We start from the raw sequence: 209864 nt of genomic DNA on the forward strand, positions 1-209864 counted from the left end.
TTCCTTTCCTTTCCTTTCCTTTCTTTCCTTTCCTTTCCTTTCCTTTCCTTTCCTTTCTTTTTCTTTCTCTTCCTTCCTTCCTTCCTTCACTGTGCTCATGGTATGTGGAAGTTCCTGGGCAGGAATTGAACCCACGCCACAGCCTGAGCCACAGCAGTGCCAATGCCAGATCCTTAACCTGCTGAGCCACCAGGCAACTCCTAGAATTCTTTATTTAGAAGTCTGACTTTTGCCGTTTTATTTTGTTTTTGTTTGTTCGTTTCATTTTGTTTTTTGCTTTTTGGGCTGCAGGCGTGGCATATGGGAGTTCCCAGGCTAGGGGTTGAATCAGAGCTACAGCTGCTGGCCACAGCCACAGCCACAGCAACACTGGATCTGAGCCGCGTCTGTGACCTACACCACAGCTCACGGCAATGCCGGATCCCTGACCCACTGAGCGAGGCCAGGGATGGGACCCGTGTCCTCATGCATATTAGCCGGATTCGTTTCCACTGTGCCGCAGCAGGAACTCCCGGTTTGGCCGTTTTAATTATGATGTGTCTCGGCCTGGGTCTCCCTGGTTTCATCTTTTTGGGACTCTCTGTGATTCCTGTGCCTGGACGTCTGTTTTCTTCAGGTTCAGGAGTTCTCAGCTGTTGCTTCATCAACTACATTTTCGACCCCTTGCGGTCTTCTCCTTTGAGACCCTTCTGATGTGACAGTGAGTGTGCTCGCTGTTGTCCCAGAGCTCCCTTAAACGGCTCGCTTCTCTCCAGTTGCTTTTCCTTGTGCTGTTCCTCTAATGGGGTGATTGCCGTGGTCGGATCTGCCGGAGCTGCCGTGTGTTCTGTGTCGCCTCGTCTGCTATTCGTTCCTTCTAGAGTGTTTTTCGTTTCCGTTGTTGTATTCTTCGGTGCTGTTTTCCTTTTATATTTTCTAGTCCCTTGTTAAAATCTTATGGAGTTTCCATTGTGGTTTAGGGGAAACGAACCTGACCAGTATCCATGAAGATGTGAGTTTGATCCCTGGCCTCGCTCCGTGGGTTAAGGATCCAGCGTTGCCGTGAGCTGTGGGGTAGGCAGGCAGCTGCAGCTCTGATTTGATCCCTAGCCTGGGAACTTCCATATGCTGCACGTGCAGCCCTTAAAAACATTTTACCTATGTTCATCTATTCTTTCCCCCAGTTCAATGAGCATTCTTACTACTAATGAACTCTGTGGTAGATTATTTTTATGTTTCATTAGTTGTTTTTTCAAGTTTTTCTTCTTGCTCTTTCATTTGAAACAGTTCTTCTGTCTTCTTGTTTTGCTTAGCTTTCTCTACCTCTGTGAAATAAGTTGAAACCATTACCCGCCCTGGTCTGCAGGGGGTGTCCTTGTGTGGGAGCATGTCTGTACAGTCTGTGTGTGCCCAGGGGCTTTGGTGCGAGAGCTGGAGCTGAAGCGAGCAAAGTCACACTCTTCAAACCTAATACGTGGTTTGAACCACTCACTCCCCAAGCTGCCACCTTGAGAGGATGTGGGGCTGGACATGGAGCCAGAGCCAGAGCCAGAGCCAGAGCCAGAGCCAGGTGTGAGCTGAAGTCTGCTCGGTGGCCATCGCTGCCCTGTTAGGCAGGGGTTGGGCCCCAAGGAGTCCAAGCTGAGCAGCAGCCCTGAGGGTCCAAGCTGACGGTGTTCCCTCTGAGTGGTGCTCTCCCCTCTGCCAGCACGGGCACCTCTGCAGGGCAAGCAGAGCTGAAGCGAGAGGTGCTGGAGTGGATGTTTGGCCTCTGTGCTGCTGGCATACTGGCCCGAGTTCCGGACGGCTCTTAATCTGCTGCTCCTGCGGATGCCAGGAATGGCTGCTCTCACCCTGTTTGGATGTCGTGCAGGACCCCAGCTGGCTCTGTCCCCCACAGCCGCACACTTTTTCAGCTGCTGCAGCCTTTGCCCCAGCGTGGAGCTGTACCATGGAACATAGAGGGGCTGGAGCTGGTGCTCGGCTTAGGCCGGGCCTGGGGCGTGTGATGGGGTGGTCACGGGAAACCACCCAGAGCCCCAGGCTGTCTTAATCGGCTTCCTCCGCCCTGGTCCAGGAGAAACCCGCTCTTCCCAAGTGGAGTCTGCGTTTCTTAGTGGCCTCCCGGCAGTCCCGCTGGTTTTCAAACCCGCTCAGGGGCCTTGTCCTCCTGGTGTTGGACCCGAGGGCTGGGATGCCTAATACGTGGTTTGAACCACTCACTCCCCAGAGAGGGACTCCACGCCCGCGTCATCGCCCCCTCTCCCAGCTCCCCTCCCAGGGCACTGGGCCTGATCTGACCCGTCTCTTCCCTTCCTACGCAAGTCCGCGTGCATCTTCCTTAGGCCTTGTTTCGCAGGAGTCTCTCTGCCGGGCTCCGGCTTGTTTCCAGTGAGAACTGCTCTCCACGTAGACGTATTTGTGATGTGTTCATGGTGGGAGGGAGCTCTGCGTCGTCCTACTGTCATCTTGATGTCCTCCGGGTTTTCACTTTAAGATGAGATACTGCCCCTTGGGCAGGACTGGCCCCGACTTCGGCACCCTAACTCCACGAGGTCACCAAGCAGGAACCGGCAAATGGTCTCGGGACAGAAGCGTCCCAGCCAGTCAGAATGAGCCCTGGCTCCTGAGCTCCACCGGGGTGCAGCAGCTGTACGCCAGCACGGCCGCCACGCAGCGTCCTCTTCCCAGGGAGAGCAGGCTGGCTTACCCGGGCAGCCGTCCCACTGCAAACGGTGAGCAGTGCTGGGTAAAGTGCCTGCAACGGCGTAGGACACTGAAGGGCCAACAGGAGAGGGGGGAGATGGGATCGCTCAGGTACCAGTCCCTGCAAGAGGGGCCTGGCTCTCAGCTCAGAGAGGGAGGGGCCCCTGCCCTTCAGATGCCCCACTGGGCAGAAACAGTAACTCACGGTCCTCAGTGAGGAGGGACCGAAAAACCAGACAACAGTGGCCTAATATGTGCAGTTACCCAGGAAGTGAAGGTCTTTCCAGGGAGTTCCTGTTGTGGCTCAGCAGAAACGAATCCAGCTAGCATCCATGAGGATGCGGGTTTGACCCCTGGCCTTACTCAGTGGGATAAGGATCCGGTGTTGCTGTGAGCTGTGGTGTAGACCGGCAGCTGTAGCTTCAATTCAGCCCCTAGCCTGGGAACTTCCATGTGCTGTGGGTGTGGCCCTAAAAAAGCAAGAAAAAAAGTGTTTCCAAGCAGATGTCCAAGGGGAGAAAAACAGAAAGCTGTAGTCCAGCCAGGTCCTGTGGCCACACCCACTGGCTCTTCCATGTCACAGGCCTTGGGCAGGTCACCCAGCATCTCCCACCTATACGCTGGTACTCGTAAAGCCACCCTCTCTGTGCCGCAAGCTCCTAGGTTCCAGGGCAAGCCTGGCACCCAGTAGGTCTGTGCACAGCCCACATGCTCTGGGCCAGTCCTCAGCATCCTGGGGTAGCTTGTGGGGCATGCAGCGCAGGCTAATTGCCTGAGGTTGGGTGGCTGCTGGCCAGGGCCCTGCAAGAGGGTATATCCATTTGCTACTGCTGGGCAACAAGCGATCTCAGGCCTGTATCTGGAATCGATGTTTTATTATTTCCGAAGGGTCTGGGGGCCGACCAGGCAGGATTGCCGCCGGGGGCTCGCTCTCCTGCGTCTGCGGTGGGTTAGCTGGGGGCTAGCTGGTCAGGGGTGGGCTCAGCCTGTGTGTCCGCTCACCTTCCAGCAGGCCCACCCAGGCTCTTTCACGTGCTACCACAGGGCCCACGAGAGCTGCAGAAGCATGTCACCCTTGAGGCTTAAGCGCACAACTGGCATAGCGTCAGTGTCATCATTCCGGCCAAAGCAAGTCGCAGGGCAGGCTTAGAGTCAAGTGGGGAATAGGCTCCCCTACTCGGGAGAGGCAGAGGGTACCATGATTCAGGGAGCAGTGGAGAATCAGTGTCGCTTTTAAAGCTGATCTTCCACAGAGGGGAGCCGGGCATCCTTGCCCCAAGTGGGCCGAAGGTGAGTGGCGAGGCCTTGGTCCTCGGGGAGCCACTGACCTGTCTGAGCTGGGCCTTCACCCCGGTGGTGTGACAATAGTCCAGCCTCAGGACACAACCATGAGCTCTGGTGAGCCAGGCTTACTCCTCAGGCAGCTTTGCAGCCTGTACACACGGTTTGCTGAATGACTGAGTGACCTGTGTCCTGGAGCATGTAGCCCAGAGCATGTCCCAGAGGCACCTCCTCGGGTGCAAGCCTGGTCCAGGGTGGGGGTGTCTCCCCTGATGGGAGCATCTGCCCTTGCCTGCTTGGGCGCCCGAGGATGCAGAGACCTCAAGTCTCGTCCCCTCCATGGAGGCCGTCTTCCCTGCACTCAGCTGCTCCTGTCAGAGCCAAGATGTGTCGCCATGGAAACTGCTTGGCAAACACGCCGGCAGGCAGAGGCGGCAAACAGCAGCTCAGGCGCTTGTTGGAGTGAGGGTGGCGGGGACGGCGTGAGCAGGCACACCCGGCTGTGTGTGTGTGTGTGACTGTGTGGGGGACGTGAGTGCTTGGGGCAGGGTGCCGGGAGTGAGCGGGAGCAGGCATGCGGGTGCACGCGTGTGCGTGGAGGCAGGTGTGTCCGTGTGGGTGTGCTCCGAGTGCTGGGCGTGAGCAGGGATGTGTGTGCTCCTGCTGTGATGTGGGGCAGCACGCCCACCTGGCTGAGCGCTCACTTTGGACTGGGCGTTGCACTGGGCACTAGCGGAAACAGCCCTGACCCCCAGCGAGCGGTTGCCGGTGGAGACAGACCCTGGTCAGGTAATCGTGTCGATGGCGTGTGTGATGGGGACTTCTGGGAAGCGGCCCTGGGCCTGAACCCCAGGTGTGGAGTGGGAGCCCTCCCTGCACAGGGGAGGGGCCTGTGCTTCGGGTGGGGACCTGCCCGGGGAGGGGCTGGAGCAGATGGGCAGGGCAGCTGGGGGTGACGGCCAGGGCTCTGGTGGCACCCCCACGAGGTTGGGACTTACCCTAATTCGGGAAGCCCTAGGGTGGTGTTGGTGCCAGGAGAGGAGGGTGCCCTCCAGACAGAGGGACCCCGGAGGGAGGAAGAGGGTGGTGTCTGGGTTGGAGCGGGGGCGGGGGCATGGCAGCTGCCAGGGCGAGGTGTGGGTGGGGTGGCTCCTTGGGAAGGTGGGGCTTCATACCAAGAGCGACGGGGAGTCCTTGACAGGCTCCTGTGGCCACTCGGCTTCGTCTGGCTCCGGTGTGTGGCTTGGAAGGGGCGTGGTGGGCGGCCTGGCCTGGGGCAGGGGGCAGTCAAGAGCTGTTTCAGAGGCTGATCAGACGCAGCCTGGCCTCTGAAGGCTGACTGAGGCCCACCCAGGACCTCCGCTCCTCACCTTCCCTGCCCGCCTCCCACCCCTCCTGTGCCTGCTTGCAGAAGCTTCTGGGCCGTGGCTTCTGAGGATTCAAACCGGCCACAAAGCTGGGACCCCTCAGGCAGGGCTCAGTGTGGCCAGGGGCAGTCCGCCCACCGCCCTGCACTGGACTCTGGGGCTGGGGAAGTCCCCCGTCCAAGGGCTGTGGCCCCTTGGCCAGGTGTCCCCACGCTGAGCCCTCAGCACCGCGGTGTGCACCAAGCAGGAGCCCTGGCCAGAAACCGTCCAGAGCGTGGTGCTGGCCCTCCCCACGGCGCCATCGGCCCTGTGACCTTCCAGGTGGGGGCAGGATGGCCTCGTCCTACAGTCGGTCGAGGAGACGGGGGAGGGGCAGCCCATCTGTCAGGTGTCACCGCGGGGCTCGGGCTCAGTCCTGGAAACCCCTGAGTCTGCCCTGCTCTGGGCACCCGAGGCCCGAGCTGTCGTTGCTCTTGGGGACCAAATGCTGGGGCTGTGGTTACTCGGCGCGCAGAGGGGTGACGTCCAGGTCCGAGGGGAACGTTGTCAGGCACCCAGCGTCCAGACTGATCCTGCTGGGGACTGATGTCAGCAGGCGTGGGGCCCCGTCCGAGGAGGGCTCCTGTGGTCCGGGAGACGTCTCCAAGCCCCGCCCCGCTCCTCCGTCTCTGTCGTAGAAGTGGCAGCTGGGGACTCTGTGTCCCCTGACCGCACAAACCACTGAGGGGAAGGGCGGGGGACATGGTGGGGGGAGATGGGCCAGAGCATCCCTGGATGCCAAGGGCCCCCAGCCCCCGAGCCTTGGCTGAGCCAGCGGGCAGCCCGGGCCTCCTGTGCTGCCACCGGGAGGGTCAGGGCCTCGGGGGGTGTGCATGTTTGGGGACCTTCACTGAGCCCGCCCCCTCGGCCCAGCAGGCCTGGCTGCCCTCGGGAGAGAACAAGGGCTTTCGGACCTGGGCACCCAGAGTGAATACTAATTGGAGCTCAGAGGGCGGCCTCACAGGCTGGGGGCAGGAGGCTGGCCTGAGCTGGAACCCCCCACCTCGCTCTGCACCCCATACCCTCAGGAGGGCCCTTCTCATGCCGGGGGTGCAGGCCAAGCCCCCTTGTCCTGCCTCTAAGGCCAGGGGCTCCTGTACCCCCCCAGGCCTGAAGGGATCCTCAGCCAGCCCTGGACAGGGGATGGGGCCCCAGCACGAGTGCGGCCTGGCACTGAGTAGCACTCAGGAAATTGTCCCTTTAGAGTGGCTGCTGGGCACCTGCCCAGGGGGCCTGGAGAAGGCCTTGACTCTACGTCCCTGCCCCACTGCAGCAGACCCTGAGGCCTGCAGGCCCGAGGTCCTCCCCACGACCCCTCTCTGGGCCCCGCCTGACCCCCTCCCCAACCCACCGCTCCCAGGTGACTAGTGAAAGGCGAGGTGATGCCTGCTTGGGCCATCTGAGCCCCCTTGTCCTTGTTCCAGAGCCGGGACCCCATGCCCAGTCCCCTGTAGCCCTTGCACGCTTCACTCCAGACCCAAAGGCCCTGCCCAGCTGGATGTCCCGCCTTTGCTTGCGCTGTCCCCTCTGGCGGGAGGACCCCATCTCTGCCCAGAGACCCCAGCTCGGCTCATCTTGCCCACTTCACATGGCATGAGCTCCACAGAGCCTGTCATGCCTGCCCTTGCCCTTGTCTGCTGCCCCGGGGCAGAAGGGATGCGCCGCCCCCAGCTCAGCCCCCAGCACACAGCAGGTGTCGAAGTGTTGGCTGAGTTAGTGGCTGCTGTGTTCTCAGGACCTGCCGAGTGCTGAGAACATTCTGGATGTTTTCCTGATCCTTTCCACAACCGTAGGAGACATTTTTTTATTTTCCAATTTGTATAAGTTTCCTGAGGCTGCCATAACCTGTGACCGTACGCGGGCGGGAGGGATGGGAGACACTGAGAACGCAGATATTTATTTTCTCTATTCCGGAGGCTGGAAATCCAAAATCAGGGCGTTGGCAGGGCCGCCCTCCCTCCAGAGGCCCCGGCAGGTCCTTCCCGCCCCCTCCAGCGTCTGTGGCTCTGGCGTTCCCTTGCTTGTGGCCAAGCCCTCCACCTCTGCGCTGCGGTCACCTGGCCTTCTTCCCTCTGTGTCTCTTCTGTGTCTTAGGAGCACTCCTGCCCTTGGACCAAGGGCCCAGCGTAAGCCAGAAAGAGCTGATCTTGACGTTCTTACCTTAGTTACCTCTGCAAGAACCTTATTCCAAATAAGATCCCCTTCTGATGGTCCAGGTGGGCACAGCTCTCGGGGGCATCTTGTCACCGCCCTGCGGGGAAGCAGATGCAGCATTGGCTGCCCGAAGCCTCAGCTGGCTTCGGCCTGGGTTCAGTCGCTGCTTCTCTTTTCTGGGGGGTCTGGTATTGGGCACCTCCCAGTGTAGGGCAAGGATCCTTCTGGATGAGCAGGGGGCTTGTTTGGATTTCCAGCTTCGCATGCAAACCATGCAGCTGAAAGGAGGAGAGGCCACTCCAGGCTTTTTTTTTTTTTTTTACTCAGATGAATTTATCACATCTGTAGTTGTATAATGACCCTAACAATCCAATTTCACAGGATTTCCATCCCACAACCCCAGCATATCCCCCCACCCCCCAAACTGTCTCCTCCAGAGACCATAAGTTTCTCAATGTCTGTGAGTCAGCATCTGTTCTGCAAGGAAGTTCGGTCTGTCCTTTTTTCAGATTCCACACGTCAGTGAAAGCGTTGGATGTTGGCATCTCATTGTATGGCTGACTTCACTTAGCAGGATAATTTCCACGTCCATCTATGTTACTAAAAATGCTGGTATTTCATTCCTCTTAATGGCTGAGTAGTATTCCATTGTGTCTATGTACCACATCTTCTTGATCCACTCCTCTGTTGATGGACATTGAGGTTGTTTCCATGTCTTGGTTATTGCAGATGGTGCTGCAATGAACATCGGAGGACATGTGTCTTTGTGAGTCACGGTTTTCTCTGGATGGATGCCCAGGAGTGGGGTTGCTGGATCAAATGGTAGCTCTATGTTTAGTTTTCTGAGGCATCTCCGTACTGCTTTCCACAGTGGTTGCACCAGTTTACAGTCCCACCCACAGTGTGATAGGGTTCCTTTTTCTCCACACCCTCTCCAGCACTTACTGTTTGTAGCCTTTTGGATGATGGCCATTCCGGCTGGTGGAAGGTGGTGCCTCGTCGCGGTTTTGATTTGCATCTCTCTAATCATGAATGACACTGAACATCTTTTCATGAGTTTCTTGGCCATCCGTATGTCTTCTTTGGAGAATCGTCTGCTTAGATCTTCTGCCCATTTTTTGATGGCCCCTCCAGGCTTGATAGGTAATTACTCTTCCAGCTCCTCTCCCTTCCTGGCCACAGCCGAGTTGGGGCAGCAGGTGGGGGAGGCGACATCCCACAGCTCTGTGTAACAACTGGTTTTGAGACAGAGCACCAAGCATGGTTCAGGTTCCAAGTTCTCTGTCCCCCACAGTAATAAACTGGAAAATCCTGGCAGCTACTCGTGTCACAAGTCCGGCCTTGTGAGCCAGAATCTATCTGTAGGAATTTATCCCAAGGGGGGGAAATCAGATATCTGCACGACAAAGATTTAGGGAAATAAGACTATTGCAGTGCTGTACCTACGCACACATATATTGGCTATTTTCGTAATGTAGACACACTATTTTACACTATTATACTGGTGTGCGTGTGTGTGTGTGTGTGTGTGATGTAATATCGAGGCTGGGAAAACCCAGAACGTCCCAAACCAGGTGATTCCTCCATGAAACAAAACAGAGCAGACAAGATGACGATGCCAGTTTCTGGCTATGGACCGGGCGACAGGGAAGGGTGCCCTGTGACCAAGCTGCCGGCAGAACAGGGTCTGCAGTCTGTGCACCTCTTAAAAATACTGTGTGTAAATGTTGAGGAAAAAAATTATGAAAAGGATGTCAGAGTTAAGGAGGCTACTCACCTCTCGATGGTTGGACGAGGAGGTCTTTTCTGGTTTTGTTTTTAAATTTTTTTTTAAGAACTTTCCAAATCCTCTACAATGGACGTCTATTGTTTCTGCATCATTTCTCCAGGCGGAAACAAAATTCCCCAGCCGAGCTGGGGAGGGTGGTGACACATCCCTCAGCCATCCGTGGGGCCCTTCTCCCGAATGAGGCTGGGCAGGCGGGGTGGGCGGGCTGTCGGGAAGCTGGCAGAGTCCGGAGCTGGGGCAGCCTTTGGTTCAAAGCCCTTCTCGTAAAGGTTTCCAAGGGGGCAAAGGGCAGCCGGAGGAAGTCTGCTCTCTGGGGCTGGAGCGGTAAGGCCGGCCTTCGGGACCAGGCTTCTCTCTGTGCCGGGAGTCCTCGCCCACCCTGGGGTGCTGGCCCCGGGCAGAGGGGCGCTGTCCTAAGGCCACTGGCTGTGGGGGCTGAATGGGAGGCCGTGACCAGCCACCATGACCTGGAGATGGGGCCAACGGTGGCCCTCACTGAAGGTGAGTGTCCTGAGAACTGATCCCTCCCTCCCCGCGACCAGCTCCCTCGGCCCACCCCCCAGACAGCACCCTTGTGGGGACAGGCCTGGAGGAAGCCGGCCAGGCAGGTCTTTGCCTCCCAAGAGCACAGGGGGAAGCTCCTCCTGGGGTGGCCAGGAGGCGGGAGGTTCTTCCTGGCGACCCCGGTGACCTTGGGGATGACATGGGGTGCCTCCCCCCACCACGGTCCTAACATGGAGCCCAGTGTAGAGCTGGCACTCGGAATAGCAGCTGCTGTATTGGGTCCACGGTAGGAAAGCAGGGGTGAAGTGCACGGCTCAGCTTGTGTGGGGGATGGGACCCGCTTCTGCTCCGTCCACCTCCCTGGAATGGCTGGACCTGCACGGCAGGGACGTCAGTGCCCCGTCAGGAAGGCTTGGTGACCTTGGGGCTGGGAGGGGGCCCAGGAGGAGTGCTGGGGAGGGGACAGGATGCTGGTCTCCCTTGCGCAGCGCAGCTGGAGGGGGGGCCCTGCGGCCTGGGCCGCATTCTCTACCAGGAGTGAAGACAGCTCAGGACAGGGCCCTGTGCCACCGTGGGTCCCCACAGAACTGAAGCAAGGAGGGACCCGTGAGCAGCTGCCACCGCCCTCGCTCAGCGGCCTGAGAAGTATGATCAAAAGCACGGAGGCCGCCGAGCCTCCTGGGGCCCAGATGCCCTCCCCGTGCATCACAACCGCTGCCCAGGTGGAGGCTGTTCTCAGGAGCCCATTGAGGCTCCGCAGCCCTCCTCGGCCTCCGCCAGAACCGGCCTGCCATGTGGGAATGTCCCCTTGGCCGTGCCGGCCTCCTAGGAGCTGCACATGGGAGGCGGGCCACAGGACCCTTCTCCTGGGATGAGGGGGCCCAGAGATGGCGTGTGGTTGAGACTCCGGGGACAAGGCTGCCCAGCCTTTATCTCCCGGGATAGAGAGCAGGTGGACCAAGGGCAGCAGGACCACCTCCGAGGAACCACGGTGTTTGTGCTGTGAACACGTGCTGAACACAGAGCTCCAGCTGCTCTCCGGGGCGGCGGGGTCAGCCCTGGCTCTGCTCTCTGGGTGGACCTGCCACTCCCCCTGCCTCCTCCTCAGTGTTTTCTATAAAATGGGGACACACCGGATAGTTATCTCCCAGGCTCGAGGTAATTCGCGTAGAGCATTTAGTGTATCGTGCCTGGCAGACGAAAACTTGTGAAAAAAAAAAAGCATTACTACATGTTCATAGGGAAGAGGAAGGGGACGTCCCCAGGGGGACCAGGGATGACAGGCTAGGCTGCGCGTCCCCCACAGTGCGGGGTAACCCGGATGCCAGTGCCGCAGCGGGGCAGCTCTGGTTTCCGACTCACCTGGGGCTTTTCTCGGGTCTTGCGGGCTCACGCGTCTCACCTGTTGGGCTGAGAGCTCAGGCTCCACCCTCCCCGCTCTTCCCCAGGTGTTTCTGGCACGGTCGGGGGCGTGCCACACGTGCTCTTCGAGAAGTTATAGCAGGGTCGGCGGCGGCGTCAGTAAAGCTGTCTTTCAGGACCGGGGTACCTGCCTGCTGCTCTGCCCGCCGTGGCCCGCGCCGTGGTGCACCCGCGGCGGCAGGAGGGGGTGCGGCGGCCCCCCGAGGCGCCCCCATTACACTTTCCCCGGTCCCTCCTCGGTCCCTGCCCCTTGGTGCTGACGTCACGCTGGGACCTCCTCGATTTCCGCGGCCCATGCCACGCGCCCACGCTGCCCTCGGCCCCGCACCGCCTCTGCCAGCTCCCGCGGGCGCAGGGCTGCCAGGTAGGGGCGCGGCGGGGAGGACGGAGGCGCACAGCGGGGAGCAACTGGGGTGCGCGGCCCGCAGGTCGGAGCGCGCGGGGGGAACCCGGGCGCAGCGAGGAGGCCTAGGGGTGCGAGGGAAGGGGTGCGGTGGGGAGGCCGAGGGGCGCCGGGACCGGGGCGGGGACCAGGATGGGACCTCCTGGTGGGGTGGGTGGGACGGCTCCGGCACCCCGAGCTGAGCGGGGGCGCAGTGTTCGGGCCGGGACGCCCGGCCAAGCCGCAGCGCCGCGTCCAGCCGCGCAAGCCGGGAGGACGCTCTGGCGGCGGCCGCCGGGGTCGGCGAGGACACGGAGGGCGGGCGCGGTGGGGCAGGTGGTGGGAAGTCGGGGACCCGCGTGTCGAGGAGGGTTTGGTGCAGTGGTGAGCTCTGGGCTCAGCGCCGGAGTCAGGACTTCCCGGCGTGGGCGCTGCAGAGAGGAGCCCGGGGACCCCTTCCGGCCTTCTGCTCCAAGGGGAGGGCGACCTGTGGGCTGTTCCCCATCCTGGGGATGGGAGCAAACAGGCCAAGGGAGAGTCCAGAGCGACGCACGGAAAGGGGGCATTTCCTGCCAGGGTCAGGTGGGTGTGGACCGCCCCCAGGGAGCCTGGGAGGGGCACAGACCGGCCTGACCACCTAGGTACCCGGTGGACGAGGCTCAGCCGCTGTTTTCCTGTTTGCCGGGCAAGAAGGCAGCATCTTTAGCCCAGAAACGCAGAGATGCCGAACTTGAGAACGCTTTCAGGGTGGGAGGGGAACAAGCGTCCTGCCTGCCGGTCTCCAGGAAGGGAACCTACACATTAGGGTGGCAGCCAGGGCTTGGAGGGGAGGCGGCTGCACCAGGAAGCAGGAATCTGATGCCCAGACCTCCCCTGCGGTTGAAGCCCTGGCGAATGGAAACCTTGGAGATGTGTGAAACCCCAAACCTTCACATCTCTTCTGCGTGGGGCTGCTTGGGAGGCGGACAGTAATGAATAGCTCGATGCAGCTGCTGGGGTGTTTTGCAAAGCGTATTCAGAATCCCAAGAATCAGAGGGTGCTTTCTTGCCAGAGTCGGAGGCAGCAGTCCAGTGGGTTGGGGAAGCAGGTGCCCGAGCTGAGGGGTGTGGGCAGCCTGCCCTTCGGGAGTGGAAGTGGCCTGGACCAGCACATGCCCTCCCCCCACCTCTGCTGGACAGTGGATAGGAGAGGGGGCTGTGGGCGCCCCAGGGAAAAGGGAGGAGGGTGGAAAGATGTGGCGGTCGTCCCAGTGTTGCCAGTGGCCGGGCAGAGACATCCCACCGTGTGTTGATGGTGAGACCTCTGCTTCTGGAGGCCCCTGGGCATGTTGAAAGCTCTGGCTCCAGGGCAAGGCATGGCTTTGAAATCCCGCCTGGCTGCTGCCCAGCCCTGTGACCGTGGCTCCAGTTTCCCCATCTGAGACATGGGCACCACGCTAGGACTTGCTACAGCATAAGGCTGCACATGGAATGAGATGATACAGGCGCGTGGCCAGTGTCCCGTGCTCGGATGAGGAGCAGAGGAGAGCAGTGGACGGAGGCAGTGGGGAGTCTCGGTTCAGAGGTCTCCCTTCAGTGGGGGCAGGGAAGCACCTGCTCTGGCTGCGGCTTCCCCCACGTCCCCCGGCAGCCTTGGTCTCTGCCTGCATCTAGTCTCTGCTGCTGTGCCAGGGGTAGCCTTGTGCAGAAATGACCTGGCAGGACAGAAGGGTCAGGCGAGGCTTTCCCTTAATGACCCAGGAGGAGATCACGGCTGCTTGGGGGCTTGGGAGGAGGTGCAGTCTGGTCTGGGCCGACAGATGACTGGACCCCAGAGAGGGTGGACAGGGATCCACACCTGCTGGGGCCCATCCTAGGGCCCCTTGTCCTGCTGACCACCAGCCCGTGCTGCTCGGCGGGTAACGTGGCCATGTCTTCAGCTCTTGAGACTCCTGCATGGCTGGCGGGCCAGAGGTTCTGGGTCAGGGCAGGTGTGGGGTGTCTTGGGCTCATCCCAGGCCCCTGTTTCCCATTCCAAGCATGTGTGCCCAGCATGGCCCTGGTGGGCGTGCAAGCGGTTGTCCCAGGAAAGAGGACTCAGTGAAGCAGTGGTTCTCAGAGTGTGTCTGGGGGCCCTGCAGCCAGCCCTCGGGTCAGCACCATGCGCACAGCAGGACGGACCTGTGACCTCAGGCGAGCGCTGCTAAGGGAGGCGGGACTCTGTGTCCTTGTGTTTCAGACAGTTCTCAGCTTTAAGTTCAGGCCCCCTGTGTGATAGATAAAGCATGATGAAGGAAAGCTCTCCGCATCCCACACGGCTGGTAAGTGCGGAAGGGCCAGCGATGGAGACGTGGAAGCTGCAGCGCTGGCACCTGCGGCCGCCTTGGAAATAGCGGTTCTGGCTTGGGTCCTTCTGGTGCCCGGGACCTGTCCTGGCCAGTTCTGGGCCAGTGGCTTGGTCCCCTGCCCCGCCGAGACGTTTATGGTTTGGGCGCAAGTCACTCCTGGGACGGATGTGCCAGGACCCTTGAACTTATGATAAAAAACAGCCGTTTTTCATTTCCCGAGGCTTTGCCCGGCTTCAAGGTATTTTCCGGCAGCAAAGCCTCTGAGCGGGGCCTGTGGGTGAAAAGGGGCAGTGGGTGCTGGCAGGAAAGACCCTTTGGGGGTAGAAGTAGGTCCTGCAGACGAGGCCCAGACTGGCCCTAGACAGTGTTTATTTTTATTGCCTTTGATTGTCTGCCTGCGTCTCCGCCAGGAGTCAGGGTACCGCATCTGAATCCTGGTGGGCTGTGCAACCTGGGCACGTGGCCTGCCCTCTCTGAGCCTCCATCTCCTTGCCTATAAGATGTGTGGATACCGAAGTTGAGGGTTCGGAGGAGATGCTGGGTCAAGAAGTGGCCTTGGGGTTTACAGGATGGTGGACCCGTAAGAAGGGATGTCCTCGGACGTTGGTGTCTGTCCCAGATTCACCTCCTTACGGAAGCTGGCCCTTAGGGACACTGGGCCTCCGAGAGGCCCCCGCTGCCCCAGAGGAGTGATGAGTAGGCCACTCTCAATTACAGAAAGAATCGTTCCTCACCGACTGTGATGCCAGGGAATGATGTAGCGGTAACGGCCAGCGGCGAAGGCTGCTGCCTGCTCCAGCTCCCTGCGGTGAGGGCGTTTGTGAGCGGAGGGTCTGGGGAGAGCTGAGAGCCCGTGTGCCTGTCCCATGACCTGCATCCAGGAGCAAAAATAGGTGGGTGTGACGCACGTGGTGTCAGCTGCTCGAGGCAGCTCCCTGGGCTCAGGGCTGACCTTGGATAGGAGCTGGCACCTCCTCCTCCTCTGCAGCCTCATTCTGGGCCAGGGAGGCAGGTGGAACTGTGCCTCCTCGCCTGGAAGGAGACCAAGCAGAGTGGGACTGAAGGTCAGAAGGCCAAGTTCAGGCCAGAGCTCCAGTGGCCTTCAGGGTACTTACCCCTCAGGGCTTCCTGGGCACCTCTTTGCAGCCCCCAGACGACCAGGAGCCCACAGCCCACTGATCGCTCCTGAAGCTTCCTGGAGGGTCCTTCTGCACCCTGAGGACACCGGGGAAGGGGATTTCTAAAGGCTGGCCTGCAGCCTCACACAGCTCGCTCACCCTGTCCTCCCCACCCCAGGGGGAGGCCAGAGCCCTAAGCAGAACCTTGGGGCTGGTGATGGGCCCCATGTCCCCTGCACACCCCACTCCGAGCCACGCTGGCCTCCACGCTCCTCCCGCGCCCAGCTGTGTGTGCCTGTGAGCGTAACTCAAGCCAGGTTCAGGCGCTTGCTGCTCATAAACCAGTCATTCAAGAGGCAGGTGTCGGTAGAAAGGATGGCTGCTTTAAAATCCAAAAGCCGGTGACCTGCGGAGGTGGTGGACGCGTGTCCAGAGACCAGCGCCAAAGACTCTGCTCAGCCGTGACCGTTTTTAAGGGAAAAAGGGGGAAGAATCTCAGGGAGTCCTGGAGGCAGGAGCTTGGGCGCTGCATCCTCCTCCATCACGTGCAGACTGGCTGACTCGCTTCGGATGCCATCCTGTCCCAGTGACCTGCCTGCAGGGTGGCTAAGGGGGCCACTGGGGTAGAGAGCTGGTCGTTCTTTGACTCCCGATGTCGTCATTCTTACCTCTTTTCAGCTGGGAAAAGAATAACAGGTGAGGCCAGGTGTGGGGTGCGTGCGGGGGAGCCCAGGTCAGGGGTGAGTTTCAGTTGCTCAGTGGTCTCATTCCCATAATTAGAGTCTTTCAAGGCGAGAGGGGTACAGGAAGGGGCCAGAGGAGCTGCTTTCCTGGGTGCCTGTGCCGAGGGGCCTTTGCACACGCTCCTGCCCTCGGGGCGGCCCCTGCCCCCACCCGCTCCCTCCCTCCCCCCCACCCACCTGCTCAGATCCTGCTTTCTCAGAACCCCCTATGGTCCCTCTCTCGGAAAAGGCGGCGCAGCCCTGACCTCCTGAGCCCCATCCCGGATCTGCCTCTTCCTCTTCCAGCAGCATCTGTCACCTCCTAACACACCAGACAACCTAATCTATTGCCTTGCTTTTTATGCCAGACGCCTCTGGAACTTAAACTCCCTGAGGCCGGGAGCCCTGTTGGGTCCACGGGTGGTGGCTGAGCCGCATTAAGGGGGGGTCCTTGGTGTCCGTGGGTGGATGAAGGAAGGAGGCCGGGGGTGGGGGGGCTGCTGTTGCGCTGGGACCCTGCCCCGCCCCCTTTGGAAAGGCTGACCGCGTCCTTCTGGGCACACGGTCTGTCCTCACTGGGTCCTCTTCGCCCGGTGTCTTGTTACCGACCAGGTTCTCGGCCTCCTCCATCAATGGAAGTTGATAAGAAGCCAGACAGAAAATCCAGGCAGGGCTTTCCCGGGGCCCCTGCTGCAGCAGGAGGAGCAAAAACAAGCTCCAGGTTCCCTTGCTCCCTCGCTATGACCCCTGGGAGGGGGCGGGGGGGCGGGGGTCGGGCAGAAGGTGGCTCAGGTGGTCTGTGTGCGGGGGCTGTGGCCAGTCCACACTTTTGCGCCTGGCTCTTTGGGACGTGGCAGTTTTTGGACGTTGTGTATCTCCAGTCTGTATTTTTACACAGACCGCTATTTTTAGTCCCTTATAGTTTGTCTTTTTTTTTTTTCAGTTGATTCACAATGTTTTGTCAATTTCTGCTGTACAGCAAAGTGACCCGGTTATACAAATACATACATTCTTTTTCTCACATTATCTTCCATCATGTTCTATCACAAGTGACTAGATATGGTTCCCAGTGCTATACAGCAGGACCTCATTGCTTATCCATTCTAAATGCAATAGTTTGTATCTACTAACTCCCAACTGCCAGTCCATCCCACTCCCTCCACCTCAGCAACCACAAGTCTGTTCTCCAAGTCCATGAGTTTGTTTCTTTTGTGTAGATAGGTTCATTTGTGCCCTATATTAGATTCCAGATATGTGATATCATATGGTGTTTGTCTTTCTCTAGCTGCCTTCATGCAGTGTGAGAGTCTCTAGTTCCATCCATGTTGCTGCAAATGGCATTGTTTTATTCTTTTTTATGGCTGAGTAGTATTCCATTGTGTATATATGTACCACATCTGCTTAATCCAATCATCTGTCAAGGAACATTTAAGTTGTTTCCATGTCTTGAATATTGTGAATAGAGCTGCTATGAACATAGGGGTGCATGTTCTCTTTTTGAATGAAAATTTTGTCCAGCTATTTGCCCAGGAGTGGGGCTGCTGGGTCTTATGGTAGTTCTATAGTTAGTTTACTGAGGTACCTCCATGCTGTTTTCCATAGTGGTTGTACCACTTTCCATTCCCACCAGCAGTGTAAGAGGGTTCCCTTTTCTCCACACCCTCTCCAGCACTACTAATGATGGCCATTCTGACTGGTGTGATGGGATGTCTCATAGTAGTTTTGGTTTGCATTTCTCTAATAATCAGTGATGTTGAGCATTTTTTCATGTGCTTGTTGGCCATCTGTATGTCTTCCTTGAAGAAGTGTCTGTTCAGGTCTTCTGCCCATTTTTCAGTTGGGTTGTTGGTTTTTTTGCTGCTGAGTTGTATGAGCTGTTTGTATATTTTGGAGATTAAGCCTTTGTCAGTTGCATCATTTGAAACTATTTTCTCCCATTCCGTTGCCTTTTTTTTTTTTTTTAATGGTTTCCTTTGCTGTGCAAAAGCTTGTAAGTGTAATTAGGTCGCATTGGTTTATTTTTGTTATTTCTATTGCCTTGGGAGACTGACCTAAGAAAACATTTGTGTGATCAATGCCAGAGAATGTTTTGCCTATGTTCTCTTTTAGGAGTTTGATGGTATCTTGTTTTAGGATTAAGTCTTTAAGCCATTTTGAGTTTATTTTTGTGCAGGGTGAGAGGGTATGTTCTAATTTCACTGAATTACATGCAGCTGTCCAATTCTGCCAGCACCTCTTGCTGAAGAGACTGTCTTTTTCCCATTTTATATTCTTGCCTCCTTTGTCTAAGATTAATTGGCCATAAGTGTCTGGGTTTATTTCTGGGTTCTCTATCTGTTCCATTGGTCAGTCTGTCTGTTTTGGTACCAGTACCACACTGTCTTGATGACTGTGGCTTTGTCATATTGTCTGAAGTCTGGGAGAGTGATGTCTCCTGCTTGGTTTTTGTTCCTCAGGATTGCTTTGGCAATTCTGGGTCTTTTATGGTTCCACACAAATGTTAGCATTGTTTGTTCTAGTTCTATGAAAAATGTCATGGGTAATTTGATAGGGATTGCATTAAATCTGTAGATTGCTTTGGGTGGGATGGCCATTTTAATGATATTAACTCTTCCAATACAGGAGCATGGAATATTTTGCCATTTCTTTGAATCCTCTTTATTTATTTTTTATTACTCAATTTTATTACATTTGTAGTTGTACAATGATCATCACATCCAAATTTTACAGCATTTCCATCCCAAACCCTCAGTGCGTTCCCTCACCCCCCAAGCTGTCTCATTTGGAAACCATCAGTTTTTCAGTCTGTGAGTCAGTACCTGTTCTGCAAAGAAGTTCGTGTGTCCTTTTTTTAGATTCCACATGTAAGTGAAAGCATTTGATGTTGGTGTCTCATTGTCTGACTGTCTTCACTTAGCAGGATAATTTCTAGGTCCATCCATGTTGCTGCAAATGCCGTTATTTCTTTCCTTTGAATGGCTGAGCAATGTTCCATTGTATATATGTACCACATCTTTATCCACTCCTCTGTTGGTGGACATTGAGGTGGTTTCCATGTCTTGGCTATTGCAAATAGTGCTGCAATGAACATCAGAGTACATGTGTCTTTGCGGGTCATGGTTTTCTCTGGAGAGATGCCCAGAAGTGGGGTTGCTGGATCCAATGGTCGTTCTATGTTTAGTTTTCTGAGGCGTCTCCATACAGTTTTCCACAGTGGTTGCACCAATTTACAATGCCACCCACAGTGTCATAGGGTTCCTTTTTCTCCGCACCCTCTCCAGCACTTCTTGTTTGTAGCCTTTTGGATGACGGCCATTCTGGCTGGTGTAGGTGGTGCCTCACAGTTGTTTGGATTTGCATGTCTCTAATCATGAGTGATGCTGAACATCTTTTCCTATGTTTTTCTTTGAGTCCTCTAATTTCCTTGATTAATGCTTTAGAGTTGTCAGTGTATAAGTCTTTCACCTCCTTGGTCAGGTTTATTCCTAGATGTTTAATTTTGGGGGGTGCAGTTTTAAAAGGTATTGTTTTTTGGAGTCCCTGTTGTGGCTCAGTGGTTAACGAATCCAAATACGAACCATGAGGTTGCAGGTTCGATTCCTGGCCTTGCTCAGTGGGTTGAGGATCCGGCGTTGCCATGAGCTGTGGTGTGGGTCGCAGACACGGCTCGGATCTGGCATTGCTGTGGCTCTGGTGTAGGCCAGTGGCTACAGCTCCAATTAGACCCCTAGCCTGGGAACCTCCATGTGCCGCAGAAGCGGCCTTAGAAAAGGCAAAAAGACAAAATAAATAAATAAATAAAGGTATTTTTTATATTTTCTAATATTTCATTGTCAGTATATAGAAATGAAACTGATTTCTGAATGTTAATCTTGTATCCTGCTACTTCGCTGAACTCATTGATCTGTTCAAGTAGTTTTTCTTGGGGAGTCCTTAGGGTTTTCTATATATAGTATCATGCCATCTGTCTAGAGTGACAGTTTTACTTCTTTTATTTCTTTTGTTTGTCTCACTGCTGTGGCTAAGACTTCTTGTTTTTTTTTTGTTTTTGTTTTTTGTCTTTTCAGGGCCATACCTGTGGCACATGGAGGTTCCCAGGCTAGGGGTCTAATCAGAGCTACAGCTGCTGGACGATGCCACAGCCACAGCAATGTCAGATCCAAGCTGTGTCTGAGCTACACTCCAGCTCACGGCAATGCTGGATCCTTAGCCCACTGAGCAAGGCCAGGGATCGAACTCGCGACCTCATGGTTCCTAGTTGGATTCATTTCCGCTGTGCCACGATGGGACCTCCTAAGCTTTCTAATACTATGTTGAATTAAAGTGCTGAGAGTAGGCATCCTTGTCTTGTTCCAGATTTTAGCAGGAAGGCTTTCAGCTTTTCTCCATTGGGTATTATACTGGCTGTAGATTTGTTATTAATGGCTTTTATTATGTTAAGGCATGTAACAGTTTTTATCATGAATGGATGTTGGATTTTGTCAAGTGCTTTTTCTGCATCTATCGAGATGATCATGTGGTTTTTGACTTTTCTTTTGTTAATGTGCTGGATGATATTCATTGATTTGCATACATTGAATCCTCCTTGTGAACTTGGTGTGTATCCCACCCGGTCATGGTGTGTGATCTTTTTTAATATGTTGTTGGATTCGGTTGGCTAAAGTTTTGTTGAGAATTTTTGCGTCTATATTCATCAAAGATACTGTCATTTTCTTTTTTGGCAGTATCTTTGTCTGGTTTTGGTATTCGGGTAATGGTGGCTTCATAAAATGTCTTTGGGAGAGTTTCTTCTTTAATCTTTTGAAAAAGTTTAAGAAGGATCTGGGTATAAGTTCGCCTTTGCATGTTTGGTAGAATTCTTGTGCAGAGCCAGGTCCTGGACTTTTGTTGGTAGGGAGTATTTTTAGTACCTATTCAATTTCATTTCTAGTGATCAGTTTGTTCAATTGATCTATTTCTTGATTCAGTTTTGGTGGGCTGTATGTCTCTAGAAGGTTGTCCATTTCTTCTAGGCTGTCAAATTTGTTGGCATAAAATTGTTTATAGTATTCTCTTATTGTTTTTTATATTTCAGCATTTTCTGTTGAGATTTATCCTTTTTCATTTCTTATTTTGAGTTCTTTCTCTCTTCTTGGTGAGTCTGGCCAGAGGTCAATTTTGTGCAGCCTTTCAAAGAACCAGCTCTTGGTTTTATTGAATCTTTTTTTTCTCTTGTTTTTGAATATTTATTAATTTCCTCTCTGATCTTTATGATTCCCTTCCTTCTGCTGACTTTAGGTTTTGTTTGTTCTTCTTTTTCTAATTCTTTTATTCTTTATTTACTTTGTCTTTTTAGAGCCACACCCATGGCATGTGGAGGTTTCCAGACTAGGGGTTGAATCAGAGCTGAGGCTGCCGGCCTCCACCGCAGCCACAGCAGTGCCAGATCCAAGCCTTGTCTGCAACCTACACCACAGTTCACGGCAACACCAGATCCTTAACCCACTGAGCGAGGTCGGGGATCGAACCTGCCACCTCATGGATACTAGTCAGATTTGTTTCTGCTGAGCCATGACAGGAACTCCATCTTTATCTAATTCTTTTAGGTGATAGGTTGTTGATTTGAGACGTCTCTTCTTTTTTGAGCAAGGCCTGTATTGCTGTGAACGTCCCTCTAAGACCTGCTTTTGTGGCATCCCATAGATTTTAAGTGGTTGTGTTTTCATTATCATTTGTCTCAAGGTATTTTTTAAATTTCCCTTTGGATTTCCTTCTTGACCCGTTGCTTTTTTAGTAGCCTACTGTTTAGTCTCTATGTAGTCAGTTTTTCCTCATTTCTTTTCCTGTGGTTGACTTCTAGTTTCATGCCATTGCGGTCAGAGAAGATACTTGAAATAATCTCTACAATCTTCAATTTGTTGAGGTTAGTTTTGTGTCCCACTCTGTGGTCAATCCTTGAGAATATTCCCTGTGCACTTGGAAAGAATGTATATTCTGATTTTTTTGGATGTAATGTCCTGAAAATGTCAATTAAGTCTAACTTTTCCATTGTGTCATTGATTGATTTCCATCTGTTGCTTTATTGATTTTCTGTCTAGAGTATCTGTCCGTTGATGTGAGTGGGGGTTAGCCTGCTACTATTTTTTTTTAATATATATAATGATTTTTTTTTCCATTAGAGCTGGTTTACAGTGTTCTGTCAAATTTCTACTGTACAGCATGGTGGTGACCCAGCTACACATACATGTATACATTCTATTTTCTCACACTCTCATGCTCCATCAGAAGTGACCAGACATAGTTCCCAGTGCTACACAGCAGGATCTCATTGCCCATCCATTCCAAAGGCAGGAGTCTGCATCTGTTCACCCCAAGCACCCCATCCATCCCACTCCCTCCCCCTCCCCCTTGGCAACCACAAGTCTATTCTCCAAGTCCATGAGTTTCTTTTCTGTGGAAAGGTTCATTTGTGCCGTATATTAGATTCCAGATATAAGTGATATCATGTGGTATTTGTCTTTCTCTTTCTGACTTACTTCACTCCGTATGAGAGTCTCTGGCTCCAGCCATGTAGCTGCAGTCTCCTGCTATTAATGTATTCCTGTCAATGTCTCCTTTTATGTCTGTTACTATTTGTTGTATGTATTTGGGGGTTCCTGTATTAGGGGCATATATATTGATGCGTGTAATATTCTCTTCTTGAATGGATCCTTCTATCATTAAATATTGTCCTTTGTCTTTCTTTATGGCCTTTATTTTATTTTATTTTTTATTTATTTTTTTTTAATTTTCCCACTGTACAGCAAGGGGATCGAGTTATCCTTACATGTGTGTGTATATATATATATATATTTTTTTCCCACCCTTTGTTCTGCTGCAACATGAGTATCTAGACAAAGTTCTCAATGCTACTCAGCAGGATCTCCTTGTAAATCTATTCTAAGTTGTATCTGATAAGCCCAAGCTCCCGATCCCTCCCACTCCCTCCCCCTCCCATCAGGCAGCCACAAGTCTCTTCTCCAAGTCCATGATTTTCTTTTCTGAGGAGATGTTCATTTGTGCTGGATATTAGATTCCAGTTATAAGTGATATCATATGGTATTTGTCTTTGTCTTTCTGGCTCATTTCACTCAGTATGAGAGTCTCTAGTTCCATCCATGTTGCTGCAAATGGCATTATGTCATTCTTTTTGATGGCTGAGTAGTATTCCATTGTGTATATATGCCACAACGTCCGAATCCAATCATCTGTCGATGGACATTTGGGTTGTTTCCATGTCCTGGCTCTTGTGAATAGTGCTGCAATGAACACGCAGGTGCATGTGTCTCTTTTAAGTAGAGTTTTGTCCAGATATATGCCCAAGAGTGGCATTTCGGGGTCATATGGAAGTTCTATGCGTAGATTTCTAAGGTATGTCCAAACTGTTCTCCATAGTGGCTGTACCAGTTTGCATTCCCACCAACAGTGCAGGAGGGTTCCCTTTTCTCCACAGCCCCTCCAGCATTTGTTATGTGTGGACTTATTAATGATGGCCATTCTGACTGGTGTGAGGTGGTATCTCATGGTTGTTTTGATTTGCATTTCTCTTATAATCAGTGATGTTGAGCATTTTTTCATGTGTTTGCTGTATGGCCTTTATTTTAAAGTCTATTTTGTCTGATATGAGTACTGTTTTCCTGTCATTTCCATTTACATGAAATATCTTTCTCCATCCCCTCACTTTCAATTTATATGTGTCCTTTGCCTTAAAGTGAGTCTCTTATAGGCAGCGTATTGTTGCTCTTGGTGTTTTTAAATTCAGTTTGCCACTCTATATCTTTTGATGGCAGCATTCAGTCTATTGACATTTAAGGTAATAATATATATGTATTTATTGCCTTTAAACTTTGTTATCCAGTTGATTGCTTTTATTTTATGCTTGTGTCCTCTTCTTTTTAGTTTTTGCAAATGTATTGCTGGGTTTTGATTTGTGGTTGCCCTGTTCAAGTATGTTAACCTCTTCCTATATCTGCTTGCTTTAGCCTGATGGTCATACAGGCTTGAACACATTCTAAAAAAAAAAAAAGAGAGATTCTAGATTTTCTTACTTTGCTTCCCCACATTTTATGATTTTGACATCCTTTTTTTATGTCTTTTTTTTTTTTTTTGGTCTTTTCTAGGGCTGCACCTGCAGCACATGAAGGTTCCCAGGCTAGGGGTCTAATCAGAGCTGTAGCTGCCGGCCTGTGCCAGAGCCACAGCAATGCCAGATCCGAGCCGTGTCTGCGACCTACACCACAGTTCATGGCAACGCCAGATCCTCGACCCACTGAGCGAGGCCAGGGATCAAGCCCACAACCTCATGGTTCCTGGTCGGACTCATTCATACCCTTTTTCACATCTTCATGTTTATCCTTTTGCTCTTTCCTTGTGCTTATTGTCACTGTTACAGTAGTTTTTTCCCCTTCTAGGTCTGTGTACTTGTTTAAGTGATTACTTTCCACTTGTGATTTCCTGCATCCTGTTTTTTCTGCTTTTTTATTTAGAGAAGCCCTTTCAGTATTTCTTTCAGAATGGGTCTAGTATTGCTGTACTCTTTGAGTTTTGTTTGTTGGAGAAATTTTTTCTCCTTTTATTTTAAGTGATATTCTTGCCGGGTAGAGTATTCTAGGCTGCAGCTTTTTCCCTTTTAGAACTTTTATCTTGCCACTCTCTTCTGGCCTGTAGTGTTTCTGTAGAGAAATCAGCTGACAGCCTTAGGGGGGCTTCCCTTATAATTAACGCTTTGTTTTTTTTCCTGCTGCCTTTAGAATCAATCCTCTCTTGGAGTTCCCGTCGTGGCGCAGTGGTTAACGAATCCGACTAGGAACCATGAGGTTGCGGGTTCGGTCCCTGCCCTTGCTCAGTGGGTTAAGGATCTGGCATTGCCGTGAGCTGTGGTGTAGGTTGCAGACGCGGCTCGGATCCCGCGTTGCTGTGGCTCTGGCGTAGGCCGGTGGCTACAGCTCCGATTGGACCCCTAGCCTGGGAACCTCCATATGCCACGGGAGCGGCCCAAGAAATAGCAACAACAACAACAACAACAAAAGACAAAAAAGACGAAAAAAAAAAAAAAGAATCAATCCTCTCTTTACCTTTTGCTATTTTTCGTATAATATGTCTTGGTGTGGGCCTGTTTGGGTTCAACTTGTTTGGGGGTCCTCTGTGCTTCCCGTATCTTGATATCTGTTTCCTTTAGATTTGGAAAGTTTTCAGCCATAATTTCTTCAAATATATTTTCAGTCCCCTTTTCTTTTTCTTCGGGAATCCCTATTATGCCTAGATTGGCCCACTTCGTATTATCCCATGGATGTGTTATATTGCTTTCATGTTTGTCAGCTTGGTTTTCTGTCTGCTGTCCTGATGGGTGATTTCCATTATTCTATCTTCCAAGTCCCTGATTCATTCCTCTTTAGTGCCTCTAACTCAGCTTGCATCTCTGCAAGTGAATTTCCTAATTTTCTTGGTTCCTCCCCATATCTTCTTGTTCCTTTCTAAAGAACTCTGCATTATTGTTCATATCTACTCTCAGTTCCTTCACATTTGCTCTTAATCCCCTCGGTATTTGCACTGTCTCCTTTTTGAACTCTGTGCCTGTTGGACTGCGGAAGTCGCTTTCATTGTTTGCTCTTCCAGGGGAATTCTCCTGTTCTTTCAACTGGGAGTGGTTCCTGACCTGCTCCGTTTTGGTTATATTTTTCTCATTGTGTGAGCTTAGGGAAAACAATTTCTGTATTCTTGGAGGGCTGTTTATGTGAGAGAGCGCCTCTGGGTGTTTTGTGAGGGCTTTACTCTTTTTGGCATGAGGGCTGCTTTTGGTTTGGATGCTTGCTGTCTCTTTGCTCCATGTGTGCAGGCTGTTATGCCCTTGGTAGGGAGCTGTGTGTGCTTCCAAGGAGATAGAGGCAATGGGCAGGGATAGTAGCCAGTGCCTAGTTGTTGGACCCTTGACAGTGGCAAGGACTAGTGGGGAAGGTGGCACAGGCAGCTCTTAGTTGTAGGGCCCTGGGAAGTGGCAGTGACCCTTAGGCAGGTGTGGGCTGTGCCTGGAGTGTTTGGTAGTGGCAGGGCATGTGCATTCCCAGGGGAATGAGAGCCACGACAGGTGGTACTCAGTTATAGTGCCCTCCTGTGTGCCATCCTCAGAGGTGACTGGGGTCACAGGTGGTGCCTGTTCTTGCACCCCAAGTAGTGGAAGGCCATGCCCACCTCTGGAGTCTGAGATGACTGTGTTGGTATGCCCCCACTGCCTGTAGCCCAAGCAAGAGGAAACCCATCATGCTCAGCCCATGCAGGAGGCGCTGCCACCTGTAGCCCCTGCAAGAATCACTGGTTGTCCATAGTCCATGTAAGAGGCATCTTGACACCCACAGCCCTGCCGTCTGAGAGTTTGCATGTGCACAGAGAAAGAGATTCCTACGGTGAGATCTGCCCCACCTCCTCTCACCCTCCCCAACAATGGTGCCTTGCTCCTCCTGTGGGCCCAGAGTTCCTGCTGGCTTCCACTGGCCATGGCACACCACTCCCCAGCCCCTCAGGCTGCCTCCACACAACCAACCCTAGTCCTCTTCCTGGAACCGCCCCCCAGAGCCTGAGTCTCAGTGCCCAGCCCCCTGTGGGCATCTCAGGCTGCGGTGTCCCGGGAGGTGGTACTGATGGTCTGTGTGGCTCTCCCTCTACTTTGCCCTCCTCAGTCCAGCTGCGGTGCTTTTCTCTGAGGCTCTGAGGTCCCCCTGTCTCAGCTGATCTCCCTGTCACTTAGGTGGCTTCCCGGGGTGTGGGTTCCTTTCCTCTTTCACAGCTCCCTCTCAGGAGCGCGGGTCCCATCCTGATTCCTTTTCTCGCTCTTTTTTTTTTCTCTTTCATCCTCCCTGGTTATGTGGAGGGTTTCTTGCCCTTTTTGGAGGGTTAAGGTTCAGTAGATGTTCTGTGGGAACTGTTTACTTGTAATATTTGTGTGTGTGTGTGAGTTTGTGGGAGAAGGTGAGCGCCACGTATGACTTCGCTGCCGTCTTGACCCCACCTCCTTCTGCGTCTTGTGTTGCTCAAGGAGATGCTGGTCCAGATGCAAGCCCTGCAGCAAAGGGTCCCGAGTCCAAGATCTCAGGGGACCCAGGAGAGTGAGGGAGCCCTCGTCCCTCATTCCCAAGGGGTAAGGAGCCACCGGTCTCTTCGTCTGAACCTTCTGCTTCCTGCTGGCGGGGTCTCAGACCCCCGCGGGGGAAGCAGTCCTTCATTGCCTGTTGAAGGACTTGTGGGGACCTGGGCCGCACTCTGTTGGAATGGCTTGAATTCCTTGAGCCATCATGAGCCTGCCTTCAAGCTGTTGGAGCCTAGAAGGAGAAACTTAACCAAAAGGTTAAACCAACAAGGGCCACGACGGAGAAGGACAATGGTAGCCACTAGAGGGCCTACAGAGGGAAGGGACCAGGGTAATGGACCAGACCCTGGAGGTGACACTGCCCCATCCAAACTGTGAAGCCCGTCTGCCTGTGCGTATGTTTTCTTAACAGTATTTTCCACCTGTCCTATTGCATTAGTTCAGTGCAGCAGGACGTGTATTAGCTATTGCAGAAACTCCATCTCGTTCTGCCAGGAGCGAGGCAGCCGCCCAGAGCCCCGTGAGTCAAGAACCGAGGCAGCTCTTAGGTCCCCTTATTAAGGCTTGTCTGTCGGTTCCGTCATATAACCAAGCTCTCTGATGTGACGTCTCAGTGTTGCTTCATGATAGGAAAAGCCTCCCCAAGGAGCCGCCAGCTCTGTGGCCAGCCCTGCCCCCGCCAGGTCCTCCCTAGCGCTGTCTGGGGTCAGTGGGGGTCTGGGGTGGTTCTCTTATAGATGAAAGCCCCTCTTACCCTTGGAAAGCGCTCTTCTGTGGAGGGAACATGAGCAGTGCATTTATGGGCTATTGCTTCGCTGGAAAAGACAGGGCCTGACCAAATAAATTCTCTAACAGGTGATGGTTTGGGTATCTGCAGAGGAAGACGAACCGTTCAGAACTGTGCAGACCTGTTTGTCTCATGGTAGTTAAGCATGGACAGCCCTTGAGGGACATAATTGTTAGAACAGTATGTTGATAATTAAGCACATAAAAGTACAACTTTTTTTTTTTTTTTTTTGTCTTTGTAGGGCTGCACCCGTGGCACATGGAGGTTCCCAGGCTAGGGGGTCTCATCAAAGCAACAGCTGCCAGCCTACGCCACAGCCACAGCAACGCAGGATCCAAGCCGCGTCTGCGGCCAACACACCAGCTCACGGCAACGCCAGATCCTTAACCCACGGAGCGAGGCCAGGGATCGAGCCCAGGTCCTCAGGGACACTAGTCGGGATCATTACCACTAAGCCACGACGGGAGCTCTTCTGCAGCTTTTCTAACCAGATGTTTGGGTGTGCACCTGCCGGGTGCAAGAGCCAGAACGGCACATAGGCGCTCCATGCCCTGCCTCCTTCCCCTCCTCTGTCAGCGGGCCCTGCCTTTGGAATCGGTATCTCCGAGCTGCCCCTGGCTCACAGGCGTCTCATCCTTCCATTGCGACCTGTGGGGTTTGGGGACATAAAGGCTTTAGTCGGGACAGATGTCCCCAGCTCACTGTCCTGTGCAGTTTGACAGCAGGGGGAGTGGCTAAAATGACTTCGTAGGGGCTGTTCCGTCTTGGCCGTGGTCTTCGGGGGAACCCCTCTTTCCAGGTTTTAATAAGAACTTGAGGCGTTCTCTCGTGGTGCAGGTAAGGATCTGGTGTGACACTGCAGTGGCTTTTAGGCTGTGCTGTGAGTTCAGTCCCCTGTCCAGGAACTTTGAAGTGCTGTGGGTGTGGCCTAAAAATTAAAAAAAAGGAGGAGTTCCCGTTGCGGCACAGTGGAAATGAATCTGACTAGGAACCAAGAATCCCTGGCCTTGCTCAGTGGGTTGAGGATCTGGCGTTGCTGTGAGCTGGGGTGTAGGTTGCAGACGTGGCTTGGATCTGGCATTGCTGTGGCTCTGGTGTAGGCCGGCAGCTACAGCTCCAATTCAACCCCTAGCCTGGGAACCTTCATATGCTGTGAGTGCAGCCCTAAAAGCCAAAAAAAAATAAAATAAAATAAAATAAAAAAATAAGGAAGGAGGACTTTGTCCACGGGGCTTATGGGTGAAGGAACACTTTCCTCTGCGCTTCAGGGGGTGCGGGCAGTGCCGCGTGGGCACAGTCCTGGGTGGCCTTCTGAACTTGACCTGGCTGAGTGACACATCGCAGGGCCTGGTTCTTCTCACCGAGCAGAACGTCAGAGGTTAGGAGAGGCCTCCCCTAGGTCCCTTGACCCGGACCGAGCCTCAGTCTGCTCTTGGGGCTGCTCGGAGCCGGGGGAGCCTCATCAGCGGCGACCTGGACCGGGCGCCCTGGGCGTCTCGGCAGAGCTTGTCCCGGGTTTGCTCTCAAGCGTGGTTCATTTTCTCGACCTTCGCAGCAGCCTGCGGCTGCCAAGGGCTCCCATCGTGAGCCCCTGTGTGACTGTGGCTGTGAAAGTGGGCGTGTTCTCCCTCGGGAGGGACTTTGGAGTCCAAAGTGACACATTAATTCTTTCGAAAGGGACTTACAGCTTCCCGAAGCCTGTCCAGACCGGGTGTGAAAGGCGTCCAGCCAGCCTGTGACAGTAGCAACAGGCAAGCAGACAGCAGCAGATGTTTGTGCCCTGATCGGCGGGGGGCGGGGGGGGGGGGCCTTTGGGTGAAATCGAACTGCCTGTCCCCCAGATATGTCCCTTGGCACTGAAGTGGCCTGAGTAGCGGAGGGGGCGCGGAGGGGCCTCTGGGTTATTGCAGGCACATAAACCACAGACAAGTATCTAGTCCGGGGTGCGGCTGTCCCGGGGTGCGTCATGTCAGCTCCTAGGGAGTGTCCGTTGCTGGGCCACAGGGGTTAGCACCGAACCTTCCTTATTGCACAGCCCGTGCTTCCTCCCCCAGAGCCCCGTGTCTCGGCACTTCCTTGCTGCTCTGGGGAGCACCTGGGGAGGCGGGGGGTTCAGGGAGCCCGTCTCTAGGGCCGTAACTTGCTCAGGCTCCTGCACTCAAGCTGCCTGGTTTGCAGTTTGATCCGCTTTGCCGTCCCTCTGGCTCACAGAAGATCCATCCCTTGGGCGGCCGCTGGAGTGGATCACTGCCCCCTGGGTCGGGAGCCCCACGGCCTCTAAAGAAGCCAGAGTCAAATCTTTGTTTTATAGGGGAATTTCTAGCAGTTAACAGTCTTCTTTCCAAATGGCGTCATGAGCACAGAAGCCGTGTTTAAATTTTTTATTAAAATTTTTTTTTTTTTTTTTTTTGGTTTTTAGGGCCACACCTGCAGCATATGGAAGTTCCCAGGCCGGGGGGTCTGAACTGGAGCTACAGCTGCCGGTCTGCACCACAGCCACAGCAATGCCAGATTTGAGCTGTGTCCACGACCTACACCACACCTCACGGCAACAGCGGATCCTTAACTCACCGAGCGAGGCCTGGGATTGAACCCACAACCTCATGGGTGCCAGTCAGATTCATCACTGCTGAGCCATGACAGGAACTCCCTGGAAGCCGTATTTAGAGTAAAAAAAAAAATTTAACTTCTTATTCTTCCCTAGTTGCAAAGCTCTCGTCAGTGCAGTGTGGCTTTCTGGGCTCATGTCCAGGGTGGCAGGGCCTCGGCTTCTGTGACCGCATGTGGATGAACCATGGCACCCCCTGCGTTTCCTTTTCCCGCTTCTCTGAAGCGTCCATCCCTAAACCATTGCGCTTCAGGGCTGTCAAGCAGCTTATCCAGAAGGTCAGACCTGCTGGAGGAAGCTTGTTCTCTGGTCTCTCTACCCCGATGCGCTGTCTCCACTTGGGCCGCGGAGCTGCGGTTCAGGCCCACCTTTAAGGTACCAGCGGGTGTCCCTTGGGAGGGACCGATGGCTCGTTCCCCACCCTCCACTGATGCCCTCTGACCCCAGCACAGACGGTGCCTGACAAGGGGCGAGCACATCTCCGTGTCGTCCCAGGGGAGCGCCGACGCCTCAAGGACCAGCAGGGCTGTGGCCGCTCCCGCCCGTGGGCAGCGGGGCCATCCCAGCGCCCCAGAGGCCAGGTGTGCAAAGGTAGCCTGTGGTCTGATCAGGTCCCGGCCTTGGGTCAGGACTCCTGGTGCCATCCCTGACCGGTGAAAGCATTGGGTAGAAGCCTTGTCCCCCTTTAGGAGCCCCAGGGCTGGCGCTCTGCTCAGCTTAGTCTTGAGAGACCCAAAGGCCCGCTGGAGGCCCCCATTCCATTGGAGGGGTCCCTCAAACAGCCGTGAACCTTAGCGTTGTGTGGCCTGGGGGCGGTCATTTCCAGGACCCATCAAACGTCTTTAGTTTCTCTCTCATAAGAAGACAAAAGGAGGCAAAATCAGACCTGTTTAGCAATTAATAGTCCAGTATTTTATATTGTTTGAAATGGCCTGGAGGAGTTCCCGTCGTGGTGCAGTGGTTAACGCATCCGACTAGGAACCATGAGGTTGCAGGTTCGATCCCTGGCCTTGCTCAGTCGGTTAAGGATCTGGCATTGCTGGGAGCTGTGGTGTAGGTTGCAGATGCGGCTCGGATCCTGCATTGCTGTGGCTGTGGTGCAGGCTGGCGACTACAGCTCCAATTAGACTCCTAGCCTGGGAACCTCCATATGCTTCGGGAAGCGGCCCTAGAAAAGGCAAAAGGACAAAAGACAAAAAAAAAAAAAAAAAGAGAAGAAAAGAAATGGGCTGGATATTTGATGAATTTCTATCATTTAACTTAATTTAGTTTCAAGTTACCAAGATGTGGAGACTATTTTATTATGATTTAAAAAAAAATTTTTTTTTGGCCTTTTTGTCTTTAGGGCCACACTCAACGGCAGATGGAGGTTCCCAGGCGAGGGTTCGAATCGGAGCTGTTTCCACCGGCCTACGCCAGAGCCACAGCAACGCGGGATCCAAGCCGGGTCTGCGACCTACCCCACAGCTCACGGCAACGCCGGATCCTTAACCCACTGAGCAAGGCCGGGGATGGAACCCGTGTCCCCACGGTTCCTGGTTGGATTCATTTCCACTCCGCCACAACGGGGCCTGCGAGAGACTATTTTAGATGGACGTTTCCAAAACATCATCATTCCTGTGGAGCTGACCAAAGCCCTCTCGTCCCAGTCACATTTACTTAAAAGTTTAATCGTAGCAGGTTATTTTCCTTGTTGACAAACGCTATGATAGAGACAATAGGCATTTTTGCCTTGCAGTAACCGTAGGTGTTGCATTTAAAGTCTAAGGACAGGTCTGCATTCATTGAACCTGCAAGTCGAGGGCAGCCTTCATCCCAGACACTCACTCACTCGTGAATATTTCCCAGGGCTCGTGAACCTGAAATGCGTCGTCGCGAGTTTTTTAAAATATTTTTGAGGGTGTATACGAGTGGCTCACTTGGCCTTAAGCCAAGTACTTACAACTCTTTGACAAGGTAATTTCTTTCTTTCTTTCTTTCTTTTTTTTTTTTTTTTTTTTTTGTCTTTATAGGACCGCACCCATGGCACATGGAGGTTCCCAGGCTAGGGATAGAATCGGAGCTGTAGCTGCCCGCCTACGTCACAGCCACAGCAACGCAGGATCCAAGCCGAGTCTGCAATGTACACCATAGCTCATGGCCACGCCAGATCCTTAACCCACGGAGCAAGGCCTGGGATCGAACCCGCAACCTCATGGTTCCTAGTCGGATTTGTTAACCACTGCGCCATGACGGGAACTCCTGATGAGGTAATTATTTCATGAAGACAGAACCACAAATTTCATGGTTTTCCCACTTGAATTTAAAAAGGCCTCTTTTTCTTTTTTAATCCTTGGCTGGAGGACCAGAGAAGGAGCAGACCGTTCCTGCCAGCCCAGGCCCAACAGCTACATTGCAGAGGCTTCGGAGGGAAAGGCAGGCTCCTCTGTTTTTTTTCTTTTCTTTTTTTTTTCTGTTCTTTTTCTCTTTAAAAACCCTGCTAAGTAACCCAAGGCTGGCATCTCAGGCAGCATGGGCTGTGTGTCCATTTCAAGGCTTAAATACTCCGCCGTGTCCCCAGTTTTGGCAGAGACACGAAATAGCAGTGGGGCAGACAAAGCGGCACAAAAGACAGACCCCAATGGCAGAACCTTAGAGACACGCACAAGCAGTGATGAGGGTGAAGGGCATGGGCCTGCAGGTGTGAGGCTCCAGGGAGAGGAGGAGGGAGCGGGGCAGGAAAGACTGAGAGAGAGACAGAGAGAGATCTGCCCTGTCAACCCGCCCCGCCGAGGGTGTCCATTCAGGCGCCAACCTGTGCTTCCAGAAAGGGGCGGTGGAGAAGGGGGACCCTGCCCACGGCCCAGCAGGGTGATCGGGCCCCGAAACCAGCCCAGTGGACGTCGCTCGTGGGCCCCCAGCCACAGGTGGGGCTGTCCCCCATGCCCACACCAGGCTCTACCCCCCGTATAGAAATCTGCCGCTTCAGCCCGTTCCCAGTGGGACGTGTCTCGGTGGCCGGGAAACAAAGACGAGGCTGTTGGGACGATGGGACTTGCACCCCTCCTGTCTCTGATCCGCTGGACCGGGATCTTGGTGGCGGGGGTCCCCGCTCCTCCCGGCTTTGCTTGTCACCTGTCAGGTGACCTGGTGCGGGCCAGAGGGAGCACGTCTCACACACTGCCCCAGGCCCACTCTCTGGGCGGAACAGGAGGGGACAGAGAAGAGGGGAGAGAGAGGGGGCAGAAGGAGAGCTATTGCAGGGAGGGAAAGCGCCGCCGAGAGAGGCACGGAGGCCCCGGGGAGCCGCGCTTCCCAGGAGACCCAGGTGGCCGCTCGTCACCCACAGGGAAGCTGCATTCGGTGGTCCCGGAGGGGCCCAGCTCCTCTCCCGAGAAGGGGACAGTGCCCCACGTTGGGTGGCACCAAGTCCGTTACTGAGCAGGGCTCTTGGCCTCCTTAGCCAATAGGAACGGGGAAGAGGCCGGGGCAGAAATGCAGGCCAGGCTTTACGGGGTTCCTGCTGCAGCAGGAGTGGACACAAGCCCCCGGTGCCCCTGCTTGTTCACTCCCACCCCCGAGGAGGGGGGGCAGGCTGGTTCCTCATGGGGCGCGTGTTGGGGTCAGGGCTTAGGCAGGGGCAGCTTAGGGGGGGGTCTGCCCACCCCCGTGGTGGTGCTGTGTGCAGGGGGCCTGGCCAGTCCCCTGCTTTTGCTCCTGGCTCTTCAGAAGAGCCAGTTGGGTTTGGGGCCTTTTTGTATCGTGTTGTCCATCATTTGCCCCAGCTCTGCATATTTAGAGTTATTTTTCTTTTGGGGGCTTTTTTTGGGGCCACGCCCGCAGCATAAGGACCTTCTGGGGCCAGGGATCAAACTCAAGCCACAGCTGTGACAATGCCAGGTCCTTAACCCATCGTGACACCAGGGAACTCCTGTACAAAGTTATTTTTCATACCTTACAGTTTGTTTGTATTTTGTGGCTTGAGAAGACATTTCTCTAGGTGCCATCCTGTCTCAGTCTGGGACCCTGGAGAACCTGCCACTGTGGCCCTTCTGATGCTGTGTGATTTGGTTCAATGTCTGGCATTTTTTTTTAAATTTATTTATTTATTTATTTATTTTTATTTTTTTTGTCTTTTGTCTTTCTTTTGTTGTTGTTGCTATTTCTTGGGCCGCTCCCGCGGCATATGGAGGTTCCCAGGCTAGGGGTTGAATCGGAGCTGTAGCCACTGGCCTACGCCAGAGCCACAGCAACGCGGGATCCGAGCCGCGTCTGCAACCTACACCACAGCTCACGGCAACGCCGGATCGTCAACCCACTGAGCAAGGGCAGGGACCGAACCCGCAACCTCATGGTTCCTAGTCGGATTCGTTAACCACTGCGCCACGACGGGAACTCCGTCTGGCATTTTTTTTTTTTTTTTTCCTATAGCCCAGAAGCAGGTTATTCATCCCATTTTAGACTGTCAGTGTTGCTCTAGCGACGGGTCGCAGGGATGGGGGCCTGGGCAGGGTCTGTCCTGCTGTTCCCAGTGACAGAAACTGTAGGGTTGAAAAATGGGTGCGTCCCAATCCCATTTTTGGTTTTTAGGAGCTCGGTGGCTTTGGTTAAGTTAATGTTCACCTTACTCTGCCTCAGTTTCACCGTCTTGAAAATGGGGGTAACAGTTGTCCTCGCCTCCCCCGGCGTGAAAGGAGCGAAGCGCTGCCTGGGATGCGGTGGGGGATTCCGTGGTCTGGATGATGATTTTTCTTTGCTGCGGACGCTGCTTCGAGATTTGGGGGCTGATGCGGTTGCCAAGGGGGTGCCCTTTCTGGAAAGCCGTGTGGCTCTTCAAGTGGAGGCTGTCTAAGCACTCACACACAGTATCTTGTACAAGTCGTTCCCGAGGAAACAGGAACTCAGGCCCACATAGAGAGATGGTCACGGTGGCGTTTTAGGCCAGCCAGTAAAGATGGCATCGTTTACAGGCTGTTTAAGGATTTGGGAGAACGCCCATATACACCAAGTCAAGAGGAGGTAAGACGGCACATGCGATTGGATTTTAATTTTGTAAACTATACGTGCGGAAAGAAACACTCAAAGCTCTCTGTTGGCGGGGCTCTTGGCAGGTGTTCAGTCCTGGTTCCCCCGCCCTCGTTTAAGGGGAGAAAAAATACCCCTGTGTGTTTATAAGTGTAACATATGCACACATGTGTATAAGACCCCTGGAAAAAGCACGTATATAACATTCCGGAGGAAGATGTATCCATCACACACGTACCCCGTTTTCCTCTCTACAGGGACAGGTGTGTGTATACTCGCATGTACACGACTGTGTCCACGAGAATTCATTTTCTGCACGAACATTTCAAACTGGGGTTAGCCCAAGGGAGCACGGGCTCATTTTTTAAATTCTACCCACGAAATCAAGGCCATTTGTGTTTGTCCACCTCGGGCTGAGAGGCCTTGCGACTTTGGGCTCTGCAGAGATGTGCGCACATATCTGGCCTGACTTTCTAATGCAGGGGTCCGAGCAGCGTTCTTGCCTTGGTCCTGCTCTCCTGCTGTCGGTGCATCTTCTCTGCTCCGGCTTGTTTTCCCCTGTCCCCTCCCCTCCATGCCTGCCTGTGAGGCCCCAGCCCTGCCAACCCTGCATCTTTGGACGGGGAGACAGCCAAGCCCATGGCTGCCAGTCCCTTTCCTGTGGCTTATCAGGGTGCCTGGCAGGAGGGTGTTGATTCTGGTTGATCTGGGTGCGCCCGGCCTGGCTTCTGGTTCGGGAGGAAAACCCTACTTTGCAGAGAGACTTTGTCGCCATCCTCTGCAGCCATCCGTCCCCCAGCACTTAAACTGCCTTTTGTTGCTTCCTATTGGCACACGTGCCTGCCCCTCGCTGGCACGGTGGGCCCCCCCCTTCCTCCCTCACATACGCTTGTCCAGCCCCGGCCGGCCTGGCCACGTGGACTTGGAATCATGGCTTTCTCGCAGGGCCCCTGCCAGGAAAGCTGGTGGCTGCAGGTGCTGAGGTGGCCTGGGTGGCTGGGCACACTTGGTGGCCACAAAGGGGGCAGGGGTAGCTAGTCTCCTGGTGGAGCGGGCCCTCTGGCTTTGCAGGTGCTCAGCACAAGGGTGGGTGGCCTCCCTTCGAGCGCCCCTGTCTCTGGAGGGCGCCGTGGTGGACACTGGGTGCTGTTCTCCCTGGGGTTCCATGAAACGCGCCTCCCTGCAGCAGGGGCCTGGGGGGCTCCTTCCTCACACTGGTGCTGGTGGAGCACCCTGGCTGCCAGAGGAGGAGAACAGGGCGTCTCTGACCAGCTGGCTGCAAGTGCCACGTCCTGGGGGCACTGGGTCCCTCCGACGGCGCCCGCCGAGCCCCTCGCCCAGGCCTGAGAGACCAGGCGGGAGGCTCAACCAAGCCTGTCCCCGCAGGTGCCGCCTGGCCTGGAGGCGTCCGAGCCGCGCGCTGCCGAGGAGGCCCAACGCCAGGCAGAGCCGAGCCTCGTGGGCCCTCCTCCCCGGGGCTGGGTGCGCGGAGCCAGCGCGGCCGCCGCTGAGCCCGCGGGCCGGCGGGGGGCCAGCTCGTGGCCGGGCCGCGGGCGGTGCCTGGGCGGCCGCGGGGCCCGCCCAGCGTGGCCAGGCCCGTGATGCTGCAGTGCCGGCCGGCCCAGGAGTTCAGCTTCGGCCCCCGCGCCCTGAAGGATGCGCTGGTGTCCACCGACCCCGGCCTGCGGCAGCTCTATGCGGCCGCCTTCTCCCCGGCCGAGCGGCTCTTCCTGGCCGAGGCCTACAACCCCCGCAGGACGCTCTTCGGCGCCCCGCGCATCCGCACGGCCTTCGACTGGCTCCTGAGCCGCCCGGAGGCCCCCGAGGACTTCGAGACCTTCCACGCCGCCCTGCCGCCCCGGAAGCAGAGCCCGGCTCGCAAGCACATCTACCTGCAGCCCATAGGTACCTGCAGCCCGTAGGTACCCGCGGCGCACGGGTACCAGCGGGCGTGGGCGGGGACCTCGCGGGCATGCAAGTGGTGAGGGCCTGGGGGTGGCGGGCTGGGGCCATCAGGACGGTGGGGAGGGGCTGGGAGGGGGCGAGGAGGGCCCGCATCTCCCACGAGGTGGGGTTGTCTGTGCCCAGACCCCAGGCAGCACCTGGTGTGGGGGGAGGCGACCTGGGGATTTGGGGCCGGGGCTCAGCTCTCCACCCACCCCAGCTCCCACCCTGCACAGAAAGCCCAGGCCCCATTGCTGCCGGTCCTACCCGTAGATGCCCCCTCAGCCAGTGTGCTGTCCCAGCCACTGTATTGGCGCTTGCTCCGTGGTGTGCGGTGGCGCGGTCAGTGTCTGTCCCCTTCACAGGCCAGGACACTGAGGCTGGGAGGGGCCGCTTGATCTCCCCAAGTCACGGAGCTGGGGATTGGTTCAGGCAGGACGTGACCCCAAAGCCCTGCTCTTGAGACACTGGCAGGGCACATGGGGATTCAGGGACGCCTGCATGGTCACTGTCTTCCAGGGTCTAGACTGGGGACACCAGGGATGAGGGGCTGTGCGAGGACCAAGGGCTGGGGTGGCTTGGCCAGGTTCTCCAGGGGCCTGTGGGCCGGGCCACTGGGCCTCTCTGCATGTCACTGCAGGTGGCCCCCCTGGCAGAAGGGTGCATGGGGCAGAGATGTTTGGCCAGGAGAGGATGAAAGGGCCTGAGCAGAGCCGAGCGCTGCAGCTACCACACCACGTCCCCGGGGCAGCGGCTCCAGAGCCAGCCCGGGAAGGCTGGATGTGGCCGGCCGGGCTCCACGCGGGCTCATCTCCCCTCTTGCCCCCGGACCAGAGTCCTGCAGGCGCCCCTCGTTCTCCGTCAGCCCGCGGACAGTCAGCCTCCAGAGCATCCGCGTTGTCTCCCGGCTCCCAGCTCATCTTGAGAGGATGCAGGATCTGGTCCCAGAGGCCTGGGGTGGGCCTGGGCTCCTGCATTTCTAACCACCCCTGGGCGAGCCGCTGGTCTGCGGACATGGCAGCCACTTTCTTGCAGGTCCCTGGCTCTGATCCTAGGTCCGGGTCCAGGGTGCTGGGCACAGGCAGCTGGGGGGGCTCTGAGAAGCGGGCAGGGCCCCTGGCAGGGCTGACGGCACCGCTCTGCCCCCAGATCTGAGTGAGGGGCTGGCGGGCGGCGCGCTTCTGTACCACCTGCGGAGCTGCACAGAGGCCTTCTTCCTGGGCCTGCAGGTCAGGTGCTTGCCCTCGGTGGCGGCCGCGTCCATCCACTGCTCGTCGCGCCTCAGTCAGGACTCTGACAGGCTCCAGCTCCACACAGGTGAGTGTACCGTGGGCACAGGTGAGCCCCATGCAAGTGCAGGCCTCCACCACTTGGCAAAGGCCTCTTTTGGGAGTTCCCTGGTGGCCTAGCAGTTAAGGGTCTGGCATTGTCCCTGCCGTGGCTTGGGTCCCCTGGCCTGAGAACTTCCACATGCCATGGGCCCAGCCAGAAGGAAGAAAAGGCCTTTTTTGGAGGCAAAGTATGGAAGGAAGGAGCCCAGGAGAAGGAGGGAATCCTCTGGGTTTTTTTTTTTTTTTGATGGGAGGGACACTTGTTTCCAAGAAGACTCAGGAGTTCCTGATATGTCACAGTGGGTTAATGATCCAGCTTGTTTCTGTGGTGTTGCTGGTTCGATCCCCAGCCTGGAGCAATGGGTTAGGGATCCGGTGTTGCTGCAGCTGTGGCATAGGGCACAGATCCAGCTCAGATTCAATCCCTGGCCTGGGAACTTCCAGGTGCTGCAGGTGCAGCCAAAAAAGAAAACAAAAAAACAAAAAAGCAAAAAACTAAGACGAGGGTTCCTTTCTCTGCTCAAAAGTATCCAGAGACTGGGCCGCAGAGCGCCGTGGCCGCTGGAAAACTCCAGGGCACGTGGAGCAGGCGAAGCGGCTTTCTAAGGCCCCCTGCAGCCTTTTGTCCTGACAGAGCTCCTGATAGGGTCTAGAAGACCCCTGTCCCTGACCCCAGCATTCCCTGGGCGGGGTGGGGGTGGGGGTCTCTGGCGGCAGAGCGTGAGGCTGGGCTGAGAGGCACGGATGAACTGGGGGCTCTCAGATGGAAGGACAGGAGACGCAGGCTCAAGTTTAGGGAGGTCCCCAGCGAGGAGCTGGGCCCCCTCTGCCGCTGACGTTGGGTCTGGAGTGAGTGGATGGATGTCCTCAGCCGCGATCTTCTTCCAGCACTGCCTCTGCCTCATCCTCCCCCCCCAGGACCCATGCCACACACGTCCATCCCCTTCGCTCTCTTCTGTATCTTTCCTGCGTTTCATCCCAGCTTTCTTCTCACCCTCCACTTGCCTCATTCCCTTTAGCTGCACCTACTATGCTATTAAATCCGTAGATAGAGTTCTAGATTTCAGTTCTATAGCTTTTACTTATGATTTTGAAAAATTAGGAGTTCCTGTCGTGACGCAGTGGAAACGAATCCGACGAGGAACCATGAGGTTGCAGGTTCAATCCCTGGCCTCGCTCAGTGAGTTAAGGATCCAGCATGGCTGTGAGCTCTGGTATAGGTCGCAGACGCAGCTCGGATCTGGCATTGTCGTGGGATAGGCCGGCAGCTGTAGCTCCCATTCGACCCCTAACCTGGGAACCTCCATATGCTGTGGGTGTGGCCCTGAAAAGCAAGAAAAAAAAAAAAGCCAAAAAAATTGAAGTATAGCTGATTTACGATGTTGTGCCAGTTTCGCTGTACAGCAAAGTGACCCAGTCATACAGTCTTTTTCTTATATTATCTTCCATCATGTTCTGTCCCAGGAAACTGGATATAGTTCTCTGTGCCATCCTGTAGGACCTCGTTGCTTATCCATTCCAAATGGAACAGTTTGCATCTACCAACCCCAAACTCCCTGTCCATCCCACCCCTCCACCTTACCCCCCACCCCCGCCGCAAGTCTGTTCTCCATGTCTGCGAGTCTGTTTTTGTTTTGCAGATAAGTTCACTTGTCCCGTATTTTAGATTCCCCATGTAAATGATATCATATGGTATTTATCGTTCTCTTTCTGACTTCACTTAGCATGAGAATCTCTAGTTTTGCATCCATGTTGCTGCAAATGGCATTATTTCATTCTTTTTTATGGCTGAGTAGTATTCCATTGTATATATGTACCACATCTTCCTAATCCATTCATCTGTTGATGGACATTTATAGGTTGTTTCCACGTCTTGGCTACTATGAATAGTGCTGCAGTGAACGTACAGGTGCATGTGTCTTTTTCAATGAAAGTTTTGTCTGGGTAAATGCCCAGAAGTGAGGTTGCTGGAGCATATACTAGTTCTATGTTTAGTTTTTCTGAGGAACTTCCACACTGTTTTCCATAGTGGTTGTACCAATTTATATTCCCACCAACAGTGTAGGAGGGTTGCCTTTTCTCCACAACCCCTCCAGCATTTGTTATTTATAGACTTACTAATGATGGCCATTCTGACTGGCATGAATTGGTACCTCGTAGTAGTTTTGATTTGCATTTCTCTAATAATTAGTGATGCTGAGCATCTTTTCATGTGCCTACTGACCATCTATATGACTTCTTTGAAAAAATATCTGTTTAGATCTCTGCCCATTTTTAAAATTATTTATTTATTTATTTATTTTTGCTGTTGAGTTGTATGAGGTGTTTGTATATTTTGGAGATGAAGCCCCTGTCAGTTGCATCACTTGAAACTATTTTCTCCCATTCCCTAGGTTGTCGTCTTTTTTTTTTTTTATGGTTTCCTTGCCGTGCAAAAGCTTGTCAGCTGATTAGATCCCATTGGTTTATTTTTGTTTTTCTTTCTCTTTTTTTTGTTTTGTTTTTTTGTTTTTATTTCTATTGCTTTGGGAGACTGACCTAAGAAAACATTTGCACAGTTGATGTCAGAAAGTGTTTTGCTTATGTTCTCTTCCAGGAGTTTGATGGTGTCTTGTCTTACGTTTAAGTCTTTCATCCATTTTGAGTTTATTTTCGTGCATGGTGTGAGGGTGTGTTCTGGTTTCACGGATGTGCATGCAGCTGTCCAGGTTTCCCAGCAGTACTTGCTGAAAAGACTGTCTCTTTTCCATTTTCTATTCTTGCCTGGTTTGTGGAAGGTTGATTGACTGGAGGGTTTGTTTCTGGGCTTTCTATTCTGCTCCATTGGTCTGCAGGTCTGTTTTTATACCAGTACCACACTGCCTTGATGACTGTGGCTTTGTAATATTGTCTGAAGGCCGGAAGAGTTATGCCTCCTGCTTTTTCCCCCATTAGGATTGCTTTAGCAATTCTGGGTCTTCGATGGTTGCGTATGAAGCTTGGAATTATTTGTTCTAGTTCTGCGAAAAATGTCACGGTTCATTTGATAGGGTCACAGTAAGTCTGCAGATTGCTTTGGGTAGTATGGCCATTTTTACAATAGCAATCGTTCCACTTCAGGAGCGTGGAATGTCTATTTCTTTGAAACCTTTTTAATTTCCTCGATTAATATTTTATAGTTCTCAGTGTATAAGTCTTTCACCTCCTTGGTCAGGTTTATTCCTAGATACTTAATTTTGGGGGATGCGATTTTAAAAGGTATTGTATTTTTATGTTCCTTCTGTACTGTTTCGTTGTGAGGATACAGAGATGCGCCTGATTCCTGAATGTTAATCATGCATCCTGCCCCTTTGCTGAAGTTGTTGATCAGACCGACTAGTTTTGTGTGGAGTCCTTAGGGTTTTCCACGCATAGTATCGTGTCACCTGCATAGAGTGACAGTGTGGGCTCTTCTCTGTCACTTTGGATACTTTTTACTCCCTTCGTTTGTCTGACTGCTGTGGCTAAGACTTCCAATACTTTGCTGAATACTAAGACAAGTGGGCATCCTTGTCTTGTTCCAGATTTTAGTGGGAAGGCTTCCAGCTCTTCTCCATTGAGTCTTTTATTCCCTTCGATTGTAAGACTTCCAATACTTTGCTGAATAAAAGTGGGCATCCTTGTCTTGTTCCAGATTTTAGTGGGAAGGCTTCCAGCTCTTCTCCATTGAGCTTTTCGTGGCTGGGGGTTTGTCATGAGTGGCTTTTCTTATGTTAAGGTATGTTCCCTCTATACCCACTCTGGTAAGAGTTTTTGTCGTGAATGGATGTTGGATTCGGTCAAATGCCTCTTCTGCGTCTATGGAGATGGTTGTGTGGCTTCTGACTTGGCCTTTGGTGAGGTGTGAGGTGGTGTGTGACGGTGATTGGTTTGTGCGTCTCCACCCTTCCTCATGAACTTGCGATGAGTCCCACGTGGTCGCGGCGTGGGATCTTTTTATGTGTTATTGTGTTTGGCTTTGGTAAAAGTTTCTTGAGAAGTTCCACATCTGTATTCACCAGAGTTATTGGCCTGTCATTTTCTTTTTTGGTACTATCTTCAGTTTCGGTGTTATGGTGGTGGTGGCGTCATAGAACGTCTTTGGAGTTACTCCTTCTTCTTCAGCCTTTCGGAAGAGTCTAAAAAGGACTGGATTGGGTTCTTTGTGTGTTTGGTAGAATTTGGCTGTGAAGCCATTTGCTTCTGGACCTTTGTTGGTAGGGAGTATTAAAAATTACACAATCAATTTCCTTTCTGGTGCTCAGTCTGTGAAAATTATCTGTTTCTTCTTGATTCAGTTTTGGTGGGCCGTAAGTTTCCGGAAAGTTGTCCGTTTCTTCTAGGTTGTCACATTTGTTGGCGTAAAAATGTTCACAGATTCTCTTAGGATTTTTAAAAATTCCGCAGTATCAGTTATGATTTCTCCTTTTCATTTCTTATTTGGGTTCTCTCTCTTCTCGGTGCGTCTGGCGAGGTTTGTCAATTTTGTTTACCCCTTTGAAGAACTAGCTCTTGGTTTTGTTGATTTTCATACTGTTTTTTAATTTCCGTATCACTCTAAGAACTGCTTTGGTGGCATCCCATTGGTTTTGGATGGTTGCGTTTTCATTATCATTTGTCTTGAGGGGTTTTTAATTTCCTTTTTGATTTCCTTGTTGACACATTGGTTTTTTTAGTCTCCATGTGGTACTTTTTTTTCTCATTTCTTTTCCAGTGGTTGATTTCTAGTTTCAGGCTGTTGTTGTCAGAGAGGATGCTTGAAATAATTTTGATACTCTGAAATTTGTTGAGGTTAGTCTTGTGCCCCAGTATGTGGTCAGTCCTACAGAGAATGTTCCATGTGTGCTTGAAAAGAATGTATGTTCTGTGTTTTTTTTTTTTTTTTTTTTTTGTATTTTTAGGGCTGTACCTGAGGCACATGGAGGTTCCCAAGCTAGGGGTCCAATCGGATCTGTAGCTGATGGCCTGTGCCAGAGCTACACCACAGCTCATGGAAATGCTGGATCCTTAACCCACTGAGTGAGGCCAGGGATTGAACCCATGTCCTCATGGATGCTAGTCGGGTTCGTTAACCGCTGAGCCACTATGGGAACTCCATACTCTGTGTTTTTTGGATGTCATGTCCTAACAATATCAATTAAGTCTAACTGTTCTGCTGTGTCATGTAGGATCTCTGTTGCCTGTTGATTTTCTGTCTAGAGGATCTATCCCTGATCCGAGGCGGGTATTGGAGTCTCCTACTATTAATGTAGTCCCAGCAGTTTCTCCTTTTATGTCTGTTACTATCGTTGTGTGTATCTGGGTGCTCCTGTATGAGGGCATATATATTGACAAGTGTAATATCCTCTTCTTGATTGGATCCTTTTATCATTCAATAGTGTCCTTCTTTATCTTTCTTTATAGCCTTTGTTTTTGCTGGAGTAAAATGGTTTCATGATATGTTACAGATAACATTATGTTTAGAGTGCTTATTTTGTTTCTTTTTTTTAAATTACTCAAATGAATTGGTCACATCTGTGGTTGTATAATGATCATCACAATCCGATTTCACAGGATTTCCACCCCACAACCCAAGCACATCCCCCCACCCCCCAAACCGTCTCCCCCGGAGACCATAAGTTTTTCAAAGTCAGCGTCTGTTCTGCAAAGAAGTTCCGTCTGTCCTTTTTTCAGATTCCACATGTCAGGGAAAGCATTTGATGTTGGTGTCTCATTGTATGGCTGACTTCACTTCGCATGATAATTTTTAGGTCCACCCATGTTGCTAAAAATGCTGGTATTTCATTCCTCTTAATGGCTGAGTAATATTCCATTGTGTCTATGGACCACCTCTTCTTGATCCACTCCTCTGCCGATGGACATTGAGGTGGTTTCCATGTCTTGGCTATTGCAAAGAGTGCTGCAGTGAACATTGGAGTACATGTGTCTTTGCGAGTCGTGGTTTTCTCTGGGTAGATGTATGGCCTTTGTTTTAAAGTCTGTTTTGTCTGATGAGTATTGCAACTGCTGCTTTCCAGTCATTTCTATTCGCATGAAATACCTTTTTCCATCCCCTCACTTTGCATGTGTCCTTTGCCCCAAGGTGACAGCACATTGTAGGCTCTTGCTTTTTTAAAATTCAGTTTGCCACTCTGTGTCTTTTGATTGGAGCCTTCAATTCATTGATGTTTATGGTAATTACTGACAAATATGTATTTATTGCGCTTTTGAACCTTGTTACCAGTTGACGCTAGGTTTCTCCTTTGTTCCTTTTTCTTTTTGTGGCTGGATGATTTCCTTCTATGTTTGTGTTCTTTTTGTGTTTGTGCGAATGTATTGTTTGTTTTTGATTTGTAAGAGTTCCCGTCATGGCTCAGCAGAGATGAACCTGACTCGTGACCATGAGGATGCAGGTTCCATCCCTGGCCTCGCTCCGTGGGTTGAGGATCCGGCGTTGCCGTGAGCTGTGGTGTAGGTCGCAGGTGCGGCTCGGATCCGGCGTTGCTGTGGCCGTGGTGTAGGCCGTCGGCTGCAGCTCCAATGAGACCCCTAGCCCGGGAACCTCCATGTGCCGCCGGTTCGGCCCTAAAAAGATGAAAAAACAAAACAAAACCAAACCAAACCTGATTTGTGGCTGCCTGTTTTTCAAGTATATTAACCCTTTCCCACATCTGCTTGCTCTAGACGGACAGTCACATAGGCTCAAACACATTCTGTGAAAAGGGTCTCCTTGTCTTCCTTGGCTTCACCACATTTTGTGACTTTGATGTTCTCTTTTACACCGTCGTGTTTATCCTTTTGCTGTCCCTTGGGTGTATCATTCCGTCCTTCCTCCTCTCCTTCTGCTTTTAGGGCCACACTCACAGCATATGGAGGTTCCCAGGCCAGGGGTCAAATCGAAGCTATAGCTGCCGGTCTACACCACAGCCACAGCCACGCTGGATCGGAGCCACAGTGCATGGTAAGACCAGGGCCCCGACCCACTGAGCGAGGCCAGGGATCAAACCCGCATCCTCATGGATCCTGGTCAGATTCGTTTCCACTGGGTCACGACAGGACCTCCCATCAGCATTACTTTCACAAGTAGGTTTTCTTTTTCGTTTTGATCTATAGACTGGCTTATGTGATTACCTTCCAATTTTGACGTCCTCCATCCTACATCTTGTTACTTCTTTCCTTTCTTTTTTTTTTGTCTTTTTGTCTTTTTGCCATTTCGTAGGCCGCTCCCGCAGCATATGGAGGTTCCCAGGCTAGGGGTCGAATTGGAGCTGTAGCTGCTGGCCTACACCACAGCCAGAGCAACACGGGATCCGAGCCACATCTGCGACCTAAACCACAGCTCACGGCAACACTGGATCCTTAACCCATGGAGTGAGGCCAGGGATCGAACCTGCAGCCTCATAGTTCCTCGTCAGATTTGCTAACCACTGCGCCGCGACGGGAACTCCACTTCTTTCCTCTTTAGAGGAGACCTTTCAGTATTTCTTTGGGGATAGGTTTAATATTGCTGTAGTCTTTTAATTTCTGCTTGTCTGAGACCTTCTCCTTCTATTTTAAATAATAATCTTGCTGGGCAGAGTGGTCTGGGTTGCGCCTCCTTCCCTGTCAGAACTCTGAATACATGTCGCCAATCTCTGCTGGCCTCTAGCGTTTCCGTGGAGAAATCGGCGGTCCTGACGGGACGATTTCCATTATTCTTTCTTCCACGTCGCTCGTCCTTCCTCTGCATCATTCAGTATGCTCTTCGGTGCTTTTAGCTCAAGTTTCGTCTCTGGAAATGAATTTTCTAATTTTTCTTGGCCCCTCTGTGTAGTTTCTAGTTCATTTTTAAAGTAATCTGCATCACTGCTGATAGCCGTTCTTTATTTTTTTAAAATTTTTGTGTCTTTTTAGGGCTGCCCCAGAGGCATGTGGTGCTTCCCAGGCTGGGGGTCGAATCGAAGCTGTAGCCACTGGCCTATGTCACAGCCACAGCCGCCTCTGTGACCTGCAGCCGGGCTCATGGCATTGCCAGATCCTTAACCCACCGAGCGAGGCCAGGGATTGAACCCACGTCCTGGTGGATAGGAGTCGGGTTTGCTACCATTGAGCCACAACAGGACCTCCTCATCACCTCCTTTCTAAGGGAACTCGGAGTCCGTGAGACTGCAGAGTCTCCCTCGCCCGTTGCTCCTTCGGGGCCTTCTCTGCTTCTGTGAACCGGGCATGGCTCCTCTGCTGCTTCATTTTGCTTTTATTTCTCTTACTCTGTGAGTTGAGGGAAAACAGTTTTCTGCTGTCGCCTCGGAGGGCTGTTTACATGCAGGCGCCTCCCTGGGTCGCTTGTGTGGGGTTCCTCTTTTTTGGCGCGTGGACTGCTTTTGGGGGGGATGCTTTGCCGTCTCTCTCCTCAGTGTGTCTTACAGGTGTGCAGGTGTCTGGCTTGCATGTGTTTCCAGGGAGGTGGGATGGTGGGTGGCGCCTACAAGTGGGGCCTGGTCCCTGGGCCCTTGGCAGGGGGGGCAACCCACGGGGAGGTGGGGGCACACCCTGGGCTCTTGGCAGCAGCAGCAGCAGGGGGAGTGCATTCCCAGGGAGATGAGGGCAATGGGCTGTGCTCGGCTGCAGGGCCCCCTGTGGCGGCGACCCTTGAGGTCAGGCTGCAGGTGGTGCCTGGTCGCAGGACCCTCAGTGGTAGCAGGCGGTGTCCACTTCTGGAGTCCAAGGTGGCTGCAGCAGTTTGCAGCCACTCCTGCAGCCTGAGAGCCTGTGCATGCGCAGAGAAAGAAGTTCCCTTGGCGGTCCTGCCGCCCCCTTCTCTTCCCTCCCCAGCAATGGCACCTTGCTTCTCCTGCAGGCCCCGGCCTCTGCCCGTGACAGCTCGGCTCTGGCGCGCTGCTCCCTAGCCCCTCAGGCTGTTTCCCCAGAGCCAGCCCTAGTCCTCCCCCTGGAACTGACCCCTGCAGCCCCAGTCTCTGCACCCAGCCCCGTCCAGGTGTCCCGGGCAGTGGTGCCCGTGGTCTGTCCAGCTCGCTCCCTGCTTTGCCTTCCTCAGACCGGCCGCCGTGCTTTCCTCTGAGGCTTTGCGGCTCCTCCTCTGTCCCAGTTGGTCCCCCATCAGTTGGGTGGCCTCCCAGGGTGCCGATTCCGTTCCTCGTTGACAGCTCCCTCTCAGGAGTGCTGCTCCCATCCTGATGCCTTTTTTTCTCTTTGCTTTTTCTCCTTTCGTTCTACCCATCTTCAGGGAGGGTTTCTTAGGTCTTCTGCTCACACTCAGCAGATGCTTTGTGCTCATCATTCTCCGTGCAGATGGTTTTTGTTTTTTGACGTGTGTATGGGAGCAGGTGAGCGCCACGTCTTACTCCTCGGCCATCTCCATGCACCTCTCCTCCGTTCTACAGCTTTTAGTGGATCTGCTTTCAAATTGGCAGCGTCACTCTTTTTTTTGTCTTGTTGTTGTTGTTGTTGCTATTTCTTGGGCAGCTCCCGCGGCATATGGAGGTTCCCAGGCTAGGGGTCGAATCGGAGCTGTAGCCACTGGCCTACGCCAGAGCCACAGCAACGTGGGATCTGAGCCGTGTCTGCAACCTACACCACAGCTCACGGCAACACTGGATCGTTAACCCACTGAGCAAGGGCAGGGACCAAACCCGCAACCTCATGGTTCCTAGTCGGATTCATTAACCACTGCGCCACAACGGGAACTCCGGCAGCGTCACTCTTAAAAAGCTGCATTGAAGTAGTATTGGTGCAATATTATATAATTTCTAGGCATACAGTATAGTGACTCACAAGTTATATTCCATTTATAGTTATTATAAAATACTGGCTACACTGCCTAGGCCGTACAGTGTAGACTTGTGGCTTATTTGGTATCTAATAATTTTTACTTTTTACTCCCCTCCCCCCTCCCCCCCAGTAACACCTACTTTGTTCTCTATGCATGTCACTCTGCCTCTTTTGTTAAACTCATTAGTCTGGGTTATTTTTAAATTTTTTAGATTTTTAATTAAACATTTTTGAATATTATTATCTTTGGCCACACCTGTGGCGTGCAGAAGTTCTTGGGCCAAGGACTGAACCCATGCCACAGAAGTGGCCAGAGCCACAGCAGTGACAATGCTGGATCCTTAACCCAGTGGGCCACTAGAGAACTCCTGTCATATTTTATTTTATGTTTTTATTTACTTTCAATTATTTTCACATACGCAATTTTAATTTTTCTAGTAGCCATATTTACAAAAGTAAAAAAGAAACAGTTGGAATTTTAATGTGCTTTATTTAACTCACTATAGCCAAGATATTGTCACTTTAACTTGACTGATGCAAAAATTATTAATGAGATATTTTATATCCTGTTTTGTTTTTTTTTTTGCACTGCCTTCAAAACCCAGTGTGTGTTGTACATTTATAGCACATCTCAATTTGAATTAAGCTCACGTCCATTTGAATTAGGCTACACAGCCATATGTAGCTAGTGGCTACCACACTGGACAGAGAAAACAGTGCTAAAAATTCCTTTTTTTTTTTTTTTGCTTATTTTTTCTTGAATGTTCTTGGTTTCCTTAAGAACTGTACGATCCTTAAGGGCTGGGATCATGTTTTAAATTTGCTATTCTTTTTATCATTTTTAAAGTTTTATGGAACCACAGTGGATTTAGTGTCACAGACCTTTCCGCTGGACGGCGCAGTGAGTCCCGCACGCGTGTGCACAGTGCCTTCCTGCTCAGATTCCCTTCTCTCCCAGCGTATCACAGAATTACCTGGTCGAGTTCTCACGGCTCTGGGCAGGTGCCTGCTGGTCCGTCGTTCCACCCACTTCCGAGCGCAGACAGACGCCAATCGCAGCCCCCCGTCCGCCCCCCGCCACACCCGACCCCTGTAGTCACCAGCAGGTTTTCAACATCTGTGAGTCCGTGTCTGTTCTACACATAAATTCACGTGTGTCCTTTTTTTAGATCCTACATGTAAGTGAGAACAGATGATGTTTCATTGTCTAACTTCACTTGGTTTATTTTTAAATGATTTTTATTTTTTCTGTTATAGTCGGTTTGCGGTGTTCTGTCCATTTTCTACTGTACAGCAAAGCGACCCAGTCACACACACACACACACACGTTCTCTTTCCCACATCCTTCTCCATCCTGCTCCATCACAAGTGACTGGATAGAGTTCCCTGGGCGGTACAGCAGCATCTCACTGCTTCTCCACTCCAGAGGCTGTAGTTGGCATCTGCGAACCCCGAGCTGCCAGTCCATCCCGCTCCCTGCCCCAGTCTGGCAGCCACATGTCTGTCTAACTTCACCTAGTGTGAGAGTCTCTGCGTCCATCCCTGAGGACACAAATGGTATTATTTCATTCTTTCTAATGGCCCAGATTCCCTCATTGTCTTAAGGTCACTTCGTTTATTTGTGTAATGATTTTTATTTTTTCCACTGTAGCTCGTTTACAGTGTTGTGTCCGTTTTCCACCGGACAGCCAGTGACCCAGTCACACGTACATAGATGCCTTCCCGTACGTATGTGCCACATCTTCATCCAGTCCTCTGCGGATGGACACTGAGGTTGCTTCCAGGTCTTGGCTATTGTAAACCGTGCTGCAGTCAACACTGGGTGCAGGGGGTCACTTTTCAAAGTATGGTGTTCTCGGAGTTCCCGTCGTGGCTCAGCGGTTAACGAATCTGACTAGGAACCATGAGGTTGAGGGTTCGAGCCCTGGCCTTGCCCAGTGGGTTAAGGATCCGGCGTTGCTGTGAGCTGTGGTGTAGGTCACAGACGTGGCTCGGATCCCTCGTTGCTCTGGCTGTGGTGTAGGCCGGTGGCTACAGCTTCAATTAGACCCCTAGCCTGGGAACCTCCATATGCCATGGGTGCGGCCCTAGAAAAGGTAAAAAGACAAAAAAACCCAACAAAACAACAAAAACAACAACAAAGTATGGTTTTCTCCACATAAATGTGGGATTGTTGGATTATATGGTAGTTCTATTTTTAGATTTTTGGAGGAACCTCTATACTGTTTTCCAGAGTGGTTGTACCAACTTAGATTCCCACAAGCAGTGTGGGAGGGTTCCCTTTTCTCCACACCCTCTCCAGCATTTGTTATCTGTGGACTTATTAATGATGGCCATTCTGACGGGTGGGAGGTGGTACCTCACTGTGGTTTTGATTTGCATGTCTCTCGTAATGCGTGATGCTGAGCATCTTTTCATGTGTCGTTTGGGCATCTGTATGGGGTCTTTGGAGAAGTGTCTACTTCTGTCTTCTCTCCATGTTTTGATTGGGTTGTTTTTTTGATATTGAGCTGCAGGAAGTGTTGGTATATGTTGGAGATGAATCCCTTGTCAGTCACTTCATTTGTAAATATTTTCTCCCCTTAACCCAACGGGCCACCAGGGAACTCCTGTTGTAATTGTTTAAGAGTCTCCACATGAGTGATATCACACAACATTTATCTTTCTGCAAGACTTATTTCGCTTAGCACGATGGCCTCCAGGGTGTCGCTGTGGACGGCGGCTTCGCTGTCGATGGCTGCGGAGTGGTCCGCTCTGCGCACGCACCATAGCTGCACATTCACCTGTTGATGGGCACGTGGGTGGCTTCCCTGTCTTGGCACTTGCACCTAATGCTGTTAGGAAGCTTGGGCTTCATGTGTCTTTTCCAAATTAGAGTTTTGGTTTTCTCCAGATGTGTACCTGGGAGGGGACCTGCTGGGTCACACGGTAGTTCTACTTTGAGTTTCTCGAGAAACCTCCATACTGGTCTCCGCAGTGGCTGCACTGGAGTACACTCCCCGCAACAGTCTCTGAGGGCTCGGCTCCCTTTTCTCTGCTTCCTTGTCAGCACTTGCGATTGGCGTTCCCTTTTGATGACGGGCACCCTGCCAGGTGTGAGGTGGCAGCTCACGGTGCTTTGATTTGCTTTTCCCTGACGACCAGTCTCATCTTCATCTCCTCTTTGGAAAAATGTGTATTCAGTTCTTCCTGTTTTTAAATCAGGTTGGGTTTTTTGTTTTTTGTTTTTTTTTGATGAGTTGTATGAGCTGTTTATTTATTTTGGATATTATCCCCTTATTTGCTGTATCAACACACACTTTTTTGTCCCATGCAGTCGCTTGTCTTTTTGTTTTGTCACTGGTTTCCTTTGCTGTGCAAAGCTTTTAAGTTTAATTGGGTCCCACTTGTTTGTCTTTGCTTTTATTTCCCTTGCTTTAGGGGATGCATTAAAAAAAAAATGCTATGATTTATGTCAAAGGATATTCTGCCTCTGATTTCCCCTAGGAGTTGGACAGTATCTGATCTTACATTTAGGCCTTTCGTACATTTCAAGTTGACTTTTGTACACAGCGTAGGAGAATGTTCTAAGCTCGTTCTTTACGTGGAGCTGCCCAGTGTCCCCAGCACCAGTTACTGAAGAGACTGTCTTTTGTCCAGTGTAGACTCCTGCCGACTTTGTTGTGGATGAATTGACCCTAAGTGCCTGGGTCTATTTTGGGCTCTTCATCTTGTTTCATTGAACTGTGTGTCTGTTTTGGTGCTGGTACCATACTTTTGATGGCTGTAGCTTTGTAATATAGTCTGAAGTCAGAGAGCAGGATACCTCCAGCCCTGATGGATTGAGATTGTTTTGGGTATTCAAGGTCTTTTCTGGTTCCAGGTGAACTTTAAAATTACTTGTTTCATTTCTATGAAAAATGCCATCAGTGAGTTGACATGGATTGCAGGGAGTCTGCTTTGTTTGTTTTCGGCATCCATGCAACCAGTCTGTGTCTTTTGGCTGGAGCATTTAAACCATTCACACATAAGGTAATTATCAATATGATTTTTTTTTTCTTTTTAGGGCCATACCGGCGGCATATGGAAGCTCCCAGGCTAGGGGTCAAATTGGAGCTGTAGCTGCTGGCCTACACCACAGCCACAGCCACACAGGATCCGAGCCGCATCTGTGACTACACCACAGCTCACAGCATCGCCGGATCCTTAACTGAGCCGGACCAGGGATCAAACATGCGTCCTCCTGAATACTAGTCAGGTTTGTTACCACTGAGCCGTGATGGGAACTCCTTAGGATGCATCTTCTTATTGCCATGTTGTTAATTGTTTTGGATTTGTTTTTGCAGGTCTTTTTTTTTCCCCTCTTGTGATTTGATGACTGTCTTTAGTGTTGTGCTTGGATTTTTCTTTTCTTGTTTGCATGTGTATATGTATTACAGATTTTTGATTTGTGGTTCCCATGAAGATTTGACACAGCAGTCTATATATACACACGGTTGTTTTTAAGGTGCTGATCTGATTCCAGGTGCCGTGCAGCTGTACTCTGCTCTCACAATTCCTGGTTTAGATGTCGTCGTTGTGTGCGGACGACCGCTAACTTTGCTGTGCGTCTGCCTTGACCAGTGAGCCTTCCCATTGTGGAAATTTCCTGTTTCTAGGCGGGGCCTTTGCTCTTCCACTTAGAGAAGCTCCTTTCGCATCCGTTGGTGCTGGTTGGGTGGCCCCGAGTTCTTGCGCCTTTGGGGTGTTTGTAGGCTTTAGATTTCCTCGATCACATCTGAGCAAGAGCCTTGCTGGGTTGTGTGTTCTTGGCTGTAGGTCTTCCTCCTCCTCCACTTTATGAATGAGGGCCCCTCCCCCGTGGCCTGCAGCCTTTCTGCTGAAAACCCTCTGCGGATTCCCTCTTACGGTACTCGTTGCTTTTCATCCTTTGTCTTTCATGTCTCGTCAGTTTGGTTACCGTGCGTCTTGGCATCGGCCTCCTTGGGGTGATCCTGAGTGGGCTCCTTGTGTTTCCTCTTCCAGGTTCGGGGAATTTCCAGCTATTCTCTCTTCAGATATGTTCTCAGGCCCCTTCTGTTGCTCCCTCCTCCTTCCGGGACCCTTACCATGTCAATTTCACGTCCCAGAGGCCTCTGAACCTACCAGGTGTCCCATGAACAGTTCATGGGTCATCAGGTGCAACCCGCTGGTCCCACCACCATCTCGCTGCCCTGGATCTATCTGCCTGCTGCCCTTGCCTCTTCCCTTTCCTGTCCATACCTGGGTAAATCCAGCTCTCATCTTCCCTGCAGCTGTGTGGTCCCCTCTTAACGCAGGACCATGAACCCACGGGGGTCCTGGATGGTTCCCAGGTCTCCTCCTCCCTTTTCCTTCTGAGATACGAAGGAGGACTTCCTCGTCTCCCTCGCGCTGGTTCAGCTCCTCCTCAAGACCCCCTGCCTGGCCCTCTGCCTCCCACTCCCCTCCACAGCTCGTGCCGCTGTCCCCTCCCCAAGCTCTTGTTTCTCTGCCGTAACACACCTCCCTGCCCTGTGCCCCTCCGGCTGCCACCCTGCTTCCCCGCCCCTTTCTGTGGTCAAAGCTCTTGGAAAAGGTCTTTCTCTCCTGACTGCATGGACCTCCTTGCCGCCCTGCTCCCTCCAGTCCCTCTGAGCCCCTCTCCTAGGTGTGGACCTCACAGCCGCTTTGTCTACACCCGCGGTCCCTGAGCTGCTGTACCAAGTTACTGCAGACCTAGCGGCTTAAGTGGTGATTGTTCTCTTACAGTTCGGAAGATCCAAGGTCTCTGAAGAAAATCAAGGCCTTGCAGGGCTGGTTCCTTCTGGAGGTGCCAAGGGAGACCCCATTTCCCAGCCTTTCCCAGTTTCCTCGACAGGCGGCCCTCCCTCCCCTCCCTCAGCCCTATCTCTGTCCTCTTGAGGCATTTGTAGGGCCACACTGCCGCAGATGGAGGTTCCCAGGCTAGGGGTTGAATTGCAGCCACAGCTGTGGACGCAGCCACAGCCACGCCTGATCCGAGAAGCGTCTGCTGCCTACACCACAGCTCGCGGCAATGCCGGATCCTTAACCCACTGAGCAAGGCCAGGGATCGAACCCGCAACCTCACGGTTCCTAGTTGGATTTGTTTCTGCTGCGCCGCGACGGGAACTCGTGAGAGTTTGTTTAATCACATCTGCCAAGTCCCTTCTGCAATGTGGGGCACCACATTCACAAGTCCCCAGGGCCAGGTGACATCGCTGGGGCCATCAGTCAGCTGTGGTGGTTGCCCCCCCTCCCTGAAAACACTGGTCTCACTAGCCCAGCAGCCTTTTTAGTGTCCCCACGTGGCTGTCACGGGGCGTCTTGGACGACCCTGTCCCAAACGACTCTCCCGACAGTTTTGGGAACGGAGACCCAAGCTCTTCCTTGCCCCCGAGGCCCAGGCCCATAGCCCCATTTCAGGTCACACAACTTGGCTGCTCTGCGTTCTCAGCCTCCGTCCAACCGTTTCTCACGGAAAGTCTCTAGATCGCCTCCGACTTTGGGCTGGGTTGGTCCGCGGCGGAGGAAGGGGGGGAAGGGCTCTGCCTGCCCAGATCCGGAAGATGGGGACCCCACGGCTGCCTCACTGTCCCCCAGACGGCATCCTGTCCTTCCTGAAGAGCAGCAAGCCGGGGGACGCGCTGTGCGTGCTGGGCCTCACGCTGTCCGACCTGTACCCCTGCGAGGCCTGGACCTTCACCTTCGGCAAGTTCCTTCCAGGGCACGGTAAGCCGGCCCCCCGGACACTCCTGCTTCGGCCCTGGGGCTAGGGCACAGGGCCTGGAGTCCGTGGGGACGTCAGCCCCTCCCTCGACTCCTGGAGCCCCTCCTGGGGGAGATAAGGCGCATGGGTGGAAAGGCCGCTCTGGAACCTACAGCTCAGCTCCTCTGGGTGAGGGGCTGTTGGTCCCGGGGGCCCCTTTATGTGGACACACCGGCAGGGCCTTTAGGACCTGTGCTTGCTGGGGAGGGTGGCCCTGCCCCTGGGCTCCCTGAGCTGAGCCTGCCCCTGGCACACACCCCCCCCCCCCCCCGCCCCGCTCTGTTTTCCCCCAGAAGTGGGCGTCTGCAGCTTTGCCCGGTTCTCAGAGGAATTCCTGCAGCTGGGGCCCAGCGCCCCTGATGTGGCCCCGGCCGAGGTGGCAGCAGACGGCCCCGAGGTGCCCCTGCAGGACACAGGCCCGACTGTGTGCTTCAGTGCCCTGGGGATGCTCCAGTGCTGCAAGGTAGGTGGGAGAGGAGGGTGCTGGTGCTGCACAGGGGGGTGGGAGGAGGTGGGGGGACAGGAAGAGGCGGGAAGGGCCAGAGGTTCTGGCAAGTGCCAGGAAGACGCTCGGATGTGGCGTCAGACAGGACGGGAGGGGAAGCCGCCGAGCCCTGACGTTAGGGAGAGTGGACACCAAGGCTCCGACGCCACGTCCTTGGTCCAAGGCCACACAGCTCTGAAGGGTGGCAGGGTTGGGATTTGAACCCTTGTCTGCTGGGCGCTCGAACCTCTATGCCGCGAGGCCCCCAGAGCTGACCACATCTGCTTGCCGTTCTCCCTGGAGTCCCGGGTCCGCCCCCTCCTTGGGGGTGGGGGGCGGTGGGTGGCCGACTCCAGGCTGCAAGGCAGTGGGGACTGTCTCCCTCAGGTCACGTGCCACGAGCTCTGCCACCTCCTGGGCCTGGGGAGCTGCCGCTGGCTCCGCTGCCTCATGCAGGGGGCCCTGAGCCTGGACGAGGCCCTGCGGCGGCCCCTGGACCTCTGCCCCATCTGCCTGCGGAAGCTGCAGCACATCCTGGGCTTCAGGCTGGTCGACAGGTACAAGGTGAGTCGTGCTCCTGGGCGCTGGCCCCTCGGGCAGGTGGGAATGGACGTGTTGTCACTGTCGGGGTGAACAGACCTGCACGGTCAGGTCCTGGGCGTCTCGTACATCTGGCTGAGTCCTCGGCCCGGGGCTTGGTCCATGCTGGTGGCTGTCAGCACGGGGGGGCATGGCTTCTGTTTCCCAGGCAGCCTCATCACAGCCGCAGACCCGGTGCTGGACTCTGTCCTTAGGCCGGTTATGCCGTCACATGGGGGGCCGTGCTCAGCATCACTCTCTCCGTGGCTCCCCGCCCCCCGGGCAAGGGGGAAGGGCAGGCCCCCCGGAGGAGGCGGCAGAACCAGACTAAACAAGAAGGCCTCTGGGTCCCCCGGCCCCGCGCAGGGGCTGAGCCGGCGCCATGGTGCTGCCCTCTGCTGTCGGCCCGAGGCACTGCGGGCGAGGGGGCCCCAGGGAAAGGGGTTGGGGGGGCAGTTTGTTTGCAAACACAGAAACCTTCCTCTGAGTTCATAGGTCAAAGGCAGGGGGTGGCTGTTTTTTCTTCGTTAAAACCCACCTTTGGATGAAAACACCACGGTGAAAAAGTTTTCATTCCGTTGAAGTCCAAGGCCCATCAACACAATAGCTTTGGCTTATTAAGACGACGCCTTTTCAGCCTGAAGCCGAAAGTGAGTCTGTGTTGGAGGCGCTGCGAGGCGGGTCTCCTCCTCTTGGACACGGCTGGCTCAGGGGACGGGGCTCCAGTCGGCACCTGTGGAGCTGGGGGGCTCCGGGTCTGTAACAGGCTCCCAGGTTGCTGCAGGTCGGGGGCGCCACGGTCAGGACCCCTGAACAGAGGGCTGGGCGTTGCAGGTTGCAGGGCCCCTCCAGGAACAGCACGTTGGGGGCCCGGAGGAGATGGCGTGTGTCGTCCCCGTCGGGGAGGGAACAGGGGTGGCCCGGCCGCCATCCTCAGCAGGGCGTGCCCCGTGTGGGGTTGGGGGACTGGGCTGGATGCAGCCCAAGCCCCTCAGGGCGTGGAAGGTGAAGCGCAAAGCCCTGGGGTGCCTCGCCAGGCCCTTTCTTGGGGTCCCGCTCGCCCGTCAGACAGAAGCGTTCATGCTGCCCATCCCGCGACCCTGGACGTGCGGCCCTGGGCCTGCTCTGGCCGCGCAGCGCCTGCTAAAGGAAAAGCCTGGGTTTCCCTGGTGTAAAGCCTCCACCGCGGCTCATTCCGGGGATGTCACCGAGGCCCAGCCCAGGGGAGGACAGTGGCAGGCCGGGCCGTGGCCGCTGCCTGGCTGCAGCACGTGCAGGGGCCCCTGGGCCTTGCAGGACGAACACATGCTCGGGCTTGGAGGGGGGTGAACATTTCACGGTCGGGTCTGCACGCCAGAACCGCGAATCACACGCGGGCGAAGCGCCGGGAAGGCTGCGGGCCCTGGGCCTTGGTGTCAGAGCCTGACCCTCGCCCCTGGGGCGTGGGGATGTGGGAGCCCGTGGGGGAGAGGCTGGGGCTCCGGGCGGCTCCCTGGCCACGGGGGGGCCACACAGCCCGCGTTTCTCCCTCTTAGAGACTGTACCTCTGGACCCAAGCGGTGGCGGGGACGCAGCCCGGCCCGGAGGCGGCGGGGGAGCCGTCGGCGTCCCTGTCGGAGGACACCCTGCCGTGCAGCGCGGACTCGGGCCTGTGCTGTGAGAGCGACTCGGAGCCAGGCACCAGCCTGTCAGAGCCCCTGTCCCCCGACGCCTGGAGCCACGCCTTCCCCGCGGGCGCCGAGCTGGAGCCCGAGGACGGGCTGGGCTCCCTGGCGGCTGCGGAGGGACCCGGGGAGGCCCTCGCCGAGCACGGGCGGTGGCTGGCGGCCTGCATCCAGGCCCTGGAGAGGGATGTGACCGAGGAGGAGCTGGCACGGGTGGACAGTGCCGTGGACGCCCTGGCCCGCTGGGAGATGTTCACGGGGCAGCTCCCGGCCCCCAGGCACGACCTGCCCTGCGGCCAGGACAGCGCGGGGCTGCGCCGCATCCTGGGGGGCAAGTTCTCCTCCCTCAGGAGGAGGCTGAGCGCCCGCAGGCTGGCCAGGGCCGAGGTGTCGCCCCGGCGCTGGAAGGCGGAGGAGAACTAGCACAGCAGGCGCGTCTGGCCCAGTGTCTGCTTGTCCCCGGGACGGGCTTCCTGGCCACCAGGGCGCTGAGGGCCCAGCACTGGTCAGAAGGAAGGTGTCTCTGGAAGCAGAGGGCGACCCCTCTGCCTGGGGCCCCCTCACTCCCAGGGCTACCCGCAGCCTTGCGAGGTGGTTGGCTGGGGGTGCCCAGCACCCCGGGGGCTGTCCTCGGGCCCCACCCGACGCATGGTGGGTGGTGGGAGCCGAAGCTTGTTTGTCCTGGGGCTTCTCCGGGCATGCCAGTCCCTCGCGCTGGAGCACGGAGGCCGCCTTGGGCAGGGAGGCCCGGGGCTGTGCTACTGCAAACGCCGGTGTCTCGGCGCCTCGGCAGGGCCGCCACGCAAGGCGGGCTTTTGTCTCTGTCCTCAAAGCCCACGGGAGGGTCGCCCCGCGGCACTGCTTCCTGAGCCTTAGCGATTTCTCTTGAGCGGCTCGTGACAGTCCGGGATTGCCACCACGCCCTGGAGGCTGGTGAGCGTCAGAGCAGGGGGGGTCCACATGCAGAGCCAAGGTGCTGCGAGGCCGAGGCCCCTCTGAGTCCCCGAGACAGCCGCCTGCTGCGACTTGCAGAGCAAGCGAACTGGTTCCGTTCTCAGGATGGTTTTCTGACAGTGGTGGCCTGGACGCCAACATCACTGAAGGCAAGGGGCTTAGAGTTTGTTCCTAACTCCTGTGTCTGTGCTTTGTGGTCTAGTTCTACCACTTTCGGAGAGCAAAACCTGGTTGAGATGTTAAGATACCCACCAGTCCGTAGAATTCTGTCTCCCTTTAATTTTGTCAAGCGGTGCTTCCAGTTGTGGACGCTCCTTCATGGGCGCAGGCATTTCCTTGTTACGTTTTCCCCGTGTCCAGTGTCAGATGCCCTGGTTTGCAGCTCCCGAGGCCCGGGAGAGAGGCCTCTGGTTCCGGCGGCAGAATTCCTGCAGAGTCCTGAGTGGGCTCAGTATTTTCCCGTCGGGAAAGAGGCAAGAACAGGGCAGACAGCTCCTACGCTTTGTGCGTAGCTTAGCCGTGTGGGGGGCCTTCTGAGAAAAGCAGCGCAAAATACAGACCCCCAAGCAAGGAAGCCTGAAGCCTCCTGGTGAATGGGGTTGAGGAAGAACGCGGGTCCGCATCCCCAGAAAGTGCAAAGGGGTGAGATCCCCGTGAGGATGACGCAGCAAGGAGGCAGCTCCTTGGAGCCCGTTTTCCTGCCCAGGGTCAGACGGGCATCACAAGGACCCAGAGGTAACCGAGTGGGAGAAGAGGGAGCCGGCTCTGCAGAAGGGTGCCGGGAGTGCCCACGGAGAGCACGGGGGCGTGGGAGGCCGCTGCCTGGGGGTCCGTCGCTGTGAGCCACCGCCCACACCTTAGTGGCTTAAAACCCCAGCAGCCTGTCTGGCTCTGTACTCTGGTACTCTGCAGTGTGGGCAGTCTGGTGGGGAAGGGCTGCCCGGGGCTGGGCTACAGGGTCCAGCCCCAGGGTGGTTCACTCACTGGGCTGCTGTGAGGCGGCGGAGGGCTGGGGCCGTGGTTCTGTCGGGGCGGCTCAGGCGTCCTGGTCCTGGGGCGCTGGTTACCCGAGGCAGGGTCTCCTAGAGCCACGTGGAAGAGGCACGGCGCCTCGGGACTCAGCCACGCTCCCCTAAAGGCCATCAGCAAGGCCCGGCCCGGCTCACACAGGGAGGGGGTCCCACCTGTGCACAGGGGTGCGAAAAGGTTCAGCCGCGTGAGAGGCAGGAGCGCATTCACGGAAAACCTGCCGTGGGCAGGGGTCACTGCTTGGGTTGGTGACAACCTCTTGTCACCTGCTCTTCTCCTGCCAAAGATCCACGACTGGAACCGTGGGGAATACATCCCATCCCGGTGTGAGGCAGAGTCTGGCGCAGACGGGGAGGGAGCCCGAAGGGTCGCATCCTCAGCACCATCGATCTGCGCCCGTGGCCTCTGGCTCCCAAGGGTGCGGAGCGCCCCAGAGAAGCATCCTCAAGTGGGGAGGGACACGCCGCTTCCTCCGTGGCCGCTGCGGCTTGCAGAGAGAGAGCGGCCGGGAAGAAGGTGTTTCAAAGCCACACGTCGAGGAAGAGGAGGCAGAGGGTCTTCCTGGGCTCCGGTCAGAGCCCAGGTCCCACCCCTGCTGGGGGAGCAGCCACGGCCGAGGTGCTGAGGAAGGCTGAGGTCCTGCCAGGCCACGGTGCTGGGGCCCCCGAGCAGGGCTGGGCTGGAGTTTTTTGGGAAACGCGCCGCGTCCCCTTCATGGCTTCCTCATCTCCTCTGTCAGGGGTCCCTGTCTATCAGAAGGAGAGGTCCTCGAACCCACCAGACCCCTCTGAGTCCCTCTCGCTCTCGTGGGCCTGGGGGGGGGTGCTTGGATGGAGCTAGAGATCCTTCGGGGTCGCAATGACGCCTGTGTCCCCGTCCACGTGCGCCGGCGCTGGGACCCGCACACCTGCTTTCAAAAGCTGCTTCTACACACGCGTGGACACTGGGAAAGGGGCTGAGGAGCCGTGCCCGCGTCTGAGAGGTGCACCCCTCTTTCTTCCTCCCCAAGCCCAAAGGAGAGGAGACGATTCCGCTCTCCTTGCTCCCGCCTGTCGGTCTGCCCCGGGCGGCTGGGCAGTGAGTTCTCCCCGCAAGCCCCTCTGCCGGCCCCCACGTTTCCAGAGCGTGGGCTGGGGTGGGGGTGGGGGGGGCGTAGTCCCATTAATACTGTCCCCTGGGACGTGTGATGCAAACCTTTCTGGGAGGAAAGCAGCTCCAAGAGGGCTTAAAAAAAATAAACACACAATAGCTGAGCCAAGCAGCTAATATTAAAGCAGAGAGCCCAAATTTAGATCCCACCAAGTTCAAAGGAGCGGCTTTAACATTCTGGGACCCACACACATAGAAGGACCAGAAATGGGGCCACACGGAACGGCTCTCCTGACCCGACAGGCAGGGCTGGGCTGCTAGACCCACATCCGGTTGGGAAAAGACAGGCGGACCTTCCCCACAAATAAACCGCTTCTGACCCTGTTCTAAGGACCAGGGGTTCTCTCCTACCCCTGCAGGGCAGGCGCCCTGATCCCACTCTGAGAGGTCTGGTCATCTCCCTCGGCTGCCGGGCAGGGGCTGAAAGTCCAGCCCTGTGCTGTGGGTCTGTCTGGTGTGGGAAAGCCCACCGGCAGCTCTGCGCTGCGCTCGCCCAGTTTCTAAGATTCCCGGGAAGCTCTGGCTGCCGCGGCACTTTCGGGCTCGGGCTCCGACTCCACGGACGGCCGGGGTGGGTGGCCAGCGCTCCTGGGTGAAGATGCCAACTTAAACGAAGCCCGGAGCTGCTGGGGCTGCACCGGTTTGTTTGCGTAAAGAGGGCGAGTCCCCAGCAGGGGTATTTTTACCCTGAAGCCCGGGAGGACCAGGGCTGCAGCGGGCGACTCCCAACGGGAGCTGGGCCTGCAGGCCCAAGCGGACGGAGGCCGGTTCCAGGCCTTCCCTGCCTGCCGCGGCCAGGCTGCCCAGCACAGGCCGTGGCCCCCAGGCTCGGCTGGCCCTTGACCCCTGCTTGTCCCAGAGCTGGAGTCCCTGATGGGGCGGGGTGACTGCTTCCAAGGAAACGCCAGGAAGTGGCCAATTTATGGCCCTCAGGACGACAGGCAGCAAAGCTAAACGCTGGGCATCGTCGGGGAAGCGCCTACAGCGTTGCTGAGAAGAACCCCGGCTCGGGGGCTGTTGAACTCTGTGTGAAGAGCTGGCAGGAAGAGCCGTCGGCCTTGCCTTTTCCAGCCCTCCATCGGGGAGAACCCAGAATAACTACGTTTATTTTTGAACTCGACTTCTTGGGTAAAGAGGCAAAGGAAAACAAGCTTATGTCAGGGGTTTACATTATAAAGCAATTTCCCAGAAATGCCCTGGGGCCGCTCCGGTTCAGTCCAACCCCCAGTGATGACCCCGGGCGGGGGCGGGGCGGGCCAAGGCGGCGCAAGCACCCCGGGTCAGGGCGGCCGCGCAGAGGACCCAGACCCTCCAGACGGCAGACACCGGCTCCCGGCTCCCGTGTGAGGCCACCAAGGATGCCCAGCGTAGCCTCAGCACTTTCTGGGTGGAGCCTGGCCCAGCCCGGCCTCTGTCACTGGGGTCGGTGACCCTCGGCCTCCCCGCCCTCTGCCAGCTTCCGGCCGCAGTGCAGCCTCCATGTCGCGCGGCCTCCCTCTGGGTACCGCTTCGTCTAAGGATGCTTACCTGTGCTGTTCGCCTTGCCGTTGGGGTGACGGCCTCTCACTGGCCTGTGACCAGTAGACAACCAGTTGGGAGGCCGACGTCCAGGCCGTTCCTGCACCCACAGGCCCGCACTCACCTGCCACGTGGGCCAGCGGATCTGCAGAGCCAGAGGCTCCAGGACGGCACTGCTCCCCCCCCCCGCCCCCCCGTTGGGGCGGACCTTCCCTCTGCCAGCCCTTGTGTGACAGAGAGGCAGTTTACTGTTTCTCGCCTGTCCCAAGGAAGAGTGGTCAAGTCGGGGGTGAGGGACGGGCCCTGCTGGATGGCCTCTGTCTCGCGTGGTTTGCAGGTGAGGCTGGGTCTGCCTGCCTGTCCTAGCCTGACATCGGGGACGGGGACAGGGACACCCCTGGGGAGCCCCGCCACGTGGGACGCCCCTCCTGCCCTCGTCTTAAATTGGGGGGTGCAGTGGGGGCAGGGGGCAAAGTTCTCCTGGATGGAGAGGAGCGAGCCCGGGGGCCCCGTGTGGAGAAAGCAGCTCTTCTGAGCGTGTCCACCGGGCCCCACAGCCCACTGTGTGGGAGGGGCTCCCCATCTACCTGCGAAGGCATCAAGCCGTTGTGCACCCTTGTCCCTTGGGAAGGACCGGGGGCAGCGGTCACCCAGCTGCAATGGGACAGGGCCAAGCGACTGCAGCTGCCACAGGGGGTGCTCAGTCCCCTCCTTTGTCCTCAGGCCTGACCTCCGTCTCCTGCTCCTCCCTGAGCGGCCGGCAGATGGGGGGCTCTTGGGAGCACAGTCCAGGCCCCGAGCAGGAGAGGAAGCTCCCACAGGTGGCCGGTCCGGGGGGCTGAGCTGCCGTCCCCGTCCTGGCCCCCGTGGCCCCCCAGACAGGCCTCGCTCAGTGGCGACCACTCTGTCTGGATCACATGAGCTTCAGTTACAAGGGGATTAACCAGCTAGACCGGCCTTGTCCTCGCTGAGCCAGGGGGACGTGCACCTCCACGCAGGCACCGTCACACGGGGACCGTGGGTGACCTCCCCGCGCAGGACGGGCTCTGTGTACATCAAGCTTCCGGTGACGCGTACATCCCACACTTCCTTCTCAAAACTCACACGCGTAAAACCTCAATCGAGGAACGAGGCAGACGGGCTACAAGCCTGAAGGACGAGCCAATTCATCACGCGGACGCCTCGCAACGTTCCTTCCTGCCCGGGGCGCACGGTGCCCGTGACAGTGCTTGTCACGCGGAGCGCCTCCTAGAAACGGGGAGGTCTGGTCTGCAGGGAGGGCTCCCTCGAGACCCAGGTCCGTCGGGTGTGTACGGACAGGAAGCGTCCTCCTCTGTGACACGTTCCCCCCCCCGCCCCCCCCCACTCTGGGCCCCTCTTCCATTCTGGTCCCTCGGGGCCAAGTTAAATGAAAGCCTCCCGTCACACTGGGTCCCTTCTGAATGCGGGTTCCCGGGGTCCGCGTTGGCCGGGCCGAAGCTGCTGCTGTTGATGGGACTAAGAAAAAGGCTGGCCTTTTCTGTTTGGGGGGAGGCGTCCCTCTGTGCTTGTAATAGAATTACTTACACCACTTTTTCTGCTGGGACTCGGGAGGTTTGACATGGTCACTCGGAGGCTTTCTTGGATTCTGTCCGACTACAGGCTGCCCTTGGGGCGGTGGCTGGTTGAGAGGTGGCCGAGCCTGCGGTTGAGCAAACACTGGGGAGTCAGGGCGCTCCCTGCCGAGGGAGGGAGCAGGGGCTGGGGTGTGGGCGAGCTTGAGGCCCAGACCCCAGCCCTGAGCACCCTCACCCCCCCCCCCCACACACCCCCGCCAGGAGTCCTCGCTTCCAGAAGCTGCCTGCACTGGGGCGGCACACACTCAAGGCCCCGGGCACAAGCTGCCTCACGCACGGCTGCCGTGGAGCAGCGGGATGCAAGACACCAGGGGCCGGGTGTAAGTGAAGGCAGGTTTTAATAGATTTATACAAATCACACATACAGAGCACGTTAAACGAACCACCGCAGCTATACAGTACTTTCTACACTGCAGAATGGATCCGTTAGCCTGGAACATGGCATCCATTCACGGAGGCCCGTCCCCGCGCCACAGGCGGGGTTGGAGCAGTGACACCCCAGGGGAGGTGCCCAGGACCGGGCCCTGGGCTGTCCCCGGAATCTCCTTTCAGTGTGTAGACACCCTGGGACAGCTCGAAGCTGTTTCTGCAGTGGACGCATTGGCCGACGGCCACCACTGCCTTGTCCCTGTTATGGGGTCCCCCAGGCACCCCAGGGGCTGCGGCGCAAGGCAGCCAGGATGGGGCTGAGGGTACAACACTGACTTCCTGGCTGCACTCGGGTCAAGAGAGTGACACGCCGGCCAATGTGAGTGGGTCTGAACGGACTGAAGGACACTTGGAATGTTCTGCGATTTGCATGGTAGGTCAAAGGGGACATGTTACGATTCTAGAGGACAGGCTCCCTAGGCATCTGCTGTAACTGTCTTCACAAGCAGGCCTGGTAAAGAGTCTAACAGCCAAGACACGGGGAGAACGGCGCAAGTTTCCCAGGCTGCACAAGCCCCCCCCCCCCCCCCCCCCCCCCCCCGCCAAGGCAGCGAGGGCTCTGACCCCCTGGCTGCAGGTGACCCTGGAAAAGGCACCAGGTTCATCTGGACAACCCGGGGGAGGAGGGAAGCCACAGAGGCCCGGCTTTGTTAGTCTGGCTGTCAGGCCAAGCCTGGTTGCAAACACTTTCCCAAGTCCCCTGGGTGACAGGGCTCTCTCCACGGTGAGGGCTGCTTTTGAGGGCAGTTGGACAGACGGTGGTGGGGGGACCCCCTGTGTCTCCCCAAGGCTGTGGGAGGCCGCCCTGGGAACAAGGCACTGAACAAGGCACTGAACAGAGCGGGTGGGGGACCCAGGACAGAGAGTTCAGCAGCTCTGATGCACCGCAGCCCCGAGAGCCCCCTCAAAGCGCCCAGGCCGCTGAGCAGGACACCAGGCTCTGTCACCACTCATGGTGGAGGCCGCAGATCACATAGTGGGGCCTCGTGGCAGCCCGTCTCAGCCCCCTCCAGAGCCCTCCTGAAGTCAGGTGTTGGAGGCGAGCCCCTGGACCTGCCCTGAGCTGGAGCCAAAGCCTGTGTGCCCTGACACACAGCACAGGGCCGCACTCCTGTGCCCCCACCTGAGCTGGTGGGATGCACGGTCCATGCTGGCTGGCCACCTGCCAGGAGGCGCCCTCCCGCAGGGAAACCTCCAGCTGGACGGAATGGCTGGGGTTATGTTCGCTCAGGGGAAATACTCAGCTTTTAAAAGTACAAAATAAAGTGAATTTAGTGTTAAGAAAAAGGCGCCCGAGTGACCAGCCTGGAGCACACAGAGCAGGACGACCCTGGCCCAGCACAGCCCGGCCGTCTCTGCCCTGCCGGCCCTCGGGTGCGAGCTGCTCGCAGCCATGGGAGGCGCTGGGGCCTGTCCAGGACCCCCAGTGGCTGCTCTCGGCCCTCCCAGCTGCGGCCCAGCTCTAGGGTTTCACTTTGGTCTGTGTTTTGCACACACACACACACACACACACACCCACCCCCACCACCAGAAGAAAAACACTACCTTGGTAACCAGCGTGGAAGCGGAGAACCCAGCCTGCAGGTGGGGCCAGGCTGGCACTTGTGAAGTGAGCCGCTCGTGGGGGCAGCTGCAGGGTCCTCAGGTCCCCTGTAATGAGGACCTCATGACAGCGTGCTGAGGTGTCTGGGTCCGAGGAACAGGTGACACAGCCTGGCCTCTCCCGGCCACTCCACACCCTGGCCAGCTGGCTGGCCTTGCTGCCGTGCATGTACCACTTGACAGGCAGGGGTCTCATTCGGAGCGCCCCTGTCCCCACCCTCGCCCCCCTCGGATGCCCGCTCCTGGGAATACCCATCCTGCCGGGTACCTGCTTGGTTCTGGCCACACCCTGCTCCTTCTGGCGTGAGCTCCGCGCTCCTGGGGCTCCTGGCTCGTGGCCACTGTCGGGTCCGCCCCAGGAGCCGTGCCAGGTGTAAACCCATGTCATCCTGCGCCCCAGGCAGGGAGGGACCTGCTGTGCTCAGAAGGAGGTTTTCGCCTGAGGAGATACCAACCGCCCTGTGGAACCCCCAACCGCCGCCTGGAAAGGGCCATCCTGGGCGCTAGCAGATACCCAGCCTCCAGGCTCTGGAGCCCTCTGGAGGGAGAGCAGGCAGAGGAAGGGCAGCCCTCTGGGGACCTCAAGTCCTTCTCCAGCAGAAGACTGACAGCAGGGCCCCTGGGGCAGGAAGAGCCGGCCACACCCACAGGTGCCCCCACCTGCCCTCACTGCGAGCTCGGCCTCGCCCTTCCCTAACTCGGCGCCCAGCAGCACCACCTGCCGAGAAGGGTCGTGCACACAGCAAGTGTGGCCCTCGGAACTGCCTCAGGCGGCCCTGGCTGGTGCCTCACAGATGCCACCAGCAGGAGCAGGCCCTCTCCTAGCTGCAGGCCCAGCAGCACCCTCTGCATCAGGACCGGCGCCCCAAACGCAGGATCCCACACACAAGGCCCACCCATCCCTAGGCTGCTGTGCAAGCCAGGCCGACTCGAGAAGGGTCTGTCTCTTCCTTCACACCGTTTCCTAAATCTCCCAGCATCCCTGAAGAAGGAGGGTGCTGAGTGCCCCTGGCGAAGCTTCCAGAAAGGGTGGAGAAAGTGGTGCCGAAAGGACGGCCCCCCAGGTTGTCAGAGGCTCAGTGGGAACACCCGCTCTTCACGTACTTAACCATGGAAAACCCGCCGTCACGTCCTTCCCGAGGTGAGTGGTCACAGCCAGGGAGGACCCAGCGGCCACGACACCGGCGACCAGGATTCTCCCCACGCGAGACATGGGACCCCCCAGCCCGGAGGGCCCTCCCTCTCAGGCAGGCGCTCGCTCTGCTCCACGGCTCTGGGTCCCAGCGGCACAGCCCGCCCGGGTGCCGACGTGAGACGTCTGGGCAGGACGGGCTCTGCGTGGCTCTGCCCGGGGCCTCTGCAAAGCCCCTCAGGTGACCCCACGTGGGGGCCAGAGCTAAGCACCCCCACGGGGACCAGCTTAGACAGAGCAACTGGCCCCCACCCACGTGGACGAGGAAGGGCACAGGGTTCTCTGGGGGAGGGGCTCTGCGGCGCCCACGTGGACGCCCACGTGCCCTGCCCTGGCCGCGACCCCCGTGCGGGACCTACGTTCCTTTTCTAGAAGAGGCTCCTGAGCAGGATGAGCCGCCAATGACTGGGAGTCACTCGTGCTTTGCGTCAACAGCTTCTCAGGTTTGTGGTGGGGGCAGCGGAGGGGGCGGCGGCTGAAGAATCCCCACCCTCCCTTCCTCTGGTCTCCTCTGGCCTCCGGGCACATCCGGGTCCATCACCGCCCTCTCCTCGGCCCCTCCCCCGGCTCCCAGGTCTCAGGGCAGCAGGAGGCCCCCCCTCCCCCGCCCTGCACACACGCGCGTGTTGCTACGTGTGTCTGGCGCTCTTCCCTGAGCTGCAGGCGTGGCCAGGGGGCTTGTGCACTCACAGTGTTTGTGGCGGCTCTCCTGCGTGTCCCACGTGGAAATAAACTGACCGGCGAACAATGAAGCTTCAAGGAACGTCAGGGTTACAGTTATCTATCTGCTCTGAATATCTGGGACCGAAAAATTACTGTTGGCTTTGAACGCTGAGCGATATTTTCTATTGAAGAAAAATTAAGGATCTATTTTAACAAATATCCAGAGACCGAAAGAGGTCAGATCATCAAACCAGCCCCTCGACCGATGCCAAAGGGCTGGCAAAGTGTGAGCCGTGAGCCGTTCGCCCCGAGGCTCCAGAAAACGGTGCCCGCACTTACGACACCAAGGTGGCGAGTGTCTGTCTCCCGGATGCCAGAGTTGGTCACAACCCGTCATCTTGTTGCAAGATTATTTCTTGATCTTGGAGTTCAAATTACCTGACTCATTCTTCTTTTATCAAAGAAGTAAAAGAACTATAAAAAGAAGGACTCTAGCGATCTCTATAAATTACAAAGCTACAATGCAGTATCTGTGAAACAAGTTGGCTACAAACAGAAGGGTTAAAAAAACATTTCAGTGAAACACATACACGTGTCTTTGTGTGTAAATGGTGGAACTATGAGGAAAGTATCTTAGTTTAAGGAAGTTTATTGTTAGGTTTTTGTAGTAATAGATGAGGCACAACTATCTCCTGCTTCTCCAACATCTCAATAAAAAAGACAATAATCAGGAGTAACAGTGAAATTAAAAAATACAAAAGCCTAAGGTTTTGGACAGAAAAATGACTATAAACTACGTGCAGAAAAACTGTAAATGGTTTTAGTTTAGCCTTGCAAAGAGTGACCTTCTTCTCTATGACAAATCAGGCCTTGCGAAGCTGCCTGCTCGGCTCGCAGTGGAGGGGTGGGGGCCCAGGCCCTCAGGCGTCCCTCAGGCGTCCCACCCGCGTCCCGGCCCCTCAACAGCCTCGGCCTCCCCTCCCGAGGTGCTTCTGGGTCTGCAAGGGAACCAGCGCACGTGTCAGGCTGCTTCACTGACCAGGCTGAGCCCAACTGGTGGGAGAGCCGTTCCAACACCTCCGCCGGTCACACGGATGGCGAGGGCACAGCCACGGAGCCGGTTCCCAGCTGGTGAGGGAGCCGGAGGCCCCCGAGGCCCCCGGGAGCCCCGGGGCCCAGCCGGCGGGGAGAGCGCAGCTGCAGGCCCAGGGCAGGCCCTCGGGCCCTGCCCCGACGGAGCCCAAGCGCGTTCTTTTCCTTTTAAACCAGGGTCACTGGCCCTGAACCTGGAGCACGTCCTTTCGGTTTATGAAGAGCCACAGGAAGCAGGACAAAAACAGCAACTTTTCTCCAGCCAAAAAAAGAGCCGAAACTCCAGCAAACGTCGACAGGAAGCCTCGAGCACCGAGAGAGGATTTCATGCTGTCCCCTCGTTCAAACGCTGTGATAACAGGATGACTCAGAAGCAGGCCTCTTCCTCCCCTTCCTGCGGGCCAGCCTCTGAGGCCGCTGCTTATCTGCCGGCTGAAAGCGAGCAGGACAGGCCCCAGGATATAGGATGGAACAGCGTGGCCTGGGGCCGGGGCCTGGGGATGGTTCTTAAACCACAGGAACATTCTGGTGTCACTTACAGGGGAAGTGTTTTCTCTTTCACTCGACAGGCCACACAGATTGTAGCAGAGGAACACCCAGAGGAGGCCAGTCTGGAAGGCAGCGTGTTTTTGAAACGGTGACAGACACCCGGGCAGAGCACCGGAGAGCAGGGTTTACCAGCTCGCAGCGACGTTCACAGCCTCCTGGGGTCTGACCCGGAGGAGACCAGGCCGGTAGTGTTTACCTGTCACGTGTGCGGTAACAGAAGCAACAGACTGGATCCGAGCTGGCTATCCTCGGGCTGGCTATCGGAAGGCACCAGTGGGGTGGCAGTGTGGACAAAGCCGGATTTTCCGGGCAGCAGCCGCGGCCCGAGCGAAGGCTGTGCTGGCGATCCCGCCAGCTCCGGAGGCCCCCGAGAGGGCGAGGCTCCCTGCAGCCGCGCAGGTGCTGGGCGACGGGGACAGAGGCAGTGCCCGCAGGGCCGAGGGCGGGAGGGTGGCCCGGAGGAAGCAGGCACCGCCGGGCAGAAGGGAGGGGGGCGTGCACCTGCGTCCACACCTCCCACCCCGGGATCTGACGGGGCGGGAAGACTGCGCACGCAGGCTGTGGGGGCGTTAAGGCAGGTCTACACCCGCATTCTCGCTCCCCTGCTCTCAAGCCGGCGCTTCATCGAACGGCCGGGACCAGGGCCTCTCGGGAAACTGGCACAAGAGATGGGAAAGGCGGCGCCCTCCCTCGCGGAGGCCCCGCGCTGGGACCCAGCTCAGCCCGCACGCCCGGCACCTCCCGCGCGGCCCCAGCCGGCGACGCCCCTCCGCGGGGACGCAGCGTTGGAGAGGAACGGCGTCGGCCTCCGCACAGACCCGCGCTTTGGCGGCTCTGCCACCAAGGGCGGCGCGGGCGCGCGCAGGCCCGCGGGCCCCGCCCAAGCTGCGTCCGGAAAGGAAGCGCCCGGAAGAGGGAAGCCGTGTTCTCCGGCAGCGCACGTTCACGCCAGGGTGGCCGCTTGGATCTCAGTAGTGTCACTCGTCCCCAGGACTCAGTAGCTAACGCCGCCGCCGCGTCGCCTCCCTCGGCCGCGCCGGCGGGACGGAGCGCGCCCCCGGGGGGCCCGGGCCCGCGGCGCGGCCGCTGTCACTGCAGCATGATGTCTTTGAGGTTCTCCTGCAGGATGGTGTCCTTCACGGCGTGGAAGACGAAGCGGATGTTCTCGGTGTCGATGGCGGTGGTGAAGTGGTGGAAGAGCGGCTTGCTGCGGTTGCGCCTCTTGCGGTCGAAGCACTGCACCAGGTAGCGCTGCACGTCCTCCAGCCGGTGGGGGTCGCCCTTGAAGTCTGGGAAGTGCTTCTTGATGCTGACGGCCTTGACCTTCTCCACCAGGAGGTCCATCTTGTTGAGGAAGAGGATGATGGAGACGTTGAAGAAGAGCTTGTTGTTGACGATGGTCTCGAAGATGTTCATGGACTCCAGCAGCCGGTTGGTGCTCCGGTCCTCCATGAGCACCTGGTCGTACTCGCTGGAGGACACCATGAACAGGATGGACGTGATGCCGTCGAAGCACTGGAACCACTTCTGGCGCTGCGAGCGCTGGCCGCCCACGTCCACCATCTTGAAGGGGATCTTTTTGATCACGAAGTCGTGCTCCACGATGCCCTTGGTGGCCTTCCTCGCCAGCAGGATGTCCTGCTTGCTGGGCAAGTAATTCTGCAAGACAGGCCAGGGAGACGCTTGGGAGAGGAAGGTGTGACGGCGTGGAAGGAAAGAGGGTGGGGCGGAGGCGGAGGCCAAAAGCAACTTTCACTTCCAGAACCCAGGGCAGGTGATCGGAAGCCTCCCTCTTGGCTCCTGCTCAAAAACCTCATCCCTTTCTTCCCCACAGGCAACCACCACCTTTCTCCCCCTGCACCATCGCAACCTTTCTATTTTTCTAACTCGCAGGGCACACGCATTCCAAAAGCTTAGTGTGAGCTGATTTAATTTCGGTTCTGCACTGCTCTTTGCATTTCGCCTGCGGTATATTTAATATGCTTTTCTTGGGGAACCCTTACAGTATTGAGCACTACGTCGGCAACCGCGGTCACGCAGACCGCCCTGATCCTGCACCACCGACAACCCTCCTGCGGTTACTGCACACTGGCACTCACGCAGCAGCCCGGCCCCAAACCCAAGCGGGGACAGCGCTCTAGGACCAACCCATTCACACGGTGCACGGGGGTGTGTGGGGGGGAGGGGGGGCAGAGAGACACCTGCATTAACACGGCCGGGGTGGTGCAGCAAAACCCAGATGTGAGAAACCCCACAGGAGAAATTGCCCAGTCACTCCAACAAATAAAGCCAAAAAAAAAAAAAAAAAGATGAAGGCAGAAGCCTATGGATTAAAGGAGGTTTAAGTGACATGGACCAAATGTGATGATGGACCTTAATAAGAGGTTGATTCCAACTGCTAAAATACAGCAGCGTCCACAAGAAAACACTAATGAATGAGACATCTGGGAAAAATCTCACAACTGACCAGATATTGGTTGATATTGAGGAATACTGCTAATTTTTTAGGAGCAATAATGGCATTGTGGTTGTGACTTTTAAAGTCTTATCAGTCCAGAGATACCCTCCAAAATATTCTTTCTTTTTTTTTTTTTTTTTTGTCTTCTTGTCTTTTTGCCTTTTCTAGGGCCACTTCTGCAGCATATGGTATGGAGGTTCCCGGGCTAGGGGTCGAATCAGAGCTGTAGCCACCCGCCTACGCCAGAGCCACAGCAACGCGGGATCCGAGCCGCATCTGTGACCTACACCACAGCTCACAGCAACGCCAGATCCTTAACCCACTGAGCAAGGCCAGGGATTGAACCCGCAACCTCGTGGTTCCTAGTCGGATTCGTTAACCACTGTGCCACAATGGGAACTCCCCTCTAAAATATTCTTGATGAAATAATATGATGGATTTGTTCCTGGGGGGTGGGGTGGGGCTGAGGGAACAAGCCGGGTCAGGAGCGACAGGCACTGCATGTGGGGTTTCATTACACTATTTCTCCTTGCATACGTTTGCATTTTCCATGATGAAAAGTTAAAGGAGCTCTTTCGTTTACAAAAGAACTTCCGTCTCCATTTTTGTGCTCTGGGAGAAGGAATCCTTACAGAAACCCTACTTTACATCCGATTTAAGCAGTGACTCAAGGTTTCCAAGCAAGACGGTGAGGATGCAGAAACCCTGGGCCCCTCCATCCTGACACAGATGGAAGCGGGAGCGTGGCGTCTCCACCGCACTCCTGGTCCCCGATGCAGCGAGGCTGGCTCTTGAGGGCGGCTTCCGTCTCCACACAGATGCTTTCTGACCCTCGACCACAGGCTCCTGGAGGGGGGCTCTTACTCACCAGCTGGCCAATCCGGTCCAAGTTATCCAGGAAATACTTCACCGATTCGCCCTGTTGTGGAGGAAAAAGATTCGCGACTCAGTCTCGGTTGAGGAACGCGGACGTGGTACAGGGAGAACTTAGCAGGGTCGCAAGAGTGCGGTTTTGCCTCTGGGTGAGTCGGAAGGCAAAGTGAAAGACTGAGAGCATGCATGGAATTTTAAAAATTAAAACCAATCCCAAGCATCCAGAAATGCCATTTCTCTAGCGGATCCCAAGGTTCAAATTCCGACTGTTTTTTAAAATGTCCCCGCTGGCTCCTGGCAACGGCAGGCTGCTGGCCCCTCCGACCCAGCTGACGCCTCCCTCGCGGATGCGGAGGCTGGCCCGCTGCAGGCCACGCCGCCAGGGAGCCAGAAGGGAGGCCCGCAGTCCTGCGAGCAGCGCTGCCAGCGCAGGACTCCCGGCACTGCTGGAGAGAGGGGACATCTCTGGCAAGAGACACAGGACGAAACATGTTCCAGTGTCACCAACAGGCCCCGCCACACATTTGTACAACCTGATTTAGAGTCTACGACAAGGGACGCTCTGGTCTGGACTCAGGGCTGCAGTGGCCCGTCTTTTTCAGCCCCCGGACACGCTTGGGACTGGACGTGGACACAGACCCAGACGTTGAGTAGCTGGCAGCGACCTTGAGAATCGCCTGCACTCCTGTGCCCTAGGCGTTGCGGGACGCGGCTGCCCTCTCGGCCTGAGGCCGTCAGCGACCTCGGCCTGGATGGAGCGGCGGGGGGACGGGCCTGCGGGCGGGCGCCTGCCTGCAAAGGCCGGACGTGGGGAAGGGGTTCTGACCGGCGCAGGGGACGCGGCTTTCTAGAGACTCCGCTGAGCCTCCTTCGGCTGACGGGGACCGGCGGGGCGGCGCCAGGCTCTGGGGGCGTCGCCCAGGGAGCCACACACGCGGGCTGCAGAGGCCACGGCAGACCTTTCAGCGGGGGGCAGCAGAAAGGAGCCAGGGTCCAGCTTGAGCTCATGACCCCATGAAAACAAGGTGAACAAAGACGGGAGCGGCGGCTCTTCTCACGAGGCTCAGGCCCCAAGGAAGCGGCCACGGCGGGAGGCCCCTTAGGGACGAAGCAGCCTTCGGGTTGAGGACGCAGGCCTGTGCGTGGCGCACAGACAGCCTTCTGCTTTGGGCCAGGGGAAACTCCCCCTGGGCATGGACTCTGACTCGTGGCACGGTTCTCCCCCTTGGTGTCTGGCTCTGCTCCAGCAGGTCCAGGCAGCCAGAGGTGGGCCCAGGCAGCGGTGCCCGCATCCCCAGGTCCCCCAAGGCAGAGCCGCAGTCTGGCGCGGTGGCGGCCGCACGCCCCTGCCCACGGCTGCCCTAGGCGCTCACTGCACGGCCTGCTCCTCCCACAACTCGACAGGACACAGCTGGTGGCGAAGCACTGCTGGGGGGTGGCTGCTCGCCTGAGCTCTGGCCGCGCGCCCCCCCCCCCCCCAGGGCCTCCCCTCACCTCCTGACAGGAGAGCTTAGGAAGACTGAGGACACTGCTGGTGGGTCCAGGAGAAAAGAAAGTGGACAAGCTCCCTGCCGGCGGGGTCTGCACCTGGCAGGGCACAAAAGGTCACGGCAACACATGCCCCAGCCCGTTCTGTCACTGTGATGTGGCAGATGTCCCGGCGACATGGGGACAACCTTAAGCCCAACACACAGATGTGGCGTGAAAAAAGCCCCAAGGACACAATTAAGGACAAGCTAAACACAGGCTATTTTAAAAAAAGGAATTATGTCCCCCAGTTTGACTTTAAATATTTCCAACTACTGAGTTGGAAGTCAGGGTCACCCCAAAGGACCTTAGAACGCAGGGAATGCTCATGCTAATGGCCTTTGGGGTTCCTGTGGCACCAGGATGCTTTGTTTAAGAGCCGCAGCAACCTGCTTCCCGACATCGGAGGTGCCTCGTGCGCGATGCCGCTGCACGGCATGGCCACGACTCTTTCTAAAGAGAACCCCGACGAGGACAGGGAGACATGCAGGGGACATGCCAGGCAGAGGGCAGGGCCGCTCTGCTCTCTGACACGGGCGAGAGGGAAGGGGACAAGGAGGGCAGACGAGGAGCCAGCGTTCAAACCAGAATCGGTGGGCCAACTCCGCAGCCTCCGCCCTGCTGGCGGGCTGGGCTGGACTGCCGCCGAGGACACGGGCTGTGCGGTCGGACCGAGGGGGCCGTCTTCCATCTGCAAGGCCGCCTACAGGATGGGCACTCGCCACAGGCTCGCAGGTCTCGCAGCGTCAGCGCGTTCAAAGGTCAGGTCACCCTTCTGATCTATCCTCAGCCCTTGTCCGAGAGGAGCGTGTGGGGCACAAGCCGAGATGCCAGTGTGAAATTAACCACCCAGACTCCGCTGTAGACACTGGAACAGGAATGTCGGTGTGTGACCCCCTCCCCAAGGGCTGAAACCTAACCCCTGGGGTGATGGTGCCAGGAGGTGGGGCCTTTTGGAGCTGCTTGTGTCTCGAGGGTGCAGCCTCATGAATGGGCTCAGTGCCCTTATTAAAGGGACCCCAGAGGGCTCCCTCCCGCCTCCCACGTTAGGGCACAGTGGGAAGATGCTGTCTATGAACCGGGAAGCCGGCCCCACCCGACGCTCAGTCTGCTGGTGTCCTGACTTTCCAAGACCAGCCTCCAGAACTGTGAGAAATAAATGCTTGCTGTTTAGGTCTATGGTGTTTTATTACTGCAGGCTGAATGGACGAACACAGCACCTTTATAAAAAGAGTACGGCGTTCCCGTCGTGGCGCAGTGGTTAGCGAATCCGACTAGGAACCATGAGGTTGCAGGTTCAATCCCTGCCCTTGCTCAGTGGGTTAACGATCCGGCGTTGCCGTGAGCTGTGGTGTAGGTCGCAGACGCGGCTCGGATCCCACGTTGCTGTGGCTCTGGCGTAGGCTAGTGGCTACAGCTCTGATTCGACCCCTAGCCTGGGAACCTCCATCTGCCTCGGGAGCGGCCTGAGAAACGGCAAAAAGACAAAAAAAAGAGTATTATGCGAGGCAAAGCGCCCTGAGGGTCTCCTGGTAGCTGCTGCAGTAACATGGTCTACAAAGAGGAGGACGTGGGAAATGGGCTTTTTATAGCCCTCCTTGGATTGAAGAATCTCAATCACTTAAGATGACGAAGAAGATGGATTCATGGATTAGACCCAACACAACGAACACATGAGCTCAGGGGCCACTGAGGCCACAGTCCACATCCAGCCTGCCTCCTGCCTCCAGCCCCCAGCGAAGCACCGGACGAGGATGCTGAGGGGGCCGGGGGTGGAGGAGCCAGGCTGTCTGATTCAAGCGGCAGCAGCAGGTGCTGGGACAGATGGGCGCGTGACACGAGGACAGAGGCAGGGCCCAGCTTATGTGCACGTTGCCTTTTTGGCAAACGGACTCTGATCTCGGGCGCCACTGCCCACCCCTCTAGTCGGTGAAAGACACGTTCAGGCTCCAGGCCGCCCTGAGGGATCCTGTCCGGCTGGTCAGACGGACGCTCCTGTGCTCCCGCATCCCAGAAGCTGCCCCTCAGGCCCCCGCGCAGCCCGCGCAGGTCCGAGAGGACACAGTCTCAGCTCGTTCAGCAGGGAGCGAGCCCAGGCCGTCGAGACCGGGGCACCACGGGCTTGCTCTGGTCACACCTTTCTCTGGATGGGAAGCCAGTCTCCCACACCTGGGTGAATTCCGGTCCTTTCTGTCCGTGTCACAGGGGAGGTACGAGCGTGAAAGAGAGCCTGCCTGGGTCAGGAATCACCGGCAGAGGCCCCGCAGGGGAGGGGAAGGGCGGAGGGAGGGGTGGGTCAGGCCAAGGGGTCCAAAGGGGGAGGCGGGAGAATTCAAGGGCCGGCGAGGGTTGAGGGGAAGCGAGCGCCGACACCCCCATCTGGCCTCCCAGGAGCCCTCCCTGCCCCTGGGCTCTGGGGAGCTACTTCTAAAGTTGTAACTCAGGGCTCGTCAAGGGCGAGCGGGACTGGAAAATCCAGTTCACTCATTGCAACACGACAAATGACAAAGACAGATTTAAAAACTGCTGTGTGTTAAAACAACAAACTATCCCGAAGGTCAGATGCTCAGTTCCATGACTTAGTAAACAGCAAATTCAAGACTTGACTTCCACGTGATAGAGGTGTTTGGTTAAAACAACCTGACTGAACAGAGTACTTTTAAAAATACTTCAAAAAGTATCATGTAATTCCCGAAAAGAAACTTTCACTGTGAACTCAGGCTTCGCTCAATTAGAACCTGTGACATCTCCCTGGGATCCCGTGAGATTAAATGATACCATAGCTGTGAACGTATCTGGAAAAAGGTAAAGCATCACATTAACGTACATTATTGACAGTTCCTGGTGGTCTAATGGCTAAGGACACGGTGCTTTCACCGCTGCAGCCCGGGTTCAGTCCCTGCTCTGGGAACTGAGATCCCACATCACGCCGCTGTACTCTGCGGCCCCCAAATTAGGTATGCGGGTATATATGTGTGCATGTGTGCATGTATATATATATGCATGTATCTGTGTGTATGTGTGTATATGCATGCGTGTGTGTGTGTATATATGTATGCACGCACACACACGTGTGTGTGTATATGTGTGTGTGTGTATGGACACCTTAGAAAAACAAAGATTCTCACATTTTAATTTGGATGCCTACAAACTGTTGGTAATTATAATCTGAAGAAGGTAAAAGACTCACTGGCAAAATGACAGATGCACAGAGCCGGTGGCTGCAGCGTTTGGGGACAAGCCAAACGTCCCTTGGGTAGAGGACCACGCAGCTGCGGAAAGGAACGAGGAGGAGCCCGAGGGACAGCCCGCTGGGGAGAGACTCCCACGCTTTCGGACGGAAGCACCCGAGGTGCAGAACGGAGGGCGTGCTGCGCTTCTTTTGTCTCACGGTGAGGAAGCCAAATCCCACATACCGTGTGCTCCTATTTTCAGAAGGCAACACGGAAGATAAACCAGCAACCAGTGAAAAAGGAGAGCAACGGGGAGGGGAGGTGCGGCCGGGAGGAAGCAGACCTCTCTGAATGTATTTTGACCCCAGAACCATGCAAACACTGTACATAATTAAAAATGCAATTGAGTTTTACAAAACCACCCCCTCAGAATCGAAGGCAAACGGAAACCAACGGCTGGAACGGCCTATCAGGCTGGACGTGTCCCTCTGGGACGCCTTCCCCTCGGGCACGAGGGTTTGGACCAGCTCTCCCGCCTCCGTCTGCGGGCCGTTGTCCGAGCTCGTGCTCCAGCCCCGTATCCAAGCGCCAAGCCTCCGCCCAAGATCCCACCAACGGCTGCCCCTTGGCCACGGTGGTGAGACCCAGGAAAAGGCCCAAACAGGCCCTGGAAGCAGGGCTGGCCTGGGTGTGTCTCCTGGGCCTGCACGATGGGGGTGCAGCCCCAGGTCAGAGGGCCAGGCCCTCTTGTCTTTGTCTGCTTCTTAAATTGAGGTAAAACTCACACTGTAAAGTGTACAGCACCGTGGCACCGAGCGCATCCCCCGGGCTGTGTCTCCCCCCCCCCCCCCCCCCCACTCACATCCCCCGGGCTGTGTCCCCCGCTCCTGTACCAGCTCCCGGCGCTTCACTGCCCGAAGTGGGCCTTGCGCCCACGAGCAGTTAACCCTGTTCTCCGACCAACCCCTCGGTGTGTCCCACGACGTGCCCCTTTGGCGATTTCCTACACATCACAGTCTGACCTGAGGACTGGGCTTGTTTCACTCGGCATCACGCCCTCGAGGTTCGCCCGTGTGGCGGCCGCTGCCGGGTCTGCATCCCTTTCCAAGGCTGAGGAACAGGCCGCCGTGCGGCTGGACCGTGTCGTGTGCCTCTGTCGGCGCGCGGCTGGACATTCAGATTACTTCCGGCTTCGGCCACTGTGACGAGCGCCAGGAGCACTCACGCACACGTCTTTGTTGGAACACCTGTTTTCAAGTCTTGCGGGTATACAGTCCACCCGGGAGTGGAATCACGGGTCACAGGGTCATTCCACGTGTAATTTTTCTTTGTTTTTTGGCCACACCTGTGCCCCGGCAGCAACTCGAGCTGCTGCAGTGACAGCGAGACGCCCACGGTGTTTACTTCGCTAAGGAGCCGTCTTCCGCAGTGGCGCCACCGGCTGCGCGGGCTCAGTCCGTCAGCCAGGAAAAGAGGCTCCCGGTCCTCCCCGACCCTTGCTAGCTTCCGATTTTTAAACCGTAGCTGCCCTAGTGGGTGGGAAGGGGTGGCTCTCTGCCCCGCCTTGGCCGGGTGGTCAGGTGCCTCTGGCCTTGGCACCATGACCCCTGGGTGTCTATGTATCAGAAGCAAAATCTGCTACGGCTGGGAACGGGCATGTGAGCCCATCAGGCTCCTCTCTTTGACGTCCCACGCGAAGTTCAGAGTCCGGGTTACAGACGCAGCTTTGAAAACGACAGATTTGGACTCTTATTTGTGCCTCAGGGACTAGGACGGAAGAAGGAGCTACAAGGAAATGTCCGAGCATCTTTTAGAGACTGTCTCCGTCCCGCTGAGAAAGCACCTGCGTTATGGGGGTGAGGCGGCGGCGGGCTTGGCCGGGCTTAGAAGGCGTCCACCACAGACTCCCTCGAGACCGCGCACACGGCATACTGGGCAGGGCCGCCTGTCGCCGTTCTTCGTTTGGGGAAAAGTCACATGGGGAGCTGTGGACACGCAGGACCAACGTAAAGTTATCCCGGGTCTGACGGCTGGGGGTCGGCGCCCCAACCCCGGTGCTGTTCATGGGCCGATGGTCTATGCTTCTTTCTCGAAACCACTCGAGAGGAAGGCGTCTATTCACCCCTAAAACGCCAGTGGAAGGACATGTGCTCCTAACGAGTGCGATGCCGATGTAATGCTTTTATCCCCGCACCAGCTCCTGGTCGAGCACGGAACTCAGTCTAGAACCAGGTATTGCATTGAGCTGTCATGCCTCTTTTTCCTCCTTTAATCTGAAACACCGATTTATTTATTTTTTTCCTTCTGTGGGCTGCACCCTTGGCATATGGTGGTTCCCAGACTAGGGGTGGCATCGGAGCTGCAGCTGCCGGCCTACACCACAGCCACAGCCACGTGGGATCTGAGCTGAGTCTGTGACCTGCACCTCAGCTCACGGCAATGCTAGATCCTTAACCTATGAAGCGAGGCCAGGGATGGAACCTGCGTCCTCCTGGATACCAGTTGGGTTTGTGACCAGAGCCACAGTGGAACTCCTGAAAGATGGATGTTTTTTAAGGATACAGTGGCCTCCTGCCTCTAGACAGGGAGTCTCGTGCTGTCCCGTCCTCAACGGGGCAGTCATACACCAGCTTCCCACTGAGTGCTAACGCCCCCTCCCCTCCGCCCCCGGCCTGTGCCTGACCCTCCACTGTAAACGAGAGCCCCCCCCCGCCCCCCCTTTCTCTCTGTTATCTACTTGGACTCATAGATGCCTGTGTTTCTCAAGGTTTACAATGTGCTACGGTTCGTATTTTGGTCCTTGAATTGGAGCAGGTGATGGCTCCTTTTGGCCCTTTGCACGTCCCTAGTTCTAAAACCAGCTCGTCAACCTCTACCCCGCCCCCGCCCCCACCAAAACCAAACAAAACCTGAACAGGCCTTAAATGCCTCCTGGTAAGGCTTCCTAACTTTCCTGCATAGGGGTTCTGCGCGTCTTTTCTTAGACTTATTGTCAGGTATTTAATCTTCTATGGTGCTTGTGAAATGGCATTTTGAAACATCGTTTGGTTTGAAATCTTTGAGGCTCGCGTATAGGAATACAATTGATTTTTGTACATTGACTTGTGCCTAGAAACTCTGCTAAGCTCCCCCTCCACCCCCAAGCATACCTGCATCTGCGGTTTCTCCTGCCTGGTCCAGGCTCGCAGTCACAGAGTCTGCGGAGGCAGCCCTGGGGCTCCTGGCCCTCCCTCTTGCTCGCCTCGCAACACCGGCTAAGGGCCCTGACGCTGTGCTGGTGGCAGCGTGCAGCTTGCCTGCTTCCATCTCAGGGAAAACGTTCAACGTTTAATTACTAAAAACAACCCTTGTGGCTCCACTTTCGGCCTGGGATTAAACGCCTGGCAAAGAGAGTGTCCTGAAGAGAACAGCCCTAACTTCCGGACAAAATTCAGAAAACAAAGACCGAATAAAAGCAGGCGCTGGAGGCAGGACGGGATGGCAGAGGCCAGTTCCCGCAGCTCTGCCCCAGCCAACCAGGCGGATGTCCTGGTGCAAAGCCCACCATCCTTCTGACCCGAGGGACCAGAGGAAGGGGGGCCGGGCCAGCTGGCACGGGCGGGGGGGAGGCGTGAACCCTCAGAGGCTGTGTGTGCACGGGGCACCGGAAGCCGCCCCAACTGAGCTCTGAGCCACAGCGACGCAGGCCCAGCAGAGCTGGCACCCCGGGTCTCTCCACGTTAACTCCTGCTAGAGCAGAAATACCAACACCAGCTGGTGAATGTACCGGGATCCAGAGTCCCCAAAACAACGCCCAGTGTCACAGGATATAATCCAAAACCACTCAATCAATACACGGAGAGCCAGGAAAACGGCCCTCAGCCTCAAGGTAAAATACCATCAGCAGAAGCCAACCCAGGCCTGCTAGTGGAGGCAGCTGTTATAACTAGGTTCAATTAGGTTAAGAAATGCTTATAATGAATAACAACGCTAAAAAATCTTAGCAGATCAACAAAGTACAGAGAGAGCCAGATAGAACATTTAGAACTAAAAGGTAGAGTATCCAACATAAAGAATTTAACGGAGGGACTTAGATTGGAGATGACACGGGGAAGAATTGGTGAACTTTGAAATTAGATCAGCAGACATTATCCAGGGGCTCCTGTCGTGGCGCAGCGGAATAAATCCGACGAGGAACCATGAGGTTGCACGTTGGATCCCTGGCCTCGCTCCGTGGGTTAAGGATCTGGTGTTGCCGTGAGCTGTGGTGTAGGTCGCAGATGTGGCTTGGACCCCGTGTGGCTGTGGCTGTGGTGTAGGCCAGCAGTTATAGCTCCAGTTAGACCCCTAGCCTGGGAACCTCCGTATGCCGTGGGTGCGGCCCTTAAAAAAAAAAAAGACGAAAAAAACCAAAAAATTATCCAGTCCCCAAAAGAGGAAAGAAAAAAAAAGAAGAAGATATTGACTCCAGCATCTGTGGGAGCAACTTCAAAAGGTCAAACACACCTTAATTGGAATCTAACAAGAGAGAACAGTATCAGGCAGAAAAAACATGTTTCTTAAAAAAGCAGAAAACTCTCCAAGTTTGGGGAAAGACATAAATTAACAGATTCCAAGAAGCTCCACAAATTCCAAACACAGCGAACGTGAGGGAAACCACGCCACGGCTGGTAGACAAGACGCTTCCGAAGGCGCCCACGGGCCGGAGAAGAAACCCCCCTCTGCCGGTGTGACATGTGAGCAGCCTGGCTGGCGGCTGCCACGCCAGTCCTCACAGCAAAGAGCTGAGCCAACTGAACGTCGACAGCGCCTCGCAAGCCTGCCGGCGAACGGACGCGACGGGGCCCCTGCGGTCCTCCACCCCGCAGCGCCAGGCAGACGCAGGGAAGGACACCTCGCCAGGCCCAGCCCGCCTGGCTCGGGCCGGCAACTGACAGACGCACGTGTGTCCCGCTCCCCACACAACATCGCCAGGCAGACGCAGAGGCAGAGCCACGGCCTGCAGACACAGAACGAGGGTCAGACCCAACTCAGACACGGCAAGGATTCTGCAGTGAAGACATGAGCACGTTCGAACAACCTGATCACCGTGCTAAGGTCGCGGAGGGAGGTTTCCACACAGGGCTGATCTCGGCAGCCTGAGGAAAGCGCCCAGGTTCAAATGGAAATGCTGGAAACCACAGAGAAACTACAACAGAAACCGCAAAGTATTTTCAGTTGAACAATAAGCAAAGTATCAAAATTTGTGAGATGTAGTTAATGCAGTACCGAGGGGAGAAATGTGTAGCTTCTTTTTATTTTATTTTATTTATTTATTTTTCCTTCTTTTTACGGCCACACCTGCAGCACGTGGAAGTTCCTGGGTCAGGGGTTGAAGTGGAGCTGCATCTGCCAGCCTACACCACAGCCACAGCAACTCAGGGTCCAAGCTGCATCTTCAATCTACACCGCAACTCGAGGCAATGCCAGATCCTTAACCCACTGAGTGAGGCCAGGAATCGAACCTGTATCCTCGTGGTTACTAGTTGGATTCTCAACCCGCTGAGCCACAATGGGAACTCCTTTTGTTTTTTTGGTTTTTTTTCCAATCAAGAAGAAAAATGATCTAAAAACAATGACCAAAGTTTCTATGTCAAAGAGCTTAAGAAAGATGAGCAAGGTGAGCAGCAGAAAGAAAATAAAGACCAACTATCCCTGAAATAAAAAATGCACCAACATTGGCAAAGACTCTCAAGGCCAGAAGCTGATTCTCCAAAAGGTCGACAAAACCGACGATCGATCTCCTATCCGAGGTCATCTAGTAAAAAAACAGAAACTGAATCACCAGGAGCAGGAATGGAAGAGGAGAGATACGACTGATCCCTGGACATTTAGACTCTGAAGAGAACCTTGCGAACTTCACGCTGGCAACTTGGACCTCTCAGATGAAATGGACAAACGGCTTTAAAAAATTCAACCTACCAAAGTGACAGAGCAGGCACCAAGAAACCGGAATATACTTACATTTACTTAAAAAATTGAATGTTTTATAAAAAATATTTCTCAAAGGAAAATTTCAGGCGCAAGGGGTTTAACTGGTGAATTCCATCAAACACTCAAAGAAGAACCAACACCAATCTTGTGCAAACTTTTCCAGAAAACCGAAGAGGAAGGAGCACCTCCTTTTGCCAGGCTAGCCTAACTCGGAGCCCAAACTGACCCGGATGATTCCCAAAAGGAGCATCGCCGGCGATACCGCTCCTGGAGACAGGCACAGCATCCCTCCCAAAACCTCAGCACCTTGGGCTGTTGTGATTTTACGGGAGGAAAGATACACGAATGGTCTTCATCCCACTCTAGGCACAGAGCTCTTAAAACCTTTGGAATTTCTGAAATGACGAGAGCAATTAAGGTGTCTTCTGTAAGTCATAACAAGTCCACGTTCAGCTACACCGCCGTTGATGCGAATGAGGTGACTCTGGAAAGCCCCCAAGGAGGGGGGCTGGTTGCCAGCGGAACCAACCTGGCCAGAGGGTTGAACCTTCCAGCCCCCCAGCCCTCCAAACCTTGGAGGGGAGAGGGGCTCAAAGTCGAATCATTCCCCAAGGTCAACGATTCAATCAATGACGCCTACATAACAAAGCCTCCATAAAAACCCCTGAGCAGGGGTTTGGAGAGCTTCCAGGTCCACGAACAAGAAGCCACCCTGTGCCCGGGACCCTCCTGGACCTGGTCCAGGGTGCCTCTTCATCGGCTGTTTGTTCTCATCCTTTTGAAACGAACCAGCAATCTAGTAAGGAAGTTATCTTCCTGGGTTCCGTGAGCTGCTCGAGCAAACAAATTGAACCCAAAGAAGGGGTTGGTGGGAACCAATGACTGGGAGGCAGCCCGTCAGAAGCACAGGTAACCATCCACTCTCGTAACTGACGTCTGAAGCGGGTGAGTCGGGGCTGGTCTCGTGGGACGGAGCCTTGAACCTGCGCCACCTGGCGCTTTCTCCAGGTAGATCTCATCAGCGCTGGGTTACGCGTAGGACACCCGGCTGGGGCCTGGAGATCTGAGCATTGCTGGGTGTGGGGCATCCAGTCACAGCGGAGTACTCCTGAGTGTCAAAGAGACCCGGAATGTGTTTCCATAGAAGCCAAACCCAACAATACAGAAAAAGGCTGTTACGTCCATAAAACAGAAAACGAAAACCAGGTCAACGAAATGAGAAGAAAACCACAGGAACATTTCGTAGATGCAGAAAAAGCATTTGACAGAATTCTCTGTCATTCAGAGTTGAGAGCGCTCATCAAGCTGTATGTTGGGAAAGGAACGTGCTCACACGGATAAAGGGTGTCTTTGAAGAACCTACAGCTAACATCGTAGCTAATGACGAAACACTGACTACGTTCACCCCGAGCCTGGGTACCAGGCACGCGCACCACTTCCGGTCACCACTGTCTTAGAGGGTCCAGCTGCTGCTGCAAAAAAGCAGGCTGTAAGAATTGGAAGGCAAGAAATAAGACTGAATTTGCAGACCACATAACTGTTTACATACAAAATCCTAAGGAATCTATCAAAACCTAACAATTGAGCCAAGAAATGAGTTTAGCAAAATCACACAAGGCGTAGAAAAAAAAATCAAGTGTGATTTTTACAAGTTAGCAGCCAACAAGTGGAATTTAAAATTCGAAGAAAACAATCCACTTAGTGCTAAGACACACAAAATAGGAGTAATTTTTTTGTTTTGCTATAAATTTTGTGTTTTGATGTCAAAACCAGGGAAGTAACAACATGTGTACACAGTTCTTTATCATATCTGTGGACTGAAGTATTGACCCCCCCCCCCGTGCCCCCCAATCAACTGAGCACCACAGAGATCTCCCTCCAGCTACCTTTTTCTAATTTTAGACTTTTTTTTGGGGGGGGGGTTTCAGGGCCACACTGGTGGCATATGGAGGTTTCCAGGCTAGGGGTCGAATTGGAGCTGTAGCCGCTGGCCTACACCACAGCCACAGCCACACCAGATCCTTAATGCACGGAGCGAGGCCAGGGATTGAACCTGTGTCCCTGAGGATGCTAGTCAGATTCCTTTCCACTGAACCATGACAGGAACTCCTGTTTGGTTTTTTTTTTTTTTTTTTAAAGAAACTCCCAAACCCGGTTCAGGATGGCATACTGTACATCCCCACCGGCGAGGAAGCAGGGATCTAATTTCTCCACAACTTCACCAGCCTTTGGCCTTCTTGCTTCAGTGGGTCTAAAAAGTACCTCAAAATCGTTTTAATTTGCATCTCCTCTCATGATGCTCGACATCTCCTCGCCTGCTCGTCTGTCACCGGTCCGTCCTCGTAGGTGAACACTCTTCATTTCTTTTGTCCATTTGCCACTTAGACTGTTTTATTACTGTTGACGTCCAAGGGTTCTTTATATATTTTAGATAATGAGTCCTTCGTTAGCTGTGGGGTTGGCAAATATTTCCTCTCAGTCTGGCTTCTCTTTTCCTCCTCTTAAAAGGGTCTTGATGCAGAGTTCTGGATTTCAATGAAATCAAAATTGAATTTTTTCCCCTGGAAAACGATTTTTTTCTTTTGTGGGTTGGGTTTTTGGGGTCCCATATAAGAATTTCACTCAGCCTCAGGTCCCAAAGAAGTCCTACTATGTTGTTCTCTCGAAGATTTATAATTTTTACATTTAGCCTATGGATCCAGTTTGAGTTAACTTTTGTATAAGGTGTGAGATTTAGGTCAAGGATCTCTCTCTCTCTTTTTTCGGCTTGCAGGTATCCCGCTGCTCCACACCATTTGTCAACAGGCTACCCTTCCTTCACTGACTGCCTCTGTGCCTCTCTCAGGTCAGCTGGGCGCACCTGTGTGGCGCCATCTCAGGGTCTGTTCCACTGCATGTGTCTACCTCCTTGCCAGCACTCCCCAGTCTTGATGACTGCAGCTGGACACAAAGTCCTCAAGGGAGGTCCAGTGACTCCCCCACGTTATTCTTCAATTTCAAAATGATTTCGGCTCTTCCAGTGCCTTTCCATGTAAATTTTAGAATAGTCATATTTACAAAAGATCCTGCTGAGGCTTGGGTAGGAGTTGTGTTAAATTTGTACAAAAATTTAGAGAGAACTGACATATCTACTCTGTTGAGCCTCCTAATCCATGAACATGGTATGTCTCTCCATCGGTTCAGATCTTCTGATTTCTTTCATGAATGTCTTGTAGTTTTTATCCAATCAAGTCCTATTAATGTTTTGCTAAATCTACACCAAAGTTTTACTCTTTTTGAGAGGAGCAACTGTTAATGGTAGTGCATTTAAAATTCTATTTCACGTTCATTGCTAGTATATAGAAATAAATTTGATTTTTTTCTATTTTGATCTTAAGGCCTGTAACCTTGTTGGACTGACTTCCTAGTTCTGTGACTTTTGGAGTGGATTTCTTGTGTTTTTCTATATCATCTGAGAATAGGAACTACTTTTCTGATTTGTTTAGTTTATATTTCTTTTCTTGTACTTCTTACCTCACTGTACTAGCTAAAACAAAAAAAAAAAATTTTTTTTTGTCTTTTGTCTTTCTTTTGTTGTTGTTGCTATTTCTTGGGCCGCTCCCGCGGCATATGGAGGTTCCCAGGCTAGGGGTCCAATCGGAGCTGTAGCCACTGGCCTACACCAGAGCCACAGCAACGTGGGATCCGAGCCGCGTCTGCAACCTACACCACAGCTCACGGCAACGCCGGATCCTTAACCCACTGAGCAAGGGCAGGGACCGAACCTGCAACCTCATGGTTCCTAGTCAGATTCATTAACCACTGCGCCACGACGGGAACTCCTAAAACAAAAAAATTTTTAAGTAAAAAACTTCATTGGAAACTGCAGAACATTGGTATAAAAATTCAAGACCTACATAATTAGAGTGATATGCCATGTGCATAAATTTTGAAGGACTTGATATTGTTAAGATGTCAATTCTTGGAGTTCCCGTCATAGTGCAGTGGTTAACGAATCCGACTAGGAACCATGAAGTTGCGGGTTCGATCCTGGCCTTTCTCAGTGGGTTAAGGATCTGGCATTGCCGTGAGCTGTGGTGTAGGTTGCAGACGTGGCTCAGATCCCGCGTTGCTGTGGCTCTGGCGTAGGCTGGCGGCTATAGCTCCGATTAGACCCCTAGCCAGGGAACCTCCATATGCTGTGGGAGCGGCCCAAGAAATGGCAAAAAGACAAAAAAAAAAAAAGAAGTCAATTCTTCCCAAATGGACCTATAGACTCAATACAACCCCAATAAAAATCCCAACAGGCTTTTTTCTTTCTTTCTTTCTTTCTTTTTTTTTTTGGTAGAAATTGACAAGCTCCTTTTAAAAACATCTTTTTAGAAAATGACCAAGTAACTAATTTTATAAAAGCAAAATGTTCTTACAATGCCTGATTTCAAGACTTCCTATAAAGTAAGAGCAAAAGAGAATTTGGTGTTGGTGAAAGAGGAGGCTTATAAATAACTGAACACATGAGTGGACAACCGATTTTTGAAAAAAAAAGAAAGTTGTCAAGGCGACTCAGTGGAGGCAAAGCAAAGTCTTTTCTACGGATGGTGCTAGAAAACTGGTGATCTGGATGGGAAGTACAGACCACAGGCTATCCCCATCACGTGTAAAAATGGATCCGATCTAAACTTTTACCTAGTAAACACTAAAAACTACGGACTTGAAAAAATACAGATGCTGATCTTTGTGGCCTTGGGTGAGGAAAGGCTCGCCGTGCTGGCAGAACTCTGAAGATGAGCCTCTAGGACGCAGGCCCTGAGTGTGGGAGGAGCCTGTGGATAGGATGGGGCAGCCTGTGATTAGGCTGCTTCGAGCTCTGACGATGGGTGGACCTGATCTAATGAGGAGAGCCTTTTGAGGAGGCCTTGCTGCTGGCCGGGAAGCAAGCAGCCGGCCCTGCTGCTATGAGAGGAGGGGGCCGAGGGGCAGGGAGCTGAGGGCAGCCCCGGGCAGCTGGGAGTGGTCCCGGCCCTGGAGATCTCAGTCAAGCAACGGCAAGGAAATGAATCCTGCCAAAGACAGGTGGGCTGGAAAAGCCCACTGACACCTTGAACTCAGCCTGAGGGACCCTTGGCAGGGGACCCCATGAACTCTGGGCAGCAGGACTGCTGCCTGGTTCGCAGTATGAGGCAGCACATTCTCAGCTGCTGTATCACGTTGCGGCACTCTAATACTCATTACCCAGCAATTGAACCCATCACTTTCTTAGGGCAAAACCCCATGAACCGTAGGAGAAAAGGTCATTTTCACTTGTAAGTCTGCTTGCATTAAAGATGCATATTTCTCCAAAGCTGACTTTCGCTGTGATCTTAGACAGTGTGTCCTTTAAGAAAGCCAGTGAATTCCTGACCTCTCTTCAGAAAAGCTTGCTTCTCACCCCCATCAGAATGACAGTAAGAAATGATTCTTCCTCCTCTTTCCAATAGAACAGCCTGATGAACATAGAAGAGCAGCATTAGAAACCTAGTAAATATCTGAAGAAATCTCTGGCTTTAGGCATTAGTCATTAGCTAACGCAAAACAAATGGGATGAGTCAGACTCTGGTTTCCTCGGGCTTTTTATGGAAAGCCCCTGTGTTCTTCCTGAGCTATTCAAATAACAGAAAGAAAGCAAGCCTCCAGCATCCAGCAGCTCCCAAACTATCAATATTTATCACATTAGAAATTAAAGCCGAGAGAACTGAAAAATACAGACATAACGCGTGTACACCGAGTCAGCCACCAGTGATTACAACGTCCTGTCGCGTGGCCTCCGGAAAACCCCTCTGCAGCTCTGGGGAAGGTGGCAATGAGAGCAGCTTTGACCTTGTGGAGCCGAGAACCCCTGCCCTGGACCGCGCTGGGGCAGGGCAGCAGCCAGCAGCAGCCAGGAGGCGCCGAGCGGCGGCGGCGTTCCCGCGGGCGTCCGTCTAGCAGCGTCTTCAGGGCGGAAAGCCACAGGGCCCGGAAGGGGCGAGGACCACCCCCGCGGGGCGTCAACACGGGGACTCTCCAGAGACCGGGGAGCTCGAGAGACAGGCGACCGTAGGAGGTGGGCAGCAGTCCTTACTCCCAGGAAGCTGCGACCCAGGCAGACCCGAACCTCAAGGGATCCCGCGATCGCTGCAGGAGCTAAGGCACACCCGCTGCTCCCTGAGGGTCAGGCCCCGCTCGTGGCGCCCTTCAAGTCCCCGCGGGGTGCGGGAGGGAGCCGACTGTCACCCCCCTGCACAGACGAGAAAACGGAGACAAGGGGTTTATGGAGCCTGGGCCACGCACGTCCCAGGTTCCTCCGTCCTCCTCAGGGAAACGGAGGTGGTCAAAATACAAAGCGGAGGACCGGGAGAAGGAGCCCACGCCAGAAGGGTGGTCAGGCTGCGGCGGGGTGACGGGGGCTTACGAGCCACCGCTGGTGTTCCTGCTCTGAGCCTCTCTGAATGTGCAGACAGGCGTGGCTTGTGATTATTTCAACCGCGCCTACGTGGTTTCAGACCCTCTTCTGCAGTCATGCAGGACATAACGAGCAATTATACATGTTCTAATTTTTAAAAAGAGCACGACAGAGACAGTAAAGGGCATTACATTACGAAACGACTCTTGAGGCCAGGCTCCTCTCTCCAAGCGGCGTTTCAGAAACGTGTGCAGATCGCATTAAATATGAGCTTTCGAGCACTTTCTGCAAAGTCCCATGATTGGGGCTCCTTTCTTTCCACCACCCCTTCTCCCACACCCGACTGCCACCAGTGGCTTTGTCCTATGACGACATATTCACACAAACCACACAGATACTCAATTTTAAAATTATTTAACAAAAGAGAAAAACGCCTGGCACTTTGAGGCTGAGGAACCTGAAGTCAAAAAGAAAGGCCTCTGTTAGCAGTACTTAAGGGAGGCTCCTCGGTTGAGAAAGGAAAACCTTTCTTTATTCAGGATTTCCCCGAAGGAGGGGGTGACTCGTACCACGCAGGCCATGCAGGCCGACTGCCAATCCAGTCCTCAGTATCCCGGTCACCCCAGCAGCGGGCTCAGCGCGCTTATCACGAGGGCTGATACCTCGGAGGAATCAGGCCTCCGAGGCTTTCCCACACTCGAGATGCACTGAAGAACGAAAACTGCCTTTCCACCCGGACGGCCACACCACAGTTTCCCTTACTTCCGGGCACAGGGTATCCTCTGCTCTGGCAGATCAGTGCCCACCGGCCTGGGGGGGGGCCCATCCGCACACACACCCCACATTCCACTAGTCCCACCACCACCATCTTTTCAAACCTGTCCCTGTCCCTTTAAGCCTCCCCAACCCCCTCCCTCCAAGTCCGTCTTCACTTCCTTCTACAGGCAGCTTATCCAGGGAGCTAAGTTTAGCCACCAAATGCTAATCTTTCCTCCTGGGACGTCCCGAGGTCTTTGCTGGTGGGGCTGCCCTGGCACTAGCTGGAAGAATCCGTGCAGAGCGCCGTTGGACCCCTCCCCTGGAAGGGGTGGGCCACCGCTCCAGCTCATTCCATCCTGTCCAAGGTCGGCCGGTCGGCCCTCACGGTCCGGGTCTCGTCCTGGGATAGCTGGTTATTTCTGACCCTAAACAGTAAAGTTTACAAACGCGGCACAGGCCTCACAAAACCCACCCCGTTTGCTGCAGCACCTGGATCTCAACCGTGGGAATCCTCTTCGAGCTATTCCCAGGGAAGAGGAAAGACGGCCTGTACAAACGTTCACCCCAGGTTCCAGTCCCAGCTCCCGAGGCTCCAGTCCCAGCTCCCGAGGCTCCAGTCCCAGCATGGGGGCTTCGCCGTGGAGATCAGCTCTGGGCGCCCCAGCCCCGGGGGGCTCTCAGACGGGAGCTACTACTTGAACAGGGGGAGCTGTAAGGACAGCTGACCTGGCGACAGAATCCGAGGACAAGCAGCCAAGGAAAAGCAAAAACCGAGTAAACGTCGCTTTGCCCGATGGTGTAAGAAAGACAAGGTTTAAAGAGCCACATCCTCCCCTGGAGCTGGTGGAGCCGACTGTGTCATCCTCCAGAACCGTTTCGAGCTCCTCTGTTTAGCGTCTAAGGACAGACAGCTCCCGCTTCGCAAGGACATGCTTCCAGAGCCCGTCTCTCGACCCTCTACTCAGCAATGTTTCACTGGGTGTGCAGTCGGCCAGCTGCTGGCTCTTCTCTCACTTGTACTTGAACTCGAAAAAAAAAATCATGAACAGTTGTGAAAACACACTCCTGGAAAACAGAATGATCATGAGCTCAGCCGTGATTAAAAAATGTGAACAGCAACTACGAGTGTACGTGTTGGGGTGGCTGACGACTTAAAATTCAAGCCCCAACCACTGCACCTCGTCCCATCTGTTGCACCAACCAAATGCCACGACAGGAGACAAGCAGCCCTGTCTAGCTGTCCAGCATCACGGCTGTGACCAGAGCCCTGCAGAGGCTGGGGCCCCCCCGCCACCTGACCGCAGCCACCAGCCCTACCTCCAGCCCCTAAGGGAACCGCAGAGCCGTGGACAAACATGAGAAATCAGGACACCCGGGAGTCCGGATTCAAACAGCGAGAAGCTCTGCCCGAGGTCGAGGGGGCGAGCGCAGGCTTCATTTCTGGGAGGAGTTAGGGCCTAGCCGGGTGCCTGGTGAGGAGCTGCTCCCAGGCACACGACTCATGAACAGGCACGACGGGCAGGAACCGCTCACCCCCCTGGACAACCTCGCCCGCAAGCGTCTCGGGCCCGCATCGTGCCGCGCACGCGACGTACGTCATCTCATTTCAGCCAGACGCGGTCTGACCATTCCCGCTCCCCAGGTGAGGAAACCGAAGCGCCGAAGTTCACCGGCCAGAGGCCAGAGGCCGCTCAGCGCCAAGGCCAAGCTCCCGGCACCCGGCGTGCAGGGCTGAGCTGCGACGGGCCCCCCCCGAAGCCCACCCGCCCCCGCCAGAGGTGGAAGCGCGAGGGCCCGTCCCAGGAGCCCAGTCAACAAACGGGAACACGGGGAGGAGTCCCAGGCCTGACCTGACGGAGGAGAGGGAGCAGAGGCAGTGGGACGGCGCGAGGGGGAGGCCCGGGGACCCCGACCCCGAGCCGGGGAGGAGCAGGAGAGCCCGAGCGGGATGCTCCCCCGCCACGGCCTCCCCCAGCGCGGCCGAACAAAGCGGGGGACGAGGCTCAAAGCAGCCCTCTGTCTGCCAAGCCCTGACTCATGGGCGGGCTCGCAGCTTGGCTCCCTGAAGCAAGAAAAGGCAGCCTCTGCTCAGGGCCGCGGGGCTGTGGCCGCGGGGAGGACGGGAGGCCAAAGGCAGGGAGCCCCAGACGCTCCCGGCGCCGGGCGGCTCTGCACAAAGGGCCCTTGTGCCGCGTCCAGGCTGACGGGCCTGCAGGCGGAGGGGCGGGCGCGCCCAGGCCACGGGACCACTGACTCAGCAGCGGCCGGGCCTCCAGCCCGCGCCAGGGGCCCCTCGGCCCGCCCGCCCACACCCACTTCTCCGAGTCTCTGCTGCCAAGAAGCCGGCGGGATCTCATGCCCCAGAGAAGCCCCCACAGAACACAGAGGGGTAGAAAGGCCACAGGCGACGGATTCCTGGGAGAAACGTCAGTCCCCAAACCCACGCGGTGCGACAGGAGCCGAGGGAGGTGAGACGGAGTCACCCTGCGGCGGGGTGAATGCCAGCCCGCGCTCAGCACCTGCATTCGTTTGCTTCGAGGGGCAGGGCCGATGCCGAGGCTGGCGCAGTTTCTTCCTCCGGCCTTGCCAACCATCCGAGCAAATAGCCCGCTGGACCCAGCTGCCCGCGCTGCCCCGGCCTCAGCCACAGGGCCCGTCTGCCCAGTGGGAGGAGGTTCTGCAGGCGGTCCTGACCTGTTTTTGACTCGACGTGGCCTCGTGATCTAGAGCCAGCTCAAGACAAGAAAGAATTTCCCCAGGACGCACAGCACCTGCAGAGAGCTGTCACGGAAAACATGTATGCTTCTCAAGGAGACGCATCAGCAAGAAGCTGGAGGCAGGCACCGACGGGCACCTGGGTTGGATTTATCCCTGGATCGTCCCGCGGGGCTTCAAAGTCCAGCATTTTCACTGACTCCTCTTAATTAACAAAAAAAAAAAAAAAAAAAAATCCCACGAGTAAACCTCTGCCTTAAAAAGGGCTACGGCACAGAACGAATCAGCTGAAGGAGGCGGTCAGGACCGCCTCGGCCCTGGTTGGTCACCGAAGGAGACAGCCCAGTACAAGACTGGCAGGCCAAAACAGTCCAGGGGAGGAACACGCCGTGCAAGGCAGGCGAGTCTCGTCAAGCTACTTCCAGGAAGCCAACTGCCAGGCACGCTGCGAGCCCACCTCTGCCCGTAACGAGGACTCCCAGTCGGCTCCTCGTTTCGCCTCTGCAGTGAACAACGGGGATGTGGCCTCAATACCCCGTTAGCTTTCTTCCTTTGTGAACCAGAGACGGCCCGAGAAGACCTGGGCCTTGGGCTTGAGGAGCCAAGGGCCACGTCACAGCGGGTGCTCCCTCGGAAGCCCCAGTCCAGGCCACTCTCGGGGTTCCTCCTTAGAACAACATCAGGGGGCTGCTCAGGAGCAGAGCCAAGCAAAACGTAAGCCACCCACAGCCTGAGCTGCGGGAGCCTCCTGGACAAAGGGGACATTTGAAAGCTGTCAATAAACTGCTTCTCAAAACAACATGTTCCACCTTCCCAAACGGGGAATTTTGCTTGATATTTAAAAAAAAAAAAAAAATTTAAGTTCAGTAAATAAGAGGGAGGAGTGAAGGGTTAGCTCACAAAATCTTGCTTTTTAAAGACACGATGTATTGTCACATCTGGCCCCAAGACTGGGAGAGAACGTTCCTTTCTCAAAGCGAACATTCACTGAGAAGCCAAAGCATGGATTCGGACGACCCCCCCTCCAAAAAGCCGCTCCCGGGGCCGAGCCTCAGGTGAGGCTGAAACAGGACACGGGAACCTGTCTCTCAGGGTCGCCTGGGAGGAGGGACTCACCCTCCACTCTCAGCAGAACAGGCATCAAACGCCCCTCAAACGCTCCTCCTTGAAGAGACCCTAAACTCCAGGTCAAGCTGGGTGAGACGGAAAGGCAAGGGGACAGGAAATTATCACCGACAGTGAAGAGCACGCCGGCAGAGCAGTTTCAGCCCTCCTGTACACAGCATTAACACGGTTTTAGTTCCCTAAGAAAGGTGCGTGAGGGGTCACAGCGGCGCTGTGGTGCAGCCGGAGTGGAGGGCGACCCGAGGGCCCAGCCCGCAGCTCGTGAGCAGATGGAGGACGTGTTCGGCCACATAAGGGAGTTCCACCCGGTGCCGCGCAGGAAGGAAGGCCGGATGCAGGCTGCAGGGGAAGGAACCTCGAACACAACAGGCCGAGGGAGAGAAGCCCGGCACACAGGCCCAGCCGGGGACGAGCCAGGACGTCTCCGCGGAGGGAGGGTGGATGGGAGGCGGCGGGGCTGGGGACCCAGGCGAAATGTGAGCCGGCCGTGGACATGCCCCGAAACTGGCCCGCGGGGACGCCGCGCGGCCTGCTAGGTTTACGAAAAGTCGCTGAGTGTGCACACTTTCAAAACGCCGCATACGATGTTTTCCATAAAATCCAGGTGTTTACTCAGGAGCGCTCCGGGCTCACGCGGAGCACTGATCCTCTCCCTCGAATACCTCCCGCGTAGGGGACGCCGAGCACGTCTAAGAACCAGGTCGGGGGCTTGCCGTTTCCAGCGCAGGTGCGGCTCCAGTTACAAAGTGTGTGTGTGATGGCGCTGTTCTCCTCTTTTTGAAACCACAGCTATTGAACACAACAGCGGCAGGAAGGTAAGCAGACCCTGCAGGTCGAGGACGAGGGAGCCAAGCTCACATCCCCGAGGGGAACGCCAGCTACGGTTCGCGCCGCTACCGCGCGTGGGGCGCAGGCGCGGAGGGGGCGGGTGCCGGGCCCCCGGAGAGTTGGAGGCTGACGTTCCCTCCTGCGCAGACGCAACTGCGGGCCGCTGAGAACCCCCTAAAAGAGAGAGGCGAAAGCGGACTTCTGTTCTGGGTTTCCCGTCTAGTCTGGGGATGCCCAAAGCACCCCCTCTCTGCAGTTTCGGGAGAGGCCCCGGGAGGAGGCAAATCGCCCTGCCTCCGGGGCCCAGCGCCCCAGGAGCGGCCCCGCCACAGCCTGCGTAGCTGCATTTGACCTATTTTTCTCACATTTATTTACTGTCAAAATCGTCCTTCACAGAAGCCGAAAATTGTACCCTCTTTTAAAAAGGAGCAAAAAAGCCCTTCTTTAGAACCGTGTGTCCTTATGACAAAAGGGAGAAAAATCATTTTCCTTATAATGTATTAAAACACTCTGGTACCCGATTGGACGGATGTCAGGAGGCCACGTCTTACAACGTTGACGGAGGCAGAGGGATAGCGAGGATTTTAGAAAAGAGCATTCAAGAAAAAAAGCACTTAGCAAAAAACTTAAGATGTGAAAGAGAGAAAGGGAACAGGGAGGGAGAGAAAATGACTGGAGGTCTTAGCACTCCTCCTGCAACTTTTCTCTTAGTTCAAAATTATGTCAAAACAGAAAGCTGAAAAACCAAAAATGCCTAATTTTGTGCTTGTAAACATGAGCGCCAATGCTATCTGAGGAAGCAGTTAACAAGACCTAAGAAAGCTGGCCAGTGAAACAGCTACCTGGTCGGCTCCGAGAGCTCCTCCTGCACAGGTAGGAGCATCAGACCGGGCCCTCTGCAGAGGGGCTGTTTCAGGGACTCCCAGAAGCATCCTGGTCTGCCGGGTCACTGACTGCCCCACAAGCATGTTAGGAGAAGGGGCCCAGAGCCCCCCAAGGATGACTGCCTGCATCTTCCGTCTCCAGAAGGCTGCTGCTTGTTATTTGTTATTCACGGGTCCCTAAGTCACGTTCCCGGGAATCTGCTGAGCCGACTGCAGCTGAGATTCCGTATGAAATTTGTTTGTTTGACGATTTGAATCCTCCAAACCACTCCAGTAACAATCAGCTTATCTGTTAATGTCACGGGGAAGCTCACTTTTATTTCATAATCCAGACTCCTCTCTGTTGGCATCTGGACATCAGCTTTGGCTTCTAATAAATGAATGGTTTTCTCTACCACAGTTTAGGGATATACATTCATACTTTCATTTACCTCATGCTAAAGAATCTCTTTTCACTCAAGCATTTGGCTTAAATGCGAACTTTAAAAAAATTTCCAAAAAATTTCCAAGATTTCCATTCCGATACTCTTCCCTGAGCGAGAGAAACCCAAACCATTGCTAAGGCAGCGCCTACCAGCCAGTTTAATCAAAGCTGCGCCTGTTGGTTCTCCGGGCTGGGGCTGCATGTGCATGTGTTTGAGTTTTCCGAGTGTCTCTGGATCTGGAAGGGAGCAGGGTAAACGGCCCTGGTCCCGGGGCGGCACCTGAGCGTCCTGTCCTCTCTCACTCCTGCCAGCGAGTCCTGAAGGGGCTGCAGAGATGAATGGCAGCTGGACTTGCTTCGGGCCCATCCTCTTTGAGAGCGAAACCCTCGGGGCCCGAAGGAAGTACGAACTATTCCAAACGCTCCTGTGCAGGCCGACGGCTCCATGTGGAGGGAATTCCAGGACACTCTGGGTGGTGAAGAGTCATCATCGGTGACAGGAAGAAGAGGAGCCGCTTTTCTTAAAGGGTAGGGACGTGTGGTCCCAGGAACCCCGACAGACTCCCCCGATTTGAGTCCTTGGCCTTTAGAATCGCTTCCATTAAAATTTAGGGGAAGAGCAGCAGCCGGTTTGCCAGGCTGAGGGCAGAACGCTAAGCTTTTGTTAAATGAACTCAAGAGCCGGGAGCAGCGGGTGCTCACTCAACCTGGGAACTCAGTGAAGGTGAAGAGACTCGCCCGCGGGGCGGAGTGCCCTACCCTGTCTTCACGCACAGCCACGCATCGTGCGTGCTCTGCGGCACAGCACCGCACACGTGCATCCAGTGCCTCTGAGCGCTGTAAAAGCACGTCAGAGCGACCCTCTCCATCCTCAGGTGAGGGTTCGCAGCGTTGAGTCTATTCACGTTGTCGGACGGATCTCCAGAATATTTTCATCCTGAAAACTGGAAACCCTGTCCATTCAACGACCCCCGTTCCTGCCCCAGCTCTGGGCAAGCTGCTTTCTGTTTCTGCGAGTCTGCCTCAGAGACTGCATGTGAGTGAAATATCGTGGTCTCTTTGGGACCGGCTTATGCCAGGTGACATGATGTCGTGACGGGCCATCTCAGTTGTGGCATGTGGCAGAACGCCCTTCCTTTCTGAGGCTGTATCACGTTCCACGCTCTGGATGGACCGCACCGTGTTTATCCATCATTTGTGGATGGACACCTGGGTTGCTTCCACCTCTTGGCTCTTGCAGCGCTGATAGGAACAGGGGCGTGCAAATCTGAGAATCTACTTCCCGCCTTCTGCCCGTGTTTCCAATATGGGCAGAAGTGCTATCACTGGATCCTACTGTGGTTCTCATTTTTAACTTTTGGAGGGCACTTCATGCTGGTTTCCACAGCAAGTGCACCATTTTATTTTTTTTAATAATTTTTTTATTTTCCCACTGTACAGCAAGGGGGTCAGGTTATCCTTACATGTATACATTACAATTACATTTTTCCCCCAGCCTTTCTTCTGTTGCAACATGAGTATCTAGACAAAGTTCTCAATGCTACTCAGCAGGATCTCCTTGTAAATCTATTCTAAGTTGTGTCTGATAAGCCCAAGCTCCCCATCCCTCCCACTCCCTCCCCCTCCCATCAGGCAGCCACAAGTCTCTTCTCCAAGTCCATGATTTTCCTTTCTGTGGAGATGTTCATTTGTGCTGGATATTAGATTCTAGTTATAAGTGATATCATATGGTATTTGTCTTTGTCTTTCTGGCTCATTTCACTCAGTATGAGGTTCTCTAGTTCCATCCATGTTGCTGCAAATGGCATGATGTCATTCTTTTTTATGGCTGAGTAGTATTCCATTGTGTATATATACCACATCTTCTGAATCCAATCATCTGTCGATGGACATTTGGGTTGTTTCCATGTCCTGGCTCTTGTGAATAGTGCTGCAATGAACATGCGGGTAAGTGCACCATTTTAAATTCCTGCCGACACTGCACAAAGATTTCAGTTTCTCTACATTCTCATCCACGCTTGTTATTTTTTTCTTAAAAAAAAAAAAATAGCAGCCATCCTAATGGATGTAAAAGATGCTATCTCACTGTGGTTTGACTTACATTTCTCCCATAATTAGAGATGGTGAGCATTTTTCATATGTTGACCACTTCTGTACATCATCTTTGGAGAAATATCTAATTGTATCCTTTGTTAATTTAAAAATAGGAGTTATTTGATTTTTTTTGTTGAATTATAGGAGTTTAAAAAAATATATTTTAGGTATTAACTTTTATGAGCTATAGGATTTGCAAATATTTCCTCCCATTCTGTGGGTTGCCTTTTCGTTCTGTTGACTGTGTCCCTTTGAGGCACAAAAGTTTTTTAAATTGGATGTAGTTCTCTTTACCTCGTCTTGCTTTTGTTTCTGGTGCTTTTAGGGTCATGTTCAAGAAATCGTTGCCAAGTCCAATGTCATAAAGCTTCTCCACCAATTTTCCTCTAAGAGTTTTATTGTTCTAGGTCTTAGTTTCAGTTTTTTGATCCATTTTGAGTTACATTTTACGTGTATCATAAGAGTCCATATTTTAAAAAAATTCTATATAGCATTCAATTGAATATATGTACAAAAATACATCTGTGCCTCTCAATAGCCATTTAGGGTATTTCTAGTGTTTTGCAATTGTGACCATTGATGAAAGGAGTGCCTTTTATAAAAGCTTCTCACGCACATGAGAATAAATATCTCCCAGTCTTTTTAGGAGTCAAAACTAACTCTTAGCTGGCTTTTTTTCTTTTTCTTTTTTTGGTTTTTCTTTGTAGGGCCGCACCTGCAGCGTATGGAGGTTCCCAGGCTAGGGATCAAATCAGAGCTGTAGCCACCGGCCTAGGCCACAGCCACAGCCACGCAGGATCAGAGCTGCGTCTGCGACCTACACCACAGCTCACGGCAACGCCGGGTCCTGAACCCGCTGAGCGAGGCCAGGGATCGAACCCGCAACTTCATGGATACTAGTTGGTTTCTCTAACCAGAGCCGTGACAGGAACTTCTCAAAAAAAAAAAAAAATTTTTTTTTTTTTTTTTACTTTTTCACTTCTTCATTTGAAACCCTTAGGACTAGATAAATGTATTTTGAAATTTCAGATTTTGTCAAGTATTATGGTAATAACCCATACACTACAAAGTATTGCCAGCAGCAATTTAGGGTAGCCACTCATAATAGAAGATGCTAATATTTCTGCATGAACATTCTCGTCAGTAACACACACACACACACACACACACACACACACACATTTACACCAGCAGGGGAGGGAGACTACGAATGCCCAGAGGTAAGTAAGGTCACGCTGTGCCAGCTTACTTACCAGCGTCGACAGGTCGGCGTTTGCTGCCAAACAAGTTATCAGAAAGGTTTCCACTTTCTAAGTTTGAATAAATAAATTTAGTGGCTAAGGAATTACTAATTCACACCTGTATCTTTCAGCCTCACAGTCATTTGAGGTAACAAATATAAGCTCCCTTCTTAGGTCCTGCCTTAGCAGGCTGTGGTTTTCCCGGTATTTCTCTAGTGCAGAGGGAACTCGGTGAAAACAGCCAGTACACCAGAGAACCGCTCCAAATGCAGACATCCTGGAGTCCTGAGATTTGCTCTTAAAAATCATGGAGATAGGGGAGTTCCCGTCGTGGCGCAGTGGTTAGCGAATCCGACTAGGAACCATGAGGTTGCGGGTTCGGTCCCTGCCCTTGCTCAGTGGGTTAAGGATCCGGCGTTGCCGTGAGCTGTGGTGTAGGTTGCAGACGCGGCTCGGATCCCGCGTTGCTGTGGCTCTGGCGTAGGCCGGTGGCTGCAGCTCCGATTCGACCCCTAGCCTGGGAACCTCCATATGCCGTGGGAGCGGCCCAAGAAATAGCAAAAAAAAGACAAAAAAAAAAAAATCACGGAGATAGGATGTTCTCGATTGGTGCAGTGGGGTAAGGATCTGACATTGCTCCAGCGGTGGCGCGAGTCACAACCGCGGTGTGGGTTCCGTCTCTGGCCCTGGAACTGTCACACGCCAGGGGGGTGGCCAAAAAAAAACCCAAAAACCAAAAAAACAAAACAAAACAAAAATCAAGGGCGTAAGACGCAGCCCGAATAAGATTAGAATGAAACCAAATGCAGATACTGACTACTTCTTTCTCTCCCGATATTGTTATTCAGTTATTTACATGTTAAAAAATCCATTCATTGGTAAAACTGAGGTAAAAGACGAATACAGTCTTCAGGTAAAACTACTGTTAAAACACGGATAAAGGGCAGTCCACACGCATCTCCGCAACTGCGATCACTGCTGTCGCTCCCGCATCCATCCTTTGAGATCTGTGCGTCTGTGTTACATACAAATGCACACGCCTGTACGGAAACTCCCAGGTTTACCATCTGTCTGGCTTTGCAGAAACGGGACCGAAGGCCACACACTATTTGGCACTTGGTTTTACACACACCTTGGCTTCGAGACGGGAATCTCCATGGCCTCTAGGGACCACCCAGGACCCTAAAGTATGGACACACATCTTCAACTCTCGCAGGACCACGGGGGGGACGTTCACGACGCTGCAGTCTCTGCTGCTCCCGTCCACGCCGCGGGACCCATCCCCTGCCCCGGGGCGTGTGTACCTAGGTCTCCAAGCTCAACTCCTGCACAGAGAACCGCTTACGCCAAGGGTGGGCACACTGAACTTGCAACAGTCTGGCAGACGGTCCCCCACAAAGGCTGTAACCAATTTACAGCCCAGTGAACAAAGGTTTATTTCCTCAAGCGCTTCCTGTGGTCGTATTATCAGCCCTACTTTTTCTTCTCATCTGATGAGTGAAAAGTAGTATTGCATTAGTTTTTAAGTCTGAATTTTTCCTGATAACGGAGGATGGAGGGGCTAAGCACTTTTTCATATATACTTCACTTCTGTGAAGTAAAATATATATATATATAATTAAAAGAGTAAAAATGGTGACATGCAGAGTTAAGATTCAATTCAAGCTATAGCACAGCTTAGTGTGGTGAGGAAAATATGTTTCCAACGTAATTAAAGTATACAGATAGCTACAAGTCAAGTCCCAAGTGCAGGTGACAGAAGTTCACTGCCACGGCAGAAGTAAGACAACCACACACACACACACACCAGAGTTTGCCCCGCAGAGTCTAAGCCTACTGTCCTAGTAAAACCGTCACTAGGGTTTCTTTTCACGCACAAATGCCCCCCACCCCCTTGTCTTTTTCCTTTTTAGGGCCGCACCTGCGGCACATGGAGGTTCGCAGGCTAGGGGTCGAATCGGAGCCGTAGCCGCCGGCCCACACCACAACCAGATCCGAGCCGTGTCTGCGACTACATCACAGCGCGTGGCAACACCAGATCCTGAACCCACAGAGGGAGGCCAGGGATCGAACCTGCATCCTCATGGTTCCTCGTCAGATGCATTTCTGCTGAGCCAGGACAGGAGCTCCAAAAATGCCCTGGTTTTTGTATCAAGTCACATGGTCCCCTGAACTTTACATGTAGATACCTGGGCTCCACAACCTCTAGAGCCACACCGAGTGCGAACACTTGAGCAGGGCTCTGCTGCAGAGCAGAGCGGCTGTCCTGGAGTCGGCAGGAGGTGGCAGAGGCTGATTTCCTTGAGTACCTGAGAGCCACCGGCATGCGCACTGGTCGCTACCTCCGCGCGAGATGATGACAAGCCAGCATCGTGGCAGCCTTGCTCCTCTGCTGTTGCCTGCCTGAACGTCAGGCTGTCACTGCGACACCCTGCGACGCTTTACGACTGAAGGGATAGAGACGGCGCCAGCGTCAGGCTCGCGTGATTTCCTGCCAAAGGAAATGCACAGGCAACGGAACCAGGGAAGCAAATCACTGAAACCAAAGAAAAGAACCCAAGGGGCCGAGCTCAGGACCCTTCAACGTACAGAGTGCATCTCATTCAGCTTTCCACACAAACACAAAACAACAACATCCCAGGTGCCTAAGAGCCGCCAAACTACAACCAAGCCGACTGCTGAGTGCGGTTCAACGCAACTGCACCAAGATGGGGCGGCTGGTTTATAACCCACGGTTTCTCTCTCCCTCGAGTATCCTCCAATCTCGCCTAATAAAATACCTCTGCCTTCTATGTTCCCAAGACATGTGTTGTCATTTTCCATAAAAGGAAAAAAAAAAAAGTCCAGATAATTACATCTTTCCAATGGCCAAACGTTTCAACTTCTGTATCCTACTTCCTACTTGAAGAACAAGTTCTGTAGCAGGTGCCAGGATTGCTTCCATCCGTCCAGGAGAAGATCTTTCGAGGAGCTTGTTTGGTAAACATATCCGGCAGACTCCTCTCACTGGCATGTTTTATGCACACAGCAGATGTAAGCTTGGAAAGGACTATATAAGTCAGCCTTCCAGAACACTTAAATGTTCTCTTTAAATCAAGGCGTACAACAAACTGGCCTCCGGGGGCCAGGCAGTTATCAGGACCAGCACGGTGCAGGGAGGGGAGGTTGGTGTCAGCGGGGGCGGGGGGGGGGGTGGTGGTCGTGGAGGACCCTCGGGGGACCCCGACCCTGTGGAGAAGGGGAGAAATCTCTGGAATGACAGCTGTGACTCAGGAAGACGGCACTGTTCCTGGGACATCTTTAAAAAAAGGCAGCTTTTCCCACCCCTTCCCTTGCACAAGTCACACCCCAGGTCTTGGAGAACTCAGTACACATTCAACCAACCAGCCAACCAGCAACATTCAGAGAAGTTGCCTTACTTCCGCATGGCGTTAGGAAAAGAATCCACTTAAAACCTGGGGAACTCTTTTTTTTTTTTTTTTTTAAATGATACCGAGGTCTAACGGACATACAAGAAACCCCACAATCTGGTAACTTCTGACATGTGCTCACACTGGGGGCCACTGCTGTGGTCAGGATAATGAACAGGATTCCGTCGCCTCGAAGATGTCCACATGTGCCCTCCTCGCTCCCACAGCCCCCCCACTGTTCGGCTTCTGTCCCTCCTCGGAAGCCTCGCCCTGTCCCTGCGGGAACGGGTTCCAGGCCCTAGCTTCAAGTTGGGCAGCGTCACTGGTCCAAGGTTGTTCTCCTTCAATGTGCCAGGCCTATTTGGGGTCTCTCGTCTCTCCGTATGAACATTATAACCGGTGGATCAATAGCTAACTAACCAACACGCTGGGATCCCGACTGGGGTTACACGCAGTCTGCAGATCGAGCTGGGAACCGACCTCTTGACGAAACCACGTCTTCTCATCCATGAACTTGGACTATCTCTCCATTTAGTTCTTTGATTTTGTGCATCTGAGTTTGGGAGCTTCCCTCACACAGACCCTGTACATGTTTTGTTACGAGATTTATAGCCAAGTACTTCGTTTGGGGAGGTGCGAATGTACATGATATTGTGTTTTAAATTTAAAATTCCGTCTGTTCCTTACTGATATATAGGAAACAACTGAATTTTGCAAACGCACCTTACATCTTGCAGCCACGCTAGCGCTGTTTATTAGCTCTGGGAGTTCTTCGTCAATTCCTTCGGATTTTCTGCCTAGATGATCACGCTGTCTGCCAACAACTTTATGTCCTTCTCAATCGGTATGAATTTTACTCCTTCCTCTTGCCTTACTCCATCGGCATGGGTTTCCAGTACAATGCTGAAAAGGAGTGGCGAGAGGGGACATCCTTGCCTCGTACCTGATCTTAATGGGAAAGCTTCAAGTTTCTCACACCTAAGCCTGAGACAGGGTTTTTGGCAGAGAGTCTTTATCAAGTTGAAAAAGCTCCCCACTATTCTGAATTTACTGAGAGTTCTTAATCCCAAATGGTACTGAGTTTCGTCAAATGCGTTTTCTGTAGGTATTGAAATCATCACGTGATTTTTCTTTTTTACTCTGTTAATGGCATGAATGACACTGCTTCTTAAAGACTGAAGCAGCCTTATAGACCTGGTATAAAGCCCACTTGGTCATGGGGTATAATTCTTTTTATATGTTTTTTGAATTTGATTTGCTAACTTTTGTTGAGAATTTTTGCCTTGATCTTCGTGAGAGACACTGTTCTCTAGCTCCCTTTTCTGGTTGTGCTACTAGGGTCGTGCTGGCTTCACAGAATGGGTGAGGAAGTATTCCCTCTGATCCTGTCTCCCAAAACAGAGTGCAGAGATTGGCGTAACTTCTTCTTTAAATATTTGGTGAATTCACCAGTGGACCTACCTGGGCCTGCTGCCTTTGGTTTGGGTAAGTTATGAATGATTGAGTCCATTTCTTTAACAGATAAGATCACCTATTTCTTCTTGTGTGAATTTGGGCAGGTTGTGATTCCCGATGACTTGTTCCCGTCATCTAGGTCATCAGATCTGTGGGCAACGAGTTGTTCCTACTATTCCTTTATTACCCTTGCAACTACCAGGGCATCTGTGATGACGTCCTCTCTTTGCTCTCCGGTATCAGTAATTTATATGCTCTTTTCTTAGATGGCCTGATTAGAGGATTATTGGTTTTATTCATCTTTTCCAGACACCGGATTTTTGGTTTTGTTGATTTTCGCTATTGAGTTCCTGTTGTCCAGGTCCTTGATTTCTGTTTTCTTCGCTTTATTTCTTTTCTTTTGTTCTCTTTGGAGTTAATTTGCTCTTCTTCTTCTAATTTCCTAAAGTGAAAACTTAGACCACTCATTTTAGATCTTTCTTCTTTTTTACTATAATCACTCAATGATCTAAATTTCCCTCTAAGCCCTGCTTTAGCTGCACCCCACAAATTTTGTTGTCATGTTTTCATTTTTATTTAGTTCAAAAAAAAATGTCAAAATTCCTCCTGAGATTCCTTCTTTGACCCGTGTGTTATTTACAAGCGTGCTGTTTGACCTCCAGCGCTCTGGGATGACTGATCTAGCGGCATTGCCGTCTGCCCTGTGTGTTATTTTTATTTTCTACTCGTTTCCTTTGTCGTTCCTGTTTTTTTTTTTCCTACTCTTTTCCGGTCTTTTGTATACAAATGCTTAAGATTTTTTCTTGTGGTGGTGAAATAGATGTAAAATGATATTTACCATCTTAATCACTTTTAAGTATGGAGTTCAGTTGTGTTAAGTAGATCCATAATGTTGTGTAACCATTACCACCACATAGCTCTTTTAATCTTGCCAAACAGTAACTTGTCATTCTCCCCAGCTTCCAGGCCCTGGCAACCACCATTTTATTTTCTCTCTCTGTGATTCTGAATATTCCAAGTACTTCATATAAACAGAATCATATAGTATTTCTTATTTTTGTAGATTGGCTTCTTTACAACACTTACTATAGTATCATTAAGGTTCATCTGCTGTAGCATGTGACAGGACTGCCTCTTCAAGGCTGAATAGTATTCCACTATACACCACATTGTGCTTATCCTTTTATCTGCTGATGGACACCTGGGTTGCTTTCACACTTTAGCTACTGTGAATGATGCTGCTGTAAACATGGGTGTGCAGACACGTCTTCAAGATGCTGCTTTTGGAGTTCCTGTCGTGGCTCAGTGGTTAATGAATCCGACTAGGAACCATGAGGTTGCGGGTTTGATCCCTGGCCTTGCTCAGTGGGTTAAGGATCTGGCGTTGCCATGAGCTGTGGTGTAGGTTGCAGATGTGGCTCGGATCCCGTGTTGCTGTGGCGGTGGCCTAGGCCGGCGGCTGCAGCTCCAATTTGACCCCTAGCCTGGGAACCTCCATGTGCAGAGAGAGTGGCCCAAGAAATGGCAAAAAGACAGAAAAAAAAAATGCTACTGCTTTCAATCCTTTCAATTCCAGAAGTAGAACTGCTGGATTACATGGTAATTTTATTTTTAATTTTTTGATGCGTTGCCATACTGTTTCCCAAAGCTGGCACACCACTGTATAATTCCACAACAGGGCACTGGGGTTCCAATGTCTCTACATCCTCATCAACAATTTTTTTTTGCTTTTTAGGGCCACATCTATGGCATCTGGAAGTTCCCAGGCTAGGGGTCGAATTGGAGCTGTACCTGCCAGCCACAGCCATGTGAGATCTGAGCCACCATAGCTCATGACAACGGCGGAAGCATAACCCACTGAGCGAGGCCAGGGATTGAACCTGGGTCCTCATGGATACTAGTCAGATTCGTTTCTGCTGAGCCACAAAGGGAACTCCCCCCTCCTTTTTAAATTGTACCCATGCTAATGGGTATGAGGTGGAATCTTACTGAAGCTTCAGTTTGCATTTCTCTGATAGTCAGTGATGTTGAGCAGCTTTCTGTTTGCTCACTGGCCTTTTGTATAACTCCTCCTTTGGTCTGTTCAAGTCCTTTGCTTCAGTTTGGGTCAGATGGTTTTGTGGCTGAGTTTGAAGAATTCTCTACACGGTCTGGATATTAATCTCTTATCACATATATGATTGCAAATGTTTTCCAACATTCTGTGGGTTTTCTTTTTTTTTGGCCACACTCACGGCATATGGAAGTTCCTGGGCCAGGGACTGAATCCAAGCCACAGCTGTGACCTACACCACAGCTGCAGCAACGCCAGATCCTTAACCCGCCACGTCACCGAGGGAACTTCTGTGGGTTGCTGTTTCACTCTGCTGATAGCATCCTTTGATGCACGAAATCTCAGAATTTTCATGTAGAATCCGACTGGTCTGCTTTTTGCTTTGTCGCCTCTGCTTTTGGCGTCGTATTTTAGAAATGACTCTGCCAAACCACACATCCTCAAGTTCTGCCCCATGTTTTCTTCTGAGAGTTTCATAGTGTTCAGTCTCACATTTGGATCTAGAATCAACTTTGGATCCATTTTTTGTATGTGGTGTTGGGCAAGGGTCTAACTTCAATCTTTTACATGTGAGTTTCTAGTTTTTCCCAGCACTTTGTGTTGAAAAGACTATCCTTCCCCCATAGAGTGGTCTTGGCATCCCTGTCAAAAATCACTTGAACATATAATAAGCGGGGGCTTACTTCCAGGTTCTCTATCATTGGTCACAACGAGTGTCTTTATGCAAATACCACACTATTTTGATTACTATAGCTTTGAAGTAAGTTTTGAAATCAGGAAGTTTTTGAATAGGTAATGCAGGCACATAGCACAAAATTCAAGCAGTTTAAAAAATGGGGGGGGGGTGGACACTCAAGAAGTCAGTCTGCCCCCCCCCCCCACACCCAGCTCTCCTTTTCATGGGCCACCACTGTGCTAGTTTCTTGGGTTTCTAGGTTTTATTTATTTATTTGTTGTTTATCTATCTTTTTGTCTTTTAGGGCCACACCCATGGCATATGGAAGTTCCCAGGCTAGAGTCAAATTCGAGCTGCAGCTGCCGGCCTGCACCATAGCCACAGCAACACGGGATCCGAGCTGCATCTGCGACCTACACCATAGCCCATGGCAACGATGGATCCTTAACCCACTGGGCGAGGCCAGGGACAGAACCCGTACCCTCATGGATATTAGCTTGGTTTGTTAACCACTGAGCCACGACGGGAGCACCCTAGGTTTTATTTTAATAGGCTTGATCCAGTTGTCCATTTTGTGGCGTTAACTACACTGCTCTTTTTGTATTTTAAAACCTCATTCGGGGCTAAATATCACCATCTAAGTTGACTGGACCAAGACAGGGCCGTCCTGAACGGTGTCGGAGACCGGGATTTAAGCGCCACGTCCTGGAAGATAAAGAGCAGGTAAAGAGCAGCGGAGCGGACTGGATGAGCAGTGAGGTCCTGCTGCACAGCCTGGGAACCAGATCGAGCCCCTTATGATGGAGCAGGATCACGTGAGAAAAAGAATGCAAATATGTACGTGTGACTGGGTCACCTCGCTGTGCAGTGGGGAATTGACACAACACTGTAAATCGGCTATGATGGAAAAAATAAAAATCATTAAAAAATGTATTTCCAAAAAAAAAAAAAAAGAAAAAAAACAGCAGAGAAGAAGAAAGACCACATGAAAAGGGAGCCTTGACGGCCCGGCCCTCAGGGGACGGCTGTGCCCAGTGTCCCGGGCAGACGAAGCTCTTCGCCAGCTCCGTGTGCCTGTGCAAAGCCCTGGACGCCGAAGGCTCCGTGTCACAGCGAAGCAGCCCTTCCGAAGCGGGCGATGCTCCTGGGAAAGGACACGGACTATTAAGTCCTGTGTGTGAATCGCAGGAGGAGGAGCCAGGCCTTCGAGTCCTGTCGGCCGTGGGAGGGACCGCAGGGTCGGTCAAGGGCCCTCAGCAATTCCTACCCAGGCCCCCACGCGGACGGCGGGGCCCCCGCCCTCAGCTGCTCAGCCCGAGAACCCTGGGGCCGAGGGCCCAGGTCTTCCGTGAGGAAGGTCTACACAGCAGGCTGCACGGCCCCGGGTTTTCTAGCGCATCACCACATCAGCAGCTTAGGAACTGGGGCTTTGCCGCAGGCTCGATCGGGCACCTTCCCTGGGATTTCTCGTAGGGACGGTCCCTTTAAAGAAACTGAGTGATAACGTGACTTTGCCCTCAATCGCTGTGTGACAGCCTCAAACATCCAAAACGCAGCGGAGAATAAAGACATAAACCCACACACACGTGCACAACCAGAGGAGAGGACAAAACACACGCAGGTCCTATGGCGACCGCCTCCTGATCCGGCTGAGCGGCTCGTGGTGCAGACGCGGCCACACAGCTGTCACGCCCTTCGGAGACGTGAGGTTTCTTGTGTCAGTGACACCCCAACAGAGCGGTCAGAATTCCTTTTAAGAATGAAACTGTTCTGCTTTTGAAGAACAGGATATATGTGATACAGTTCGAAAAGAGCGCCCTCAAAAGGGATGTGAATGAGCATTTCCAGTTCTAAAACGCTGAAAATTGACCTGATATTCGCTTCATATGACTCACGCCCATCTCTGGCAATGCTGGTTGCATACAGCGCCCGCTGCGCAGCTGCTCTGTTGCTTTCCTTTCCCCGGTGCCTCTGCGGCCAGGGCACATCCCCAGACACCGGCGTGGCGGGCAGCGCACCTGTGACGCAGCCGGGAGGTGCCCTCCTTTACGAGAAGGACAGCAGGGCTGAGGAGCCTGAGTGCTTAGAGTCGGCCTCAGAGAAGGACAGTGAGGACCTGGCGCTCCCGCTGCCCCCCCCCTGCTGCCCCCTCCCTCTCCCAGCACCCCCAGGCCTGCCCCAGCTCCGCCCGGTGCCCACAGACTACAGCTGAGTAGAGAAAGGTGCCCGGAAGAGGAGGTAGGCGACACAACATCCGAAACGGGAGACCCCGAACGAGAGGGACAAGGAGAGGCAAGAAAAGGCCACTGCGGATCAGACACCAACACCCCAGGCTCCCACGGCCTGGGGAGCAGGCACGAGAGGGGGTCGCGCGGGTCACTGGCCACGTCACCCTCCTCCGGGCTCAACACAGCAAGGAGCGATGCCACGACTCCGAAGACAGTCAACGTGAACTGTGTCCCGTTGTGCAGCTTAAGAAACACCATCTGGGAAAAAGGCTCTGGAGATGTGGCGAAAATGCCCCAGGACGATGCAAAATGCCCACTGCCACAGACCACAGTCCAGCGGAGCTCCTTTTCGATCAAACATCGCTTAAGGGGTGAGATTAAAGCCTCGCCAAGTTCCAAGCAGACCTGCTCACTGCCACCTCAGTGTCCATGTGGCCAAAGCACCATCTTCCCACCAGCAGCCTGGTTGGCAAGAACATCCCCATAAAACACGGTCACGGACAGAGCGCACGGCCTGTCGTGAAAGAAAATCAACGTGTGTTTCAAGGAGTAAAACCCGTTCGCTAACCAGAGGCTTCTGTGCTGAGTTTTGTTAATATTATACAAGACCTGAAACGGCAGAGGAAGACGCCAAAGAGCAAAGCGTCCCCGCGCTGTGGCTCATCCGGGCAGAAGGCGGGCTGGACGCGACACCCGCGTCCTCAACGGCCTGCACCTGCTCTCCTGGGCCAACGCAAACCCGGACCGCCCTGCCCCTCTCTCACTGAATTCTGATTTTCTCCAAAGTCATGGGGCTAGGGTCTCTTAAAATAAACAATTTCCATGCAACCTAATACTCTGGGCTCAAAACCCTCGAAAGGAAGGAGGGACAGCCCAAGTTAAGTATGCGGCGTTCTTAGATTGAAGGATGACGCACATCCGGCAAAGGAGCCGACCACGCAAGGAAACATGTTTTCTCAGAGAAACGCAGGAGGACGAAGGGCAGGAGGGAGCCCAGGGCTAAGAGGTGGTGCGTGAGGAAGAGGGAGGGGGGACAGGGACCTGGCTAAGAACTGAGCGTCCGAGCCCCCGGCCCCCCGAGTGATGCTATCAGCGGTGGGCCCTCGGGGAGGTAACTGGGTGTGGATGAGGCCCTGGGGCAGAGTCCCCACCCTGGGCTCAGTGTCCTTGTGGGAAGAAGGGGGACCAGGGCTCGCTCTCCGCAAGGGCACCGAAAGGGCACCCAGGCGAGCACACAGAGAGGGCGGCATCCGCACACCAGGAACTGGGCCCCTGCCAAGAACCAGACGTGCTGCCAGCACCGTGGGCTTGGACTCACAGCCTCCAGGACTGTGAGAAATAAGCACCTGCTGTCGAAAGCACCAGCCCGAGGCTCCGTGTCCAGCAGCCCCAGTCGCCCGACAGACACCAGATTCCTCGGGGCAACAGTGCTGTTGGGAAACGCCCACCCAGATGGCAGAGGCTCATAAATAACACGTCTGGAGAGTGCCCTTCGTGGCTCAGTGGTTAACAAACCCGACTAGGAACCATGAGGATGCGGGTTCGACCCCTGGCCTCGCTCTGTGGGTGAAGGATCTGCTGTTGCCGTGAGCTGTGGTGCAGGTCGCAGACGCGGCTCAGATCCCGTCCGTGTGGCTGTGGCTGTGGTGTAGACCTGCGGCTGCAGCTTCAATTTGACCCCTAGCCTGGGAACTTCCATATGCCACAGGCACGGCCCTAAAAGCAAAAAGCAAAAAAGAAAAAAAAAAAAAAAAGAAAGAAAGAAAAAGAAAGAAAAGCCCCAAAACAAAACCACACAACTCTGGTCTACTTCCAAACCTGCAACTTGCAAAACAGAGCAAGTTAATAAACACTTTTGAGGGGCTCCTAGTGATCCTATAGCAAAGATGCTCCCCAACCTCGGAGGACGAGGAGACTTCCAATCTCCTGGCCTGTGTGTTAAGCCTCGGCTGCCTTCCCCTGAGTCCCTTGGGGACATGCGCTCACGCCCTCTCGCTCGCGTGCGTTCACACACACACACACACACCCTACAGCACCCGAACCTTCCCACGACTCACTGGGACCCACCTGCTCAACTGCTAACACCCATCTGCTGGAAAGGTCTAGTGCCAACAGACTCAACAAAGACAAAGGCACATTTCACCAAAATTAAAGAAAAAAAAAAAAAAAAAGGCCCAACAACCAACCATTTCAACCGGCTCTAACGGGACACTCTCAGAAAAGCTTTTTTAAAGGCAGCCAGAATAGAGCGACCCTTGCTTTTTCCAGATGCCTCCTCTGTGACCGTTAACTAAGTGCTCAGATTCTGACGGCGACTTCTGGGTTTTAGGGAGTATCCGAAATTTAAGCGGGAGGTCCAAACGAAAATGAGCCAGAAGAAAGTCAGCCTCCAGGCCAGAGTCTGTGGACTCCGAGAAGAACAATTCCCTCCCACTTGGCTCTGCCTCAAAAATGGGTTGACAACATCAGTCCTCAGGGGACCGCAAATCAAAACCACAAGGAGAAAAACAAAACAAAGCCGGGGGACTCACACTTCCGATTTCAAAACTACTACAAAATTACGGTAATTCAAACAGTGTGTTACTGACATAAGAACAGATATATCAACCAATGGAACAGAGGTAAGATCCAGAAAGGAGGCTTGAACGACCAGCTGATTTTCGTCAAGGGTGCCAAGGCCGCTCGACGGGGATAGGACAGATGGTCAACCCCGAGCGCCAGGACAACCCACGTCCACGCAAGAGAAGGAGGCGGGACCCTCCTCTCTCCGCACGCAGACGCTCCAGGTGGATCGACAGCCAGACGCAACCCAACAAGGCAGGTGTGAGAGGAAGCGTGGGGGGGACCTTCCTGATCTTGGATTTGGCGATGAGTTCTTAGATTTGACACCCAAAGCATGACCAACAAAAGGAAAAACAAAACCAAACAAACACACCCAGATTAAATTAGTTTCCATTCGTTCTTGTTTCAAACCCGCCATCTGGAACCCCCTTCCTCTTGCTCCCAGGGTGGCCCTTTCAGTTCCTTGAGGGAGGAATTTGATGGCGGTCAACCTTCTGCCTGAAAATGTCCCTCTTTTGCCGTCAGTTGCACAGACCGCACTCGATTAGGTTGCTCTCACGGACGCCAGCTCAGAGGATCCCTTACTCTTTCCGGCTGCTGTCGTAGCTTTTAGGAAGAAAGCCGTCAAACTGCCGCGTACTCAAAGTTCATCTTTTCCTTTCTCCGTAGCTTCTTTCAAGGTTTTCCCTGGGGAGTTCCTGTTGTGGCGTCGCACAAACAAACCCAACTAGTATCCATGTGGGTGCAGGTTCCATCCCTGGCTTCAATCAGGGGTTCGGGACTCTGGCGTTGCCGTGAGCTGTGGTGTAGGTCACAGATGAGGCTCGGATCCCGCGTTGCCGTGGCTGTGGTGCAGGCCAGCGGCTGCAGCTCTGAGATGACCTCTGGTCTGGAAGCTTCCGTATGCCTCGGGTGCATCCACAAAAACAAAACCAAAAATTTCTGTCTTCAATTTTCCATAGTTTTGTTACGATCTAGTTACACCTTCTTTATTATTATTACAATCTTGCCTGGAATTCATTGGGACTCTTGCCCCTGAGGCTTGACACACGCTGTCAGCCACACGTTACCCGTGCAAACACCCCAGCCTTCTGCCTTCCTCAGAGTCCCGCGTAAGTGTGCGTCAGACTTTCTCACGCCCTCCTCCGTGTCTCTCAACCTGACTTGTGTATCTTCCCTGCTTCTGTTGCTCTGTTCAGCATTCTCGATGCTTCCTTCCAATATTTCTTTTACGCTATGAATACTCTCTTTTATGGGGTACAAACTACTGAGTATTTTGGTTCTTGTATTCTTCAATTCTAGAAGTTCTAGTTTGTTCTTTTAAAATATGTTACACCACTTTTAGGGACGTTCCCGTTTTTCTAAAGATATTTTCTAACTTTTCTTTATACACATATAAAGTTATCTGTGAACAGATGTGTTTTTTTTTTTTTTGGTCTTTTTATTTAGGGCCGCTCCCACGGCATAGGGAGGTTCCCAGGCTAGGAGTCGAATCAGAGCTGTAGCCGCCAGCCTACACCGCAGCCACAGCAACGTGGGATCCAAGCCCCATCTGCGACCCACACCACAGCTCAGGGCAATGCTGGATCCCCAACCCTCTGAGCGAGGCCGGGGACCAAACCCGAAACCCCATGGTCCCCAAGTCAGATTTGTTTCCGCTGCGCCAGGACGGGAACTCCAACAGAGGTGCTTTAAAATCTGCGTCTGGCAAGTCTAACACCGGAAGACTGGATTTATTTCTGCTGTTTGTTCTTTCTTCCAATTCCGGGCATCGTGCCTTTCTCCTTGGGACAGGGCTTTCTCTGTGATGCCCTCTGTCCTTAGAAATGTCGTTTGTTGGGATGCTCCCTGGCTTAGGATTCCAGTGTCTTTTCCAGGGAGGGCTTCCGGTTTCTCTTTGGGCACACAACCTGTCCCCACCTGCCTGCTGTCACTTTAACCGGCTTTAGAGCGTTGGGGTTCGTGAACTGCTCTTGTAAATGTGGGCGGCAGGGGAGCCAGCCCACAGGCGGGGTTTCGTTTGCCTCGTCCCCTGCCCTGTCCTGGCTCAGCAGCCAAGCAAGGCTCTCCTTCCCCCTCTCTCGTGGGTTTACTTTTGGCTCGTGGGCACCTTCTGAGGTCAGCTGATTAGGACAGAGTCTCCTGCAGATTCCTCAGCCCTGAAGATCTTCAATTTCCACCTCTTTTGAGACTCTGAAAAATCTGTCAAACGTTGCAGCTCATGGAGTTCCCTGGTGGCTCAGAGGGTTAAGGATCCGGAATCGTTGCTGCTGTGGCACGGGTGTGATCCCTGGCCTGGGAACGTCCGCGTGCCAAAGGCGTGGCCAAAATGCCCCCGAAACAGAAAACACTGACGCTCAGGTTCACGGCTTCGACCACCAGCTGCCTCAGCGAAAACCAGCTGCTCAGCGTCTGCTGCTCTCGAGGTTCGACCTGGGACGCCTCACAATCTTGCCAGAGTTGAGACGCTCTCGCCAGGTGATTTTTAGCACTTTATCCAGCACTTTAGATTCTTTTCAGCAGAATTCTCCAGACGACCAGTCCCCGGAAATGAGAAGCCGGAAATCTCGCCATCGCCGCTTGAGGAGACATTGCCCGGACGCCGCCAGAGCAGGGGGCACCTGACGTTTTCACACAAACCGGGACACTGAATGGCCTTGTGCTCCTGCCGCCTGCGTGTACGATGGGCCCCCTTGCCTCGGACTCTGTCAGCCGCGCACGCCAGTGACCACCACCGACGAACCCACAAAAAAGGACCTCTGCACTGTTTCCTTTGCCTTTCCAGGGTCAGAAGCCAGGCTGGTCGTCCTTTCTTCTTTCACGCAGCCTTGTGTCCCAAGGGTTCCCTCAGGAAGCCTGCGGCGGTCTTAAAACATTCCCTTCACAGCTTAGAAACACCTGTTACATGTGGCGATTTTTTCCTAATTTGTCATTTGCCTTTTAACCGTGTTTACACTGACTTTCCCATTCCAAAGCTAAAAAAGTTTCCTTGGCCAAAGCCATTTTTCTTCTCCTTTGGGTTTCTAGCCTTGTTCTCACGCAAAACATTCCATTATTATTTCCAGTATAGATCATCCTTCCACCCTGGGCCATTATGCCACTGCCTTACAAACTTCCGGAGGTAAAGTTTGTTTGTTTATTTATTCATTCATTCATTTATTTATTTTTTCATTCATTTATTTGTGTGTGTGTGCGCGTGCGCATGTTTTTTTTAGGGCTGCACCCCCAGCACATGGAGGTTCCCAGGCTAGGGGGTCAAATTGGAGCAGTAGCTGCCGGCCTGCACCACAGCCACAGACACAGCCACGTGGGTGGGACCCAATCCATGTCTGCGACCCACACCACAGCTCACGCCAACGCCAGATCCTTGACCCACGGAGTGAGGCCAGGGATCAAACCCCCATCCTCACGGATCCTAGTCAGATTCGTTTCCGCTGCGCCACGACGGGAACTCCGAGAGGTAAAGCTACACAGCAACGTCTTCCACCAGCATCTACGTTAAAATGCATACGTTCACTTTTTTAAGGAAGAGGTTTTGTGAAGCACGTGCATACAAGGCTCTGGGATTAACGGCACGAAGGGAAAGGCCGACGTCCTGAGCAGAACACTTGCGTTTCTCACCCGCACATGATCCAAGAACAGAAAATACCTCGGCTTCCTGCTTCTCGGCACCCTAGGATGGGAGCCGCCCCGGGGGAGAGCCAAGAGCGCCCCCCTCTCCGGAGCCGGGGCCGGGACCCAGACGCGCCGCCAAGGGCCACTCCAAGTCTCGCATCCGCATCTTGGCCGGCCGAGCATCAGCTTCGTCACCTTCGTCACCCGGGCAAGTGTCTTCCACCTCCAGGCCTCGGGCCGTCCCATCATCAAAGAGGGTTTGGTTCGAGGGTGTCTCAAGTCCCTCTGACCTTAAGGGCGAGTTTTAAGAAGACCGAGGTGTTCCCCTGTGGCTCACACCGGCCAGGTCAATTTCGTCTCAGAGTTAAAAACTCACACTGACCAACCCAAAGAGAGAAGGTAATTTCTGGTAACGCCATTTCTCCTAGAAACCACTCCCTAACTGCCGGCCTTTCTGACAGATAAAAACACGCATTCTTCACATCCACGTGTCCACCTGTCTCTGCGTCTAACTGCACGTGCCCCTTTATGTGGTCCGTCTGTCTCTCTGACCACAGCTAGATGGAAACCGGGGCACCTCCACGCCGTGGAATACGACTCGGAAGTAAGAGGACGGTCTACGGCCACGGCAACAACCTGGGGGCATCTCGGGGGCGCGGGACACACGTCGACCTCGCGGTCACCTGCCATGCGACTCCGTTTACACCGCAGGTCCCGGGAGGGGAGGCCCAAGCGGGGGCTGTCAGGGTGCGGGAGGGGGCGGGGAGGGCAGGCTCGCCCGGGGAGGGCGGCGGGAGGGGGTCCCTGCGGCGTCCCGACCGCAGGGGGGGGTCACGCACATCGTCCGTGTGATGACGGAACCACTCACACCCTGCACCAACGTCAGGTTCGTGGTTCTCACAGCCGACCGCAGCCCCCAAGATGCAACTTAACCGCTGCGGGAACGGGGCAGGACGTGACAGGCCTCGTTGTCCCGTCCTTGCAACCTCCCGTGAATCCTTAATTATTTCAAAAGAAAAAGGTTTTTTTTCAAGGTGTTAGAAAAAACGAGCCCCTAGTGACCGACCAGCACAAATCAAGGGACACTTGCTCCCAACAGAAAAAGAGGAGCCCAGGGTCTCAAGAGCACATCACGAAGAGAATAAATGTAAATGGGTAATGAACCCATGAAGAGAACTCAGCACCGGGGGAGCCGTCACTTCGCGGCCGGTGGGAACCCAAGGAGAAGAGGAAAGCCAGCACGGCCGAGGCGAGGAGGAGAAGCCCCACACACGGCCGGCGAAGGCGGCTGCTGGGGCTGTAAAGCGGTGCTGGTGGCTGGCCCCAGTTTTCACTATTAAGCCACAATCAAACGCGAACTCAAGACCTGTGAACTCAACTAGTCCCCAGCCAGCCCCAGGGGGCAGGGGTCTCGCAGCATTCCTACTGCTCGGGGAAAGCCTGGGTCAGGTGTCCTGGCGGAGAGCACGGACCTCGAGAAGAGGCAGCCAGACGTGTGTGCACGGCGGGCACGGCGGGCAGGGGCTGGTTCCGCGTGCTCTGGGCTCAGGGGGCTGGCCTGGGAGCCACCCTCAACGGGGAAAATGGGCTCGCCTCCAGTGGACGGCGCTTAAAAGAGAAATAGGAACTCCTCTGCAGAACAGATCCTGACTCACAGACGCTGAAAACCCTGATGGTTTCCGAACGAGTCAGTTCGAGGGTGGGGGGTGCGCTGGGGCTGTGGGATGGAAATCCTATAAAATTGGATTGTGATGATCATTGTACAATTACAAATGTAATAAATTCATTGAGTTAAAAAAAAAAAAAGATAAATAAAATAGCAGGCTCACTCTCGACCGCCAGGCTGATGCCGAGGGGACCCTCGAGCTGGACCGCCAGCGACAGAGACGACCGACAGACAAGACCCCTCTCCGGCTCTAAGATACGCAGCCCTGATGCCTCCCACGGCTGCCCTGGAGCCACCATCCATCACCTGTCACCTAGGTGACCGCACAAGCCTCCACAGGGCCTGCCTGTTTCTACCATCCGTGCAGCTGCCCACGTGACCCAACCAGACTGTAAACCAAGCCCGATCATTCCTCTGCTCAAAGCCAGTCCTGCCGGGGCCCCTCCGGTGCCTCCGAGCCCCTCTGCTCTGCAGACCCGTCGCTCTCACCGCATGAGCTCACAAGGGGACAACGCCTGCTCCCGCCCGGGGCCTTTGCTGCTCTGGGCTGGAACCTGTCCCACCCTCTTCCCGTCTCCTTCAGAGCAGCTCTCCAAACACAGAGGCTCCAGCGGTACGCCGTGCAGGCTGCTGCCATGGCTGGGGGTCGCGCCCACTGCCCAGGTTCTCGACACCCGTCCGCCTGCGGGGAGGAGGAGCGGCCGGGGCGGTGGAGGGCGCGACCCACGGCCGCACCAGCCAGAGAGAGCAGGAAATGCAGCCTGGCCCCGGGGCCACCAGGATGCAGCCCCGCCTCCCCCAACACTCAGGCTGGGGCCTGCCCCTCGCCCACGACTCATTTATTCACTGTCTGTCTCCTCCCGTCACAAAGTCAGCTCCACACGGGCTGGGAGTTGTTTGGGTGGTTGGTTGCTGCGATTTCCCTCGATTTGTAAGAGTGCCTGACACACGGTGGCTGCTCTGCAAACATTTGCCCAATGAACGAATTCCACGAAATGAAAAAGACACCCCGGACGGAAAGCACCGCCGCGCAGTGTCGCCGTCGGCCCACCCGTAACGCCGCGCAGAGCGAGGCGCCCGCTCCACACGCAGCAGCCCCACCGTCGCAGAGGCAGCAGCTCCCAAAGCGGCCCCGGCCCAGCAGCCAGCCCGGCCCCCGGTCCCCGCAGGGGCCCTGGGCCCAAGCTCCAGCGCACGCGTGGGAGGACGGGCCCGACGCCGGTGGCACGAAGTGGCCCTCAGAGGCGGGCTCTCCTTCCGCCCCTCCTCCTGCCTGGGGGACCCGCCTGCCGGCCACGTCTGGGGAGAGGAGCCGGGCAGGAGGAAGGGGAAGGGTCTGGACAGAGACTCACCGTGTCATCCATCTGCCGTGTGTCCGGGAAAAGGAGGAGTCACGGCAGCTTTGGCTTTTCCATCCCAGGCAACCAAAGCTACAGTGACAGGGCGGACGGACGCCCAGGAACACTCGCCACCTGCCGCCAACGGCGGGAGAGCACATCACTTCCAAGCAGAAAGATTCTCTGAAACGTTCCAGACGGCACCACAAGAAAAGCAGCAGCTAAAGGCAGTGTCCCATTCCACTTTCTGGGGGTTTTCTTGTCTCCCCCGATCTGAGCCTTGGATTAGAGTCTTTAAAAAGTCAAGCCCACAGAGGTCTTTGTAGCAGAAGAAAGCACAAAAGGGTCGCCACCAACGGGTGGGCCTGGGGAAAGCTCAGGGCTGGCAGAGACCCCCTCAGCCCTCTCGGCACCTCCCGAGACACGGCGGAAAGGGCTGTTATCCCAGGCCAATGGGCATCAACCTGCCACGTGCCAAACATGCTGCTACTTCAGGTCTCATCAACCAGCGACCGTGAACCTCTTCCCCGGGCAGCTGAAAGGAACCGCCAAAACCTCGAGAGAGGAGACTTCTTTCCTAGCAGGACAGGGTGCTGGGCACAGAAGATGCCCCAGCTGCCTGTTCACTGTATGTCACCGTTTCCTGTGGCCTCAGAGAAAGTCACAGAAAGTTACTGTGGCTGCACATCAGCTCCTCTTGCATTTAGCCCTGGGCCCTGGTGTCTCGACAGCTCACGAAGAGAGCTCGGGGGAAGGACGTTTGAAACCCAGTTACAGTCACACCAGCGAAAGCACAGGCACGTTTGCAAAGGACCGTCAGGTAACCTGTGGTGTCCAGCCTTTCTGGAAAGCGACTGCTTCGTTCCTTTTTTCTAAAATGATGTGACCCCCACCCGGCACAGGCCGAGGTGTGTTTCTGGGAGGAGAAGGAGAAGCTGGGCCAGTGCCTGAGCCCCGAGCGTCACCAAAGAAACATTCCAAGCCTGAGAACTCGCAGATGGTGCTTCTCCAGCCCTGAAGCACACCCGCAGGGTGACGGGTGGGCGAGGACCCCAGGCAGTGTGGACACGGACCGCAACTCCCTGAGCTGATGCAGTTATCCCGGAGTCATGCTGGAGCCCCGACGGCACAGCATCGGTGGGTTTTATGTCAGGAGCTGGGCGGGTCATTCCTGATTCCTTTTATAGTTAGCACGTTACTCACCTGGCCGCAGGGTAATTTTCCTCTTGAAACCTCCCAGGCGTTGGGTCTGAGGCAGCCACCGCCACACACACAGCCGTGACGGGTAACTCCGTCCGCATCCAAAATGCAGCCTCGCCTCTGGCCCTTCTAGAAGTCTCTGGCAACATCGCCAGACGCAGTGCTTCTGAGCCCAACAGGAAAAAAGAGTCTCTGCAATAAGCAGAATCACCTGACTTCCAGAAATCAGGAAATATGTGCCGTCAACCAAACTCCCCGCCTCTGAGCTCAGTCTCGAACCCCATCTTACAAAGTCCAAAGGATGAAGAAACGTTCGAGAAAGCGTGACCCTGTCGCGGGAACTGGAAGGCAGTGAAAAAAGACCCCACGGTCCAGGGAACTTGCTTAACATCCCAGAATCGGGAAGCAAGAAGCAGCGGAGGAGAGGCGTCCTCTCTGTGTGTGTGAACGGGGTCTCTGCAAAGCCCCCAAACGTCTGGATGAGCAAATGCTCCGTGGCCAGACAAGAAGACGCGACGGGAGGACTCCAGCAGAGGTACCAACCGCCCTGGCACCTGCCTGACCCTCTAGGCAGAGAGGCAGCTCATCTGCAGTGATGGCAAGTTGCTCAGCGCAGCCGACCGGCTGCAGTTTCCAGCACGGCCCTAAAGAGCGGAGGGCGGCGCACACGGCGTGTCTGGAAGCAGTTAACTGGGTAACGAGCAAAGGGCTGTGCAGAGGAGCGGCATCGGTGGCTCCCAGGACGAAGGCCGCGTGTCAGACCCCTGCCCTGGTCTCAGTCTCCACGGCCCCACGGCCTTGGCCCTGGCTCGCCCCTTCAGCGCCCTCATGCACTATGGGCAGTGGTTCCTGGAACACTGCACCTGCTCCGCTCTGCTGCAGAACCGCACCGGCCCTCTGCTTACAGGTCACTCCGAGCTGCTCGGTGCGGCCCGCATGGCCCATGGGCACCGCCGGCTGACCCCTGCCCCGCCCGGCCGCGAGGAGCTTGCCCAGGCCTGAGCAGCCCTGCACGGCCCGCCCCCGGCCCGAGCCGGCCCCTCCCTGCTCCAGGAGGCCCTGGGCGCCACTTAGGCTTTGTTCTGCTGCCCCCACTCCGCACCCAGGAGGAGCCAGGCCAGACCTGACCCAGCCTGGCGGGGCGGGGGCGGAGCCAAGGAAGGGGCAGAGCGGCCGGTTCCCAGTGCACACAGGCTCCCGCCTTGCCCGCCGTCCCGACTTAGCTTCCAGCCACTCAAGGCCCTTTCCTGCTGCGGGCAGCGTGACTTGGGACTCCTCTAACCTGCACACAAAAGCAGCCCAGCTTCCCGCGGGCAGCACCGCTGCTTGGGCGGCGCTGAGGTCCCGCACCCCTCGAGCAAGGCTGCCTCTGCGACCTCACCCCCAGCAGGGCCCCCGGGTCACTTCCACTCATCTTTAGAAACCTCCTCCAAGAACAACTCCCTGCCTCCGTCAGGCGGAATCGCCTGCTTCCCCCCTTAGCCCCGGTGCAGCCAGGTATTCTGGATGACACTTCTTGGCGCGTTTTTAGGCAATTATGTGCTTGTGTCTTTGCCACAGCAGCTTTCTGAGAAAGCTGAACGGGACCTCAGCAGAGTGCCTGGCACGCAGAAAAGGCCGAGTGACACAACACCAGCAGACCGCCTGGCAAGGAGGCCCACGGTGTACACACCCACGGCCACGGTCGGTGCCGCAGTCACACACAGGCCGCCGGTCTAGCACCCGGCCCCAGCTCCAACGGTGGGAGAGGGCCGCTACGTCACGGAAACGCTGCCCAGTGCTGCAGGATAAGCACGTTCCCTAATAACTCACCAGATGTCTTTAAAAAATTCAAAATTCTCTTGTATCAGCAAGAGGGCACGCAGACACCACTCCGCTCAGCCTCCCTGTGACAGACCCCGTCTGCCGCATGTTCTGCTCTTCCTCCCTCGGAGCGTTCAGGGAGCGGAGGCCTCACCCGGCAAGGTCACCTCCCGGCCTTTGCTCACGAAGCCAGAGAAGTGCTCCCCGATCCGGGCGCTAGGTGACAGCGGACACCCGTGAACACGCGGGGACCGGGGCCTGGAGAGGAGGACGAGGCTTCTCCCTTTGGGGACAGGCAGGGTCCCGCCTCCTCTAGGCCCTGCCCGCTCTGGAAAGGCAAGACATGCCGCGCAGGTCTGCTTGGGGTCCTTACGGTTCAAACACAAACGGTGGATAAGGACCCTTGTCAGGTCCTCGCCTCCTCAAAGAGTCAGGCTGCGTGGGGCACGAGATGGGCACGCCGGGGTGACCGGCTCACCTCGTGCCTCCTTCCCTGATCACACGGGGGCTGAGGTCCAGGCTAAAGGCTCTGTGGGCACAGGCACCTTTTCCAGGACACAGGAGGTGCTCCATAAGTGTCTACTGAGCAAACGACTACAGAGAGAAATACGCAGACGGGCCTTGCAGGCAGACCCGTCCCTCACTGTGGCTGCTGAGAGAGAGGGCCGTGGGCAAGCCACAGCCTCGCCGGGCTCATTTCCCATCTGCGGTGCGTCGAGGGCTGGACGGCCCAGCCAGGAGGTCTCTTCCTGCCCCAGAACGCGGTGCCCGGCGGCGGGGGACGCAGACACAGAGGTCTGACCAAGCGCCCCACCTCGCGGACGGCCTGGACGCACTGACGTCCTGAGCACGCCCCGTAATAAGCGGCTCTGGCTCTTTCTAGTTCCTTCTTCGGTAAGTTCCCAACTGGGAACGGCAATTTCCACCCAAGCCCGGGACAGACTGGCACCTCCCTTCCCAGACCATTCGCGCTGATGGGGGCAGGGGGCCGAAACCCCCGTGCCGCACTTGGACGGCCTGCATTCCCCGGCTGGGGCTGCCCCTCCCGCCCCTGAGAAGATCAAACCTTCCTTTCTCGGCAACTGCATCTTCGGTACGCTTTGCGTCTTTCACTTTAAAGTTCACTTGAGATGCATGTGCACGTGAAAGGGTGATAAAAATGTCACCCACCAATAGACATTAAAATTAGTAGCAGGCAAAAGCTGGACAAGAAATAGGATATTTGCTTGGGCTCTAAGCCCCCCGCCCCCAGTACTTATTACCAACAGAGCAGAGGGTAACTGTGCACGGAGAAACCCAGCAAACACCACCCTCACTGAGGGGTCGGGCTCCGGTCACCAGGACTGGGCGGGCGGAGAGCACGCGCCCGAGAGGACACACGGAGTGGACACCACAACGCTTCCGTGGCTTTCTTGCCAACATCTCATTCTAGTGACGATAAAACACCCGGCAAATTCAAAGAGGGACTTTCTGCAGAAGGACTGACCGGGGCTCGTTCAAAATGTCAAGGTCACAAACACCCACGAGCCCAGGGGCGGCCAAGAGCCGTGGAAGCTGAGCCACAAGGAGGAGCAGGGCCTGTGCAGAAGCCCTCGCGTAAGCGATAAAAAGACACCTGACCCACCAGAGAAACTGGCCAAAGACGGAGAGGCATCTCCCAGAGAGGAAGCACACAGAGCCTGACACTCAGGGAAATTTCGACAAACACTTAAGGAGATACTTCAAACAGTCTGCAGTCCGCCAGCAGCGAAGACGGGGGAGGCGCGCGCGGGTGCTGCTCGAGACGCACGCGGACGAAGGGCACATGCACCGCAGAAAACCACCGGCCCAACCGCCCGCCCATCCGGGGGCGCCTGCGCACACCATCCCCTCCCCAGACTTCGTCCCAGAGAGCCCGGAACAGGTGCATCTGGGGACGATGCATTTGTGACGGCCCCACGCGGAGGGTGACTCCCAGGTGGACCCGCGGAGGAGGCCGGCACCTGCGGGCCGCCCGAAGCGGCGGCGGTGGCGTGGAAGGAGCAGCCCAGGAATGCGTCCCAGGGCACGGGGAGGAAAACGCGCATCGCAGGGCAAGACACGCGGGATGAAACCACTGACACGAAGCTTAAACCAGCCGACTCAAGATTCCACGACTGAAACCCAATGACAGCCCGTGGCAACACCGTACAGACGGGCCAGAGACGGGCGACTTCGACGCGGGACCAGCTCTCAGGGGCAAAGGGGCAGGGAGGCCAGCGGGGTCTCTGGCCCCCGGGGCTGCCGCCACCTCTACTCAGGTTGCAGGAGAAACCAGGTCCGTTTCTTCACATGCAGTTCATGCGGACGGACACTGAGAATGCAGAGCGGCTACACACCCCACATTCCCCGTTTAGAGACTCACACCCTAAATGGGACGGAGCAGCGAAGCAGACTAGGCTGCTTGAAACTTTCAGACCTGAAGACGAAAGGAAAGAATCCCGAGGGAACAAGTCCGACGGGGTCCGATTAGCTTCCAGGACGTCCATCTGAAAACCTGACTTGCCAGGCGGGATCCATACCTTACAAGCTGGAAAGCGGCCGGAAGGAAGCGTGAATTTCCCACCATGAGCAAGAGCTAGAAAACACGAATTCCTTAGGTGACACCCACACGGAGAATTTTAAGAATCCTTATATTCCTTGAACCAAAAACATTTTCCGAGCCTGAATGAATCCGTTTTGTTCCCTCCTGAATCATTCAGAGAGCTTAACGAGCCTCTGCTACGTGTTCTTGTTCCTAAAAGTCAGGATTTAGAGCAATCAGAGCGGGCCTGTACCTCAAGAGTATTTTTTTTTCTTTTGTCTTTGTCTTTTTAGGGCTGCATCTGCGGCATATGGAGGTTCCCAGGCTCGGGGGTCGAATCGGAGCTACAGCTGCCGGCCTGCACCACAGCCCACAGCCACACCTGATCGGAGCCGCACCTGTGACCTACACCACAGCTCACGGCCTCGCCGGATCCTGAACCCATGGAGCGAGGCCAGGGATCGAACCCATGTCCTTGTGGATGCTCGTTAGGTTCAATAACCACTGAGCCACGACGGGAACTCCATGGGCCTTAAGAGTCTTTAAGGAAGATCTACCAGAGCTGGCACTCGGTCCCGAGAACAGGCTGTGTAGCCCGGAGGCAGGGCTCACTCACCAGCTGGAACTCGCTCCTCCGGCTGAAGGCTTCCCTGATGCCCGAGTCCCTCCAGAGCGCGCTCAGGGCCGGGACGTAGAGCTGAAAGGTGGCGGGCTCCACGGGCAGCCCCGCTTTGCTCTCAAAGGCCATGAGGAACATGCCGTGCTTCTCATTCTCCGAGTACTGCCAAGGAATGCCAAGCTTCTCTCGCGCATCAACCAGAACCCTGGAGCCCTGGGGAGGAGAAGACACACAAAGGCTTTCATTGTGCTCCAGAGACGCCGCCGCCACCACCGCGAAGGTGGACACGGCCCTGATGGGTCATAAAGCAGGAAGCTCACAAGCGGTCACATCTGCAACCCGGGTTTGTCTCAGGTGGTTCTTCCCGGCACGGACGCCTTACTCCCAGGAATGTGACAGGACCCAGACAGAGGGACACAGGCACCACATCAGGGTCTGCCCTTGGTGGGCGCGCTCTTGACAAGGCCCCGGAAAGGACACCGCTGGGCAGGGAAGAAGCGGCAACAAACTCAGCAGAGTGACATGTGAAAAAGGAGCGCCAACCGCATCCGTGAAAGAGACAGTGTTTTAAAACCACCACGAGCCCAGGACTGCTGCTGTCACCACTGACATCTGGCAGTGGCTCCACAGGGCACTGGTGGGAGAACACACACACACACACACACACACACACACACACACACAGTCCCGAGACGGCAGGACGGAAGCGGGACGACGCCCGTGGAGTGGGCGGCCCTCTGCGACAGGCGCGGGCGGGCGGGTCACGGTCAGGCTGTGTCTGTGAGCATGAGCGGCATGGTCACTGTCTTGCTGATGTGCGCACTGTTAACGACGAAGTTCGGATTCTCTGCCTTTTCCTCACCCCACTGGCAGGATCGAGGGGATGGAGAAATAGCCTCAACTCGAACAGCACCAGGGAAAGCGTCCGGCCTGCGGAAAATACTGCCGTGGCCGTGACGGTCTCCCTGGGCAGGAAGTAGGTCTGGCCCATCGTCCTCCGCCTGGTGCTTCGAAATCAGCAACACGGCACCCGAGGAAGTTTCTGAGTTTTTCTGAGGACGCCCTCAGCGAACCAAGAGCCGAAGGGCCCCTCCCCATCTGGGAAGGCCTTGGCAGGCTCAGGGCATGGGCGGGACCCTACACCACGGACGGCGGTGCCCTCCCCCCCAGCACGGAGAGCAGCAGGACATCACTGCCCACCTGGCACTTACTTTGAGGGGATAAAATTGGAAAAAAGAACCGCCGTCTGAGTCTGAGTCCCCTGACCTACAATCCCCCATTCACGTGTGCCGTTCAATGGCTTTTAGCTGGCGGTTGTCCTCAAACATCTCGCTTCCAGAACCCGGAGCAGAGGCGCTGAATGGATCCTGCCTTCTGCACGTTGCTGCCACAGCATCGGCTCGCCGCCCCGGACTTCCCTTTCTGCCGTGAGCCACTGGGCTGAAGGGTAACGGCGAGAAGGAGAGTAGCCACGGTCGCCCTCCAGACCTAGGGACCAGGACACTCTGGTTCGAGAGGTTCCTGTAGCTCTCGGCTCGGGGTCCGTGCCTGTCGGCCGTCGGTAACCACACCCGGTCCTACTGATTCACAAACATGTTTACTGCTTACTTGGGGCAAAGCACTGGGCTGGGTACTGCAGGACAACAAAGCGCTTACTGAAGCATTCTGAGCTCTGGAAACTCAGAATCTCGCTGAGACAGAGAGACAGACAGATGGATTAAAAAAGTTAACACCCAGAGTTCCCGTCGTGGCGCAGTGGTTAACGAATCCGACTAGGAACCATGAGGTTGCGGGTTCGATCCCAGGCCTTGCTCAGTGGGTTAAGGATCCGGCGTTGCCGTGAGCTGTAGTGTAGGTTGCAGACGCGGCTCGGATCCCGCGTTGCTGTGGCTCTGGCATAGGCCGGCGGCTACAGCTCCGATTAGACCCCTAGCCTGGGAACCTCCATATGCCACGGGAGCGGCCCAAAGAAATGGCAAAAAGACAACAACAACAAAAAAAGTCAACATCCATTAAAAACAAACACTCGGAAAACTGATGAAAAGTCTGCAACTAACTTCACAATCAATGATCAAAAACAATGCTTCCAAGAGTGGCAATAATTCAAGGACGCCTACTTTTTTTTTTGTCTTTTTTGCTATTTGTAGGGCTGCTCCTGCGGCATACGGAGGTCCCCAGGCTAGGGGTCGAATCAGAGCTGTAGCCACCGGCCTACGCCAGCGCCCCAGCAACGCGGGATCCGAGCTGCGTCTGCAACCTACACCACAGCTCATGGCAATGCTGGATCCTTATCCCACTGAACAAGGCCAGGGATCAAACCCGCAACCTCATGGTTCCTAGTCGGATTCATTAACCACTGCGCCACGGCGGGAACTCCAAGGATGCCTACTTTTATCACTGCTATTCCACACGGTTCTTGCCAGGGAGGTAAGGTGAAGAAAACAAACATGAGGTTCATAGATGAGAGAGGGTAAAAAATAAGATTAAGCCTATTTGCAGATGAAATTAGGGTCTATGTAAGAAAATCCCAAGGGATTTGCCAAAAAACTCCTTGAATACAAGGGAACTCAGCAAGCTCACCAGATGCAGAAATCAACCCACAAGTCAACTGTCTTTCTATATGTTAGCAATGAACATGTGGAAATTAAAATTTTAAATACAATACTATTCACGGTCATGAAAAAAACTGATACACTTAGGTATAAACCTAACAAGACATATAGGACTTGTACATTGAAAACTAAGAGACGCTGAGCAAAGAAGTCAAAGATCTACTGAATGGAGGGACATACCATGTTCATGGATTGGAAGCTTCAACACGGTGAGGCTCTCAGTTCTCTCCAAAGTGCAGGGGTAACACATTTCTATAAAATCCCAACAAGACCTCTTCTGGATACAGATGTAATTATTCTAAAATTCGTATCGAGGAGCTCCCGCTGTGGTGCAACGGGATGGGCAGCATCTCTGGAGCCCTGGGATGCAGGTTCAATCCCCTTAACCCCTTAAGAGTGGGTTAAGGATCCCACATTGTCAGAGCTGTGGCACAGGTGGCAACCGTGGTTCAGATCTGATCCCTGGCCTGGGAACTCCGTATGCTGCAGGGTAGCCAAAAAAGAAAAATTAAAAAAAAAAAATGTATATGGAAAGGCACTAGGTTAACTACAATAATTTTGAAAAAAAAAAAAAAATTAAGCGGGAGGACTCACTCTACCCAATGTGCAGACTTACTGCACAGCTACAGGGATGGAGGCTGCCTTGTGCTGGTGAAGGACTGGATGCTTAGATCAATGGGAGATGACAGGAGACCCAGAGACGGTCCCACATAAGCACCGCAAACTGACTTTTCTGAAGAAGATCCGAAAACAACTACACAGAGGAAGAACAGCCTTTTCCACAGACGATGTTGGAGCCGTTGGGTATCCAGAGGCAAAGAAAAAAACCCCCAATAACCATGACTGAAACCCCACATCAAAAATTAACTTGAGCTGTCAAAGGACGGCCGGGGAGGAAATCTTCAGGACCTGCAGCTTGGGGAACGGTCCTTGGACGTGACGCCGGATGCAGAAGTCACACGAGAACAATATCGATAAACTGGACTTCACTGAAGTGAAAGCTTTGGCTCTGCAAAAGACTCTCTTTTAAAAGAACGAAAAGGCAAGCTAGGCACCAGCAGAGAAGACCTGCCAACCACTCATCTGACGAAGGAGGCGCATTTAGAACAGACACAGAATGCGCAAAACCCCGTAGTTTAAAAAAAAAAAAAGTCCGGTGAGAGGGTGGGCCGAGACACGAAAAGCTGTTTCAACCAGAGAGCACACAGACAGCAGGAGAGCAGGTGGAAGACAGGAAGCCCAAGTTCACGCCAGGGAGGAGCAGAGCGAGACGCGGAAGACCTCGCCACGCACCTGTGCCCAGAGCTGAGACAGAAGGCCGCAGCCACACTCGGCGGTGGAAGAAGGCAGAGGAGGGGACCTCGGACGCTCGGCAGGGCGGGGGTGCAAAACGGGACAGCCCCTCCGGAAGGTGGTTCTTCTGTTTCCCCACATTAAACGTACACGATCACGCCATCTCACTCCTGGGCATTTAGCCCAGAGAAACGAGGGGTTTCCACACAAAGACTTGGGCAGGAACGTTCGGAGCGGCTTTATTCACGACGCCTCAAGACTAGAAGCAACCCAGACGCCCTTCAGTAAATGAATGGTTGAACGGCAGGACCTCCATCCCATGGAATACGATTCGGTGACAAGAAGGGACGGACGCCTCAAGTGCCCGTTGTGGCTTGGCGCAAACGAAGCAGACTAGTATCCACGAGGATCCGGGTTCGATGCCCGGCCTTGCCCAGTGGATTAAGGATCCGGTGTTGCCTTGAGCTGTGGTGTACATTGCAGACGCGGCTGGGATCTGGCGTTGCTGTGGCTCTGGCGTAGGCCAGTGGCTACAGCTCCGATTCAACCCCTAGCCTGGGAACCTCCATATGCCGCAGGTGCGGCCCTAAAAAAAAAAAAAAAAGGGATGAACTACAAATAAATACAACTTAGATGGATCTTCAGGAAATAATGTCATTCTCAAAAGGTCACATCCTCTGTGATTCCGTTTATAGAATATTCTCAAAAAGACAGAATCAGGGAGTTCCCGTCGTGGCGCCGTGGTTAACGAATCCGACTAGGAACCATGAGGTTGCGGGTTCGGTCCCTGCCCTTGCTCAGTGGGTTAAGGATCCGGCGTTGCCGTGAGCTGTGGTGTAGGTTGCAGACGCGGCTCGGATCCCGCGTTGCTGTAGCTCTGGCGTAGGCCGGCGGCTACAGCTCCGATTGGACCCCTAGCCTGGGAACCTCCATATGCCACACAGGAGTGGCCCTAGAAATAGCAAAAAGACAAAAAAAAAAAAAAAAAAAAGACAGAATCACAGGATGGACAGCAAAGCCGTCTCTGCCAGGGATTGGGGCTGGAGCTCTCTGTGGTGATGGGGCAGGTCTGGATCTTGAGAAGCAGTGCGGGTTACACGAAACTACACAGGTGACAGAGAGTCACACACACACACATTGTACCACTGTCCACCTCCTGGTTTTGAAACTGCATGACAGTTACGGAAAAGGTACCCACGGGGAAACTAGGAGACAGCGCTCTGCGCTGTCTGTGCGATCACCTGGGAACCTGCACTGACTTCCAACTAAGTAAAAAAAGACAAAGTTACCTAGCAATCCTGGCAACGAGTGTTCCAGTTACAGGTGTGGAAAGGGGGGGGGGGGGTTACTCGAGGCCGAAGGAAGAGGGTGCAGGAGAAGGTGAGCTGGGTGAACCCCGTCCGAGCTGGGTCTCCGCGGAGCTGCTGAAGGACTGGCTCATTTCAACAGCAGGTTAGGACCTATCTGGGGGGAAGGGGACCCCAAGAAAGCCTCGGCTCTGGCTCTCCTTCCTCCCGGCCCCCGGCATGCTCTCTGATGGCGTTACCCCCACCTGCCCCCTGCCCCAAGGGACAATACTGAAAACACCCAGGCACCCAGGCACCCAAGGCGGCAACAGTGGTGTTTCTTCTCCACGTGATGCACAAGCGTCTGAGCCCAGAGAAGGGGGAAGAGACTCCGCTGGTGAGGTCCTGGGCATAGGGTCACAGCACCTTTGTGCGAATCGGAGAAAGGAGCTGGCTCAGGACCTCACCCCACCGCCCCCCAGTCAGGCACCCGACCCACCCATTCGTGATGGCCCTTCCCACGTGAAACGCGGCAAAAGCGGCCTGGCACACGCTCTCTCTTCAGCACTCTGTTTACACATTCAACAGTCCACTTCCCAGGAGCACAGCCTCACTCATGTCACGGGTTAAACAGAGCCTCTCCTCCCCCGGGAGTTCGTGCCGAGGCGGAGGCGAGGGGGTGGGGACCGCACGGCCTTGGAAGCCTGAGCGGTCGTTTACCGAGACGGCTTTCAATGCTGCACAGACCAGGCCTGCCCTAATTATTGGGGTGAACATAGGTCTGGCTTAAAAAAACCCCGGGGTGTCCAAAAGCAGCCTGTGTTCCCACTGCACACTGCCACCCAGGCAAGCCGGAACTGGTCCAAATTAACTTCACCCAAACGCGAAGAAAAGGCTCCTTATTTCTCTCTTTAGAAGTTCAGGGAAATTGGCACGGCTGCTGACGAACTTTGAATTCTACCAGTGCGCTATGGTCCATTTTCTATATCTTGTTCGTCTCACATGGAGGAAAAAGGAATCAAGAAAGAAAGAAAGAAAGAAAAAAAAGACATCTCTCGTTTGCTCTTATTTTAAACGATTCTAGTTCCCAGCTATTCTCTGCTAACTTTGTTCTGAGTCTCCAAAACTGAGCTGTGGGCAAGTTTTCTACTCTGAGACAGTTGCTTAAAAGCAGAGTCCATGTCGTCTTCCTTTTTCGTGGGAGCTTAAGGTCTTTGGAGATGCCGTAATCCGTGTATTTTGAAGAAACGCTAAGTCCCCCTCATGACAGAGACGCGCTAAGTCTTAGAAGCTGCTAAGACAACAGGCGTAACAACGAGAAAACATCTCGCTCCTTCCTCTTCCCATAAAAGATTGATTTCCTCAACAGACAGGGGCCAAGAAAATCCCCAAATCCATATATACACAAAAGGAAAAGCAACAACAACGAAGGCAGACGCCTTGAACTCGTCTCATTAATAGCTATTTAAAAAGCCCTGCTTTCAGCAACAGTGGTACGAAAGTATTCATTTTCCCGATAGTCATACATTTTACTCAGTTTCCCAAATATAAACAGTTAAAGGCTTAAAAGGGTTGATGACTTCATCTCAATACTATGTAACACTTTAAACTGTTCAAAGAACACATTTTTAAGACAACTTGTAAATGCAGCAATTTAAGCTTCTAGTCAAAAGAACAGCTTCCCTGTCTGCCGGGGATGCAGATTTGGGGGGTTTCGGTTTTACTGGATGAAGCCCAAACGCTGCAAATCCCGTTATCTCGTTTCAAAATAGCTTTTGTTAGTTTAGCCCCTAATCAAACCACGTCTTTTGAGATGAGTCATTCCTCACTGAAATCTTCCCACAATAAATACTAACACTGAGAGAGAGAGAGAGACAGCGCGTCGATCAACTCCGCGTTCCCGACAGAAGGAAAGTCACGTTAAGAAAAACCTAAGGTTTGACATGTTCCCCCAATTTGACAACAGCATGTGTACTCGGGAAACCCTGTGTGTGTGCGTTTTGCTTTTTTTTTTTTTGTGAAACCCACTGGGCTGAGCTGTTTGCCTCTGGCCACCATCCAAATAAAAGAAACGCCGCCAGAAATGTAAACAGGATGCATTTCTTTAAGTTCAAGAGTCCGGCAGGCACAGGCAGCCGCCGCCGGCCCGGCTGCGCTTCCGCCTCTCAGGGGCTGCAGGGGAGGCACCTTCTAATTTAGAGTCGGGGAGAGAGGCAGCAAGGGAACCGGCACACGGCAAACCGGTCATCAGAGGGCCATTACTGCTGTGACACGAAGCTGGACGGCCTCCCGGGCCGGGCGGGGTCCTGTCCCCACCACCGCCTCCGGGAGCTGGGAACGAGGCACAGCCCTTCTGGAACAGACCCTCCCTCACCACGCCCCTTCCCCGAGAGCCACCTACAGAGCACTCCCCGCAGCCAGGCCGAGGCTGCCTGGCAAAGAGAGGGGCCAGGGAGGGAGGGCAAGGCCAGCCAGGTGCTCCCGGGGCACCTGCTCTGAGGTGCCAGTGCCAGCACAGAGGCAGAGCACCCGAAGCACAGGCCAGGAGAAAGGTCACGGGGCCCTCAGAAATGCCACCCTCGGTGAGAAGAGCGGGGCAAGCTAGGCGGTGGCGAGCCAAGACCTCGGGAATCCACTCCGTGGGGAGCGCGGCAGGTCCAGGCTCTGTCTCCGGACTCTGGGGGGAGGAGCACACGCAGGTGGGGACGCTGGTCAGAGGGATGGCACGGCGGCCCCGTGAGGAGGTGACACTCAGGAAGGTGAGAGGTAAAGGCCACAGGACACCCTAGGAGGGAAGAGCGGGGCGTGGCTCAGGAGGGGTGGGGTGTGGGTGAGTTACGGCAAAGCACCTTAAGGGACAATGCGAGATGCCAGGTACCTTCGTTAGGGGACAGGCAGGACTCCACGCACGCCAGCTTTAGGAAGCGCACGGAGACGCAAACGAGCACCGAGAGCTTTCTTCAGTGGCTTGGAAAAGGTCGGTCTTCCCTAGAGGCTTTTTTTTGAAAAAAAGGAACTCCACGTCAGCTCAGAATTGCTCAGGCCTCCGAGAGCAGAATGCGACATTCCACACTCAACTTCGGAACAAAAAGCCAGGCCGCTGGAGGCCTGTGCATTCACCTCCTGGAGCCAGTCTCGTCCGCTCTTCCAGGGGCCAGGCTGGAAGCACTGGAAGCGACTTGACTAAACGTGTCGCTAAATGTTCTAAGGACAAACACCGGTACAAGGGGACAACGAAGCTTTCCCGTTAAGTGCAGAGAACATTGAGAGTAACTGCTAAATATCGGGCCAAGGAGGGGCGCATCTGGTAAACGCGACAAGCAGGTCACACGGCTTGATATACTTGTTCGGGATTTCCAAATCCCGAACTACTTTAGCGAGAATTTTTAAAATGAAACACAATGGTAAATATCCGAATAAATTGCCCATAGTAACGGTAAATGCTTCACAGAGGTCTCGTTTCAGTTAAGAGACCTTCATGGGAGTTCCCTGGTGGCTCAGTAGGTTGAGGATCCAGTGCTGTCACTGTTGCGGTGAGGGTCTGATCCCTGGCCAGGGAACGTGCATGCTGTGGACACAGCCAAAAAAAGAAAAAAGAAAAAGAAAAAGATAAATATGCAAACATAGAGGGAGTTCCCGTCATGGCTCAGTGGTTAATGAATCTGACTAGGAACAAGGAGGGTGCGGGTTCGATCCCTGGCCTTGCTCCGTGGGTTAAGGATCCGGCGTTGCCGTGAGCTGTGGTGTAGGCTGCAGATGTGGCTCAGATCCAGAGTTGCTGTGGCTCTGGTGTAGGCCGGCAGCTGCAGCTCCGATTGGACCCCTAGCCTGGGAACCTCCATATGCCGTGGAAGCGGCCCAAGAAACAGCAAAAAGACAAATATATATATGCAAACATAGAGAGCCACACACATGGATGGCTTTGTGCGTGTGCACGTACACCCACACTGGGTTCAGGCGGTCAAAGGAGTGTGACATGTCTGTGCACTGTACTCGGAGCGCCCGGGCCGGGCTCCTGCAGAGGCTGCTCCGAGGCCGGCCCTGTCTCGTGCCCCTTCCACCTCAAATCCAACAGAACTGGGCTGAGGGTCAGAAAATCTAAACAGCAATGAGCTGGGTTTGGGGAGGAATGGCTGAGGGTGGAAAGAAGCTATGCGAGGAGGTGTGAGAAAATCGGGGCTTGCTGTCTCCAGGGGACGGTGCTACTGGGTTGGTTTTGATGGCCACTATCTTGGCCGGTGAGTCCGGGTCACCTTGGATGGCATGGCCACCAGGTTTTCTACCCCAAAGACACTGGCGGGGCCAGACTGCCCTCGGACCTGTGCCATGGTCAGATGCGTGCGGTTCACGCCGGGAGCTGTGCCCCATCAGAGGCACCCTGGACCCTGTTCCCGATGAACCGACCACCTCCAGCTCCACCAGGTGTGGGGCCCTGCATGCTGCTGGGCTAAATCAGTGCTCAGAGGGCACAAATGCTGCTGCGGGTCGTGTATAAAACCCAAGCTCTCCTGACGATGAAAAGACCATTTCAGAGATGCTATAGGACGTGGCACCATTTCTCATGCTGAGTACCCGCCACGTGAACATCAGTATGTGACGTGCTTAAGATCCGACAGCTCCCTTGGCCTTCCGGACACAGTGAGGTGTAGTTTTGCGCCCATTTTACAGATGAGAAAACTGAGGCTCAGTCATCCAGCCACGAGGCATGACTCAGCGACTCTAAAGCCAGTGTTTTTTTCACCTACATTCTCTTCCTCTACGGGTGTGTCTGGGAAACAGGGGAGCAGAGCAAAGAGGCGGCAGTGGAGGTGGTCTCGTCTGCTGCCTGTTTTTCACCCAGCTGACAGCAGGCACTGGGACCAGAGGCATCTGGAGCGACCTACGATGGACCCAGGGTTTCTCGTCTTCCCTAGAACGTTGTTCTTTTAAAGCCTTCATTAAATCTAGATGTATGGGCTAGGCTGCACACCTGGCCAAATTAAAGGAAATTTAGTACGTTCAGATCCTACTTTAATCTCCGAACAATGAAAATCCTTTGACACACGTGCTCTCTCTGGGCAGCATAGAATGAGAAGAGCTTGTGGCCACTCTGTCCAGCAGGAGAGAGATCCCCTGTGGCTACCAGGCACGGCATGTGGCCAGTCTGAGCAGACGTGTTTCCAGAGGCTTATGGCGAAAACTAGATGTGCTTTACCTTTTCATATTGATTACATGCTGCAGTGATAACATTTTGGCTATTTCAGGTTGTTAAAATATTATGAAAGGCAATGCTACGTTTCGTCCACCGTCCTTAACGCGGCTCATTTCAAGTGCGTACATGGCTCAGGTCACGGCTGTCAGACAACACTGCCAGCATTTCTCGAAATGGAATTTGTTCCTTCCTAATTACAAAAACACTTTCAGTACAGAAGACACAGGAAACGCGGACACGCATAAAGACAGACAGTTAAGGAGTTCCCACCGTGGTGCAGCGGGACTGGCATCATCGCTGCATTGTTCGGACACAGGTTCAATCCCTGGCCGTGCACAGTGGGTTAAAGGATCCAGCAGAACTCCATATGCCGCAGGGCGGCCAAAAAAGAAAAAAAGAGACAATTAAATCCTCAAACGTATCACTGTCTGGAAATAACTTGGTAACATCTTAGAATGTTATCTGTATCATTCTGGACACAAATTCTTTTGGGTGTATTAACATTTCATAAATCTTTAAAAAACATTTCTTGGAGTTCCCATCATGGCTCAGTGGTAACAAACCCGACTAGAATCCCTGAGGACGCAGGTTCGATCCCTGGCCTCATTCAGTGGGTTAAGGATCTGGTGCCGCCGTGAGCTGCAGTATAGGTCACAGAGGCAGCTCGGATCTGGTGTTGCTGTGGCTGTGGTGTAGGACCAGCAACTACAGCTCTGATTTGACCCCTAGCCGGGGATCTTCCAGATGCTGCTGGTGCAGCCCTAAAAAAAGACCAAACAACCTCCCCGCAAAACCCTTTCTAGCAATCTACCATAACCGTTTCCCCATGTCACTAAATACTTCAAAATTTCAAGGTCTGTCATTGCTGCACAGCACTCCATTGCAGGCACGTGCCAGGATTAACCTCTGCTGGACATCTGAATGGTCCCCAACATGTGGCTGGTATGAATACATGCCTAGGACGCCCTGGCGCAGGCGTATCTGCACATAACTGTTCTCCTGGGACAGGCTCCTCGAAGTGGAATTGCTGGGTCAAAGTGTGCACACATTTCGAGGAGTTCGGTAAATATACTAAACTGTTCTCCAGAAAGGCTCTACCAGTGTACACATTCGCATTTGCTAGCTCTTCACTTTCCTTTCCTTCTCCCCAAATTCTTTCTTGTAAGTGGTCTATTTGCTTTGCTAAAATTTTCCTCCAGTAATATTTAACCAGTCACATCCTCAAACCATAGCTCCGAGGGAAATCACGATAATTAGCAACCGAACACGAAGTGAATTTAGTTTGCGTGCATGCACACCGACAACCCAGGCTGAGGAAAAAAATAGAAAAGTCATAAGATATTTGGCCTCTATATTTCAAATAAGCTTTTACCTAAGTATTCATTTTTCTAAGTCCTATTAATAAATAATAAGCCGAACAAGGTAAAATAAATGAATGGCAAATAAAATCAACTAAAGTAACAGAGAAATAGTAACAAAGGAACCATTGAAAATAAGACTGCTTGACCTTCCCAAGCATGCGTGAATGTCTAAAGTCTCTCACTTCCAATCAGAGAACGAGGACCGGCGGCCACCGCTTCCAAGAAAACACTCTAGGTCCAGGCATAAACAAGAATTTAAAACATGTAGCTCGAGTTCGTAGGAGAAGCCTCCCACTCAGGAGAGCCTTGAATGTGACGGAGAGTTAACGCCAGTTTGTGTCGATGGAGAGAGAAGTCCCTTCGAATTATGAGGACTTAAGGCAAGGTGTAAGAAGGGAAAAAACGGCCTGGATAAGACGCCTGCTCGCTCACTGTCCCCCCATCCGAAACTCCGTGATGGGAAGTCTGCAGCTGGCTAGGAGACGGACTATGGGAAGTTAGGCGGAGATGAGATGTGACGCTTGCAGAATTCGATGACCCTGCCACTCAATAAAACTCAAGGGTAACAGAAACAGCACCGAAAACGCACCTGGACTTATCAGGAAGTTCAGCATCAGCGTTAGACAGTCTTGCACGAACTGTTAGGACACAGCAGCATCTCAGGCAAATCAAGACTTGGGTGTTACACAGAATCGGTGCCAACAGAGACGGGCGAGGGCAGCTATTCAGCTGAGCAAAGTTCTTAGACCACGACAGACTGAGGCATAAGGTAAAGGTACCCACAGATGATCAATATTTAGGCTCTTCCCTTGATCCTGCCCTTCCAGCATCTCTTCATGGACCAGTAACAGTTCAGGGTCAAGAATGAAAACCTTGGAGTTCCCGTCGTGGCGCAGGGGTTAACGAATCCGACTGGGAACCAGGAGGTTGCGGGTTCGGTCCCTGCCCTTGCTCAGTGGGATAAGGATCCGGCGTTGCCGTGAGCTGTGGTGTAGACCGCAGACGTGGCTCAGATCCCGCGTGTCAGTGGCTCTGGCGTAGGCCAGCGGCTACAGCTCCAATTCGACCCCTCGCCTGGGAACCTCCATGTGCCGCGGGAGCGGCCCAAGAAATGGCAAAAAGACAAAAAAAAAAAAGAATGAAAACCTTCGTTTATGCTTCACTAGCACTTATAAAGGAGCAGAGCTGGTCTCCACAAGTTTCAAGTGGAGGCACAGGCAGTGCTGCCTTCGAAATGGTCTTGAACGTGACCGTTCCCCGCGCTCCCCGCTCTGGCTTTGGTCGAGCCACCGCCGCCTCACCCCCGGATTACCGCGAGCCTCTGACGGGTCTCCGCGTGTGTTCGCCAAGTGAGTGAGTTCAGGGCCCTCTCTGCCCAAACCGACAAGGGTCACCATCTCCTCAGAGGACCAGCCCCGAAGGCCTGAGCTGGCCCCTGAGCTCCCCAGGCCCGATCCCTCCTCCCATCTCCCCTGCCTGAAGCTCCGGAGCCCCTGACACCCACACGGCTCCCTCCTGCCTCCCTCCTGCTCAAAGGGCAGCCTAGCAAGGCCTCCCCGGGCCCCCTGCCCGCCTTCTCCCACCTGTGCCCCACCCCCAGCACTGAGCGCCAGCGAGGAGCCGATGCACCCGCCAGCCTCCTCCTCCATCTCGCTTGGTGTATTTCTCCCCCCACGGGAACGCCGGGCCCTGGCTGGCCTCCCCTAGTCCCAGGGCTGGCACACAGATGACCCACACATGTGGGCAGGACGAACGCCCAGACCTCAGGATCCCCCTCTGCTACGCAAGGGTCAGCCCTCCCCCCGCCCCCCCCCCCCCCCCCCCCGGCTCCGCAGGGAGGCACACCTGCAGCAAGGGACGCGGTGTGGGAACAGCTGGATCTGCCTCGGCCCAAGCTGGTCCCACAGCACCCAGACCAAACTCCGTTACGCATCCCGTGACATTTCACGGGAAATCTCACCCCATGAGGACTCGCTACTGAGGTGAAGAAATTAATATTGGCCCATCGACATGTTATTTGAAAGCAATTTAGTCATAGAACGGGTCTGGGAAGTTCCTTTTAAAACGACCTCCTTTTCACAGGCCAAAGAGAAAAAGTCTGTTTACAGGAAAAGTGCAAGCAGAAACAGCTTAAGTTACTGTAACAAGAAAATGAAACCTGCAGAGAAGCAGTTTAAATACACGTAGTTTTCAGAGTTCGTGTTGGGGCGCAGCGGAAGCAAATCTGACTAGGAACCTCCATATGCCGTGGGTGCGGCCCTAAAAAGCAAAAAAAAAAAAAAAAAAGAAAAAAGGTAATTGTCACCCGTGTATATTACTTCTTTTAAAAGCATATAGACGCTTTTATGATTAATAAGATACAAATAATCCTTTAAAAGCATCTTGAATTTGGAGGGCCTTCCAGGATGATGCCTTCTCCCAGCAACAGACACAATAAATACCATCCCTTTCCTTTTTTTTTTTTTGCTTTTTGTCTTTTCTAGGGCCGCTCCGGCAGAATATGGAGGTTACCAGGCTAGGGGTCTAATTGGAGCTGTAGCCACAGGCCTACACCACAGGCACAGCAATGCAGGATCCTAGCCGAGTCTGTGACCTACACCACAGCTCACAGGAAGGCTGGATCCTTAACCCACGGAGCGAGGCCAGGGATCGAACCCGCAACCTCAGGGTTCCTAGTCGGATTCGCTAACCACTGCGCCACGACGGGAACTCCACACCATCCCTTTCTTGTAGAGAGACGTCCTGACATTCAAAAGACATCAACCCCACAAGCGGAACGGATCTCTTGTGAGCTATCCAGCCTAAACGTTCAGGGTTCTCTGCAATGGAAGCAATAACAACAACCGTCCAACTTCCTTCAGGAGGAATCAGCTCAGGATCTGGAAGCGGAAGAGGAAAAGGGAGAAGAAGAAACAGGTGGATCCCAAATAAGAAAGCCTAGCAGTCCCTGGGAAGCCAAGAACAAAAGGGGAAGCGGAGCCGAGGCAGCAGCTCAGCCTTCGTGGGCAGCAGGTGCAGGCTCGGAAGAAAGAGACTTCTTGGGGAGTCAGGTGAGGGCCCGTGAGCCACAGCCAGAGGCGGTCAGAACGTGAACGAGAGCACGGACTGCGGAAAGCCCAAGCCCCAAGGCGCCAGGTTGGGCACCCAGGGCTCCAAGGGCCGGGCAGCACCTCCAGGCCCAGAGTGGGTGGCTCATCTCCCAGCCAGGCAGGGCTGGCTTCTGCCTCGGCCACCGAACTCTCCCTCACCCCGGCCCCGGGCCCACGTGCTCCGAGAGAATCCCAACTCACGAGCGAGGCAAACTGGGACCCCATTTAATGGTGGAGGGACCATGACGTTGGCTGTTACCCAGTTTTTGCTTCCTGTCGGGCTTAGAAAATCATCCGAGAGGAGGCCTCAAGCTACCATCACTGCCCTGCCCGCGCCCACACGCAGCAGCTCCAACAGCGGTAAGGGAGTGACTGGGCCTGGCTCCCCCGCACCCTTCGCCAGCGCCAGCACCCGGGCAAGGCCGGTCCCGAAGGGTCCACGGGGCTCCAGCTGCGCAGGCGCGGAGAGGCTGACAACGCGGTCCAGCAGGCCGTGCCCGACCCCAGGGGCCTCTTTTTAAAAAGCACCTTCCCCCAGGAACCTGGAGAAGCCACACATTGCTTCCATATAGACCCAAAGGAAATCGGACGCTTTCAACACATTCGTCACTTAGTGTGCGGGGAGCCTTCCAGAACGTTCTCCTAGTCACGCAAGGCCACGGCCTCAGGAAAGGTCGAAGAGGCTTTCCAGGGCTCGGCAGACCTGGGATTTCAGAGCATTCTTCGCTAGAAACCTGCAAACTGAGCGGATCCCTTTGTTACTAATTCTATGAAAAACTATTTTCAGTTTTTTCAGTCAGGAAGAATCCTTCCTTAAGGACTCACATCTGCTTTTCCTCAAAATATGATAAATCATCCAGACAGTGTTTTTCTTAGCTTACTTTCTTTTTCTTTTAAAGCTGCTAAGACACTAACATAGAGTCCCTGGAACTTGGTAATTTGCTAAATCCGGGTAACTTTTTGCTCCTGGTCATCCGTACCCAGCTTCTACGACTTCTGCCAAAGACACAAAAATGTACAGACGTCTATCACGAACCTCAAAACCCATCTAGATAATGGGGCGGGGGGGGGGGGGGACAGAAAAAGACAATCGAACAAAACCCCCACAAAATCTCTACCTTGAACTAAAGATAACGTTGGCAAACAAAGCAGTTACTCCACATTTGGGGATGGGTTTAGGATAAATACATTATATACAAAATCAAAAGAACTTTCAGTACCTTTAAAGGTAATTGCTCTGGAGTTCCCACCGTGGCTCAGTGGTTAACGAATCCGACTAGGAAACAAGAGGTTGAGGGTTTGATCCCTGGCCTTGCTCAGTGGGTTAAGGATCCGGCGTTGCTGTGAGCTGTGGTGTGGGTTGCAGACGCAGCTCAGATCTGGTGTTGCTGTGGCTGTGGGGTAGGCCGTCAGCTATGCTCCAATTCAACCCCTAGCCTGGGAACCTCCATATGCCTTGGGTGTGGCCCTAGAAAAGATAAAAAAAAAAAAAAAAGATAATTGCTCTTCCCAAGTAATGAGGTTACAGTTTATGTGTCCTCGCTCTAAGATGAAACAAAGTTTAAAAATTATCAGCTTTGCTGTAATAGAACCCTCTTGCTCAGCAGGATGATGCTTTTCTTAAAAATTTTTTACAATTATTTAAAAGGTAGATGCTGCCGTGCCCGCAGTATGAACTTGATCAGATCCAGGAGTTCTTGTCCTGGCTCAGTGGTTAACGAATCTGGCCAGTGTCCTTGAGGACGGAGCTTCGATCCCCTGCTCAGTGGGTTAAGGATCAGTCAGGCATGTCTGTGAGCTGTGGTGTAGGTCACAGATGCAGCTCTGATTCCACAGTGCTGTGGCCATGGTGTAGGCAGGCGGCTACAGCTCCGATTCAACCCCTAGCCTGGGAACCTCCATATGCTGCAGGTGCAGCCATAAAAAGACAAAACAAACCCCAAAAAACAAAGCAAAACCCTTCATCAGACCCCAAAGGGTATGTGATGACAAGCCTCCCGCCTCCTGGGTCCTGCTGTCTTGAATCCGCTCCACAGAGGACAGGCTCCCAGACACCAAGGAGGCCACCTCTGATGCACAGGAAGCACACACGTAACAGAAACCGACTGGACCTGCCCCACCTGCAGAGGCCGAGCTTGAGAGCTGGGAGCGTGGAGGCAGATGGACGGAGACGTGAAGGGAACGCAGGCTGGGACGGACCTGGACAACCAGGTGTAGGCTGGGATGAGAAGCAAAGCTGGGAAAGAGCAGGCTGAGTTAGGCGAGTCTGAAGTGGGGGCCCTGGCTGTGCCTGCTGGTCTGCAGACTCCTCGGCTATAGGACGACACAGCCAGGCCCCAAGCTGTGCCAGGGCTGGAGCTGACCTGCGTCGCCTGCGCTCCAAACAGCAAAGACTTCGGCCGCCATCCGGTCTCAACTCCTGCCCGATAACCTGAATTAAAGACCACTGATGATGCAGAATAAAGACCCCTCTCCACTCTGTCCAAGTTCACAACCAAGCTCAGAGTCATAGACTGAAACTTTGAGGGGATGGCTTTTACAAACATAAATTCTTTAATAGGCAAGAGTCACCTTCTCAGAGAGGCCTGACCCAAACATCCTATTTAAAACCACAGCCCCCACCACAAAATTCCTTGTTTCCTTTTCCTGCTAAAAGCCCCAAATGTCACAGAATGTGGGGAAGGAACTCTAAAAGGGGGCTGTGTCAGGTCACCTTGCAGATGTGAATTCCTCATCATCAACAGCCTTCCAGCTATAAATGGTTATCAGACTCTGTTGGACATACCGTCAGGAAAGGATTCTCTGACCCGCCCCACACCCCCCAGCACCTGTGCTGGGTCCCCAAGGTGCCCCACCCCCCACCCCGGGACCACCCCGGCCTCCCCCGCAGCAGAGATGATCTCCACGCGTCCCCGGAGGCCACGTGTCCCCGAGCGCAGCGCCTGTGACATAGTTTACAAGGAAACCATCTCTACCCTGCGGCAGCCCCTCTGGCCCCATTCAGTTCACCTGAAGCCTCCAGGTGCCAGCCTGTGGCAGGTACGACCGAGAGGTGGCGGACAGAGATGGAGAAGCCCCTGCCCCCAGGAAGCTTTCGTGCAAGCAGCTCCAGGAGAAGCACAAAAAGCAAGGAAGGCCACACAAAGTTAAAAGTGAGAAGCCCTGCAACCCAGACCCTGGAATCTGGACTCTAAAGGAGCTAAACAGCCAGTGGCGAGAAGCACAAAGAAGGCTGCTGTCGCGGCTGTCAGATAAGGCCACTAAGGTGCCATGTGAGCTGACCGTGAGGACAGGAAGGAGCTGGCCACGCAGCAAGCGGCAGGATGGGCGTTCCCAGTGCAAGGGAGGCAGAGGTCCTGAGCTCGGCGTTTTGGAAAAACCGCGCACCAGAGAGGCTAGCATTCGGCGAGCTAGGGGAGAGGGGGTTAACCGAGGGGTGCCGCGAGCGCAGAGCTACCGCGGCTGTGAGGCCCCACGTGGTCAGGGGATTCTGCCTTGACCACAGCCGGGAAACACTGTAATTCAGAAGGCGGAGGAACGTAACGCCAGAGTGTCACTTTCTCTAAGAGTCTTTAAAAGTTTGCCCGAGCGGACTCAGAAATGGCCCGTCTGGGAGTGTGGCGTTGGGGCTCTTTCACAATCGGGCAAGAAGGAAACAAGAGGGAAGACTCTGCCTACACCTGCCTCGTCCCGGAGCAGAGGAATCGGGCAGATGGAGACGCCAGGGAACTGTTTCTATTTGCCGGCAAATTCAGGGCTCTAGCCTTCACCTGTATCCTGAGGTCACCTGAGGCCTCATATTCCGAGATGGACTTTGGGAGGCAGCCTGCACACCTCAGTCTCACCGGATCAAACGAGCCACCCCGAGGGGAGGGCACGCTGCTGTGCCTGCAGTGTGGACACAGGGAGAGGCGGGGCCTCCTGGCCCCACTTCAGGGCTGGGCAGACACTCAGCCTGCTTGTGTCAGTGGGGCAGCTCGGCAAACTGAGGCCTGCAGGCCAAATCCGTCCTGCGTCCTGATTGTGTGCAGCTTGCGAGCTAAGGATGGCTCTTGGAGATGAGTATCTGCATTTGCTGCAACGGGAAGAACACTAACTCTGGGCCCCAGTGAAGTCAAAGGTTATTCCCCACAAAAGAACTCCATTCTGAAGAGTATACCTGTATTATTAAAAAACTACCTGCCACTATCATTAGTATAGTATTTTGAAATTATCAATAAAATGTGTGGACTTGTTTTCTTTCGTGTCACGTGGGTACCTACACTATCCCTGATTCTGACCCCTGGCTCCAAAGCCTGGAATACGGACCCTCTGGCTGAGCCCTACAGCTCTGGCCTCTTCCCTCCAAGGCAGCTGAGGTTAGGAGTCCTCCCAAGTGACCAGAGTCCGCTCTCCAGACCAGGGCTTCTCAGCCTCGGCTGCCTGTCAATGACCCAGGGGATATGAAGCACTCTTGCGTCCAGGCTTCATCCCAGACCAACGAACTGAGGGTCTCTGGGAGAGGAGCCCAACCAAGCTGGGCACTTCTGAAAGCTCCCCGAGCCACTGCACTGCCCGACGCTGCCCACCTGGACCAGGAGGGGCTCCCCGACTGCAGGGAAAACAAGCAATTTCATGCGTCTCGGCAGTCCTAGTCCAGGGCATAATTATCTTTGGATTATTCCTCCTTGCATTCACCACATCTTCCCGTTTCTGTATTTATGGTGCTCCCACGTCTCAGAAGCCTCGCTCCCCCCGGAGAGACGGCCCCTTCCCAGGCTGGCCGATTCCCTTTCGCAGGCAGAGCGACCAGTCCGGAGCCCATTCTCAGCACCACCTCCTCTCTTCGGCTTGGACATCCCAGGAGGCAGGGTTCCTCTGGCCTCAGTGCGCAGTCCGGCCACTGGACTAGGAGGGACCATCCCGGCGGCCAGCGCCCACCACATCCAACCCCCTGGCTGCTGGCCCGGCCGTGGGCGCGCCTTCCCGCAACGACGCCGCGGGGCCTCCTGCCCACGCTCCCTGCCCTCCCTCTGCCCCACTCGTGTTCTGTTCATTGCGGAATCTTTGTGAAGGCTCTTGGGTGACGGACCGTCTGAAGGGCCGGCGGAGAACCAGTGTCACTCTGGACACCCCGAGCTTATTTCAGAGAAGAGGCCGCCCCTTGGCAGCGGGAACCCACGGCTGGCTGCGGCTGGGACCCGCCTCGGGCTGCAAGATCCCTGAGCGAAGGGGCCAACCAGCACTGGCCGCGGCAGGAAAGGCCGCGGCGTGAGAAAAGGGATGTCCGTCTCCAGCCCACAGCCCGGCTCAGAGCCACGTGTTTTCAGTTACACAGAAGAAGGGGCCGAACGGCTACCCCGGCACCTCCCCACGGCAGGAATGACTCCATATAAGGAAACAAGTGTGGCAACTCCTCACTCACTGGGTGGCCCCGAGCACAAGCCACCCCTGAACAGCCTCCCCAGCGGATAAAGGCAATTCCTGCCGGCGTTCGATTTCCTGAGCCCTCTGCTCCCCTGCCCCTCCGCCTCGGCGAGACGGCCAGCGACACGCAGCAGGTAAGCTGTTCTCCCCTCGGCAGGCCCGCCAGCCCAGGGCTCGTTCCCCGGAACCAGGGGGCTGGCCAGGGCATCTTCCCGCTCAGCAGGACCCTGACCCTCGCGTTCCTAAACCATGAAAAATACTCTGTGTACAAAACCATCAAAATTAAAATTTGATTTCCAAGGCTTTTTAGACTTCTGAAAGTATTTATTCACGCATCCAACAAATACCTGACAGCCTACGGTGTGCTGGTGCTACGCCAGGCCTGAGACTCAAGCACAGGGACGGGTCTGTCGGCCTGCCCACGGCTGACACCCGCAGGCCCCAGCTTAAAGGCCCAACGGACACCGAGCGTCCTCAGCCGAGTTCAGAAAGATCAGAGTGGATCTGCTCAGCTTTCCTCTTCTCGGCTGCTGCGACTTCTGACTTCAGTGACCGATTCTAGAGCTGCGTCTGGAAGCTGCTCTTTCTCCCAGCTGTCCTCCTTTGTGGGTGTTTGTTCGCCTCACCTCCCTGGTCTCACTGGGACGACATTCTCAGAATTCAAAGACGACCTACCCGCCCGAGTTAACACCTGCGCAGGGTCCAGTAACCGAGAGCGGTGATTCTGAATCCTGGGGCCTCGGCTCCGGCGCACCCTACCTTGTCCCAAGTCTCAGATCCCTTTAGGGACCCCGTTCTCAGGGGCCCCTAAAGACCACAGACAGCGGCGTGCAGAGGAGTGAAACACACCTGCCATTCTCAGCCCCATCTCCAAGACGGCCTGCTGAAACCTCTCCCCAAAGCGCTGCCCCAAAAGACGCGACGGGAGGCTCTCATCAGGGTTCCGAGCGTCCATCCTTGGAACTGGTGTTCACCCGACTCCCGTGGCACGCCTTCCAGGGGCACCACCGTGACCAGGCACCACAGCCGTGAACACAGGAACCTCAGGTCTCGTGGACGAGTCAGGCGGCACCTGCAGCCACACCACCACCCACCAGCATCAAGAGCGGCTCTGAGCAGCCTTTGCTGCAGGGGCCTTTCCCACAAGCCCTGGTCCTGGTCCAGAGCCGGCCCCACGCGCCGAGGCACCTCCTCCCTGTGCCTGCCCACAAGGCACAGCTGAACCCAAGGGGCAGAGCCCAGAGGGAGCCGCGCATCCCGGGGGCCACTCCTCTGGCGCTGCAGACAAGGAAGAAGGGCCAAGGCGAGGCCTGAGACGGCAACTGCCACGCGCCGGAGTGGAGACTTTTTCATGGTCTGGGGAGCAGCGGGACGGACGGACGGAAGAGAGAGCATGGCCAAGATGACACAAGAATGGTTTTGGTCTTTCCATCAGGCTAATAATAAACTTCTGCAGATTTAGAGGGGGGAAAAAAAACTTTTGGAAGAGACCCAGTCACTGCTCAGAAGAATCAGAACAACGCGTTCAACAAGCCCTCGGGAAGGATTTACTGCAAGACGGAGCAGAGAGAGCATCAACGTGAAACCCTGAGCTTCGAAGGATCCTGCATCCTCGTTGGCTAGGCCTACGGTTACGTGAAAAGGCCAAGTGAAGAGGCGCAGACATGGGAGAGCACATGATCTTATTCTCTATAAAGTGCAATACAAACGCCTGATCTTGATGGGAGAGTAAAGGGCGTGCAGTAAAGCTACACAGAGAAACAAGGCAAAGTTAAGTTTCTTATGTTCTATAATCTGTGTGCTTACCTAGTAGGCAAAAATAAATTCCCTTTAATTAAAGGTAAATACTATATTTTGGTGAAAATCACCATGCCTGCCCCCACCGCATTTTTTTTTTTAACATTCAAAATTTGGACCTCAAAAACACAAACAAACAAACAAACAACAACCCACTCCTTTTTCAGTTAAACATAAACAAACAAAAAACAACCCACTCCTTTTTCAGTTAAACACATCACGGCCATGTTTCCATGTCTTAAAAATATTCTTTTCAGCATCAAACACTTCCAGACCCTGAGGACGCCTCAGTCTCTATACCTAACACCCTGTCACCCGGGAGTGATGCAACCAGTCACCCCTGGGTGCCAAGCAGACCGTGTCACTCCAACCCCCAGACGGAGCCCAAGTCCGCTGTGGGCCCTCCCACAGTCTGCAAGGCCCCCTTCCTGCACCTGTACCCTGTCCCTCCTGGTGTCCCCGAGTTTCCTCTGTTCTCCCCCAGCAGCCTTTCCTCCCTACCCCTCCCTCGGCTCCTTTTCTTGTCCCACTGGCACTTCTCAGCCTCAGACAGTTGGCAGAAGTTACCTGTCTGTTTCCCACATGAACGGAACCTCGGGCAGGACAGGGCTGTTTTGTTCTGGCCGAGATAGCCAACGCCCAAAGCAAACATCTCAGCTGACTCAGTGGCCATGGCCTCTGGCTGTGTGTGCCCATCACAGCAGGAACCAACCTGGAAGCCCTCACTGCGGGCCCCAGGCTTGCCCAGGTCATTGCTCTGACTCACGCTTCGATGCACCTCCCGCTATTCAGCGTGTGGTCTGAGGGACACGAACCTCTCCTGGCAGCTCAGAGATGCAGAACCCCAGGCCTCTCACGGCCCACTGGGTGGCATCTGCACGCTCTCCTGGCCAGCAGAGCAAGGGAGGCTTCTCTCAGGCCACAGGAGCCAGGCCTGGCTCTGCTCGTCCTGGCAGCAGGTGCGCAAGCCCGTCTTTCATCATCGAACTGCCCGCAAAAGAGAGAGAACACCAATTCACACCAGGGCCGGGGGAATAACCACCCATCTCGTGCTCCTCTCTCCCTCCCCCGGCCCAAGCAGAGGCCAGAGCACAGGACCTGCACCGGCGGCACACAGGACAGAGGGAGGAGGAGGGCCTGGGGGCCCCCACACGGGGTCCTGCCCAGAGCACAGGAGCGAAGACACCAGAGAGAAGGCAGCTCTCTCAGCAGACACTGGCGTGGCCACTCTACTTCCAGAAGCAGGGGGCGGCCTTACTAGAAACGTCTGAGAAAGCTCACGCTGGAGTCCCGTACTGCACACGGGGGAAGGAGGAGGAAAGCAGACCCTGCGGCCTGGCAGCTGCCGTGGACAGGCAGGCACCAAGCAGTCAAGACAGCGGAAAGGAAGGAGCCTTGGAGGTGTCTCCATTCCAATGCGACATTCCCAACACGCTCTTAAAAATAATACGACTCTTTAAAAAGACCGGCTATTTCCCAATCTCTGGCATCTGAGTGGCAAAAAATGGTCATCAGCCCCCAAAGAGATATGACGATGATTATAAAAATGCGACGAATCTTCACATAGGTTTGTTTAAAGACGAAGACGCAGAAGTCACATGAAGTCGAAAGGAAGGGCTTCATCAAAAGCAGAGCAATGATAACAAAATAAACCCTCGAAATGATCCTCAAGGCCGCCAGCACACGCCAACCAAAACCACGATGTCTGTTAAAACAAAAAAGAAAAAGAGGAGTTCCCGTCGTGGCGCAGTGGTTGACGAATCTGACTAGGAACCATGAGGTTGCGGGTTCGGTCCCTGCCCTTGCTCAGTGGGTTAACGATCCGGCGTTGCCGTGAGCTGTGGTGTAGGTTGCAGACGCGGCTCGGATCCCGCGTTGCTGTGGCTCTGGCGTAGGCCGGTGGCTGCGGCTCCAATTCGACCCCTAGCCTGGGAACCTCCATATGCCGCAGGAGCGGCCCAAGAAATAGCAACAACAACAACAACAACAAAAGACAAAAAGACAAAAAAAAAAGAAAAAAAAGAAAAAGAGGGGTTCCTGTCGTGGCTCAGCAGCAACAAGCTCCTAGTGTGCATGAGGATGCACACTCAATCCCTGGCCTCCCTCCGTGGGTGAAGGACCCGGCACTGCCGTGAGCTGTGGTGTAGGCTGCAGACGCAGCTCAGATCCCAGGTTGCTGTGGCTGCGGTGGAGGCCGGCAAGTGCTGGCCGGCAGCTGCAGCTCCGATTTGATCCCTAGCCTGGGAACTTCCATATGCCGAGGGTGCAGGCCTAAAAAGACCAAAAAAAAAAAAAAAGACAAGAGCAAGTGTCGGTGAGGAAGCAGAGAAACCAGAACCTCGATCCACTGCAGGCGGGAGCATCAAATGGCACCTCCTTTGGAAAACAGTTTGGCTGCTCCTCAAAATGTAACCAGAGGCACCGCATGTCCCAGCAGTTTCACTCCCAGGAATTCACCCAGGAGAAATGAAAACATGTCCCAACAAAACCTATGTCCACACCTAAGTGTTGAGAGCGTGCACGAGAGCAGAAGAGGAAATGATGCAAATGTCCACCGATGGGTGAACGGACACCGTGGTCTCTCCGCACACAGAGTATCGCTCAGCTGTGACGACAGGTGAAGCATCCCCACGAGCCCCACCCTGCATGGCCCTCCCACCCATGACGCTTGCAGTGAAAAGCCTGGGAGAAAATGAGAGCAGACCACACCTACGATGAAGGACTTGCCTCCAAAATACACAAAGAACCACTAAAGCGCAACAAAAACCCAAACAACCCAAATGAATACAGGGCCAGAGATCTGACCCTCACCAAAGACAAGCAGATGGCAGGTAACCCCACGAAAAAGCTCCACACCGTGGGTCATCCAGGGAAACGCAAGCCACATGCAAATGAAAACGAGATCCCTTGGGGCATGGCTCTCAGGAATGGGTCTCCGCATGGCTAAAATCCCAAGGGCGGACACCACCAAACGCGGGTGAGGGCGAGAAGCAACACCCGCGCGCATTTTCTGCGGATGAGAATGCCCCGTGGCGCAGGCACTTTGGAAGACGGGCTGGTGGTGTCTTACAAAACTAAACTCACTCTTACCATGTGATCCAGAGGAGCTGAAAACGCACGTGTGCACAAACGCTTGCACACAACCATTTCCGGGAGCTTTACTCGCAAAGGCTCACACTCGAAGCAGCCAGGCTCTCCTTCCGTGGGGGCCTGGGGAGACTGCGGCCCAACCAGACAAAGGTACAGGATTCAGCCAGCGAGCAAAATGAGCCCTCGGGCCAGACAAGGACGCGGGGGAAAGGTAAATACATACTGCTCGGCGACAGAAGCCCATCGGAGAAGCCTCCAGGCCGCATGAGTCCATCTCCACGACACTGCGGGCGAAGGGAAAATGAGGCAGACGGCCGAAGAGCAGGGGTTGCCACGGGTGAGGGGAGGAAGGAGGGCGGATGAAAGGGTGGGACACAGAGGCTCTTCAGGGGAGCGAAACTGCTCGGCATGAGGCTGTGATGGTGGAGACGGCTGTCAAAACCCAATGAAATACGTGACACAAAGACTGAGCCCCCGTGTCAATCAGGGACTTTCTTATTTTTGTGGCAGTGTCTCCATGGGGAAGTTCCAGGGCCAGGAATCGAACTCGAGCCACGACAGTGACAACACCATATCCTTAGCCCGCTGAGCCACCAGGGAACTCCAATTATGGAGTTTAATTAATAATAATATATCGGAGTTCCCATCGTGGCGCAGTGGAAGCAAATCCAGCTGGGAACTATGAGGTTGTGGGTTCAATCCCTGGGTTACGACGGATCCGGCATTGCCGTGACCTGTGGTGTAGGTCGCAGATGTGACTTGGATCTGGCGTGGCTGTGGCTGTGGTGCAGGCCAGCGGCTACAGCTCCGATTAGACCCCTAGCCTGGGAACCTCCATATGCCGCAGGTATGGCCCTAAAAAGACAAAAGACAAAAAAAAAATAAGAATAATACAGCAATACTGGTTCAGCAGTATTAACCAGGTACTTAGCCAATGCAAGATCTTACAGAAGCTCAGAGGGGTATGTGGGAACTCTATTTTCTGCTCAGTTTTTCTGCAAATTTAAAACTGTTCTAAAAAATAAAGCTGTTCATTTAAAAATGTTACGTGAGAGAAGCCAGATACAAAGGTTACATACTATAGGATCCCAGTTACATGAAATATCCAGCAGAGGTCAATGCGTAGAGAACAGATTAGCGGTTGCAGGGGTGGGACAGGGAGTGACAGCCTAGCGAGTCTGGGTCCTTGTGGGGTGATGCAAGTGATGTAACTGCACAGAGGTGAGGGTGACACAGACAGAATGCACGAGGTGCCACCGAATTCTTCACTCCGAAGTGGTTATTTCATGTGAACGTTACCCTGATTATGAAAAAAGCCAAGTAAAAATAAAGCGGTCACATTAAAGCAACTTTATCTGGTTAGGCGAAATTTTGGATATCCCTCAGAAATTCAAACACGGGCATCCCGATTTAAAGCATCTGAACTGACTGTGAGAAAAACCACCCGACTCACTCCATCGGGGCCTCCTGGGGGGCCAGTGTCTACCGGCCAGAGGACCCTGGGCTGTCTGGGCTGTCAGCAGAGCAGGAGAAGAGAGGAGCCTCGGCAGGACTTCCCAAGGACTGGGTGCTGGGAAAAGTGGTTTTAAAGATGATCAGTCTCCCAAAGCAACAGAAATAAAAGCAAAAATAAACCATGGGGACCAAACCAAACTGACAAGCTGTTGCACAGCAAAGGAAACCATTAAAAAAAAAAAAAAAAAAAACTATGGAATGGGAGAAAATAATTTCAAATAATGCAACAGACAAGGGCTTAATCTCTAAAATATACAAACAACTTATATAACTTAATAGCAAAAAAAAAAAAACAACCCAATTGAAAAATGCACAAAAGACCTGAACAGACATTTCTCCAAAGACATACAGATGGCCAACAAGCACATGAAAAGATGCTCAACATCCCTGATTATTAGAGAAATGCACACTAAAACTACCATGAGATACCACCTCACACCAGTCAGAATGGCCATCATTAATATGTCCACAAAGAAGAAATGCTGGAGGGGGTGTGGAGAAAAGGGAGCCCTCCTGCACTGTTGGTGGGAATGTAAGTTGGTACAACCACTATGGAGAACAGTATGGAGGTAACTTAGAAAACTATACATAGAACTACCACATGACCCAGCAACCCCACTCTTGGGCATATATCTGGACAAAACCTTCCTTGAAAAAGACACATGCACCCATTATGTTCACTGCAGCACTATTACAATAGCCAAGACACAGAAACAACCCAACTGTCCATCGATAGATGACTGGATTAAGAAGATGTGGTATATATACACAATGGAATACTACTCAGTCGTTAAAAAGAACAAAATAATGCCATTTGCAATAACATGGATGGAACTAGAGACTCTCATACTAAGTGAAGTAAGTCAGAGAGAGAAAGACAAATACCATATGATATCACTTGTATCTAGAATCTAATATACAGCACAAATGAATCTCCCCACAGAAAAAAACTCATGGACTGGGAGAACAGACTTGTGGCTGCCAAGGGGGAGGGGGAGGAAGTGGAATGGACTGGGAATCTGGGGTTAATAGATGCAACCGATTGCCTTTGGAATGGATAAGCAATGAGATCCTGCTGTATAGTACAGGGAAGTATATTCAGTGTCCTGTGACAAACCATAATGGAAAAGAATCTGAAAAAGACATATATATCTGTATGTCTGTATATCTGAGTGTATGTATATGTATTCTGAAAAAGAATATAGATATGTACAACTGAAACGCTTTGCTCAACAACAGAAATCAACACTGTAAACCAACTATATACGCCAATAACTGTTTTTAAAAAAGAATTCCTACCCACAAAAGGATAATCAGTTTTTTCCAATCTTTTCTGTTCTTCACTAAAATGGTATGGCTTTCATCACAAGGGGTGTACTCAGGCCTTGCTTAATTCTAGGCATTTTATCTTTCTGTTGGTGTCACAAATGGGGCTATTTTTCTATTAGCGGAAAGCACACCCACTCATGCCCGTTTTTCTTCTGTACCCAGCCCCTCCTGTAACTATTTTTAATTGCAATAACTTTACAGATGATATTTTGGATTTACTCCCTACAACGTGCATTTTGTGTCTTCCCTTCTAGAAGATACTCCTAATTTCATTTTCCTTTATTTAACGGACTACGATCTCCTGGACATCACTAAATTATTCGATCAGTTGCTCTCGTCTGAAATAAGACGGTCTCTGTGGCGTTCCCGTCGTGGCTCGGTGGTTAACGAATCCGACGAGGAACCATGAGGTTGCGGGTTGGATCCCCGGCCTCGCTCCGTGGGTTAAGGATCTGGCGTTGCCGTGAGCTGTGGTGTGGGTCGCAGACGTGGCTCGGATCCCGCGTTGCTGTGGCTGTGGTGCAGGCCGGCGGCTGCAGCTCCGATTAGACCCCTAGCCTGGGAACCTCCATGTGCCGAGGGAGCGGCTCAAGAAAACGCAAAAAGACAAAAAAAAAGAAGACGGTCTCTGTGCAGAGGATAACGTTTCCCCAGATCCCCCAAGCCCCTTCAGGCCCCCTACTTGCCAGGTATTTGTGGCCCTATGCGTAAGGGAGCACCCAGCGACCTCCTCTTCCGTCATGTCATTTATATAAAATAGGTCAGATGACAGGATCAGGGCCCAAATTATTTGGGGGAGAAAGTGACACGCAAGGAAACAGTCACCTGAGTGTTCATTATAAAACCATACGAAAGAAAACAACTATTTGTGTATATTCATCATTTCACTAATTAACCCCCAAAACACTGGATGAAACTCAGGCTCGGCTGAAGACGTCCCTCTTTTCACCTATTTCAAAAACACCTACACTTAAAACACTCTCCTTATCGCCAATACTTTAAGAATGTTATTATCCAAAAAAATTTGTCAAAGACAATGTTACTTTGTCAGAGGAGTTTTATTCTGTACTAGACACTGGAAGGAGACAGGCAACCTGGTGGCTCTTAAAGTTACCAAAAACTAAGTTCCCACTTAAAATGTTGAAGATGCTGTGGTCTCTTCAGCAAATATTTACACATTCTGAAAATATTCAAGATTACAAAAATTCTAAAGCAAGATTCAAACCACAAATTAAGTTACAAAAAACCCCCCTGTAATTCAAAAGGAAAATGTCCTGATTACTGCAGGAAAGTGCATAACGACAGAAGGCTTTAAACCATCACCACTAGATTATGAAATTATATTCCTTAGGACTCCTACTATAAAACTACTATTGCCAAGGCAGCCTCTAAAATAACGTTTACTGTAGAAAGCGTATTTTTTTAAAAAAATTACAATTCATAATTGTTTCATAGAAATAAACACTGGGTATTTTTAACACTTCTGGGTTTTTTTTTTTTTTTGCTTTTCAGGGCTGTACCCGCGGCATATGGAAGTTCCCAGGCTAGGGGTCTAATCTGAGCTATAGCTGCCAGCCCACATCACAGCCACAGTCACAGCCACAGCGACATGGGATCCGAGCTGCATCTGCGACCTACACCACAGCTCACAGCAACGCCAGATCCTTAACCCACGGAGCAAGGCCAGGGATCCAACCCGCAACCTCATGGTTCCTAGTCGGATTCGTTAACCACTGAGCCACGACGGGAACTCCAATACTCCCATTTTTAAAAAAGGTGAGCCTAAGTAAATCACCATGGTCCCCAGTCGCCCACTTCCCAGCTGGCAGAGTCACCTGTCATCAGGGGTGTCCCATCTCAGCCTTCTCAGCAGCAGCACAGCCCCCACCATGCCTTCTCCAGTAAGTGTAAGGCTGCCTCAGTTAGCAAACCGGGTAATTATGTGAAAGAGGGTCTGAAAACCATGACGCCACCCACCCACCCACCCACCCACACACATGCACACACACACATGCACACACACACATGCAGCCACTATGGTTACACAGCACCAAGGAAGAGCCGGAGAAAGGACCAGGCTCACGCCCAACTCTGCAGATGCCGCCCCAAGCCCTCTTCTCCTGGGATGTGCGGTGAATCAGCAGGAAAGAGCAGCCAGTGCAAGTAGCCCTGCGGCTGAGGACCTCCGGTTAGCAGGTGGCTGAAGAAACAAAGTGTCCTCAGGGAGGGGGACGGACCCACTCCTCAAAGGCACCCCAGAGGAGGACGAAGGGCTCACGGGGGTGATGTTGCAATTGGCTGAAAGCACGAGAGGCCATTCACAGCTCCCACCCTGGACAGTTTATAACCAGAGAGGAGAGACAGCAAAGCAGCTGCTCTGCCCCATCAGCAAAAACTCACTTCCCGCTGCGGGCAGGGGTGAGAAAGCAGGGCTTCGCTGGACACTGAGGTTGAGCGGCACATTTACATGCAACTCAGCCGTCTCTCCAGGTCCCAAACTATGGGGGAACGATGCTGAGTCTGGCTGGACACGCCCCCCCACGTCATGATTAAATTTCTCTTCGGCCCCTTCCTGTTCCCAGCCCGTTTACGAGCTGGTGGTGTCGGAGGTTTCAGCGTCTCTCTCCAGCTCTGCAGTGTCCCTTTTTATCTCACCGTCCTGTTTGAGCAGACCCTGGAGCTCTGGCTTTGTATCATCTAGATGCTCATTCCAGCACCCGTGGGCAGCCGACTTGTGTTTCAGTTTGCCCTTTTTTCCAAACTTGGCTTGGCGTCGGTCTTTCGCATGCGATCCCCTGCTCCCCACTTTGGCGGGCTGTCCCCGAGAGGTGACATGACGTTTCTTCTCACCCTCCCCTGGCCGGCCTAGTCTTCTCACTTTGTTCTTTGACCTGAGGCCCGCTCCCCTGACACTGCCTCTACCTCAGCTGACTTTCCAGATCACGGCCAGAGTGTGATGGGAGATGCTCCTTCCAACCTGCCTCTCAGGAAATGCAGGTGAGGAAAGAGGAGCACCTGGGGATTCCCTTCTGGAATCTACCCAGAGCCCGGCCCCTCCAGCTCCCGTCCCCACGCCCCGAGCTTCGGCCCCTGCCCTGCACCGCCCCTCGGCCTCCAGCGCTGCCCCTCCCTCTCCCTGGGGCATCTCCTCCTGACCCGGGCTCTGCTTCTCTGCCAATGGGAAGGTATTGGTGAGAATGTTCAGAACGCTGCTGACTCACCTTCTTTTTTAAACAACTTGATTCGGGTGGAGTGCATTTACAACGTTGTGTTCATTTCTGCCCTACAGCCAAGCGACCGAGTTAGACATAGTTTTTCAGACTCTTGGCTGTGATTTGGCTTGTCACAGGATCTTGAGCAGAGGTCCCTGTGCTGTACAGCAGGGCCTCGGTGTTCACCCGTCCTGTACGCGCCCATTCGCCTTTGCGGGTCCCAGCCTCTCTGCCCCCACCCCCCGGCCTGGCCACTGCCCGCCGCCTGCTCCGTCCGTCTGTGCTGACTCACCCGCTTTCCCGCTGTGTCTTTCAGGAAGAAGAGCTGAGGTTAAGAGATACACTACACGGCCCAGGAATTTTCTCTTTTTTACCCCTGGCTGCAGTGCTTTTCAAATGTTAGGCTGGACAACATAAAACTGCCATTTTTTAAGTCAAAAGGGGTCCAATATCAGAATTGCACATAGTTCAATGTACATGTGTAATAACGTCCCTTTTCCTTGCTTGGTTTTTTCTGGCCAATTTTTTACATTCGGACGTAAGGTATGAAAGCACACACGTCTATGAACACCCTGCCCCACGCTCTCACAGTGCCCCCCCTGCCCACGGGTCCTGGAAACACGGACAGCAGGGCAATTCTGCTGGAAGCTCTGCAATCCTCTAGAATCACCTTGGCCTGGAAGGCGGGGCCGGGTCTGGCCCAGGCTCTGCCTGCGCCCGCGCCCGTCCGTCACTCCCACAGGGCTTGTCCCTGCCCGCGGTTTCTCCCTTGCCGGGTCTTTCCTTCCAGCTCACCACCGAGCAGTGCCCTCTCGTCGCGTCTCGTCCCTCAGGATGCCGGATGCTCTCAGCTGCAGGTTACACAGCTCCCCGCCGATTACAGAGACAGAGCACGGGGCTAATGGCAGCTCAGCCCAGAGGAGAAGGAGCACTGCCTCGGTCTTTGCCCTATCACGGCATCGGGGAATCTGGCAGCAAGTTAATTCACTCCAAAAGCTGCTGAGTAGACGGAGGGCTACAGTCTGCACTGCTCCACAGAACACTGAGCCCAAGGGGCCTGCGTGTGTCGGGGTCTCCGAAACAAGGATTTTCAGTGAGGCAAGTTCCCCGACTGGCGGGATGCGGTGCGAGGCCAGAAACCCAGCAACTCCGAGGTGCCGTCACACGCCAGTATCTCACACAAGCCAGTGAGCCAGTGAGCGTCTGTTTTCTACTCGCAAATAGAAGGTGATGGGGTCCTTCGGGTACCACTACATTTACTCCGAAAATAAGGGCCACTTGGCTCGTCCCAGAAAAAGACCCCAGCGGATGCCGGACGTCAACAAGGGAGCCCAGCCCAGCAGGCGGCCCAGGCAGGTTCATTCTCCATGGGGCTCCGTTTTCCTTCTGCTGCTCCCAGGTCCAGAGTCAATTCGGAGATCCAAAAAGGAGTCAGATATAGACAGACAGATGGAGATCAAAATACTGGCTTTCTGACTAATAGAAGCCAGATGGGAGAGAGTGATTTTAGATTTGCAGCCAAGCAGGTCTGCTCCCTGGCACAGCTGGACAAACACAGGCAGGCCCACCTGCAGCTGAGGGCCGGGCACAGCCCACACGCTCGCTGAAGGCAGGGGAGCCACCGAGCCTGCTTCCTCCTCCAAGGGGCACAGGCAGGCACCCACGCCCCCCGCCATGGGAGAGAGGACGCAGGGCGGGGAGAGAGGCCAGAAATGACTGCAGCTGAAAAACCAAAGTCTCTCCCACCAGAGTAAAACCCTTAAGGCGGTTTCTGAGAGGGTCCAAGGAGGTAAGAGAGCAGGTGCCCTAGACATGGAGATGAAAGCACCCACGCCAAGAGCAGGTGTCTTTCCTTCCGCGCAGGGATGGTCTTGCCAGGTCGGCGGCCCCAGCGCAAGGAGGCACACTTGGGTATTTGCGGACCTGGCCCCCGAGATGACTGCTTTCAACCAGACATCTGCTTCAGCTAGTGAGTATGTTCTGGTAGCTTGGGCGTGTTTGTTTAACAGCACAATCTGGATGCTGCGCCCGTGTGTACTGCTAAGAAGGTAAACCGCCAGGCTCGTGCGCCTTGGCTCTCACCAGCGCATCTCCCGCAGTCGCCCCTCGCGCTGCCCGTCCCCCCGCCCCCGTCGAACAGAGCCTCCGACCCCCCGCTACTGGCTGATCCCGTCGTCAGGCTCCTGGGGAACACGCTTCCTCCCCCCGACCTAAAGCCCAAGCTGTGCAACATCACCTCCTTGGCGGGAAAGAGCGCTAGGTGGTCACAAGAAGGGTGAGTGGTTCGGGGCTCGTCTTGTGTGCCGATTATAGGTGGAGAACTCGGTACTTGCAGAAAACACACAGTAAAAATCCTGCTCACAGGCGTTACAGAAAGGCCAAAAGCCACGCGCCGAGGCAGCGTTCCCTTTTACCCATAAAGGAAACCAGCAGGAAGGGGAGACTTCTAAATAATTACTCCCCTTCCGTTCTCGGGAGACGTCAGGTCTTGTCTACAGAGATGCACCAAACTTCACCTTGAAGAGGGATGCAGTCTGCGCTGCCTGGTCTGTTGTCAGCGACTGTGGCGGCTGCCGCAGCGCCTTCAAGTCTAGGTCACTGAGGACGTGGCCCGGGATGGTTACTGGGACACGCGTCCAGCCAAGTCTCATCTGCTACCGGGGGGCAGTCCTGGAGGCCTCCTTCAGCCCGGCCAGGGCTCCCCTGTCCTCCCAGGGGCGGAGCCAGTGCGGTCCCCGCTCCTGCCTGCCTCCTCTGCTTCCCGTCCCCGCAGAGGCCAACCAGGCAGGTGAGCACCCTGAGAGGACGGGTCGTCACGCACACAACGCAGCACAGCGGGCTTGGCTCAGAACCACAGGTGCGGCTTCCCATGGCCCTGGCGCCAGACCTGGCCTGCCCCGGACACAGCAGGGAGCCGCCCTGACCGCCCCAGGCAGGCGGCATCCACCGTCACCAGAGCGCTCGCCCAGGGGAAGGACGGTGTCAGGCCAGCACGGGACGCAGGCTCAGACGGGACGCAGGCTCCGAGGCAGAGCGCTCTGGCTGGGAGCTGGTGCCAAGCTCAGCGACGTCATTAACTCCCAAGGCCTGGGTGTGCCCGCAACACCAGCGCGTGTGCATCAAGACCAGTCTTCGCTGAGGCGAGGGCCCCCTGACAGAGCCGGTGCCCTGGCTTTTCGACTGGACCGCGAGACGCAGGCCCGGGCTCCGTGAGAAGGGCTGCCCATGTGGTCTGTGCTTCCTTAACCAAGGGCCCCTGAACAGCCGACGCCCAGAACAAGGGCCGCACTGCCCTCCAGCGACCTTCCATCCACGCGCAAATCCTCCCGAGAGTAACGAGGGCTCCTTTTCTGCCCGCCTGGCTGCCGCACCTCCAAATCGCGCGTTCCCGACGGTTCCGCTCCCCAAGCCAACGCAGGAGCCACGGCTTCTCTAACCTCTAAGTGCTTTCCGCTCCAAGAAACCAACGCACCTGGACCCACCTGAACGTGTATCCTGCTGTCAGACACACCAAGGTGTGTCCCTTCATGCACAAAGAACCGTTCAAAAAGGTGACTATCACGCGGTCAGCAACCACTCTGCCTACGGCGCTCACTCGAACAGGGCGACACACTCAAACGAAGCAGCTGCGCCGTCCCGCCCACTTGACAGAAGATGCCACGAGGACTCTGTGGCTCCTGCTTGAGTCGTTCTAACGTGAAGCAGACCAGCCTGTCTTTAAGAGAAGGCACTGCCCTCGAGGGAATGTAACTGAAGCATCACAGCGCATCAGCGTCGTTGGCTAGAAGATCGCCCTAGAGTTTCACCTCTAGACAGGCCTTCGGTTCCCATCTTCAGCGCCGTCTGAAGCCGCTCAGGTCCACCTCCCCACTCTCAACGACGTCATGACAGAAGAGAATGAGGAGCTCCCAACAGAGCACCACCCAGCACCAAGCACAGCTGTATGCCGAATGGCAAGCGACAGGTGCGCCAAGGGCAAACGCTGCTCCCCGAAGAACAGACCGGGCTAAACTAACGAGCACGTCGACCCGAAAGCTGGAGGGAAAGCCAAGCGCCCTGTGCTCTGAAGCCCCACCACGGCCAGAGGGGTGTCTCCGGAGCGTTTTAGCCAATGGAAGATGTTGTTTTGTTCTCTGCCATTACTAGAGGACCAACCACGTGTGCCCCCATTAAAACGTAAACTTGCTCACTTAAACGCCACTTGCCAACAAGGCAACAGAAACCCAACTGTTCTTTCAGACCCCAGAAGCACACGAGGCTTCTGTTCTCACGCAAACCCACGGCCGCGTTAAGCCCAGAGGAGTTTCTGAGTGCTGGAAAACACAGGACAGCCCTGGAGGTTTCTCCAAAGGCCTATTCACCTTAGCAAAGCATGACCCAGCAAGCAATTCTAAAAATAAGAATAACTGGAGTTCCCATTGCGGCTCAGCAGTAACGAACCCGACTAGGATCCCTAAGGATACGGGTTCGATCCCTGGCCTCGCTCCGTGGGTTAAGGATCTGGCGTTGCCCTGAGCTGTGGTGTAGGTATAGACGTGGCTCGGATCTGGCATTGCTGTGGCAAAAAAAAACTATAAATAAAAATAATACTAATATAAAAGATCTACAAAAGGTAATGTAATCTTGGTATTCTACAACAGAGGTTCTTAAACTGCAGTCCACAGGGCACAGGTACAACCACTCCTGGCTTCGGCATGTCCAGAACACTCGTAGAATCTCCGTGCACATATACGAGTTTTCTGGGGAAAAAGTTCCGCTATAAAGAGCACGGTGACATGGTGTCTAGCCATCACGCCATCAGGACCAGCCCCGTGCACGAGAGGCTTCCGTCTCGCTCTCACGCTCATCTCCAACACCTCTGCCTATGAGAACTGTCTTAGCTGGCGGACGAGTGGATGGTTTGAGCGTGTTCTCCTCCAGCTGCTGAAACCCTATGTCGCCTTCACGGACCAGCTCAAGGCACACTTTCTGGACAGGCTTTCCCCAACAATTAAACAGCCCCTTCCCCACCAGCACTCAGCACAGATCTGGGTATATGGTTAAAAACGATGACGAAGGTGAATTCTTTTGTTGCAGTGCCAACAAGAGACCACGAATTCTGACACTCTAACTCTCCCCCAGGTTTTTAAATCATCAGTAAGTGTGTCTACAAGGAAGGCCCAGCTTTGTGTGGTTAGATGGTACACCCATGCGGTTCTGTGCGTGATGTCCAGTCCAGGCGACAAAGGACCTTCACGCAGCGGATGTTTCATTCACCTCCAGCTGGATGTGAAGTGTGGCGACTCAGAAGGCTCTGGAAATCACAGAAGAGGGAGTGGGAAGCAGGGTGAGACCAAGCCAAGCAGGTCTGAAGCCTTCCGCACAAACACGGAGGCACCTGCTACCCCCAGGGGCGTTATCACACAAGTGCTGCAAGACCAACTACATCAACTTTGAGGACAGCCCCCTTGGGAAGAGACAGACTAGCATCATTAAGCTCTTAAAAATAAAGATGAGGAAGTCTTCCGGGTAACATTTTCAGGAAGTCAAAGCAGCTAGTAGATTCCAATACTCCACTGCAGGGGTCGCGTGAGGCCAGCACGTTAAAGAAACATACGATACGTTCAAGTTCAGGCACAGCTGAGACTGTGAAGGACGTGCCCTGAACCTGGCACTCGAGGGACCAGGATGATGAAGGGGTCCCCCAAGACCGAGGAGCTCCATGCCTGCCAGGCCCTCGCCTCACAAGCCAGAAGGCTCCAGATACCACACAGCAAGATGTGCCTGGGAAACGGGTAGAAAGGAGAGCTGCTTGGGACCTTGGGACTTGAGGAATGACGTGGCAGTGCGTCCCCAGGCGTCCTGACTGCCCCGACCTGTCTTGGACAGAGTGCTGCAGGCCCTCCCTCAAGCCGGAAAAGCTACAAGGCGGGAGCAAAGAGGTCCAGGAGTGGCCTGCTCCCACAGGCAAGGGCCGGGAAGAGGGTGGCCTTACAACAGAAAACACTTTTGGCGACACCCATCCTATGCCAGCCAAATACCAAGAGAAGAACTGCATCTATCATCCTCCGAGGTTCTGGTGAGGCTGAAAGGGAGCCTGGCCTTCCACACCCCTTCCCGTCCCTCAGAGTCAGGCGTGTTCCAAGTGGCCCACCAGGAACCCACCTCCCATCCCTGCCTGGACACGCACCAGGGCAGTGGTGGCGGGAGCTGAGCCTCCACCCCCGCCCAGTCCCAGCTGGAAGGAGAAGGCGGTGGGAGGCTGGGCTGACGGTCACGGCTGCTCCCTCCGCTCCCTGGTGTCAGCCAGGCCGAGGGAGAGCTGATGCTGGGGCTCCACTCAACGAGGCAGCAGCGTCAGGAACAGAGGGACCCAGAGTCAGGAGCAGGAGCGAACAGACTTATCCCCAGGGCCCCAGAGGAAAGGAGGAAGAGCACGGGGCCGAAAAAGCACTGGAAAAACATCCCCGTTTTTGCAAAAGAAGCAAATGCACAGATTCAAGAAGCCCAGCAAGCCCCAAACATAATAAGCTGAGAGATGCCTACATCCAAAAAATCATGACGAAACTTGTGGAAACCAAAGACAAAGGAAAAGGTCTTAAAATCAGCCCGAGAGACACGACACGCTGACTTGACAGCAACTGGATTTCTCATGTGACACCACAGAGGCCAGAAGGAAGTGGCAAGTTCTTCAAGGCGTCAAAGAAAAGAAGGGTCAGGTATGAATCGCTGACGCCCTTCAAGACTAAAGACGACACGAAGGCAGTCTGGGGCAAGGAAGGCCAATCCACCCTTAAAGGAAGGAGGAAGGGAGTTCTCCTGACAGAAAGGAGAGGCGAAGAGAAGGCCTAGAGCTTCTGGAAGGAACGAACACAGTCAGAAGAGGGCAAGACAGCGTCACTATAACGAAGTCTGTTTCTCACGAGTTTCTCCGATCTTATCTGATGACGGAAGTAAACCATCCGACGCGGTGCTGGAAGCTTAAGGAACACTTAAGACACGGATGTCTTAACGGTGGGCACGGGAAAGGGCTCTAAGTGGAAGCAGAGCCTCCACCCTTGACACAAAGCTGCAAAACACAGACTCCAATAGACTGGGATGAGGTGTGTACTGTCGGCCGAGAGCAACCACCACACACACGATACAAAGCTTGAACTGATATACTCAAAAATCAGTCAATCAAGACGGAACCTAAAACACATTTTTTTTTGTCTTTTTTAGGGCCGCACCCTCGGCCTATGGAGGTTCCCAGGCTAGGGGTCCAATCGGAGCTGCAGCCACCAGCCTACGCCACAGCCACAGCAACACAGGATCAGAACCGTGCCTGCGACCCACACCACAGCCCACGGCAACGCCGGATCCTCAACCCACGGAGCGAGGCCAGGGATCGAACCTGCAATCTCATGGTTCCTAGTCGGATTTGTCAACCACTGAGCCACGATGGGAACTCCCTAAAACACATTTAAATAACGCACAGGAAGTGAGAAACAGAAGAAACAAAACCCAAAATGTAAAATAATAAAATGGGAGACGGGTGCGCTAGGTTATTAATAATTAATATTACCTTCATGTACATCATCTAAACATACAAATTAACAGATCAGCAGAATAAATAGGTTGTAACAAGATGCTGTCTAGAAGAAACTCACTTCAAAACAACTCTGTGGGTAGGTTACAAGGATGGAAGTCATATGCCGTGAAAGCACTCAATAAAAAAAAAAAAAAAAAGTGGCTGGAGTTCCCGTAGCCTGGGACCCTCCGTATGTTGCAGGTACAGACCTAAAAACAAAAAGAGGCTATGTCAAATATCTGATAGAGAAGACTTGAGAGCAAAGAACAAAGAGCATCACCAGAGACCAGAAGGGACTTGACATAATGACAAAAAGACCAATCCATCAGGAGGACACATTAATCTGAAATGTTCACACACCACACAGGAGAATCTCAGAACACAGGAAGCACATAAGGATAGGACTAAAGGAGAAGTGGACAATTACAGTGGGGACTTCCACACCTTACTCTCAACTACTAAAGAAAAATCAGCAAGGATACAGAAGAACCCAACACCACCATCAACCAACTGATCTACCCAACACATGCAGAAAACGCCACCACCAGCAGAATACACACTGTCTTAAGTGCCCATGGAACATTCACCAACATAGGCCCAGAGAACACACACCAAGATAGACCACACTTTATGCCATAAAACCAACCTCAAAACATTTAAAAGAACTGAAGCCGTACAAAGTATATCTCTGACCATAATAGAGCCACATTGCTCAAGAGCAGAAAGATAACGGGAAAGTCTCTCACCTCTTGGAAACTACAACACACTTCCAAACAATTCATAAGCCAAAGAAGCTATTTCAAAAGAAGTAAAAATACACATGAAACTGAATAAAAAATTACAATTCAACACATCAAAATACATGGACACAGCTAAAGCCGTGCTAAGGGGGAAATTTATAGCACTTAAAATGCTAACATTAGAAAAGAGGAGAGGGCATTGTGGCACAGAGGAAAAGAATCCAACTAGTATCCGTGAGGTTGCGGGTTTGATCCCTGGCCTTGCTCAGTGGGCCGAGGATCCGGTGTTGCCCTGAGCTGTGGTGTAGGTCACAGAAGTGGCTCGGATCCTGCATTGCTGTGGCTGTGGTGGAGGCCGGCAGCTGTAGCTCTATTTGACCCCTAGCCTGGGAACCTCCATATGCTGTGGGGGCGGCCTTAAGAAAGAAAAAAAAAAAAAGAGGAGAGGTCTCAGATATAACCCAAATCAAGAAACTAGTAGGGAAAAAGTGCAAAATAAAACCAAAATAAATGAAAGGAAAAAATAATAAAAAGCAGAAATAAATTAAATTGAAAATGGGAAAGCCATAAAGAAAAATCAAAGACACACAAAGCAGATTCTTCAGGAAAAAATAAGTGACAGTAGTCAGCCTCTGAACGACTAACAAACTAAAAAGGGAAGACCCAGCTCTCGGCCTCAGTGACACCTTCTGAGAAACGCCCAGGGGAGGAAGGAGCAAACGTGTGGGCTGAGCGCCAAAGGGCCACGAGGCAGAGGTCCACGAAGATGTGTACACCACGGAAGCCACAGGAGCAGAAACAAGGAAAGCCCGGAGGCTGGGGATGCTGGTGCGATTTGTGGGCTGCCTGCCTTCTGTCTGGAACTCGGCTCAGAAGGTCTAGAACCTCTTTGGCCACCCTGATCGCCGCGGCCACTTTGAGACCACCTTGCTCGTATCAAAACAGTCCCCGTTGGGTCTTTGCCCTGGACCTGTGGCACTGTGGACGAGTTTTGTTCTCAGGTGTGGCTGGTTGGAACACATGCACAATAAATTATCTGCCCTCTTAGTGGAAGAAAAAAGAAAAAGAGAAAACATAAATGACTAATGTCAGGAAAGAAACACAAGCTGTGACTATCTCACCCCTCTTACTACTGGAAGCTCTACTGCAGTGAGCAAGGAAAAGACATAAAGGCATCCCTAGTGGGAAAGAAGAAATAAAAGTCACCCTATTTGCATCTAGCATGACGACCTATACAAAAAAAAATCCCCAAGAATCCATAGGAAAGCTCTTAGAACCATTAAGTATATTTAGCCAAGTCACAGGACACACGATTGAGACACAAAAAGCAATCTCATCGCTGTATGCTAACAATGCGCAGGTGGAAACAAAATAAAACACACCATCGATTAGAAATGCGCTGCAGAAAAGGAAGTACTTCAGTATAAACGCAACAAAACATGCACAGGATCTGGAGGGTGCTAAGTGCAAAATGGACTGCAAGACGCAACACAGCAGAAACATCAATTCTCCCCAAGTTGATCCCAAGGTTTTTTTACAGCCACTTTTTTTTTTTTTTTGGCCCACACCTGCGGCATATGGAGGTTCCCAGGTTAGGGGTTGAATTGGAGCTGTAGCCGCCGGCCTACACCGCAGCCACAGCAACGCGGGATCCGAGCCGCGTCTGCAACCCACACTACAGCTCTGATCCTTAACCCACTGAGCGAGGCCAGGGATGGAACCCGCAACTTCATGGTTCCTAGTTGGATTCGTTTCCGCTGCACCACGATGGGAACTCCTGTAGCCACTTTTTATGGCCGCGGTGCCATTATATATTTCCACCCACAGTGAATAAGGGTTCTAATTTCTCCACGTGCTCACCAACACTTTTTTTGATAGTTGTCCCTCTTGCGGGTGTGAGAGTTGGTATTTCATAGTTCTGATTTGCATTTCCAAACTCCCCAAGTTTAATGCAAATATTATCAAAGACCCAGCAAGGTTTTGTTTGTTTGTTTGTTTAAACAGGAAAGCTTATTCTAAAACTTCTATGGAAAGGCACAGGCCTTAGAATAGCTCAAGCAACCTTGAAAAAGAAAAATGGAGTGGGAGAAATATTTGATATAAAATCCGCTATACAGCTACAGTAACCAGCACAGTGACACTGGCAGAAGAGGAGACACACAGACCACTGGAATAGAAGGGAAAGCCCAGAAACAGACCCGCGCAAATATGCCCACTTGATGTATTTTTTCTTTTACGGCCGCCCCGGGGCATATGGAAGTTCCAGGCCAGGGACCAAATCCGACCTGTGCTCAAGCTGCAGCAACCCCAGATCCGTAACTCACTGCACCCGGCAGGGGATCGAACCAGCACCTCCACAGAGACAAGCCAGGTTATTAGCCCACTGCGCCGCAGCAGGAATTCCATGACCACCTGATTTTCAATGACGGTGCAAAGGCAAGTCTTTACAACAGAAAGCCCCAGAACGACTGGACGCCCAGAGACAAGAAAACAAACAAAACCTCAACCTCACAACGTTGTACAAAATTAACGCAGAATACGGAGCAGAGACTTAAACGCAAAACATGCCACTACACAATTTTGGGAGAACTGGGAGAAAAAAAATTTTAGACTGGGTAAAGAGTTCTTCAACTTGACGTCAAAGGCACGATAAAGGAAAAAATGGATAAACTGGACCTCATCCAAGGGAAAACCTTTTGCTCTATGAAAGACCTCGTTAAGAAGGACGCAAGGCCGAGCTACGGACGGGGAGAGAACACTGGCACACCACACCGCGACAAAGGAGGGGTCCCAGAATCGATACAGAACGCTCAACACTCAACGACAAAGAAACAAGGAACTAATTACAAAACGAGTAAAAAGTAGGACGAGACACACTCCACCAAAGAGAACAGACAGATGGCAAAGGAGCACAGGAAAGAAAGACGTTCGAGGGCCTTAGCCACTAGGGAAATGCAAATTAAAATGGCACCGACGGAACACTCAACACACCATCGGAACGGCTGAAACCAAGAACGGTGACAGCACCCAATGCTGGCGCAGGTGCAGAGAGACGGGGTCACGCACTCAGACTCTGCTGGTGGGAAGGTAAAATCCTTCAGCCACTCTCACGTCTGGGAGGTTCTTATAAAGCTAAACGTGCAACCACCACACAGCCGAGCAACTGCACTCAGGCATTTATTCCAGATACATGGAAATTTATGGGCTTAACAAAAACGTACACGGACGTTCACAGAAGATTGATTCATAGCGGGCAGAACCTGGAAACAAGCCAGATGTGTCCAGGGGCTGGTGGTAAAGCCTTTCCCCGGGTACGACGACGCAGCAATCTGCAGGCAGAACTCCGACCGCGGACGCCAACGAATGGGGTCTAGGCAGCTCTGCTGCGTGGTAAAAGCCATTTCCAAAAGATCACCTCTTGCAAGATTCCATTGATATCGTATTCTTGAAAGGACGAAATGACAGGACTGGAGAACAGATCAACCACCACCAGGTGAGGGAGAGGGAGAGCGGTGGGAGGGGCCCTCCAAGGCTACACCAGGAATACGGACTGAAACTCCAATGTCCTGTATCTTCACTTTGGCTACGTCGCTGTCTTGGTCGTGATACGAGTCTAGTTTTGCCAGATCTCACCGTCTGGGGCAACTGGTTAAAAGGTACGTGGGAGTGCTCTATTATTCTCACAGCTGCATGGGATGCTACGATTATACCAAAAGTTTAATTAAAAAAAAAAAAAAAAAAAAAAGACCAGGTTGGTTCCCAGCTCTGTCACCTACGAATCGGGTAACTGACCTTACGCAGATTTCAAACCCTCTGTCCTCAAGGTCCCCGCTGGCTAAATGGACAATGCCATCTGAAACGCTACGAAAATTAAGTGCCATATATGAAAAGGCCTGGCACATAGCTAGTGCTTTAAAAACAGCCTGTTAGCACACAGTCTACCTGGAGACACAGATATTATTCCAAACAGTTACCATTCAAATGTCTGCGACTAGAGCCACTACAAAGCCATTTATTTAAAAAAAGTCTGTCTCTTCCCAAAGTGATCTGTCCAAATAAAAATGGGGGGGAGGCAATTACTAGTTTTAGATTGAAAGATGAATTGCTCACTACTTCTTGAAAGAGTCATAACAGACAAGATGAGTTTTGTTTTTTTGGGGTTTTTTTTTGTCTTTTTGCCATTTCTTGGGCCGCTCCCGCGGCATATGGAGGTTCCCAGGCTAGGGGTCAAATCAGAGCTGTAGCCACCAGCCTACGCCAGAGCCACAGCAACGCGGGATCCGAGCCACATCTGCAACCCATACCACAGCTCACGGCAACGCCGGGTCCTTAACCCACTGAGCAAGGGCAGGGGCCGAACCCGCAACCTCATGGTTCCTAGTCGGATTCGTTAACCACTGCACCACGACTCCAGACAAGATGAGTTTAATATAGAACAACAATTAGTGAAAAAACTGACAAGGAAAATAGGATACTGGTTAACAAATGTTATTTCTCGTGGATATGGAAGTTAGTAAAAGTTAATGTTTATATGCACTGGGAAAAGTAAGATTCAGTTTTCTAAAATGGACATAAGACACTGATTGAGCTTTAAGATTCTGTTTCTAAATATTTCCTCGGCCTCCCGAGTTGAAAGAAACTGGGGTCAGTCAGCCGTATCTGTAAATTCTCATAACTTGCCTGGTTCAGAAGTCCAGAAAAGCCAAAAAAAAAAAAAAGGAAAAAAGGAGTTCCCGTCGTGGCGCAGTGGTTGACGAATCCCACTAGGAACCATGAGGTTGCGGGTTCGGTCCCTGGCCTTGCTCAGTGGGTTATGGATCTGGCCTTGCTGTGAGCTGTGGTGTGGCTCGGATCCCATGTTGCTGTGGCTGTGGTGTAGGCCGGTGGCTACAGCTCTGATTCGACCCCTAGCCTGGGAACCTCCATATGCCGTGAGAGCGGCCCAAGACAAAAAAAAAAGAAAAGAAAAAAAAAAATCTAGCTCTGTGACAGAGAAAGACAACACATGCACTTGACCCCAGAAGATGAGGGGAATTTTTAAACGCACAGTTGATTCCTTGAATCAGACTGGGCACCTAGCCTTTCAAGTTCATGAAGTACTGGGCCACAGCTCTGACTCACAGAGAGGCTTTTCAAAGAGGTGAAAAAGCGGTGTTTTATCATTCAAATTACTCTCTTCCCGTCAGGATCCTAAAAGAGCTATTTCTATCAAAATGAAATGTCCTACTAACAAAAACACCACGTGGGAAGGATGGAGCGGGTTCCGACGCAGGCCTGGGGACGCAGGCCTGGGGAGCGTGCAGCCCCGGGTTCCAGGTCTGGTAAGGGACCGCCGCTTCCTCGCCAAGGCCCTGGCTTCCTCACCGATGAAGTGAAAGCAGTGTACCAGTGGGTTGGTCCTACAGCCCTTGGCTAAATTTAGAGTCCTTGGGGCACCATAAAATCCCGTCTCCAGGGAGGCTTCTGGAACAAGCTTCCCTCTGCCTCGGTTTTGAAACAACTTTCTTCATACCTGTGATTTGGTTTCCCCAAAGTGGGCTGGAGAAAGGGTTGAGGAAGGGGCCAGGAAAAAGGAGAGGAAAAAAACTTTAAGAAAGAAAGAAATGACCTTATCTAGATACAGGGAGACTCAATTTTCTCTCGTCATCAGTTTTCTCCAGAATTCCTTTCTCTGGGGCCCTTTAGCTCAGGCACACGGAGCAAGCACACGGAGGTGCTTTTTTTTCCCCCCACAAACAAACTGCAAATGACAGAAATGGACCATGGGACAGGAGAAGCACCTGGAAAGGAAACACCACCCAAGACATATATTAAAAACTGCGACGCAAGGACTGAATTTATATCCTAACGCAAACACAACAAGTCGGGACAACGCAAGAAACCTGAACACTGGCTGGATGCTTGGCCGTATTAAGGAGTTACTAATGTTTAGGTTTGATGAGGATATCATGGTCATGTGTCTTACATGAAGCCTTATCTCTAAGCCACATAAACAAACATTCTCCAACGCATCTATACCATGTCTGGGATTCGCTTCAAAAACCACAGGGGCAGGATTATAGGTGAAACAAGATTGGCACTGAATCCTGAAGTTGTGGGCGTGGGTACGGTACTGTTTGTTCTCTGTCTCTACTCTGTATATGTTTGAAATTTTCCTAATAGTTTAACAGGAGAGACTTGCGGCTGCCTTCCTCTCCAATTGACCTCGCTCTCAACTTACTGGGAGGGCAGGCAAGGATGGCACCCGGACCCCAGGAGGCTGGCAGTCCCCCACCGGGAGTCCAGGGGGGCCTCTCCCCACTACTAAAACCCCCGCCCCTCCAAAGCCCCAGAAGGTGTCCGGCTTTCCCGCTCCCATGGCCCCCAAGTCCCCGAGAAGGGCGGAGGCGAAGCCCACTAGGTCGACGGGGAGACAGGGTGCGCATCCTTGGTCGGCTCCCCCAAAGCTGGGGGCACCTGGCCGCTGGACCAACGTCAGACAAAGGCGTCAGCCGTGGTCCCAGCCGGGCCGCGGAGGTACGAGGGGCCGCACCTGCGCGCACCTGGACGCACCTAGGCGCAGGTGTGCGGGCGGGGACGCGGGGAAAGCGCACCTTGAGGATGTTGTCGAAGATGGTGTCGCGGAACTCGAGCAGCGCCTTCTGGTCGAACTCGCGGCCGTGGATGATGCGCATCTGCTTGAGAAAGGTGGACTTGCCGCTCTCGCCCGCGCCCAGCAGCAGGATCTTGACGAGGCGCCGCACGGCGCGCCGCTCGCGGGCCAGCCCCGCGTCGATGTCCCGGCTGCGCCGCCGCGCCTCGCGCTCCGCGTCGCGGGCCCCGCTGCCGCCCGCCCTGCGCTCGCGGGCCCCGCCGGCCTCGGCCGGCAGCAGGCAGCGGCTGAGGGTCCGCACCACGCCGGACATGGCCGCTCAGGCCATGGACCCCGCGGCGGGCGAGGCGGCAGCCGGCCGCTCCCTCAGGCCGCGTCCGCCGCCGCCGCCGCCCCGAGGCCCGCTCTTGCCCGCCGCTCGGCCCGGCGGAGGGGCGGGGCGGCGCGGCCCGAGGCCCGGGGATTGGGCCGGCTGCCGTCCGTCCGGACAGTCGCGCCCTCCTATTGGGTTATGACAGGCCGAGAGGCGGGCATCTCTCCGGCCTTGGGGGCGGGGTCGGCGCCGAAAGAGGCGGGACCTTTGGGGTGGAGGCGCTTCTCATTGGGCTCCCCGTGCCGAGGTTCTTTCTTTCAGAATGAAAGGGAGGCGGGGTCGTCGGGGAGGCGGGCCGGCAGCCCGCCATGACCAATTTTAATTGCTCTGAGATCATGTCAATCACGGCAAACGGGCTTAGGATTGGGGATGTTGTGAAACGGGGCGGGACCAGAAGTGCCAGGTGTACAGAAAGAGCCTCTCTGGGTTCCCAGATTGGGTCAACCTGTGAGACCTTGGGGCTCGCGGAGTGGGCTCGGTGTTGCCCGACAGCTGGGAAATATCGATAAGAGGTCCAGATGCTAGTCTTTGGTTGAGAGAGAGAGCTGTTCCTTCCAGAAACACTGGCGGGGGGGAGGGGGGGAATGGGCCAAACATTTAAAACAGATACACCCTTTAGGAGTGGCGTGGGCATCTGGGTGGCTTTTCTCACAGCTGGCTGATCATCACTATCACCAGGCGCCCCCCCCCCCCCGAAAAAAAAGTTCCATGTCGCACACTGATTGAGTTGTGGGGTCTAGAGCTTCTGGGTCAGAGATGGAATCTCCTCTCGACCTATTACTAGTTACATAACCTTTCAGGCCGCCTTCCCTAACCCCCACCCCCAACTTTTAGCTTAAATTTCCTCCTCCTCTATAAAATAGGGGCTATGATAGCAACTACCTTGGATTGCTGTGGAGATAAAAAGTGAGAACATGAACTTATAAAACACTTAGCACCGTGCTTAGATCCAAGTAAGTTCTTGCTAAGTGTGAGCTGATCTTATTACTAATTCTCACCTGTCCCAGATCTGTTGTGAGTCAGAACCTCCAGGAAGGAGCTCCTGTAGCTCTTAATCTCCAGGTGACTGGTGGTCTTCGGAAACCATGATCTGTTAAAAGATAAACTAGGATATTTTAAAATGTAAGGGTTTGAGCAAAAATCAATTCTAATCGTGCAGCATCAACCCATTTGGGAGCACTGTGCAGAAGGGAGCCAGGGAAAACACGGAGAGAGAAAGTGCAAACAAAGGCAGGAAATTATTTGTCTGGCTACAGCTTAAAGGCTAGTTAGCTGTTTGTGATTGGCTGTCTTTAGCTTATGGTATCCAATTTGAGGACTCGATGAGGTCTCTGAACATATCATTCACATTTGCCAAGAGGCTAAGGTGCTTGAAATGAACAAGCTTACCTGCTTGTGGTCTCTTGGTTTTCTACCCTCGGGACATTCACAAGCTTAAATTTTGGTTTGCTCGTGTGGGGGGCCAGGGTATTAGGGCCACCTCTTCGTTTGATTCAACAGGTCCTAAAGAGCATCCTGTCCAAACCCTCCTTCTCACCACGTGGACAAAATAAAGACCAGCCTACAAACGACCAACTTGAGGTCCCACGCAAGGGCTGACAAAAACAAGGGAGGGGTACACAGAGTAGAAAAAAGAATTAGTGGGAGTTCCCGCTGTGGCTCAGCAGTAACTAACCCAACTAGTATCCATGAGGATGCAAGTTCAGATCCCTGGCCTTGCTCGGTGGGTTAAGGATCTGGTGTTTCCACAAGCAGCAGTGTAGGCAAGCTACAGTGTAGGTCAAGGATGTGGCTTGGATCCTATGTTGCTGTGGCCATGGTGTGGACTGGCAGCTACAGCTCTGATTTGACCCCTCACCTGGGAACCTCCATATGCTTCAGGTGTGGCCCGAAAAGAAAGAAAAAAGAATTAATGAATGCGATGCCATTCAGTTCTGCAAATAATTTTTGCATAATCTGAAAACGCCTGGCACTGGGGACTTCCGGAGAAGAAGGTGAATAGGAAAAAGATGCGACCTTTGCATGAAGAAATGCACACATTTTAGTACTGCAGCCAAGCTGCTCAAGTCAGCAGGCAAAGTGCAGATGAAAGGAATCCCTCGTTTCTGCCATAGGACTGTGGGATTCCAGGAATGGCCTCAGAAATCTAAACTCCCCAGGGACCTTGCATACCCATGGTCTGTGGCATGTGTCAGTTACCGAGGTGTGGAGTTGTACCACTTATGAATTAACACATCATCAAGGACTTTCTCATCCTTCAGAACAATTAAAAAGAAAATAAAGCCTCGTTTCTTTGTGAAAATGGCCTTCTGCAGAAAACCAAACACTAGTATACGATAGAAGTGAGGAGGAAGTGGAGGGGCCTAAGAAAGCAAAGTTTCTTGCACACAAAAAAAGGAATTTTGAACAAATAAAGACAGGAATGTGGAATTCAGCAGTGGACTAGACGTGGCCCCTCATTCAGTAAAAAGAAAGTAAGAGATGATTTACAAAACACTTGGAGCAAGTGCTCCAAACAACATTTACAAATAACATTGTATCTTTTTTTTTTTTTGCTTTTTTTAGGGCTGCACCTGTGGCATATGGAGGTTCCCAGGCTAGGGGTCAAATTGGATCTGTAGCTGTTGGCCTACACCCCAGCCATATCAGATCTGAATTGCATCTGTGACCTACACCACAGCTCACGGCAACGCCAGATCCTTAGCCCACTGGGCAAGGCCAGGGATCAAACCAGAACCTTATGGTTACTAGCTGGATTCATTTCTGCTGTGCCACAATGGGAGCTCCTACACTGTATCTTTATAAATAGCCATGCCTGTGCTTCTGCAATCACGCGATATTCCAATTTGAGGATTTGACAAGGTCTTTGGACATCTTTTTCACATTTGTCCAAGGGCTACAGTGCTTGAAGTTAGCAAGCTGACGCTTGCACTCAATAATAATCTCGATTTTTGTATGGCACGTTATAGTTTGTAAATTCCGTCCACATACAAGAGCTGTCTGACCTCTTCCACACTGTGGGGAGGGAGGCAAGGCAGAGGTTATTGTAACAGAAAAATCTGGGTCCCAGGAAGCTGAGGTCACTTGTTGGGGCAGCGTGGTCATTAAATTGCAGGAACTGAAGTTCCTGTCATGGCTCAGCAGTTAACAAACCCGACTAGCATCTGTGAGGACACGGGTTCCATCCCTGGCCTTGCTCAGTGGGTTGGGGATCCAGCGTTGCCACGAGCTGTGGTGAAGGTGTAGGCCAGCAGCTATAGCTCCGATTCGACCCCTAGCCTGGGCATTTCCATGTGCTGGGGGTGGGGCCCTAAAAAGACAAAAAGACCAAAAAAAAAAAAAATTGCAGGAACTGGACTGGAAATCTGATCCAGCATATTCTCCATGCACGGTATGGAATGAGTGAAAGCTGAGGACTTTGAAGCTTACCTCTGTCCCCTCTCAGCTGTGTGACCTTGAAGGAGTCACGTACCTGCTCTGAGACTTAACTTCTTTATCTGTACCACCAGGATAAAAACAGCGCTGTGATCAATATTAAATAGGTTAGCACATATGAGGTCCTAACACATCATGAGCATTCGGTAATTTCTGATGCTATCATCATCCTCGTTGGGGCGCTTTGGGAATCAGGTACACTGAAAATTTAGAAATAATAGGAATGCCGTGATGATGAAGATTCATAAGGACAGGACATGGGGTAATATTAAAAATCAAAATCTGAGAAAAGGTCAGGTTAAATGAGTTAAGGCCCAGCTGTAGAGATGCAATAACACCGAGTTCCTTAAAAGAATAAGCAAGGCCCCTGGCAGAGATGGCCTTCCCTTCGTGGTGCAGTGGAAACAAATCCGACTAGGAACCATGAGGTTGCGGGTTCGATCCCTGGCCTCGCTCAGTGGGTTAAGGATCCGGCATTGCCATAAGCTGTTGGTGTAGGTCGCAGACTTGGCTCGGATCCCGAATTGCTGTGGCTACGGTGTAGGCTCGCGGCTATAGCTCCAATTAGACCCCTAACCTGGGAACCTCTATAAGCCGCAGGTGCGGCCCTAAAAAGACAAAAAAGACAAAAACAAAACAAAGCAAAACAAAACCGGCCGAGGGGGTGGGGTGGGGTGGGGCCTGAATATTCCTCCCAACTAGTGTTGAACTCCACCTCCTGGGGGCAGCCAGAAGGGAGGGTCCAAAGGCGGGGCCTGGGACACTGAAATGGGACAGAGAGCTCTTCCAGAATCTCTAGAAAAGGATACAGCTGCTGACTCTTTCACCCTCCAGCTGGGTGGGAGTGAGGGATCAGAATTCAGATCTAGGATAAGGCCTAGGACTCTGGGGTTCCTCAAAGGACACCCTTCGGTGTCCGATGGATGCAGTCACCTGTGAGAACCTCGAAGGGCGTCTCTGGCCTGGGACAAGGGAGGAGGGCTGCATGGGCGGGAAATGGGGGTGCTGGGAGGGCCCCCCCGTCCCTGAGAATGGGAGCTTGTCAACACGCTGCAAGGACTGCAGCTGGGAGCTTCCTCCTGTGCTCAGCAGAGGAGCAACAGCTGGCCTGCCACCGCCTCTATTCTCATTCCAAAAGAGACCCTAAAAGCTTTCCCCAAAGGCCCAAGAGATCCGAGCAAGAAAAAGAAAATTGAAACAGGCCGAAGGGGACCCAGGTGCCAGAGAAAAGACGACAGAACATCCCAGCTGGTGGTGAGCAGGTGACAGTTTACCCCCTCATCACATCACTGCCATCGACACCTCGGGAGACGTGTCCCTGGTATAAAAAGATATCGTACGGAGTTCCTGTTGTGGCGCAGTTGTTAACAAATCCGACTAGGAACCATGGGGTTGAAGGTTCGATCCCTGCCCTCACTCAGTGGGTTAAGGATCTGGCGTTGCCGTGAGCTGGGGTGTAGGTTGCAGACACGGCTCAGATCTGGTGTTGCTGTGGCTCTGGCGTAGGCCGGTTGGCTATAGCTCTGATTAGACCCCTAGCCTGGGAACCTCCACGTGCCGCTGGAGTGGCCCTAGAAAAGGCAAAAAGACAGAAAAAAAAAAGAAAAGAAAAGAAAGAAAAAGACATTGTACAACAACAACCACAAATGGTGATTTTTTTTTTTTCATAGAAAATAGAAGGGTGGAAAATGAAATGAGAGAACGGGAAGCTAAAGTGAGAGAAATATCTCAAAGAAACAAATAAATAAATAAAAATTAAAAAAAAAATTGGAGTCCCCGTCGTGGCACAGCAGAAACGAATCCGACTAGGAACCATGAGGTTGCGGGTTTGATCCCTGGCCTCGCTCTGTGGGTTAAGGATCTGGCGTTGCCGCGAGCTGTGGTGTAGGTCGCAGATGTGGCTTGGGTCCTCTGTGGCTGTGGCTGTGGTGTAGGCCGGCAGCTGTAGCTCTGATTGGACCTCTAGCCTGGGAACCTCCGTATGCCTCAGATTCGACCCTAAAAAAGCAAAATAAAATAAAATAAAATAAAATAAGAGAAATATCTCAACACCCAGAGGAAAAGTATAAAGAGATGGGAGTCTTGAGAGGACGCACGGAAGAGTTACCTGCGACAGATGAGGTCCAGCCTGCAGGGGGGCGATGGAGGAGGGACAGAACAGAGGACTTCCTCTCCCAGGCGCGTCGCGTGGTAGCCCCAAAGTACGCAGACCCATCCTCCTAGAGCAACAATAAAAAACACGCTGTGTTAACTATTAACACTTTTTTTAAAGCGTCACCGAGCTACGTGAGGAAGTCTGAGGGGCCAAAATGAAAGAGAAGCAGCAGTTCAGAATTCAGCTGATGAGTGGTGGTCTCCAGCTGCCCTGGGGACATCTGCAGAGCCCTTTAAAGGGATCTTTTAGCTTCCTGGTGGCAGGTGAGGGGCAGGAGATAAAATCTGAAGATCATTGAAGGCAGCGAGACTGATAGAAGACACCCGCGTAAGTCCAGGGCCACAAAGCACGACACGTTCAGTGACAGGGTAAGCTGGTGACGTCGATGGGATGCACAGCAGTCGTCTGTCAAGAAATTACACTCCCTAGTTCCCACTGTGGCTCAGTGGGAACAAACCCGGCTGGTATCCATGAGGATGGGAGTTCGATCCCTGGCCCCACTCAGTGGGTTAAAGGATCGGGCATTGCCGTGAGCTGTGGAGTAGGTCACAGATGTGGCTTGGATCCATGTGGCTGTGGCTGTGGCCGGCAGCTGTAGCTCCAATTTGACCCTAAAATGAAAAAAAGAAATTAAATTCCAAGGAGAACGACTTTACAGTTTAAAAAAATCACTAAACACATAAGAAAATAAGGCATCCTGAGTGAAAGCCAGCTCAAAATGCATTTGGCAGAACTGCACTCACCAAAGATTGATTTATTTGTTTGTTTTTTGGGGCCACACCCTCGGCAGATGGAAGCCCAGGCTAGGGATCAAATCAGAGCTGCGGCTCCAGCCTACACCACAGCCGCAGCAACGCAGGACCTGAGCCACATCTGTGACCTACACCAGAGCTCACGGCAACACCGGATCCTTAATCTACTTAGCGAGGCCACGGACTGAACCTGCATCCTCATGGATCCTAGTTGGGTTCATTTCCACTCAGCCATGATAGGAACTCCAGAAAAGATCTGAAATATTGGAATTATCACACAGAGATTATAGAATAAATATATTTCATATCTCTAAAGATGCAAAAGAGGGTATTGAAAGTATAAATAAGATCAAAGATGATCTGGGCAGATGTGAAAAAGAGCTAAATAATATATCTAAAAATAAAAAATGTAACAACTGAAATAGGTGCTTAATAGATATATTAAATGGCAGCTTAAGACAGAGACGAAGTGAATAAACTGGATTATAGATGTGAAAAAAAAGACTTTGCATTCAACCCAGACAAAGATATAGAAGATAAGAGAGAGACAGCAAAGACAGAAGAAGAATATCAACCACGCAAGAAACCAGAGTCCCAGAAGGGGACAGACAGAATGAGGAAGAGGCAACGTGTGACGTGATAATGGCTGAGAACTTTAAATGGACACACGAGGAGTTCCCGTTGTGGCGCAGTGGTTAACGAATCCGACTGGGAACCATGAGGTTTCGGGTTCGGTCCCTGCCCCTGCTCAGTGGGTTAACGATCCGGCGTTGCCATGAGCTGCGGTGTAGGTTGCAGACGCGGCTCGGATCCCGCGTTGCTTCGGCTCTGGTGTAGGCCGGTGGCTACAGCTCCGATTCAACCCCTAGCCTGGGAACCTCCATATGCCGCGGGAGCGGCCCAAAGAAATAGCAAAAAAGACAAAAAAAAAATGGACACATGACACGACATGCTTAGCTTGATAAATAGAAGGCCATCCAGCCAAGACACAGCAGCATGAACATCAAACACAAAGAGAAGATTTTAAAGGCAGCCAGAGAGAAAAGGAGAATACCTCCTATGTCCATGATAGTTGCCTGGTGCCAGGCGCTGGGCTAAGCACGTCCCAACTCATGTCATCCGCAAAAGAACGACAGAAAAAGAGAGCCGATCGAGTGCTGAAAATCGTGGAAGCCAGATAGGAAAGAGGACCGCAAACACATTGAGAAAAATAACCATTCACCTCGAATTGTAAAGTGAGTCAAACGATCTTTCGAGAAAATGGAGACCATGAGGGTATTTGAAACAAAGAAAAATAGATAATTTTATATGAATCCTCTATGGGATGGGCTGAACCCTAACCCCCTGTACCTCAGAAGGGGACCTGTATTCGGAGATGGGGTCTTAGAGTGTAACTGCTTACAGCGAGGTCCCTAGGGAGGGGCTAGAGCCAACCCGGCTGATGTCCTAACAGGAAAAGGAAACCTACCGAGGCAGACCACGCGGGGGCACAGGGAGGAGAGGGCCATTTAGGACCCAAGGAGAGAGGCCGCAGAAGAAACCAACCCTGGCGTTCCCGTCGTGGCACAGTGGTTAACGAATCTGACTAGGAACCATGAGGTTGCAGGTTCGATCCCTGGCCTTGCTCAGTGGGTTAAGGATCCGGTGTTGGTTTCTGTGAGCTGTGGTGTAGGTCGCAGACGAGGCTTGGATCCCACGTTGCTGTGGCTGTGGTGTAGGCCGGCGGCTGCAGCTCTGATTGGACCCCTAGCCCGGGAGCCTCCATATGCCATGGGTATGGCTCTAATAAGACAAAAGCCAAAAAAAAAGAAGATAAAAAGAAAAAAAAAGGAGAAACATAAGAATTAAAAGAGGACAAATAGGGCAAAATAAGAAGGTAGAAATAAATCCAAACATATGACTCATCAAAATAACGATACATAGACTGAAATAGTGAAAAGGCAATACTGTGAGACTGGATAAAATAAGAACACGGTCTAGCTACACGCTCATAAAGGACATCCCTAACAATCCAGAAGAGACCAAAGTATAAAATAGAGAAATATTTACCATGAGGCTCCTTGGAAATGCAAAGAGCCCCAGCCACCCCAGCATCCCAGCTGAGCCAACCTCTCAGTCAACCGGCAGCTGAACACAACCTCAGGAAAGACGAATAGAACTGCCCAGTTGAGCCCTGCCCTGGTGGCAGAATCCCAACAAAACAAAATCTGTTAATCCTCTAAGCTTTGGAGAGGCTGGTTATGTACCATTAGATCACCAAAGCAACAATTAATAAGTCTGAAGACACACACACACACACACACACACACACAGTAATTAGAGAATATTCTACTCAAATACAAGGAACATTTCCAAAAATTGACCACATAATAGGTCCCAAAACAAGTTCCAACACATTTTAAAGGATTGGTATCATACAGAACACATTCTCTGATTATGCTGCAATGAAATTGGATATCATTAACATAAATACACCTTCTGAATACACCAAAGTTATAGAACTTAAAAATATATCCTCTAGGAGTTCCTGCTGTAGTGCAGTAGGGATTAAGAACCCGACTAGTATCCATGAAGATGTGGATTCAATCCCTGGCCTCACTCAGTGGGTTAAAGGACCTGGCATTGCCATGAGCTCTGATCTGGCATTGCTATGGCTGTGGAGGCCGGTAGCTGCAGCTCCGATTCGACCCCTAGCCTGGGAACTTCCATAGGCCACAGGTGTGGCCCTGAAAAGAAAAAAAAAAATCCTTTCTAAATAAACTCAGCCCCTCATGTTCAACTTTCTGTTACTGCATTGTAGTGAAAAAAGATTCTGGACTTGTTTGTTACTGTTTGAAAACCTAATATGTCCTTACTGTTACAACTTGTACATGGCAACTTAGGCAACAGTTAAGAGCATGGGCTTCAGGGCCCATGTATCTGCATTTTTTTTTTTTTTGGTCTTTTCTAGAGCTCCACTCGTGGCATATGGAGGTTCCCAGGCTAGGAGTCGAATTGGAGCTGTAGCTGCTGGCCTACGCCACAGCCACAGCAACTCGGGATCTGAGCAGCATCTGCAACCTACACCACAGATCACGGCAACGCCAGATCCTTAACCCACTGAGTGAGGCCAGGGATTGAACCTGCAACCTCATGGTTCTTAGTTGGATTCAGTGACCACTGAGCCACGACAGGAACTCCCCATGTATCTGCATTTGAATCTTGGCTCTATCCTCTGCTATTTGTGTGACCTTGAGAAAATTACTCAATTTCACTATGCCTCACTTTTCCTCGTCTGTAAAGTGGGAAGAGCAAGGGACCACAATAGTACATGGTTGAAATAATTGATGATTAAATAACACATGTAAAGCCCTAAGAAGAATGACTGGCACGAAGTTAAGACCTCACTAAATGTTAAGAATTATTACTATTATTGTCTTCATATTATATACAATTAAAGTGACACTTAGCAATGTAAACTCCCTTGCCATTTATATAATAACACAGGGAACCTTACCCAATATTCTATGGTAACCTTCATGGGAAAAGAACCTGAAAAACCGTGGATATGTATCCACGCATAACTTTGAATCACTTTGTGGTACAGCAGGAATCACCACAACATTGCCCATCAATTATACTTCAATAAAACTTTACAAAATGAAAAAAAAATGTTTAATGAAAAATGAAACAAAAGAAAATCATACACTGAGGAAGTGGCAAAAGCAGAATTTGAATGCCAGTCTTATGGCCGCCCCTGGCACCCTCTGCCCCCTCTGCAGCATCACGGGTCTTCCCCGCACAGCCTGAGAAGGTCAGTGTTTGTTACTTCTTCCTCCTGCCTCCCCACAAGCGGATCCACTCCTAAGAGGTGGGCAGCCCTGGCTCACATGCCAGGAAAGAACACTCTTGTCTCAGCGCCTTGGCTCCTTGTAAGCTTCCCCTCTAGGAAACGGCCCCGCCCTCAAGTCTCTCCCAGGCTTTCAGCCTTTACAGCTGAGCTCCACCAATACGTATGTCTCCACCACACGCACCAGGCGAGGCTCGGTTCTCATTATCTGTTCTCCTAGAGTCCCGTACTTTTCATTCCTAGCATTTATCCCACTTCAACTTATTTGCGCAATGTCTGTTGCATGTCTGTCTCCCCACGCGTGTCCACGAGGCAGGGTCTATGTCTACCTGGGCGGAGCTGGTGGTCCTGAGCCTGCACAGGGTGGAAATCCAAGTCACTCTTTGTTAAGCAGGTGAGAGGAAGGAAGGAGGGAGGGAGGAAAGATGGGAGGATGGATGGCAGGTGGGCATCATCTCGGGGTCTTGAGAGCATCACAGAGGGCCCTCTCTTTAGGACAGGCCCCCTTAGGTCTCTTGGAAGCGGATGAGGGGTCCTCCGGGGTGCTGCCAGCCATGGTCTGGAAGAGAGTTGTTTTGCGGACGCTTATCTCACCCAAAGTCAGCATGTTTTAAAGGAAGCGTGAGTTGCGGGATCCAAGTCTCATATGCTCAGGCGCTTTGCTATTTGAACCTGGGATCTATCTACTTATTGGTGCTCCCAGCCCTGGAAAGAGAACATTTATGGGAACTCACAGTCAGCAATTTTAAGAACCAGCTCAGCAGGACGGACAGCTGGGCGACTTTCTATTCTGGTGCTGATGGAGGGTCAAACACTGCACTTTGGTGTGTGTTTATTTCATCCTTGGTAAGAACACATGGAGGAGTTCTGTCGTGGCTCAGGGGTTAACGAATCTGACTAGGAACCATGAGGTCGCGGGTTCGATTCCTGGCCTTGCTCAGTGGGTTAAGCATCCGGCGTTGCCGTGAACTGTGGTGTAGGTTGCAGACACGGCTCAGATCCCGCGTTGCTGTGGGATTCGACCCCTAGCTTGCCGCGGGAGTGGCCCTAGAAAAGGCCAAAAAAAAGAACCCATGGAGCCTCTCATAACATCACCTGTGAGGGCGGGCTGGGGTGTGGGGGTGCCTCTGGGGGTGCTCAAGAAACAGCGAACTAGTAGGGAAATTGCACAGATGCAAGGAGAAGCAGAGGCCCAGTCTCTAAAGAATTTAGCTTCACAACCGTCTCCCAAATCCAAGGTGTTTTTCTGGCTCCAGCTCCAGGCCCATCAAGGGTGTGTGGGACCCTCTCCCCTGTCATCTCAGTCCAGGACCCAAGCCGGCACATCCTGAGGCAATGGACCCATTCAAAGTGCCGTCCCGAATACTGCTGGTCCCAGGACAGAAGGAAAGAAGGCACTTTGGAGAGCTTCGTCCCGACAATTAAATGTCCCCCTGGGAGTGACAAGCCAGCTCTGCACATGGCTTATCTTTGCTTCCATTTTAAAAACGTTTTATTGAAGTAGAGCTGATTTGCAATGTTGTGCCATTTTCTGCTGTACGGCAAAGTGATCTAGTCCTACATATATGACACATTCCCTTTCTCATATTACCTTCCACCGCGTTCTAACCCAAGAGACTAGATACAGTTCCCTGTGCTACGCAGCAGGACCTCATTGCGTATCCATTCTCAATGTCACAGTGGGCATCTACGAACCCAAAACTCCTCGTCCATCCCGCTCCCTCCCCGCTCCCCCTGGGCAACCACAAGTCTGTCCTCCGTGTCTGTGAGTCTGTTTCTGTTTTGTAGTTAGGTTCATTTGTGCCATAGTTTAGATTCCACCTATTAAAATTAACCATCAGTTAATTTTATGTGCTAGGATGACCAGGGCAGCCTACCCTAGGTGATCTGCAGGTGTGGCTAATGTCCATGATCCACCGACTTTAAGTTAAAAAAAAAAACACCCCTGACAATATGGGTGAAAGGCAATCAGTTGAAAAGCCTTCAGCTTTGCTGGACAGCAGAAATTGACAGACCGGTGTAAATCAACTATCACAAAAAAATTTGAAAAAGAAAGGCCTTAAGAGCAAAAACGCAGGTTCCCTAGAGAAAACGTTCTGCCTAAAGGCTGCAGCATGGGAGTTCCCCTCATGGCTCGGTGGTTAATGAACCCAACTAGCATCCACGAGGTTGAGGGTTCGATCCCTGGCCTCGCTCCGTGAGTTAAGGATTCGGTGTTGTTGTGAGCTGTGGTGTAGGTTGCAGATGCGGCTCAGATATAGCATTGCTGTGGCTGTGGTGTAGGACGGCAGCTACAGCTCCGATTAGACTCCTGGCCTGGGAACCTCCATATGCCGCGCAGGTATGGCCCTAAAGAGACAAAAAAAAAAAAAAAAAAAAAAGACTGCAGCATCAGCTCCTGCCTGAGTATCCAGCCTTCTAACCTGCCCTAGACATTTCAGACTTGCCCGCCTCACAATTGTGGGAGGCAGCTTCTCAAAATACATCTTTTGACACGTAATAAATATACCATATCTAACTATTACATAATCACCATCTGCATAATAGATCATATAGAACATGATACGTGTATCATCTCCTGCTGGCTCTATTTCTCCGGAGAAGCCCCAGGCTGACAGAGCCAGGTGTGTTCCCCACAACCAAGGCACCAGGAAGAACAACTGTACCACATACCACGAAGACACCCCGAATCTCTGGCTCCTGTTAACCATGACCGTGGCATTACTGCAGTGGATCGTGATAAAAGACAGAAAACAGCCAGGGCGCCAAGCTGATGCTGACTCTCGGACACGCTACTCAGCTCTCTGAGCCCCGTTTCCTAGCTTTAAAAGAGCGATGAGAGAGTTGAGCCTGAAGGTTTGTGCAGATTAAGTGGGCTGACACACTTAACCCAGGAACGTAAATGCAGCACACGGTGCGGCACCCAGGATGCGCTATGTCCTCACTTAATTTGTGCCTCTTACGGGATGCGCTGCCTCCTCGCCCTTGGCCTTTAGACTCCACATGTAAGTGCACACAGCTTACTGGTCACGCCACTGCAGCTGCCTGGAAACTGCCTAACTTCCTGCAGGCTTCTGTGCCGTGAGCCGCAGCACTGCCCACCCCATCCCTCCCCCCAAAACGGGCTTGAGCCGCGTCTGATGGTGATGACCCTGTCTGCCCGCGGGGCCCCCCTTTAGGTGGTGGAGCCTGCTTGGGCTCAGGGCCCCCCAGAAGGTGCCCTGGGGGGAAGCAGTCTGCAGAGGAGACCTGGGGCCTGAGGGTGGTTCCATGCATGGGCTGTGACCTTGGGGAGAAAGGGGCCATCCCAGGCCCAAGTGCATCATTTGCAGAAGAAAAATCTGGGGTCCCCCGGTTCACAAAGGGCATGAGACTTTCAAGACGGTGGCAAGACGGCATCAGGCCAAGCGGGCACTTCTGTGCCCGGGGTCCTGAGTCAGCTGAGAGCCTGAGCCTGGGGGATGGGGGCTCGTCCAGGGCCAGGACCCTCAAGGGAGCACCTGGCCGAGGGAGCGCCAGGGCCTCGGGTGTAGCTGACACCCTCCCCTCCCTTCCGCCGGGAGACAAGCTTAGCTTGTCTGGCCTCTGTCAGGAACACACAGGAAATGGTTTATTTTTTCCCCACGAGTGATTCACTCTCTTCAGCCCTGCTCTTTCCAATTTCTGCTTCCTGTCCCTCGGCCAGGGCTCGGGCAGACTCGTCATTTCCCGGGTACTTTTGAGCAATAAAAAGGCCGGTTGGGTTGAATTGAAAACTTCCGTCTCAAATCCAATTTCACGCTCATCCTGTCCCCCCTCCCCTCTCCCAGCCTGCAGAGCGGTCAGGCCTTGCCCTGTGCTCCCAGGAGGGCGAGACTCAGCCTCTTTCCCCCCACTCCTCCCTCTCTTGTGGCTATGGGAGGAAGGGGCAGGAAAAAACACACCTTTCTGACTTAACTAGCACCCCCAAGCCCCCCACCCCTGGAGCCCCAGCCCACACCTTCTTTTTTCTTTTCTTTTTTTTAAATGGCACATGGAGATTCCCAGGCTAGGGGTTGAGTCGGAGCTGCAGCTGCCCGCCTACACCACAGCCACAGCAACTTGGGACCCAAGCCACATCTGCAACCTACACAGCAGCCCATGGCAAAGCCAGATTCTTAACCCACTCAGTGGGACCAGGGACTGAATCTGCGTCCTCATGGTTACGAGTCTGGTTCCTAACCTGCTGAGCCCCAATGGGAACTCCTGGTCCTCTGCCTCCTCTGCAGTCCCCTGCTTATGGGTAGAGGGCAGGCTGGCATTTTGGCTGCCTCTCCAGCCCCGAGAAGGCTTCTCACCTTTTTGGCTGCTGGTTGGGGTACCCGACACTCTGCCTCCAGCTTGGGGTCCCAGACCACAGTTCGGGGCAAATTCCAGTAAGACACTGAGAGTCTTGTGGGAAGCTGGACACAAAACAGCTGCTTGTCTGGCCTCCAGCCGCAATGTCAATGCCAGTATCAAAACCAACACCAGTAGCCGGATATCAACGGCAGTGCCGCCAGGATTTACCTAACATGTGTTCTGGGTGCCAGGAGATGTGCTCAGTAAGCACTTTACTGACTCGAAAGCACCCCAAGTTCACAACTTGGAGATGCGTGCCATCATAAGTCACGTTTTTCCCTGGCAAGAAAACTGAAGCTAAGACATTGGCCCAAGACGACAAAATTAGGAAGTGGCAGTGGGGCCTGGTCACGAGGTCTCCCCAGCTCTAAGTCCGGCACTCACTGTCAGTCCACTCGCTTACCTTCTAGAAGATTCCATACAAGGTGAATGATGAATAGGCTAGGAGGCAAGAGGGCTGATTCTCCCTGTGGAGCATCAGGGTAGGCTTCATGGAAGAGGTGGCCCTTGCGGTTAGCTGTAAAAGGCAAGTGGGATTTGTCAGGGGGGTGAGGAGGAAGGGCACCGGACCTAGATGGAACAGCATATGCAAAAGGCACTGCGACCTGGCAGCCCCCCCAGATCGACACTTGCAGCGGGCTCTGTGAGATTGGGGCTTGGCCCCTGCCAACGTGGATGTTGGGAGATGAGGCTGAGATAAAGGCCACTGAAAGCCCTGAGAAAGACTCTGGACACTAGTCTTTTCTTTCTTTTTTTAAATTTTTTTTATGGGTGCCCCCATGGCATATGGAGGCTCCTGGGCCAAGGACTGAATCTGAGTCACAGCTGTGACCTATGGGACCTATGCACAGCTGCAGCAATGCTGGATCCTTTAATCCACTGCCCTGGCTGGGATCAAACCTGCACCTCCACAGGGACCCAAGAGGCTGCAGGCCAGTCATTTTTTTTTTTTGCGGGGGGGGGTGTCTTTTTAGGGCTGCACCTGTGGCAAATGGAAGTTCCTAGGCTAGGGGTCAAATCGGAGCTACAGCTGCCGGCCTACGCCACAGCCACAGCAACGTGGGATCCGAGCGGCATCTGCGACCTGCACCACAGCTCACCGCAATGCCAGATCCTTAACCCACTGAGTAAGGCCAGGGATTGAATGCACATCTTCATGGATACTAGTTGGGTTCTTAACCCACTGAGCCACAGTGGGAACTCCTGGACTAGTCGTCAATGTAGCAAATTCTCATAGTACTTAACACAATGTGAAACTATCTCATTACTTACATGCTTCTCTGCCCCCCATTATGGCATAAGCTCCGTGAAGCCGGGCACGTGACTGTTTTGTTCATCTCTATCCCAAATGCGCAGCATGCGGGGGAGCATGCGCACTCAGTATGTGTCGGCGGGAGTGGATGAATGAACGCCACCTGACGTGGTTGTGGTTCCCATAGCGGTACCTCGCTGTCTCTGTGTGAAGTCCTCGGGCAGGTGCTGCTACGCTCAAGGCCTGGTCCCACCGTTGCCCACAGAGGGCTGGGGTTCCGGTAAGCGGGGTCCCCAGCACCCCCGAGAACATGACTTGCAGTTCCGGATTTCAACCACCAGGTGTCGCTCATACTACACCAGGAAACCCAGCAAGGATCCTGAATTGAGGTGGGGACAGTGGGCGAGATCTCGTCCGTGAGCCGCAAATGAGTTCCCCAGCCTGCTATTTGGCCTCATTAGCAACTGGAGTCGCTTCTCCAGGACCAGACAGGTGTGACTGGCGTAGGCTGAGGGTCTCCACACCCTCCCCAGCTACAGGAGCTGTATGGGAGGAAGCAAGATGGCCTTGGGGAGGCGGGGGCTGGGGCTGTCATGTCCATCCATCCAGCAGCCCTACCCAGCAGCCTTGGCCTTGGCCTTCAGGAAAGTCTGGTGGTGCAAGGCCACTCATCAGCCTCCAACACTGCCCCTGCCCAGGCTGCCAGCGGTCCCAGAGGAGCAAGGGCAGACACAGGACACAGCTCCCAGGGAACTGGCCCTGCTCCCTCTGCAGGGTCTTAGCTCAGGGTGTGCGTGCTTCAAGCCACAGGGGTCTGCCCCTGCCTGCCTTCAGCCACACAGCTTCCTGGATCTGGAAGCTTCCTGGTTGCCGCGGGAAGGAAGGGGGCCCTGGGATGCATTTCTCAGTGTAGGGATGCATGCGAAGCAAAACCAGGCCTGTGTGTGTGTGTGTCTGTAACTCAACCTAACGGCTGCCAAGCCCCTGCTCTGACTGATGGCACATGTCATCCTGGCCAGTTCCAGCAAACACGTCATTTGAACTCAGAGAGTCCGGAGTGTCCCTTCGAGTTCCTTTGGCCTAGAGGGGCAGGTAGGGGGTTAGAGGGACTTAGGGCATTGGGAGGCACCTGGTCATTCCTTGGCCGGCTGGCATCCCCTGAAGGGACAATGTCACACCTGAGTCCCCTGTTCTAGTCACCCCGCGGTGCCCAGTACCCTGAGGACATACTTCCTCTGCGTTGGCCTGCTCGCTGGCCCCACACCTCCCTGCACCTCTGTCAGCTGCCCCGTTAGCACGGCACTTCCACTTACCATTTCCCTGGGCTCCGTCTGTCCCCAGGTGTCCAGTTTCTGGGGGCTCCTTATGCCCCCTGACCGCCTGAGGGGGTCAGGCTGCAGGACCCCTTCTCAGAGCCCCTGGGCCGGGGCGCATCCAACCCGCTTGCTCTCCCTGGTCGTTTCCTCTTCCTCCCGCTAGAGGGAGCTCCGTCTCACGGGGGAAATGGGAGAATCCGGATGTTCTCTGGATCATACTGTTTTTCCAAATCTTTCTAGAACCAAATTAAAAAAAAAATATTTGCAAGACTGTGCACTAAGTCCTCTGCGTTAAGTGTTTGATGTCCTCTTTGCCCCGGAGGGTTGGAAGGAAGTGTGTGCAGGTCCGTTCGTGGGCGTGGCGAGCAGGTGCTTCACGTGGGTTTAGGCTCTAAGTCCTGCCACCTGGTCGCTCTGAACTGCTCTTGTTCCACGGGGCAGGGGTGTGGCTTGTTCCTAAGCTATGGAAGCCGGGAGCGGCCCTGCCAGGGGCTGGGGCAGGTGTGTGCCAGGCCATGAGCACGTGCTACCAGCGTGTTGGGCTTCCCGTGTTCCCACTCTTATTTTTATTTTTTATTTTTTGTCTTTTGTCCTTTTAGGAGGTGCGGCATATGGAGGTTCTCAGGCTAGGGGTCGCCGGATCCGAGCTGCATCTTCGACTTATACCACACCTCACTGCAACTCCGGATCCTTACTCACTGGGCAAGGCCAGGGATTGAACCCACAACCTCATAGCTCCTACTTTGATGCGTTTCCCGCTGTGCCAGGGGAACTCCCGTGTTCCCACTCTAAGAGCGGAGCTGCTGCCTTACACATAGAACGCAGGCTACAGACTCTGGCCCCGGAAGTAACCTAGACTTGTCTCCTAGCCTCATTAAAAAAAGGTAAAGAAACAGGTGGAATGAATTTTAATAATGTACTTCGTTTAACCCAAGAGATGCAAAGCATTATCATATTAACATGGAATAAATACACAATGTATTGGTGACGTGGCTTAAATTCTTCCTCTTGGAGTTCCCGCTGTGGCACTGTGGTTAATGAATCCGACTAGGAACCATGAGGTTGCGGGTTCGATCCCTGCCCTTGCTCAGTGGGTTAAGGATCTGGCGTTGCCGTGAGCTGTGGTGTAGGTTGCAGACGTGGCCCGGATCCTGCATTGCTGTGGCTCTGGTGTAGGCCGGTGGCTACAGCTCTGATTGGACCCCTCGCCTGGGAACCTCCATCTGCCGCGGGAGCGGCCCAAGAAATGGCAAAAAGACAAAAAAAAAAAAAAAAATTCTTCCTCTTGCAGGAAGTCTCTGAGATCTGGTGTGTGTTTTATTTGTACAGCACATCTCCTCTCTGACCCCACATTTTAACGAGTGACATTTGACTCGTATTTGGATATTGTGAAACTGACAGCTGGAAAAGTAGGTTAGCATACAAAAGGTGACCAGACATACCTAAAATGTTTCCCGATAATTGAATCTAATATCAATTTTGACATTAAAATTAAACATGTGGTTCTTCTGTCGCAAAAGGCACATGTCAAGCCCCGACTGGACCGTCTCGGCAGGGACCAGAACATCTCAGAGGGACTGGACCCAGGACAGCATCGCAGGAACAAATGAGGGCGGAAATCACGGTCTGAGCCGAGGCTGTGACGGTGCCAAGGGCCAGTCTGGCAGAGCCTGAGGGCTGCCTGTAGGGTTTTGGTGCTGTCCACTGACTCCAATGGCTGGTCCAGCTCAGGCCCAACCTCCCCTGCTGGCTTGGCACAGGCCCTGGCTCCAGGTCCGCCAACTTGCTTTGGGAACGGTGCCCAAAGAGCTGGCTGGCATTCCAAGCACTCCACCCAAGATGGCTGGCCTGCTGCCCTAGGATGAGGATTAAGGACCTTCTCTTCAGCCTGGGGTTTGGAGGACATCCAGGTGGGAATGGGTTGGAATCCAGAGCTGCTCAAAACGCCATCTGTGGTGCAACTGCATCAGCATCACCAGAGAGTGTATGAGAAATGCAGAATCTTAGGTCTCCCTCTGGATGGGCAAAATCAGAATTCTGGAGATGGAGTCTAAGACCTGGGTTTTGTAAGCTTTGCCTGTGCCCCTTCTACCTACTAGAGTTTGAGAAACACTGCTGGTCCAGGGCCATCTGCATCTCACAGGTATGGGGACTTAGGTCCAGAGGCTTGGTCTGGGTCCCACACTTGGAGACGGGTGGAATGGGGTCAGCAAGCACATTGGGCCTTTGGACTGTGAAGGATGTAGGTCAACACCTTTAGGCAGAGATCCATCTGGGGAACCCAACTTACAGCTTGTCAAAAACCCCCTGGGAGGTTGTCATCGTGAAACAGAGCTCAGAGGATCATGCTTCTGGAAAAGAAATCCATCCATCTGTTTGCAGTCAGAGGAGGGTGTTCATGCAATGCTAGATGCCGTCTGGGGTGCCATGGCAATGGCAGGCATTGGTCAAGACCCATCTGGACTGCATACAATTTCTGAAGCAAACGAAAACCTTGCCTTGGAAGTTACTGGCCCTTCTGGCCCTGTTTCTGCCCTCCTGGGGAGGTGCCCTGCTGTCCTCTTCTCTTCTGTCAGGCTCCTACTCATCCTTTTATACCCAGCCCAAATGTCCCCTCCTTCCCACTTGAGCCACTGAATGTGTATTTATGTGGCATCCTTCTCTCGTGTGCCCCAGTTCCCCTCTTCTTATAAAGACATCGCTGACTAGATTGGAGCCCTCCCCACTCCAGTGTGACTTCACCTGAACTAATTACACCTGCAAACATCTTTTTTTCCCAAATAAGGTCATGTGCACATGTTCCAAGTGTTAGGAGGTCTACCTATTTGGGGGAGGATGCGATTCAACCCAAACAGAGGGGGTGGTAGCTGTGGGCTGTTTGGGTTCAGTCTTGCTGGGGAGCCTTCAAGAGCCTGTGTGGAACCTGCCTGAGAACTGTCCCCCAGAAATGAGGGGCTGGGGTCTTCACCCACCCGCTCCCACCTGGTGGAGCCAGTTTGGACCAGTCTCTGAGACTCAGTGGGCATCTCTTCCCAACTTAGTGTTCATCAGCAGCCTGGTGCCAGCTTGACCTTGGCCAAGGTCAAGGGGAGGAGTATTAACACCGCAGGAATTGGGGAACCTTACAAATCACGGTTTTTAGTTTTTCCTTCCATTTACCAGCTTATCACACTGCTCCCGCCCTTCCTTGGTTGGGAGTTGCTGGTGAGTTTCCTCTGGCCCTCTAGCCTGTCCTTGAATCGGCTGGGCGTGCTCCCCGGCAGAGGGTTCCAGAAGGGCTGTGTGGGAACTGCCTCCAGTGGGTCTCTGGGTGTGGCTATAGGACACCTGTCTTCCCAGGGGAGTAGCCAGTGGGGACCTCCTTGGGGCCCGATGTGTTCACGGGTGTGAGCACCCAACTGTGGCTCCAAGCTGTGCCGACAGGTGTGGTCAAAGGGTAGAGGCGCTTATTTGAAAAGAGAGACTGTGCGATTTATGGCAGCGGCCGGCTTGCGGACAGTGGGAAGATGGAAGAGCTGGCGGGATGCCAACAGGATGAAGGATCTGCATTTCATTGAGACGGCGGGCTGGGGCCTGTGCTCGCTGGGCTGAGATAGCCCGTCCCCTGCACACAGAAAGGCAGAAATAAATCAGGCTGTACTGCAAGCAGGGTGGCAGGGAGTTAATTAGGAACAGGAAGAATACATTTCAACTCACAAAGAAGCCAGTGAGCAAGCGGGGAGCATCTCAGCCCCTCCAGGCTCATGGCTCTTGGGGAGAAGCTGCGCTCTGCCCCGCCCGCTGCAGGACCCGGGGGGATGTCAGAGCCCATGGTAGAGGGTGGCACTGCCCACTGCCTCGTGGAGCTGAGCCTGCCCTGCATCCGGGCCAGTTGGTCCTGGCCGGGGCCTGTACCTCCAGGCTGGGGTCCAGGTCTACCGGGTGCTGGTGTGTCTGGTAGAGGAGTAGCAACCGTGGGTCACGTCCCGTGCTCAGGGCTGTTCCTGGAGGCTCGTCTGCCCTGAATCTCCCAGGTTCCCCTGGCTGCTCCCCCAGCAGCTGGCACGCCCCCCACCTGCTACCCTGGACCGTTTCTGCCTCCCTGCCTTTGCAGAGCCCCTGTCCGAAATGCTCTGCTCCTTTCTCTAAAGCCTCCCCATCGTTCAGAGACCACTGCGTTTCCAGCTTGTCATTTACCAAACCCCTCTTCTGTGCTGGGTCCCCTGCAGGAAGAGCTAGCAGCCAACAGCCCCGTCCTTGGCAGCTTACAGCCGAACGGACACGTGACCAGGCAGTGCTAACAGGGGACAGGAGGACAGTCAGGGGCTGTGGCTGCCAGAGGAAGGACCGCCGGCCTCCGTTATGGTGGGGACGAGGGGATGGGGTCAGGGACCTTCCAGGATGGATGTGATAGCTCAGCTTACAGTGGCGACCCTCACAGCTCTCTTGGTGACACAGGTGGGCTGTGGGTCCACATGTGTCTCAGGCAGGTGCCCTTTGGGTGCTGACCCAGCAGCTTCCACGTTTGCCAGCCCTCCTGCCTACCCCTTCCTCAGTGTGAGCTGGTCTGTGGAGGGGAAGGGAGCTGGGGGGTCCCCCTTGACCCATTCAATGCCCCACCCCGGACACAGAATAGCCCACTGGCTATAGCTGGTGGAGGGGCGCAGACAGACCCGAGCGGCAGGAAGTGTCAACCAGCTATGGATCCAGAAAAAGAAGGAATGCAGTGCAGACAAGCAGGCAGCCTCCACCCTTAGCCGAAATGTAAAGGGGTTGAAAGTAGCCAGACAGGGAGGGGCGGCACGGGCACAGGGACGGGAGGTGGGTAGCAAAGTTTGGTCTCCTATGGCCAGAGTGGATATGCAGGCGTGTACTGTGTGTGTGACCATGTGCACATGGGTGCGTATGTGAGTATATGTGTGATGGCGTGTGTGTGCACGCACGATCATGCAGGTACGTGTGTGGGCGTATACGTGCATGCACATGTGTGCACATGTACATGCGTGCATGTCATATGTACAGTTTGTGTGTACAGGTGCACACTTGTGTACACGTCTGCATGAGTGTGTGAAGGTGTGTCTGTGAGTGTGCGCCTATGCGTGTGTTTCTGGTGTGTGGGTTCATGATTGTATCATGTATAGTGTGTGGATGAGTGTATTGGGTGCACAAGTGTCTGTGTGCTTGTGTTTGTGGATATGTGTGTACATGTGGGTGTGGGTGTGGGCACGCGCGTGCAGGGGGTAAGGTGACACAGCTGGCACTGGAAGCAGAGACCAGACCCTGCGGGGGGCTGGAGATCAGATTGAGGGGAGGATTCTGCCCTGAGAGCGGTGGGGGCCCTGGGGGGCTCTGCTGGGCCGGGCGGGGCTGCGGGGCAGGGCTTTGGAGAGGACAATAGAGTGGAGGGGCTGGCGTGGGCAGGAGGGGACCCTTGCTGTGTCCAGCAGGGATTGCTGGTGGTCTGGTCTCAGGGTGGAGCCCACGAGGAAGAGAGAGGGCCTGCCCGACCTTGGGGCCCTCCTCTGAGCCCCCGTGCCGGCGGGCTCTCTCTGCTGGACTGCTGCCCGGGGTTGGCACAGGCTCTGCCTGAGCCTCCATCTGACTCCGTGCACTTGGTTGTCGCTCTCCTGAGTCACGAGTCCCTGGAGAACAGGGATCCTGCGTGGAAATGGAAACGGGGAGTGAACTGCCTTCCACTGATCCCCAAAGTGGGGCGTGCTGTACTCTGGGAGCTTCCTATCGCAGCAGGAGGCATCAGCCCGTTTCACAGAGGCTGCGGGCAGGAGCGGAGGCCCGGCTGCTGCAGGCGGAGCAGAAATAATGACTCGGGACCCAGCATCTCTGAGGGAGGTTGGGAGATGCTGCCCAGGGCCACGCTTCCTGCTTCCTCCCTGCCTGGTGCTTCCAGCTCCGGCGGAGGCTCTGCGGCCCCCTCCCCCAGGCCAGCGAAGGAAGGAGAGGCCTGGAGGCCGCTGGTGCCCAGGTCCTCGTGGGAGGTGCCCATGGGAGGCACAAACAGCTGAGGCCTCCTCCTGTGAACTCAAGGGACCCCTGCTGCCCAGATGAGAGGGTGGGAACATCCAGCTGCAGCCAGATGCTCTGTGGGCGGGGATGTGGGTCTGGAGAAAAGCTTCGGGGCGGTTCCCATTACGGAGGTTTTCCTTGCTCACTGCCACACTCAGACCCATGCAAGGGGAGACGTGCATGCGCACGGCCCTCCCCGCGACCCACCGGTGAACCTGCAGACGCGATGCCTCCACCCTGCACGTTTCTGTGCACCTGCAAGCCTGCACACGCATCACACGCTGCTTTCGTGTTTGCGTCTCCCAGACAGCTCTGTCCCTGGGACACACCAGGCTGCCTTGCTGGCATCGTGAGCCCAGAATCCTGTGGCCCATTATTTGCTTCCTCTGTGACCTGAATTGTTCCCTTTTGGGCACCTAGTGGGGCTGCGGGGCACACCCGCGGACACCATTGTTTTGCACGTGGGCGAGGGGTCTGCGGGTGGTCAGCCAGCCTGGCGTTGAGGCCGAGATCGCCTGGGCAGGTCACCTAACTCTCCGCCGCGCTGTGCTGATCTGTGAAATGGGATTCCACGGCCTTCACAGGATGAAACGGCTGAGTGTTCTGCCGGCGTTAGCACCCATGTGGGTGGGGCTCTCTGATTTCGGGTGTCTGCCTGGGCGTGGGTGGCTCGGGCCCCGGCCCAGGGTCCCGGCTTCCACCCGCGCCTGGCCGGCCTGAGAACAAATGCCCCGCTGCGGAGAGCAGCAGGCCCTTCCCCGGCTGTCAGGGCGTGAGGATTAGATGCAGAATAATGCAGTCCCCGATCAAACCTGCAGCTGTAACTCAGGCCCCAGACGCTGCCAGCACCATAAATTTGGGCAGAAAGTGCAGCTCTAGCAGTTTGCGAACAAGAGCGGGGGAGGCCAAGTGAATTACAGCCGCGGGGGAAGCGAGGCCCCCTGCCCGGCATTGTTAGCCAGAGCCAGGGATTGATTGCCCACTGGCTTAATGAAATTGAATTTTAATTTATATCCCAACCCACCGCGGGGGGTGGGGGCATGCCTGGGCAGAAGTGGGCTCAGCCCCGGGGGTGGCGGCACCTCTGCGGGTGGGGACAGGGCTGCAGCCAAATTCTGCAGGAGGGGATGACGGGCCTCTCGAGGTGGCATGTGCTCCCCAAAGTTCCAAAGTCCTGCCAGCAGGGGGCTTTGGACAAGGTGTGGGATCTCCCTGTGCCTCTTCCTCTCCATCAGGTGGTACCTGCTTGGTTCAGGAATAAACCTCCTGTGGGCTCGGTGATGGGAAGGTGTCTATCCTGCCCCTTGGTGGGCATGGGAAGCCCCCCCCGGCTGCGAGGACCTGGTGGGGAAGAGATGTTGGGGGAGGGGAGGGTTAATGATTCTGGGGGCTCTTCGGGAGTCCCCAGCTCACTGGACCCAGGTGTCTAAAGTGACATTTTAAAACCTGTTGCTCTTAGGACCTGCCAAGCGTGTGGCCCGCTCCCCGTGGGCACCTGGGTGGCATGGACCTCTCTGCCGTGTGCACACGTCACAGGCGTGCTCTTGGGACCATGGCGTAGAGCCAGCACTGCATGGGGATGCCCGCCTGGGGAGTGGCTGTGAGCCTCAGTCCCTCAGCTGCAGGTGACAAGGGCACCTCCATCCCAGGGTTCTGAGGGGTCCACAGGGTGTGTTTCTAAGCGCCTGGCCCGCCGCGGAGGCCAGTTTCTCAATGGCGCTTCCTCGACGCTGCTCGGGACTTACTGGATGATGGGGTGGGCTGAGGACGGCAGGCGCCACCAGCTCCCACTTCTGGGGCCAACGGAGAACGAGCGTCTTTTGGGGCCCAGTGCAAAGGGCTTCCAGAGCAGGAAAGCCTGGGCCCCCTGGGAGTGGGGGGATCTCTGCCTGGGGAGGGGCCAGAGGGTGGGGGGCTGAGGCCTCACCTGAGCATGGGGGCGCCGGGAGCAGCACCCCACCTTTCTCTGCCTCTCCCACTCTAAGGCCCCCCACTGAGCACCAGGACGTCTGTCTGGGCCCCAGGGGCCTCCTGTGTGACCCCGGGCAGGTTGCTTCGGCTGTAGACCACAGGGCCCCCATTAGTGAGGCAGGGGGTGGCCTGGCTCCTGAGGGTCTGTGGCCCCTTCCCTGCCTTGTGTCCTGCCTGCCCCCCATCCAGGCACCCACAGGGCCTCTGGGCCAGTCCTGCTCCCAGCCCTGCCCGCAGCCACCAAGGGCCCACGGAGGGCTGGGAGGCAGTGCTGCCTCGGTCAGGAAGCTGGGAGGAGGTGATGAGGTGGTGGCTGATGAATGAGGCATAAATCGCTGGCTTCGGGTGGAAGCTGTTTTCTGCTGGCTGGATGTGTCAAGGAAAGCCATTGCTTTAGGCGCTGGGTGTGTGTGGCATGGTGGTGGTGGGGGGCCTGGACTGTCTGTTGAGGCACCTTTAAAAATCATTAGAAACCAGCTCCCTCCTTTGAATTTACACAGAGACGCAGAGGCCCAGGGAGGGACAGACACTTGCCTGAGGTCACACAGCAAGTGGCAGGAGAGTTGGGACCAGCCTGGGAGACCTTGGCAGGGAAACCAACAGTTCCTTTTCTCCAGGAGTCCGTGTGTGAGGTCTGTCCCTGGGGCGGTGGCGGGGGGAGGCCCCTTCTCTGCAGATCCAGGGAAAGCTTCATCCTTTTGGAGTTGAGGTCACCAAGGACGGCAGAATTCCGGGCCAGGGGAACGGGTCCCAGTGGCCCTTCGCTGTCTCTGATGGAAGGTGGGTCTGTGGACCTGAGGGGTTGGCAGGGGCTGGATTTGCCAAGCTGGCAGCAGCCTGTTTGGGAGAATCTGAAGAGGGCGGGGTGCACTGGGGGACAGGTGGCAGTCACAGCTTGGAGGGGCCTGGGCCACCAGTGGGGCTGGGGTGATGGAGCAAAGCCAGGGGTGGGGTCTCCATGCACGGGTGTGACCTGTGACCCAGGGTCCAGTGCCCACGTATGACCTGACACCCCACACCCCAGCAGGAGCAGATGTGTGCACACAAACACACGGAGGGCACACGCACAGCAAACACACATACACGTGTGTGTACACCCAAACATGGCATGTACAGGTAAACGTGTGCACACACGTATACCCAAACACACATGTGCACACACATGCACAGCAGAGTGAAGCCCTTCCCACCACTAGAGGGCACTAGAAGTCTGCCCAGCCTAGAAATCCAAACCCACTTGCTGAAATTGACGGTGCATGGGTGTGTGGGCGCGCGCGCGCACACACACACACACACACACACACACACACACACACACACACACACACACGAGTCCAAAAAAGAAAGAAAAGAAAATCTCTCGGAAAATATATCAGTTGATGGTAATTCAAGCCGACGATGGCTGTAAATTTGGTAGGCTGATGATAAAAAAGCATCAACAGGGCTGTGCAGATTATCCGAGATTGTCAATGCTTTCCCTCCCAGATCAATAGGCTGCACCGAGATGTCCCCCCCCCAACACACGCCTGCGGATGGGGCTCCTCTCTGGATTGGGGGCCTCTGGGACCCTTCTTTCCTACCCCGTCGCAGCGTCTCAGTACCCCTGCCCTGTGGGGGGTGGGGGGTCAGAAATCTCATTTCCGATGGCAACATCCCCCGGCCTTAGCTGGCCATCCTGCTTCTGGCTCACGACCTGAAGGGCAGCAGGAAATTGGTCCCGCAGGTGCTGTGGGGATTCCTGGTGGGTGTGCCCCAGCCTGGTCCATACAGCCCAGGCCCCCCGCAGCCCCCGCCTTGACCCGAGCTCGTGGCATCATTTCCCTCCCTCTCCTCTGGGCCACAGGGCAACTGTGAGTGTCTGGGCAGTTGTTTATTTTAAGCTGTCAGGGCTCCAAGGACAAGAAAGGTGGGCTTTCTCGAGGGGAGATCTGGACCAGCCTCCCAGGCCCGGCCTCTGTCTGAAGGTCTTGCTTTCCTTCCTGCTTAGGGGCTGACAAAGCACCTCCAGCCACGCTCAAGGTCAGATGCACCCTCGGAGCCACTTGCAAGGAGGCTGCAGGGGCCTCTGGGGTCCGGGCCTCCTCGCCAGGGCTTAGGGACTAGCATGCGTGGGGTTGCGGGGCAGGGGGGGGGACCTGGTTCTGTCTGCACCTCTTTCCTGCACCTGACCCCATCTCTCCTTCCTCGTACAGCGGAGGCAGGGCTGGCTGCATGGCCCGTCTTGCGGACACTTGCTGTGATCCAGGCTTTGCTGGGTTTGGGGACAGAAGGATGAATGAGGCCCTGGAGGGGCTCCGGGGTGGGGGGCGGCCGAGCCAATGCCGATGGCAAAGCTGGAGGTGAGGCAGCTCTGCTGGGGTTTACATGCTGTGTCTGAGCTTCCCGTGGTGGCTCTAACAGGTTACCTCAAACCACGCGGCTTGAAACAACAGAAATGTGCTCCCTTCTGGGTCTGGAGGCTCGAGGTCTGAAATCAAGGTGTCCACTGGGCTGGACAGACCCTCAGGAGCCCTCTGTCTTTTGCAGCACTGGTCTCCCCCCCAACCCCCGGCCCCCACATTCCTGGACTTGCAGCTGCATTGCCCCAGGCCCTGCCCCTGCCTGTGACGTGTCCCCTCTGTGTGACCGGATCCAAATGCCCCCTTTTCTCTTGTGGGGACACTGGGCCCACGCTTGACCCAGTGTGGCCTCACTTCTCCTTTCTCAGGTTCAGAGTTCTTTGACTTATAAAAATTGTGTATATACAAAACATACCCCCAGCAGAGGGAGCAGCAGTCTGGCAGGTCTCACACAGGAAGCGTTTGGGGCCCCCAGAGGGGCATGTCCAGCGTGGCTGGATGTGGAGAGCAGGAGGAAGAAGGTTCTGGAAGGGCCACATGGGGCTGGCTGCCGGGCTAGGGTCAGACCCTCGCATGCCACCCCAGCACCACCCAGGGCGAAGGTCTAAAGCAGGGGAGGGATGTGACCCAATCGTGGTCCAGAAAGACAGCCCCCCCCCCTCCGCCACCATCACCGGTTCTGTACTTAGGTCCGTGTGCAGGATCTGGGGGGAACCTGACTCTAGCCCTTACCTGAGACTTAGCGTTTCCTTCCATGGGACCTGCTCACCAGTGGAAACTGGGCATCTTCCTGGCACAGGGGGCTCCATCACCTTGTGCTCATCACGACTTTGAAGTAATGACAGCCGTCGGCCCCACTGCTGGGTCCTGCTGTTGAGTCTTGTTATTTAAGGTATTCACAGAAAAGCACAGAAATTACCAGATTACAAGGTTGCTCTTTAAATATCGTGATAACTGTATTTCAACAAAGACAGTTTCCTTTGCAAGCCGGTGCATTTTATTTTATGCATTTAAAACTGTTCCTCGGAGGCCGGAGAGGGTGTGGAGAAAAGGGAACCCTCCGACGCTGTTGCTGGGAACGTAAACTGGTGCAGCCACCGTGGGAAACAGAAGGGAGGGTCCTCCAAGAACTGAAGATAGAGCTGCCCTACGATCCTGCGATCCCACTCCTGGGCATGTATCCAGAAAAGACGAAAACTCGAATTCAAAAAGATACGGGCACCCCAGCGTTCCCAGAAGCACTGTTTACAATAGTGAAGACACGGCAACAACCTAAGTGTCCGTGTGTGTGTGTGTGTACACACACAATGGTGTAGACACACACAGTGGAATACTGCTCAGCCATAAAAATAGGAAATAATGCCATTTCCAGCATCATGGGCGGACCTAGAGAGGACCACACTGAGTGGAGAAAATCAGGACAGATATTCTTATTGATTATAATTATAAAAATTAATAAGAATGTTATTTGCTATCGCTTGCATGTGGCGTCTAAAAAAATGCCAGTGCCTGTCTTTACCAAACAGAAATGGACTTACAGATGTAGAAAACACGTTTCTCGTCACCCAAGGGACAGAGAGGGAGGAATAACTTTGGCGTATGGGGTTAACACATGCACAAAACTATATACAAGAGATAACCAGCCAACAAGGACCTATGATACAGCACGAGGAGCTCTATAGAGCCAATATCTTGTAATAACCTGTCATGTAAAAGAATCTGTAACTGAATTACTTTGCTCTACACCCGAAAGGAACACAATGTTGTAAATCAATTACGCTTCAATTTTTTTTTTTTTGTCTTTTGGCCATTTCTTGGGCCGCACCCGCGGCATATGGAGGTTCCCAGGCTAGGGGTCTAATCAGAGCTGTAGCTGTCAGCCTACACCACAGCCACAGCAACGTGGGATCCAAGCTGTGTCTGTGACCTACACCACTGCTCACGGCAATGCCGGATCCCTAACCCACGGAGCAAGGCCAGGGATCGAACCTGCAACCCCATGGTTCCTAGTCGGATTCATTAACCACTGCGCCGCGACAGAAACTCCAATTACACTTCAATTTTTAAAGATGTTATTTTGAGAAGGAGGACGTCTCTGGTCTTCCAGACGGCCAAGGGGTTCATGGCAGAGAAACGGGTTAGAATCGCTGCTGGCTGACCAACCGTCAGGGGGAGAGCCGGGCCGGTGGGCTGCAGGGAGCAGGGGTCGGGACTGGGGCGTGGAGGACTCTGACGGGCACAGCGGGTTCAGTGATGAATAGAGGCTGTGTGTTAGGCGTCCAGTCCGAGGGACCAGTGGGGCGTCCCTGGAGCAGAGAGAGGCAGAGGGCTGGGGGGAGCAATGGAGCGCTGGTTTGGTTTTGAACATTTAATTTGGGCAAATCCCACTGGAGCCGCCGAGGGAGGCCAGGCCTCAGGAGACCCGCCGGTAGCAACCATGGAGCGGCAGGTGGTGCCCTTTCGGGATGCCCTGCGTGCGCTCACTCGGGCCCCTCAGCGACGCCACGCGGAGTGTCACCCAGTTTTACGTCTCAGGTGCCTTTGGTGGTGGGGGGGGGGCAGTTACAGAGAGCTATCTTAGAACTCAGATGTCCCTTCCATCCCTGGGGTCCTGCCTCCTCCCGCCCCCAGATGCCCAGGAGCCCTCTGCGTGCAGCCCCACCTGGACACAGATGTCACCAAGACGCCAGATGTCCGGGGGGGCACAGAGGGGAAGAGGGATCTTGTTGAGGGGGTGCTGACGGCTCTCGGGGTCCTGAGTGCTGTCTCTCCGGGTGTCTGTCTCCTGCTGCTTCTCTCCTCCGCTCCATCTCTCCCCACCCCCACCCTCACCCCGAGGCAAACACAATTTCACCGCCTCACACCCCCGGGGCCCGTTGGATCAGAGACACCACTGCTGGGGGAGGACACACAGCATCGGGCAAAACAAGATCAGAGCCACACGTGACATGTGATGGGAAAGAGAAATTCCTGTGGTAGAGGTTCGTTTCCAGTCACCCCAACCGGCTCGGAAACTTTCAATACAATTTTCAGCCAAGCACCTGGGGTTTCGCAGCAGCCTCTGCTAAAAGGGGAGCGTGAGGCCTCGGCCCCTCACTCACAGATGGCTAATTTTAGTACCCAAACAAACCAGGTCCTGAAACCCTTCTCTCCTCCTCCTCCCCGCCCGCCTGGCCCACCCCCAAGAGCCTCAGACTTCCTGCCTCGGCAGCCCTGCCTGGAAGGGCAAGCCCGGGGACCCAGGGGCCCAGGCCGGGGCGCTCCTGGGGGTGAAGGGCTGGCTGGCGCTTCAGGGAGACAGGGTGTTGGGTCAGCATGGATGAGTGGCCAGGGAGGGGACAGGGAGGGACAGAGGCAAGCCCACCTGCATCTCGGTACATGCGGCCTCTCCCACAGGCCCCCCAGAACGGGGGAGGGGCTTCCCTCTCCCTCTTCGCGCTTTCCTAAATTTTATCTGACCTTGACCCCTGCCCCCTGCCCCCAACTGGAGCCTAATGTGAGCTCCGCGAGAGCCCGCATCCAGGAAGCCACAGGTGGCTCGGACGAGCGTCCCATTTCCTCTGCAGATCTCAACTCTGCCCCTTCCTGGTGAGGCCCCTCCCAGACTCAGTTTCCCCATCTGTTAAATGGGGGTGATATGTGCCACTGGCACAGATAGGTGGCAGGCTTGGAAACACCAGGATGTGCCTGGCACGCAGTGGGTACACTGGTCCGCTGGAGGGGACGGCACTCTTGGGCTGGTGTGGGAGGTCTTTTTTGAGGTCAGAGGTCTGGGGCCCCCAAAGCAAAGGGAGCAGGCAGTCCCGCGTGGCTTACCTGAAGCGGCGCTCAGAGGCAGGAGCCAGCAAATGACTAGGGGGACAGCAGGCAGGCCCGCCAGTGTGGGCCGCGGCTGCTTTGCTACTGGCACAGTGCTGCTAACCAGAGGCAGGGGAGCGCCCAGCGAGAGCAGTGGCAACCTGGGCTGACCAACCGCATCCTGACCCAGGCCTGCGAGGGGCCGGACTTTGGCCCCTTTGGAGCCCAGCCAGCCCAGCTCCCTGGAGACTCCCACCAGCAAAAGTGACCTCTGCCTTCCGTTTGCATTTTTCTTTTTCTTTTCTTTTCTTTTCTTTTTTTTGGTCTTTTGTCTTTTGAGGGCCGCACCTGCGGCATATGGAGGTTCCCAGGCTAGGGGTCGAATCGGAGCTGTAGCTGCCAGCCTGCGCCACAGCCACAGCAATGCAGGATCCAAGCCACGTCTGCGACCTACACCACAGCTCACAGCAACGCCAGATCCTTAACCCACGGAGCAAGGCCAGGGATTGAACCTGCAACCTCATGGTTCCTAGTCGGATTCCATAACCACTGAGCCATGATGGGAACTCCCTACATTTTTAAAAAAGGCACAAAAACGCAACAGAATAACTTGCCCTGGAGAGGGAGTTAGGGGAGCTCTGATGGCTCTTCCAACACCACTCTCCCAGAGTCTGTTCCCCAGCTACCTTGTTGTCAGCGGGGTCTGTGAGTTCCCCGATCCTTACTAGTCACTCTCACACACAACAGAACACCCACTTGTTCTTCAGTTGCCCTAAGCTGGTTTCTGTAACCCACCAAAAGTGGATCTTAACACACCCGCAACTGTAGCAATGAGCATCCCCTATAAACCCTCTGTTATTGTAGTCGTCAGGAAAAATAAAACCCAGTTGTAGTAAAGCATCGATGTTTTATGTCGATTTATCAAATCATTGCTTCTGGATTTTTTAAATACTAACAATTGCATGACTGAAAACACTGTTTGTTTGTTTGTCTCTTTAGGGCCGCACACACGGCCTATGGGAGGTCCCAGGCGAGGGGTGGAATTAGAGCTGCAGGTGCCGGCCTACGCCCCAGCCAAGCAACGCCAGATCCTTTAACCCACTGAGCAAGACCAGGGATCGAACCTGAATCCTCGTGGATAACTAATCAGGTTCGTTACTGCTGAGCCCTGAAAATACTATTTTTATAATTTTTTTTTTTTTGGTCTTTTTGCCTTTTCTAGGGCCACTGCTACGGCACATGGAGGTTCCCAGGCTAGGGGTCGAATCGGAGCTGTTGCCACCGGCCTACACCACAGCCACAGCAACGCGGGATTCAAGCCGTGTCTGTGACCTACACCACAGCGCACGGCAACGCCGGATCCTTAACCCACTGAGTGAGGCCAGGGATCGAACCCGCAACCTCATGTTCCTAGTCGGATTCATTAACCACCGAGCCACGATGGGAACTCCTATTTTTATAATTCAAGATTCTAGGCAAACTAATGCCTCCACACATCAGCCCCTTCCTGCAACTGGTCAGTTTCTGAGCCCCATCCTCCACTGCCTGAGGCTGGCCAAACCAGGGATGGGTGAGAAGTTTAAATGCATGGCCTTTTTATAACCTGTGCCTTTTGAACTCTGAATGTTTGGTCTATTAAAATGGATACAATCAATTCTACTTTAATAAAACATAAATTTAAAAACATGGATACGAAAATTCGACACTAAGAATGAAGGCGAACCACACATCTTCCTGGAAGCCTCTGCCCCCTCACTCCCGAGGCTCCCAGTGCCGGGCAGCTGGCCTGAGAGGTGACAGGTGGATGCCCCCAGTCCCCATGTCCCACAGCCACTTGGGGATGGCTCAGCAGGTGTTCTGCACTTGGAGAACAGTGGGGGCTGGGCAGGGAGCCCTTCCTGTTGCTTTCTGTTTGGGTCCCTGGGGTTTGAAATGAAAACTAAAAGCCAAGGTTCAGCCTTGGTTGGCGCGGCCCCTCTCCTCCTGGAGATTCCGTGCCAGGCCCTCAGAGCACAGAGGCAAGGCTTTCTGGAGGCTTCTGGAACCGTTGCAGAACCTTCCGGGCAATAAAAGGGGCTGGAGCAGCTGCTGGGAGCCAGGCCACCCCATCAAGCAGCCAGAGCATCCTGGTTGCCCTTGGCGGGCCTGCCAGACACAAACCTTGGAGACGGAGCACAGCAGGCCATGCAAGGGATGCCAACTCAGAGGGACGCACTTATAGGCCAACGAGGCCCTCAGATGCAGCAGCTTTTGAGGGCAGCATGATGGCAGGACGCCACGGCGCAAAGATCCTCCTCTCCTCCATCCCCCACCTGCCCCTCCCCGGCTTGTGGCCTTGAGGTGGACACCCAGGCCCGCCCAGGCGGCAAGACCAGGCAGGGGAGGCTGCCCCCATCCCAGAGAGGAAGTCTGCCACCTCTCGATATGATCATTAGGCGACCTGGCCCCAAACCAGACACTGCCCTGGACAGCAACCCCTTCCCCCATTGCTGGACGAGCAGAGAGGCACACAGATGCCACAGGGCCCCACACAGCACCTCTGAAGGGGAAGATCCAGCCTGGCAGCCTGCAGGTGGCCAAGCAGCCAGGCCTGGGTGGAGTTCTAACTATCAGCTGTGTGACTTTGGTCAAGTTACTTCATCTCTCTGAGCCTCAATTTTCTCCTGCATAACGTGGAGAAGCATTTTGGAATCTGTAAGGACCAGGGCATTTGTAAAATGCTTGGCCCAGAGGAGGAACTGAAAAACAAGTTAATATTTGCCTAAGCCAAGAGCAATGGGCCTTCATCTCTTGGGGCTTACAGGATCCCTTAGGAATCTGAGAAATCCTGGCTTTTGTCCCTAGAAAAATGTAGGTTGACACACATAGCACGCTTGCCGGGGCTCTGAGCTGCGTGGCTGGGGTCCTCGGAGGTAGACCAAGCATTTGTCACTGGTGTTATCGGCCTGGCCCAGGGCCCTTTCCAGAGCCTGGGGCCTGGGCTCGCTCGCTGTGTGGGTGGCATGCCCCACGGTGCAGCTCAGGGCGGCCTCCCTGAGCCCTGGGCCGGCTCCATAGGAAACCCTCAGCCTGCAGGCCCCCGGGTGATAGCTGGAGCCGCAGCCAGACTCTGCAGAGCTTATGCTCTGCCTCCCCGGGCCCTGCTTTCTTTCCCAGGCGGCTGACAAACGGGAGCCTGGGACTTGAGCAAATGATGTCAGGGGGTCTTATTTGAAATTATCAGGGGACCGATTCCCCTGGGTGCCACACCCCGGGCTCTTGCCGACTTTGTCTGACGTTCACCCAGAATGCAGAGCTCATCCTCCTGTCTCTTTGCCCATCCGGCTGATGGGCACAGACGCAGCCCCACGGCTCTGCAGCCCGCAGCCTGGCTAGAATTACTTGGGGGAAAAAACACCCGCTACCAATTCTTTTAAGGTGTCTTTCTGCAAGGGTGGCCTGTCTTGCCCCCTCCTTGTCCAACCTGCCCCCCAGTTCTAGGCCAGCTGCAGGTCTGCTTCTTCTGCACAAGCCCGAGAATGCTGAGGTCAAAGACATACATATAAATAAATCAGAGGGCGTCTTCTTACTGCAGGACTCTTTTCCAGGCATGTCTGTCTCCCTGGCGCTCTTGACATACGTTACAAGGAAGCCTTGTTTCTAAGTGGGAACACAACTGCCTCGGTGCGGGGAAAATTTATTGTTGAACTTGGAGCTCTAACAAGATGGAGGAGGAACACCTGCGGCTCTCACGGCTCCTCAGGTGGCAGTTTATCTGGCCCTAAATAATCACTGAACCTCTGGAATCATGGCCTCTCCAGACCCAGCACATCCAACTTGTTCCTGGGGGCTGTTTGGGAAGAAGAAGAATTGCTAACTGGCTCTTGTGGGAATTTTATTTTATTTTTAAAGGCATCACACTTCTGGCAAACTCATTCTAGCAACGTAGAGCTGGTTTATCACAAGGAGAGGACCAGGCCCCCTCCTAGCCAGCCCCCCCCCCCGAAAAAAAAAAACCCTCATTACTCCCAAGGCTTTGTGGTGCTGATGTGATCTCTAAGAGTCAAAAGGCTAGAAAATGCTACAGGATACATGCTATTGTCTTTTTAGGATGAGGTATTCGTTAAGAGTTCTTCTATTAACAGTTTATATCTCTAATGTGAGGCAAAAACCTACCAGAAGGTCCACTCATGTCCACGGTATCTGAAACTTCAAAGGAAAAGGTTGTTCCTCTGTCTGTGAAGAATTACTCTAGGCTGCAAGTAACTCAGAACCAAAATGACAGTCATTTGGGACAAAATAAAAATTTACTCCAGTCTCACGCAAATGAAACTCAAGCATTACCAAGAACATTTTTCACAGAACACGAACAAAATATTTTAAAGTTTGTTTGGAAGCACAAAAGACACAGAATAGCCAAAGATATCCTGAAAAAGAAAAATGGAGCTGGAGGAATCAGGCTCCCAGACTTCAGACTCTACTACAAAGCAACAATCATCAAAACTGTATGGTACTGGCACAAAGGCGGAAATAGAGATCAGTGGAACAGGAGAGAAAGCCCAGAATTAAACCCATGCACCTACAGCCAACTCATCTATGACAAAGGAGGCAAGGATATACAATGGAGAAAGGACAGCTTGTTCAATAAGTGGTGCTGGGAAAACTGGTCAGCCACATGGAAAAGAATGAAATGAGAACACTCCCTAACACCATACACAAAAATAAACTCCAGATGGAGTAAAGACCTAGATAGAAGACCAGACACTATCAAACTCTTAGAGGAAAACAGGCCAAACACTCTCCGACATAAATGACAGCAACATCTTTTCAGATCCACCTCTTAGAGTAGTGACAATAAAACCAAAAATAAACAAATGGGACCTAATTAACCTTAAAAGTTTCTGCACAGCAAAGGAAACCCTAAACAGAACGAAAAGACAACCCACAGAATGGGAGGAAAATCTTTGCAAGTGAATCAACTGACAAGGGATTCATCTCCAAAATTTATAAACACCTTCTGCAGCTCCATACCAAAAAAACAAACAACCCCATCAAAAAATGGGCAGAAGACCTAAACAGACAGTTCTCCAAAGAAGACATACAGATGGCCAAAAAACACATGGAAAGATGTTCAACATCACTCATCATTAGAGAGATGAAATCAAAACCACTACGAGGTACCACCTTAAACCAGCCGGAATGGCCATCATCCAAAAGGCTACAAACAAGAAGTGCTGGAGAGGGTGTGGAGAAAAAGGAACCCTATAGCACTGTGGGTGGGATTGTAAATTGGTGCAACCACTGTGGAAAACAGTATGGAGATTCCTCAGAAAACTAAACATAGAGCTACCATTTGATCCAGCAACCCCACTCCTGGGCATCTATCCAGAGAAAACCATGACTCACAAAGACACATGTACTCCAGTGTTCATTGCAGCACTATTTGCAATAGCCAAGACATGGAAACAACCTCAATGTCCATCAGCAGAGGAGTGGATCCAGAAGATGTGGTCCATATACACAATGAATATTACTTAGCCATTAAAAGGAATGAAATACCAGCATTTTTAGCAACATGGATGGACCTAGAAATTATCCTGCTAAGTGAAGTCAGCCATACAATGAGACACCAACATCCAATGCTTTCACTGACATGTGGAATCTGAAAAAAGGACAGACTGAACTTCTTTGCAGAACAGATGCTGAGTCACGGACATTGAAAAACTTATGGTCCTCCAGAGGAGACTGTTTGGGGGGTGGGGGGATGTGCTTGGGTCATGGGATGGAAATCCTGTGAAACTGGATTGTTATGATCATTATATAACTACAGATGTGATAAATTCATTTGGGTAATAAAAAAGAAAGAAAGAAAGAAAGAAGGAAGGAAGGAGGAAAGAAAGAAAGAAAGAAAGAAAGAAAGAAAGAAAGAAAGAAAGAAAGAAAGAAAGGAAGGAAGGAGGAAAGAAAGAAAGAAAGGAAGGAGGAAAGAAAGAAAGGAAGGAACTCAAGTAGCAGTCCTGGGCTCCAAAGTCTCACCAGTGACTCTGGTTTTCTGTTCCATCATCCTCTGTATAGCGTTTTTGTCATCAGGGTCACCTCAAGATCTAAGATGACTGCTGGAGCACCAGCCATCACATCTGTATTCTAGATAGGAAACCAGAGGAAGGGCTCTTTATCTGCCCTGTCTCTACCCTAAACTTTGCCTTACATTTCCCTGATCAGCCTAGCTGCAAGGGAGTCTGAGGACATTGGTCATTTATCTGTGTCTCAGGATAAAATCAGGATTCTGGCGGTGAGCAAGGGCATGTAGCTATCAGACTGTCAATGAACAGTTGTTCCTACAAGCCTCTTGAACACAGAGATCTAGGTTTGAACCCCAGCCTGCCCCCTACCAGTGGCTGGATACCAGGCAGGGTACCAGGCTGAAGCTGGCCGGGTCTGGCTGTGCCTGTTGGACCTGAGCCTATACTTAGAAACTCGGCACTGAGGAGGTCGAGGAGAACATGGTTCTAGAATCCAGAGCCTTTGCAGTCAGTTGTCCTGGGCTGTGGGCAGCAAACCCACCACGGGCCCTTGGTCCATATGTCCCCCTCCTGAACCAGAGGATGGAGTGAGGTGACATCAAGGAGGAATGCTCCACGCACAGAGACGGAGGACACGTGCAGGGGGCTCTGAGTGCGGGGGGGCCTGGCCTTGGGCTGGAGTCGGGAGACACAGGGGCCTAGGCATTGAGACCTTCCAAGCAGCCTATTAAAAGGGGGGCCCTTCTCAGGGTGACAAAATAATCTTCCATCCAAACAGGACGCCTCTTCGTCAGAGGGGTTGCTATTAGTAATTAGCCCCCAAGCAGAATATAAATCAGGCCTGTCTTGGGAAAAGAGAGGCAGGTCACCCTATCTTCACGCAGCATGTGACATGGGCCTGAACTTGTAGTGGGGAGGAGGAAGGGCCCTCCCAGAACAGAGGGAAGGCAACCTGCCCTGCCAGCATCTGTGCGTGCCGGCGCATGTGCAGTTCTGCAACAATGTAG

At 53.8% G+C, this 209864-nt stretch overlaps 2 protein-coding genes across 3 annotated transcripts; one reads left to right on the top strand and one right to left on the bottom strand.

Annotated features, from left to right (window-relative positions):
- The first annotated feature begins 36872 nt into the window (after nt 1-36872).
- Nucleotides 36873-59327, top strand: AMZ1 (archaelysin family metallopeptidase 1). 2 transcript variants are annotated; one of them, XM_047779441.1, is made up of 6 exons: nt 36873-37192; nt 38381-38548; nt 54907-55035; nt 55366-55535; nt 55944-56120; nt 57671-59327. In XM_047779441.1, the coding sequence occupies exons 1-6, from the start codon at nt 36889-36891 to the stop codon at nt 58220-58222; spliced, it is 1500 nt and encodes a 499-aa protein (XP_047635397.1). In that variant the 5' UTR covers nt 36873-36888; the 3' UTR covers nt 58223-59327. The 2 variants fall into 2 exon arrangements, with proteins under 2 accessions (XP_047635397.1, XP_047635398.1); XM_047779442.1 differs by lacking the exon at nt 55366-55535 and having other exon boundaries at nt 57671-57893.
- Nucleotides 59328-68584: 9257 nt separating this feature from the next.
- GNA12 (G protein subunit alpha 12) lies at nt 68585-171662 on the bottom strand. Its single transcript, XM_047779443.1, has 4 exons — nt 171275-171662; nt 125209-125424; nt 72919-72969; nt 68585-71251 (listed from the first exon to the last, which is right to left on the bottom strand). The coding sequence occupies exons 1-4, from the start codon at nt 171584-171586 to the stop codon at nt 70682-70684; spliced, it is 1149 nt and encodes a 382-aa protein (XP_047635399.1). The 5' UTR covers nt 171587-171662; the 3' UTR covers nt 68585-70681.
- Between the last annotated feature and the right edge of the window lie 38202 nt (nt 171663-209864).

Source organism: Phacochoerus africanus, chromosome 5, assembly GCF_016906955.1.
Source record: "Phacochoerus africanus isolate WHEZ1 chromosome 5, ROS_Pafr_v1, whole genome shotgun sequence".
Classification (NCBI taxonomy): domain Eukaryota; kingdom Metazoa; phylum Chordata; class Mammalia; order Artiodactyla; family Suidae; genus Phacochoerus; species Phacochoerus africanus.

Coding starts and splice junctions, on each gene's coding strand:
- GNA12 (XM_047779443.1), bottom strand. CDS start 171,586: ATGTCCGGCGTGGTGCGGACCCTCAGCCGCTGCCTGCTGCCGGCCGAG. Junction 72,970..125,208: donor GGAGGAGCGAGTTCCAGCTG/GTGAGTGAGCCC, acceptor CCTCCACAACAG/GGCGAATCGGTGAAGTATTT. Junction 71,252..72,918: donor TGGACCGGATTGGCCAGCTG/GTGAGTAAGAGC, acceptor CCTGTCTTGCAG/AATTACTTGCCCAGCAAGCA.
- AMZ1 (XM_047779441.1), top strand. CDS start 36,889: ATGCTGCAGTGCCGGCCGGCCCAGGAGTTCAGCTTCGGCCCCCGCGCC. Junction 55,036..55,365: donor CAAGTTCCTTCCAGGGCACG/GTAAGCCGGCCC, acceptor GTTTTCCCCCAG/AAGTGGGCGTCTGCAGCTTT. Junction 55,536..55,943: donor GGATGCTCCAGTGCTGCAAG/GTAGGTGGGAGA, acceptor TGTCTCCCTCAG/GTCACGTGCCACGAGCTCTG.